The sequence below is a fragment of the Crocodylus siamensis genome, chromosome 10, assembly GCF_052110815.1.
Source record: "Crocodylus siamensis isolate JL-2025a chromosome 10, ASM5211081v1, whole genome shotgun sequence".
NCBI classification, from domain to species: Eukaryota; Metazoa; Chordata; order Crocodylia; family Crocodylidae; genus Crocodylus; species Crocodylus siamensis.
The window spans coordinates 33,684,314-33,963,504 of NC_143404.1; the positions used below are offsets into that span (position 1 = coordinate 33,684,314).

Sequence of the window (279,191 nt, forward strand, 5' to 3'; positions counted from 1 at the left end):
CTGACTCCCCAGGTAAGTACTCTTATTCCAGCATAAGAACGGCTTCTTCAGTTTTGTTTAAACCGTATCCAAGATGATGCAGGCTAAGTGAAAAAAGGCCTAGTACTGGAATAAGAGTGTCTACCCAGGCACTTATACCAATATAACCAATGCTTTAAATTCTTACTTTGTTTAACACCAGTATAAGGCTTAGTCTACAATTACAAATTTTGCCAGAATAGCTACTGGTATGTTGGACAGGAGTGTTAAAAATCATGCCTCCAAGCAATAAAGTTATGCTGGCAAAAGATTCTGCGTTCATTCAGTTCTATTTGAAAAGCCCTCTGGACAGATTTATTTAATTTGAGGAACTGGTATGAGCAATCCCAGCAGAAGAATTATCTCCCCACTGGGCAGTTTAGCTATACTAGTACAACAATATTGGCAAACAAGTGTAGACAAGCCCAAAATGATGCACTGCTCCCTTTCAGGCCCAGTTTAGGGGAATAAGTACCTCTAGCCAAAGAAAGGACAGGTGGGGACAGGACTCCAGCATGCCCAGTTCTCTTCAGTGAAATGTTTACTTTCAAGTCTAGTCAAGAGTCATTAAATGCCAATGCTCATAAACCACAAACCTCTAAGCTAGCATGGCTGGAGGCAAGACACTTTCTCAAAGCACTATCCTTGTTTTATCCTCAGTGTATGCTCACAGGATTTCACCTTTGGCCCATGGCTGCACTCTCATCCTCTGCCACACCTCCTGGGGCTGCCATCTCATGAAATCATTATCAATCACAGTAATAAAATTAAACAGATTTAGAATTTGGCTAGTGCCCTACAACTTCAGAGCACTGTACACATGAACTAATTAACTACAACTACCACAACAGCAGGGCCAGAATAGAAGAAACTCAACCTGTTAGGAAGTGGAGGCTGGAGGCTGGAGGCTGGAGGCTGGAGGCTGGGGTAGCTCAGGCCTCCTGCCCTCAGAACGAAGCACTGCAATATTGCAGACATTGGGCTGGAATAGACAATTAATGAAAACAAAGGTCCTGGTTATTTATTGGTCATTACCCCATCAAGACAAGGCCATTACATCCCTCCAATTATTTCAATTCCCCATTAGTTCGAGCTGTAATGAGAAGTTCACCTCTAAGGAAAAAACGTTTTATGTTTTGTAGATGCTGCCCTGTTCCACTTCAGAAACGGCTACACGATGACAGGGTAATGCCAACAATCATTAACAAGAACAATCCTCTGGACGCTTCAACAGATTTGGGGCAATGCTTGTGTCAGAGAGAAAGGCTTTTTCCTCTTTAGGATTCTGGTTCCTTGTTGCTGCAGTAGACTAGAAGCAAACGTGTGATGTGTTAAAGGAAAAACAGGGGCAGGAACAGCCAAGAGTTCAGAGCTTGTTACAGGTTTTTCCATTAAACATGTTTCCATTAAAGTCCGCGTGACTTCTTTTGTTTTGGTTATGTTTTGTTTTCTACCAATTTTGCTTTTCACACCCATACCCTGGGTCTTGGTGTTGATACTTAAGTCAGTTTGCTTATGTCTAGGTTTCCTGCCCTCTGTGGGCCTTTGTAACAGGGCACAAAGATGACTCGGTTTCCCGGAAAGGTTTCCTCAGCCTTGCTGCAGTCTGTGTCAAGGCTGCCCCTGTGAAAAGCACCTGCCAATGCAAACTGCAGCAGTGTAGTATGTCCTGATTAAATTATTGACCCTCCACTTTTGATAGGTAGCAAACAGATGGCGCTTGTCAAACTCTTACCCAAAAAGGGCTGTATGTTCTCATGACAGGAAGAGAGAGGAGTTTATTGCCCTGAAATCAGGACAGGAAGCTTAAGCACAATGAGAGCTGTTTGGTCTCCAGCTGTTCAGCTGGCATGTAGGCTGTGACTTTTCACTCTTCTGACATGTTTTCCTTTGAGAGCAGGAGAGCCCTGAATATACTGACACCCCTGATGGCTTCCCTGAGCTGTCTCTGAATTTCTTCAGGTGCCCACACCAGAGTCCTACTGGAGTCTTTCCCAAAAGATCACCCATCTCTGAACAATGCCAGGCACACTGCTCAAAGTGCTGCCTCACATGATCTGAGCTGGTGGCCTCAGTTTTGTTCCTCTTTCACATCACAAAGCTATTAGCCCAGCAGGGCATCCATGGCATGCACAGGTGGGAGTTCAATGGTACGTGGGCCTGAGGATTGAACCACCATGTGACATGAGGCATCAGAGTGAGAACAGCATTGGGCAGTTTATAATGTGACCCCACATGTTCCCTGGATACAGAAAGGAAACCAGTCATCTGGGATGTCACCTTCTACCTGCCCTAAATTCACTTAACATTAAAAGAACAAGGTTTTTGAAGCTGCTGCCTAGCAACACATGGGAATTATCTCCAGGTGCTACACATCCTGGAACACAACTTATCCAAATCAAATTTTCAGAGACCAAAAGCAGCTCACTTATGTCTACCAAGATGTGATAGCAGAGTTAATGACTTGTTCCCAGCTGGCAGTTATGATGCAAAACTCCCTGAGTGTGTTTACCTACTTAGAGTTCAAATCTGGGCAAAGGAAAGAAAGAACCCAGCTCAGACTGCCTTAAAGAGATATGGGACTAGGACAATTTACATCTTCATATGAAGGGTTACTTATACTGAATTTGTCCAGGTTTGTTGTACTTTAGACAACCTGCAGCCAGCAAAATAGTGGTTTATAGATGGCCACCAGATCCCTTCTCAGCCTTCTCTTGTGGAGGCTGAACAGGTTCAGGTCTCGGAGCCTCTCCTTGTAGGACCTGGACTGCTGCTCCCTGATCATGCGAGTGGCCCTCCTCTGGACCCTCTCCATGTTGTCCACATCCCTCTTGAAGTGCGGCGCCCAGAACTGGACACAGTACTCTAGCTGCAGCCTGACCAGTGCCGCATAGAGGGGGAGGATCACCTCCTTGGACCTGCTCATGATGCATCTGTGGATGCATGACAAGGTATGGCTGGCCTTCCTGACCGTGTCCGCACACTGCCAGCCCATGTTCATCCTGGAATCGATAGTGACTCCAAGATATTTTTCTGCCTCTGTGCTGATGAGAAGGGAGTTCCCCAGCCTGTAGGTATGGTGCCGGTTGTTCCTCCCCAGGTGCATCACCTTGCACTTGTCAGTATTGAATCCCAGCTTATTCTCATCTGCCCACCCCTGTAACCTGTCCAGATCCAATTGTAGCCTGTCCCTCCCTTCTAGCATGCCCACATCCCCCCACATCTTAGTGTCATCAGCAAATTTGAACAAGACCCCCTCGTCTAAGTCACTGATGAAGATGTTGAACAGTGCAGGCCCAAGGACCGAGCCCTGGGGCACCCCACTGCCCATGTCCCTCCAGGTCGTAAAAGACCCATCCACCACCACTCTCTGGGTGTGGCCCTCCAGCCAATTGGTGACCCATCTGACTGTGTAGGCATCAACACCACAATCTCCCATTTTTTTAATGAGAATGGAGTGAGAGACAGTGTTGAAGGCCTTCCTGAAGTCCAGAAAGACTACGTCCACCATGACACCTGCGTCCAAGGATTTTGTGACCTGGTCACAGAAGGCCACCAGGTTGGTCTGACAGGATCTGCCTCTAATGAACCCATGTTGTTTGCCCCTAAGCATACACTCCCCTGCTTGCCCCTCACAGATGTGCACCTGGATACTTTTCTCAAAGAGCTTCCCCAGGACCAAGGTAAGTCTAACAGGCCTATAATTTCCTGGGTCCTCCTTCCTCTCTTTTTGAATATGGGGGCCACAGTGGCCCTTTTCCAGTCCTCTGGCACCTCGCCAGAGCACCACAAGTGCTTGTAAAGCTGTGCCGGGGTCCTACAATGACCTCTACCAATTCCCTCAGCACTCTGGGGTGGAGATCATCAGGACCTGCTGATTTGAACACGTCTAGTCCATCCAGAAGTTCCCTGACTAGGTCCTCTCTGACCCTGGTCCTGGTTGTGCCTCCCCTGGGACTTTCGGGGATCCCAGTGTGGGGGATGACCTGGTCCCTGCTCAGAAAAATGGAGGCAAAGAAATTGTTAAATAGGTTAGCTTTGTCATCTGGTGAGACCACCAGATTTCCAAGCGTGTCCTGCAGGGGCCCCACATTACCCGGAGCCTTCTTTTTACCCCCTATGTATTTAAAAAAGGACTTCTTGTTATCCTTGATCCAGGTAGCTAGTCCCAGTTCCATCTCCACTTTGGCCTTCCTAACAGCCTCCCTACAATCCTGAGCAACCGAGGTATAGTCCTCCCTGGTGATGACCACCCCCCTTCCATTGGGTGTATGCCTCCTTTTTAGCTTTGAGACATTCCTGGATGCTTTTGGTGAGCCATGGGGGCTTTTGAGCACTCTTGCCCCCTTCAATCTGTATTGGGATTGCTACCCTTTGGGCTTGGACTTTGATCCATGTTGGGATTGCCACCCTTTGGGCTTGTGGAACCTGTCATCACCATTGCAACCTGATATCAGCATGTGGAGGAGCCATGTCACAACCTTGTCACTAAGTAATGAGATTGTCATTGTTTCCATCATTATGTTGTAATTGTAGCAAACTGTTATTGTACCAGGCTGATTTATCTCACAAAGGAACATTCAAATGTTGGTGGGACATTACAGTTTTGACTATTGTAAATGGACAGTGCCCCATTCCTCTTAGAGGCCTATTGATTTGCTTCGTAGGCTCATGCTGCCTTGGGAATTAGTACAGCAGCCTAGAACCAAAGCAGATAGGAATTTACTAGCACTTAACAGTCTTCTGTTGGACCTATAAAGAAGTAGATATGAATAAGACAACACGGACTATCTCCTGAAAGTTATAGCTGAGCTTTGATTCATCTGTTTGAAGTCTGATTGTTGGGGGACAGGACAGAAATTTCCTATGTCCAAGGCATTTGTGTCTGCTTTAATTAAAAAGCCTGAGTATGCTGTAAAGCCATTCAAGCTACATCAGGGAGTTCTGTCTCCCCTATAGGCTCCTCAGCTAGAAGCAAACTTGGAAGATGAAACCCAGCCAAGAGAAAAACTAGAACCTCTGCTGACCCTATCTTTACACAGTGCAAGTTGGCCAATAATGTTGCTCCTTTACTTTTGAGGCCCAGCAACAGTGGGGGAGAAATAATGATCATTTACATGTGTTCCTGAACCCTTGGGACATCTAAGTGCAATCTGTCTACTGTGAAAGGAATGTTTCATTATCTGAGGGCCTCCTGAATAACAAGGCCTGTGCCTGCAAAAAAGGATGGATCAGGAAACTGACGCCCAGGAAAAAAACAACCTATTACATGGGTACTTTGCATATTTCATCAGCCCCGTGGGATGCCCATGCCCACTACAGGACAGAGGGGTCCGGGTGAGGGAAATCCCCTGCCCTTCATCAATGCTGACCTCGTGAAGGAACACCTTGAGAGGCTGGATACCTTCAAGTCAGCCGGCCCTGATAGTCTACACCCCAGGGTACTCAAGGAGCTGGCGAGCGTCATAGCCCAGCCTCTGGCACGGATCTTTGAAAACATCTGGCGCTCTGGTGTAGTGCCCGAAGACTGGAAGAAGGCCAATGTGGTACCTATCTTCAATAAAGGGAGGAAAGTGGATCCAGCTAACTATAGGCCCATCAGCCTGAATCTATCCCGGGGAAGATCTTCAAAAAGTTTATTAAAGAGGCCACCTTTAATGGACTGGCCGACACCAACATCCTGAGGGATAGCCAGCATGGGTTTGTTGCGGGTAGGTCTTCTTTGACCAATCTCATTTCCTTTTATGACCAGGTGACCTATCACCTGGACAAGGGAGAAGAGATTGATGTCATATATCTTGACTTCAAAAAAGCCTTCGATCTGGTATTCTATGATCACCTCTTGGTGAAACTGGCCAATTGTGGCCTTGGGTCCACCGTGATCTGCTGGCTGGGAAATTGGCTCCGTGGTCGGACCCAGAGGGTGGTAATTGATGGAAGTCAATTATCATGGTGTCCTGTGACCAGTGGGGTCCCCCAAGGCTCTGTCCTTGGACCCATATTGTTCAACATCTTCATTAATGATGTGGACATTGGAGTCAGAAGCAGACTAGCCAAGTTCGTTGATGACACCAAACTTTGGGGCAAAGCATCTACACCAGAAGACAGGCAGGTGATCCAGGCTAACCTGGATAGGCTCAGCAAATGGGTGGATGAGAATCTGATGGTGTTTAACACTGAAAAATGCAAGGTTCTCCACTTTGGGAAGAAAAACCTGCAGCATCCTTATAGGCTTGGCAGTGCTACACTGGCTAGCACTACAGAAGAAAGAGACTTGGGGGTCATCATTGACCACAAGATGAACATGAGCCTCCAATGTGATGCTGCGGCTAGTAAAGTGACCAAAGCGCTGGCTTGCATCCATGGATGCTTCTCAAGCAAATCCCAAGACGTCATTCTCCCCTTGTACTCGGCCTTGGTGAGGCCGCAGCTGGAGTACTGCGTCCAGTTTTGGGCTCCACAATTCAAAAAGGATGTGGAGAAGCTTGGGAGAGTCCAGAGGAGAGCCATGCGCATGATCAGAGGTCAGGAAAACAGACCTTACGATGACAGGCTGAGAGCCATGGGGCTCTTTAGCCTGGAAAAGCACAGGCTCAGGGATGATCTGATGGCCACCTATAAGTTTATCAGGGGTCATCACCAGTATCTGGGGGAATGTTTGTTCACCAGAGCGCCCCAAGGGATGACGAGGTTGAATGGTCATAAACTACTACAAGATCATTTCAGGCTGGACATAAGGAAGAATTTCTTTAGTGTCTGAGCCCGCAAGGTCTGGAACAGTCTGCCATACCTTCAAGAGTATATTGGATGCTTATCTTGCTGGGATCCTAAATGCTCTCTTTTATGTGGCAGTACATAAAAGAGACCATTTATGGAATGTCTTTTATGTGACATTCCTCTACAGTAATGGGAAGGGCCATCAGCCCTGGGCAGATCTAAAAGCTGGCCTGTCCTCTTACTTGTTGTCAGAGCAAAATTTTGATTAGATGCTGCCAACACAGAAGAGTGAGACTGACATGCATATTGGACTGTGTGAGTGGAAAGTTCCAAGGCTCACCCAGCCCTTGCCCCCTGGGTGACCTGCGGAGCTGTCAATCATGGTTGACCTACTTTCCCCACAGAGGCAGGCTCAGATCGTGTCAGCTTCTGACTGAGAGCATGCTCAGTCAGAACCTGACATGAGGTAATCTGACTAGAAATTTCTCTGCGGAGAGCGTTCTGATTGGCCACTAAATTCAGATAAAAGTTCAGTGAGCCCCACCCTCGAGGGGAGATCGCGTTAGCTGGAGACAGAGGCTGGTGCTCGAGGGACTGTCTCTCAGTCAGGCCTTTAGGCCTATTGTTCTCCTCCCTCTATTTGGCACTCTGTGTCCTTAACGGATAGTGATTGTGGCTTTGACTATTCGGCTTTCGATTGACTTCTCGCCATCCTTGACTACAATTTGGATTCTCCTCATACTGACGATTCTCCAGTTACTGGACTGTTTTTGCTTTGACCTTGACTTCACCTCTGGATCACCCTCGGTACCTCGACGTGACTCTACTTACCTGGCTTTCGACCTCGGCTTTCATCATCGACCATCCGTTTGTCCATTGGACTGGCGTCACAACCCCGGTTATTGACCTACATGTTACAGTTTTGTTTGTCTGTTTACCCCTGTTTATGAGCTGTTGACCAGCCCTGGGACTTATCCGACAGGCTTGCCCTGTCGGGGAACCTCGTGGGCCAACAGACCCCTTCATTGTTCTCTGTTGTTAATACTGCAACTGAAGACATCGCTGCCTACGCTTAAAGCATAAGTTAAATAAATTCATCTTTGTTCAAATCCGCTACGTGTCCCTTCCTCTGAACTCCACGCCAGTAATCCCACCTATTCGTATCCGATTGCCACCCCGATCACCGTGACCTTGGGGACCTGTTACCCCGACACTTGTAGTCTACAACAGTTGTCATATCACATGAGCCACCTGGTCCAGTCTCCTATTTCACAAGCCCCGTGCCTTCTGTGGTCCTGCAAGTCCTACCACCTTGCAGCTTTTTTCCTACCTCAGTTTCCCTGATATTGGACTATAGCTAACAATGCTTCAGCTTAACCAGTTGAGATGCTGTTGTTCTAGCAGTGTCTTACCAAAGGCAGAAAACCCAGATAAGTGTGAAAAAAATCACTAGGAGTGACATGGGAAATAGTGTTTTTTAGCTCCTTTTAAGTATGTAGCACCTGAGCGATTCCCCACTGTTCTGCTATAGTTATGCTCTTTGACAGTTGCCTTTGAATTTACCCTATGCATACACCAAGATGTTTTCTCTCTGGCTTATAAATAATGATCTTGTGATGTCTTGTGTCTGGTGGTAAAGATCTAGGGCTCACGTTCTGCAGGAGGTAAGACTATGTGATCATAATGGCCTCTTCGCCTTCCAAACTCTGCATCTACTACTGTCCATTAATCATTCTAGAGGTAAAGCACAAAGCTGAAATATCAGGTTTGCTGTTCTGTCCATGGTTTGCTCATAATATAGGGTTAAAAAAGAGAAAGAAAAAAAATCTGAATCCATGTTTTTGTATAAATACTTGAGCAGAGGGCTCTTCTGAGCAGCATGAAGACTTTTGATTTATACCTATGACCCTTTGAGCCATGTCTGGCTGTTTTTGGTCTGACGAAAAACAGGAGAGCTTCCTAGGAAAGAAACATATTTTATTCTTCCTTTAGTCCCCAACTTGTCTATCAGCTTTACAGAGGCAATGAGAAAACACTGCAGTAGCCGCAGATTTTTGTATCTTATTTTTCTGAGATATTACCTTGTTTTACTGTCAAAATTAGCACAACTTCTTTAGCAGGAGAGACAAACAGGACTTTCTAACATGCACCTGAAGGCTAAACAGTGCATACTCCACCTATGTCCCCTGGAAATTCAGAGAACACATCTATGTAACCCTGGCGCACAGCACTACCCATGTGCCACATCTGAGTGTTGGAATCCTGGGGTGTCCAGTAGCATAAACCTCACTTGGCTCTCCTAGCAGCCAAAAGGAGGCTTTCCAGCAGGAAGGGCCCCTTTTACATTTACAACCACAGATACAATTATTTACTAATATTTAATTATATACTATTTAATTAGATACAAAACAAAATATAACTAAGGTGGATACAAATTACAAACTGCTACCAAAATAACTCTATGCACAGTACACAAAAGAAGCACTGGTGGTACAGAGATAGTCACTTGGGTACCTACAGGGTTCACAAACTGATAACCTCTCAGGTGTGATATAGATTAAAGGAAAAGCATAAACAGTAATTGTACATTGAAGCACTAATAAATAAATTGCTTAATATTTACAACATGAGTTCTTATATACTTATTTACAAACACTACTAATAACCTTTATACACAATGAATTTACACACACTCTCCAGCTCCTCCCATCACACTGTGGTGGATCCTTCGTGGCTGGGGTCCTCCCACGTGAACCCAGGTGTCACCGCACTCCTAGGAGCTGCTCCCATGTCTGGGTCCCTGCAACACACAATGTACACTCTCCTGGCCTGCAGCCCATGTACAGTGGGCAGCACAGCTCAGGTTGCAAGCTAAAGCAGATATACGTCTCCCATGGGTGAACACATGAGCGCTCTGGGTTGGGCTCTGCTGGGATATCACCATATATGGATGCAGACCTTTGCATTCCACTGACATTCACTTGCCGTTCTTAGGCTGGATAGACACCAGTCAGTCAATTAGGTCAGTTCTTGCCTGCCATGACTTGATTAATTGATTGAATTGGGGAGGGGTGGTGACTCCCCGACCTGGATCTGACTGTCACCCCGTCAGAATGTAAGGACGGGCAAAAGGAAAACAAAACCTCCTTGCGAAGAAAAAAAAAAGATACAATGTGCCATTTATCCGCTTTTCTCAATGGTGCCAGGGTTCATAGTGGCTGCTATCCCTCCTCTTCTCATTCAGTCCACAAATTCATGATCACTGAAGCTGTGATTGGACGGTGGGGTTTTCTTCAATAATTAGCGTCTCGCCGGCTCAATTAACTGCCTGCTGCAGCCAATTAACATGGAAATGCTTTTTCTGAGCTCCTCCAAGCACTATAGACTCTGTGGGTCTACTGTCCCATTCCCAGGGAGTTCAGTCCAGACCGGCAGATGGACAATTGCCCTCTCTGCTGGTCCCTTGTTCTTCTCTTTACTTTCCCCCTTCCTGCTGGTGTATAGGACCAGAAATAGCTCCCAGAGCCTTGATTGAACCAATCCGGCTCACTAGGCGAGCTGTTAAGGCTGAGCCTGGGTGGATCAGAAGCTCCCTCCAGAACATGGCCACACTGCTACTGCTGGACGTGCCCCTCTGGCTGGTGAGTTTCTCTGAGCAGGTATCCTTGATCTTCTCACAGGCTCCCACAGCCAGCACCCTCCCTTTAGGTAACACACGCAACCAATGAACTGGGGCTAGTTCCCTGAGTCTTGCCTCCCTGTATCTGAGCAACGGGGATGCGCTGGGCTGGGCTTCCACAGCCGTGCACACAAAGGCAGCAGAAGGTGGGGCTCAGCCTTGCAAATGGAGGGCAGCAGCAATCACAGCTTTAGGCCATGCATGGGCTGCTGCAGTGTGGGGGAGGTGTGGGCACACTCCGCTACCTTTCACTCACAGTCAGCACCACAGCTGGCCCAGCTGTATGCAGGCAGGTAAGTTTCTTTTAATCTTCTTTATCACCCTGGACTTGTGCGGGGGCGGAGGGAGCAGACTGAGACCTCCACAGTGCAGAAGAGAGTGGGGTAGGGGAAGGGTGAATCATCATCCCTGCCCCTGCCCCTGCCCTGCTACACTATGGGGATTGTCCCATGACCAGTTCAACCAGGGCCCGATTCACCATGACTGGACCCCCAGCTGGGCCAGGTTGTAGAACACTCAGAGCCTGGCGGCTCCTCCAGGGGTGGAGGCTAGTGGCTCCCACTGCTGTGTGCAGCATAGGAAGCCAATGAGGGGGAAGGGGGAGTTCCACCCCACTCCCAGCTCCCCTGCACTGTAATCCGGGACAAGCCGCTGGGCTACAATTGTCCCATGACCCAGCCCAGCCAGGGCTCCAGTCATGGGGAATCAGGTCCCAGCCAGGCTGGGTCGTGGGACAATCAGAGCCTGGAAGCCCCTCTAGAGGCATGGCGCAGGGGAGCCAAGGGTGGGGGCACATGGCCCCCCCAATTCTTGCACGGAGCAAAGGCAGGCCACAACTATGAGCTGTGCTCTGCTCCTTGCCTCACTGCCACTCCTCTGAAAGCAACACAGTGCTATGTTACTTGCTGCCCAACCTGCCCAGCAGCTGGATGCACATGATGGCGCCCACCACTTTCAAAACAACAAAAGCAGCCAGGCATGGAGGCAAGAAGCCCTCTGACACGGTGGTACAGCCGAGGCTGGCCTTGCTCTGGGCCATGGTTCTGGGTCCCTCTAGGCAGTGTGTGGATGGGGTCAAGGCAGGGAGATAGCCGGGGCTAATGCAGCCAGGGCCAGGAGCCAGCTAGAGCTGGGAGGGGGCTGGGGCTGGGGCTGTGTGGCAGGGCACTGTTTGTGCCTGCCACTTTAAGGGCCTGGAGCTGGCAGCTGCCAGGTGTCTGATGAGGGCAGCCATTTTGGATCTGGGGCTGCCCATATAAACAAGGCAGTTCTACTGCTGGGGGCCAGGCAACAACACTGCCTGGCTAGAGGGCTGCTGATATCATCTGGAGGTAAGGGAGGTGCTGTAGGGGATAGTAAGGAGGCTCCTGGTACTGGGTACAACCTAAAACTGCATGCTGCTGGGAGTGGGTGGGGATCCCAATGGCTCCCAGGAAATGCCAAGCCAGGTACCACCCTGGTGAAAGGTGGGTTGGGGTGCCTTAACCCCTAGCCCCCACAACCGGGTGGGGTACCCCTTTGTGTGGAGGGCCTGGAGGGTGGATCCCCAGAGAAAGAGAAAAGGGCCATAGACTCAGGCCTGTCTGAACTTCCCCTGACTGGCCCATGCTGGGGCCAGGACCGGAAGGGTCAAAGGGCCAGGGGCCCACCGTGAGGGACACCCAAGAGCTGAGGGCCTGGAGTCTCGACTGGCCTGGAGGTGTGCCAGGGCTAGTGAGCAGAAGGTCACAGTGGGGGGATCACACCCGAAGGGGAACCAGTTCAGGGAGCTATGTTTTCTGGTATGAAGGCGGAAGAGACTGCCTGAGGGGAAGAATCCAGGTGGGGTTCAATAGTAGGATTCTGGGGCCCACTGTGGGGGCCAGTGATTATGAGAACTATAGATGCCAATCTGAGAGGCTTGGGCTGTGGTGTAGGGGAGGAATAGAGCCACAAATAGTGCCCCTGGCTTAGGGGCCAGAAATGGACAGCCTCCCACTTATTAACATATATTAAATAATTAACAACAAGGCATGGCGGCTGAGAACATGAGCAGTTAGCCCAGGAATAGGTGGGCGGGCCACAACGAGATCGGCCCCGAGCAGGCCCCCTGTTACAGGCTGGGACTGGTGCAGCTGGGGCTAGGAGGCAGCTGGGGCCAGTGCAGCATGCCACCGGGCAATGCCACTCCACCGTGTGGCCCTTTCCCCTCTGCCCACAGACTTTTCCATGGGGAGGGAGCATGTGTGCACACATGTTCAGGCCCCCCAATTCTTCTTTTCCTCTGCCTATGCGTACACCCCTCCTTTAAATTACACACATACGCACACTAACCAGGGGGCTTGCTTCCCCACAAGCAAACTCACGTGGTCCTCAGGCAGCTGCCTAAGGGCATCATTCCCTTCCCTCCAAAGCCCTGGCTTGAGTCCTGGGGCTGTAAGTGCACCTCTAACCCTAGCTCAACACAGTTCCGGTGGGCTCCGGGAGGGGGGATCTCTGCAGCCCACATAGCCCTCTTCATAGATTTCATAGACATTTGGGCTAGAAGGTACCCCGGATCCCAGCAAGATAAGCATCCAAATGTTTCTTGAAGGCACTCAAAGTGGGTGCTTGAACCGCCTCCAGTGGCAGTCTATTCCAAACCTTGGGGGCTCAGACAGTAAAAAAGTTCTTTCTTATGTCCAGCCTGAATCAGTCATGACAGAGTTTGTGATGGTTCAATCTTGTCATCCCTTGGGGCACTCTGGTGAACAAACGTTCCCCCAGATCCTGATGAACACCCCTGATAAACTTACAGGTGGCCACCAGATCACCCCTGAATCTGTGCTTTTCCAGGATGAAGAGCCCCATGGCTCTCAATCTGTTGTTGTAAAGTCTGTTTTCCTGACCTCTGATCATGCATGTGGCTCTCCTCTGCACCCTCTCAAGCTTCTCCACATCCTTTTTGAATAGTGGAGCCCAAAATTGGACGCAGTACTCCAGCTGTGGTCTCACCAAGGCCAAGTACAAAGGGAGAATGACGTCCTGTGATTTCCTTGAGAAGCATCTGTGGATGCAAGCCAGCGGTTTGCTTGCTTTCCTAGCCTCAGCATCACACTGAAGGCTCATGTTCATCTTGTGGTCAGCCATGACCCCCAAGTCCCTTTCATCTGTAGTGCTAACCAGCGTAGCACTGCTAAGCCTATAAACATGCTGCAGGTTTTTCTTCCCAAGGTGGAGAACCTTGCATTTTTTGGTGTTGAACACCATCAGGTTCTCATCTGCCCATTTCCTGAGCCTGTCAAGATCTCCCTGGATCACCTGCCTGTCCTCAGGTGTGGATGCTTTACCCCAGAGTTTGGTGTCATTGGCAAACTTGGCCAATCTGCTTCTGACACCAATGTCCACATCATTGATGAAGACGTTAAATAGTATAGGCTCTAGGACAGAGCCTTGAGGGACCCCACTGGCGACCGCACAATAAGACGACTAGCTTCCGTCAACCACCACCCTCTGGGTCCTACCGTGTAGCCAGTTCCCCAGCCAGCGGATTGTGGTGAGGTCGAAGCTGCAGTAAGCCGGTTTAGCCAAGAGGTGATCATGGTATACCAGATTGAAGGCTTTTTTGAAGTCAAGATATATGACATCAATCTCTTCCCCCTTGTCCAGGTGATAGGTCACCTGGTCATAAAAAGAAATGAGATTGATCAAGCAAGACCTACCCACAACAAACCCATGCTGGGTATCCCTCAGAATATTGCCTTCAGCTAGTCTGTTAAGGATGACCTCGTTAATAATCTTTTCCGAGACCTTCCCCAGGATGGAGGTCAGGCTGATGGGCCTGTAGTTTGCCGGATCCACTTTCCTCCCTTTCTTGAAGATAGGCACCACATTGGCCTTCTTCCAGTCTTCAGGCACTTCACCAGAGCGCCAGGAGTTTTCAAAGATCCATGCCAGGGGCTGGGCTATGATGCTGGCCAGCTCCTTGAGTACCCTGGGGCGTAGATTGTCAGGGCCGGCTGACTTGAAGGTATCCAGCCTGTCAAGGTGTTTGTTTCTGAGGTCAGCTTCGATGGGGGGCAAGGAATCTCCCTCACCCGGGCCTCCCTGACCCACAGTGGGCAGGGCCGTCCCATGGGACTGGTGAAAAAGTGATGCAAAGTACCCATTTAGCAAGTTCACTTTTTCCTGGGCATCGGTTGTCTGTTGCCCATCAGGTTTAGCAGGGGTCCAGTGTTGCCCTTGCTTTTCTTCCGGCTCCCCACATATCTAAAAAAGGACTTTTTATTGTCCTTGATATTTGTAGCTAGCTGGAGTTCCATTGCAGCCTTAGCTTTCCTGGCTTGCTCCCTGCAGGTCTGGACCAGAGCAGAGTATTCGTCCTTTGTGGTGGTTCTAATCCTCCATCCTTTGTAGGTCTTTCTTTTAAGATGCAGGAGGTCATTCCACAGCATGCACCCTTCTCTCCCCCTCTCCCTGGGAAGGGAAATACTCCCCCTTTTTGAAGAAACACCAATCCTCAGGCTGGGATTTTCATGGGCTTTCCCTAACTGTCCCTCTGTTTACAAACCCCTGGCCTGGGTTTTTCCATTCTTCATCTCTATCAAAATGTCCCTGTCTGGGACAGCTTCATTTTGCCTTAAGTATAGACAGGGTCCCCATTGGGACAAATATCCTTTGTCCAAATATAGTGCTCTGAAGAGACAAGCCTTGTGGTGGTGCATCCTCTGGTCAAGGAAGCAACTTTTTTGGGGGGGCGGGGGGGAGAATATATCCCCCCATAAGTTGCTTACCTATATATATACAGCATCTAGGATAAACTTTTTATCACACACCTCAAAGCACATTAAGAAACTGCGCACCCTGTACAATAAATGCACCAACTCCCCTACACTCCTGCACACCCACCTGCTGCCCTTTCCCTTACCCTATCACAATCTCTTAGCCCGAGCCCCAATTTGGGGTTTACTTACTCAGTTCATTCACTGTCCCTGTTGCTGTCGTGGTCACCATCGCTTCTGCTGATGATGATCCTGCTGCTATCTTCCTTGCTGTTTCCCAGTCCAGTTGCATTGCTGTCCTCTTTGTTCTCCCTGTCCACTCCCCTCCCAGGGATTTCTTCGAACAGTCTGTGCCAAGTGTCTCTTTTCCAAGTGGAGTTGGCTGCATCTTCTCCATCCTCTTCCACTGATTTCTGATAGTAGGACTGGAGTTTGCTCAGAAACATTTTGACACAGTCTGTTTCCTCAAGCTTCATGTGTCTGTACAACAGTAGGTTCCTGCATTGCCATAGGGAGCTCTTGATGCAGTACACCAACTGGTTGAAGCAGCTTGTTGGGGACCCCTGATGTTTAGTCAGGTGACTGTACAGTGCTGCCTCCCTTGTCATCAGCCTGACTCCTGTCACCTCTTCAAGGAGATAGCTTACTTTTTTTTTCCCACCCTCCCTTGGCATAGGGGCAGAGCCATAGGAGGTGCTCAATGGTCTCTCTTTCCTCTTGGCAGGTTTCTCTGGGGCAGCTGGGTCAAGTCCCTTGTCCTTCTCCATGTCATCACTGGGAGTGTGCAGTTAGCTATTCGCTGTTTCAAGCCTCTGTGGTCAAGTCTTCATAGGTCTTTGTGGAAGATCTGGTCCCAGATGGCCTGGCAGTCGTCTTCAGGGAGCAGTTCCACAGTCAATAGCCAGTCCCTGTCTCTGACTGCCTTCTGTATCTTCCTTTGGTTGGTCATAGTCACTGGGCTTTCCTTCTGTAGCCCATACTTGCTCCGGAAGCAACCCTTCAGCATCTGTTACATGCAAAAGTGCTAACCTGCTCCATCCACTAAAGCTACTTTGCTCTGGGCTTAGATTGATGATTACTTCACATTTGCAGTGTGCTGTCTATTTCTTTATGCAGCAAAACATGCAGTTTTATGAGGTTTATGCCACATAGCAACAGAACTCCCTGCTGGCAGCCATGCTCATGAATTTCCTGACTTCTAAACCTTCCTATCAAAAAGAAAGTAGACAATTAGTTGCCCATCAATGGCATGCAGTTAAACCTGTTGGTGCTTGTTATGATTCAAGGAGACAGGTGATTACTGTGAAAATTAACATCCTGCTTGCCTATGCTTTGGCTAAGGGTGCTTCTTGTCAGCTACACTTCCCAAGAAGCCCCATTACCTTGGTGTTTAGAACATAGAACTCAATTATATGATGCCTTTAGAGGAAGCATGACTGTTAACCCAGGTTGTTGAGTGTGCGTCTTAAACAGCTTAAGTGGCAGGCAGCTGAAGCCAAGTTGTACCTGTTGCTAGGAGGCAATAACAAAGGGACAGCAGTAAGGACATGAATTTCTGTAACCTGGCCTTTCCTCAGACATCTAATTCTCCACCGAATAAACTCCTTCTCCACTTCAGAGCTCCATGTATCTGTTGTCCTGGTTCCTTCTGCAGATCAGAACATCAGTTGTTCTCTCATCCAGGCCATTCTGTTCTAGTTCTTAAAGCACTGGATGGGATTGTTGTTCTTTCCTAAACTGAAGCTGGATTAGGTGTTTATGTAAAAAGTAAGAATAACCTCTGCTACCAGACAATTTCTTTAATGTGACTATAACTCAGAACTATGTTTCTAACCTTGTAGCTAAGTGATAGCAATGCTCTGGTGTCCATAATGATGAGGAGGAGGAATTTATTTTCTGATGTCAGTACTTTTTTTTTCTTATGCACATTGCTTGGTCTCTGGACTCTGCTGTGTTTTGTTGAATTACCCTAGATTCACAAAAAGCAATGCTTGTGAAGCGGATGTCAGGTGAAGAACATGGGCCCAGATTCAAGCTAGGAAAAGCTTTAACTGTTTAATTAGAAGTACAATTTCTTCTAATGAAAGATATTTTTTAAAAATAACTTCTTGAGGTTTTTAAATCATGAGCCACCAGAGTAACTCATATTATTTCCCCAGTACTTTGGTGGTAAATGGTCCAGAATCTCTTAAAAATGCTAAGAATATTAAAGTAATTGCCATGAAAAGGGCTATCATGGAAAAGTACATTGATTAGGCCATTAAACAGATTTTAAAAGGATTAGTTTGCTGATTTGTGGGTTTTATGACCATTGGCTCAACTAGAAGGTTGAGATCAGTTTTCTCAGCAAAGACTTCCATATCATGACTTCTGTGTTTCTGAATACGATCAAGCCTGGTTCATTTTGCAAAATCAAGGGTTGTTTTGTTACTGAACAAGGACTATCCTGTACACTACCCAACTAAATGGCCCTGGAAGTCATGAGGGGGTCCTTGAGACACAATCTCTATAAAAGCAAAGACCAGACAGAAGAACAGCATTTATTTAACTCTTGTTTGTGCCATCAGTAACACCTGAAACTACACTTCCTTCTGTCTTTTGGACAGACCATCCAAGAGATGGAAAAGTGAAAGATTTGAATAATCAACAAGGTCATCCCAACCTATCTGCAGCCTGACAACCACATGTGCTACAAGATTTGACCAAGCATCCACCCCCCCTCGGAATCCAAAAAATAGAAACCGTATCAGTTACAGAACCCAAGAAATAAAGAAAAAGATATAGGGAATAGTGCCTTCAACAGCCTCCTAAGAAGCAAATGCCAACCTTTTGTTGAATGAGTTAAGAGATTCTTATAGCAGCAAAAGCTGCCACTATATATGGTCTAGCTCTTCCCTCTGGGTTAAGCCTACAGTAAGTTTCTTTGTTGCTGTGAAAAAGGGAGTGGAATCAAAAGTTGCTCCCAGAGTCAGGAATGTACCATGAGATTTAAGGAAGAAGTGATAGATTCTGCATTTCCTTAAAACAAGCAAAGCAATTTCATACTCTGCCTTGGGTGACTTCTTTTGGCAAGGGGCTAAGTATATGATATATCGTCCTTCCTTGGAACCTATATGGAAAATCCTCTAACAGTTGCAACCCATACTAGAAGACCCAATTCTTAAAGAGATCTTCACAGAACCACCAATCCTAGCCTTTAAACGAGCATCAAATCTCGTCAACCTAATCACCAGAAGCAAACTTTCTATGGCCCAAAGCACACCAAATAGATCCAGACCATGCCAGGCCAAAAAATGTAAAATCTGCTAACACATCTCCACCACTCCAACAATAATTACATCCCGCAATGAAACCATCACCATCACCATTCCTGGATCTTACACCTGCACCTCCAGAAATACAATACAGCTTATCCAGTGTACTAAATGCCCTGATAGAAAATATGTAGGAGAAACCAAACAACAACTGCATACCAGAATGAACACACACCAAAAAATCTATCAAGGACAAAAATACCCAATTACCTTTGGGTACACACTTCTCACAAGACAACCACTCTTTCTCCAGTCTCTCAGTTCTAATCCTCAAAGGGAATTTACAAAACACCTTTCACAGATGAACTTATGAACTTCACTTCATAAAACTACTGGATACAAAAAAAATGATGGACTAAATATAGACATTGAATTTATTTGATAACCCCAGGTAACCTGTCTGCATTTTACCAACTACTTTCCTCCCCCTCACCCCCACCCCTGCCCCGCCCCCCTCTGCCTCACACCCATTGTCTTCCATTACCTCTGATCTTCACTGCTACACATTTGCATATTCACAGACTTGCATTTTGCGTATTGGCTTCTGCTCTACCCAGGAGAGCACACAAAACACCAGCAGACTCTCCTTATGGCCAAAGAAGGGTATTTGTGCCTGAAAGCTTGCAAAAAATATTTTTCCAACTATTTAGTTGGTCTAATAGAAGTTATCACATCTACCCAAAGAACCTTGCCTGCCTATGTCCTTAGGGTTGTTGGTTGTAGCCGTGTTGATCTAAGTATGCAACAGACTTTTATGTCTCATAACAATCTATCTCCTTTGCTGACTAGGCTAGCACATTGCATTGTTTAAAGTACCAGAGCACTGCTCAGGCCTTTAATTGAAAAGTAGCTGACTTCTCCTTGAACTCACTCAGTACAAGATTAATGCAGAGTTATTCCTCCTGGCATCAACCTTATAATTTGACTTGATTATGTGCTGTATTAATGTAATGATTGCATAATTTGCACCTATTGATTTATTAATTTCATATTAATTGTGACCCTAATGTGATTATTGCATTGCTCCATCATTAATTAGTTTAGTACAATTGGACTAAATTAACTCAGTAACATGTGGTTAAGTGTATCTTTGATTGCTTACACTTTTGAAAAAAATCTATGAAAAGTCGTAAGACTAGCTCAGAGCATGGGCACAGAGACAAGATACTGTGAGGAAAAGGAAAGAGGGCTTGATGAAGAAGGGCTAATCTACTGCATGTTCATTTTCATTTACTGCAGAGTAAGAATATGCACGTTAGCAGTAACCACAAAGTAGCAGAAAGTAAAGTCCCACCCTCCTATATAGTACAATACAGCAAATTGTTGGTGTACTCATGTCTCTTTTCCATCAAATTACAGTGCAAACTCTGGGTCATGAAATTTGAAAGCACAAGTAACCTCAGGAAACATCAAAAAGCAAATCTGCAAGCTGTTTGGCTCTGATGCCAAATCAGTTAATACCCAGACTGCCACAATTTCCATTTCACAGCCAATCAGCAATGGACAGGAGAGAAGGGTTTGTGGATAAGGGCTTGTCTACCCAAGAAACTAATTGCAAAGCAAGCTAGGGTATGAATTTACACAGCGCTAACTATTCTCCCCTCCTGCCCTGTATGGACACTCTTAGCACTTGCTTCACTTATGAGATAGATTAAGTTTTACCTCCCTCTTAACCTGCTTGATTATCCACAGGGCATGGTAGTGGGAAGCAGCTAGCAGTAGTAAATCCACACCCTAGCTTGCTTTATGCTCATTTCCATGTGCAGACAAACCACAAGTCAGTGGACTGGCACTCATGCATCCTGGCTTTATTCTGTTTGCTCTCTGTGACCTCGGACAAGTCTCCAAGAAGGCTGAGCGCCTGTGTTTGACACTAGCTTCACGTTGACTTGTGGGTACTTGGCATCTTGAATAATCAGCCTCCTACCCTGTTACTGCCATAGCTTCCTATTTATGAAAGGAGGATAGCCATTCTTTCTTGTGTATTTAGACCAGGGGTGGGCAAACAGCCCACAGACTGGATTGGACCCATGGCTGACTCCATTTCCCATCAGCCCCTGCAGTGGCAGCTTCTTCTGGCTGTTGCCACTACTGGACCTGATCCTACTGCCCAGGTACTCTGGCACATCTGCAGTGTACCCACTGCCAGGGTGGGACACGTGCAGGCAGGGCATGCAGCTGGGTGGCTGGGATGGGGCCACAGCCAGGAGCCAAATGGGCAGGTGGGGCCAGGGAGACCCTGGGATCTTGTGGGGGGGAGGGGGGAGGCCTGGGGCAGAGCCACAATCCTCAGCCCATACGCCCCTGCAACAAGCACAGGTTCTATGGGTAGGGGATACAGGATCATGGCTCTGCTGCAGCCTTATGCTATCACTGCTCCAAGATCCCAGTCCCAGACCAGCCCCCTACCTAGCTGTGCACCTTGCCCGTGGCCAGTCTCCATGGAAAGTCATGTAAGTGGGGTGGGATTGGGGGGAGGGGGAAGCTGTTGGGAAATGGAGTCCAGCCGCTAGCCAGATCCATCATTTTGCCCACCCCTGATTTAGACTGTGGTCTTCTGGAACTGGTTTGTACTCTGTGTCTGCACAGCCTGTAGCTGTGATCTCAAATGGAGCTTCTGGACATTACTGTTACACAAGGGTGTCAAAGATACAGCCTATACTATAATGGATTCAGCCCACAGACATGTCATCTGGTTTGGTGGGGGCTCCCTGTGGGGGTAGAAATTTGGTGGTGGGATGAACAGTGGCAGTGCTAATGATGGAGACTCCTAGAGTTCTGGCAATTAACTCTGCTACTGCTTGTCCCACCACCAAGTTTCTGGCCCTGTGGGAAACCCGATGGAGGAGATCCAGAGCACAGAGCTATGTCATCTGGCATATGGGGCTGCCTCCAAGGCTAGAAATGTAGTGGTAGGAGGAGCAGTGGCTGCTGGGATCCCCAGCAATTAATGCTGCTGCTGCTGCAAAATTTTCAGCCCTGTGGGCAGTCCCACAAACTAGATGATATCTCCCCATGATTTGGATGCAGCCCACAGACCACCCCTGAGCAACTCAGCCAGACTGTAGACCCAGAGGGGTTTGATGCCCCTGCTGTAACATGGACACTGCTGACTGGGCTGTGCTTCTGTTGAAGACCAGTGCTTCTCCCCAACTTCAAACTTTGGAATGGCTTTCCTATGTAACTGGCTGGTCTTGTAGGCATAGCTCCATTTCTTAATTGACTTGTCATGCTCATTTTTTTTTACTTATGTCCAATTAAACTGTAGACAATTAAATTGCCCTTGGGAACAAGGCCTCTTTCTTACTGTGACAAAAGTCAACCCTGACCTCCAAGCACTTCTATACTATTCTAATACTAGGCTTAGTCTGTGTTTGTGTCTGTGTGTGTGTCTGCCTGTCTGTAGCACTTTTGGGCAACTGTGCATGTGCCACCAAGCGGGCAGGCAGCGATTGGCTGCATGGCCTGGGCTGTGCATGCCTAAGTTGCCAGGGAAGTTTGTAGCAGCAGCAAACCTGCCCCATCCACCCAAGCAGCAAGGCTTCCCCAGCCTCCCTGCCTGAGAGCAAAGGCGGGAGGGGGAAAAACGGTGGTGATGTTCCCCCACCGTCTGGCCCTGCCGCTCACCCTGAACAGCCCGAGGGGAGGGGAAAGCGGTGGGCAGGGAAGTGGGGAGGTGGACATGGGCCCAGTGGACATGGAGTGAGGCGGTGGAGTGGGGCAGTGGAGTAGCAGGAATGGGGGGTAGAGCAGGGCCAGACCCAGAGCAGCAGAGGGGGAGGGGTAGAGTGGGGCTGGACCCAAAGCAGCAGGGAGGGGGGTAGAGTGGGGCCAGACCTGGAGCGGCAGGGGGGTGGAGTGGGGCTGGATCTGGAGTGACGGGGGGAGTAGTTGAGTGGGTCCAGACCGGGTGCAGCAGGGGCTGGTGTGTGCAAGGCCAGATGTGGGGCTCTGTCCCCACCCACCCCCTCTCCCCTGTCATCCTTGACAGGCAATTTGCTTAGCTATATTAAAAGATACCTGTGGTTATTGTTTTAGCAGCTATCTGCCTTATGTAGGTCAGTTATATGTTGTAAATCTCCATTATCCTACAGGTCTCTGTCCCTGCTTACTGCCTCCCTCTCGTTCAGTGGTTGGCTAGCCCTCCTACTGCTCCCTAAGGGATTTTTATACAGTGTGACACACAGAACTACTTCATTTTGTGCTCATTCAACCCCTTTGAACGTGTCATCAAGAATCAACCCTTTGTATACAATACAAGGGACTACTTCTTCTAGACACAATCAAAAGATCTGGAAGAACACAAAGCCAGAAGCAGTTACTGTAGGAATTGCACAATACATCAATAGCCCTGGGACTGCAAGAGCAGATACTTGTAAAACTATCTCTATCACAACTATTAGCTAATATAGATTTGCAAGTAGATTGATGATTTTGAGTTGCTGCTCTAAATGATTCACTTGCAGAGTACATTAGAAAAAGTTGTGCCACTATCTTTGAAAGAAATGGAAGCTGCTAAAGTGCAGGTGCTAATCAACCTTGAAAGTGCATTTCAGATCTCTCAAAACAAAAAGGATATCTGTAATTGGAGGGCCAGGAAACAGAGTGTATCTCATTATGAATTTTAAAGTGAACATGTAAGGACCCACCTGTGATCCTTCTCAGATTACTCCATTTTACACTGAAAATGGCAAATGGGACAAGGATTCCAGACAGATGCAGGACAACAGCCCTTCCCTTCCCTTCCGCTGGTGGCTTCAGTCTTGGAAAGATGGTTCTAACCCAAAAAGTAACTTTGAGGATGTGACTCTGACTTGTACTTGAAAATCTTGTAGTGCCTGCTGAGCTCTTTGGGACCTGACCTGGCATGGGATTTTGAATTATTCTGTCTCCATCATTCTTGACCAATTTTGCTTGCTTTACAAGTCAAGAATTTTATTTTTTTTCCAGAACTGATTGAACCCTGCATACTTACCCAGGAGCGTGAAAATCGAAGAGGGCTACCTCTGCTTCAGACAGCCTTGCCTGAGGAAAGACAAGAGTCCAGCTTGCTGTTCCACAGCTGTGTCAGCTTTGTGACATCCATTAACAAAGCACACAGATGCATAGGAAGCAGAGAGGATTACCATCCTTACCAGCACTTTTCTGGCCAAATTCATACTTTAATAGTATGGCTCAGGGCAATACATTGCAAACCAGCCAAAAAGTGACACTGGAATTCAAAACCACTCTAGATGATCCAGCTCCAGGCTAAGTTCCCATGGACAATGGAAAACTTCTTTCCAAGCTGAAGTAGGGCACCTCATTGGAGCGCATGGGAGATGGCAGCATGCAGTGCAGGCCTGCAGTGGAAAGAGATGAATTCCAAACAGAAACTGAGATAAGAGAATGGGGCCAAGAAGCACTCCAGGAGGTGTCTTTTCAGAATTGCTTCAGAAGGTGGAAAGGATTGAACTTCAATGTGTCCCTACGGGTTTCAGAGCTGGAAACCCCATTAGAGCAACCAGCCAACTGTGGCCTCACTGCCCTTCAACTTGTACCTCAGCACTCTCCCAGAGGCAGCCCTTTAAAGGCCTCAGCCTTCAGGAATGAGAAATAGGCCTACCATTTCCCACTACATAGAGCAGTGATTCTCAACCAGGTGTCACAAGACCCTTTAAGGGTTGCTGCAGCATGGGTGTGTGTGGCCACCACACCAGCCAGATGAGACTGCAGCGTGAGCACGTGCTACCTGCATTAAGGTTCTCTGGCAAGCCTAAAGCAGGCAAGAATCCTTGGTCCTGATGCAGACCTTCCTAGTCTGATCCCCATGCTCCTCCCAGAAACAGAGGTGTGTGAGACAAGTGGAACCATTCTCGGCACCTCTGTTTCCATGGGGAACTCAGGGAGCCTGACTGGGAAGCCTGCTTTTGGCTTATCTGGCCATGCAGAAGGTGTGTGGGGCAGTTCCAACTGGCTGTGGTGGCCACAGCATCAGTACTGCCATTGAGAGACACTGAGGTAAGCTGAGGCAGCAGAGCAGTGGTTCTCAACCAGGGTGATACTAAATTTAAAAAAGTTATGGCGGGGTGTGCTGATTCTAAAGAGGTCGAGAACTACTGACTCAGAACCTCCCAGCTCAACTTCACCACTGCCAGTCCCAGGGCAACTTTTTCTGAGATCTCCAACAGCCCGCCGTTACCAGCGGCTGTGCCAGGGCCCAGACTATCCATCCTGGAGTATAATGCTGGTGCCATACCATTAACCCACTCATTAATATTGCTGTTAATTCATTCACTCATTGTGGCCAATTCATCTAACTAAGCACCTTCACTTGTTTTCCATTTTCTCCCGTTCTGTCTCTTTCACCAGTGATTGCTATGCCAAATGAACAAAGAGGAAGAGACTTTGCAGCAATCATTAATGACTTCAACTGAGAACCTGCAAAGAATTCCTAAGAATTAGAAAAAAATCCCCTACTTCAGATTCCTCCAAATAGCTCCAGCAGCCATACAATGCTATTTACTTTAGCTTCATCCTCCCTTCCTTCATCTCTGCCCCTTTCCCCTCTCCTGATTGCTCATCATCAGGGCCCCTGGTTTTCTCTGATTTAAAAAAATCCCCAGTTTTTGGTTTAAAAAAGTAACCCCAAATCTATATTTTTTCCATGATTAAAATGAAATACCACTATATCTATATCTATACAGGTATAGATAGATATAGATGTAGATCAATCTAGATCTATATAGCTATATATATTAGTGGTATTTCATTTAAATCATGGGAAACTGTGGATTTAGGGTTACTTTTCTAACCAAAAATTGGTGATTTTTTAAAAAATTTTTAAATCAGAGAAAACCAGGATCTGTGCTCATCATTTCATATGTAACCCAAGACTGTAGCCTCTTCAGGACAGGGGCGGGTCTTTTATTTGTTCTCTAAAGGGAACTATGTCTTCATAAAACTGCATCAATAATCATCCATAATTGCAGCTGCTGATGAGGAGCTATTTGAACTTGGAGCTGCTCCTGATCCTTGGCCATGGAGACATCCCACAATGCCCAGCACCCCACACGGTAGTTTCATTAGAAAACACTGGCTCCCTGGTAAATTACAACTGTTTCAAAACATTTAGAGCTTATTTAAAATGGCAAGTTCAAGCCCATTGTCTGTCTTTGGAGAAACTCCTACAGATTCACTCCTATGAGTTGTTAAGTCTCTGAAAGAACCCCCAACCCCATAGTCTCACACTTACCTATACAAATAAAACTGTAATTAAGGAATTGTTTACCATCTGTAACTGACAGGAGTTTGTCACTCAAAGTGACAATAGCAATTGTTGGCACTACTCAAGATTACATTAGATTATGCTGAGTAACATACCTGTATGTCAGATACTTGCCTGCATGCAGCCCCTATTCCATGAGGTGGTGCTTGCTTTGTGTATGAGGGCCAAGGTCCTAGAGTTGGGTCCATGCTGACCATGCTCCTGCACTCATCTGCCCTCTGGCAACAGAATCTAATTTGGTTAGTTATGGTGCCTCCAGCTTTCATGAAGAGGTGTCCACAGTAGGTAGTCTCCCACCTTCTTGGAGACTTTGCATATATAGCCTGTCTTATGAGTCAATCAGGATGCATGCACAAGAGCCTAGGGACAGAGTACCAAGAGGAAGGGAATGAGGGTGACAAAAGGGAATAATCAGTAAAAATAAATAAATAAATAACAGTAGCTCAACCAGATTATTTAGCAAACAATTAAGAGTTTCCACACTTCTCCCACCCTTCCCAGTCCCTATAAACCAGGGGGTTGCAAAATACAGCCCATGAGCCAGTTTCCGTCCACCAAGGGATTTTATCAGGCCCCTGGTGGGTCCTTCAGTGAACCCCACCTGCCCACTCTGCCTGGTACCCCTGGTGGTAGGTGTGAGGTAGATGGACCTGGGCTGAATAGGATCTATCCCCCCCACCACACTGTACGGGGTTAGCACCCCCCCCCCCACACACACACACAGCACTGAGCCAGGTCAGCCCCCCCTGTTCCTCCTGCTGTGTCAGCAACCCCACAGCCTGCAACAGCTACCAAAACTCCCTAAATGGCCCTCCGGCCCAAATAATTACCCACCCCTGCAATAGACTCTGAAAGTGATAGTGAACTTTCTAGCAAGTTCAGACCCAGCTAACCTCATATAGAGCAATCTGGTTGGGTGCTGTCAGATAAGCATGGGTGGGATGGTGGGACTGCCAAACAGGAAGCAGTAGGGGTTTGTACGTGAGGGGATGGCAAGACAAGTCCTTCTCCTAGGCAAACAGTTCACATGCACAACGTCAGAGCAAGGGCTGTGCATGAGCTCAGGGCCATAACAAACAGTTGTAGACCTGAGGCTTTTGTTTCCTAATGGGCTGTTTGAACTTAACTAGCTACATGCAAATGTCACTGTGTGGCCATCCCTGGGGTTCTCACAAACACAGCGCAGTCAGGCGGAGACACGAGATCATCACAGAGCAGGAACATGCATGCCAGTAGGCAGCAAGCAGCTGTATGATCTGCCAGCACCTTGGGTGTCTCTACAGATCTCCATGAGACTCGAGCTGGAAGTGCTTCTCCCCCAGATTCTAAGGGTTAAAACAACATGAAGGTGAGCAGTGAAGCCTTCTACAGGAACCAACAGCCTGGGTAACCAGGACCTGCTGGCACTGTTCATCAGCATTGTCTCTAATGGATGAGGTCTAGGACCACAGCCTGCCCCAATGCAGCAGAAAGTGAAGGGGCAGGCAACCTTCTGACAATGAGAGGATACTGTGCATAATTGCAGTCACTTTGCCTCCCGCTCACTTAAGGGGTCTTCTGTCCTCGCACATTCAAGGTACAGGCTCTCCAGAGGGCACAGAGAGGGGTGGGAGACAGCAGAGACATTGAATGCAGAGGCACCATATATTTACAATGGAGTAAACTGATTTCCTCTATAGTAAAAGTAATGTGAACACACATCCCTTATACCAGGGTAAGTCTGTCAGCTCTAAGTCAGTGCTCTTCAGACTGTGTCCCGCAGGACCCTAGGGTTGCACAGTAGGTTATAAGGGGTTCTGCAAAGAGGTTGCCATTCTCCATCACAAATGGCAATGGAGAGAGGCAAATTCTGCAGCAAGGTTAAGCACAGGTGCAAGAGAGTGGGGAGGAGAGGGGGCAGGTATTGCGGTAGGGATGGGAGGCATGGTGCAGCTAAGTGCCTCCAATCCCCTGTGCTGTGCTATGCCAGATCAGCCCTCATGGGCCAGATCTAACATCACCACATGGGCAAAGTGGCCCAGGTCTCCACGTGTGTCCTAAAAGCTGTTTTTCAACTCCTGCCATGTGAAGCCTCAGCTTCTGTGTAGCTCACGGTTAAAGTTGCCCCTTGAAACTTTGTTTTTCTCATCTAGCGTTCCTGCAAAGAGCATAGTGGTAAATTTGCTGTCTTTCTCTTGTGGGAATTTGAGTAGAAGACATGAAAGATCCCATACTTAGATTGGTGCTCACACTGGAAGCTTAGAAAAACAACCCAAGACTTTGCTGTGCTGGCTGGCAGTCAGGAAGCTGCATTAAGATTGTGTTATTTGATCACTTATATTATTTTACCTGGCTAAAACTGTAAATAAGTGCTTGGTATCTCACGACAGGGTGTTTGATATTACACTGTTCCCTTCTCTTGGGAACAGAGTGGGGGGACTAGTAATTTTCCAACCCTGTTAACCTTTCTCTTCCTCAAGAGCTCTCTCACAGTCTCGCTCATTTTTTTCATTACCTTATTTTGATTTAGTTATTTTCACATACATTATGCAAACTTCTAACTCCACAGAGACCTGAAGTGTGGGGTAGAGACCCTGAGAGAAAAGCACAAGACAAAAAGCAGCAGAGCAAGCTTCATACAATGCTACATTTCCTTAATATCAATATACTGTCTGTATTTTGTTTCCACATTTCATTTCTAAAAATTTGCAGCTATAAAACTCCATTCATGCCACAAGACTCTGGAGAAAGGATTTTTGATCTGATTAAAAAAAAAGGCTGTGAGATCTAAATTGTGGTGTTCCCACCAGGCTAAGGTCTATATGCAGTCATCTAAAAGAGGTGCATCTCTGGTGCTATTGCAAATGAAGGGAAATTCTTGGATGCTAATGAACTTGTTACAATAACTGTGATTTCTTACTCATAAGAGCATGTTATACCCACATCTCTGCCAGAACATGTTGTCTCTTAGTAATGATACCTGAGCAGTTCCACCCAGGACAGAGCCCCACTCTGCAGGTGTCCCTGCTCTGCACAGCAAGGTGGGGGTCAAAGGATCCTAAAGACAAAGTGGTGCAGTTAAACATCTACCAAGGCAAAAATTTTATAATGCCCAGGCTGTAGGGATAGGGTTCCTCCTCTGTCCAGTAGGTTGAAAGTTCCTCAGTGGATGGTCACTGCAGTTGAGCTGCAGCTTTGTAAGAAAGATTCCTTTTTTTAATCCCTGAGGCTGCTGAGGGAGTTGGCTAATGGGATTGCAGAGCTGCTGGCCATTATCTTTGAACATTCATGGAAATCAAGAGAGGTCTTAGACAAATGGAATAGGACAAACCAGTCAGCCTCACCCAAGTCCCTGGAAAAGTCATGGAGCAGGTCCTCAGGGAATCCAATTCTAAGCACCTGAAGGAGAAGAAGGTGATTAGGACAAGTCAGCAGGGAGTCACCAAGAGCAAGTCATGCCTGACCAACCTGATTGTCTTCTATGACAAGATGACTGGCTGTGTGGATGTGGGGAGAGCAGTGAACGTGTTATACCTTGACTTTAGCAAGGCTTTTGATATGGTCTCCCACAACATCCTTGCAAGGAAGCTAAGGAAGTCCAGGTTGGATGAATGGACTGTAAGGTGGATAGAAAACTGGCTGGCTTGTTGGGCTCAAAGGGTGCATCCGAACAAGTGCACATATGCAGGAGTGCACAGTTTCTATGGGACAAATACCAGCAGCTCTGACATGCAGGTACGTTTTGTGCTGCACATATTTGTGCTGTTATTTGTCCCCAGGCATGCCCCTGCATGCATGCTCTGGCACTCAGCAAAGTGACCTGGGTGGAGTAAGGAAGGCTGGGGGGCCTCTTGGAGCACAGCAGCACAGAGCCAGCTGCTCAGAGCCTGGTTGACAACCAGAGTGTGGCTCTGACTGAGCAAGCTTCCTTTCTGGTAGTACAGGCTCCTGCTGCATGCACTGCACTGTTTTTTTCAGTGGTGGGTTTTTTTTGACACCAGGATCTCCCTGCACAAGAACCTGCATGTGCGCACATGTTGGGACCTGTCCAAAGTATAGTAATCAATGGCTGTATGTCTAACTGGCATCTGGTATCAAGTGGAGTGCTCCAGGGGTTGGTCCCGGAGCCAGCTTTGTTCAGTATCTTCATCCATGACCTGGAAGATGAGATGGGATGGAGTGTACTCTCAGCAAGTTTGTGGATGACACCAAGCTGGACGGAGTAGTAGATATGCTGGAGGGTAGGGCTAGGATTGAGACAGACCTAGACAAATTGGAGGAGTGGACCAAAACAAATCTCATAAAATTCAATAAGGACAAGTATAAAGTCCTGCACCTAGAACAGAACAATCCCATGCACCGGGTATGGGTTGAGCAGAAACTCTGGCTAAGCAGAAGTTCTGTGAAAAAAGACCTGGGAGTTACAGTGGACAATAAGCTGAATATGAGCCAACAATGTGCCCGTGTTGCCAAGAAGATGAATGGCATACTGGGCTGCATTAGCAGGAGTGGAGCACTGCCAGCAGATTGCAGGAAGTGATTATTCCCTTCTTTTCAGCCCTGGTGAGGCCTCATCTGGAGTGCTGTGTCCAGTTTTGGGGCCCCCACTGAAGAAAGGATTTGAACAAATTGGAAAGAGTCCAGAAGAGGGCAACAAAAAATGGTTAGGGTGCTGAGGCTTAGGAGGACATAGGAGAGTCTGAGGGAACTAGGCTTATTGAATCTGGAGAAAAAAAGACTGAGGGGGATTTAATAGTGGCCTTCTACTCTTCTTCAGCAATCCCTTACAGTCAATAATGAGTGTCTTCCTTGACTATCTTATCTGTGTGTCCAAAGATGGCTGATGAGACCTATCCGGGATAAACAGACGCTATTGCAGTTTGGACATGTGTTTCCATGTAGAGTGGGTAGCACTGGATTCTTGATTTGGTACACAACATGCCGTTTGAGCTACTCCCTGTGGCAGGGCACCACTGGTGCCTGCCAATTTAAGGACTAAATCAAACACTCAGTAGTTGTTTGATTACGGCAGCCATTTTAGATCTCTGGCTGCATATATAAACAAGAGCAGTTTACTGCTGGGAGCCAGGCAAGAAACATTGCCTGGCTGAGTTGCTGCATGGGAACACCTTGCAGGTAGGAGCAGGAGGCTCTGGCCCTGGGAAGGACCTAAAACTGCACCCTGCCAGGAGTGGGTGGTCTGGTGGGGCTCCCAGTGGTTCAGGAGCCCCCAGGAAATGCCAGGCCAGTTACCATGCCAGTGAAAGGTGGGTAAGGGCTCCTTAACCCCAGCCCCCACCTTTGGGTGGGTTATATGTTCCATCTAATCCAGGGAAGGCAAGGTAACCTTCTTGAAGCACCTGAGCCTGCTGGGGTGAGTGACCCCGTGGGGCCAGGCATGCTTTGTGAAACACCTGAGCTGGGAATGGGGGACCCCAATCCCTGAGTGCAGGCAGGAGGCTAAGACCTAACCTGAGGAACCGGACTGGTCAATGCTGGTGTCAGGACCCAGATAGGGGTCAAAAGGCCAGGGGCTTACTGCAAGGGAAGCCCATATAGAGCAGAGAAGCTCGGGGTCCCAACTGCCCTGAGACAGGGCCAGGGCTTAAAGGAAAGCTGAAGGTCCCAGGGAAGGGGCCACAGCTAATGGGCAAAGGGGATGATTGAGTTGGCTGCCTGAAATGCCATCTTCAAGGTTTGGGCCATGGTGTAGGGGTGGAATGCAGCTATGGATAGCCCCCCAATATTTGGGCAGGAAGGGATGGAGCACCATTACCCACCACCCCACGCCACCACCGCTGACTCCCAGGAGCAGGGGGAGGGGAAGCTTGGCCCGCTGTCCCCTCTGTCCCCACTGTCATGGCAACACTCTGCTGTCACATTCCATCACTGCCATTCCCTCTGTCCCCCCTCCACCAGTACTTTGTGCCACCACTGCCTCCAAGCACCAGGGCCCTGGAGCACTCTGTGCAGAGCACTCTGAATTGTGGTTTCAGTAAGCATTGTGATTTGGCTGCCAAGACAACCAATCAGAGTGCTACAAGAGCATTACAGACAGCAGCCACACAGGCAGACTGATTACCCTTATATACACACACATATATACAATACTCAGTGTGCTCCAGAGTCTTGCCATGGATCTGGATTACAGGAGCTGAGGACTGTTCATTAGGAACTTGTTGGTGGAGGACCTTAGTCTTCTGAATGTTAAGTATCAGTTCCATGTTCTTGTATGCCTTAGTATAGATGTCAACAATTGCTTGAAGGTCTGCTTCTGAGTGAGCACATACTACAGCATACTGGAGGTCAGTGACTAAGGTTGGGGTGGTCTTGGTTTCGGGCTGGAGTCAGCTGAGGTTAAACAGCTTACCATCCATATGATAGTTTAGCTCCACTCTGGCTCGAAGCTTGTCGGTGGTCAGATGTAGCATTGCAACAAGGAATATTGTGAAGAGTATTGGAGTGATGATGCAACTTTGTTTGATTTCCTTTTAATCTCAAAGGAATCTGTGATAGATCCATTACTGATAACTACTGCTCATATACTGTCATGGAGCAGGCAGAGAATGATGGAAAATGTCAGTGGGCATAAGCTGTTTTCATGGAAGACACCTGTGCATGACTTATTTTCTAGTGGAGAAGCTGTTGCACATCAGCTTCCACACAGCTCTTGATAGAACGGGACTGTGATCATGCCCCTCTCTGTGTTTTGACCCATGCTATGTATCGTGCCAGAGGGTCTTCCACCGCCTTGGAACACTCATCTGCCATGACTTGATGGGAATTTTTGGTAAAGTTCTGTCCCATAGAAAGCAGAAGGCTCCGTTGTCAGGGTCACTCCCTCTTAGGCCAATAGTCCACTATGTCCTTTGGCAAGGCCCCACAGGGACTACAACAGGGGCTCCTCGTCTCCTACATCCCCACCACAGGCCTCCATAACAGTTATTGCCAGCTGGTGCTGTTACTATACCTAGTTCTTGGCTGTGGAGTTATCTCCCTGGGTAGCTACTGGGAATTTTTAGTAGTCTGTTTGGTACCAAAATAAAGAAATGTGGGCAAGCAAACTGCCCCTTACCCATTGTGGACATCTTTTTTTTTTTTTTTTATTATTACTATTATTATTATTACTCTAGCATGTGGTCTCCCTTCTTACCACTTCTAGCATGCTTTTAGGGTCTTTTCTGGATACTCCCATCCTACCAGTGCTGACTTCTGTTCTCCAGCTGTGGCTTGTCTCTCCTGCATCGAGAAGAACCACCTGGGGTAAGGTGGGATCAGGTGCCTCCTATCCCAGGGGCCCTGCACCATTCCCCAGCCCCAGTGATCCTGGGTAGGGCCTCTTGCCCTAGCCCTGTTTCCCTGGGGGACCATTTAGGATACCAGACCAGGGCTGAGCCAAGTGTCACATGGCCAGAAGTACCTCTGCCACCCTCCCCAGTGCTACCAGGTTTGTTTACTAGAGGAAACTGGTAAGGGGAAGCTCCTTACCCCTTGTGCTTCCAGCCATACAGCAGGGCATTTTTTAAGTGTGGACTAGGGACCGGCTTGTTTGCCATTCAGCTCCAGCCACTGCTGTCATTCTTTCTGGCACTGGAAAGACGGCTTGCCTCTCAGGGGTGGAAGAAAAGAAGGCAAGTGTGGAATTCCTCCTCTTGGCTCTCCTCATCCTTCTACAGGGACCCTGATCCAATGGCAAGGAGATCAAGACAACTGGGGAACTCATTCTACCTTTACAACACACTAAGATTCTAACATCATCTTCTGCCTGCTCTGCCATTGAGGACTTCTAGATCCATGGCTGAGTCTAAAGATTTCAGCTACCTAAAGAGTGGTTCCAAAGAGGATGGAGCTAGACTGTTCTTAGTGGTGGCAGATGACAGAACAAGGAGCAATGGTCTCAAGTTCCAGCAAGGGAAGCATGGGTTAGATAATGGGAAAAACTTTCTCAATAGAAGGGTAGTAAAGCACTGAAACAGGGTACTCAGAGATGCTGTGAAATCTCTATCCATGGAGGTTTTTAATACCTGGCTAGATGAAGCCTTGGCTGGGATGATATAGTTGGGGATGGTCCTGCTTTGAGCAGGGGGTTAGACTAGCTCAGCAGTGGGCAAAATGGCAGATCTGGCTGGTGGCCGGACTCCAATTCCCAGCAGCCCCTGCCTGCATTGCTGCAACTGGTTTCTTTGGAGACCCCAGCAGCAGCAATACTGTGACAGTGTAGGGCCAGGGTTTCCATGGGGACTGGCCCCAACAGCACTGGCAGAGTGTACAGCTGGGCAGGGAGCCGCTCCATGGCTGGGGCTGGGATCTTTCAGTGGTGCCAGCGTGGTCCGGAGCTGCAGCAGAGCTGTTATCTGATGCCTGGGGTGTGTGGGCAGTGGATTGCACCTCTGCCCTGACTTTAGACCACACTGTCACCACTGAAAGATCCCAGCCCCTGAGTAGCTCCCTGTCCAGCTGTGCACCCTGCCAGCACTGCTGGGGCTGGTCTGCATGTAAACTCTGGCCCTGTGCGGTCACACTGCTGCCACTCCTGGGATCTCCAAGGAAACCAGTCACAGCAACGCAGGCAGGGGCTGCTGGGAAATGGAGTCCACCATGGGCCTGATCTAGCCATGGGCTGGACTTTGCCTGCCCCAGACTAGATGACCTCCTGAGGTCCCTTCCAACCCTAATTTTCTATGATATTCAGGATTTTGCCCTTAGGGCATCAAGGCATTAGCCCATTGAAAGTAGCAATAAGCATGAATTGTTGAGAGTCATGAAGACTGGAACTACCCCAGTGTTTAGAGCATTTGGTTTTGGGCTAGTGACTGAAAATTTGGCTTTTCCAGTTGTCACCCTGTGAAAATACAAATAGTGGGAGGTTTATAGTCATTCTCATTTTCAGTCATTACAGGGATGTTAAGATTGCTCCAATGGAGCTTCCACTGAAGTGATGACAGTAAACTGTGTGGCAAAATTACAACTCCCTGAATGAGTATGGAATTTTCTTTCTACTCAAAAGAGCCTTTGAAAAAGATTATTATTTTTCTGGAGTGGATTACCTGGGAGTGTCAATTTCTCTATCACCTCTGGATAGTTGCATGTGTGGACACCCCTGATATTATATCAGTATAAACCAAAGTGTACCCCCAGGGACAAAATGTGTAGTCCTAAATTACAGCCTGCAGTAGTGCTTTCTAGGGGACTGCTGCTGAAAGATAAAGCCTATCAACTGCAGAATGTTATTGTTGGCAAGCAAGAACTGCTAATCCTCTATTAAAGAAGGTCCAGAAATGAGAGAACATGAAGGATGTTTGCAATTATTTTTTTGACTATAATGCAAATATACATGAAAATTAGGAGAGCTCTTTAGGCTGCTGGGATGTTGCCACTACACTGCCTTCTCATCTCTGGGATTGGGCACCTTTAAAAAATTGCCCAAACCCCCCAAATACTGACAGGTTTGGAAATGAAAAGCTACAGTCAGCCAAGTCACCTGAAGTCGGCCCCATGTAATCTTTCCTTAGAAAAAGCAAAAGCAAAATGCACTCTCATCTCTGAACAATACACACTTGCTTGACATCAGGAGCTCTTTGGACTTCAGCTCTCGCTGATGAGCTGGTTAGACCCTAGCACTTACATAAGAGTACATCTGTCTGCTTTGCTACAGCAAACTGCTTCTGCCTCTGAACCAAAGCAGCTGTATTCAGGTAAGTCCTCTCTAAATATGCAAAGTTATTGTGTGTTGATCTGGAAATCTCATGGAGTCCTGAATGAACTTTTTAAGTACTGAGTTATGAGCAGGCATCCCGGTTTTCTCAGAACTCCCCCCCTACCCTTTTCAGATTTAAAAAAGTAACCCAAAATCCACATTTTTCCATGATTTAAAATGAAACACCACAGACAGACAGACAGGCAGACAGACAGATATTAAAAGGTGTTTCATTTTAATCACGGAAAAATGTGAATTTTGGGGTTACTTTTTTAATCCGAAAATTGGGGATTTTTTTTTAGCAGAGAAAACCAGGATCCCTGGTTATGAGCTCACTGGAGAGGGAATATTTTAGGCTGTGGTTAGATAGTGCTAAAGAATTGAAAATCTAGTCCCTGCTCTGAATATGTGCAGGTTGTTGGATGTTTGGCCACCAACTGGCTGTCTCCCCAGGCTAACAGTCACTGTTTAGCAAGCAACCTAGCATCCTTCTGCTGTGGGCCTCAGACACTCAGCAGCAAGCAGGGGCTGTGTAATTGTTCAGCTCTGCTCCAAACAGGATTAAATGATGCACTGAAGGTGTTGGTCTCCCCCCAGAAGCTTTATCTAGTCTGCTCTCCCAGATGGTATTGTATAAGTGTAAGTGATGGTGGGAAATTTTTACCGTTCTAGAAATTCTCCTTGTTACTTGTAGCACTAGCAAGTACAACATTTTTCATACCAAGTGTGAGTTTTAAATGACAGTGTCCCTTTTGGAAAGTTTTCAGCTCCAGACATGGTAGCTCATAGACAATCAACAGAAGTGCAACAGGAGTTTTCTTTTCAATTCTGTGTCGAAGAAATCTTCCACTACCCAGCCACAAATCATATTTAAAGAGAAAGAGTTCTAAAAACAAATTACTAGCAAGATAGCTAAACCTGACAGGCATTTGAAGCAACTTAGGTCTGCCTGGTAAGAACTGTATTCCTTTTATTTTCATGTCAATAGCTGCTACCTTATAGGATTGATTTCTTGTTGATAATTCTCTTGTCTGCGAGCAAGAGCTCTAAAGTATACTTATGTTCGTAATTCTCTCTTTGATCACACTCTGGCAGCAATTCTTTTCACTTTGACAACAGGGTTCCTCCCTTTAGATGAAGTTTTGATGCTTAAATGATCCCAGGCTTGAAGCCTTAGTGAAAAAGGAAGCAGGCAATTTTTATTCATGATCCCACAGATCTTCTTTGTAAGATGGCTTGATCTGGATTTTGCTCAGCATTGGTATCCAAGCTTGGTCTAGACTGAGCTCTAGCTAATTTTCTCTGCACTTTTGCCTCACTTGTGCTATTAAGAATAATCAGCCTGCTTTGAGAAGGGAGTTGGACTAGATGACCTTTTGTGGTCCCTTCAAAGTCCTTTTTGTCTGTTTTCTGCAATTCTGTACTTCATCTAGTTCAGAACTGGCTGCCTTTATGCTCATTCACAGTACTTAGTCTTTGTCAAGTGTTTTAGAAATGTTGAGTTGCTAAGTATTAAGGCTGAGAGTTTTTTCTATTTTGTAGTGGCAGATATATGACATGTTAAGTCTTCACGGTGTGTACAGATGGGAAGCTTGTAATGATGGGGAACTTTACACAGCTTATATAAGCTAGTAGGTGCAAACAACACAGTGATATTTAGCTAAGTTGCATATACAGACTATACAACATTTTAAATATATGGGGACAGATATGCTACACTATGCTTACATGGCTTCTATTACTGTGGAGGGTGACCTCATAGGAAAACAAACACAGTTTAGCTGTTCATGAAGAAGCATTTGTTGTATGTCAGTGGCAGGTACACACCACTCACTGTTTATAAGGAAGTTGGGGATAAGCTGAGTTGGAGGACCTGCTGCCATGCATATCTTCTCACCTTGTCCCCATGGAGGGGACACATTAGGGCTTTGTATCTTGTCTTCAACAATCACTGCATTTCCCCATCATCTAGCTTGGAGATTTCAAATTTGATGCGTCCCATGGACCAGAATCAGATCACAATGCTGCCCATGGTTATGAGCAGAAGTGGTAGCATTTAATCACCATGGCTGTCAGAGCCAAAGTTTTGATGTGGCTCCAGAGCCAAGGCAGTGAACGTCTCTGCCACTCACTTCCCTTTTCCCCTGTCCTCCTAAATCCTAGTTACCAGGGACAACTAAAAACTCTGATTTTGATGACAGGTAAGGGAGGGGAGCAGTTTGAACCCCCTGGGGTCTGGAGCTGTCCCAAAAACAGCAGGGACTAATGTGGCCACCACAGGGGCTCTGGTAACCACAGTGACAAGCCCTGTGGGCTGACTCTTTCTGAGGGAGGATGGAAGTTCTTCTGGTTCGCAGCAGGCTGAATGACCAACCTCCATGAGCCATATGTTTGACACCTCTAGCCTAACCAAATGGGGCACCAAAATAACCATTCAACTCATGTTGAATATGACGCAGGTATATATTCATATCTGAGGCAGGTTGTTAATTTTCTTTAATAGATGATACAATAGTAAGGTAGAAAAGGGGAGGTTAGAAAGGAATTCAATAATGCTAAGAAGCAGAGAGCAGTAAGAGCTATAAAGAGAGAGTGCTAGTCTGTAATTTGCCTGAAATTTCTCCTAGGGAAGCAATGAAAGTTTACGACTAGCTGTGGCAATACCCATGTATCTCTCTTATAAAGCAGCAGGTAAAAATAGGTTGGATTTGGAAAGAAAACAAGAGAATCTTGACACTCCTCTGAAGCTTCCTTGCATTGCAGTTTCAAGCCCTTCCAGAGAAAGACTTAATGAGAAAAGGGTAGTTTGCAGCTGAAGCTCACTTTATTTCCCCTCAGTATAGCACCAGTTGGACCTAATTCATGTGCACACCTGCCACCTTACCATTTCAGAAGGGCAGAGGGATTTGACTCGTTTAGGGATTAAGCCTTTTAATAGAGAAGTGATCTATGAAACAGGACTCATTCCAATTTAGTAGTAGTTGTAATTCTCCTTTAGGATCACTGGACAAATCACTCCTATGTAATACCTTGGGAAAGCATGACAATTTCCACGCATTTTTCCTCTGCTGCTTCACTGAATGTGAGACCAGATTCTACCCTTGCTTCCTTCCAGTACAACTCCATTGACAGGGTTGCCAAAGAGTATAAATAAATGATGATTTGGCACTTTACAAGTGGGGATATCAGCAGAGATCTGGGTTTTCCATTTGCCACAAAAAAACACAGATTTTTCTCTTTTAAAGGAGAAAAGCATGGGAAAAGGCAGGTTTTCCCTTGTAGGCTGGCAGAGTTCCAGCTGCAAAGGGCTGCTTAGGGCTGGGGGGAGCAGAATGCAGGGGCACCACATGCACGTGACCAGCAATACAGCCAGGCAGTAGGGCTGTGCAACGCTTCACTCCCTGATTTGGCTCAGCGGAGATTTGGCCCGATTTGGTGGCTGAATCTCCGAATCCGAATCAAATCAGAGGACTCTTTAATCTCTTCAAATTGAATTGGAACCCTCCAAATCAATTTGGAGATTCAGACATAGAGACAGCTCTAAATGGTTTTTTCTACACACCTCTAGGTAGCAGGGGCTTGTGAATGCTGCAATGCTAGGATTCATAGAGTGTCTCACAGAAGCGCGGGGGGCTCCCCAGCACACTCGGCAGCAGACCTGGAAGTGGACCAGAAGCACTTCCAGTCCACATATGGGTCTGCTGGAGAGTGCTTTGGGGGCCTCCTCCATGCCCCCCTGGCTCGGGGACTGATACCTCCTGGGTTTTGGGGGCACCCAGGGTCCTCCCACAGCCAATCACCAAGCTGGGAAGGTGCAGGTGGGGGCCCCCAACATGCTCCCTGGCAGACCCGGAAGTGGACTGGAAGTACTTTTGGGTTTGCCACCGAGCACATGGAGGGCCCCGCGCACTGTTGTGGGATAATCTATGTGCCCCAGCATCACAGTGCTCAAGAGCCACACCTACTACCTCAAGGTATTTTGACAAAACTTCTAAAGCTGTGTACATGTCCGAATCGCTGATTCTCTGAATCAGCTTCAAATCTTCAGATTCAGATTAAGGTGAGTTGAATCGGGCAGAAAATCAAAGAACAGAATCACTGCCCCTGATTCAGGCTGAATCCGAATTGAATAGGGCCCACTTCACACACCCCTACCAGGCAGCAATGGAGAACAGCTCCCCCAGCTGCCTGTATGTAAGTCTATGGGGGAGTGGAGAAGAGAGTATAGGCAACGTGGGAGGAACCAGTGGGAAGGGCAGGTTGAAGACCTTACAAAGAGGGAGGGGGTGGGGCAGGGTTGGCGGCTTAGGCTGTGGCTGGGAGTGCTGTCTAGCCAGGGTGGTGCCGGGGGCCCAGGGCCAGGATGGGGAATACACAGCTTCAGGGCCTGGCTGGGGGTGGCTCAGCTGGAGGGGCTGGCAGTGGAGCTAGCTCCCTGCCACCATGCACACTTCTGGGAACAGGTTGTGTGCCAGAGGCGACCCATAATGAGGGCATGGGGGGACATGTGCCCTTTCAGATTTGTGAGTGGGGCAGGGGCTGATGTGGGCCCTGTTGCAGGGCTTGGGGCTCCCCAGCCTGCTGCCCCGCCCCCCAAGGGTCTCGACAGCCCAGCAGGCAAGACCCAGCACAGAAGGACAGAGCAGGGCAGGGAGGTTTGGTGCCACCAACATCAGGAGCCCTGCACTGACCACGCCTCTGCTGTTACCAGGCAGAAGCAGCATCAAGCCTCCCAACCTCACTCCACCCTCTTGTGCCGGATCCTGCCCTCTGGACTGTGGAGGCGCCTGGGTGGAGGGCATCAGGGCAGGAAGCCCCAATCCCCACAGTGGGCAGCTTGCATCTTCCCCTTCCCACTATGGGCTCCACTTGACTCTGCTCCAGCTGTGCTGCCCGGGGGAGATGAGGGGCTGGGGTTCATGCTCTGTTCCAGCCACAGCAGCTGCCACCTCCCTCACGCAGCAGCTGGGGCTTGGGCGCTACTGACCAGTTGTGGCTGGTGCTTGCTGAGCAGGGCATGAGCAGGATGGTTCCATAGCCCTGGCAGCTGAAGGCCCCCTCTGGCAGGCCTTGGGGGAGGGGGCAGGGGGCTGCAGGTCAGAAGTGAGGTGGATATGGGAAGGACTGCAGGTCGGGAGTGAGGGACATCAGCAGGGCTGGTGGGCTGTGGGTTGAGAGTGAGGAGCACCAGCAGGGCCTGAGGATTGTGGGTCATGAGTAAGTGGCACCAGTAGAGGCATGGGCAGGGGCAGGGCCACAAAGCAGCAGGGGAGGGGAAAGGGGGGACTGCAGCTGGACCTGTGTCCTGGTGAGTGAAGGGGTCAGGGGGAGCTCTGATTTTTCCATGATTAAAAAAACAAAATCAAATGCTAAAATATATGGGTATTTAGAATTTATTTTATTATAATGATTGAGGCATAATAATGTGTTCAACTGATAACTATATATATAGTGGCATTTCATTTTAATCGCAGAAAAAAGTTAATTTGGAGTTTTTTAACTGGATAATTTTGGATTTTTTTAAATCAGAGAATTTGGGATTTTTAAATAGAGAAAACCAGGAACCCTGGATATCAGTTATACTGATTCAAGGTGGATGCTATGTTTTTCTCTTTTGCCTCTTAGTATTAGATATGGGTCATCTTGTAGGAAGAGGCAGGCTTTGGTAAGGTCCTGGGTTAATTGTATGGCATTTGGGTTCCCAACACTCTCTGGTATCTCAGGGTAAAATAAATCACCTCCATATGACAGAGAAAATAATTTCTGCCATGAAGCTCATTCATCCAGATAAGAATTTATAAAACAAAGCTATGCTATCCATTCTATATGGACATCAAAAACCCCAAGATGCAATGTACTTGGGATAAAAGCTATTGGTTACTTTGTGTCCTTGGCCAAAATCTCTTCTATAGTCATTGGTCTAATCCCACCACTTTGGAGGCTGCACGTCAATGGTGCCTTCTGTCCTTAGCCTGTGGAGCACTCTGGAATCTTTTCAAATGGAAGGTGCTATAGAAATGTAAAACCCTATTAATTAAAAGCCCCAAACACATGCAGTATGTAGAGGTCAGTGACTCATGCAGTAGGATTCTTAGGCTTCTGGCATGCATTGCCTCAGATCACTTTTTTAAAAGTTCCCTTCTCTGGGGCGATGATGATTTATGATACAAAAGCTCTGGAACCTGAAGTGGATGTTAACTGCTCCAGCTACACTCTTGGGTTGCTGGCAAAGTGGTGCTGTGACTGAGCCCTTTGGGAAGGCATGATAATCCCTCCTCTTTAGTTTTTTGCCTCATTTCTTCAGAACAAATGCACCATAGTTGAGGAGTGCCGTTCAGCTTATAAACTTTTTGAAAAAATAGCATTCAACATCACTTCTGGCCCTTTCCCCCTGGGGCTTCTCAATGCTTAGCAGCTGAGGAGGATACAGTCTGTTTGACTGGTGTGGTTTTCTTGAATTTGTACTAAGTCTTATATCATGCCAGGCCATAGACAGCCAGGTCTGGGGGTTACCTTGGGATCAGAAGAAGCTGCCAAGGTCTGAAGCAAGCATGCTCAGTCGGAGTGTAGGGAAGCCAGCATAGGCAAGGTGGAGGGGGGGCACATGCCCCCCCTGAGATTGGCTACTGTTGAAGCTGCCGCTGGCTTCTGCAGGTGGTTGCCGCTTGCTACTCGCCCTACCCCTCACCACCGATGTTGGTATCTGCAGGCAGTCCCAGTCGCTGCATGCCCCCCCCTCAACACTGCCCTCAGCATCTGTGGGTGGTCCCCGCTCACCATTTGCTGCTGATGCTGCTAGCTACAAATGGCCAACCCCCACCCCCCAGTCTCAGCAGGCACCAGCCATTCATGGAAGCCAGGAAGCCAGAAGATTTGTCCAGAGAACTGAGTCAAAGACCCAGAGGGTCAGGTGGAGTTGGGAGTCTAGCTGGGTCAGGTATCCAGAAAATCAAACCAAAATTGGGTCAGGTAAGGGTCAGGCCAAGCTCAGGGACTATGGGCAAGCTGGCTCAGAAATCCAGAGAGTCTGTCAGGAAGCCAGTAGCAGCACAAGCCAAGGGTGTAGCAATCTAGGTACAGGGTTGTACCTTCTTGGCCAGACACTTCCTTTTCCTAGTCAGGGGTTTACATTGGAAGGGGTGGAGGGTCAGCTGAGCTAGGCTGGCCACTTGGGTGGCAGGGAGTGAGCGTGTGACTAGGCCCAGCTGGAGGGGTCTGGGCACCTGTATCTGCCTCAGTGTTCTGTTAGGGAGGTGGCTGAAAGGATAGGCAGGCAGGCTAGGGACCTGGGTTCAAGGCTGTAACCTGGCAGTTGATTTCTAGGCAGCTACCATGTGAATATGGTAGCTTAAGTATAGGATTCTGTCATAGCAATTTTAAATACATTTCATGGTAGAGGACAGGAGAAAAAGTGATACTTATGAAAAGGTTATCAAGCTGAAACTGGGGTGTCAAACTTATCCTGGGTCCTGGGCCACATCTGGGTGGCAGGGGCTCCTGGGCCAGATTTGCAAGGCCAGCAGCAACTATGCTGGGTCTAGGCAGCAGTGGTGGTCCAGAGGCTTGCCAGCAATTACTATGTCCATAAGGGTGCAGAGACCCCAAATTCTGTTGCAAGCCATGCCCTCCAACTTCTGGTAACCTGCCAGGCTGGTGGGCTGGATGGAATGGTTCTATGGATCAAATCTGGCCCATAGGCCACATGTCTGATACCCCTGAGCTGAACAATTATCTTATGGAGTGTGTTTCCTAGCTGCTTTGTGCTTTAGAGGACTAAGCTCCCGTTCTCTGCAACAGACCAACATTACTCAACTACACTTCCCATGATCCAATGCATTCCTTTTCTGAGTGGTGAGGAGAGAAGGGTCATCACAAAGTGTCCACAAATAAATGGCTTCCAAGACCTCAGTAATTTCTGTGATGAAATCCTAGGCCTAGTGGTGACTAACAAGGTGTTTCTATTTTATGGATCAGTGAATCTCATTGAGAGGAATTTTCTTGTGGTTACAACTTTGTATAGAGACTTAGACCATGGTCTGCATTGCAGGTTTCTGTGGGCACAGCTACGGTGGTCAGGGATATGCAGACAAATGATCCATGGCTGATATGCCTATGCTGCAGGGCGCCCCAAGTGGAGATGCAGTTATAATGGTGAAACCATGCTTTTAGTGCTGTACCTTGTTTCGGTTTGTGGATAGGGAATAACTCTACTGGTAGAAAACACAGCCTAGCTGTTATAGCTGCATCTATCCTAGGCACGTTATACTAGTAAGGTATACCTCATGTAGATCTTCCCTCTGGAGAACAGGTTCTCCCTGTGTGACCTTTGTCAACTAACTTACGTCTGTATATATCTCAATTCCACCTTTGCAGAATGGGACTGTTACTACTTCTCTAGTTCACAGAGGTGCTGGGAAAATAAGTTCATTGACAGGTGGCAGAACATTGACACAGGTGCTACAGACACTTCAGACATGAACCTGAATATCAGGTGCAGCCATTGTACCATGTCACTAGCACTACCACACCCTAAAGCATGGCCAGGCAATTATTTGGGCCTGTAGGCCACATAGGTAGTTCTGGGGAGCTGCCCCCCCCGGCAACATCCCAGAGCCCATGCAACCTGTGGCTCTTCCCCACCACTGCCAACAGCACATGGTTCCAGCCCTGCCCCCAGCCCGTCCCTTGCCGGGTCCAGAATCACCCCGGCCAGAGCAAACCAGCTGGATGTGCGCGCACAGTCCCAACCTTGGCCCGCCCCGTGCCTGCTCTGGACCGCCTGCCCACACTGAGCAGTGGCAGTGGGCAGCCAGAAGCTGCTGTCTGACATGGGGGGAAAGTGGCTCCCCCTCATGGCTGCCGGTTCCTTCTTATTGTAGCTGCCCAGAGTCTGTGCCCGGGCTTCCCTGAAGTTGTTCTCCACTGCCATCACCGCCACCTCTGGGCCGCTCAGCAGGGCAGAGCTGGCAGAGCAGAGGAGCCGCAGGGTAGCTTGGGTGTGGGCTCCGGGCAGCTGCAGTAAGAAGAGCCGGGCAGCAGCAAAGTGGAAGGTTGGTTTTTTTTCTCACGCCAAACCACAGGTTTTGCCCAGCTGCCGCCACTGCTACCGCTGCTCAGCATGAGTAGGTGAGTCCAGAGCAGGCACAGGATGGGCTGGGGACAGGGCTGCGTGCATGGGCTCTGACTGATTCGGAGCTGGTTCGCTCTGCCAAGCTAAGTCCAAAGCGGGCGCGGGTCAGGCCGGGGTCAGAACTGTGCGTGTAGGTCCTCACGAGTACCATGAGGCTGGGGCCAGCAGCAGCAGCAGCAGCAGCTGGAAGGAGCCACCACCACCTGAGCTGCCTAGAAAGGGAGTCCAGCTGCAGAGTTGCTCCAGCCCCACTGCATGCCCAGGGGGTGGCATGATGTGGCACAGGCTGGACAGCGCATGGACCAGGCAGGACTGAGGGATTCATCATGGGCTGCACAAAGTCCCTCAGTGAGCCGGAACTGGTCTGCAGGCCATATTTTGCCCACCCTTGCCCTAAAGGCATCTGAACTGGCTCATAGAGGATGGTCCCAATCTACTATCAACTCCTCAGTGCTGAACAGCAAACACAGAGGTTCTTATGTTGCTTATCACCCTTGCTTCAGGTGTAGCAGGGAAAATGGAACTTGGACATAGAAAGGGAGGGAGAGTAATGGCGCTGCCATTTAATATAATTTGGCTGCATTTATTGGTTCTGGGCAGTCACTGAAATCCAGGAAATCCTCAGGCTGCTGTAGGAGGGGGACCAGCCTGCAAAGGGCTTCAGTGTGACTAACAGAAACAGTAAGTTATTTTTTCACAGTGAAACTTGGGGCCTGGATTTTGTTTTCTCATTTTGCCTAGATCTCCCTCTTGCACCATCACCCCTACTGCTACAGTTCCCCTGCCCAGGCCCGTTATCACCCTTAGTTAGTATACTCTCTCCCTCTTCTCCTACTCCCAGCCTTTCAAATTCTTTCCTTTCTCATTCCCCTCACAAGACAACCGTTCTTTCCTACTGTTCCTCTCCCCCATCACAGCATGGAATAAACCCCACCAAATAACAAAACTATTCATGAATGGCATGTGCGCCCGGTGGCTAATGGGACATGGTGGCGGTGGGAGTGGTGGGAACACGGCGGCAGTAAGCGGGGGAGCTCCTGCAGACACCGCTGACACTATTGGCAGCAGGGGCGGGGGTGTCTGGCAAGCACCGACCAAGGGTTGGCGACCACCCGCAGCTGCCATCAGCAACATCAGTGGCGGCCAGTGGGGATAGCGGACCGCCCACCACTGCTGACACTGTGTACCCACTACACGTCGCCCCTGAAACTATGTATGCCTTAAATAAATAGAAAGGCCAAACATATATAAACTATGGAGCTAACACAATGATGCCCAGAGGACCTGTCTGTCAAGTGCTTGGAGCATTTTGGACTCTACTATATAGATACAATCCAATTTCATTTTTAAAAAATATTTTAAAGCCATTTCTATGCAAGGAGCACTTTACTGGTGCTCCTTTACTCCTTTCATATACTGGCAAAACACATCTTCTATGGATCAAGTTAGGCAGGCAGAACTGCGCTTGGCAGCAGTTACAGCAAAACTATCCCTGTATCCATGCTGGTAAAAGCAGAGTTTTGCCACTATAACATCTATGTTATGTGGCTTCTGCCCCAGATAGGTTGATCAGGGATCCCACTTTTAACTGTTTTTAAAAGAGCTGTATGATTGCTCAGAGCTCCAATATGAAACTGGAGACAGGCCTGTTGAAAGTCTCTGGGTTAGGATGAGAGGGGAGAGCAACAAGGATGATGTTGTGGTGAGTGTCTGCTATAGACCACCAGACCAGGAGGGTGAGGTAGATGAGGCTTTATTCAGACAACTGGTCGAAGTTTCCAGATCACAGACCCTGGTTCTCAAGGGGAACTTCAATCACCCTGACATCTGCTGGAAGGGCAATACAGCCGTGCATAGGCAATCCAGTACAAAGTTTTTAGAGTGGTGACAACATCCTGGTACAAGTGTTGAAGAGGCCAGCCAGGGGCCATGCTCTTCCTGACCTGCTACTCCTAAACAAGGAAGAATTGGTGGGGGATGCAGGAGTGCATGGCAACTTGGGCAGCAGTGACCATGAGATGATAAGAGTTCAGGATCCTGAGGAAAGGAAGGAAGGACCCTGGACTTCAGAAAAGCAGACTTTGACTCCCTCAGGGAACTGATGGGCAGAAGCCCTTGGGAAAGGAGTGGGAAAGGAGTCCAGGAAAGCTGGTTGTATTTAAAAGCAACCTTACTGAGGGTTTAGGAACAAACTTTCCTGACATGGAGGAAGACTAGCAAGTATGGCAGAAGACCAGCTTGGCCTAGCAGGGAGCTCTTCAGTGAGCTAAAACACAAAAAGGAAGGTTACAAGTAATGGAAACTCGGACAAATGACTAGGGTGGAGTATAAGAGCATTGTTCAAGCATGCAGGGATGAAATCAGGAAAGCCAATATACCATTGGAGTTACAGCTAGAAAGGGAGATGAAGGGTAACAAGAAGGGTTTCTACAAGTATGTCACCAGCAAGAGGAGAGTGTGGGTCCCTTTTGGGAGAGGTAATCTAATAATAGATGATGTGGATAAGGTTGAAGTGCTCAATGCCTGTTTCACCTCAGTCTTCACAGACAAGGTCAGCTACCAGACTACTGCACCTGGCAGCACAATTTGAGGGAGCAAGTGAGCAGCCCTCAGTAGTGAAAGAACAAGTTGGAAAAGCTGGATGTGTACAAGTCAATGAGGCCAGATGCAGTCCAGCCAAATGTGCCGAGAGAGTTGACTAACGTGATTGCAGAGATGCTAGCCATTATCTTTGAAAGGTCATGGAAATCAGGAGACAGCTCAGACAAGGCTGCAACCGAACTCCAACTAGCTTCGAGCATTCGAGGACAAAAAAAAATCCTTTTTCAGATATGTGGGGAGCCAGAGGAAAAGCAAGGGCAACGCTGGACCCCTGCTAAACCTGATGGGCAACTGACAACCGATGCCCAGGAAAAAGTGAACTTGCTAACTCTGCATCAGTACTTTGCATGTTTTTCACCAGTCCCATGGGACGGCCCTGCCCACTGTGGGTCAGGGAGGCCCGGGTGAGGGAGATTCCTTGCCCCACATCGAAGCTGACCTCAGAAACAAACACCTTGACAGGCTGGATACCTTCAAGTCAGCCGGTCCTGACAATCTACACCCCAGGGTACTCAAGGAGCTGGCCAGCATCATAGCCCACCCCCTGGCATGGATCTTTGAAAACTCCTGGCGCTCTGGTGAAGTGCCTGAAGACTGGAAGAAGACCAATGTGGTACCTATCTTCAAGAAAGGGAGGAAAGTGGATCCAGCTAACTATAGGCCACTCAGCTGTCCTGGGGAAGATCTTAGAAAAGTTTATTAAAGAGGCCATCCTTAATGGACTGGCTGATGCCAACATCCTAAGGGATAGCCAGCACGGGTTTGTTGCGGGTAGGTCTTGCTTGACCAATCTCATTTCCTTCTATGACCAGGTGACCTATCACCTGGACAAGGGAGAAGAGATTGATGTCATATATCTTGACTTCAAAAAAGCCTTTGATCTAGTATCCTATGATCACCTCTTGGCAAAACTTGCCAATTGTGGCCTTGGGTCCACCATGATCCGCTGGCTGGGAAACTGGCTCTGTGGTCGGACCCAGAGGGTGGTAATTGATGAAAGTTAATTGTCATGGTGTCCTGTGACCAGCGGGGTCTCCCAAGGCTCTGTCCTTGGACCCATATTGTTCAACATCTTCATTAAAGATGTAGACATTGGAGTCAGGAGCAGACTGGCCAAGTTCGCCGATGACACCAAACTTTGGGGCAAAGCATCCACACCAGAAGACAGGCAGGTGATCCAGGCTGACCTGGACATGCTCAGCAAATGGGCAGATGAGAACCTGATGGTGTTTAACACCGAAAAATGCAAGGTTCTCCACCTTGGGAAGAAAAACCTGCAGCATGCTTATAGGCTTGGCAGTGCTACGCTGGCTAGCACTATGGAAGAAAGAGACTTGGGGGTCATCATTGACCACAAGATGAACATGAGCCTGCAATGTGATGCTGCGGCTAGCAAAGTGACCAAAATGCTGGCTTGCATTCATAGACGCTTCTCAAGCAAATCCTGGGACGTCATTCTCCCCTTGTCTTCGGTCTTGGTGAGGCCGCAGCTGGAGTACTGCATCCAGTTTCGGGCTCCACAATTCAAAAAGGATGTGGAGAAGCTTGAGAGAGTCCAGAGGAGAGCCACGCACATGATCAGAGGTCAGGAAAACAGACCTCACAATGACAGGCTGAGAGCCATGGGGCTCTTTAGCCTGGAAAAGCACAGGCTCAGGGGTGATCTGATGGCCAGCTATAAGTTTATCAGGGATGACCACCAGTATCTGGGGGAACATTTGTTCACCAGAGCACCCGAAGGGATGACGAGGTCGAATGGTCATAAACTATTACAAGACTGTTTCAGGCTGGACATAAGGAAGAATTTCTTTACTGTCCAAGCCCCCAAAGTCTGGAACAACCTGCCATTGGAGGTGGTTCAAGCACCTACATTGAACACCTTCAAGAGCAAATTGGATGTTTATCTTGCTGGGATCCTATGACCCCAGCTGACTTCCTGCCCTTTGGGCAGGGGGCTGGACTCGATCTTCTGAGGTCCCTTCCAGCCCTAATGTCTATGAAACCTATGAAATCAATGAAAATGGAAAAGGGCATACAGAGTGTCCATCTTTAAGAAAGGAAAAAAGGAGGATCCAGGGAACTACAGACCAGTCAGCCCCACCTCAATCCCTGGAAAAATCATGGAGCAGGGCGTCAAGAAATCCAGTTCTAAGCACTTGGAGGAGAAGAAGGTGATTCAGAACAGTCAGCATGGATTCACTAAGGAGAAGTCATGCCTGATCAACCTGATTACCTTCTGTGCCAAAATGATTGGCTCTCTGGATGCGGGAAGACCAGTGGTTGTGGTATGCCTTGACTTTAGCGAGGCTTTTGATACGGTTTCCCACAACATTCTTGCAAGCAAGCCAGGAAAGTACAGGTTGGATGAATGGATCTTAAGATGGATTAAAAAACTGGCTGGATTGTTGGGCTCAAAGGGTAGTTATCAATGACTTGATGTCTAGTTGGCAGCCAGTCTCAAATGGAGTGCCCCAGGGGTCAGTCCTGGGGCTGGTTTTATTTAATGTCTTCATCAGGGACCTGAAAGATGGGATTGAGTGCACCCTCAGGAAGTTTGCAAATGACACCAAGGTGAGGGGTGTCCACCACCACCCTCTGAGTACGACTCTTCAGCCAATCTGCAATCCAGCTGACCGTGTAGGCATCAATGCCACAGTCGCCCAATTTTTTAATGAGGATGGGGTGGGAGATGGTGTCAAAGGCCTTGCTGAAGTCCAGAAAGACTACATCCATGGTGACACCTGCATCCAATGCTTTTGTGACCTGATCATAAAAGGCAATCAGGTTGGTCTGACATGACCTGCCCCTAATGAAACTGTGCTGGTTGCCCTTAAGCATCATCTCTGAGGTCGGCCCATCGGAGATGTGCTCCTTGATGATCTTCTCAAAGAGTTTCCCTAGGATTGAGGTAAGACTGACGGGCCTGTAAGTTCCCAGTGGGGACCAGGGTGACTGCCCAGGACTGCAACTGATGCAGCAGCATCAGATATGGACCTGGGCGGATGCCCCAATTCCCCACCCAGAACCTGCTGGCCACGTCCACAGCTGATGCTGGCACATAGGGCAGGAGTTTGTGTAATCTGAGGAAGGGGCTGACACATGCTCGGCAGGACCCAGCAGATGGAGCTGGTGGCCCCGTGGGCTGGATTTCATGACTTTGCAGCTGCCTGTGTGTGGGCCAGATACAATCAGTTGGCGGGCTGGACCCAGTCCACAGGCCATATTTTGCCCACCCCTGATCTAGACTGTTCTTAGTGGTGGCAGATGACAGAACAAGGTGCAATGGTCTGAAGTTGCAGCAAGAAGAAATTTAGGTTAGACAGCAGGAAAAACTCTCTCACTAGGAGAGTAGTGGCAGTGGAACAGGTTACCCAGAGAGGCTGTGAAATCTCCATCCTTGGAAGTTTTTAAGACCTGACTAGATAAAGCCCTGGATGGATTGATACAGTTGGGGATGATCCTGCTTTGAACAAGGGGTTGGACCAGATGACCTCCTGAGGTGCTTTCCAACCCTGATTTTCTGATTCTATGACTGATACAGCTATGCCCATAAAGATTTGTAGCATATACCTGACCTTACTGCTGTTTATAACACCCATGATTACTGAACCAAGAGAAATTGGCAAACAAAAGCATTTTGGTTTCAGTCCTGTATTTGGCAGCGCTTCACATGTAGTTAGTTTCACTGCATTATGTAATCATTGCTTCTACTTGTTTCCGTGTGTTTTTCATATAGCAAAGAGGAAAGGAAAACATTTTTAAAATGAGGAAAATGTGATTGAAAAACCACAGATATTCTCAGGGGAGACTCAGGGTCAAGTGCAGCATCCCACATGACTTTCAATTCATTTTTTTAAACTGACTTGATGTTGTCTTTACTGTTACATTCTATCTAATGATGTTTTCTGGCCTGGGAGTTTCTGCTGTTGTTGTGTGCTTTTAGTTTGATCAATGCCCTGTGTGTTTTTCAAATTGATAGAGACCCTTGGTTACTGTAATTGAGAGAGAAATGTTAGTTAGGAGACAAACTTCAACTTGTTCCCTATCCACTTTTTATCTTTCATTTTGATTGCTGTATCTTTAAACTACTATGATGTATGAGCCAAATGAACTGCCAATAAATCTATTCTTTGCTCTGCTTTTCTGCAGTCTGACACTGAGGGTGTGATTCTCAAGTGCTCCAGTCCTTATTGCTTTGAATTAGTCTGTTAAAAGGGATTGTCACTCACAATGTTACGCTGATTTTTATCCAGTATTTTATCCTGAAAAGCTATGAAACATGTACCAACTTTTGATTGTAGAAGGTGCTGCAGGAGGCCAAGACATGCTATTAAATGAATTAATGAAAGAAAGCTATTGAAGTATAAACTGAATTTACTAAGAATGTTACAAATCAAAAACATGAGTGGTTGGGTTCCCTGGCGCAGCTGACACCAACATCTTAATGGTTTGGCACAAGGGAAATCCTCAAAGGCCTTAGAAATCTAGGTCATTGTCGCACTTCTGGAGTGAACATGCTTAAGAGAATAGATGGGCAATGAGCAGTTTTTGCCATCTTAGTAATGTGTCTTAACCAAGGGCATAAGTATAATGGATTTATGACTTCATTTTGTTCCTGTCAGATTTAGTGGGAACAGAACTGGTCCTTTAATGCATGGTGCCTTTTTTTCTTGGAGGATTATGGATCCCTTCCCTTGGTTAAATCTGTAAGAAAGGAAGCAGGAATCTAAAATCTCTGCTTAGCGCATGATTTTTTGCCAGCCAGAAGAGTTTGTAGTAATATGGAGGGTGTAAGGAGTACAGTCTTGTTAATATTGTGAAGGCCAAGATGAAAAGGAAAATAGTCCTTGCAAAGAATAGGTAGGTGTTCATTTAGTATGATGTCTGACGCTAAAGCGTGAGATGAGGATTTTGCTTAGTGTATCCCAGCTAAATCACATAGCACACATCTATATCCTTTTTGGCAAGTTCCCCCAGTTTCTCTCTGTTTTCATTAACATCAACAGAAGTGGCGACTAGCTTCAGATGACTCATCCACCAACATTTTTGAGATCTGAAACACATTAATTTTATTCAGTCCCCATTCCAAATGCAATGTAATTATCACTTCTATAGAGCCATTGCAGCACAGTACAAAAAATTCCAAAATAATTGAATGTTGAATGGAAAAGGTCAGTTTCCCACACAAAGGCCCTGCTGATGTTTTATGAAAAACTCTGAAATAAATTCTATTTAAAAACAACTTTTCTCATATGCAAACCTAGCTCAATTTTAAGTTCTTAAAATTTCTTCCTCTTCTGATGAAGTCTTCTGCACTGTGTGATTCAGTAAGACATACAAAATAGTATGCATTGTTTTCTGAAATCTCTCTCATTTGCATTATCACAGCTTGACAGCTCTTTTATGTCAAAGATTTCTAGTATTATCCTCTGTATTTTTATTTTGAAATACATTTGCATGAAAATAAGACTTAAAAAAATTTTTTTTAAATGTTAAGACACAACAGGCTAGTTAAGAAAATAATTGATAAAAAAGTCTCATGTGTCTTTTTTAAAGATTTAAAAAAAATATTTAAAAACCTCTCGCTTTTTATCTAGTCCCTGTTCCTTCTGCCATGCATTAGAGCAGTGGTTCTCAACTTTGTACCAGGACCCACTTGTAAATATCAATGGCCAGTCCCGACCCACTGCCCCTCACTCATGACCCACTGCTCCCTGCCCCCAGGCCCTAGCACCCCAATATGTGGGGCAGAGGGTGGGCATGTGGGGTGCTTTGCGGGCTCCAAACAGCCCCTTACAGGCTGGAACTCTGATACAGCCACAGCCACAGTTTCCTATGTTTTTCTCTTCTAAAGGAGAATCCATTTTAAAAGTTTGTTTGTGACCCTTTCATATATTCTTGCACATGAACAACGTGTGCCCCTGGAGGTGGCAGCGGCAGTGTGGCTGGAGAGCAGGGAGCTCCCACAGGTGGCTGTGGTGGTGTCAGCAGTGGAGGGGGAGGGGTGGCGAGTGCCGACTAGCAGTCAGTGACCACCCACAGACGCTGCTGGCAGTGATTGGCAACTGCCCACAGACACTGCTGGGGGTGTTGTGGTGGGGGTGTGGAGCAGTGACTGCCTCTAGCACTGCCAGCACCCCTTACGCGTTGCCACTGTTTCATAGTTTCATAGTTTCTTGCAACCCACTTTTGGGTCACGTCCCATAGGTTGAGAAACGCTGCATAGCAAGGGTCTCAAACTCAGTTGCTCCTCCTTGCCCAGTCCCGGGCCAGATCTGGGCCACAGGACTCCTCACAGGCAGGATCCATACCCACCTCTGGTGACAGAGTGAGCAGTAGCATTGTGCAAGGAGTGGCGGGGCTGTGTTGACTCAGGAGCTGCAAGGATTAATGCAGCCATCACTTGCCCTGCTGCTGCCGATATGCACGCCCAACAAAGCTCCATGCACCAGAATTCAATAGCAGGTCTAACCTGTGAATTCCTGGCCCATTCAGGAGCTCCACAGGCCAGATGATATAACTCTATGGGCTGTACTTTGAGACAAGAAGACTGAAGCGGGATTTGATAACTAGGGTTACCATATTTCCAGTTCCAAAAAAGGGAATACCTGTCAATTGGGGGAGGGGATATATGATTGTGGGGGGCAGTGCCTCTGCCCCTGCCCATTCCATTGCCCCTCACTCCCAAGCCACAGCCCCCCCGCAGTCCTGCTATTGCCCCTCATTGACAACCCACAGTACCCCAACCCCCTGGACCATACTGGTGCCCCTCCCTCCCAACCCACAGCCCCCTGGTGATGCTAGTGCCCTGCACTCCCAAGCCAGAGTCCTCTACACCTTCTGGTGCCCTTCATTTTCAAGCCACAGCCCTCCCCCCACCAGCCCTGCCAGTGCCCCTCACTCCCAACCCACAGCCCCCTGCTCCCCCCCAGCCCTGCAGCATCTATTGGTCGCCCCACCCCTGAGAGCAAGGTCACCAGCCCTGGTGCCACCAGCCTGGCCATGCAGCTCCCTGCTGCCCTGAAGGGCTCCCCTGCTCCCTTCTCCCACTGGAGGGCAGGTGCTTTCTCCTTGCCCCCTGTGCCCTGCTGCAGCCCCAGCACCCAGACCCCTTCCCCTAGTGCTGGCAGGCACCCCCCTCCCCACATTCATCCCGTCCACACACCACTGACACGCACCCCTGGACAGTCCCCAAGCCCTAGCTCTCCAACCCCTGCCCCCCATAGACCTACCTGCATCCAGCTACCAGGGCTGCTCCCAGCACCCTGCCTGGCTGCATGCCAGCCACGTGTGTGTGCATGCACACATGCACACGGTGCCCCTCTGCCTCCAGTGGCTCTTCCCCTGCTCCACCCAGCCCCAACTAGCTCCAGGCTAGGGGAAGCTGGGAAGTGCTGAGAGAAATATTGATGCTGAGTAGATCAAAATCCTGGATGTTTGATCATATTTTTAAAAACTGCCTGGACAGAGATCAGAGGATCCAAAAAGAGGACAGGTCCAGGAAAACCTAGACACATGGTAACCCTATGATTACAAACTTCAAATACCTGAAGGGTAATTGCAGAGAAGACGGAGACAGGGCTTTCTCTTTGGCTGTTGGGGACAGGACTAGGAGCAGTGGCCTCAATCTGTAGCAGAGGAAATTTGGGTTGGGGATTAGAAGTATAACAAGGAGTCAGAGGCTTCTATTACTTGAAAGGGAAAGCATGGCAGGTTAAGCTTGCTGTGGGGAGTTAGCTGCACTGTAATCCAAACCAGATAGAGCAGAAGTAAAGACTGCAAGCAGCTGGGCTAAGCTACAAAAGAGAAGGGCAGAAAGCCATCAAGCCAAAGCAGAAATCTGTGTGTGTGCGGCTGGAGAGCCACCTGACAGGAAAGGGTGGGGTTTTGGGGCACATAAGATCAATGACTGAGCTCAAGCTGAAAGTCTAGCTCTGTAGGCTGCAGGGAAAGGAGCTTTGGGCAGACAAGTTAGCAAGCACCCAAGACACCTAGTAAAGCTAGAAGGAGAAAACTAATGGAGAAAGCATGGTTTGTAGTGTGGCGCTTGCTCAGAGCAAGGTGGAACTTTAATTTGGAAGCGATTTGCTTGTATTTGTGTTACATTTTAAGTTTGATAGTGGAAGACCAGATCATAGCTTTTGGGGTGGTATGGAGGCCACAGGGGCACCTGAGAGGCACCCTGTATAGAACCCTACAAGGGTCATGGACCCCAGGGGGCTGAGGAACCTAGGAAGGGTGAGACTGCAGCCAGACATCTGCAGCCTGAGAAGAGCGAGACTGGAGTCAGGAGCTGAGCTGAAGTCTGAGGCAGTGGACCGAGACTGAGGGAGCACAGCCAGAAGAAAAGGGGCTGAAGCTGGTAAGATTGAAGCCCCAACAGAGGTTTGAGGCCTGATGGGGCCAAGTGCTGCACTGGGACCAGGGGGCCTCTCCAAAGTGATACTAAATACTACCTGTGAAGCATAGATGTGGATGGAGGCACTGATAGGGCCAAGAGGGCCACAACTGAGTGCCCAAAGGTAAAGCTAAAGTGAACTGAGGGCTTGCTCTGGGACCCTGGGGCAGCCTCCCTAAATGCTGTAAGAATTCCATCAAGGCATGGCTAGCAAGGAAAAAAGGGTGGGGGCACCCCAAGGTGCTGGAGTGGGAAAGAAGCAGCCAGACTTGCTACAAGGAGGAACTTTCTTATTGTAAGGGTGGTCAAGCATTGGAAGGGTCTACTTCAAGAAGTTATGGAATCCCCATCCTTGAAAATGTCATTCTTGGAAATGCTCAAAAGCAGTTTTGACAGACACTTGGCTGGGAAGGTTTATTAAGGGATGATCCTGTCTCTAGCAGGGAGCTGGACTAGATCATAGAAAATTAGGGTTGGAAGGGACCTCAGGAGGTCATTTAATCCAACCCCTGCTCAAAGCAGGACCAACCCCCATTGTCATCCCAGCCAAGGCCTTGTCTACCCAAGTCTTCCAAACCTCCAAGGATGGAGGTTTCACAACCTCTCTGGGTAACCTGGCCAACCCTCCTACTGAGAGGTTTTTCCTCATATCTAACCTAAACTTCCCTTGCTGCAACTTGAGACTGTTGTTTCTTGTTCTGTTATCTGCCACCACTGAAAACAGTCCAGCTTTATCCTCTTTGGAACCCCCCTTCAGGTAGCTGAAGGCTGCTATTAAATTCCACCCCCTCAATCTTCTCTTATTCAGACTAAATAAGCCCAGTTCCCTCAGCCTTTCCCCATAAATCATGTCCCTCAGCCCCTGAATCATTCCTGTTGCCTTCTGGAGACTCTCTAATTTGTCCATATGCTTTGTGGAGGGGTGGAGGCAAAACTGGACGCAGTACTCCAGTTGGTGCTGAATAGAGGGGAATAATTACTTCCCCTGACCTACTGGCATGAATGACTGGTGTCTCCCATGACTGGGGCTCCGTGGTGGCAAGCGGTGAGCAGGGACCACCTGTAGCTGCTGCTGGCAGTGTCGGCGGTGGCAAGCAGAGACCACCCACAGCTGCTGGTGGCAGTGGCAAGCAGGGACCTGCTGCTGCATTGGCAGTGAAGGGCAGCCACCACCTGCAGAAGCCTGTGGCAGCTTCAGCAGTGGCTAATCTCGGGGGGGAATGTGCCTCCCTGTGGCTCCTGCCCCACCCCCATGCATCCCCTGTGCCTACGGGCAATACACCTACCAATGCAGCCCAGGATACCATTAATCTTCTTGGCAACAAGGACACACTGTTGGCTTATCTTCAGCTTATTGTCCACTGTAACCCCCTGGTCCCTCTCTGCAGAGCTGCTGCCCAGCCAGTGAGCCCTCAGCCTGTACTGGTGCATAGGTTTGCTCTGTCCTAAGTGCAGGACTTTGCACTTGTCCTTCTTGAACGTCATGAGATTCCTTTTGGTCCAGGATGACCTTGTGAGGTCCTTTCTAGCTCTACTTTTCTGTGATCCCTGCACTAGAACTGAAAGATGCAACTTTTGTTACACAGTGCAAACCACACAGACCAGCCTCATATCAGACTTCATAACCCTTTCAAGTGTCAGTTCAGGGTTGTCAAAAGATTAACTAAGACCCCTAGCAAACATTCAGTTAAAGGTGTCATGGGGTCTGATGTACAATCCCAATAACTGTGCTTCTGGCCATGCTGTATGTATGTGGCAGGGGCCATGATTATGGGATCAGATCCCCATTGTGCCATATTGCTGGTTCAGGAGCGGCATGGGATTGTGATCCTGGCAAGTAAGAGGCCAGGCAGCTCATCCCTGCTTCCAGCCCCTGGAGCGCGCTGGGAGTCCAGGGCTCCTGTGCACCCTGTGGCTGGGAGTGGCAGCTGATCTGCCCTGGTTTCTTGCCTCAGGGACACATTGCCATTGGCTGTGATGTGCCTGAGTCTGGGCGTGGCAGACAGCCAAGCAGCACTCCTGGCTTCCTGAGTGCACAGGAGTTGAAGGCTCCCAAGGCTTTTTTTTTTAAAAGAAATTTTTTGTGTTCCAGCCAAATCAAGTCCAAATCTATGAGTTGGTCCAGAACTGCAAGTGGCTCTATGACTGGCAAACATCCTCCACTCCCATCTGGGGCTTCAGATATTACCAGAGTGTTTTGGCAGGCATCTTATGTGCAGGCCCAAGCCTGGAGGCATGGGGTTCAGATGTCCCTGGGTTTTGCCTGCCCTCAGCCACACATCTGCAGGAGCAAGCTAGGGAGGAGCCTCCTATTTCCATAAACTGGTCTTTAAGCCCCAGCGCTTTGGCAGATACTAAGCTGCAACAGAACAAGAGTTATCCCCGGGAGTGCTTTGGGAAACTGCCTTCAAGGACCCAGATCCAGGTGTTTCTCCTGCCAGGTAAGCACGCCTGTGGAGGACGGCCGATGAGCTGGGCCACACGGACAGTTTAGGGCCCAACGGGAACCAGCCACAAGGTGAACAGGACAACTGAGCTGGGGCGGTAACGCGGCGGCTCGCTCTATGTCACGGGCCCCGGTGACTACAGTACTGGAGTCCCGGGAACCGAATCACTGTTGACCGTGCCGGCTGCCAAGAGCCTCCGCTTCACAGGAGCAGAGGAGCCCCGGGCCGGGCCGGGCCGGGCCTGTCCCTCCTGCCGAGAAGCGTCGGGGCGCGAGTGGAAGCCCAGGCCCAACCGCCTCTGCCCGCCGCCGCCAGGAGCTGCGGGACGGAATCCGCCCCGCCCCGCCCCGCCCTCACCTGTGCGGGGGGCGGTGCGGGGAAGAGCCGGGGGCCGGCGGGGCGGTGCTGGGAAGAGCTGGCCGGGCCGCGGGGGGAGGTGCCCGGAAGAGCCCGCTTCTTCCCCTCTGGCTCGGGACGGGCGCGGCGGGAGGACAAAGCGACGCCGGGACAGACGAACGGACGGACAGCGCGGCTCCCGCACCGCAGGTAACTCCCGGCCCGGCCCGTTCCGGCCCGGTTCCGCCTCTTAGAAACTTTTCCTGCTGCCGCCCCCGCCCAGTGTACCCCCGCCTCGGCAGGGCGGGGCCGGGCCGCCCGAGCCGGGGGCGCTCGGGACCCGCTCCCGAAGTTTGCGAAGTACAGAGCGGGCGCGGCGGGAGGCCCGGAGGGCCTGGCTGTCCCGGGCAGGGGGGACCGGCGCCGCCGGACGCGGAGAACAATGGCCGCGCCCGCTCCTGCCCTGCGGCTGCTGAGGCCCCAGGCCGGGCCAAGGGGATGCGGGAGTTGCCTGGGGCGGCCGTGGGGAGGGGCCGCGCGGGGCCCCGCGTATCCCCCCCCGGCAAGCGGCGGGAGGCGCGGGGCCGGGCCGGGCTGGGCTGGGCGGCGCTGACGTCACTGCCGTTCCCCACGGCAGTGCCCCCGCCCGGGCGGCCCCTTCCCCGCCCCCCGCGCGGGCTGTGACGCGTGCACCGGCTCCCTGCGCGACTGCACGGACTTCGGAGCCGCCCTTCCCCTTCCCCAGCGCCTCCCCCGAGAGGTGTTTCCCCCATAATCAGCGGGGAAGAAAGCCTTGCGTGCAAGGAAACCTCCCCACCTACACTGTCGGCAGCTTTTTGGGCAGTGCTGAGCCTTGGACGTGTAAGGTGTGACAGGGGCCCGATCCTTGTTGTGGCAGCGCAGCCGCAGCTCCTTCCCTACCCTCCACCCTGAGGCACGGTGCCAGGGAAAATGTCTATATGTGCTGTGCTCTGGCACCCGTGCTGGGGGTTGCCAGCCCTGAACTATCATGTGCTCAGCACTTTGCTCCCACAGCTGAGCTGTGCCTTTCTTTACTGTTTCCAATGACTCCTGTTTCTTCACTAGCCTCAAATGTCTGGCAAATGCCACCAAACTGGGAAGGAGCAAGCAGGTCACACAGGATCCCTCTGTTACGCCCCTTCTCTCCCCAGTGCCATTTAAGCGCTAGAACATTGATCCCCTGATTGAGCTGTTTGCAGCTCTGTCCCGCTCCCTGCCCCAGCTCCAGGGTCCCATTCACTGCCCTGGTTGGGCAGCGCCCCAGCCCCTGCCCCACTTCCTCCCTCCCTCCCTGTGGGGGCCTTGATCTGCCCCTTCCCCCCCACAAACTTACCTGCAAAGAGCTGCTCTCCAAGCTGCCCAGCTGTTCTGTAAATTGATTATCGGATCAGTATTGGCAGATGCGCCTGGTGAATAATCAGCTCTGGGTATCAGCCAAGAAAATCTTTATTGGTGCACCCCTTCCTTCCGTAAGAAAGGAATTTGAGAAAATAAGCAGGAGTAGTTACACTGGGTAGAATTTCAATTCAGGTTAAAATTCTACCTAAGTAGATTTCCAGTTTTAGACTCTGGCAGTGTTGGGTTTTTTTGTTTGTTTGTTTTTATAAAACCAATTTCTCCATAAGCTGCAAGGGAAGCATTTCAGTAGCTGAATCAGGCAAATTTTTTTTTTCTAAATTATCATTTCCTTCACTTAAACATTTCAACGGTCTGATAAAATTATGAATTCATTGCCATTACAGATATCAAACAGTACCTCAAAGTTCATAGAAGGGAAACTAAATAGTTCATAATGAGCCTGTTTATTCTGTGTACTTCAAAAGTTTAACACTGACCATAAAAACTGCAAGACATTTTCTTCAATGTTGTAGTTAGGGAGCTGAGTGTAGAAATTCTAAGCCACCCTGAGTGTATTTCTCCCTACCACTTTAAACCTTTCAGCTCTGCTACAGATATTTTTAAAAATAACTGAAAAGGTAGAACTACCATATGTACTAGAATTTAGGATAACTGGGGATAGACAAAACCCACCCCAATAATTAGTTCTACTTGGGGAAAGGGGATGAGCAGAGGGATAGAAGAATTTGCATCTGGGTTATTTTAGATTAGGCAAACACAGAGAAGTGTGAGGAAATTTAAGAAGCTTCTGATAAGTGCATGGACAGTACGATGCCAAATGCAGTTCCTTATGGATAATTCTTTTTAAAGCATGTTGGAAAGAGATTTTATCCATTTGTACACCATAGAGCTTGACTTGTTTAGGCTCATTGCCGCCTTAAACTTTAAACTTTAGTGGCACCCCAATTAAAAAAAATATAAATGGATTACAAATATTGTAATTAGTAAAGTAAGTGCTCACCTCTTCCAACTCTACCCCAAGCAGATGCCCCTTGGCCTGCCCCCTCCCAGGCTTCATGTCCTGTGGCCCACCCCCCTTGCTCTTCTGATCCCTTCATGGCTTCCCCACCCTGGACTTCCTACATGTAGTTTCAGGTCATTGCTGGGATCTAGAACTGGCATGCCAGTTTCTGCCCTGAGTTATACCTTTGAACTCCAGACCTGGAGCTGTAATGGACAGAGCCTGGGGACACTGGAGGGCAGGACCTAGCCTGCAGGTCCACCTGCCTGGTGTGGGAGAGGTGCTGAGTTGTGCTATATGTTCAGCTGCATGTGCACTTGGGGGTGGGGCAGCCATGAGGGGATCAGAAGAGCAAGGGAACATGAAACCTGGGAGCTGGCAGGCCAAGGGACATCTGCTTGGGGTAGAGTTGGAAGAGGTGGCAGATTATACTGGAGGGGCTGTAGGGAGTAGAGGCTGAGCTTGCAGGAGTCAGGTGTTGAACCTGGAGTTTGGTTGTCCCTACTTTACCCGGAGCCAGCCACTGTGGTAATCCAGCTGGAGCTGATGCAGAGCCAGTTGGCTGCATCCTTCAGGATCTACAGTGGGCAGGACTGGTCAGTGGCACTGATGGAGCTCTAGGTAGCGGTGATGGCCTTGACATGGAGCTGAGTGGTGGAGGAGCCTATGCTGCCTTTCTGCTCTATAGAGCCAGACATGCAGACATCTGTGCTCAGGCCAGTGGGCAGGCATGCACAGAAAAGTGGCATCCACAGTTCTCTTAAGAGTCTAGATATGGCATCTCAGTTGAGAATTGCTGCCCTAGAGGCTCCTAAACTTAAGTGTGTTGGTTCAGGAAAGGGCCCTAGACATTGGTGTTAGATGGCTTTTGTTCAGGGGGCAGTTGAGGTCAGAAAAGCAAACATGATATTAGGATGCATGTGGAATAGCATGAAAAATGTTAATAAGTCATCAGATGCATAGACACTAGGGCTGGAAGGGACCTCAGAAAATCATTGAGTCCCGAGGGGCAGGAAGTCAGCAGGGGTTATAGGATCCCAGCAAGATAAGCATCCAAATGTCTCTTGATGGCATTCAAGGTAGGTGCTTGAACCACCTCCAGTGGCAGTCTATTCCAAACCTTGGGGGCTTGGACAGTAAAGAAGTTCTTCCTTATGTCCAGCCTGAAATGGTCATGGAGGGGTTTGTGACCATTCAGCCTTGCCATCCTTTGGGGCGCTCTGGTGAACAAAAGTTCCCCCAGATCTTGGTGAACATCCCTGATAAACGTATAGGTGGCCACCAGATCACCTCTGAGCCTGCACTTTTCCAGGCTGAAGAGTCCCATGGCTCTCAGCCTCTCATCATAAGGTCTGTTTTCCTGACCTCTGATAAATCAGTCATGAAAAAGGGGTCATGAAAACTGCTTATTCCAAGAGGATATTGCAGAGTTGAAGTGTTAAGAGACAGGTGCCAGGTGTTTAGGAGAATTGGAAAGAATTCCTAAAAAGTTATTGAAAGCGTTAGAAAGCAGATAAAAATGTGAAAATGGTAAATAATATAGATTAGGATCCTCTCATATAAGAAAATCAAGGAAGTATTTAATAAAAGTGAAAAACAGCAAATTTAAAAAAGCTTTTATCAGCTATGAAGCTTAAAGTCCAACTAGAGCCTCATCCATCTCCTTCCGCTGGTTTGGTGGCCTGTCGGAGATGCCCACCATAAAATCTTCATGCCTTCACCCTTCTTGCTTATCCCCTCTGACCTTACTTTCAACAGGCCTACCTTTCACTTATTACCGCACCTTAGAACATGTGTACCTTGCCTTAAATGTAACATAACACTTCCTCATTTCTTCTTTGCTCTGTTGGATCTTCCTGACTAAGTTGAAAACCCCTGGTATAACCTTTTTTTTGGTTGGGGTACCCCTGGCGGCTGGTCGATGAGCAGGGGTCGGGGGGTTGGTCCCCAAACCAGAAGTGCCGCTGGTTTCTCTGCACCACTGCTGTGTACCCCATGGGACCTTCCAAAGAACCCCCCAGGGGTATTAGCTGAAAACCCCTGAGCTATACAAATGAAGCTATGTCCATGACCCATAATAGTAAGATTCAAAGAAAAAAAATATGAAATGCAATTACACTTGAACACTTATGTATAATACCCAAACAGCTTTGTAATGTGGAAGGGAAGTCATCTTGTTTCAATTTATTACCAAATGACAGAAGTTAAACTAAAAAAGAGCTGCATAGAATACAAAGCTGTACATGAGGTTTATACCTGTATAATTATCTGTCTTCTACATTTACCTTTTGATTATACTACTTTTTCCCATGTAGAGAAGGCTTTGCTGCAGGCCTGTAAAATGGTGATAATGACTTAGGTATTGTAAAGCTTAATTTTTGTAAAGTGATTTCTAATTCCCTCAGAAGCAGTTTTATAAAAATAAATCATTTAAACATTTACATGGCTGTTTCTAATTTAGAAACATGGAAAACTGGAAGAAGGTACTTTTTATCTGTTCTGGGTAGTACTTGGGTACTTTAGGTAAGTCTTTAACTCTGTATATATTGTGCAGAAGATGATGATTGATATAGTCTGTGTCAGATAAATAGTTGCATGTGTCCTAGTCCCTTAGACTCCTAACAGCATTGATTTAAACACTATTTGTTCTATAGCCACTTTCTTGTGTGCAAGTTATTAAAACATGTAATCTTAAATAACTAATATCCTTTGATAAGATTTACAACTTTTCAGTGGTTTTCAAAATTTGAAGGGGCTATACACACTTAAAAGAGTATTATTCTGCCTGATTCCATGTTAAATATAATTTACTTTATATCACTGTGAGCACATTGTATCTTCTCCAGTAACTAGAGCAGGGGTAGGCAAAATACGGCATGTGGGCTGCATCTGGCCCACTGCAGGACTTTGTTCGGCCCACAGTGGGTCCATCAGTCCCACCTGGTCCAGGCACCGTCTGGCCTGTGGTGCATCCTACCGCCTCCTGGCCATGCAGTGGGGCTGGGGTGGCTCTGCAGCTGGACTGCCTTTCTAGACAGCCCAGGCAGTGGCTCCTTCCAGCTGCTGCCACTGTTGGTCCCAGCCTCGTGGTACTGGCGGGGACCCATGTGCATGGCCTCAACCCCAGCCCACCTGCATCCACTGTAGACTCAGCCCGGCGGAGCAGACCAACTCTGGACAGCTGGAACCTGCACACACAGCCCTGACCTGGCCCCACACCTGCTCCAGGCTCACCTGCCCATGCTAAGCAGAAGCTGCTGCTAGGTGTGGAGGGAAAAGCAGCTCCTCCCCTTCACCACTTCTGGACCCTTCTTGCTGCAGCTGCCTGGAGCCAGTGCCCTGCCCATTTTCCTTTTCCCATTACTTTCTCTTAAATTCTCTCTGGGAGTTTACCATATACCTTAGTTTGAGAAAATGCTGTAGAGAATCTCATTGTGCCCGCCCCCCAGCTTGGCAAATAGTGAGCTATGCCTTGCTGCTGCTTGCCCAGTTGGGGCAGGGGGGGAGGAAGGAGGGAGGCATGGGATGTGGGCGCAGTGGAAGGCACTGGGGGCTATGCCCTGCTGCTGTTCCCTGCAGTGCCCACATCCTGTGCCCCCTCCCCCACTCCACCCCCAGCAGAGTAAGTGGAGGCAGGTCAAAGCCCCTGTTCCCAGCGCTGCTATACCCGCATCCTGTCCCCCTTTGCCCCAGCTGGTCAAGTGGCAGCAGGGCATAGCCCCTACTTCCAGTGTTGCCGCACCCACATCCTGCATGCCCCCACCCCAGCTAGACAGCTTGTCCTATGCCCCTTTCCTCCCCACTCCCCTCACCACTATGGATTTACCAGCTGGAGGCAGCTGTGTCCAGCGTGGTGAGGACTGCTGTCTGTTTAGTCTATGGCTGAATCTCCGAAGTAGCACTGCATCTTTTCCAAATCAACTCGGAGGCTTCTGATTCAATTTGGACATTTTAATTGGTCTCCTGATTCGATTCGGTCACTGAATGGGGCCAAATTTCCTTCAAATCGAATCGAATCGGCTACTGAAGCTTCACACAGCCCTAGAGAGCATGTGTATGTGTGTTGTTTCTTGTTATCAAGTTCTTCAGGTTCTTTAGAAATAATGGAATTCATTCTTAATTTTTGTTAGTCATAGATTAAAAAGCAGTCTGTTCAGTTACATAATTAGTTGTTCAATCAGTTTTAAATGCAAAACAAACTTTGAAAGGTTTTTTTCCTTAATATTTGGATTCTCTTTGCAACAAGTCTTCAAATTGTCCTGAATACCCAGACATCAGAAATTATAGGATTGCACCTGAGAAGCATGTTCTCTTTTTATATTATTTCTTTTCCTGAGAAAATTTTGAAGATCTCCTTGTCATACTTCCTCGCTCCCTCACCCCTGCGTTTTTTAAAAGTAATCCTAGCACCTGCACTGAAGTATTTCGCAGTTTGTATTTTTAGACTAGGAAATGATAATTTAGTAAGAACATGCTCTTATTCCTCCCACCTCTCCCCACCCCACCAAATACTCCTACCCATTAACAAGTCAGGCCTCAAGTTCCTCTGACTACCTTTTATTGCATTAGTATTTACTTTTCTAGTTATACTTATTTTTTTCTTTCACTTGCAACAGCTATTGTTGTGGACCTGTAGATTTAAAGCTGCCTGGAGGGATATAATGACAGTGACATGCTTCAGTTACTAAACTATATTCTGATGAAGGTAATGGTAGAAGATGCTTTGAATGTATCAATTAGAAATCTCTGTGTGCATGTCTCGTGTGTGGATTTTTAATGGTTTAGTCCTTGATCAAACTCACCTTTTTGGTAAAGGTAACAAATTGTTCCTGAGTGCATCTGCTGATAAAGAGCTGCTGAAATGCTTGAAACAGGAATACCTAACTGAAAAAGCAACTGGTGATTTTATTTGATAATAACACAAAAACATCTTGCATGTAGAATAGTCAAACTCATTCTCATCTTTTGCTTCAGTAGATATGTATATTCTATACATAGCATACATAGACTGCTGTATACTTTGTACTTGTAACATGACCAAGAATCCTTTCTGTCTTTTTCTGGCAACCATGGAAAAATTACATTGGTATTTTCAGCCACTTCATTTCTACTATGCTAGGCATGTAATTCAGATAGCATTGGCAATTACTAAACATCAATTATTTGCCCACTTGCTACATAAGGTGCTCTTGTGACAGTGAAGAGAATCCGTTACAGAATGAATTCGATACTTATTTCAAGAAAGGGTCTTCCTTGTACATACAGGATCATATTACTTTTGCTTGAATCTTTGGACTAGTCTTTACTTTACAATAATGTGGTTTAACGAATGGTATAATCGTAACTAAAGATTATTGTCATCGACTCAGACAGTTTCAGTCTGTATGATACTTCCTTGGCATTTAAAACTTTTGTGAAGGTCTGGATTAAAGGACTTCGTTCAGTTAAAATCATTAAAAGATGCAGCATAATGCACTTGCCTATTAATTTAGGAACAGAAATGTAATTTGAGGATATGAATTGGATCAGATCTTAGTTCAGATTAAATGACAAAGAAGATCAAAACAAAAATAGCCAGGATTTTCTTGTTTTTTTTATTGCCAGCAATAGGAACTTTTGAAAGCTAAGCAAGAATTCATTTTGCGGCACTGCCAAATTCTTGTGCCAGCTGGTAAAGTTATAATGACAAATTAGCTGGTTTTATGTGCATTTGTTGGTAAAACTTTTTAAAAGGCTGCTCCTTTCACTTAGGCTGTGAGTTAACTTTTCATTGGAATGTAGTAGCTTAGCATTTGTCCTTTTTGGGTTTATTTTTGCTGTTAAGCTTGTCCAGAGTCCTAGTATTGCAACTTGAGGCGCAAGATGCTTTGGTAGACAGAGGGGTAAAAGTAATAGACACTTGTTGCCAATTCATAGCAGATTTTGACAGCTTTGGCAAGATGCAGGAATGTTGTTTAGTATGCCAGAAACCGTCTTGGAGACCCAGGTGACTGTAATGTGAACTTTGAATGTTGAAAAGCATAGTTTAGCAGAAGGTTTGAGTTAACATGCCAAATGAAACGATAAGCTCTGCAATTTAGGTTAAGCAAGAAAGGCATAACAGGAAACAGCTTGCAAGGAGGCCTTAGTTTGTTAACTACTACTAATAGTCTATTTGTACACAAGGTAAGTTGGCTGCTAGGTATGCGCATGCATGCTCTTGCCTTACTTGCATTGATGATTAGTGAATTATATAACCCTGTGTAACTTGTGTTGCTATATTATAATTGCCTTCTTATATCATGTTTTCTTAACCAGATTCCTAGAACTTTTAAGATAGCAACAGAGCTACCATTGTATTTGTGCCCATGAAGTAGGGAAATAAAAAAAGGAAAATGCTGAGACATTCCAGGCTAGTGAGGAATGAGATAATATCCTCTTCTCTTAAACTTCAGTTTCACAAAGGCAACTGTTTTGCTGCTTGACACCTTTTAGAGTCGCTGAAAAACTGGTTTAATATGGGTTCTAGGAGGTGTGGAACAGAAAAGAAATTGAAATTGGTTGCCTAGAAAATGCTGCTAGAATAAATTGTGTTCATGTGTAGTAATAATAAAAGAATAGTATGGAGAGCACAGGGAGCTTCGTCAAGGTTTTGCTGCTGGTACGTGTTATTCTTCCTTCTCCTGGATTTCTCCAGTAACTGTAGATATTAACAAGCAAAACAAATACTTCTTTGCATTGCCCCATGGACAGCCAGATGGGTGCTGAGCTCAGTGTCTATTTTGTTCCGAGTGGAATCGATAAAAGTGGACCATTGACCTGGCTCTTGTCTGTCAGTGTCTTACCCACCAATGTAACTTTAATCCAAGTCAAACTCTGTTTTATTATCTCTAGTGTACCTTTTTACCTATTAATTGCCCACTTTGTATACTTATCTGACATGCATTTTTTTTCTCCCTATTTCCCCAAAACCCTTTCAAACTCAAGTTACTGCCTTGTTCCCAAATAAGTGATGATGGCTAAGCTCCTACGTCCTCTTTAATTTGAGGTAGAATGCTACTTGAATATCTGTGTATTCTCGTAGAGTGGCAACTGATAGTTACTCTGCTTAAATTGGAGGACCATTTGGACAGCTAAATGGTTGCGAGTCTTGTTCTTGCCCTCATTCTTGGTGTTTCATCCATGATCTTCAGCCCTATTGTGGCATAAAGGACAAACTGCAAGTATCATCTTTTATTTGCAGTAATTTTTGCTTTCTGTGTAGGCTACATACTTGAAATTGCACTCAAAGCAGGCTGAATTTTTGGCAAACTAAAATTGATATAAATGTTTAATAATTAAAGGGAACATAGTTGATGCTGTACAAATGAACTACTTATGTGTTGTGGTTCATGCTGCCTCTAAGTCTTTACTGACATGTTTTATTTTAAATGAAAGGACAACTTTGTTACATTTATGCTAGGACAGAAGACTTTTACAGATTAGTAGAGGGAGCTTGCCTGAAGGTAGGGCACCTTAGAGACTTGACTGGTTCGGAGAGGCGTGAGCTTTCCTAGGCAACAACTTGCTTTGTTAGCTTTGTCATAGCATTTGACGAAGTAGTTTGTTGTTGCTTGTGAAAGCTCATGCTCCTCTGAACCAGATGCCTGAGGTGCCACCCTACCCTACCTTCTGTCTGACTTTCGATTAACATGGCTAGCTACCTGTTTAGAAGGAGTTTTGGCTTGAGGGGAGTGGGGGTTGTGGGAGAGATCATGGCTATTTGTGTGTAACTAGGTAAAGCATACAGACCTATTTCATGATTTAAACTTGTTCTGAAGTTTGCTAATGGCAACCATATCATTCCACCCAAACTAGAGTAATTTTGTTATCTTGGAACTTCTAGAAATATTCTGCTGTACAGTACTTTTCATTGAATTGACGTGAAATTTGGCATCAACCCATTCTTTAGATTTGAATGCAGCAGTCAGCATCTCAAAGCCATCCTTGGGCGCTTTGATGCTATATGGGCTTTCTGTATAGTCTAGTATTCTGGATTCAGTGGATGTGTCTACACATGCAGTTGATGTGACTGAATATACTCCAGCTCAATCTGAGTAAGGTAATCCTGATGTCACCATCTATGTGCTCATTGAAGCACGGTAATTTATGGTGGTTTTAGGATGGTACCTGTGTCTGACAGGACTATGCCACGCCGAAGTAAATTAATCTACTAGGTACTAATTTGATGCCTCTGACGGTGATGCTTTACTATGCATTAAATTAGTCTAATGCACACTAAAGTGCACATGTAGACATGTCCACTAATTTGCAATGTTTTTCAACTCTTACAGTTCAATTTTTGTGATATTAATCTTGATGTGTATTCTATGGCCTAACTCCTGGGCTTACAGCCCTGTTGCATGATAAAATGTAATCTTGGCTACCTCATAGATAGCATCTTGGTGTGGACATGGCAGTCAGTTTTCACGCAAGGGTTTGCCTCAACCAGCCAGCAAGCATGAAGAAAGCAAACTGCCTTGTCCAGGGTTGAATGTTACCATATGATGGTCTCCATCTGGTTAAAGCTACCATAATTACTTGGATCAAAGACCAGGCTTTTTCCCCCAGTCAGCATTGGGGCAGGGGGGATATGACAAGTAAAGTAATTAATTCACTAACTGGTTAGCTTACCGGTTATCATTTAGTACAGGACAGGGCTTCCCTTTTCCCCCCTCCCCTGCCAGACTGTGCCATGTGGTGTACCAACAGGAACTGTAAGGTGGCAGGGCAGGCAGGAGAGATGTGAGAGAGACTAAGACCCTTAGCCTCTAAGGTTAAAGAGGGAATCAGTAGGTGGCCTAATGACTCCTCATTTAAGCAGCTAGCTGCTCCTTCACAGGTGCTCCGTCCCAGTTTAGAGCTTCTGTGGGCTGTGTTTGTCTGTCTGTGCTTGCCACTGCCTCCTCCCCCCCTGTCAAATGGCCCTGGAAGCAGCTCTCAACAGCAGTTGTGTCTGAGCTGCTGTGTTATCATTCAGTTAATTGTTTAACCAGTATAATTAGAGGAGGTTAAATGGATAATTTTTAAATGATATTTACATCCCTAGTGGGGGTGGGGAGGACCATTTTATATTCAAGTGCTGGCCTGGGACGTATGGTGGCTTAGCTCCAGGCTTCAGTTGCAGGTTAGGGGCTGAAACCTGAGCTGAGCTGCTACCTGTCCTGGGCCAGCATGACTCAGTTGGTGGGGGAGGAGGCTTCCGATCAGGGGAGTTGGGGTGGGAATGGAAGAGACCTGAGTAAGTGTTTTGGGAAGAGAGTGGAAGACATAGTACAGCCTGCTTACTCCTCCCTCCTGTGCCTTCTGCTCTAGCACCAATCTCTCTAGCCCCAAACTGGCCTGGACAGGAGCTGTTGCTACTTCTCTCTGGTCAAGCAGAGCTGGGTCAGGCCTAGCTAGGGCCACAGCAGAGCCTCAGTAGATGGTAAGTGACCAGGGGCTGGGGGATTAGGCACAGGCATGGGGCCAAAGAGTAGGGAGTAGGCTGCACAGGAGAGTAGGGAGTGAAGGGACAGGTGCAGGCATGCGGTACAAGAATAGGGGGACAGGGGGTAGAGGTGCAAGCACAGGCATGGGGGCAAGGGGCATAGTAAACAGGCATCAGAGGCAAGTGGCAGGGCAGGCATAGGCATGGGGTGGGGGCACAGGCAGGAAAGGCAAGGTGAAGGGCCAGACCCCTACACCCTCTGCCACCGCTTTCCCCACTACAGCAGTGGGGGGGTGGGGGGGAAGATGAATTTTTAAGATGATCTTCCATTGGTTAAAATCTTTACATGGAAAATTACAACACATGGTTATACCTTTCCATGTATAGAACCTAATTACTGGAGAGTTGTCTTAAATTCAGTTTTTTCTTGATTTGGGTAAATACGTTTAATGTTTGGTTTCTGTGGTAGGGAGCTTTCTGATATCTAGATGCTTGGTATATATTGGGTGCTTTGAATTAAAATGTTGGTGTTAACAGCGGGAGCAATATATCAGGGCTGTCCAACTGGTAGCTCATGGGGTACACACAGCTTACAAGGTGCTAATGTGGTCCACAGGCTCCTGCCTAGCTGCTACTACCCTCATTGCTTTTGATGGAGCAGCAACTGGTGTCTCTGAACTACCACCTCCCCTCTCCCATCCCCTTTCCCAGCTTCTGCTTCCTGTTCCCATTCCTGGGGGTTGGATGGTGCAGCTGGAGAGGACTGGGTTTCTTGACTGGCACATGTAGCAGAGGGGAGCTGGGCTGCCCGAGTTGTGGGCAGCAGCAGGGTGGGAGTTGCCTGTGCAGTATGTGCAGCAGAAGTGGGGTGCCTGTGCTGTGCAGCAAGTGGCTCCCTTGGTCTGTGGCCTGCATAGCTTGTGGCCTTTAGCTGCTGAGAAATTGGACAGTCTTGAGCTACATCAGAGGTTCCCAACCACCAAGCCGTGGCCCAGTACTGGGCCGCAGTGGGTTTGCTGTCTGGTCGTGGCACGAGCCCAGTCTGTGTCCACCTGGGTGAGTTACTTCTGGGTTTAAAGCTGAGCTTCCGTTGGTTAAAACAGCACAGCGGGGCAGCCCAGGGAGGGAGGGAGGCAGCTCCGTGTGCCCTGTACTGCCGCAGCCAGGCCATGGTATAAAAAAGGTTGGGAACCACTGAGCTAAATGATGCTTGCAGAATGGTTCCTTTGAAATGTCTATTTTCAGACATGCCTGATATTCCTTCCTCTAGAACTGGGAACTTTTTTAAAACTGATGGAATAAATTATGAAACCAGAAGCTTTGCATGTAAATATACATAAGCCCTGTACTTCTCTTTTTCTTTGTTTCTTTTCAAATTTCCTTATTTTTCTTTCTAAATTTAAATGCAACTTTGCTGTAGCATGCAGTTGAGCATAGTAGTAAGTGAAATTTGGGGTTGGGTGAACATTCATCCTTAACAGTCCTTTCAATAAATGACTTGCAGTAGAGGTATGCAACTCTCGACATGGGTGTGAGAACGTGGCATGTGAAAATATTTTACTTGGCATGTGTGCCTTGGGGCAGATGGCAGGGAAGGTGCCAGGGCTGCAGTGCCACAAGGATCAGGTTCCTTATGGCTCCCCAGCCATCTGCCCTGGCATGCTGACATCCTACAAGTTGAGGTTGTGGATGTTTTTGGTTCACTGCCCAAAAATGTTGCCAACCTCTGTCTTGGAACCCTGGGATCCTGGTTTTGTTCATTAAAAATTCCAAGTTATCTGATATAAAACCCCAAATCTGCATCTGCATTTTTTTCCTGCAATTTAAAATGAAACACCACATATAGATAGATAGATCTCTCTCATATAACACACGCACACACACCCCTTTCTGTGCTACCACCCCTCTGCTGAGGCAGGCAGGGGGTACCTCACCATGGTGGCACAGGGCTCGCAGCAGCAGCACTGAGCCTCTCTGCCCTGCCAGATCCTGCCTGCTGGGGCACAGAGGCCCCCAGGGGGAGGGCAGCAGGGCGGGGAGCCCGGAGTGGGCAGCCTGTATCTGCTCTCGCCTAGTGTACAAATATGGGGGGCACGTGGCCCTCCACATCCCCCACCCCCCAGGAGTGTATGTAGTGGTGGGGAGCCAGTCCCCCTGCCACTCCCAGGTGAGCCACCTGGGCCTCTGTCCTGTTTCCCACCCAGGCCCTGCAGCCATGTATTCCCACCCCAAGCCCCATGCACTGCCCCACCTGGGCAGCACCCCCAGCCCTACCCAACTCCCTCCTTCCCTCACTGTGAGGGCCCCAATTCTCCCCCCCCCCATTTTACCTGGAGGGAGCTGCTCTCTACACTGCCTGACTATCATGTGCATGCGTGGGTGCACACATAACTGTGTCACCCTCTGCCTGATCACCCTCCTCCTGTTCCCCCCAGTACCAACCAGCCCCCTGCAGCTGGAACTCTGCCAGCCTGCAATGGGAAACCCACCATTTCTCATGTTTTTTTTTTCCCTAAAAAGCAGATTTTCTCCTTTTATCCATGGCAAACAGAAAACCCAGATCCCTGCTTGTAAGGTATACAGTTATACCTGGTAGGATGTTTTCAGCAGTGGTAGGCATGTTGATATTTAAAATATCTATTATGTTGTCTTATTAATTCCTTTGGAATATTATTTAAAGGACCAGTGTAGAAGGTGATTTAATTGAAGTAGTTGTGATAGTGGAACTGTAGGTTTGTGATATGCCAGGAAGCATAATGAAGTTAATTTGGCTTGGTCTTTAAGTATTTAAACATCTTAAAGGTGAGCAAGGAATGGGGTGGAGCTGTAGAGGGGAGCAAGGAATGGGGTTTGCATTGGTTGTATGTGTGGAGAGTATGACCATCTATTTGTATATAGTATGTTAAGAACTAGCTCCTATTTTAACATCTGTTTCCTAAAATGTAGCCAGATCACCTTTCACCTTAAACTGTTTTTTATAACTGGACTGATGGAACTATAAGCTCAAGTACAAATTTTACATATCTTAGATAAATCAGTTTGTATTTCAGTATATTAGCCAAATATTGCTCTGTCCAGAGGAGGTTTTTAAACGTCTTTTACCCTATATAAAAGTAACCTGAACAATGGCTGGGACAACACAAGGTAGGAAGGTGGTGTTTTTTCACCATACCTGTCCCTTCCTTAAACACACACAACAACTAGGGGTGCAACAATAAAGATTTTTTTGGGCCGATATTGACTGATCTGATAGTGGATATGCAGCCTGGCAGGTTGGAGAGCAGCATTGGGTCAGTAAGTCTGTGGCGGTGGGGAGCAGATCAAGGCCCCCACACTGGGGGAGGGAGTGGGGCAAGGTATGGTACAGAGCCATGGGCAGCTCATCTGGAGGCAGTGGTGTGGGGGAGGAGGTGGCTCCCTGCTGCTGCATGTACACCCGGAGGAGGCACAGGGGACATGACCTTTGGATTTGTGTGTGGGGCAAGGGTGGGCTGCCAGCTGCTGGCTCCAGGCTGGGGACTGTGCTGGCCTCTTCCTGGCAGGGGGGCTGGACTGCAACTGTGCTTAGGGCAAGCAGCAGTGATGGCACTGGAAGGCAGGGGGGTTACAAGGGAATTTTGGGGTGGCTGTAGCCCACCCCATAGCCCCAGCTTCCAGTGCCGCCACTGCCTGTCCTGCCCTTGCCTGCCCCAAGTGCAGCCGCAGCCCAGCCCCCCTGCCGGGAAGAGGCCGGTGCTGTCCCCAGCCCTGATCCCCAGCAGGCAGCCTGCCCTCGCTTCATGCACAAACATGGGTGGCACATGCCACCCCCAGGAGTGCATGCAGTGGCAGGGAATCACTCCCCCTCCCCACCCCCTGAATGAGTTGCCCATAGCTCCGCCCCCCAACCCTGCCCTACTTGGCAGTGCCTGCCCCTGCCCCCAGCCCCACTCACTTCCTCACTGGGGGAGGGGGCCTTTATTTATCCCTTACCCCCACACTGCTTTCTTCCCCCACACCCTTTTCCCTCCAACAGACTTACCAGCTGAACACTGCTTTCCAAGCTGCTGGGCTGCATTCCTGGCCACTTGCATGCTGTGGCTGAGCGCATGCTCGTGGCATTTCTCAGTGATGATATTGGCTACACCAGCCAAAAAAAGCTGATTTCTGATGGTGTCAATTTTCCTTTTATCAGCGCCTATCCAACATGGATCGATTTTATTTATTTATTTATTTTTTTTAATGCTGGTGTGGTTCTAACAGCAACAAAACAAAACTGACTTGTCTATCCCAGATTTTTGCCAGAACATTTGACCTAAGTACAGACATTTGGGAAGTTTAAATCAGGTTAAGACTGGGTGCCTGATTTAAACTTGGCTTGTCCCAGTGCTGACCTTACACTTTTAGACCCAGTCTCAGTTTCTGGCAGTCAGTCTAAACCTGTAACAGAACAGAAGTTCCATGCATACAAACCAGTTTAAATGTTGCAGAACCTGGTTTAAGATAAACCTGGATCTGTATAGCATCAGACTCCTTAGACTTAGGTCAGACTGGTGGATGGAACTTATGCCCACTTCCCCTGCGCAGCCCTGGGGCTGGGAAAACCTGGCCACTGACTCCAGCCCTTGAGGCTGCTTTTTTCACTCACCCCTTCCCTCACGCTGTTCTGTGTTTTGTACCATCCCCACCCCATAAGCTGCTCCAAGTGCAACTGCTTTTATAGCATTTACTGCTGCTGGTGCTGAGCAAGTTCTGGTGGGGAGAGGGATGGGGGTGTAGGTCCACTTTGGGGTTGGACCCCCCACCCCACCCATAGGTTGTGCTTGCCCTCCCACCCTTCAGCAGACCCTTGATGCCCTCCAGCCTGCTGGACCCTTGGCCCTCGAGCTAGTCCTCTCATCCTGACTTAACTGATATTGGGCAGCCATTTTGAATAGACAACCACCTGCTAAGGCTCACAAACGTCTGTACTTAGCCTGGGAATGCTAACACTGCGTCAACAAGGCTTGATTTACAAGGGGAAGCCCCTCTTTTCCCCCCCCCCACCTCCCTCCACACACACGCACACACCTTGTGAGACATTTTGAACAAATACTTTAATTTTATTGGACCAGCTGTATAGTTGGGTAAGCATTTGACTTTAAGTACTGTCCTTCTGGGCAGGGTGGTACTAAAAGCTTGTCCAGCCGCTCTCACTTTCCGTGCTAGTTGAACAGTTTCTTGGGATCAAAGTTGTTGTGAATCTTTTAACCTGCTAAGAGCTGAGTGATCTCTCAGTACCTATTTCTGAGGTTTCAAAAAGAAATTGCCCTTTGAAGGGGCAGCTGTCTGTGCGGCATTATGCTGCATAAAAGTGGTACAAATGAAACTTCTGTAGTTTATCCTTAAGAATCCTTAACTACTGGTTCTTAGCCAGACTGCAGGACCTCCATCTAACCCAGGAGGTGCACAGCCCCACCAGGGGAGACGCCTTGTTGGACCTAGTGCTGGCCACGGGTGATGACCTGGTGAGGGGGCTGCGGGTGATGGGCCACCTGGGAGACAGTGATCATCGCTTGCTGGAATTCACCATCCAGCGTAAGGTGGCAAAGGGCTGCAGCAAGGCAACAGCCCTAGACTTTAGGAGGGCTGACTTCAACAAGCTAAGGAGGATAGTTGGGGAAGCGCTGAGGACCCAGAGGGGAAGGGAATCAGATGTCGAAGGTGAGTGGTTGCTCCTTAAGGAGACGATCCTCCATGCCCAAAGGGAGGTAATCCCAACAAGGGTCAAAGGGAGCAGGAGGGCACATAAACCCCCATGGCTCACTAAGAGCATCCGGGAATGTCTCCTTGCTAAAAGGGAGGCATATACCCAATGGAGAGATGGGGTCATCGCCAAGAAGGACTATGTTATAGTCGCCCGAGGATGTAGGGGGGCAGTCAGGAGGGCCAAGGCAGAGTTGGAGATAGGACTAGCTTCCCGGATTAAGGACAATAAGAAGTCCTTCTTCAAATACATAGGGGGTAAAAAGAGGGTCCCGGGTAATGTGGGGCCCCTGCAGGACACGATGGGCAACTTAGTCATCACGCCAGATGACAAAGCTAACATATTTAACGATTTCTTTGCCTCTGTCTTCCTAAGTAGGGACCAGTTCAGCCACCTCCCTGCTGGGCCCCCCTCGGGCCCCGAGAGAGACACGCCTGGGCCAAGGGTTAGCGAGGAGTTAGTTAGGGTACTTCTGGAGAAGCTGGACGTGTTCAAGTCCGCTGGTCCGGACGATCTTCACCCTAGGGTTCTACAGGAACTGGCTGAGGTCATTGCGGGACCCCTGGCACGGCTCTATGAGCACTCGTGGTGCTCTGGCGAGGTGCCGGAGGACTGGAAGAGGGCCAATGTGGTCCCTATCTTCAAAAAGGGAAAAAAAGAGGACCCGGGAAATTACAGGCCAGTTAGTCTGACCTCAATCCCGGGTAAGCTCTTTGAAAAAATTATCCTGGCACACATCCAGGAGGGCCTTGCGGGGGAATGCATGCTCAGGGGCAACCAACATGGGTTTATCAGTGGCAGGTCTTGTCAGACCAACCTGGTGGCCTTTTACGATCAGGTCACCAAATCATTAGACGCAGGGGTTGCTGTGGATGTAGTCTTTTTGGACTTCCGGAAGGCTTTCGACACTGTCTCTCACCCTGTCCTCATCAAAAAGCTGAGAGACTGTGGTGTCGATGCCCACACGGTCAAATGGGTCGCCAACTGGTTGGAGGGCCGCACCCAGAGGGTGGTAGTGGATGGGTTCTTCTCGACCTGGAAGGATGTGGGCAGTGGGGTTCCGCAGGGCTCGGTCCTCGGGCCTGCACTGTTCAACATCTTCATCAGTGACTTGGATGAGGGGGTAGAAAGCACCCTGTTCAAGTTTGCTGATGACACTAAGATGTGGGGGGATGTGGGTGCACTAGAAGGGTGCAATAGGCTACAAGCTGACCTTGACAGGTTGCAACGGTGGGCGGATGAGAATAGGATGGGGTTTAACACTGATAAGTGCAAGGTGTTGCACATGGGGAGGAAGAACCGGCACCACACTTACAGGTTGGGGAACTCTCCTCTTGCCAGCACGGAGACGGAAAAGGATCTTGGAGTCGTCATTGACTCCACGATGAACATGGGCCGGCAGTGTGGGGAGGCAGTCAAGAAGGCCAATCGTACCCTATCATGCATCCACAGATGCATCTCGAGCAGGTCCAGGGAGGTGATCCTCCCCCTCTATGCGGCACTGGTCAGGCCGCAGCTGGAGTACTGCGTCCAGTTCTGGGCGCCACACTTCAAGAGGGACGTGGACAATATGGAAAGAGTTCAGAGGAGGGCCACTCGTATGATCAGGGGTCAGCAGGGCAGGCCTTATGAGGATAGGCTACGGGACCTGAACCTGTTTAGCCTCCACAAGAGAAGGCTAAGGGGGGACCTTGTGGCCTGCTACAAACTGGTCAGGGGGGATCAGCAGGTATTGGGGGAGTCCCTGTTCCCCCGTGCTCTGCCAGGAGTGACCAGGAATAACGGTCACAAACTGGCGGAGGGTAAGTTTAGATTAGATATTAGGAGGCGCTACTTCACAGTCAGGGTGGCTAGGGCCTGGAACCAGCTTCCAGGGGAAGTGGTGCAGGCTCCGAGCCTGGGGATTTTTAAAAGGAAGTTAGATGAGCACCTTGCCGGGGTCATCTGACCCCGGTGCTCTTTCCTGCTAAGGCAGGGGGTCGGACTAGATGATCTACCTAGGTCCCTTCCGACTCTAGCTACTATGAAACTATGAAACTATGAAACTACAGTACATGGCCGGAAGTAGGGTGTAACCAAGCTTCAGATAACGCTTACAGCAGGGAGAGCAGGAAATATGACTATTTAAAATAGCAAGGTACTGGTTTTGTACTTACAAATTTGTACTGGGTTCTTGAAAAATCTTATTTCTGTTTATCTGGTTATATCTGTTGTAACAGTTGTCCCTTTGAGGGAAAGGTCAGCCCTATTGAGAGAGTTGAGCTCTGTGGGGCATTTAAATGGACAGGATGTGTCCCACTAGGAGTTTTTAAAAGTTCCTAGAAAAGTGCAAGAGAGGAGGAAGCAAGCTGCGAGCAGAACATGTTGCCGAGAGGAGGGGCCAGGCTGCTGTGCTGGGGCCAGAGCCAGAGGACTCCCCTCCTAGAGCCTGGGAGATGACAAAGGGTTTGATTTTGTGTTCAAGGACTGTGTGTTATTCAGGACTGGCTAAGGAGCTCCTTAAGGAGCAAAACTTGCCTGAAGAAGCCAGCAAAGTAGGCAGCCTGCTCACACCCATGTTGTATAGCATTCTGTTGAGTACGTGGGTTATGATGAGGAAATAACCAATTTTTAGCTTCAATTCATCCAGTATCTTCACCACGTTGTAACATGAAAACAAAACTACAAGCTCATCAACAGCCTAGAAAAATATTAGAATATTGACTTGCATCTTTCGACTATTCTTACTCTCATCCCCACTGAACTCTTGTGTGGCAGAGGAAGAGGTTTCACTATAATTTCTAACAGTTATTTATAAAACTGTAAGGCGGCCTTGTAGGGCAGGTTTTTAAGGGGATATTGATTCTAGACTTTAAATCATTGATAAGTCTGAATGATTTCATGGCATTTGAACATACAAAAATGTAGGGTTTTGGCTGCATACAGTAGCATTACTGCAGATTAAATGTAAGCTTGTGCTTGAATGATAAGGCTTCCAACCTGAATTGGGGCTAACTGGGATTTAAAGAGAAACTTGTCTCTTGACAGTCAAAACAGTGGAAGACAGATGGGGGTTAAGCACCTAATTGGTCTACCGGGGAGTTCCCTGAGAATACTGTATTTTTTTTTTTCTGTTTAGACAAATGTATTAGTTCTTGTCATAACTGAAGAAAAAATTGTACTGAAATAACTAATTAATTGAAAACTATTGTTTCCAAAGGCAGTGCAAACTTGACTTGAACTGAAACTAACACAGCCCTTCTGTGCAATCCTTTGGTTTGCTTCATTTCACTTCAAAATAATGTCCATCAATAATTAACCAAAATTAGTAGGGATGATGCTAATATTCTTTTTCCCCCCCCGCTTTTTCTTAGAAATGACTACTGTTAATGCAGCCAACGTTAACTTCAAATGGGACCCAAAAAGTTTAGAGATAAGAACCCTGGCAGTTGAAAGGCTGCTGGAGCCTCTTGTTACTCAGGTAAGAACTCGATATTTGGTGCTTTTTGTTTTTAGATCTGAAACTTAACCACACTATAATCCTTACATCTGAAAGGCTGAATTCTATATTAATTTTGCAGTGTTTTCATGAAGAAGAAAGTGTATACTTAAACTTTGCTAAGTTTTTGTTCTGGAATCAGGCACAGCAGCTTTAATTTTAGAAGGATTTTGCTCTTGTTGCAAATCAATGGCGTTGTCCTTCACTTAATCTAAAGTGAAGGATGGAAAAAAAAGACACACTGAGAACTAATGCTTTGCTGCTCCTATCCATTTTCATTGCTTCCCGTTATTTTCCCTTCTGTAGCACGTGTTCCTTTTTCTTTTTTAAACATGATACTGTTGTTAAATTTGTCTGGTCCAAAGTAGCTTTACTTCCTAACTTGCCATTAGGAACCAAGGTACTAGTATACCACAGAGACAACTTTGGTGTTGTATTAGACCAGAGGATGGCAATTATTTCAGCTGAAGGGCAGCTTAATGAGTTTTGGTGAGCTGTCAAGGGCTGCAATGCTAAATGTGCCCCTTGGCAGGTAAGTGCCCTGGTCGCCATCTTGGGACTGGAAGTCCCACCCCCAGCCCCTGACCTTTGCCACCACAAGTCTCCTGGAACTGAGCCCTGATTCCCAGAGGAGCAGCTGCACGTGTTGGCAGGGACTAGGGCCAGGCCGCTGGGTCCATCACATGGGGCTCCCCCCCAGGAGTCCTGGGAGTGGTACGTGAGCCCTGCATGACAGAGGCTTGGCTCTGCTCCTTGCTGCCACATGTGAATCCCAGAACTGGCTGGACCCGTGCACCGCTAGGCAGCTGTGCCTGTGCAGGCCACAAGCACCCTGAGGGTCCACTGCTTACTTTGGCCAGGGGGAGGGAGGTTGGACATATGGGAGGGGGATCCCCATACTCCTCCCTCTCCCTCACACTCCACAAACCCTGCACACCCACAGCCCCAGTCTGCCCACTTGAGCTCCCCATTCCTATTGCTCTGCTGGGTGCGGGCCCCATGGTCCGTGCTTCTGCCCAGGTGCAGCTTCCCTATCTGCTGCCCAGAGCAAGTGCTGCAGCAGGGACACAAGAAGAAGCCGCTGGAGGCTGGGAAAGCTGAGCAGGTACCCCAGCAGCAGTGGCAGCAGCAGCCCCACCCTGAAGCTGTGTCAGAGCTGGGGCCCTCCTGCATGCTAGGGTGGGAACGAAGTGCGTGGGCTTGGCAGGGTACAATTTATCGGTGGGCACCTGTGAGCCAAATGAAATCATGTGGTGGGCCAGATGCAGTCTGTGAGCTGTATTTTGCCCACCCCGTATTAGACTCTTCTGATCAAAAGCTGTTATAGTTGGCACATGTGCAACTATTACATTTTAGGTTCCATAACTTTTTTTAAATTAATTTTTCTGTTGGATTTGCTTCTAAACAGTCTCAAGACTTTTTTCTCTAACGTGAACTCATAGTGAGAGAGAGGTACCAGACAGTGAAAGTTTGGACACGCATAGCTGTTGCCTTGAGTTCAAGGCAGCTAAACAACATTTTCCTTTTTGAAATGCTTACATCCTCTCTTGAGCATTCTACATCCAAAATAGTTGACTGTGCTAAGAAAATTGACATACAGAATGGAAGTACCTCTCATCTAGAAAATGTGCTATAGTAGTTTGTTTTGCTATGAAATGTTACTCTTTGAAACTTGAAAGCATTGCATGTCTTGCATGCAAAGTCTTGGCTGCATGCTATTACACCTTTAGCAAATAAAGACTTTGTACATATGACTAAAACACAATAAAGGATGCAGGGAATTCTAAGGTTGGTCCATAGCTACACAGAAACTTCTGGACATTTGGAATATTCTCAGATGAGGCGTAGGGTTTTTGTAGAGATCTCCCTTTCAGGGAAACTTAACTTGCACTGTTTAACAGAACAAATTTCTTCCAAGCCATTTTGATCTTAAGATCAGAATATGTCATTTCAGTGGCAGCCTGTACCTGTCATTCTAGACTTCATAATTACAGTGGCAAGGAAGATAACAAAAAGGAGCTGAGTCTCTCCTCAGAGACCCAAATTGGTTTGAGAGAAGGGTGACTTGAGACCCTGTGGGTCAAGATATGGGGGTGATGAGGAGAAGGGGACTTGATGGCAGGCATCTACTACAGACTGCCACATCAGGAGGAGGAGCTGGATCTGGAATTTTCCAGAAAACTGATGGAGGCTGCACATTCAAGGGACATGGTTGTCATGGGTGACCTCAATTACCCTAACACAGGGGTGGGCAATTATTTTGGACAGGGCTGCTTACTGAGTTTTGGCAAGCCATCGAGGGCTGCATGACAGGCAGCCCAGGGCAGATTAATATTAAATTTTCTAAATTTCTTAGGGGTCCCGCGGGCCGGATAGAATGGCCTGGTAGGCCGCATCCAGCCCCTGGGCCACATTTTACCCACCCCTGCCCTAATATCTGCTGGGGGGAGCGCTCAGCCCAATCTGACCAGTCGCATAGGTTTTTGACCTTCATGGAAGATCTATGTTTAGTACAGGAGGTGAACAGGCCAACTAGGGTGAAGGCTTTGGATTTGGTTCTAGGCAAAGGGGATGACCTGGTGGGAGATCTGAAGATTGAGAGTAAGCTGGAAGATAGTGATCATGAGGTGATGGAATTCACTATCCATTGTAGGGCAAGGAAGCCAGCCAGTAGGACAGAGGTGCTTGACTTCACGAAGGCTGACTTCAATAAGCTTAGGAAAACAGTGGGAGAAACCCTGTGGGAAGAGGGACTGGAGGTGAAAGGAGTTCAGGAGGGGTAGTCATTCCTCAAAGGAGTGATCCTCAGAGCACAGAAAAGGTCCATTTCTGTATGCAGAACAGATGGTAAAGAAGCCAGAAATTTCTCTTGGCTTACCAGAGGGATCAAAGAGTGCTTAAAAAAGAAAAAGAAGGCTTACAGACAGTGGAGACAAGGGGTAGTCACCAAGGAGGAATACACAAGTATAGCCTACATTTGTAGGGAGAGGATAAGGAAGGCAGGGGTGGAGACTGAGATCAGGTTGGTGACCGAAATCAAGGCCAATAAGAAGTCCTTCTTTAGAGAGCAGGAGGAAAACCAAAGGAAATGTGGGGCCCTTGCAGAGTGGGACAGGACAGCTGATAACATACAGTTAGGAGAAAGCTGAACTCTTTAATTAATACTTTGTGTTGGTGTTCCTACATACAAATGGTGGTCACTTGCCTGGCTGGATACTGGATGGATGCCGGGGGAGGCAGGGGGTTGCCAAACAATGGTCAGTGTTGAACTGGTGAAGGAACACTTAGAGTGGCTGAATGTCTTTAAGTTGGCAGGACCAGATGGACTACACCTAAAAGTGCTGAGGGTATTGGCTGGAGTCCTTGCAGGACCATTGGCTAAAGTATTTGAAGATTTGTGGTGCTCGGGAGAGGTCATGGAAGACTGGAAAAGGACCAGTGTGGCACCAGTCTTTAAGAAGGGGAGAAGGGAGGATCCAAGAAACTATAGATCAGTTAGTTTGACCTTGATAACAGGTAAAATTTGGGGGGGGAAAAATCAAGAAGTCCATTTGTGAAGGACTGGCAGAAGGCATGATGCTGAAGGATAGCCAACGTGGTTTCATTGTGGACAGGTTGTGTCTGACCAACCTTGTCTCCTTCTATAATGAAATAACGAACTGCTTAGTTGTGGGAAACACAGTTGATGTCATATACTTGGATTTCAAAAAGGGCTTCAATAAGGTCTTCCATGATGCTTTTATAAAAACAAAAACAACAACAAACCCCTCCCCCCCGCCCCCAAACCTTGGGATTAAAAAAACACCACCCATGGTCTAAGGCAGGGGTGGGCAGTTATTTCAGGCAGAGGGCTGCTTACCCAGTTTTGGCAAGCTGTCAAGGGCCACATGGGTAGCTCCCTGCTGCAGCCACTCGCAACCTGCGCAGGGTTGTCCTGAGCAGGCACAGGCAGCCCCACACAGGCTGCAAGTGGCTGCAGCGCGGGGCGCCGGCCATGGTGTGGGCGAGGGGCCACTTTTCCCCCGCACTCACCACCAACTTGTAACTCAGCCCCGCTGCCAGCCTGGGCCCTGCGCTGGCTCCAGGCTCGCCCATTGGGGTTGGGCTGTTGCAGCCCCTCTGGGTGCCATTCTGGGCAGTGTTTGCTGCTGCTGCCTGCCCAGAGCTTGTGCACTGGGCAGCACAGAGGTGGCAGTGGCAGCCTCACTGCAGCCAACTGTGGTGTGAGCTCTGGGCTGGGGGGCGGGGAAGGGGAGACGGGGAGGCCCTGCTGTTGCAAGAGCCCACTGAGGATTCCCCTGGGTCCTACTGCCCCTGGTCCCTCTTATTTTTGATAGGAACCAAGGACAGATGCATTTTAATTTTTTCAAAATTTTTTTAGGGGCCCTGCAGGCCGGATAGAATGGCTTGCAGGCCTGCTTCAGCCCACGGACCATATGTTGCCAACTGCTGGTCTAAGGGATCAAGCCCAGAGCATGTTAGTGGACAGATCTGTATCATCCTGGTGAGAGGTGGCCAGTGGTGGCTCACAGGGCTTGGTTCTTGGCTCCATGCTGTTCAACATCTTTATCAGTGATTTAGGTGAGGATGTGGAAAGCACTCTGGCCAAGTTTGAGGATGATACTACGTTATGGGGAAAAGTGGACCTGGACAAGCTGAAAAGGTGGGCAGAGCAGAACTGGGTGCAGTTCAATAAAGACAAATGCAGAGTGCTTCATCTGGGGAGAAGTAATCAGAAACATCAGTATAGAATAGGAGGAGATGTCCTAGCCAACACGATGGCTGAAAAGGATCTCAGGGTTATGGCTGATTACAGGATGCACGAGGCACCAGAGCAATGCTGTAGTCAGTGAAGTTAATAACATACTAGGATGCATTAGCCGATCTATTTCCAGCAGGACTAAGGAAGTGATACTTCCTCTCTATTCGGTGCTTGTGAAACCCAGCTGGAGTACTGTGTCTAGTTCTGGGTGCTACTCTTTAAAAAAGACATGGGGAGTCAGTCTTGAAAGGGTCCAGAGAAGGACCACAAGAATGTTTAAGGAACTGGAAGACAAATCTTATGAGGAAAGACTGAGAGATCTGGGACTGTTCAGTCTGGGGAAGAGAGGACTGAGGGGAGACTTGGGACCATCTATAAGTATGTAAGGGGTGAATATCGGGAGCTGGGAGGAAAAACTTCACTAGGGCACCCTAGGGGAGAACAAGGAGCAATGGCCATAAAATGTTAAAGGATGGTTTCAGATTGGGTGTAATGAGGTGGTGCAGTCCCCAACCTTGGAAGTCTTCAAGAGGAGACTGTCCATACACCTTGCTGGGGTCAGTTGATCTTAGCAGTATTCCTGCCCAGAGCAGGGGGGTTGGACTTTGATCTTTCGAGGTCCCTTCTAGCCCTGAATTTTTATGATTCTATAATAAACTATATTAAGTGTCTTGTGAATTTGTGCATAGACTGAAACATCCTGTTGCAGGATGTGAATATTCCCTATAGAGTGTTTTCCCATTCCTCTGTATCCAACTGTTAGGCAACTTAGTTTACCTTGCTAGACCTCCAAAGTCATTTCGGCACCCATTGAAATTTCCAGAACAGCTATAAGGTTCATAATGGCAGACCTTTTATGGAAGAAATCTATTTCAGAGGTCTTGCCATCAAAGACAAGTGTGCTTTACTGATTTGGGGTTTTTTTTAATGAGAGATAAGATGTTGGTCCTGGAGCTGTGCCACACTAATGTAGCTGCTGATGGGAGTGTCCTAATTAGACTTTTTTTGCACCATGTAGAATATCTTAGTTGTACCTAGGAAAAATCCCTTCAGTTTTAGGTTATCAACTAGTGGGTTGGTTGTTTTGTATCGGCTCTTTATTGCCTACCTAACAGTGCTTGCAGTGGTAGTGGTGGTGGTGGCTGCTGTGTGCATCCCCCCCCTCACCACCAGCTGGGCAGTGTGTATGAGGCCCACAGATGGGCACTGTTGCCCTTGCCCTGCCAGCCATGCTCCTGGGAGTGGGCACAGTGAGCCGAGGGAGTGGGCGGGGGGCACTGCAGTGTGTTGTGTGGGGCTGGCAGTGCCCCTTGCCCCTCTGCTGCCATGCCTCAGGTTGCGCTCTTTTTTTTTTTCCCCAGTCCCTGCAGTTCTGGGTGAAGCATGCTTGGTGTAGGCAGAATGTTTGGAGACTTTAGCTACCAGACTGAAAGATATATCACTTCAGCCATGCAGTTTAGAGAGATTTAAGAGGCTTGCAAAAATTGGGATGAATTTGCCCAGTACACTCATTAGGAACTGATGGTATAGGTATATTCCTCATGCATGCATGCACGCACCCCTCTCAGCTCCTAAACATGGAGGCCTGAGGAATTGGCAGTGGAAGGATTCCAAAGACTTTAAAATCATGGGCAAAATAATACATTTTCTCTACTCATTCTCTGAAATGGCCAAACCTATTTTGCTGGAACATTCTAAAACAATTCAGCTGAAAGTTTTCACCCCTGGAAACCTCAAAATCAACTAAAACAAGGTCTTGTAATGGGAAATGTTAACCAACATTAAGTTATGTGGGGCACTATTAAAACTCCTGAAATTAAATATACAAAACTGTAGTGATTTAAGAGAGAATGTAATAGCCTGAAGCAGCCATTATCTTCTTGGCTCCGTCCTTCATAACCCTGTCTTGTTGGGGGGGTTTTGTTGTTGGGTTTTTTGGGGGGAGGGGGTGTTAGTAAATGTGCTATTTCAGTGCTGTTCACTTACTTTTTTCCCCCCAACCATTTTAAAGAGTGCTCTGACGTCTTAATGAAAATTGCATCTTTTTTTTTTCTTTTTTGTTTTTGATTTTTAATCAGATTTGCAGAACTGTATCTAAAAAAAATCTGTAAGTAGTTTAGCTGAACATGTAATTGCTTAGATTAAACATTACTATACTGCTTTTTTCATGTTTTCTAAAAAAAAAAAAAATCTTAAAATTATGTACTGGCAGTTAAATAGTTCCTACGAGAAATTAGCATAGGTATTGCAAACATACTCCTGCTACCTGGAAAAATGTGGCTTTCCTTGTTAAGTTGATAATCCTGTAGTTGTATTCATGCTGCATATTGTACATCTTTTCAACATATCTTTTTAGGTTACAACACTGGTTAATACCAGTAATAAAGGACCTTCCAACAAAAAAAGGGGACGTTCAAAAAAGGCTCATGTGTTGGCTGCATCAGTTGAACAAGCAACAGAAAATTTCTTGGAGAAAGGGGACAAAATTGCAAAAGAGAGCCAGTTTCTTAAAGAGGAGCTAGTGGCAGCTGTGGAGGATGTTCGCAAGCAGGGTAAGTAGTGAATTTGTGTGATAGCATTGATCATGTAAATACTAACTTAAATGTGTTGTCTTCTTACCTTTAGTGTACTACGCTTATGTGTATTAGATGCATAATTTGCTGAACCACATAACACAGTGCCAATCCCAGTTTGAAAGTGCCTGCATACCAAATAATATTGAATAGTGCAGGTAGTAGGTAGAGAAATCTCATATGCCAGGATCAAAAACATAAAAATGAATATGTTTGGACTGTGGTGATTTCTAAGTTGCAAATGAAACTTTCTTTGTTCACTGGAAACAGTCAACTTCACTTCTGGTTCCTGAGTCACCAACTGCAGAGGCATAGACCATTAGTCAGTGGGCTCAGTCAAGATCGGAGTCTTAGGTGACAGAATGTGTTAGTTTTCTTTTAGCTAAAAGAAATTGTATCCAACTAACTCGTGATTAGCATGTGGATAAACCAGTGAAAGCAGATGTCTGGAGTGCTTGTAACTTCTTCTGGAAGAAAAAATTTGTATCTATCTTACGCTTTTTCCGATCTAGTATCGTGATTCTCCAATTTAGCGACTTGGCTCTGAACTTAAACAAACAAAAAAAACCCCTAAAATTTCTCCTTGGAAGGGGAAGGAGTAGGTTTCATGACCTATGGATAGAGGAGATCCAAGGGAATAATGTAACTTATTCTTGTAGTTTGGGTGCAAGGGAGTTGAATCTACCTTTATAAATGGTTCTGTAAATTGTTATTGTTTGGAAAAGAGATACCATGGTAAATAATCATATTTCAGTTCCTTCAGTTAATCTAAAATTCTGTCTCTTGGAAATAGTTAAGTGTTTTATGAGAGGTTGTTAGCCGTGTTAGTCTAGAGTTGGGCAGAAGGCAAGGCAGGGTGGTGCCTTAGAGCAGACTTATTCAGTTAGTCTCCAAGATGCTGCTCTGCCTTGCCTTCTAAGTCAGGGTAGTCTAACTGGGGCTGCATGTGGCCTGTGAGGGGTTAATGTGTGGTTCCCAGACTCCTATTCATCTGCAGCCCCCCTCATCTCTGTGGCAGCTGCTGGTGCTGCTGCAGGTTGATTCTCTAGGTTCCACACCTGCCTCCATCAGCTTTTGTTTCCTGCTCTTGTCTTGATGGGTGGGGTAGCACAGACCATGGCACTGGGGGAGAGTGCAGCAGTGCATGTGGCGGTTGGGGAGAGGTTGGTTGATTCAGTGCATGATTCAAGTGGAGTGTGGTCCTGGGGCTTGCACTAGTGTGGCCCCCAGGTCAAGTAGTGCCTGGCCACTTGCAAGTGGGACTGCCTTCTTCTCGGGTCCTTGACGCATGTTATTTTAAAGTATGATGATATCTAATCCAGGATCCCAGCAATCATACCTTCTGCCATGTCACATGTGCATGTCAGGGCATTGCGTAGTTGGTTGGTTGTTTTTTTGGGAGGGAGTGAGAGGAGGGGTTCGGGGATTAGATCCCAATTGTGTCTTACTTGGCATTGCAGCAAGAGACCAGGATCATGATCCAGGGCTCCTCCTACACCAGCAAGTTGAAACTCTGTTGTTGACAATTAGCTGATTGTCATTTTGGGCTGAGAAACAAACCAGGGTCTGAAACTGGCCCCATCTAATCCCTGGTGTGAGCCAATGGTGGACTAATTGTCAGAACTCCCACTGTTGGGCACACCTGGTTTTTACAGGTCCTGGGAGGCAGAAACCCTGGATTAGCCTGCCACAGCCCAAACCTGGGGTCTCCATGCTTGGGGATGAGTAAAAACCGCATGTCTTTCAGCTGCAGAGTACATGTAGTTTAAGAGGTATGGGGGCACAGGAACCTCAAGATTGGTCCCTGGCAGCCTGATCCCAAGGTCTCTGTGTATGGGGAGCTATAAAAACCCATGCTGCCCTGGCATGGGGTGCTTATGATTGGGCTCCCACAGCCCTTTCCCAGGATCCCTGTGCCCAGGGACCTGTGAAAACCTGGTGTGCTGTCCAAGAAGGAAATGGATCCTTCCTGCCTCACGCATGGGTCTATCCCAGCTACCCTTGCTGGGGTCTTGTGGGGAGCTGGGCCAGGCCTATCATGCAAAGGAGCTCTGCTCCCCTGCCCCAGCTCTGGGTGCAGCAGAACCTACTGCTGTCAAGATGTTTGCTTGGGGGGGGGGGAAGGGAGCCCCCCCCACCACCATGTGGACTCAGTCCAGCTCCCACCAAGACCCCAACAGGGGTAGTTTTGGGAGGACTCCATCCCTGCTCCCAGCCGCTGTTGACAGGTGCCAGCTGGCAGAAGAGAGGGTGGGGAGGAGGGACTGGAGAGAGAGGCTGTCAGGCAGTCCCTTGGGGGGGTGCTGAAGTGCTCCTGCCTTCTGGCTGGGGCCGGTACAGGCAGACTCTGACTCTGTCCCCTTTTCCTTCCTCCCCCCTACCCCTGTGCCACCCCACAGGCAAACACCTATTGGGTTCAGTGGCACTTGTGTAAAGTGCCATGAGTTAGAGCACCTCCCTGATGGGCTGCCTGCACTGGTGTACCTGCCCTATAGCTTGAAGTAGTGTGTGTGTGCTTCAGATAGGTGTACTGAAAGTGCAGTGGCCCATTAGTTTACTGTCATGTGCCACACAGGCTGCCCATGCCACTTGTGGCACACATGCTACTGGTTGGCCACCCTTGCAATAGAATATGGGATAAGACACCCATCATATATTTAGCAATGTGTGAAGTATTGTCAGTTCTGTTCTTCCTATGTAATGCCACTGAGGAGGGTTAATCATACTATCTGAGAATGTTTTTTGTGCTTTTAGAGAGCATGATTAGATTGAAACTAGAAAATGATCATTTTGTTTTGATGGACTGAAATCATAGTATATTTAAAATGTACTTAGTCCTATTAGGTCTAATTGAATTTTTAGCATCTCTTATTGATGAGATCATGACATACAATCCTCGCTAGTTTGCCACCTTTGTACTGTTTTATGACTTTTCTCTCTAACGTTTAGCATAAACCCAGGATTATAATGCAAAATAGACTACTTGCATAAGAATATGTAACAAGCCCAGAGCTACAATGTGATAGTTTCTAATAATTGTATCTTTTGTAAAAGAACTGAGTTTTCAAAAATAGCATCTTAAGCTACCTCCATTTCAAATAACTTAAATGCTAAGTTTTGGATTTGAACTGTTTTTTTAATTTCTGACACTAAAATACTTTCTTGGAAGGCAATAAGTGCCTGCTTAGAGAATGTCAGTGTTCCTTCTTTTCCTTCATGCCCTTAAATCTATGAAGTAAATTTGTCTGTGCTTTTTCCCTTTCTTTGGAAAATAGGAGTTTGAAAGCCAGCTTTCTTCAGCTTCTAGAATAACAGATGTGCGGTAACTTAAATTTAAACTTTCCCCTCATTTATGAGAATTCATTTATCTTTTTAAATAGTTCTGTGACTAGCTGTTTGAACTCTGGTGACACAGCATTTTGAAAGTTGTCTTTTGTCTTTTATTAGAAATGAGAGGAATAACCTCTTGCTTCACAATTGACTTGTCACCTTTCAATTTCAAAGCAAAGTCCCCTTCTCCCTATCCTTTCAACCTTTCTAGCTACCTACTAAAGCATCATGTGTTGTTGTCTGAACTTAAAAATTGTCAGAGTGCAGAAATGAGTGCAAGGGAGCTTTCTCCTCATTGTCTTGTACTTAAGTAGTCTGGAGTCTATCCCTCAAAAGTAGTAAGAGAGGGATTAGTGATAATCCTGTTGTGATAATTGGTTTTAGGCAATGTGTGTTTAAAATCCATTCGCGATATTAATGTTTTGGGTAGTATTTATTAATGTAAAGGAGCATTTTGGAGGCAATATGTTGCTGCTCTGGAGTGTGGACGCGGATAAATTTGGAAGAGAGAATTCTGCTGGTTACAAATGCATGTGCGTAGAAGTTTAGTTTCACTGACAGTTAATAACAAATTATGCTAAGAAATGTCCCATTTTGATTTATGATGTTGTCATTAACTTGAAATATTTGCATCAGAGATGCATGATTGTGCAAATCTTCCTTTTCACTTATGAAGCAGTCCCCAAAATTTAAGCTAATGTCAGCAGGAATTTGGGGTGCACAGAAAGATTTTGGGGACCGATAACTGATTTTTAAGGAGGCATATCGGCCAATACTGATCCAATTTCTGTTGCAGCTATTTGCAGCTGGTAAGTCTGCTGTGGTAGGGAGGGAAAGAGCTGGGGTGGGTGTGCAGATCAGGCCCCTGTGGTGAGGGAGGGACTGGGGTTGGGTCAAGCACTGCTCAGCCAGGGCAAGGTGGGGTGCAGGATGGAGCCGCGGTTCATCTGAGGGGCAGCTCCCACTGCTGTGCGCACCCTCGGAAGGCATGGGGTGGGAGGGGGCGTGTTCCCCCAGGTCTGCACAGAGGGGGCTGCAACTACGGGCTAGGGCCGGGGCCATGCTATATGCATGGGGGGGGGAAGGAGGGTTGGGCCAGGGCTGTGTTCGGCGGTGCTGGGAGGAGCGTTACCGGGGGGCGTGGCTGCAGCCACCCCAAATTTCTCCATAGTCCCCCTCTACCATAGCCTCCCTCACAACACCACCACAGCCCCCACACTGGGAAGAGCCTGGAGCAGCCCTGGCCCCAGCCCACAGCTGTAGCCCTCCACCACGCAGATATGGGGGCACAAGCCCACATCACCCCCTGTGCCCTCCCAGTGTGTGCACAGTAGTGGGAGGGCCCATGGCCCCTGAATGAGCCGTGGCTCTGTCCCATGCTCCACCCCACCGGCTGGGTAGTGCCTGCCCCAACGCTTGCCCCACTCCCTCCCCCACCACAAGGAGTATTGATCTGCCCTTCCCTCCCCCCTCCCCTTACACCACAACAGACTTACCAGCTGCACACAGCTCTCCAAGCTGCCGGGCTGTGCTCCTCACTGCCTACATGCTGCACTGTGGCTGTCCACATGCACGGGCATTTATCAGCCAAGTTATTGGCCACATCAGGCTGATTTCTGATGCAGTCGGTTTTCTTTATGTCAGTGCTGATCTGATATTGGACTGATGTATTGGTGCACCTCTAGCATGAATTTATGCATTAGTTTTCCTGTTCCCTTTTTAATCCTCTGTCCCCCATGTTTCTTTTGCTCATTTAAGGTATTCTCACTTCACGTAATCAGTTTTATTAAGACTTAAAGAAAGCACGGCCCTGCTAGTAGTCATAGCTGATTGTCTGCCTTGGACTTCTACATTTTTATGATGTAAATGCTTTCGTACACACCATTTCTTTCCTCCCCTACTCTTCCCCTTTCCCCTACCACCCCCAGCATTCAAATACAGTAAGATTTGTGTCTCTCAAATGATGCTAAATCTGCAACCCTTATACCATCTTTGAAAGTCTTGGAATAATGTCTCCTATATATGTTAAAGTAGGGTTGGCAGGCTGATCAATTGACTATATTTTTTGTCTGGTTAAAGATTATAACAGTTTTACAAAAACCTACAATTTTGTAGCTTTCTTGACAGAAATGTGATTTATTTTATTTTATTTTTGACACAATGTGCTTTTTCTGCATATCATTTGGATCTATTGGCAATTTTTGACTGATACTTGACTAGTCAGTTGCCTGAATTTTATTGACTGGTCAGATACCCAACCTTATGGCAAAGTCAACTCAGAATATTGCACATCTTAACTGTTTTTGTGGTTTAAAAATGTGAAAAGACTAGATAAAGCAATTTTTGACATGGAAGGAGAACTAAGAATGGGCTTGCTTTGCTAAGCTAATTCAAAAAATCCTGCGTAGGCAGATATGCACTTTTATCTAGAATAGTAGAGACATCAGATTCTACACCAAAGGACTAGTGGTCTGAGGCTGGAGCTATTTCTGTACCTCAAGGACCAAAACCAAGTAACCAGTACATAGGAATTCAGTAACTGGACAGTTACCACTTCAAAATCTTTAGGGGGGGTGAAACAGCACAGAAATGCAGAATTTTATGTGGTAAGCTACTGAAACAACATTTAGATAGGGTGAAATATCTTTCCCCATGAGGGAATTGGTGAATGTCATAATTTAAGAACTATTTTTTAATGTGGATATGGAGAGATGGGTACATTGATACAGCATTGGGTACATTGATACAGCATTAGCCTGAGCTGCAAGAATCGGGGCATATCTAACTGTAAATATTGAATGCCAAAGAAATGCTGACCATTGGGAGACTGCCACTGTATAACACCATGGAACTTCTGAGTATAGGACTAGACCAGGGGTTCTCAATCCCCAGCTCTCAGACTAGATCCAGCTGCTGGTACCATATCATTCAGCCTCTGGGTGACTCCACAGGCCTAAAGATTTGGCAGTGGGTGAGTGGTGGTACTGCTCCCCTGCTGTCAAATTTCCAGGCTAATGGAGAGCTTCTCAGCTCAAATAGCGTGGCTCCGCATGCTGGATTGATTGCAGGGCAGTGCGGGGTGAGGGGCCAGAAGGTTGAGCGCCACTGGATTAGACAAAGCTCTGAAGTCTTGAGGTTTTTTCCATATATCTAAATTCTATACTTCCTTATTTATGGGAATTTTGTCTTTGTAGCTAGGGAAAGCCAGTCAAATTTCAGGCAGGAGCTCATTTGGTTTAGGCCACCATTGCTATGTTTCTTCTGAGAAGCACTCAAATAAGCTACTAGCTTTTGTACCCCATACTCAAGTGATGAAGTGCCTGCCCCATTGTTCTGCATAAACTTTATACTGCAGAAAAAATAAATCCAGATTTATACTTCAGAGATGACTTTCAAGCTCTAAATTTCTCTCTCTCCTTCTGAACACTCTGCAACCCAGAGATGGGCAAAATGCGGCCTATGGGCCACATCCAGCCCTCCAATTGATTGTATCCAGCCCATGGGTCAGCAGCCGCAAAGTCATAGGATCTGGCCCGTAGGGAGCCAGTGGTTCTAGCTGCAGCATCGTGCTGGGCAGGCACATCCTGACCCTATCCACAGCTTACACCAGCTCCTGCCATATGTACCAGAAGCAGCTCTGGGTGCATGCTGGCATCAGCTATGGATGCTGGCTGCAGGATCCCGCTGGGGAGCAGAGTGACTGGCTGGGACCACAGCTGATGCACTGATGTAGCAGCATAACCTGTACACCCAGGAGGATGCCCTGATCCCCAGTGGGAATCAACTGCCTGCATCAACAACTGATGCTGGTGTCTGCCTGGCACTGCTTCCAGTGTGCAGGTTGGCAGCTGGTGTAAGCTGTGGGGCCATGCTGTAGGTGTGGGATGGTTGGGGGTGGGAGCGGGGAGGAAGTGGGGAGACGATGACAGAGAGGTGGCCCTGCCCACAGCGAGCAGCAGCATCTGTTGCTTGGGTGCCAGCCAAAAGCTAGACTCAGCAAGGGGTGCGCTTGCTGCTTCCGGGGCCCTTCTGTCTGCGGCTGCCCATAAGTCATGCTGGGGCTGTCTCATGGCTCCTCCCCACTGCTGCCCACCTCCCGTGCCAGGCCTGTGCGGTGGCAACGGTGTGAAAGAGCTATAGGGCAGCCCTGCTGCAGGTCACAAACAGAAGGACCCCAGAAGTGGCAAGTGCGCCTGCTGCTGGGCCCAGCTTTTTTCCCTTGCTGTGTTTAAACTTATGCATATAAATATACAGTTCTGACTAAAAAATCACCTGCTATTAGGGTAAAAATATGGCTTTTCTGCTAGTTTCTTCACTTTGTTTTTGAATATGTACCAATTTTGAGCATAATGTGTTACAACTTTTGAGGGAATGAAACTTCTGTCCACGCTATTTAAATTATTATAAATATATACCCAGCAACTCGTGTAGAAAATTCATCAGGATGGATAAAAATCAGTGGTTTTTTAATCAGTTTTTTATTTTAATTGCATTTTTAATTTTTTTGTTGAGATGCTTATTTTTAAAAATAAACCTATATAAAGACGGGTTTAATTTATGTTAAAGCTCAAAGATTTCACCATGGAATAGGGAGTATAACGTCTCATTTTATACTATTTCGGACAATATATTCATGTAACCTTTTTAGAAAGGTTTTCTATAAATAGGTCACAACAGGCCATGGACTATATTAGAGGTTCCTCTACAGATGAGTAAAGATTAAAGAAAACCATTCTACCAAATGGGACTCAGTCTAGAAGATCCCATTAAACATCTCTGTGATGCTTAGTTTCTTTTCTCAAACTGCGGATTTAGGTCTCCAGAGATAACATCCTTGTTAACAGCAGTATGTGGAGACAAGAGATAACGGACCTGATTACCTACCCATCAGCCCTATTGTCTCTCTGCAAGTTTGTGTAAGCAAGCCCTTACCTCTCTCAAAGTGTAAAGGTTCAAGAAGTTAAATGAATAGATTATTGCTGTGGCTGGAGCAGATCTGGGCAAGAAGGAGGAGTCTGGAGATAAATGCAAGAAGGGAGGGGCAGAAGAAACAAAACAAACATTTTGAGCAGACTGTTTCAGAAATCTTTAAGGATAAGTTTCTGAATATAGCCTCTTCGTTGATTTTGAGATCTAGTGAGGCAATGGTATGGTAGAAGGAAAAACCTGTCATGGCAGCAAGCTTGCCAGGCCAAAATCAAAGGTGAGAAGAAACCTAGAAGTGAAAAAATTCCCAAGCTAATAACATGTGGCTTCAGTGCTCATTTGTCCTCCTAATACAGCATGGCAAAAGTATCCCCCAAATATCTTTGCTTAATCTAGTGAATTGGAGATAGTTCACTTCCCAATGACTTCACAAGTATGTGCCTCAGTTAGCTTTGGTAAATAAAATAACCAAGTGATAATTCAGTTTTCTGATGGAGCTGCAAAATTACTCTAAAAAAAAAATCAAAATAAATCGCTGCTTTAAAATGTATAGTCTTTACCTTCTTAAAATGAAACCTATGTCTACCTCTGAGTTGTGAATAATATGCATTAAGGTTATATCAAACAAGAACACACTTTTTTGTAGAAAACAATTATTAAGTCGAGGCTTCCTGACCAATGATTTAAAATGTGACTTAAAACAAATTTGATTTAAATCCAATCCACCCTGAATTCATATCCTGTTGCCAGCATATACAATATTGTTTTTGACTTTGTGTACTGAACCTTCTGTAACACATTTTATGGATTTCTTGAATACACTTGCCAAACCATGTTTTTTTTGTGGAACTTTACATTCATGTAGTATCGCTTCTCGGCCTCTTGAAGGCTCAGACCGAGCGAAAACATTTATTTTTAGCATCTTTTCTCTTTTTCTGTGCTTTTGGCTGTTCAGTGTAGAAAGCATGGATGTTCTGTAGTCATCACTGGATGCTGTAAACCCTGAGCGGCTTGTCAGTGAAGGTTCGTAAAGAAGAATTTACATGAACTGGTTCAAGGTGTACCTCTTGAACTGGAATGTATGACAGTGGTAAAATAATTTGTTTCTCAATCTTCCTAACACTTGTCCAGGTGACTTGATGAAGAGTGCATCAGGAGAGTTTGCAGATGACCCCTGTTCTTCTGTGAAACGAGGGAATATGGTACGCGCAGCCCGTGCCCTCCTGTCTGCTGTTACCCGGCTGCTTATTTTGGCTGATATGGCAGATGTCTACAAACTTCTTGTTCAGCTTAAAGTTGTAAGTGTTTTTAAATCTGTAGTTCAGTGTGCTATTTTCCTGATGTGAATTAGTAGGGACATACTGAATTCATGATTTTGTGGATTCCACAAAATCTGGCATTATCTGAGAAATCTGGATAATACCTGCAGATTCGGGGGGCGGGATTTACCACTCGGGCTGGGAAGGAGAGGAGCAGGGAGGCCTGCCTACTTGAAGGGCTGCAGCTGCTGCCCCATCCTTTGCTGATTTGGCTGTGAGGGCTGCCTGTCATGTGGCCCTGCCCCTGTCTGATTGGCAGTGAAGGGGTTGGGGCTGCATGATGGACAGCCCTTGCAGCCAATCAGTAGCGAGGGACAGGGTCACCTGGCCCCCCGGCCCCCCTTGACCAGAGGCGTAGGGCTGGGGAGCTATGCTCTGCCTGCAAAATGGCTGCCCAAGCCTGCATTCTGCCCATGAAATCATGGGGCAGACTGCAAGAATTTGGTAGGTCCCTATTCATTAGGCTTATTCTGCCAAATAGTCTGTTTTATGTACTAACCCTGTAACACTAGTATGGGCAAAATAGAGCCTGACGGCAGAATTTGGCCCAGGAGGTACTTTCATCTGGCTCACAGTGCTCGCCAACTATTTATACCCCAACCAGCCCTTCCACCCACACATGAGATTGGGAGTGAGGTCCCTACATATACATACTCCCCCATATACTCTTACACCTCACTCCCATCTTTGTGGGCAGAAGGGCCTGGGCCAACCAGCCAGCATGCAGCTTCCGGGCAGGGCTGCTGCTGCCACTGCTATAGTCACTGGGGGACCTGCTCAGCTTCCCTGGCATCCCACTTGCTCCAGGCAGAAGGTAGGGAAACAGTGGGGGTGGGAACGGAGCTGCAACTGTGTGGGGGGCATGGGGCTGATGGCAGTGACAGTGTGGAACTCGGGTGGGCAGTGTGTGGGTATGAGGGAGGGTGGGAGGGTGTGGGGACCCCCCCAGTCTTCTCCATGATGCACAGCCATGCTAGGCAGCAGCAGCAGGCAGGGGCTCTCAGAATACTTGTGCCTAGCAGAGGTGCTGGTGCCTGGTGGCATGCAGCTACAATCAGCACTGCACATTGTGGCAAGGAGTTCAGCTAAGTCAGGCCACCTCTATCACCAGCCCTCCCCACCATGCACATGCAGTCTCTGTACTCATGCAGCACTGGAGGGAAGCTCCTCACGCTGGAGCCAGCTGTCTTCCCCCACCTTGTGCTGCATAGGTCTTGTGACCATGCTGGAAGTAGAAAGGAGCCCCAGCCCCTGCTTTCCTACAGAGCCCTGGGACCTGCGCTGCAGAGGGCAGGAAACACAGCTGTCTCCAGTGCATGGGGCTTCCCTTTCATGGTGCGCAAATGCAGGGGCTGCACATGTGTGGTCAGGAGTGCCAGTGATAGAAGTGGCCTGGCTGGGCTGTGCCCTTTGCCATGAAGTGCAGCACTGGCCAGAAATGCATGCTGCCAGGCAGCAACAGCACCTGTACCAGGTACGAGTACCCTGATTGTCTCCTGCTGTTGCTGCTGCGCCATGGGAAGAGTGTGGAGTGTGCCCCCACACCCCACAAATGCCACACACCCACACCTCTCACAACCCCCCACATATATACACAACCCTCCAATATATCCTATGCCCCTCACACCCCAGCATACACATGCACACACCCCCCACACACAATATACAAGACTAAGAATGTATTTTTGAGTTATAGTTCGCAAACACAAATCATGACAAAAATATTTTTTGTAATAAAATTAAAATATGTTATAGTAGGTGTTTGACTTTTTGGGTATGATTTGTTGTTTTTGTTTTGTTTTTCTGGCTTTAAAATGTCAACCACACTTCCCAAAAGGAGTATTTCTGGGGTGAAAGGGAGGGACTTCTGATGGCACAGGTTGGGGTTGGGGGGAAGACTTTTGGTCCCAAGATGGCAACCAGGGGGCAGGGCAACTGTCAAGGTGTGGGGCTACCCATGCAGCCCTAGAAAGCTCACCAAACATCGTTAAGCAGTCCTCCCTCTGAAATAATTGCCCACCCTTGCTTTAATATCTAGTTTGTTCTGTTCTCTGGCTAATTTGCTTCCAAAATGGAGATTTTTCTGTACTGGTGTTCAAGGCTTCTGTTTGTCAGTTGTTTTCATAGTTTCATAGTTGGTAGGGTTGGAAGGGACTTGAGCAGATGATCACATCTGACCCGCTGCCATGGCAAGAAAGAGAACTGGGGTCAGACGACCCCGGCAAGGTGTTCATCCAGCCTCCTTTTAAAGACACCCAGGGTAGGAGACAGCACCACTTCTCTTGGAAGTTAGTTTCAGATCTAGCTGCCCTGACCATGAAGTAGTGCCTCCTGATATCTAGCCTGAATCTACCCTCTGCCAGCTTGTGACCGTTATTTCTTGTCACTCATGGTAGTGCTCGGGAGAACAGGGACTCCCTCAATGCCTGCTGGTCCCCCCTGACTAGTTTATAAACGGCCACTAGATCTCCCCTCAGCCTTCTCTTGTGGAAGCTGAACAGGTTCAGGTCACTTAGCCTCTCTTCGTAGGGCCTGCCCTGCTGACCCCGATCATGCGGGTGGCCCTCCTCTGGACCCTCTCCATGTTGTCTACATCCCTTCTGAAGTGTGGCATTTCAGAACACTCTGTGTTGCTATTGAACACTGAGAGTGCAGACTATAGTGCAGTTCTACTTGACATCTTGCTGCTTAAGCATATCTCAAAAAAAACAAACAAACAGTATTTGTCATTCCTTAACTGTAAACTAGGGGTGGGCAAAATATGGCTTGCGGGCCAGATCCAGCTCATGAGGCCATTCTATCCGGCCTGTGGGGGCTCTAAAAAAATTTGGAAAATTAATATTTATCTGCCCTTGGTTCCTGTTAAAAATGACAGGAAACAAGGGCAGTAGGACCCAGGAGAAGCCCGGTGGGCTCCCACAACAGCTGGGCCGTCCGGCCCCGCCCCCTCAGCCGGAAGCCCAATGCAGGGTTCTGGGTTGGGAGAATGTGGCTGCCCCATGCCAGAAACTCAGGTAAGGTGGAAGGGAAGGACCCCAGGCAGGGAAGGAGCCTGGGGAAAAGCTGAGTATGGAGGGTGGGGAAGAGTGGCCCCTTGCACCCTGCACTGCAGCCACTTGCAGCCTGCCTGGGGCTGCCTGTGCCTGCTCTGGACAGCCCTGCGTGGGCTGCGAGTGGCTGCAGCACGGGGTGGGCGATGGGCCACTTTTTTTCCCCCGCCTCACGCTCAGCACTGGCTTCTAACCCACCCCCACTGCTAGCCTGGACCCCATGCCAGCTCCAGGCTTGCCTGTCAGGGCTGCGCATGGTGGCAGCAGCTGTGGCCCCCTCCCACTTGCCATGCCAGGCAGTATTTGTGACTACTGACTGTGGGCTGCCCAGTGCATGCTCCAGGCAGGCACCAGCAGCCAACACTGCCTGGCACAGCAAGTAGGGGGGGCCGCAGCTGCTGCTGCCATGCACAGGGCCCAGGCTGGTTCTGTGCGCAGGGAGAAGCGGCTCCTTGCTTGCCACGTAGCCAGCACCCCATGCTGTAGCTGCTTGCAGCTCGCATGGGGGCTGCCTGTATCTGCTCCAGACAGCCCTGCGTGGGCTGTGAGCGGCTGCAGCAGGGAGTGCCAGGCATGGGGCGGGCGAGGGGCCGCTTTTCGCCACGCTCAGCACCAGCTTCTTCCCTGCTGGTGAGCAGGGGGTCGGGGCTGTGTGCTGCTCCTCACCTGTACCATGGGACTGGGGGGCACTGGGAGTGAGTGGGTGGGGAGCCAGTGGAACTATGGGGCCCGCACTGGTGTCCCAGGGCCAGTGCTGGTGGGGCCCGTAGCTGGGTGGCAGGAGCGCATTGTCCCAGTTGGCAGGGGCTCTGTGGAGCCAGGCCAAGTCCTCACTTCTCCCTGCTAGTGCAGCCTAGCCTGGCTCCACAGACCCCTGCCACCCTGTGCCCTGCTTTGGGTCCCACCGGTGCTGGCCCTGGGACATTGGTCCCAAGATGGTGACCAGGGGGTGAGGCACCTGTTAAGGGGCAGTGTTACCCATACAGCCCTTGACAGCTTGCCAAAACTGGGTAAGCTGCCCTCCACCCAAAATAATTGCCTGCCCCTGCTGTAATCGTTAGTTTTAATTATTTTTCTAACTATATACCGGAAGCCCGGAAATATATAAAAGAAATAAATAGTTATTTTTCTTTTGTAGGTGGAAGAAGGTATCCTGAAATTAAGAAATGCTGGTACTGAACAAGATTTAGGAATACAATACAAGACTCTCAAGCCAGAAGTGGATAAACTTAATATAATGGCAGCCAAAAGACAGCAGGTACTGTAATAGGACTTTCTATTTTGTCTTCAGTGGCCAACTGTTCTCCCTTTTTGTTCACCGGTAAAACACCTTTCAGAAACTTAGTGGAGGAGCCAGGAGCAGCTGCTTGGTTTGATTATCAGGCAGTATTAATCCGCATTATATATCGTGCTGTTCACTTTACGAATCACCCAATAGCATGCTTAAAAAAAATTTGAATCTGTTGCGTAATCAATCTTTGCTCAGCTGTTGACTGATATTAAATCCTTCGTAGACAAAGCCACTAGTTGTGTTTAATTTAAAAGTAATTAATGGGGGAGGGGGGGAGTTTCATAGATTCATAGATGTAGGGTCGGAAGGGACCTGAGCATATCGTTTAGTCTGACCTCCTGCCTTGGGCAGGAATGAAACCAGGGCTCATAGGACCCCTGCTAAGTTTAAGCTCATATGACCTCAGCTAGGCGGTTATCAAGCCTCCTTTTAAAGACCCCTAAAGTAAGAGACAGGACCACTTCTCTTGGAAGCTGGTTCCAGATCCTGGCCATTCTGACTATGAAGTAGTGCTTCCTGATTTCTATCCTGAACCTACTCTCAATAAACTCGTGGCTGTTATTCCTTGTTACTCTGGGAGGTGCTTGGGGGAACAGGGTCTCTCCCATTCCCCTCTGGTCCCCCCGGTAAGTTTATAGACAGCCACCAGGTCCCATCTCAGCCTTCTCTTGTGAAGGCTGAACAGGTTCAGGTCCCTTTAGTCTCTCCTCGTAGGGCCTGCCCTGCTGTCCCCTGATCATGCAAGTGGCCCTCCTCTGGACCCTCTTGATGCTGGCCTCATCCATCCTGAAATGCAGTGGCCAGAACAACACAGTACTCCAGCTGTGGCCTGACCAGTGTCTCATAGAGGGGGAGGATCACCTTCTTGGACCTGCTCGTGATGCATCTGTAGATACATGACAAGGTGCAGTTAGCTTTGCTGACCGCGTCCTCATACTGGTGGCCCACGTTTATTTTGGAATCAATAATGACTCCAAGATCTCTTTCTGCCACTGTGCTTTCAAGAAGGGAGTTCCCCAGCTTGTAGGTATGCTGCTGGTTCTTCCTGCCCAAGTGTAGTACCCTGCACTTGTCAGTATTGAATCCCATCCTATTCACATTTGCCCCTGTAATACATTTAAGTGCAAACTCATGGTTCCCATAGCCACCGTAACTTGGCAACATTGGACAAACAGTTTTAATAATGAGTGCTTTTTATAGAACTTCCCATCCCTAAATCTCAATTCCTTGCAAAAAAAGTCAGTATCAGTTTTCCTTTTTAGTAGATGGGGGATCTGATGCTGAGAGAAGAAATGACATGCCCAAGGTCATTGTGTAATCCATGGCAGAGTAGGGCTAGAATCTAGGAGTCCTTAATGCTGCCTTACATTAGCATTTTCAGACAGAAAAGCAAAGTAATTTCATATAAGCAAGGCAACAGAATTATAGGTGCCCTTGGAGTCATCTACATTTCTGTGAGGGCAGATGGCTGGTAGGCTTAGCAGCAGCATTGTATTAACAGAAATTTTGCATGTAATTAGGGCTTTTCTATTTTGGATGATTATCTCAAGCAAATGAATACTTCAGCAGTTTTTTTTCTAGTTATCATTTTTTGTGCAGGCTCTAAAAAGGCATTTTCTTCTGTTCAGATGTTGGACGTGTGACTAACCTAGTGAACTCTGGCTTAATCTTAAATTGTGTACAAGATGCATTTTGTTCAGTGTCTTTGAAATAACTCATTCTTATAGGCAAATAAATGTCAGCTACATTGAAAAGTAAGGATGGGTAAATTGTCTTGCTAGTTTGAAATAGTGTGGTTATTCTAGATGAATTGCATTAGAGTTCCTGTTTTATAAGAATTAAAGCCTCTAGTGTCAGCAATAATGCATGTTTTTATTCATATGAATGAAAAAACTAAAGTAAGAGACGATGTTTTATCTGAATTTTGTGCATATGTCTGTCTGTCTAAAATCTCTCTTCATTTTGCATTTTTTGCCATGGGTTTAAAGTCTCTGAGGGAGACTTTTTTACTGGATGCAGTATCTGAGTTCTTTGGTATAATTTTACATTAAGTATAATGTGTGAAATTATAAATGTTAACACAAGATGTTGTGGCTTCACTGAGCTGAATGTATTCAGCTATCTGAACAGGTTTTGTAGAATCTTTCCAAAGTAGTTCCCAAAGCTGGGGGAAGTACTATATACTATACAAGTAAACCTGCTTAGAGCTTTTCTCCTGCTTTATTAACAGGTCTTAATGACTTCAGCATTATTCATTTTCTCCAAAGGTTATTGACTTATGTTTTTTACCTTTTGTACTCTTAAGGCACATCCAGACGAGCATGCACGTGCCTCTTGCAGCATCTCAAAGCCCTTTGACTTGCTGCAAGAGGCATGTGTGAAAACAAAAAAAAAATTTGCCCTGCTGCAGATTTGCAACACAGGGGCTAAATTAGTCCTCTGGATATCCAGGGGTCAAAAAATACCCTGGGGGGAAAAAGTTGGGCAGGGCATGGTCCAGGACTGTGCTGTGAAGCAACCAGAGGCTTGGGTCCTCCACAGAGACACTCTGGTAGCCACCCATAGTGTCTCTATGGTTAGCACTTTCCCCCAGATGTATGCTGCTGTACAAGGCAGGCAGCATGCCAGCCGCAGGGAGCTGGACCTGGCCCCCCGCTCTGCACCCCACAGCCCCGTCTGCCTGGCACCCACACTGCCACTGCCCCATTGCTTGGGGGCGGCAGGGTGCTACGTAGCTCTGTACTCTGTCAGGCAGCTGGGGTCACTCAGGCTGAGTGATTCCAAGCCCCAGGTGATAGCCACAGTGGGCCCAGCTGCCTAACAGTGTGCGGAGCCATGCAGCACCCTGCCAACCTGGGCTGCACCTGCACAGTGGGGCAGTGGCAGTGCGGGTGGCAGGCAGCCGTGGCCTGTCCCCACTGCTCCCCACCCCCAGTGCTGTGCGGGGGGGCTCTGCCATGGGGGAGGCTGGAGCCAGGCAGGGGAGCCATCAGGGATCTGGGGCTGCAAGAGGGGGGAGGTGGGGCCAGGCAGGGCAGAGGAACCATCAGGGGTGCTGGTGGGGGATGGGGCTGCGTGGGGTAGCAATCCAGGGGATTGGTGGGGCCTGTGGGCTGTGGGGGGGGCAGTCCATGAGCGGGGGGGACAGGGGGCAAGTTCTTCCACAGTCCCCCCATGATCCACCCACCCCTATCCACACACCCCATGTCTCCCCCAGTACGTACCCTGCGTACCCAGCTTCCAGACAGGATGAGACCTGCTGGCAGGAGCTGTAGCTGCAGAGGCAGCTGTCCCCACATTCTGGTCAGCGAAGGGGTCAGGGGGAGGTCTAACTGCTCTATGGTAAAAAAACCAAAGGCAAACAATAAAACATACAGGTAAGTATTTAGAATTCATTTTATTATGATGATAGAGACACTGGTAGGCTTTCAAATTGCTTTAACACTGTAGATTTATCAATAAAACATTGCCCAGCTGGTCTCTGTCTGTCTCACTCTCTCTGTCTATATAGTGGTCTTGTGTTTTAATTGTGGATGAACATGGATTTTGGGGTATTTTACAGAGTGACTTTGGGATTTTTTTTGCAGGGATTTTTCAGTTTTCTAGGAGGGAACATGAATGCTTGCTAGGGAGGCAAGTGGCAGGACCCAGGCAGAGGAGCCTGCGCAGAGCTGGCACCTTGGACGCAGCTGGAGTTGGCTGAGCTCCTGGCCAGTTGGGGCCAGGAGGACATGCTTTGACTGTTCAAAGCAGGCCACCACACTGGGAACATCTTCCAGCCGATAGCTGCCCAAATGGCTGGGCGGGGCACACGTGGCCTTTTTGCAGCACTACTGCCAGCTCTGCAGCCACAGCCCACTGGCTGCTGGCTCAGAGGGGCAGATGCCTGTACTGGCTGTGCAGTCTCCATTTGGGTCTGGCATGTGCGCAGCAGGTCACAGCCAGGCAGCAGCCTTCACTGCCAGACTGCTGCAGTGGGTAGAGGGTGCAGGGAACTCTCAGGATTGCTTCAGCAGTCCAGCTGGCACAAGGGATAGTGTCCCCAAGTGCCAGTTGGCTGGGCCCCAGAAGCTCCTGAGAGCAAGTAGCCCTGAGCCACTTGCCAGGGCAGCTTTTTACACTGCTAGGGCCAGCACAGGTGCTGGCCTCAGGCTCTAGCTCCCCCTGGCTGTAGATCTGGGAGGGTCAGGCAGGGTTATTTTGCCCCAAGTGGCACAACTTGCACCACACCGAAGTGCATATCCAGGCACATGTGCTGATGCAAAAAGCCCCAGCTCACACTTTTATCACTTCTATTTGAGCTGCTACAAGCACACATGCCTGCATGTGTGGACAGATCCTTAAGGAGTATTTATTAAATTTTATTTCAAGTACTTCTTGTGTTCTGTTCCTACCCCTGTACTGATCTTAATCAAGCTTGTATCTTTTGATAAAGGCCTATAAAGCCAAGAAAAGTCATTTTGTGCTCATGTTTATTTAACTCAAAAGAAAGGTAAAGAGCGTAAATATTGGAAATATAAATAAAAATTTCAGTGATCAATTATAAAATATTAGTAATGCTAGAACTTAAATGTATTTTTAAAGATATATTCGAAAGAGATTAAGTACCACATGAATTTCAGTGAGTGGCCCATAAAAACAGCATTGTACTAACGCAGAACACTTGGTCTACATAAAGATTTTACTGACATAGCTATTGATTGAGTGGAAAAAAAATACGTCCTAAAATTACATTGCTATGCCATCAAAAGCCTGGGGTACATGCAGTTGTACAATAAAGTCCTTTTGCTGAGAACTCAAACCTGTTCCTCCAATGGAATAAGCTAAATTGGTAAATGAAGCGGCACCTCCATTGTAAATACAGAGGTATATTTATACCTAGGCACTTTTAAATGTAGGGAAGGCTCAAGTATCAAGATTATATGGTTAGCATTTACCCAGGTGGCAGCGGAGAGTATACTGAGAATATTTTTAAATGCTCAAAACAATTTCTTAAATTGAACTGAAGAAAATAAGGTGTCACTTAGAATGTTCATGATTTACTAGTTTTCTTATTTAGAGGGATACACTAGGGTTTATTCCAACAAGCAGCTAAAAATATTCTTCCTTTTTATCCAGTTCACACAATTTATTAGGTATCTCGTTCTTTTGTGAAAAATACCAAAAGGTATTTTTATGAGGCTGTATTAGCGTCTATCGGTTGCAAGTAGAATGTAATCCTAAGTCACTGTCCCCGATTTTTATGAAATCTAAAGATTCCTGACCCATGTTTAATAGTAATGATAGGATGACATTGACATCTTTTATGATAACACAGTGGGATCCTACTTAGTGTGGAAACTCAAGGGGAGAGAATGGGATGTTATTGTTTGAATTTTGGTGCTTTCATAGAATGAAAAGTGTTTTTAATGTTCTATTAATTTTTTCTTTTGTTTTGGGTAATATCTCTTACTTTGCTTTGAAAAAGGTTGTCCTGGTTACTGATACACTAATGACCTTGCACTTCAGTTGGATTTGATCCAGAGCATGTTTCTGTGTGTAGTTTCACTAGACTCCTTTTCTTGGATTTTATTCAGCAAAGGATCATTCAAATAAAATATTCCTTTTCACTCTTTGTTATTCAATGTTTGTAATGCTATTCAAACCTGAGGAGGAACAGGAGAAGGGAATTATATACATCATACTGTTGGGTATACTATAACGTGTTTTTAGACTGGAAAAATATACTGTTTGTAAGATACAAAAACTTACTCTTCCAGCTCCAAAAAAGAAAAGGGTGGGGGGAAGATCATTGCTATATGTGTGCTTGAGGCACCAAGAGGGTCCTTGAAAGCAGTAAATTTTACAAAAGAAAACCCCAGTGAGTGCTTCAAGTCCTTCAGCCTTTGAATAACATTTTCATGACTTATAATCCCACCATTTTAAATGTTAAGTTTTGCATATACTGAAAATTGCTGTCCTGTAGGGTGGAAGGTTGACCATGTAGAAAAGAGCTGTAACCTTAACATTTGATCAATTGGGATCTTCTTAAATAGAAACTTAACCATTCCATACATCTTGTAGAAACACTCCTTTTCTAAAAGTCCATTTGTTTCTTATATCCCAACCTTGACACCATCAGAAAGCTTTTGTAAAAGGAAAGGAATTTTACCTTCCCCACCCCTGCTAAAGGAGTAGGAAGGGAGCCGTGTTCAGAGATGAGCCTTAGAGGAATAGGCTCTGGATTCTTCCTGTGATCAGAGAAGTATAAGTTACTTACAGGAACCAAGTATCCCTACATCTAAGAGATTTTAGGAGGAAGTTTTGGAATGCAGAGTGGGGTTAAGACAGTGGTTTTCAATCTTTGTAGACTTGAGGCATCCATCAGAAAATGCCAGCTCCTAGCTTTCCTTTTTTTTTGGATGATGGAGAAATAATAGAGCAGCTTGTCTTGCTGCAGAGAACTTGGACCGAACAGGACTGAATGCTCTTGACATTGCAGATTCCTGTTTGAAATCTCTGGGTTTATCTCATAGATAGGTGTTTGTACACATAACAGTACTATTATCATTTAACAGCAACACATGGCACCCCAGGATGCTGCAGCACCCTGGTTGAAGAAAACAGTTGGGTTTTTTTTTCCAAAGTTTGGCTTGGTTTTGGGTGACCGTTTTAAAAACAACAACAACAAAAAACTAAGCACATATAATCATTGCACCCTGTTCTGTTACACATTCATTTACTTTCCTGAACATTAGGAAATAAAGCATCAATGTAGATGTCTAGGCCAGTTGTTAGCACTGAAAACGAATCATCTACTTTGTCATGTCAAATAATAAATATCTTCATTTGAATTTTTAAAAAGTTAAGTTTGGGGCTGCTATGCAGCGTCATTACTTAATGAGCTACTGTTGTGTTCCAAATGTAACCAAACTTTTATTAACTACAGACATGGAAAGAACTGTTGCTTAGTTGAGATTTAACCTACTCTTGGGTAAAGAATGTACTTTTAGCTTTATTAAAAGGGAAAAATATGTAGATCTTAAGCATAGTAAGTTTCTCTAAATGTTGATAACTTGTTTTGTTTTTGTTCTTTTACAGGAATTGAAGGACGTAGGCCATCGTGATCAGATGGCTGCAGCCAGAGGAATTCTACAGAAAAATATTCCAATACTTTATACTGCTTCTCAGGCCTGTCTGCAGCATCCTGATGTAGCTGCTTACAAAGCTAACCGGGACTTGATCTACAAACAATTACAACAGGCAGTCACAGGCATTTCAAATGCAGCCCAAGCTACAGCATCTGATGATGGCACCCAACCCCAGGGTGGAGGGGGAGAGCTAGCTTATGCGCTCAACAACTTTGATGTAAGTATTAAACCTGTTTGACACACAGTGTAACTTTACTTTGTATATTTCATTTCAAAGACTGCTGCTTATAAATTGGTTAAAGACAAGAAAAACATCAGGAAGGTGGTTGACACCATGGAAGTTGTAGTATGTGGAAGAGTAATCTGTTACAGAACTATACAAAGGCTGTGTTTCTTAAGTAGAGAGTGATATTTAGGATGGTATTTAAAGGCCCTCTGTTGTGTTCACAGTTGAAACCCTTTTATGTTCCTATTTCTAAAACAAGGATTTATATCGCCCACACAGTGGAACTACACCATTTCTTATGGCTGGAGACTTGTGGATTGAATGAAGGATAAATAAACTCGAGAGACTTTATCATTCTCTTCTGGTTGCTGTTTGGAAACTAGTAATTCTACATAGTATAGTAAATGTGTTCTGCCAGCTAATGGATTCTTGTAATATGCTAGAAATACTTTAACTAGCAGTAAATGTGTTCTTAGTAGCTTTTTATAGTGCTGTTAGCATCTTACTGAGAAGTGAAGTATGTTTATATGTTCTTGGATTAGTGGAAAATCATTGTTCCAAATGTCATTGCCCAACTGCAGTCTCCAGGACTCTGGCTCTGGATGTATTGTTTTATATCTTAAGGCTGAAGTCAGAATTTGTCTACTAAAAGAATTTGCAAGACTAGAATCCTTGACTAAACACCATTAGTTGATTTGAAATAGTTCTGCCTTGTTCCAGAGGCTCTTTAGAATTGGCTAGCCTGTTGCAAAGGTTGTTCTCACCTCTTGGGATTATGTGGCCCACTTGTCCAGCTCCTGGAAAATCAGTAAAAAAATTACTATAGGAAGACAGTGAAACAAAGTGGGATAGATTCTGATAGATTTTTCACAGGCAGATGAATTATTTGGGAATTGGCTTTATTATACCAGGAGGAGATTATGGAATGTGGAGTTCGAAGTTATTGATGTTGGTTCAGAATAGCTGTATTAATACATGGAGTCCATTTCAAGCAAGCCCAGTAAAAATACTTTAATGCTGAACAGTAGCCCATTTTATGCCACATTTAATAGAAGAATAATAGAAAACTGTTACTGAGCATACTTGTTCCTGAAGCTGGCTTTTTGTAACTGCAATGAAGAGATCTCTGACTAATAAAGAAGGTGGTACCAACATTTCTAGAAGTAAATAAAAAGTGGACTTTAGAAATGGCTGTAGTGAATGTTTTCTGTTGTGGAGTCCTTCACCCTGCCTCTTTCCTATACCTCTCGCTGTCTTTGCCTGCCAGTTACAAATTTTTGCCCTTTTTTGCCCTCTCCAAAAATATGTTTTTAGTACCCTAACCTCCACCTTCCCAAAAAGTTTTGCAATATAAATAAAATGTGTATACAGTGAAAGGCCATGACTACAATCTTTACCTTTTCCTTAAATAATATGTGTTTAAATATACGTGTGTGTGTGTGTGTGTGTGTGTGTGTAAAACCTATTACCTTACATAGAACTCTTACCTTATTTTTCAAGCTGTCTGCACAAAGGAATGTTTGCAAAAAAGCCCCACTATTGCTGGTTCATTAACCATATTACAACACTTAAAAACCATTTTGTAGATCAGTTTGGGGCTCTGGCAGGTGTTTTTGGCACTATGGTGTGATTTGATTAGATTAAACAAGACCTAGTTTAGTTGACAGTGCCTGGAAATGGCTTAGTTGGCCCAGCTTGAAATATCGAGATTATGAGTGTTGCTGACTAAGTATAAGATAGTGTTAACAATGGGTAGAAATGTCTAAAACTAAGTGGCATGATATCATTCTAAATAAGTATTTGAAGATCCCAGGAATTCTACCTATAGCTAAAGTAAAACATTGTTCAGTGGCAGTAACATGTGAATAAGTTGTATTTTGTTGGTAAAAGTTGTTGTAGCAATAAATGCATGAGTAACAATATACTGAGTTCCAGAGAACCTATGCATCTGACAGTTCAGTGGCAAACTTTATGATTGTGTTCTGGAGGAGGAAGTGTTCAGTGCACAGAAAGGATGCGACTTGCGTGTAGTTATAGACTGGTCAGTTTTAACTTAAAAAAAAATTTCAGGATTTGTTCTAAAGCATTAAACAACCTGCAACAGCTGTATGTTCTTTTTTCCATAATACAGAGATTCTTTTAATGAAATACTTTTAAGTGCTGTGGGGTGACATCTAGTATACAGTTTCAGCCTGCACAGAATTTTTATGGTAGCACTGGGATTTGGACTAGAATTGCTGATGCAGCCAAAACACTGTCAGTATAAGTTGTACTGTAGTAATACTCAATTACGATAAACCTGCTCTTTGCTCTGTCTTGAAAAAAATGATTCCTGTAACATTTTAAACCTTACTATACCTGTTTTCACTTAACTTTTGAGAACAATTTTATATTCCTCTGTGTAATTATGTAGAGGGGGAAGGAAGAAGGAGACTGGATAAATTAGAGCAATGTATTACAAAGAGCATAATTTAGAAAGTTTCCCTGTTCATTCATGATGGGGTGGTAACATTTAACAAGCCAAATAGTTAAGATTTGACTAGATTGACATGCAGTTACTGAGAATTCAGTAGCTGTGGTGTGATTTATGCTGGCAATACTGCATGATATGTAGATTCAAATATGCTTTCTTGTGGCCAAGTTTTGTTTAACTGCTGTCAACATTACTGAACAGCAAGAAATGTCCAGAAACTTTAATGCATAGGGGAGGTTTCTCATAATTTTGTTGGACTATCTACAGGGAAGTAAGTTTCTACTGTAAAAACAAACAAACAAACAAAAAACCCCGAAAAAACAAAATATGGTTTCTTTCATGGATACTGTAACAATTCTAAGATTGGATCATTCTGATGAATTAAAGTAACAAGGTGCTATCAGTTACTGATTACTTTTTATTATACATTTTTCTTTTACTAGAAACAAATTATTGTGGATCCTTTGAGCTTCAGTGAGGAACGTTTTCGCCCTTCCTTGGAAGAACGTCTGGAGAGCATAATTAGTGGAGCAGCCTTAATGGCCGATTCATCCTGTACGCGTGATGATAGACGAGAGCGTATTGTTGCTGAGTGCAATGCAGTGCGGCAAGCTCTGCAGGATCTACTTTCTGAATATATGGGGAATGTGAGTATCCACGGGTTATATTGTGGGGGGGGGGTTTCCAGTTGGTTAGTTGGTTTCTTTTCTCTCTTAACATTTTAGAAGAGAGACTTGAGTCTAGCAGGCTTTGAACTGTATCGTATTTTCATGAAGAGATGCACAATAGAAATGCAGGGCTGCAAGTGACTTCAAGAGGTCTAGCCCATTCTCTTCTGCTTGTTTGGGCAGAAGCAAGTGTGCCTAAACTGTTCCTTCCTTTTCTTCCCTTTCTTGCGTCCTTGTGACAAGGTATTTAGCCATAGGTAGAAGGAGAAAATTATTATTTGTGGGGCTGAGCATGCATGCACTTGTGTGCGCCTGCATCCCCCACCTCAAGCAGGTAAGTCTGTCATGGAGAAGGGGCAGGTTGAGGGCCCCACGGTGAGGGAGAGAGTGGGACAGGGACTGGGGTGAATGGGGCCCTGGAGTGGGTGTCTGGGAATATTGGAGCCCTGGGCAGCTCATCCAGGAGTGCAGGGAGGGTCCTGCCTCTGCATATACCCTGGGGCACATGCCCCCCAATCTGTGCACAGCGTGAGGGCAGGCTGCCACTGCAGGTTGGAGCTCTGTGCCCCGCTGCCCTGGGAGCAGCACACCACTGTGCCTGTTGCCACCAGGCTGCACTCCATCGTCTGCCTGCTTGGTGGCGGGCACGTGGTGTTCTGTGTCTCTCAGGGCAGTGGTGCAGGGTGCAGAGTCTCAGCCCACAACGGCAGCCTGCTCTCGCATCTCAGAACTTCCCCACACCCTTGCATTAGTCACCCAGGGCTCTGGTAGTCCCATTTGCCCCTGCCCCACTCCCTCCCTCACTGGGGGCCTTGATCTAGCCCCCCCCCCCATTCCCCTTCCCCTTCATAGAATTGCCTGGCTATCGTGCTAGGCAGTAATCCACATGCCAGGGCTGCAATCCTGGCTGTGAGTGTGCCTCTCCCCCTGTTCCCCAGCTGTAGCAGCCCAGAGCCTATAGCCTGGCTGTCCTACCTGCTGCCCTGCGTTTCGGGGGTGGGGGGACATGGTGCAGATAAGCCCCTTCCCCTGGGCCTTCCACCACCTATGTATGTAGCAGGATTCACAGATTTCATTGGAATCTGACAAGCCATGCTGTAAGTGCTTCTGCCATGGCGTTGAACTTGTGACCTCTGGGCTGTCAACTGTGCACTTAAGTGCCCATGCTACCCCAAGTGCTAAATTCATGGTTTCGTGGTTAGTAGGGTCGGAAGGGACTGTGGAGCAGATCATCAAGTCTGACTCCCTGCTGTGGCAGGAAAGAGTACTGGGGTCAAATGACCCCAGCAAGGTGATTGTCTAGCCTTGTCTTAAAGACCCCCAGGGTAGAAGCCAGCACCACTTCGCTTGGAAGTTGGTTCCAGATCCTAGACACCCTGACAGTGAAGTAGCACCTCCTGATGTCTAATCTGAATTTACCCTCTGCCAGCTTGTGACCATTTTTTCTAGTCACTCCTGGTAGTGCTTGGGGAACAGGGACTCCCCCAATGCCTGCTGGTCCCCTCTGACTAGTTTGTAACAGGCCATTAGATGCCCCCTCAGCCTTCTCTTGTGGAGGCTGAACAGGCTCAGGTCCCATAGCCTGTCCTCGTAGGGCCTGCCCTGCTGCCCCCTGATCATGTGAGTGACCCTCCTCTGGACCCTCTCCATGTTGTCCACATCCCTCCTGAAGTGCAGCGACGAGAACTGGATGCAGCACTCCAGCTGCAGCCTGACCAGTGCTGCATAGAGGGGGAGTATCGCCTCCTTGGACCTGCTTGAGATGCATCTATGGATGCATGACAAGGTGCGGTTGGCCTTCCTGACTGCATCCCCACCCTGCCGGCCCATGTTCATCTTGGCATCAGTGATAACTCCCAAGACCCTTTTCTGTCTCTGCACTGACGAGAAGGGAGTTCCCCAACCTGTAGGTATGCTGCTGGTTCTTCCTTCCCAGGTGTATCACCTTGCACTTGTCTGTGTTGAATCCCATCCTATTCTCGTCCACCCACCCCTGTAACCTGTCTAGGTCCAATTGTAGCCTATTTCTTCCTTCTAGCTTGCCCACATCCCCCCACATCTTAGTGTCATCAGCAAATTTGAACAGGGTGCTTTTTACCCTATCATCCAAGTCACTGATGAAGATGTTGAATAGTGTGGGCCCAAGGACCAAGCCCTGGGACACCCCACTACCCACATCCCTCCAGGTCAAAAATGACCCATTCACCGCCACTCTCTGGGTGCGGCCTTCCAGCCAGTTGGTGACCCATTTGACTGTGTAGGTGTCGACACCACAGTCCCCCAGTTTTTTAATGAGAACGGGGTGAGAGACGGTGTCAAAGGCCTTCCGAAAGTCCAGAAAGGCTATGTCCACTGCTACCCCTGCATCTAAGGATTTGGTGACCTGGTTGTAGAAGGCTACCAGGTTGGTCTGACAGGACCTGCTTCTAATGAACCTGTGTTGGTTGCCCCTAAGCATAATCTCCCCTGCTGGCCCCTTGCAGACATGTACCAGAATAATTGTCTCAAAAGGCTTATCCGGGATCAAGATAAGACTAACCATTCTATAGTTCCCCGGGTCCTCCTTCCTCCCCTTTTTGAAGATGGGAACCACATTGGCCCTCTTCCAGTCCTCTGGCAACACACCAGAGCACCGCAAGCGCTCGTAAAGCTGTGCCAGGGGTCCCGCAATGACCTCAGCCAATTCCCTCAGCACTCTGGGGTGGAGATTCTCCGGACCAGCTGATTTAAATATATCCAGTCCTTCCAGAAGCTCCCTGACTAGATCCTCACTGACCCTTGGCCTAGGTGAGCCTCTCCTGGGGCCTGAGGGGAGCCCAGTGGTGGGGCTGATCTAGTCCCTGCTCAGGAAAATGGAGGCAAAGAAGTCATTAAATAGGTTAGCTTTGTCATCTGGTGTGACAACCAAATTTCCTAGCATGTCTTGCAGGGGCCCCATGTTACCCGGTACCTTCTTTTTGCCCCCTGTGTATTTAAAAAAGGACTTCTTGTTGTCCCTGATCTGGGTAGCTAGTCCCAGTTCTATCTCCGCCTTGGCCTTCCTGACTGCCTCCCTGCATCCCCGAGCAACTGCAGTATAGTCCTCCCTGGTGATGGTCCCTCCCTGCCATTGGGTGTGCTCCTCCCTTTTAGCTAGAAGACATTCCTGGATGCTTTTGCTGAGTGGTGCGCCCTCCTGCTCCCTTTGATCCGTGTTGGGATTACCACCCTTTGGGCTTGGAGGATTGTCTCCTTAAGGAGTGACCACTCTTCTTGGACACCTGGTTCCCCTCCCCTCCAGGACCTCAGTGCTTCCCCGACTATTCTCCTTAGCTTATTGAAGTCTGCCCTCCTGAAATCTAGGGCTGATGCCTTGCTGCAGGCCTTTGCCACCTTGCACCGGACGGTGAATTCCAGCAGGCGTTGATCACTGTTGCCCAGGCAGTCGAGCACCCGCAGCCCCCTCACCAGGTCATCACCCGTGGCCAGCACCAGGTCCAACAAGGCATCTCCCCTGGTGGGGCTGTGCACCTCCTGGGTTAGATGGAGGTCCTGCATTTTGGCTAGGAACCTATGTGAGAGGTCAGACCTGGCTGACAGCTCTTCCCAGCAGATGTCTGGAAAGTTCAGGTCACCCATATGACCCTGGCTAGGTGTTCGAATGACCCTGGCCAGGTGTTCATCCAGCCTCCTTTTAAAGACCCCCAGGGTAGGAGCCAGCACCACTTCTCTTGGAAATTAGTTCCAGATCTAGCTACCCTGACAGTGAAGTAGCGCCTCCTGATATCTAGCCTGACTCTACCTGCTGCCAGCTTGTAACTGTTATTTCTTGTCACTCCTGGTAGTGCTCGGGGGAGGGGGGGGGGGAAAGGAATTTCCCCAGTGCCTGCTGGTTCCTCCTGACCTAGTTTGTAAACGGTCACTAGATCCCCCCTCAGGCTTCTCTTGTGGAGGCTGAACAGGTTCAGGTCCCATAGCCTCTCCTCGTAGGGTCTGCCCTGCTGCCCCCTGATCATGCAAGTGGCCCTCCTCTGGACCATCTCCATGCTGTCTGCATCTCTCCTGAAGTGCAGCACTCAGAACTGGACTCAGTACTCCAACTGCAGCCTAACCAGTGTCACAGAGGGGGAGGATCACCTCCTTGGACCTGCTTGAGATGCATTTGTGGATGCATGACAAGGTATGGTTGGCCTTCCTGACCACATCCCCACACTGTCGGCCCATGTTCATATTGGCCTCAATAATGACTCCAAGATCCTTCTCTGCCTCTGCACTGACAAGAAGGGAGTTCCCCAGCCTGCAGGTATGCTGCTGGTTCTTCCTCCCCAGGTGCAGTACCCTGCACTTGTCAGTGTTGAAACCCATCCTGTTCTCTTCCGCCCAATCCTATAGCCTGTCCAGATCCAATTGCAGCCTATTCCTTCCTTCTAGCATGCTCACTTCTCCCCACATCTTAGTGTCATCTGCAGGTTTTAACAAGATGCATTTTACCCCTTTGTCCAAGTCACTGATGAAGATGTTGAACAGTGCAGGCCCGAGGACTGAGCCCTGCGGAACCCCACTGCCCACATCCCTCCAGGCCGAAAAGGACCCATCCACTACCGCTCTCTGGGTGCGGCCCTCCAGCCAGTTGGCAACCCATTTGACTGTGTAGGTGTTGACACCACAGTCCCCCAGTTCTGTTAGGAGAATGGGGTGAGAGACAGTGTTGAAGGCCTTCCGAAAGTCCAGGAAGACTTATGTCCACTGCCACCCCTGCATCTAAGGATTTGGTGACCTGGTCATAGAAGGCCACCAGGTTGGTCTGACAGGACCTGCCTCTAATGAACCTGTGTTGGTTGCCCCTAAGCATGATCTCCCCTGCTGGCCCCTTGTGGATATGTGCTAAGATAATTTTCTCAAAAAGCTTCCCCAGGACCGAGGTTTATTTTTCACGATATATATAAATTATAATTTAATTTATTCTTCACAAATTAAATACTGAAAACTAAATTAAGTACAGTTTCCTGAAGAAATGGCTCCGTGCCATAACATGCTAAAGCTTTGAGGGGATTAACCATGTTTTGTTTAAATATAAAACATAATTAGAATCTTAAAATTTTGGATCCTAGTTCATGTATTGCAATATTTAGAATGATGAAAGTGCCTGACGCTTATGATTTCAATATGCAGCTTTTTTTTTAAAGTTCTTAAACTGTTTTGAGAGTGATTTTTCTCTACTTCATTTGATGAAAACATGGTTTTAGCTTTAACTTCGTAAGAAGTTCATCACAGTGAGAACTTCAGTTTCTTCTGACTAAACTTCTATTGTCATTTATACTAATGAAGAATTTAGTTTTTTGGAACAAAATATTTTTTTACCCTAAATATTGAGGTGTTTTGAATGATTGCAGAACCTACCGTGTATCCAAATTTTAAATGAATGGGTTGCATGGTAACCCTTTATATTTGATGTCAGTCCTGGCTATGTTTGTCCATGCATTCTTTGTTTTCCTCTTTCACTATAGTCTGGTATGTACTGTTATATGCAAAAGCTTGAAAAGATACATTCATGACACAAGCCCAAACAACTGCAGTATGCCTACTTGCTCTCTAATCATCTGTTAGTGTTGTTTCTTACTTTGGGCATTTTTTATCTCCACCTTTTTTTCCCTTTACTTGTGAGGCTGTATTCTCATTAGCCTGCTTAGTTCTACAGTGCTCATCAACCTTGTACTCAGCATTACAATCTGAATAATAATAATAACAATAGTAATAATAATAGCAGTACAACATTTGATTAATATGCTCTGAGTTTAATTTTTATAGAGATTTTTAAGACTGCCAGTTTTTAGTTATCTACACATGGTAGTAGCTTACTGGTTCTTTATATATACATCTTTACTATGCCTAGTTTTCAATACTAATGCTAAAAAGTCTACATTTTTTCTAGTCTAGTTCTTTACTTTTAACTTCAATCTTTCATTTTCCTTTTGCCCTCCAATTAACTTTTATTTTGTCTCTGTGGCGATCCACAGTCTGAATTTTTATCTTTTCCTGGTCTTCCTTGCTTGTTCTCTATATAATTTCCTCCCATGCTAGTGCTCTTAGTTCAGTGCAGTCTCCAAACCAAAGGTCCTTCATAGTCTGTCCACATAACATGATCCTTCCTATTTCAAGTCAATGAGAGAGGCATTACTGCTTCCAGTACTAACCTAAACCTTGAACTACTCAATTCATTCTGGTGCACTCTGCCTGCGCTGAAGATGTTTTCTATCAATGTGTAATACAAGAGTATTTCTTGAGGATACCATCCATTTTCAAAACTTGCTCTAAACTCTTCCCAGATATTATCAAAAGCTTATCTAAAGTCTACAAAGCTGTTGCAGCAGGCTTGGTTGTGTTCTTTATTCTTTTGATACCTGCCTTACCTTAAATAACTGAACTATTGTACCTTGCCCTTATGAAAATACACTCTGTTCTACTGTTACCTTTTATAGTTCTTGCACTACTATTTACAACTTGGTACTATTGTTGCTTTCCCCTAATCACTTGGCTCTTTGTTTTTAGTAAATTGTACCAAATATCTTGTGCATTCTGTCTACCATGTCGTCTTTACTTGCTTGCAGTAGCTCCCTATTTATATTATCACTTCCCAGTGGCCTTTCCTGCCCCCACAACTTTCTAATAAGACCTTTACTTGTTCTTAAAATTCGCGTCTATTTTTCCTCATTTGCGTTGAGGAGCTTCTTCAAAACAGTTTTGTCTTACAGTTTTCTGTACTTTCTACAGCACTTCAAAATAATTGGTTTATGCTTTTGCTCATCCTTGATTATATGCATGTGTTTGTCTTCATTTTCTGCATCCCACTTAGTTTGCTTTTATGTTTTGATAAAACCCTGCATCACAGTATTTTTGTGTAGTCTGCTTCCATTGGTTTTTTTGCTCATTCTGTCAGCTGTAGATTGTAGGTCAGCTTTCTTCTATAATAGGTTACTGCTTTTTCGGGCCAACAGAAATTCTCATTATTCTTTCAGACAGGTGCCTTGAAATGTTCCTAACTTTTTTTTTATGCATGCATGATCCTAGCACACCATTATGGCCCCTCTTGTAACTTTTCCTGTCCCTCATTTTCTACAGTATTCCATAATTCCTAAGATTTTTTTCTTTTGGAAGAGCCATGATGTTTTCCTTCATGGCTTTTGTCCTTCCTGATGTGTGATCTTTCATTGTGTCCATGAAACAGATCCCAAATCTGTAGTTGCATTTAGCTTTTAACCTCACTAATGCCAATACTAAACTGTGATCCAGTCCAGGTTGCAAATAATCCATGACAAAATACTAGTGTCAGTCTCATCTGCAAGTGGAATATCTGTCATTTATTTTGCCTTACAAGTGATATCTGAGTTTACTTCCTCTGTGTGCATCTTTGGAATAGTCGAGGAGTGTGGTCCAGTATTTTGTGAAGTAGGAGATGCCATATTTTCTTGCATCCTACATACCCCCAAGTAAGACATGGACCTTTGTTTTGTGAGGGCAAAATAAAGATTTTTTTTCCCAGAACCTTGCCTGCCTCAGGACTCTCCATGGCTAAATGCTGGCCACTTGGCAGCAGCTGGCAGGTTAAAATCTTTAGATGTGGAGATACGAAGAGAGGCTGGGTGATGCTGAGGACTGGACTCTGCTGCTCTTGCATGCAGCCAGGAAGGAAGCACAGCCCCTAGCAGTTATTCCAGCATCCCCATGCCTCTGTTCTGGCACAGAAATCAACTTCCTCACTTAAACCCTCCGTCAGGAACAACTGCTTCACTGTTAGATTAGTGAGTCAGTGGAATAAACTGCTTAGGGAAGCTGTGGCATTTCCATTGTTGGAGGTGTTGAGGAAGAGGTTGGATAAGCATTGCTCAGGGGTAATCTAGGAGTAGTTATGCCTTTCTTCAACTATGGGTATTTCCCATGTGCTTGCACTTTAATGGTTGCTACATGGAGCTGGGAAGGAATTTTCCCCACCTTGCTGCTACATGTGTTAGGGTTTTGAGGGGTAGGGGGGTTGTTTGTTTGTTTTTTATTATCATTATTGTTTATCTGTTGTTTTTTACCTTCTTGAAAAGCATTGGGTGTCAACCTTAGCTGTGGTTGGGGATTTTGACTGGGGTGTACAATGCTTCTCTCAGCTCAGAGTCAGATGGCTTGCCCCATTTGGCATCAGGCAGGAATTTTTAGGGGAAAGGGACATACAGTTTGTAACTAAATACAGCAATAGAAATTGAATGGGGATGGAAAGAGAACTAACCTTTTTACTGGGTCATTGACTGCCAAAAAAGTATTGGCACAAGATGTGATTTTAGTGACTTAACAAGAAAATAGAAATGGACTGGGATTTTGGGGCTGGAGTAGTAGGCAGCAAAATTGGATCCTGTGAAGGAGAGGGGAAAATTTGGTAGTCTTCTAAAGCAGCTGTGTAGTAGAAACAGCATTTTTCTAAATCAGTGGCACTGTTATCTTCCAGTGGCCTGAAATGAACTCAGTACTGAAGGTTAAAATGGATAAGGTCTACATACAGGTGATATTATGGTGAGGTGAAGTTCAAAACCTCCATATGTAGAGAAATATAGAGAATGAATTAGGACCAAGGAGCAATAGCGCAAGAAATCAAAGAAGTATTTTTTTTTTTATCTCTAATACAAGAATATAGACCAGAAACTAAACTCAACAGCCACGGTTTTGTAACCAAAAAGTGTGTACATCCTGCATAAAATTTTTAAATGTGGAACTCTTTGCTATTAGATATCATGAGCACTTTGCAAAAGTAAAAATTAAAAAAATGGTATGTCTCTGAGTAATTCTACTTTTGACTAGTATGGAAGTGTGCACCAATTAAAGATTTTCTTGGCTGATGCTGATAGCTGATGATTTAACAAAATATGCTGGCTAATGCTGATCCGATAGCTGATATTTAGTAATAGTGCAAGGCAGTTTAAATTACTTACATACGTAAAAACTCCTTTTTGTTTGTTTGTCTTGCATTTATCATTCATGCGCGCGCGTGCACACACACGCACACCCCCCCCCCCCCCGCCCCCTTGCCCGTGCCTCCTACTAGCAGGTCTGCTCCCTGCACAGCCTGTCCTGCTCTCCTGGGTGGGCAGGGGGGACCGTTGTGCAGACAGCAGTGCCAGGCACGTTTGGAGCCCCAGAGCACACTGCTGCCTCAATGCCGGTGAGCCCCATGCAGCCAAGCTCCCACAGCCGCTAGGGAGAAGCTGCTTTTGCAAAGGTGCCCAGGGGAGCAAAACATCCCTCAAGTGGCACCTTACCCTGCCCGTGCACAGGCCGACATCTCTGAGGCAGCCCCAGTGCACAGGCTCCTGCTACACGCATGGTGTTGCCATGGCTGCAGCAGCAGGAGCTGGTAATGGTCCTTTTGTTGCTTAGCACAGTGCCCTGTGACTGCTCCCAGGCACCCTCTCTGCCTCCCACTGTTTTCCAGGACCTGAAATCTGCTGCAGACTTGGGCCAGTGGGGTGCTGGGCCCGAACTATGCTCACCAAGGTGCTGTGGGGCACATGGCTATAATTATTGGCTACAATGACCAAAAAAAGCAGATAACCAATAAACGTCATTTCTCAGTTTATTGTTGTTGATCTGATAGCCAACTGATATATCAGTGCATACCTACTAGTAAGCATAGATAGGCTTGTTTAAAGGGTATAAAATGTTTAGTTGGATTATTAAAAATCCACCTGTAGGAAGAGATTTCATTAATGTCCTTTTATGTCAGTCACCTGTCAGAGAGACTATTCTGGACAGGACAGACCTCTCTTTGCAATTGGCATGACAATTCTGTTTGGAAACAACCTAGTACTACTACTTTTGTGTAGTGCAAGATAAATATTCTGATTTGAGGTTCAGTGAGAATAGATTAAGTTTATCTTGTTTTGACGGTGGTCAGATGCCAGTTATTAAGACTCAAAAGCTATGGGTTCCTTTTTCTTTAAGATGTCTACCTTATTCTGGTGGTGCTCAGTTTTGGCCATGGGCCAGATGGATGGTGTGGTACCTGTCTGTGGGCTGGATTAGCCCTATGCAGCCTGTGTGTACAGGGCCCAGCGGGCATGGGTTGTGGAGCCCAGCACACCTGATGTAGTGTGCAGGGCCATAGCCCACGGGTATTCAGGATCAGTGGGCAGCCTACTGTTTGGATTACATAGTGCTGGGGACTACATCTGTTCCACGGGCTAGAGTTTAAGCACCTCTGTCATTTCTTTTAACTGTGTGGTACTGTCCTGTATGATGGATAACAGAAATTCTGTTGGCCTTGTCACAGGGTAGGTACTCGAACAGGTCAGCGTAAGGTCTGAGTCCAGCTGTGTTGATTTGAATAGCTTGTTTTTTCGACTGTATTGTAAGTGTCGAAAGCCCTGTTCCAGATACCTACAGTGTATATCCTGATCGGTGGGATCTGAACAGATATGTCGGTAACATAGAGCTTGGCTGTAGGCAGTAGTGGAGTGCTCAGGATGAAAGCTGGTGATGTGCAGGTAGTTGTAGTGGTTGGTTAGTTTCTGATGCAATGTGGCCATTGCAAAGCTTGACAGTTATGCCCAAGAACTGAATTTACTGCATCCTATATAAGTGGGAGACCCCAAGACTTCAGAAAGCTGCATTCCCTTGTTTTTCTTGTGAAACGAGTAAAACATTTCGTCTCTATTTCTCCCCACCATGATCCTGAAGCCACTGCCATATAGTGACCGCAGGCAGTCGGTGGGGGGAGGGAAGATAGAAGCTTGGTAAAATCAAGTAGAAATAGTGTTTAATACACTGTATCAAAGCAAGAAAAATCTCAAGGAATTGGTCAAAGCCAGGAACTTTAACAGTGAACCAAGAGGTGATTATTCATAGATGCTAGGGTCAGAAGGGACCTCAACAGATCGAGTCCACCCCCCTGCCTAGGCAGGAAAGAGTGCTGGGGTCAAATGACACCAGCCAGATGCCTGTCAAGCCTTCTCTTAAAGACCCCTAAGGTAAGGGAGAGCATCGCCTCCCTTGGAAGCCTATTCCAAATTTTGGCCACCCTTACTGTAAAGAAGTTTTTCCTGATGTCTAGCTTAAATCTGCTCTCTGTCAGTTTGTGACCATTGTTCCTTGTTACCCCAAGAAGCACCCTGGTGAACAGAACGCCTCCAATCCCTTGCTGCATCCCCCTAATGAATTTGTAGGGGGCCACAAGATCACTTCTCAGCCTTTTCTTGCAGAGGCTGCAGAGGTCCATGTCCCTCAGTCTGTCCTTCATGGGGTTTGTCCTGTAAACCCCTCACCATACAAGTGGCCCTCCTGTGGATCCTCTCAAGTCTATCAACCTCCCTTCTTGAAGTACGGCGCCCAAAACTGGATGCAGTACTCCAACTGCAGTCTGACCAATGCTGCATAAAGGGGAAGTATCACCTCCTTGGTTCTATTGCATGATAAAGTGCGGTTGGTTAGCTTTGCTGATGATTTCGTCACACTGACGACTCATGTTCGTCTTGGAGTCCACTATAACTGAGATCTCTTTCCACTTCTGTGGTGCTGAGAGGTCACTTCCTAGCCAGTAGGTGTGCTGGATATTTTTGCGCCGTAGGTGCAGCACTCTGTATTTGTCTTGTTGTACCTCATCCTATTGTGTACTGCCCACTTTTTCTAGCCTGTCCAGGTCTGCCTACAGTTGTTCCTTACCCTCCGGTGTGTGCATTTCACCCCACAATTTAGTATCATCCAGAGACTTGGACAGAGTACACTTTACACCCACATCCAAGTCACTGATTAAGATATTGAAGAGTACAGGTCAAAGGACTGAGCCCTGTGGGACCTCACTACCCACATCCTTCCAGGTCAATACCAACCCATCTACTACCACTCTCTGGGTGCGACCACTAAGCCAATTTGCCACCCACCGGACAGTGTAAACATCTACGTCACAGCCTCTTAATTTGATTATGAGAATAGAATGAGATACCGTATCGAAGGCCTTGCTAAAGTCCAAGAAAATGACATTCGCCTCTACTCCCTGTCATAAAACAAAACCAAAATTGGTCAGTCATGATCTACCTGCTACAAATCCATGCTGGTTGCCCTGCTGCATTATTTATTATTATGTAATGCAAGGCCCTACTAATTATATATTGGTAATGGAGAAAAGTTTAGGATTAAGCACGGCTACATTGTCTAGCTGTCTCCAGCAGACGTGGCTGTGTGTTCTCCATAGTTTCCTTCTGAATAAGAAATGAAGATGGCATAACACTATAACCAGACATGAAGTCCATCCTTTAATTGTACAGTATTTATCGTGCATTCATTGTAAATTTGACTTGATAACTAGAAGCAGGGATATTTATTGGCCAAGGGTGATGGTTCAAATGGAAGACGGATGCAGAATTGCACTGGAAACATTTTTGGGGGATAGGGAGATCCTCAAACAGACTTTTTAGAGACTTGATATATGGGCATGGGACAACATTTTGCATTCAGTTTCATGTGATAGGTAGAGATGCAGAGTTTCAGTAGCCTAGGGGTATGTTCTGGGAACTTGGTACTGAGCCTTTTTGTATGATGATCAAGATGCCCCTAAAGGCTAAAACTGAGACTCCTTAGTCCAGGGGGAGACACATTGCCTTCCTGTGGCATGTTTTGGCAAACCGTGTCCCTCTACTTCATTACACTGGATGTTTTGTTTCCTTCAGCATCCATGATAACGGGTATTCTTTTATTGGCAGGGACTGCCACATTCTCTCAAGCCATCAACAGTTTTCCCCAAAAATGTGATGTCTAGTTGAGTGGGAGAGCAGGAGTAGAATAGAACTAAAAAATTTAGTATTGCAGTAGGGGCAACAGAAAGCTCAACTTCTAATTTGTTAACCAAACCCTAAAGCCTCTATCTATCACAAACTCAGATAAATTAAGTTGGTTGTGGGGCACCCTTCAAGGACTTCCACAAATATTTTATGAAATTAAAATAGGATTCTAAAACATGCTTCCATGTGTTCTCACTGCCAGCCACTCACAGTTAAAATAATCATAGAAATGGTAGGGCTGGAAGGGACCTCCAGAGGTCGTCTAATCCAACCCCTCCCTGAGGCAGGATCATCCTATACAAATCTATAATCTGAGTTCTGCATAAAACCACCATCAACTTTGACACAACACTGTGCTGTAGAATATGATTCTGGTCTCTTTTATATACTTACTTGAATTATGCTCAAGCTGAATTGCATTGTATAGAGCATGGTGCAGAATGCCATGAAATAACCAAAAATTGAGTTATGTAATATACCAAAAGAGGCCTTTTTTATTTCTCATTGACGACTCTTTTTTTTTTTTTTTTTTTTAACTTCTTTAACTTTGGTAATATTGCGTAAACAGGCTCTTCAGTTTTCTATGAGATAAAAGGCATGATGCAGCACCTGTATTTACAAAACTGCTGTGATGCTTGGGAAATGATGTTGCAATTTGTGGATTCATACTATCAGTTCAAAATGAATATTTTTGCCAGTTGTTCCACTGCAGGATGTGAATCTAAATCTCTGCTGCATACAACATGCTCTTGTACAATAAAATCCCTTGCTGCTACATTAGCATTCACTAAATCATTGCATAGAATGATGGTGATGTGTCCTGTTGATCAATGCAAACTTTGTGCTTCCCTGCTAACATTATAAGGATGTCCTTAACCATCTGGTCTAAATTAGAGGTGGTTGGCAGCAAATCAAGAAAAACCTTAGGGCTAATTTTAGAGCAGACGTTCTGGGTTCAACTTTGTTTTTTCACTGAAGTTCCAATCTGTTCTGAGTTTGACCCTAAATTAAAAATATATTTTAAAAAATAATTTGGATACAAAACTGTTCCATACAGCTTTAGTTGACAAGAAGAGAAACTTGAAGCTGAGTTAATGCATCTTGGATCAAGTTTCCTTGTTGCATTTGCTTTAGAGTGTGTGCTGTAGTAGTAGTAATAAGATTTATAGTTTGCATAATGAAGTAGTTATTTAGTGTATGACTGTGGCAACCTGCTTAATCAAACATCAGGAATTATAGAGGTTGTCAATCATTTGTCTAAACAGCTGGGGTAAGTCAGGAAAGTTTCACTGGCAGAATAAAGTGATTCTTGCTTCTGAGGTTCTAACATTGGCAGGATACTATGTTGGAGGATGTATTTTGTGTTTGGTACTGAATGTGTTAATGTTCCCCTTTCCTGATTCCCAATTTGTACAGTGAACTTTGTTTCTGAGTTCACTGTGTTTGTGGAGAAGCACTTCAAATGATGTGAATTCTGGAAATCCATACAGTATTTACTGTAAGCAGTTCCACCCACTGTATGCCATCCCGAACTCCCTTGCCTATTCCTCTGCAAGGGCCATGATCCTGAGACTGCACAATGGGATGTCAGCTTCTCCTTCAAAAGAAGTAATAGTATTCTTCAAGACTACCAGTGAAGTGAAGTTTATTATTGACACTTCTCTATTAGGAAAACATCTGCTGGTTGCTTTTTTCCCCATTCTAGGTGTGTCCATGCAGAATTGTGATATGTAGCCACTGATTCCCTTTTAAAGTCACAAAGTTTGTGGGCATACAACTACTTCTGCATGGGTATTAACCCAACTTGCAGTAATTAATGAATTTTTTAATGGCTCTTACAAAGTCCTCTTGATGAAAAATGTGGGAAAGCCAAGAACTGGAATGGCAGTTAATCTAAGAGGTAAAGGGATCCATATCTTCTATTTGTCCATGCTGATAAAAAGTACTAAAGAGGTAACCTGTCTTTCAGGCTTTAATCCAGACTAACATAACCTGAAATGAAACTTTAAATACATTGATGTGCTGATAGGTGTTTCATTACACAAAAGTTTTAGTATACATTCCGTCCCGTCCAACGTAACCTCTACAATAGAGAACAGAAGTGTAATCTGACTCCTGGCACTTGGTTCACACTTATGCAAGTCAAGTCAAATTGCGTGCTTTGTATCTGATGTTGAGTTCAGGAATTGCAGTGTAGCAGTTGTGCAGTTTAGATTCGAGTCATTCCTTTTAAAGATTTATTGCTGCTTGCTTATTCCTCCAGGAGTGATGATCTAGGCTAGTTTTTATATAATTGATGCAAAAAGTATTTAATATCAGTGTGATTTGTAGTCTAAACTACCACTATCAGTAGAGGATAATGCCCCATCCACAGTACTTTAAAGCTGTATGGTGTTTGTTTGTTTTAGTGTTTTTTTGTGGGTTCTGGTAAAAGCAACTGATGTTTTTGGGTTGCTGTTCTTAGTTGCTGTGTTTTAGAATAAGGCTGTAGTGATGGTCCAGGAATTATGCGAGGCAAGGATTTTTTTTTCTTCAGGTGATTTTTATGAGGAATACCTTACATTTGAAAGCAGATCTGACTTGGTCCACTAAAAGATATCACTCTCAAAAAATTCTTATCTCTCTCATATTTTCAATTGCCTACTTAAATGCTTGTGCGATGCATGCATGTGATCAAAACCTCTCTAATGCCATAGCCACATTAAGTACGAAGAGTGCTTTTGCATCAGGCAAAAGAGAACTGGTGATTATGAACAGCTGAGTCTCTCTAATTTTCCTTATTTGGCTGCCTGTGAGAAGTTTAAAGAAGTAAAAGTATTAGCTGCTTTATTTTTTTTTTAAATGCTAGTGTAATTGGCATGGCTTATCAGTGCAGGCTGAGCAAGATTTAAGTGTGTCGGGAGAAACACCTGGAATACATGGTGTGGTGCAGTCCCCTACAAATTTATGAAGTGCCATATGCCTTTCTCAGCATTCCAGAAATAGCACAAGTATACATTAGAATATTAATCTGGACATTTGTTTAAAAATGCTCTTTGTGAAACAATCTGCTTGCTTTGTAGTATTTTATTGGAAAAAATTCTCAATTGATCTCTATAATATATTGACCTGTTTAAGAGTAGCATGTAATGAAGCTCCAAATGGTGATGCTCGAGTAAGTTCACAAAGCCAGGGGGACTGAGCATGGATGAAATAGAGCAGGGGTGGCCAACCTGTGGCACAGGCAGCCGATATATTGGCATGCAGCAGGTGGGGAAGGTGAGAGGCAGCACAGCAGCAGACTTGGCAGGAAGCAGAAAGAGCAGAAGATCAAACAGAGGACCAAATCAAGTAGGGGAAGGGGATCACAGTGACACTTGGGTCTGGTGCAGAGCTAATTTGTGGTATCCTTGCCAAAAAGTTGGCGCCCACTGGAACAGAGCATGTAAGTTTGCACAGTGACAACTGATCTGTAGATAAATAGGATCTTAACCTCCAGCATTGTCATGCTCTCAGCCTGCAAAAGTATAACACACACAACTTGACTTTTTTTAGTTTTACTTTCAGGGAGAGGAAGATGGAAAAACAAGATTCTGCCAACCCATGAAATCTAAGTCCATAACCCTCCTTCCTTCAATCGAATCCCAATGTTTCTGCAAACAGGGTACTGTAAGATCATGGACCCGGGACTTGTTTGTGTGTGGTTGGCATTTCTTTATATTTTCTACATCAGAAGACCACCATGAATGCATTGAGTGTTAGTAGGCAAGTGTTTTTTGTGCCCCATTTTCTTGATTTCATAATATCTTTTGCCTTGCTTGCAGTCATATTAGGTGGAAGAACCTGAAAGATTAGTACCAGAAATGCTGATTTACAGGGCCAGGATTATATGCTCTTAAACATATTAAATTAAAGTTTCGTAAGTTACTTTCTATAAAACTGATTTGCTAGGAATACTCTTGGCTTCTCAATGTACTGGAACTCCAAGCCTACTCTGATTCTAGGTTGGGACAGCATGTGGGAAGATGAACCAGCTTGTCCTTCTAAACATAAAATTTCTCTATAAGAATCTAGATACATTCTTTGCCTGTTTCAGACTGAAGTATAAATGAAATTCTGAATGTCAAGACATATTGTTCCTGCCATTGACTTTTGTTCTTTGTTTCCATATGTGGCCAGAAATAAATTACCTTTCCTGTCCTGAACCTTTCTCTGTATAGTATATGCCTGAAGTTTTGTTATTTTGTGTTTTACTAAGAATAAGAAGTTGAGATTATACTATATCAGTTAAGCTTCATAAATGCTGTAGAAACATTTCAAAATGAGAACCTTGGTTTTAAAATCATTTTTTTCACTAAATAGGGGTACTTTAGGCTTGATTAAATGCTAATAATTTTTCTCAGTGCTGTGCTTTGAAAACACTGAGACCTGTGTTTTTCATCTACTTTGGAAACCTATCATTTTTCTTGAAGACATGGCCTTATTTTAATGCCAGGTGATCACTGATCATACGGGATGCAGTTTCTTTTATCCTCCTACAATATCACATAAATACCCCATTTCTAGGGCTAAGGCTTGGGTCTCTACTTTGTTCCAAGGGAATTCCCTTAACTGCTAACTAAACTAAGACTTGGGTCCATAGGTTTTGACACTTCTATAATACACCATGGCTCCTCCAGCAGGGCCTCATTGACTTGATCTGCCTGGAAAGCTTATTTTCAGTCAAAGTTCTGCTGTGAAAAAGCCTTTTCAAAACCAAATACCTGTCAACAGAACACAGAAAGATAAGAGTTAAAATTAAAATTGCAAAGCAGACTGGACATACGAATTTTGTTGAATCTTTAACTTGTCCTTGTTTAGGTAAGCTGCCTTCTTTGGTTGTAGGGCAGATAGTCTGTAGCTTGTGATTCTTGTTCCTACCTCCATCAAGATTTTTAACATTATGTGCTTGAGCCCACTTGTTACATTGGCTGCCTAGTCTCACAGCTAGAAGATTTGGGACAGAAGTTAACAACTTGAGTCCTTTTGGCCTGTAGTGCAGGTAGTTAATAAACTGAGTCACATGCATAAAAACGATGCAGAGACCTTGGAAGCTGTCTACGTAGGGATGGTGGAAGCTAAATATAGTATTTTTGTTTTGCAAAACATATTAACACTTGCTCCGCAGTGTTGATTTCTGGCTCCTACCTCCACATTATTCTCCACTAGGTTAAAATCAGAAGTATCAAGGAAAGAATAGCCTTATAGTGAAGAGGTTGTATTGAAGGTCCTGCACTAACTATACTTCATAACAATAAGCTGGAGTTGTATCCTCTTGAATTCTCTAGTTCTTGTTCAGTCACAGCCAGATTTGCTGTCCTTTTTGGGATGAGGTTTGGGGACTTAGGGTTCTAGAATTACTAGCAAATGCAATGCTTTGATTTACATAATTGGTCTGTGCAAACCTTCCACATCAGTGCTTTGTCTGAGCTGTTGAATGCTTCTATCACAAGCCATGGCTTCCCTTATGGAATTATTCTTGAAGAGCAGCATTATGCAATCCAGATATTCGGAGAGGCATGCAGAAAGATGTACTGTTACTTGCTCAAATAACTAGAGGACCCATATATTAACACTTTTATTCCTGTCTTTTTTGGTATTTGGTAGAAAGTCTAGATTATATCTACAGTAAATATGCTGCTTTAGTCAATAATGGTCTTCTCCGTACTGATGGAGAAAGTCAATAACCATAGGAAGTGAGTAGTAAAATGTTATTCGGGGGATATGAGACACTGGACAATGAATGGTAAACTAATTAGATTCTGTTTGTGGACCAATGTAATAAGCAAATCCGTTCAACAAAGGAGGTCAGAGAGAGAGACAGGTGCACTTAGTGTAGAAGAATTCTGGCTTTTCTGTTGGCAGTTTTTTCCTTTCTTTTTTTTAATTAGATTGAACCAGACATGAGACCTTCAGATGAGCAAGATTTGAATTGTTGGATTCTTAGGTTCCTTGGATAATCATAGTAATTTCATTTTTAGTTTAATGTAAACTGTTCTGAAGGCTGTCATAGGAAGAAATATTGGATTTTATTTTGCTTCCCCTTGGTAAACCAGTTTTCAATGTAAAGTGAATCCAGTTTGACGCCTTTTAGAGGCATTTAGAACTTGCTTTTTCCACATCATTAAATTAATTTCTGGAGTTCTGTGCCCCTTACTCACGAAAAGCAGCATGGAAATCTTGATGCAGGACACCATTCCTAAAAGGCCTACATTGCCATTTAAAAAGAGACAACTGTATTCTGAATGCAAAAAGGGGGGATAATTCTACTTTTTATTTAGTCAAGTAAATTTGAGGTTAACTAAATCTCTCTCGTCATCGTGTGCAAAACAATAGGCTAGCAATTAAGTTTGGCTGCTGAAGCAGTTGAGGGATGAGAAATTAAAATAATTTAAGAACCCATTGGACACAACTAGTGACGGAAATCGTAATTTCTTCAATTTTTATTCCAAAAGACAATGCAGAACAATATTCCAGCTTGCTGCTATTTCAGCCTCTAGTGAACAAGCTTGACTCCACTGGATGTGGTACCTGTGTGCAATGAGAGAGAACCTTATTTCTAAAAGGCAGAGTAAATGTGTAGTTGCCTTGATGCTTTATATTTGGCTTTCACAGCAGCAGTCTGATCATTATAGGAAGCACAGTAGACTTTCTGTGGAAAACAGCAAGTATATTAATAGCCAAAGCAGAAATGTACAAACATGTCAATTTAGCATGTTAATGTTTTACCATTGTGTAAGAGTTGTGATAGTTATGACCAGCTGTTAAGCTTTGCATATTTTATTTATATAGATATCTATATAAACTGAGGTATTAAGGTAATTGTATTTTATCCTCATTAAAATTTACCAATTTAATGGTATCCATGGTGACTTGCTCTCAAAAAAAACTAAACTTGAAATTTTCATCTTTTCTTTCTTACTTGCTCCTCATCCTTCTCTTCCTCATTCTCATCTTTACAAAAATAAATTGTGGTCTGAAATAAGCTGTATAAATTTTAAAGTAAAATCCTGATAACTTTCCTAGGTCTCTACTAGAACTGCTCTCGTAGTTTCTAACACTGACAAAAAGCAGGATGTTTTAGTGTTGGTTCTTTTTTTTTAATTAAGTATTAATTTTTATGAAGTTACTCACTGGATTATGTCACTTGACTCCTGAGGCAGCAAAAGATAAGTAATGGCAGACTTGCTGTGAAAGAAAAAATATGAACACAGCTTATACTTTTTAGATCCATGTTATTTGATCCAGTTTTCCTTATGTGCCAAGCTGAGATTCTTTTGTTTCTGGAAGCAGAGGTGGTTCTTGGCATCTCCCCAGAAGTCAAAGTCAAAGAATCCCAGCCTTAGAGGTCAATAAAAATAGCCAAGCCAGGGAAATGAGAAGTTTGTTAATACAGTAATCACCGCAATGGGTAAAGAACAAAGCTCAGACCTGTGCCCTTTCATGACCATGGACAAAGGCCTATTTAGGGGCAGCAGTCAGTAAAACCAAATCATTCTGTTTTTTGTTGGAATTCTGACTCGAAGAGGCGAATGGGTGAGAGAAGCTTGAGTTGAAGGAAAATGTTTCTTAAATATAAAGCCTTAAGGGTCATTAGGCTACATACCAATAGTCTTATTTTTTTTCTAAGAAAAGGTAATAAAATAAAACTACTGCCATAATTTACTTTTGTTGTCATTGAATTTAAAACATCTTATCCTCCCGTCCTGTTTCATGTCTCTGTAGTGCTGTAGCAGGCCTAAGTCTTACATCTTTGCATATGAGGTCCTAATAAGGTTTTCTTGAAAGAAAAAAGCAAATTTGTGGATAGACAACTGCCACAGAGCAAAGCTCACAAAGCGGTTTTAAAATAAATTGGGAATTTGAGATTCTGAAAATACAATTACGTAGAAATGTCAGCACTGGATTTATGACCATACATGTTTGTTATACAGAATCTTGAGGAGACATTCACAGCTTAGTCCAAAAGTGCCTCTCTGGCCATGAACAGGTGTTCATATTTGGTGAAAAGAAGTTCAACTTCTTACCAACAGAAAAATGGTGCAAGAGGTGGAGCTTAGAGTGGAGCGTGCAGATGGGGCTGTACTTGGGGTGATTTTTAAAACTGGAGGTTTGGGGGAAGTGGGTCTGCGGAGAAGTTTTCTGGCTCTTAAATAGCTGCCCCAACTGCTATTTCAGTGATTTTGAAAGTTAGCAGGGCCAGGAGCTGGGGTTAGGGAGGCTTTCCAGGCCCTGGTTCCCAAGCCTGTGGGCTTTGTGCTGTGTGTGCCATGTCATCCAGCCTGTGGGACCTGGAACTAGAGCTGGGAGAGTCTCCCAACCCCAGCACTTTTGGCTTGTAAATTTTCCGCAGGGAAAGTGTTTCTTCTGTGCCCCCAGTCAATCATCTGATTCCTGGTAGAGGGTGGGGGAGAAGCATTCTCCTGCAGTGGGAAACTTTCCAGGGAGAAAACTATTTCTCTTCTGCAAGAAATCCCTTGAATGACTGTATGCTCTTTTTGTGGGGAAAAGGTGGGGGGAAAAGTATTTCTCCTAACATAAATGTAATACCTGTTCAGGGCTTCTGATTGCAGGCTTTCAGTTGACCAAACTCATTTTATAGTTAATCCTCACAAGCATTCGCATAGCTGCAAGGAAGTCTTCAGTTCCAATTGAACTGAACAGTCATTACCAGCATCTTTAAAATCTGGGCTTTGCCAAATTGAATTTAGGAAATAGTTAACAGGGCAAAGAGCATCTAATGCATGTATGCATTGGGAGTTTCTTCCCTCCTTTCTATTTTTCTTGTACAGAAGTTAGGGTCTTTAAAAGGAGGCTAGATAGACACCTTGCCAGGATCATTTGACACCAGCGTTCTTTCCTGCCATGGCAGGGGGTCGGACTTGATGATCTGCTCAGGTCCCTTCCGACCCTACTAACTGTGAAACATGCACTTTGGGCCTTGGTCTAGCCTGAGAACATCAGGCCCATGCTCAGCATCTTTAGTATCTCTATCATCACTTTTTTTCTCTTGTGGCCTGCCATACTTGAGGCTATTATGATTTTCAGCAAGTTACCAATTAAATGGGATTTAATCACCTGCTATTTGTCTCTTCCACAAATCATGCGTATTTTCTTGAATGGCTGTGTCTGTACCCAGACACTTTGATGATTTTCTTTGAAAAGGAAAATGTTGCATGAATAAAGATACTAAGAAAATATATTGAACCCTCTCCATTGTAAATTGCCAGGCTTCCCTACTCTCCCACTTAAATTTATGGTACACATGGTATTGCTCTGCTACTTTGTCTCCAAAGTAACCATTCTTAAATTGTTTAACTCCTTTGTCATTTATTTAGTTTTACAGAGGCAAGACCACTTCAGATGTGTCAAGCTTATGTTAGAATTTTAATTTTTTTATTCAGTTCTCATTATCTGCAACAGTGGCTACTTAGTTGGCTCAGCAAATAATGGAATGATATACTCACTAAAGTACAGTGCTATACATGTCATATCTTGGTGCTGTTTTAATCCTATACGGTTCCTTAGGGAGTCACCAGCTGTGGAGTTAAAGCAGGGGTAGGCAATTATTTGGGCTAGAGGGCCACTTAATGAGTTTTTTTGAGCTGTTGAGTGCTGCGCATATAAACGTGTGCTCATGCACACACACACGCACACATAAGCCCCACAGCTGAGCTGGGCTAGAACAGCAGTGGGAACGGGACCATAAGCCATCTGCATCTGCATCTGGTGGGGCAGCAGATGGAGCTTGGCCACAGGGATCCACACTGTCCTGCCCCAACATCAGGGCTCCTGGCACAAGTGTGAACACCCATCTTCTCCCCACCTTCCCCCCTTCCCACCCGCCGTGTCCCCCAGGAGCCCTGATGGTGAGACAGGATGGGACAGTGTGGAGGCTGTGGCCAGGTTCCATCCCCCATGGAGAGAGGGTGGCCTCTGCTGGCACCGTGGGAGATGGTGGATGAAAGCAGGCCTGCCAGCCCACCTGAAACTGCATGGCAGCCAGAGCCACTGGGGCCTGAATGTAACTCATTTGGGGTCTGCCCGGCAGATGGTCAGGACTGCTTCCAACTGGCATTCCCCAGAGCACCTGAAAGATGCAGTTTGGCCCCGTAGGCCCTGGGTGCCACCTCCTAGCAGAGGCTGGGGCTCAAGCACGGGTCACCTAGTGTGTGCAGGGCCAGACCTCATCTTTCAGGTGGTTCAGGGGAAGCTGAGCAGGAGCAACCCTGCCCAGCAATGCAAGGCAGGCCCTGAACAAGCTATGCTTGGGCCCTAGCTCCGTTGATGCCATGCAATGCTGGGTAGGTGGGCAGAGCTGCTTCTGCCTAGCGGCTCCTACAGTGCCTGGGAGATAGTCCAGCACTGCAGTCCCTGGGTGAGCCAGACTCCATCTCTCAGGCTGGTGCCAGGTAAGCAGAGCTGCTTCCACCCAGCATCCCCCATGACACCAGTAGAGTCTGGAGCCACTGCCTGGCCACCAGCAGAGGCCAGGACCTGAGCATGGCTCGCACAGGGCCACCACCTGCCCACGAGCCAAATGAAAATCAGTTGGCAGGCAGAATTCAGCCCGTGTGCTATATTTTGCCCACTCCAGAGTTAAAGGTAAGTGGAGATGATAGGAGCACTATGCTTGGTTACTTCAAATGCAAACTAATATTGTCAGTCTCACTGTCATTGCAGTGTAATTCTTAAATTAGTAGTAATATGTTATAATTCCAACTCTCTGATTTGGGCACAGGTTAACAGGACTCCGTGTGTGGTAGAGTAGGTAATTGTTAACAAGCTCTTCAGGATTTTTAACCTTTGTCTCCTCTCTTTGATACTACAAACTCCCTAGATGATTTAGTCAGCTATTGGTGATACTGTTTCCAAATCATTGAATAGCTTGTGCTTCCTGTAGAAGAAACTGTCAATTCCAGTTGCTTTGCTGTGACTTTAGTTGAGGCTGTAGATTCATTATTAAGGGCATTTATGATTTTATTATTTTATATACCTGTTTGTAAGAATGAGTAAAAGCTACATTAATATACTCTAATTTTTAAAGTGCCTGCGATTCGTATTGCTGGGATTTGTTTCATTATCAATTTGCCTGAGCTGTCTTGCCAGGACTCGAGTGGCATTATTCCCAGATTCATAAGGCATTGCCTTCTTTTTATAAAGGGCATATGCTGCCTTGGACTGTGTGGATTTGGCTTTTTACTGTTGTTTTGGTTGGGGTTTTTTTGAGTTTTCATTGGAGGATAGTAATGATGCTGCAACTGTAATGCCTTTCTTGTTTCAAATAATGTTTGTGTTAACATAGCATCTATAATACCGTAGGGTTTTTCTTGTAATTGTTTTAGATATAAATAGTATTCTTGCATATGAGCCACTGAATCAAGTATTTTTTACCAAGACAAGATCGTGAACTGTTTTAAACCAAGCTACTAATTAACATTAAAGTTAAGACTCAAGTACATAAAGAAATACTAGTTAAAAATACAAAGGCATTTAAAAATACAGAAAAAATAGTAAAAGGGAAACTTAAATATACAAATCTTACTTCCCATAGAAAAATGTGCATCTAATTGTGGTCTGGCTTTTTTTTGCATGGGAGAAATAATAAAAGCCTATCAATTCCATATTTGGTAGATGGCAATATATTTCCCTTCCCCTATCACATGTGGCACCTTAACTAGAGGTCACATACCTACCGCAGGCTACAGTAAATACCTTGTCTCTATTACTAACCAAAGATGCTCTCCTCCCCAGTTCTAGCCTCCCACAGTGACCAAAAGACCCAGTCATATTGCATCTTACAAAATTTGAGACTAGGGCTGTTATGGGAGAAGATGTGGGATCTTCTGGGAATTTCAGTTAGTACAGTTCACCAGCACTTCCAAAACACCCACTTACCCACTTTTGGTCTCTAGACTCTGAGTATTCCTGGCTGGGGAAAGCGGAAGTACCAGGATATTAGTGATCTTACCTGCATCTTTCAGAAGGACAGTGCATACTGCTGTATTTGAAGAAGTTTTTAAGCTTTAGTTCAAGAAACACTTTCTTAATATTGATAGTCTTGTTAATTAATTCTCTCTCATTTTTCTTTCTGAGAGAGATCACTTTGAGGTGGGATGTAATAGCAGTTCTGGCAATTCTTTGTCTGCCGTGGAACTCATTCTGTTAACCTGATTGCAATGCACTGTGCTCAGATCTGAAGCCAGCACATTACTGTGAAATATCTTTCTGTTCAGGTGCCTGTACATTCTTTAAGCTCTCGCTGGCTTTCAATATAGTTTTGATTTGCATTCCTTGTTGGAACTACAAATAATGGTTTGGGGGAGAGGGTGTTTAGTGTTTAAATTTTTTAAGTTCTCAGAGCAGCACTAAACTGCTCTCTGCCCCAGTAGCTGTCATAAATTTAGCAGGGTTCTGTTTTGTTCCTGTTATTTAGAAGACAGGTGGGGGTCTGCAGAATATTAATTTGGGCTGCAGCTATGGGGAGTAAGCTTTGTCTGTATTGTGGGACTCCTGCTATAGTAGCTGTGCAATCATAGCTATGCTAGAGGAATCCCCTAGTGGAGATGTATCATAAGGGGCGCGTCTACACGTGCGGTTAGTGTGCCTGAATAAACTCCCGTGCAGTTAGTGCCACAGTTTATTGCTCTTGGGCGTGCTGTTTGCACATGCACCTGAGATCACAGCATGTTGAACCAGGGCTGGCAGGGATCCCCAGGGATCAGCCTGCCAGCCTGGGGCTTCTTGCTCCAACCCAGCTCAGCTTGCTGCAGAGGTGCAGCCCCCGCACTGAAGCACCTGTATGCCCCAGCCAGCCCCATCAGCATCTACACGTGTGTTGCGGTAAAGTAAATAGCTCTGCTGTAGGATAGTACTTGTTTGGCTGTAATATTGTATGGTGAAGTTAATTAGTTTACTTTGTCTTAATATCATTGCATGTGTAAATGCTAATGTTTTACTGCATAGCTAATTGGGCAACTCCACAGTAAATGTCTCATGTAGATGTACTCAAGGCAACCAAAAAGAGGATTATCTGCTGGTTTAGTTATGCCACCTCCCTGAATGACAGAAGCTGTAGAATCAGACGCACTCTTCCACTGGCATACCCCTGTCCAGTTGGGGGGTTTGTTTTGTTTTTCCCTGCCTAGCTGTACCAACAGAACTTTGCAGTGTATAACCTGGAATTTGATGTTGGCTAACTGGATATGTTCCAGTGAAACTGAGGCAGTTTTATAGACAGAGGGTGTGCCTACACAAAGCCCTGATTTAACCATTGCTTTCTATAAAAAGTACATTCTTGTTGTTTGATATAACCTTCATACATATCATTCACAACTCGGAGATAGATGTAGGTTTCATTTTTAGAAAGTACACGCTATACGTTTTAAAGCAGTGAATTCAATTTTTTTCAGATTAATTTTGCAGCTACATCAGAAAACCTAATTATGATTTGGTTATTTTATTTACCAAAGCTGATTGAAGCAGCTACTTGTGAAGTCCATTGGGAGGGGAACTATCTCCAATTCACTAGATTAATCACAGATATTTGGGGGATATTTTTAAAGTAGTTAAAATACAATTGACTATCTGTTGTTTCAAGTTCAGGTATTCTGCACTTTCTCTAAGGACTCCTGAATTTGCCATTGTGCCTCCTGATAGCTATTTAGTATAGTTTCAACATGTCTGAGAGTTCCATTACTGTGTCCGTGCTTGCTGTTGTCACTTTCTTTGCTGCAAAGGCTCTGATTCGTTTCCTTTTTGCCTTAACATTTGAACTACTCATTTGTTCTCTGGAGGATTTTGTATCTTAGCTAACTGCTGATAGTGATTTGCTTTTAGCAGTTTTTCTTCCATTTCCTTTGTTGTGAGCTCTCTAGTTTATAAGAAAAACTTGAATCATTCTTTACAACTGATACTTGTACTTTTGGGATTCTGTGGGGGCATCTAACGAAGTTATGAATATTTTCCAGGTATATATTCAGATATTTACCATTATTTTCCTGCCTGGGCCTGTGGTGTAACCAACCATGTACTTTGGTGTTAGCTTTGTGACTGTCCTAGTTGCATCGAACTACAGACTAGACCAAGAATTTCTGAAGACATTGGGTAGCAAATGCTTAAGAAGTGCCCATTTGGTGTTAGGGATGTTTCATACAGCAGCCCAAACAGCTGGCATAGTTTTGAAGAAGCTGGTAAACTGTACCACTAACAGACTTCCATATCTTAACTTTTAAGTTGTATATTCTAGGCTTTTTAAAGTATATTTATTGAAAATGAACAAGCAAAAACAAAAACCCCAACCCTCCTCAATAGAGTCTGAGCTACTTAATTATTTCTTACAGAGTCTGGATATGTCTTCTACAAGGTTGTCTGTGATTAATCAGTTTTAGTTGGAAATTGGCCTCAACCTAGTTAAAATTCAGTTTTGTACAATTTTTAAAAGGCGGGAGGGTATTATTTTAATATGATTTAGCGTTTCTTGCATGCAGGAGCAGTAATTTACACACAACTGGTACGTTGGTGCTAGGAATTGAAAGGGGTTTTTGGGTGGGTGGAACTAAAATGTTTTAAGTCTGTAGTGGGTAATCCTGGGTGCAGTTTAAGATGCTGGTCTTTATCCCATTTAGGGCTTTATAGGTTGGGCCCTACATTCCAAAATGACTGCTTTCTTCCATATGTTCAGACTGGAGCCACCTCCAGCAGGTACCGTCTTTGTGCCAACTTAATTTGGTAGAAAAATGCAAGACACCATTCTTTGTAGTTGTCTCAACTTTGGAACACCTTCCCCTTGCAGCTTGTTAGAGCCCAAGCCTGAGCATCTTCAGGAAATGTCATAAGACCTGATTTGGGGAGGCTTCTAGCTTTTTAGCAGGGTCATTTTTTTTGGAGAATTTATTGCATACTATTTTATTTTAATATTTTCTTTTATCTTTTTTTATTGTAAGCTGGCATGAGCCTTTTCTGGGGAGGGCAGCATATACATGTAATAAATATAGCATGACAAAGACAAATTAAAAATACTAAATTTGTGGCCACAACAAAGACAAAATTAGTTGGCAGCAATATTTATGGTGTGTAAAGCTATCAAAGTAAATATTGCATTTCTTTCCTTAAATTCTGAAGGCTGCTTTTGCTGAGTGTTTGATGCTGATGGTTCACAGTTATCTAGTTACTACTTAAAAGTCTAAGGCTTCCTGTTCCTGATGTATTTCCCCATCAGTTTTGCTTCATTATGCAATCTTCACTCCCCCATTACAGTGCAATTGCAAACATGGTAAAATGAATGAGTTCAGATTAAACCATTGCTAAGCCAAGCCAGAAATAGTGTCAACTTCATTTGCACCAGATTAAATTCAGATGCGTCTATGCTACAGAGTTGATCCAGGTGATTAGACAAAGAAGATATTTGGCTTCCTAGGGTGTTTTTACACATGCTTGATGGATGGCGGTGGTGTTTTAATTAAAGCAGCTTTGAGAGCCTCTCTGATTAAAGTGCCCGGAGCGTCTTGTGTATCAGTGTCCCCAGACTTTTTAAAATGGTGGCAGGGGTGCTTTATCTAAAGCTCATCAAATGAGCTTTAGTTAAAACACCCCTGCCACCATTTTGAAGCATGGGGATCCTGATATGTGAGATGAAGAGGCTGGCTGGAGTGCAGCAATTATCACAATCCAGCAGATTCGATTTAATCGAGTCTGCTCCAACACACTGTAATTACATCAGAACAGCCTCTTAGCTCATGTACAGGCACCCCTAGAAACTGCTGGTAGGGTTTGGAGGGAAGACTATTTCAACGGTGTTTTATAGAGACGGAGAACTTTTCTCTTGCTAATGAAAGTGTAGGAAGCATTAGTTTAGACTAAGAAATATGATATAAATAGGGATTAGAGATATGGGATAGGATATTAAATGCACTAAATACGAAACAGAGGCAAATTTTCTGTGCATCTTCCTAGCAAATACAAAATTTCAGATAAAACACTAACGTGTAAGAGGTTCCTTAGGTTATTCCCTCATTTCTGTTACAAAAAAATTCAGACTTTGTAATATTAGAAATTCAACACTTATATGTAACTTATAACACAGGAGCTCTATTGTTGGTTTCAACAGTGGAACTGTTAACAAAACTTTTAATTGTACAAGAGTAGAACAGCAAATTAATTCTTGTCATGTGAGAGAATAAAATTTACAGTGTAATCTTGTCCATCAGGCCTTTCCACCAGCATGAAGTATATTACAAAGCTTAAAATTTTAGTATAGGAAAAAATTCTGTTTTTTCAGTAGTCACAAAAGAAATATGAATTAATATAAAAAAATACATACTACAGAGAAAAAATAAAATTGCTGAAAAATGACACTGATCCACTCCATTTAGTGGTCTCAGCAGAAACTATGTACAGTACTTTGAATAATCCTGAATATTGGATTACTTTTTTCTTTTAGAAGTGGATGTTTTGAAAATTGATCAAACATTGAAGTAACATATGCAAACAAATACAGTAGAAACAGTCTTGTGAACTGTTAACAGGCAGTTCCTGAAAGTCCAGGCTAAATTATGTTCTCCTGTTGCTGATTTTTAGATTTTTTGCAGAGTTACTGAGAGTAGAAATAAATACATTTAGATAATATCAACTGTTTTGGGCAGCCCTATGTCACTATTTGGAAGCATTTTAATATTAATGCTTCACTCAGAGTTACTGATCTATGCTACTGGTTCATGACCTCTTTAAGAGTCAAGGCATCCCTTGGGAAATGCCAGCTTTTAGCTTTCGCTCTTTCTTGTTTTTCCGTAGTCAAAAAAAAATAAAATAGAGCAATGTTTCTATTTCACAGAACTTAGACCACAACAGTTCAGAAGGTAGTTAACACGATAGATTCTTATGAATCACGTTTGCACACCTAACAGTGGTAACAATGCACGGCAACCTACATCATCCCTGAAAGGATCTCAAGGCACCCCAGGGTGCACAACACCCTTATTGAGAATCGCTGATCTATGCAGTAAATGTGCCTTGAAAATGAGTATCCAACATCCCCACTTAGAGATCAGTAGGCATAGTGCAATATTACTTTGCCATATTTGAACATACAAGGCATTTTGTTCATGATGTAAGGGGTAGTATAGTAGTATTGGTTCATTTGTATCCGGTATATGCCAGTTTCAAATGTACCGGAGTCAGACCTCACTGACATGCTGTTTTTCCATAAACTTCACTTTTACAACTTTATAATATTATCCATACAAAACTAAGTGTAAACCTTGAATTTTTCTAACATATTTATGTTCTGACTTGTGTGCTATTATAGTCCTTAACATGTTAGAGGTAGTAGAACTAATGGAAAGCCTTCTGATAACATGTTTTAAAATTCATTGCATAAATATGGTTGATGCTGGGATTCTACTCATAAGCTTAGCAGAGTAGAAGGCTGGATCTGAATATCTTGCCCATATACCACCATGCCAACAATTCACACACTGCTTTGTAGTGGGCTTTAAGAACTGACACAGAATGGGATTCTGATACCAATTTTCTTCTGCTGGATGCTTGCAAAGAAGAGTATTCCTGATGAGAACATAGGAACAGCATCTGGTGCTACAGAGCCCTTTCTTTTAAGAGGTCTAAGGTTTGAGAGGTGGCAGCTTTTCCTTTTTTTTTCACTCTAGCTTTCAAATTTACTAGCCACATCTAAATTGGCCGAATGCAACAAGTTCTGGAGGGGATTGAAATAGTGGGGAAAAGACCTTGCACCTTCTGCAGCTAGAAGTTGCCCACGAAGGCATCTTTTTGGCATCAGCATTTGGGGTACAGATGTCTGCATCAGTTTTGTTGTTCTGTTGGGTAGTGGCCGGCACCTTTTCTTGGCTGTGGGCCAGAACAACTCCAGTCAGTCCACTGAGGACCAGGGGTTTTTGGCAGTGCTCCAGGGTGAGGGGGACTCTACCAACTCTGCATGTGCACTGGTGCCGGGTGTTGGGGAACTGTGCTGAGGCTGTGTGGCTGGAAGCTGCACCGTCTGGGGGTGGAGAGAAGTGATGGCATGGCATAAGCACAGCTTCTGGCTGATTGGCCGCAGTGCAGGCAAGGCCTCCTGCTACAGTAATGCCTTTGAAGGCCTCCAGCTCTGTGAGTTAGAGTCACTAGCTCTACTAACTGGATCCAACCTGTGGCTATAGGTTGCCAACCCCTGTGTTTGACAACTGGTTAGTATTCTGTGCTGTAACTATTTTAGCTGGGGAGCAACTGCTGCTTATTGTGGACTATGATATATTTCATCTTAGATCACAAACCTGTTTTCTACTTCTAAGCAGAGTAACTTACCTGGAAACAAAACCTATTCTGTAAGAGGTTTTTATGTTCCATCTAAGTTGCTTTCTGACTACAATGCGTGCAGCCAGCATTCCTGCAGCACTTTGGTTTAGAGATCCCTTGTGTTTCTTACTTGGACATTATGAAAGGAGGCCTCTACGTGGATATGGCAATGTGATTATGGGCACTAGAGGATACTTTATGATGTATATCCCAGTAATTTTTTCCCAAATTACTTTTTCCTTGTTTTCCATATTTTCAAACCATTGTCTGTTCAGAATTTGTCTTCATGCGTTACTGGATTTCTCCCACCATGCTGTAAACTGTTTTTTCCCCTATTCATAAGGCATCCCAAAGACTGATTCAAACTAATTCTGTGCTTTGGCAAATAAATGAATGCATTCTTGAAGTGCCCCAAATATAGGGATGCTGTAGAGTTCCTTCCATGAAAAGACTTGTCACCTTTATGTGTCTATCTTTGAAATGTCTAGAAGGGGGTTTTAGTTCTAGGTCATGGGCCCAGATCTATTTATGAGGCCTGTAGCTTCTCTCCAGTTCTTAGGCCAAATTTTAAATTTTCAAGAATTTACAAATTCTGAGGAGGCCTTCTATCACTAGCCATTTCCACTCTGTAAAGAAGTCAGGGAGGAACATGTGCCAATTGTATGTGGCAGTGACATGATTGATTATAAGCCACTATCTTTACCACTCTTACTGTTCCGTGTTTCTAGGACGAATTTGTTTTGGCTTTCACCCTTTCAGGACTAATTCAGGAAAGATATATAATCTATTAAGGAAAAGCAGTCTCTCTAGGGGGGGGGGGGTGTGTGTGTGTGTTCTCCAGATCAGTGTTTCCTTACTTAATGCCTTACCTAATCATGCTCTTGGTACCAAAAACGCAACAAAACACACAACACGCCCCCCCTCCCCCTCAACCCTCTTATATCATTCTTCCTGCAGTGTATGCCTCTCTTGTGGCTCTGTGCAGCTAGAGGTCAGAATAGCATCTACCGTACCTTTAAATTTAGATGAGCAAAGGTGTGCAAAAGCCTTAAATCATTGAATCGTAGAAAATTATGGTTGAAAGGGACCTCAGGTCATCTCGTCCAGTGGTTCTCAACCTTTCTTGTGCCAGGACCCGTTTGTAGACATTGGTCAGTCCTGACCCAGTCCCCATCACTCCTAACCTGCTGCCCTCTGCCCCCAGACACCATCCCCCCCCCAGTGTATGGGGAGGGGGGTGGGTTGTGCCCCTTGCAGACTGGAAATTTGCCAGCCTGCAAGGGAAAAGTCATGGGTTCCCATATTTTTCTCCTTTAAAAGAGAATCCATTTTTTTTTAAAGTTAGTTGATTCATTTATAAAGGTGGTTTGCAACCCTTTCATATATTCTTGTGACCCATTTTTGTGTTACAACCCATAGGTTGAGAAACTCTGATTTAGTCCAACGTCCTGCTCAAAGAAGCACCATTCCCAGCTAGATCATTCCAGTCAGGGCTTTGTTGAGCTGGGCCTTAAAAACTTCCAAGGATAGAGATTCTACCACTGCTCTAGGTAACCCAATCCAGTGCTTCACCACTCTCCTAGTGAGAGAGTTCTTCCTAATATGCAACCTAAACTTTCCTTGCTGTATTTGAGACCATTGCTCCTGCTTCTGTCATCTGCCACCACTGAGAACAGTCAAATTCTGCCCTCTTTGGAACCACCTTTCAACTAATTAAAGACTACTATTAAATCCCCCCTTGGTAGGGTTGCCAACTCTGGTTGAATCTCTTCTGGGAGGTTTTATCACATGATATAATGACATTAATGACTGATCTACTGTACTGTGTAGGCTGTCAGGAAGGCAAATGCACATTACTATTACACGTAAAAAACCCACTGACTACTGTATAAATCAGATTCAACGTTTAATATGTATTTTATTGAATGCCCTACCACTTATCTCCATGGTGACCCTCAGCAGTCTCCTGAAGATTTGTATCTAATTCCTGGAGACTCCAGGGCAATCCTGGAAGGTTGGCAAACCTGCCCCTAGTCGTCTTTTCTCCATACTAAATGAGTCTAGTTCCCTCAGTCTCTCCTAAGAAGTCATGTAACCATTTTCATTGCCCTCTGATTGACTCTCTCCAATTTTTCCACATTCTATCTGTAGTTGGGGGTCCAAAATTGGACATAGTACTCCAGATGTGGTGTCACCAGTGCCAAATGGAGGGGCAGAATCACTTCCCTCGATCTGCTGGCAGCACTTCTATTAATGCAACCCAGTATGCTGTTAGCCTTCTTGGGGACTATATACAAGCACAGAGGCTGCTTTGATGCGCTGGAAGCCGACTCGATTAATTGTGCTGGAAGCAGACTTGATTAATCTCGGCAATTGCCGCACTCCAGCAGCCTCCTGCGTCTTGTGTATCAGCATCCCCATGCTTAAAAATGGTGGTTTAACTGGCTTTAGTTCAAGCACCACTGCCGACATTTTTATGCACAGGGACACTGATACAGGAGACATGACAACGCTTTAATTAGAGCAGTTCTTGGAGATGCTCTGATTTAAACTGACCCCACCTCTGGAGCACATATAAAAGTGCCCCATGGCACAATGGTACACTGACTCATATTTAATTTATTGTCCATTGTAAACCCCGGGTAAGGGATGTCAAACTCACCCTGCATCCCAGCCAGATTTGGATGTAGAGGATTGACCCCTCTGTTGTCCTACTGGTTCTCTCCTCCCCCACCCCATTCCCCAGATTTCTGAGACAGACCCTGCCTCTGAATTCGTGACCCGTCTACTAGCTCTGCAAGCCACATGACGTGGCTCTGCAAACTAATTCTGACCTGCAGGCTGTAAGCTTGGTATCCCTGCCTTAAACAAATGCTACTTCTGTTTTTCTTGAGCACAGAGCTTCTTTGCATTTTTAAGATGGAAGTGTGTTGGGACACTGAAGAATCTTGACCCTCAAGGTCCAGGTTTCCAACTTTTGCTGCTGCTTTTTTAACCATTTACTAGAATTTTACTGCTTTTTGGTAGGGCCTGCTTTCTTTCTTAATCAGAAGAAGGAAAGACAAGCTAACACCAGCCTACCTCATCCACATGGTTGTGACCTAGTTTCATGAAAGTATTCATTACGGTGAATTGTGACTTCTGCATATCTGTCAGAAATTATCTGGACTCCTAATATCCCCAAGGTTCATGATATTCATGATAATCAACAACACGTAATAAAGGCATGCCATTATCAGTCTTTTTTTTTGCCTTTGCACTCTCACCAGGCAGGACTGTATGCCAGAATGTCCCAGAGTGCCTCACAATGGTGTTGATTCTGATGGCTGTTGCTTCTAGAAGAGAAAATCCCAGAATAAGAATACATCTATATGATGGGCTGTTTGATGCCTGAATTCAACCCAGCATGTAACAAGATATAAAAATTCTAGTGTCTGAATTTTTTTCAGTAGTGTCAACCACCAAAGACAGCACCTTTTACCCATGCTTTGATCTTCACGCTGTCTGGAGTCCATCAGACATTTTAAGGGTAAGGTTTTCCCTTCCTTGTGGAAATACTGTGCCCCCATGGAAATACTCTGTCATGCCAAGCCTCTGATAGTGTGCACCACGCATTGTCTTAAAAAATTTCTTTCAAATGATTTTTGTTGTATATGGAGAGAGAACAGCAGCCTACAGAAAGGGTATGTTCCTTTTATCTAGAATAAATTTACAGAACTGGTTTCATCGGGATGAATAAGCTTGCTTTAGGCCTTAGTGTACAGGACATGTTCATCTTGGAAACGGATTCTCAATTGCATGTCTCTGTAGAGGGTGTTGTTTTGGTTGTTTTGGTTTTTTTTTTTTAAATAAATGTTATTTTGTTTAGTTTGTTTTGTTCATTTGGTACTTGAACATTCTCTGATGAAATTGGACTGTTAATCAGCCACTGAACAATATACAAAAGATATCCAGGGAGGGTGGATCAATGCATGAAGCTGCTAACAAAACTGAAGATTTAAAATTGAGGCTCTCAATTCATGTTTAACAACTTAAGAAATTGAAAGGATAAAGAAAGGCCTTTGCAGATGTTTTGAGAAGACAATAAGAACACCTAGGTGAAGCGGATCATCTGTTGGACAGCAGTTGTGACACTCAGATGAAAGCTGTTGCATGAAAAATCTCATCTTTGTCAGCAAACACATGATTTAACTTACTAACTGCTTTGAGCCTGGTGTCCTTGGATGCTTTCAGAATCCCATGGAACAATTTATATAGTCATACACCACTGTTTTTCATGATCTGAAGGGTTCTGTCAAAAGTGAAAGATCTGAATGACTCCTTATTGTCCTTTCAGGCTATGGAATGTTGATCTTGCAGCTGAAAAAACTGAAAGCAGGAAGTTTCCCATCGTCATTTTAAGGAGAAATTGTCACTTAAAGAATTTTTTGCATGTAGATCTTAATAGGAGATAGAGGGTCTAAAGAGGTAGCTATGAATATCCCTGTAGGGGCTCAGTTTAAACTAGATGTGCTTTTCTCTTCTTGGCATAGTTCCTAAGCCCACAGCTACCAAGTCCTTTAACCTTTTGAACCCTAAATGTAGGTTTGCTAGTAACTAAGATAATTATTCATAAGCAAAGTGAACCAGCCACTCGTTCTATACACATCCTAGTATATTTATTTTAATCTACTGGCAGAGAAGTACCTCCAGAACTCTGCCTACCTTCCTCAATAGAAAATATGTTCCTCCATCTTAACTAGGAAATTTATCCACATAGTTGTTTCTATTTTTGGGACCCCTTGGTAAAATGCTGACGGTGCCTAAGTAGGTCATAGTCTCCAAGGTGTCAAAATAGAATTTAAAAGAAAGGTCTTAAGACGCTTAAGATCTTGCTATGATATTTATCCAACTTTCCAAGTTTGCCCTATCCAAAACAAATTAGTTAAATGTGCAGTTGCACATCTTATTTGAAGCAAGGGCTCTTATCTGAAGGAGCTTGCTGGGAAAATGTTTGCGGAATATCTACATTTTTGTGGAATACCTACACCTTCCAAAATAGTTAATTTGATTGGCTTGCTTTCTCACAAGCGTTCTTTATTAATATAGTCTCAGGGAGTTACTTTTCCTTTCAGTTGTATTTGACTTTGTGGCTGGCTTGCTTAAATAAGAGGTGTGTGTAGAAATCCACACACATGATTCTTCTCCCCCATTAATCTTTTTTCCTGTGTTCCCTGAAATACTGTCATTCATTCATCAGAGTGGGAATAGGAACTGTATTGTATTCAGTGGAGTTCAGTGTTTACTGTTATGTAGTTCCCTACATTTAAATGGAAGTACAGTTTTTATTAACTGTAACAAAGGCTCCCCCACCCTCAACCCTGTCCCCTTTTTAACAGACTTCCCTATCTCTGGAAGAGCCAAAGCTTCAGTCTTCTGACAGAATAAACCTAACTGAGGACATATACATTCATGACCCCTTTGGTTGAGCAGTTAGCTACTTAAGAAACCCTTTGTTGTTTGTTTGTTTAGAAAGGGGGTCCAAGTGCCGAAATAGCAAATACAATATTTTTTTTATTCCTAGAATTATACTTAATTACTTGGTCATAATATTCTGCGTTTCTATTTTTTTGCAGTGTAAAAATGTGACTTTACAATGGAATCAGAACTCGTGGTAGAGGTGATATCTTTTATTTCAGCAACTAGATTTTTGCAAAAAACATCCTTTAATGGCAAGCTTTAGGGCACAAGCACTCTTCTTCTGGTAAAGGAGAAAAGATTGGAAAAGTTCTCCTAGGTAGAAATGGAAGTTCATATTTCATAGGAGAGTTAAAGGGGTGGTAAAATCTCCTGGTTGGAACAGTTCATTTTATGCAAGTTAGGCTTGGAGAACAGTTGTAGTCATCTGTTTACGTTGAACTTGTTTGGTGGCAAGCAGGGTGTAGACTCATATTTCCTTGTGGCTATGATGTTTCGTATTTCAAGAGTAGAAGAGTAAAAGAATGGAATGCTCTTCTGGGCAGGAATTTCTTAACGTGCTGAGGAATCTCTGGGCTCTGTGATGATGCAAATTATGTCGAACAAAGGCAGGAGCAGGGGCTTGGATTTCAGATGGTAAAATTTGCTTCCTCCTTGTAAAATTATGAAAATTTCATTTTAAAAATTGGCTAAAATTCGATATGTTCCATGTACCACGAGTTATGATTCCTTTTGTCTCTAGATCGGTATAGCTACAACCTGGATAGCCGACTTTTTTCTGCATTTTGTACTGATATAGAAGGCACTTTAATACTGCATGTGTAGCCATACCCCAAGGCAGCATCTGAAAAGAATCCACCAAACTTGGATTTCCTTTGTCTAGTTTTGTCTTAATTTCATACTTGTTTAGCAGAGCCTTTGGTGCTTACCAAATATGTAAAATGGCTGTGCTTTTTAGCAGAAGTGTGTCTCCTCAAATTACCAGAAAGTCCTCGATATAGTTTTTGTTCTAAAATAATGTTAAAACTGCTACAGTAAGTTCAGATGCTGAGGTATTGAGCTAGGTTTCTTAGATTTATATTCTTGATTTATAACACAGAAAATTAATTGCTTTTGCTTATAAAGAATTATGACCTATTCGTGGTTTAAGAATTTTATTGATGGATGAACCTTTTTACTTGCTGACTTCTCTAAGGAGACTGGGTTGCACTTAAATTGGATTTTTCATGAGCATGTGACTGCTGGTCCTAGGGGCAGGGACTGGGAGAGAGAAATGGTTTTTTCTTGAATTATTGTTTATAAGAGAATCCAAAGTGTCCAGTTATTAAAACCATATTCTGAAGAAAACCAGCAAAGCAAACTTGAACTTGTTTTCAAAGGTCCTGCAAAACTTTAAAATGGGCATATACTTTTTTCCTTGATTCTCCATAAATGCCTAATAAGATTTTTTTTAAACTTCATTTTGTTCATGATTATTAACTGGCTTTGCAGAAGGAACCACAAGTCTCAAGCCGTATATTTGTCTTGCACCTTTTTAAAATATGGGGTCCCTTTTCCAAATAATAGCTGAAGGGCTGAAATGAAACGGTCTAAATAAAACTCTTCCTTAATTGTTCTGATTTTTATATTGTCTCTTGGGGTGGCATTCCAATTTATTTGTTAAGTCATCTTCACGTATATTTAAAACTTCAGTCCTGTTCTATCTGAAAGACTGAGGCAGTGCAAAACCTTAGACTTGTAGTCAAGAAGAAGCAAGTAGGGTGTGTGCACTTGTTCCCTCCCTGCTCAGGATACAGATTACTTCCAATTCTAGAAATGTGTACTAAACACTTAAAGTAGCTAGGCTTATTGAGACATGCTATACAAAAATAAACCTTCTTATTTTTGCTAGCTATTTTTCATGATTTCAGTTGTGCTTTCTACTGCTCTTAGTATATTCTAGGGTATATTTTGTGAATCAGATATTGAAGCATCATGTGTGGTACATGGTTTTAAATGCAGGGAAGCTTTCTGACTAGAAGGAAAATTAAGGACAGGGAAAAGTGGTCTTAAGAGGTTTGGGAATGGCTACTGGAGAGATGGGGGGGGAAAGGATTACGAACAGGGCGAGATCTATCAAGGATGGTTTAAGCACATTTTAATCTGCATCTGTGTGGGTGAGGGGAAACAAATGACCTCTTCAGGTCACTTCCAACCTCACATTTGTACTATTCCTGCCACTGGTAGCAGTGACATGCTTAACAAATTGGAATGTCAAACCATTTTTTGTTAGTCTTGGCATTTAAAAAAAACACCCTTTGTCCCCAACGGAAACAAATAGATCAGTCTAGATTGTATTAGTTACCAACTTTTAGAAATAGATTAAATTTGCTGTTGTTTGAAGTATTTAAGGAATTTGGGCAATACCCATTGCCACCCCTTTTTGTTTTTTAATCTGTATTTTTCATTGTTTCTAAGCTCCCCCTTCAGGAAGCTAAGGTAACTGTAGGTAAAACTTATTTCATGATTTACGTATGCATGTGCAGACATGCATGCTCACACACATTTATATTTTTATATATAAAAAAACTGCAAACAAATGAGTCACATGCGTTATCTGTGTCATTTTAGTTTCTATTCACTTGAATAAGTTATTAGCAAGTATTTAAGCTTTTTTTTCTCTCAAACAGCTAATCTTAAATTCTTTCTTTTCTTCCATAATTCAAAGACATTTTTTGGTTTAATGAAACAGTGTTTGAGAAGATCAGCATGCTTTATTACAAGTAGGACATAGAGAAGACTGGAATAGACTGCTCTGGATGTGATAATACTTATACAGTGGGGATTGGCAAAATATGGCCCACAAGCTGGATCTGGCCTATGAAGAAGCAGGGTGTTGCCTGTGCCCACACCTGTGCTGGGGTTCAGCAGTGGAGTTGAGTCCCTTCTTCTCTGCCCTCTGCCAAAGGCTGCAGTGTGAGCTGGAGGGGATGGGCTGGGCTGGGCCAAGGATGGGGAGAAGTAGGATCAGTCTGGAAGCATCTTCCAGCTCGCCAGCCTCAGAGCAGCTCCCTTCCATATGCAAGCTGTGCTCACACTGCAGCAGAAGAGCGGGATCAGGGGGTGTCTTGGAGAAGCAGAAGTGATGTGGGCTCAGCTCCCAGCTAGAGGGAAGCTGTGCTGGGTCTGGGAAGCTGAAAGCTGCTTCTGTGCTGTGACTTCTCTTCCCTGGTCCCCCTTACCAACCCAGCCCTGCAGCAGCTCCCTTTCAGCTGGACACCGTGCTCCTACCTGCTGAGGAGCAGGGAGGGGTGGGGGAAGCTGTGGTAGTGCAGATGCAGCTCCCCTGGGCAAAGCCTCTCTTCCTCTTTCTCCCCCTACCCTCCTGTACTGCAGAAGCCAACTAGCCCCGGTCAGACCAGAGACAGGTTGTGCTGGCCTGTGGCTGGAAAAGCGTTGCCGGGCCCTGTGGTAGAATATAAAACCTTTCTCTGTGCCACCAAAATTACGGACGGGTGAAAATTTTAAAGTTGAGGTCAAACCACCAGACAGGCTATCTTTAGATAGTTTGGGTCCCTTTTCCTCATTTGAATTCCTACGGGGCCCAGTCAAAAAATCCAGCAACGCCATTGGGAGTACTGAATTTTGATTGTGGTACTAAAGCAAATCCAGACAGGACAAGTTTACGGAAGGAACTATCCTATCAATCCTACGAGAGGACCCTCCAGTTTTGTGGTTGAGGCACACCTGAGTAACACGGGCAAACCATTTCTGCCTATATTTTAAGTCAGTAAACACAAGAGTTCAGGTGACAGACAGATTGGCTCCATAGACTTTTTCTTCAGTGAGAAAGCAACCTTCATATTCTCCATACAACAAACTTCCTGGAGTCCATAAAATATTTGTTTGAACAAAAAAAATTCACAGTTGTCTTTAGTCATTATAATATAACTGAAACCACAATTTTTGTCTGGTTTGTAGTAAATAAACCCACCCAATCTCGGTCTCGAGGCATCTAGGCAGTCGGCTTTGAAGTATTGATGTTCTCGTAGGAATGAATGTGAATACTAATTTTGTATATTGCTATGAAATGATTTTTGACATTTCTTGATATTTTATTTGAAAGTTTGAAAAAGGAATAAAGAGGCAATTTCAGTTTTACAGTATACACAATTTAATAACAAATTTTCTGTACACTGCACTTCATTTTACTCCATTATGTATTTCCCACCCAAAAATGGCTCTTAAATATGACTTAAATACAATGCAGTCAGGACTCTGCTTTTTTTTTAATCTCTGGTTTCAATGGTGATAGAAACATTCACTTCGTCATGTTTTAAAAATCTTTTTTGCTATGATGAAAAAAATTTAGTTGAAAGTATAACAAATGGAGCCTTTGAGGCTCCATTCCATAATAAGCTTGTATATGTATACATCACAGATATACAAGCTTATTATTTGTCATTTTGTCTTTACGTGGCATGAATTTGCCTTATGTAAGACAGGTAAGATCTGGTTATAGCCACAAAGCTTCTGTTACCTCCTTCTAGATTCTCTCTAGGTGTTTTAATAAAGGATATTAAATTTATTATTTTAACTGTTACTAGCAGTCGATGGATGATGTTTAGAGAGCAAAAGCTTGGTATCAATCAGCTTCACCTTATGGGCAAATCCCGGTTCTAGGAGCAGAAAGGAGAATTGGAATGACTGGCTTATTATTAATAAGCTTCAGTTGGATTTTCTTTTTAATCAATGGGAGATGTAATACTCCATTTCTCTGAAGTTTTTTATTGTGAAGAAATCCTGCATGAAAGATGAAATCTAGCTATCTGAATGGATTAGTTAAATATGAACAGATGGATTTTAATAGCTGCTCAAATCACAAAATTAAATCAACTTGCTTTTCATTAAACTAGTACAGGAATTAAAATAGGCATATTAAGAAAAAACAGGTGTTTTTAATACAGATTTCTGGTTTAAAAAGCAATCAAGCTTTTCTGCTTTCAAGTATTTTAGCAGGGTTTGTTTGTCTTTTGAGGAATCTTCAGATTGTTTTCAGTTGCTGCAAATTAGATGCCTGATAAGTGTCATTTCTGCCCTGCCCCCCAATTTAAATGGCATCAGGTAGTCTGGGAGTCAGAGGTCACCCATCCTACTCAACTGACAATTTTTTCAGAGTTAAATGCTTTTGGAAAATGCCAATATTGCAATACTGCAATAAAATACTGCAAATATTTAGACAGATGAGTGGCATGTCCTGTTTATTTTCAACCCCCTCTAAGACTATGATTATTTATGTATTTTGAAGACCCAGATTCTGTTGTGTTTGCTTTTAACTTAGCTTGAAATGGGGGGCCCGGGGAATCATTGGGGAAAAAAATGTATGAAAAATGAAGCTGACGGTAGGGGAGTAAGCTGGGGAAATAATCTTAAAAATGGCAAAAGAAATGTTCACAAAGAGGGGGTAGGAAATGGATACACACAATTCACATTTTTGCCTATCAAAGTATGAGGCCCCCAAAATGCCACTTAGTCTTTGGAAGCTGGGGTGGTTCAGTCTGGCTGATTAAGTCACTAGAATTTTGTACTACCTCCTACATAGTAGATAGAGGGATGCAGATCAAGAGCCTGTTGTCCTCTGTGCTAATACTGCCACACAGCTAAGGAAGGAAGTTCAACCAAACGGTGTTGGCTTATATCCCTTATGAAATCAAAACAATCTGTATTTGCCAAACAGAAGAATTCTTGCCAACTCTGCTCCATGAAGAAGCCACGAGCAATGAAGAATGGAAAGCCAAATATGTGTTTGAACAAGTCATGAAGAAGTGCTCCTTCTGGTGTGTCCTTGTATGAGAGGCTAGCATAGCTCACTGTTTACTTCTGATTACTGAGAAAATCTAGCTAGTTTTGCTTGCCATCTTCTGACATCTACATTCACAAGGCTTGCAATGTTGGAGGTAACCAGCATTGCTTTGTCTTATGTCTGAACCTCAAACAATCATTTGCTGAACAGTGGTTATTGGCTTTTTGAACCAAAGGATAAATGCTATTTGGATGGCAAATATGAACCAAATGAGCTGAGAGATCAGCTGAATGCAAGTGGGTGATGTACAAGCTGATAAATCTTACCTTCCCTACATATTTTTTAGGCTGTGTGGTGGTGCTTTGCATTTGTAGGCAAAGGCTGTACCCACAAGCACTGGTTCAAAAGAGGAAGGCATTGATGGAATGTGTTTTTCATAGGTGTGGTCTCTAGGAGAGTATAGAAATTCTAGTCCAGACTGAGTGAAGAAACACAATTGGGACTCGGGGGTGGGAAGTGAACGGAAGAGTTTTAGATCTAGCATGCTAATGGAAAGGTGAGAAGCTTGCCAGCCTGCCTTTATCATGACTCCAAACTGTGCTAAATATGGGATGACTGGTAAAGGTCCAACCGGCTCTTGTGTGCCGTGTGAATACAGCACAGCCGCATACTCGGGAATTAGTATGGCAGCCCTAGCTGCATATTCCCTTTACACAATGGAGGAAGACCAGCAGTTGGCTTCAAAACCATAGTGCACAGTGGATATTACTGAGTAAAAGGTGGACATTGTGGGTGTGTTTAGGGCAGGGAGTGGAGGAGGGGGGAAGCAGATCGCTTCAGTAGAATTTAGCTTTGTCCTTCTAGTCATTGTAACATCACAGCAAAATCATGTGACAGCTATTGCTGGAATAATTGGTGAATTTAGTTACTAAACAAATAATCTTAATTTAAAGGTTAAGATTATCTGCACTTAAAAGTTGGACTTGTCAAACGTTTTCCTGAAAATTAACACTTTTAACTTGCCCTCTAATATTCAGTAATGTATCCTACCATATAGAGTGAAATAAGCTATTGGGCTAACATAGACACGCTCAGATTCTTAAGATGATATGAAGTGATTTATGTTCATATATGAGAAAGTGAGACTGAAGCTTTGATATAAACAGGAGACCACAAACATTAATATTTGCATGGACTGAAATAAATCTTGCCACAAGGAGTTAATACATTCCTGTCAGTAAGCAGCTCCTTTTTCAACTGAGATGTAGTCTCTTGGTGCATGCAGAATTTAAATGCTATACAGCAGTTGTACACAATCTGTGGCCTGTGGGCCAGATATGGCATGCTGAATTGTGTACTGGACCCATGTGGTTCCCCACAAGTCCAGAAATTTGGTGGTGGTGGAGTGGTAGCAGCTTTAATTGCTTCTAAAACCAGATCCAGGGTGTCGGGGAACACCAGTGCGTTGGCACCTGCTGGATCAGGCCCATGGACTGGCCCTGAACCATTCCTCCAGCCCAGTAGACCAGATAGTTTGAGCATCACTGCTTTAGAGCTTCCCCACTATTTCCCCCCTACATACATCAAATGTCTTTAATATGGTAAAAGTAGTTCCTTTCTTGGGACAATTGTGATGCAAAAGAGTTAGTGTACGCTCTAATGCTGAATGGCTTGGGGCTTTAAATACAGGTATCTTTTTGGAAAATCCTACTCCTTTACTGAAGCGAAGGAGACCAAGCAAGAAAAAGAAACATTTTCTAATAAATAGATGCCTTCCAAAACAGTAGTTCACTGAGCTTTATGAAAGATCTTAACTAAAGCCTTCCTTATCTTGCTATAGTCATCACAGACCTGTTCTTCTCACAACAAAATATCAAAACATTGTATAATTGTACCTTAAATACCTTGCTAAGTGGTAATATGAAAATATAAAAGCAGAGTGGAAAAATAAAGATTTTATGCAGTGATTATCTGTTTGAAAAGTTTGCAGAATAGTTTACTGCAGCACATAATGAACATACTGTAATTACTGATTTGTTCAAGGTACGTCAAGACTGAGGAATTTCCTTTCTTTAGCTGTTTATGCTGGTAACTGTTTAACACACATGCACGTGCGCACACACACAGACACAGACACACACGTTGGTTAAAGTATTTGTTATTTGAGCAGTCATCTTAAAAATACCATACTTTTTTCCTTTTCTTTTTATACCTTACTGGGTATATAGATCTTCACATATTTTCATGTAATTTTGTGAGACAGTGCAAGTAATGCTTGCTGTTTCTGGATAAAAAAATTGATTTGCAAGGAGTAACTGTTCTTTTAAAAACTGTATACCATCTTAAATTTGTCTCATATTGATCAAGTAGAAAATGAAACGTCTTTTAGGAAGCTCCTTTGTAATTATACTCTAACACCTTGGCAATTCAAAAAATGAATGCCTTTTGCTAACTAACACAAAATTGGAAAATTTGGAGCTTTCAGAAGAATAGGACAAGAAAAACCTCGTATTGCAAGGGCTAATTCTGTCTCCAGAGAAACCAGTCGCATTAGTGCATGAAAATAGCTTCCAGGCAGGATGAAGCATCAGCTAGGGGAGGAGGAAAGGAGAGGCTTCTTCCCTCCCTGGCCCCTTTTTGCCCCACAATTGATATTTACTTTTAATTAAAACTTGCATTTAGGCTATTTACATGCAAGAAGTTGTTAAAACATCATTCATTCCTAGTCCTAAGTAATGTTCTTCATGAAAAGCTATGCCCATTATAAAGTCAAACCAGAGATCTAATGAGAGTGGAACACTTTTAATATTTTGTTGATTGCATTGTATTGAACCTTTCTAAATAAGCAGTGTTGGATACTGTGTAGGCATTTGAAGTGTGGTTCTGGTCAATTTGTAACCTGCTCCATTATGAATTTTGTCATGATCTTTAGCAAAGGTATATTTAGGCAAGCTGGACTGTCAATATGGAGGTAGGAAAGCAATATTTAAAACCAATTCACCAGCATCTGAAACATTTGAAATTCCCTTCCCACACCACCTGCTATTAACTGTTTGTATATTTAAGAGTCAAATTATTACACAAGGAAAATGTTCCTCCTAGTGTACCTTAGAGTAAACTGAGCCAGCTGGAATGTATGGGATCAAATAGCTACAATGGAACAAATGTAATGCATGTTCCCTTGCAGAGCTCTGAACATATTCCTTTCATTCAGACTGTTTTCATTAGAAAAAGTAGAATATGGAGACTTCAGTATAAATGTTTACACATAGTCATATAATTACATAACATGAAACATCTTACATATCTTGAGGTGAGCATCTTTTTAGACTTTCAAACATTAGGAGTGCAAATTTAATGTAATCATTGCTTCTTTAACACTGAAAATATTATGGGTTTATTTTTAAAAAAAACTTAAAAATACTGCACCACTCCATAAACAATGTTTCCATTAAGTAGTTTGGAAAATTAGGCTTTATGTCAGCATTTGTAAAAATTAGAATTTTATGTAGGTCCCCTACAATTTTAAAATAGGTTACTTATCTGGTTTAATTTTTGATGACTTGTAGATATTATACTTCACATTCTTTGTATGGCAGCTGCTGACATTTGCACTGTCCATAACCATTAATGATGATGAAGGGTCCCTCATGGGTGGGTTCATATTCATTATATGGTCCTTGGTCTGACATGTTTGACATATGTAGCCTTGTTTGGGATCGGAGTTGCCTGTGGTTTTGAATCATTGAACACTGCCTAATTCTTCTTAATGTGGGAGGGCAGCATTTCCTGGAGATGAACACTATAAAAATGATAAAAAAAAAAGAAAATAATAAAGCCATTGTTCCTGTAATTACCCGCTGAGTGAAGATGGCATTGTTTGGTTCAGGGAAATTTTCTTCAGTGGTAGTGATCATGCCTGCAGTAGTTGGAATTTCTTTGTCTCCCACATGGAAATTAGACGAGCTTATTCTTTTTGTATACTCTGTAGTTGGAACTCTGTAAGTCGTAGCCATGGATGTAACAATAGTTGATAAATTCCAGCAAAGCTGAAAGCCATAAACTGCATCTAGAATATCCTCTCCCTGGGTGTGGTCTGGGCTGTGGCAGAGTATGGAGTGCTCCCACCGACCTTGGAAACCACTCAACCATGTGGCTAATGCACATATCTTTGGGCTGCATTCCCATAGATTGCCGGATAGGCCCACTGTAGTTACAGATGTAAGTGAATTTAAGATCTTGGAATCCAGAGTGGTTAGCTTGTTGTTATCCATTAGGAGTATTTTAAGATTAGGCATTGTTTCAAAAACTGTCAAATCGATGGCTTTGATTTCATTTCCAGTCAAATCTAGCTTTTCTAAGGTGCCCCAGGTCCACTCCATCCCACATGTCAAGTTGCTAATTTTGTTCCACTGCAAGAAGAGCGTGTGCAGACTGCTTAGCCGTAGGAAATGAGCAAAATTAATCTTTGTCAGCTGGTTGTGCTCTAGGTGAAGCTCCCTCAATTTGATTAATCCTGCAAATCCATTGCGAGCCAAACTTCGCAAGCGATTTGTGCTCAAATCCAGAAACTCCAAACTACGACAGTCCCAGAAGAGGCGAACTGGGATAGTCCGCAGGGAGTTGGAACGTAAATGCAAGGTTTGCAGTTTACGAAGGCCATAGAACAGCTCGGGATGCAGAGAAGATAACTGATTAAAAGAGAGGTCCAAATTTTGCAGGTTAAGCAGTTGGTTAAAAGTTGTGTTTGGCAAGTGAAAGATTTTGTTGGAACTTAGGATTAATTCCTTAAGTTTATACAGTCCTTGAAAAGAATCTTCTCTGACTGTTGAAATTTGATTATGATCTAAGTGAAGCCAAGTAAGTTGACTGAAGCTTGCAAATTGATCCCTTTCAAGTTCAGAAATATAATTGTGCCTCAGTGACAAACCTAGAGAGCCCTTTTCAGTGGTGTTTGGCACTGAGTGAAACCCCTGAGAGTCACAGTAAAAGAGCAGCTTCTCACAGCGACATTTTGGTGGACATGCCATGCCCAAGGCAGGCAGCATTTTTAAAACCATACTCATTGCATATAGTGCTGCCAGCATAGGAGCCCCTAATGGCCACTTGAAATGTAAGCCTGCAGAATATAATTTAGGGAAACAACAAGATAGGATATTCTTGTCAGATAATGTACACTTAAAACATTACGGTGAAAGATTTCACTGCAGATAACATTTTCATGCATTTTTGAAAAGCTAATTCTAAATGTAAGAACTAACTTACAAAATACCAAGTACTTGGTTGTTATCCTTGAGAGAGATCTTTATCTACGTTACCGAAGATTACAAAGGTGACAATCTGAAAATACCTTTACCTTTAGAGGGTTCCATTCTGAAACTATATATAGTTTTAGTATCTAGGTGGTTTTTCTAAATCATAGCTGTTCATTCTTCATATGCAATATATATAAACGTATAAACTTACCCATTCTTTTGAGTACATTGGAGGTTGCATTCAGTCGTAGTTTTAGACTCAACGCAGTGAATCTGTAAAAGGCTCTAATGTAAGAGACAGCCTTTGAATAATTTACTGTTTTCTAGTGTCCTTCGATATTAGTGCAAAAATGAATCCACCGTGCTCTCTTTAAAATATTCCTTTTGAATTTGCTGGCTTGATTTCCTGTGACAGGTCTGTAATTCAATTCTTAATATAAGTTTTTCCTCCTGTGACTGCTCAGCTGTTTAATTGAAGCTCACGTTTTCTTTTTCCGCAGCTGTGGGTTCTTTTAGTCCTAACTTGTTGATGGCAGATGGGCGGCTTATTGCTGAGAGAAGCTCCGGTAGTAGCATGAGTGCATTTACTGAAAAGCTTTTCAGGGAAACGGTACAAGAATGGATTTGCTTATGTGCTGCGACCACACAGAACTGTATATAGGCTGACGTCACCTAGTGACGTTCCTTTTTGTTTGGGTTTTCCAGAAGCTTTGCTGTTTTAAAGCATTGTGATGCATGCTGTGATCGTGTTAAAGACTACTGATAGAGGAAAAATCAACTACGGGAACACTTCGCCCCTACCATTCAGGGAATAGGAATAGCTCGTAATCAATTTTTTCTGCATTAGATCTTTGCTAGATGTATTCAGACAACATCAAAAAATAGTGTTCAGCTATGAGAGTGAAGTGTCTTCAATGCTTGCTACCACCAGTTTTATATTGTATTTTTCTGTGCACAAAAAAACTTTAAGGCATGACTACATACAGTTTGAATGGTAATCTTAGACTGCTGATTAGTATTCAAGGAGATGAAAGAGGCTGGCCAGTTTAAAGCTGTATGCCACTATATTCCTTTCTTGTCTTAGAAATGTGATTTTCATTAAAGTGCAGAAATGTGATTTCTGTAGATGCTGCAGATATATTGTGGAAGCATAGTGAAGCTGTTCATATGACCACATAACAAAATTATGCTCTCTGGGGGGAAAAATAAATCTTATGTTTGTATAGGAATATAAGAGGACATTTCCTTAAATGTCCAGTTAGATCTCTCCCTAGTTTCAAAATTACACTTTTCTCATTTGAATGGAGGAGGGGACTCTGAGTCTTCTTTCCCCGATGTTTTGTTTTGCCATTGAAGTGGGTGGATGTGGTTCTCAAATCTGATTTGAGGTCAAATGAGGTATCTAAGGGTTACTTTTTGTCACCAACTTCTGTTCATAGTAAAAAGCGCACACTAGTTGGTTCGCTGGGAACTTGTTTTAAAGAAAACCTTGAACAGAATAATAGGAGTGTTACATGTTTTGAATGAAGATGATTGATGGATTGGTGCATGCAGAAAGTTTGCAGAGCTCTCTGTTTGCATTGTTCCTGACTTAGGTGTCTTTCAGGAGCATACCCACTCAACCATATTTAGCAAGGATGTGCTTGTGGAACTTTTTATCATTTTATTAGCCACCGAGAGGACAACAAAACGCGCTTTTCCATGATGACTCATAGTAAGGATAAATTGATAGACTTTGTCTGGTCTTTGTCAAATGGCTGCTGTGGCCATATTAATGGAAACAAAGTTGTCTAACTTCCCACTTCGGTTTGCTTGAATAAACTTTTTTCCCCCTCCCAACCCTGGAACTTGAAGCTATGGTGCAACAAGAGGAAATGCACCTCTTCCCACAATATATTTTACTGTATTTAAAAAAGAAGAACAATGGGATGAAATTAGTTTTGGTGCATAGATCCTGGGTCTGAAAACCTTAAAACTAATGTAACCCCATTTTATGAGATTTTGGGAGGTTGGGTGAGAAGGACCTATTTAATACCCTGGTTTAAGAGAAAAGATATTTTCTAGTCTGAAGTAGTTTTGCTTAAACAAAGATTTGCTGCTTTTCTACCTGCTGCTTCATTCTGTCTGATCCTTCAGTGACGTTGTAATACTGTCCCTGATCCATCATTTCTCTGGCAGCCTAATTTATACTAAATGGAGAGGTGAATTCACTGACATGTCAAGTAGAAGCTGGACTGTGAGGAAAAGCCATAAAACATAATCTTCAGAGATAAAGGAAACTAAATCATACTGCCTTGAAAGTATTACATTTTAAGCTATTGTTTGTTTTAGGCTGAAAGCATTAGTTACAAACAGATCATACAAGCCTGTTTAGAAATGGTGATCTCCATGTTCAGTATTTACTGAACATGAAGTATACCAGACAATACCCAGCTTAAGAGCTTAATTGCTCTTTATCTTAAGGGACCCCACTACACAATAATATGACTAGTCCGATTAAAAAAAGAAATATCTCTTTTGAAATGTGTAATTTGTAATTTAACTGAAATGCAAGTTAAGAAGTGTGGTATTCTGTGTTTTAATAGCAGTGAATAGTCAAGATGTTTTGATACTGTTGCTCTTCTGTCTGTTGATGGCAACTACCCAAACCCAAGAACCCTTTTAGAGCAATTGTGCTACTTTTCTAATCGGTATTGTGTGGCTAATGGTACCAGTTTATGGTGTTCATATGTGAAGTTACTCTAATGTTGGAAGAGTTACTGTCCAAATGCAGCAAAGTTGCTTCCTGTTTCTGTGCAGAGCACGTTGCTCCTGTGCCAGACGGTGACGCGTGTTTAACACCTTGCACGTTAGTGAATGGAGTATTAATGGATTTGTGGATTTTAATTAAACTGAAATTGTTTCCCCTTGCACCATTAGTGGATTGGAGATTATTCATATAGTATACATATAGGTCTTCCTGAAAAAATTGAAACCCATGCACTGATGTCAAGTTCCCAGAGAGCAGCTTTGTCTTAACTAGGAACTATAGGCAGAAAAGAAACTCCAGCTGTTTGCACAACTAACAATACAGCATTTATTTTGAGATTGAAATCTTGCTTGTATGTTAAGAAAAACATTGTAAGGTTATGTTTAACAGTACCATTTGGCAACTTCTGTACTTGAAGCTGAAACTAAAATGGTGTGCGAGGGAATAGCACTTCTGTCTATGTAAGTGGCAAAACTAGTAATACCAGAAACTTAATACCCCTGAACTTCTTGAACCAGTATCCTTGTTTCCAAGAACTAGATTTGGTGGTTAAAGGTACTTATCAGAAAAAGAAAGCACTGAGGTTAACATTGCCATCTAGTTATGCTGACATCTGGTGGAAGCGTTCCTAATATAATAAGAAGAGCTATAGATTTCACTTGAGGCATTTTCTCAGCTGGATGACTTTTTGTATGTTTAGCTTTTGGGGAGACTTACCTTGCTGCGTCAAGGAAAGGCACAATGATTGTACTCAAATATATGGCATGATGTTATTAGACAGAACAGAAGTATTCTGTCAGATGACTGCACTCATTTTTAATACACACTGACACTTCAGAGTAGTATAAACATATTAGCTACTGTTTTTTGCTAAAACTAAGCTAAGAATCTCTCTTGGTTGATTGCTGTCACTAAGGCAAAGAAAGCTAGCAGAATGTGGAGTAAAAGTATAGATGTTGGCTGTAGTAATTACTGTGCACATGCTACTACTTGAGTGTACTACAGTGAAACCGTAGTAGTGATAAGCCCCTTTAAAAGGAAAGGGAGAACACATATGTGCAACCCCCCCTGAGTAAGTTAATGCATGATTCAATGGCAGTGAACAAGTGTATCGAGTTCCAGACTCTTTGAGCTGCATACAGGGGTTATTCAAATGCAGCAGATGGGAGTGAGGAGGTGGTGGAGAGGCTTCATAAATTGGTTTGATTTGACTGGCTTCCATGACATGGGGTGGCGGAAAGAGAAACAAAGTTGGCTGTAGCACAAGGAATTATCAGTCACCTGCTCTTTTAACTTTCTGCTTTACCTGGCAAAAGCTGCAGATTTTTAATCTGTTCCACAAGGTACTAACTCTACCAGACTAAGTAGGATATGCCTCCCTTGGTACTGCACTTGGGGGCAGATAAAGCAATTAGGACTCAACTCATAAAATGGTGGGGGGGTAACATCTGGGACTGAATATGAGTACTATTGTGAGACTTCGGGAAAGCTGTACAAGAGGCAAGGAACAATTTTTTTTAAGCTAAATACTTGGTACTGTGTTTTGTTATGTAGATCAGCAGGAAGGCGGTTCCTTGCACTTAACTTGCAGTAAAATTTGGAGGCATATGCCCTTACAGAATCATTGGATCCCAGATTTGAAAATACTGTTGAAATTCTTATCATCACTTTTCCTGCTCCACCATGAATCCATCCAGTGGTGCTGCTTATTGTCAGATTTGCCATCAGTAAGCCTATAGGAGTGAGTGAGTGGAAGGTCATCCTTTTTAGTAAAGAAAGAGGTATGGAAAGTGCATCCCAAGCACAAGAGAACCTGACTACTTCGCTAATTGAGACCTTCCTTTCAGAATACCCCAGTTTGCTTACTTTGCAAACACTCTTCTAAAATAAAAAAGCCCTTTCACAAATATACTCCATTAAATACAGTTCTGGTTCAGTTAGCTAATATTTCAGTCTACAAGTCAAAATAGTTATAAATGCAATGTTATCTTGGTAACAGGAATTTTCATTACAGATCTGCTATTAAGGATCAGAAAGGAGGTGAAGGTTTCTGAGTTTGTACCTAAGTGAACTTCTACTGAGAAATTTCTGTTTTTCAAAGCTGTATCCATCCTTGTTTTATATGGGAATTCTCTGCTTAAAGAACTACTGCTATCATCAAGTAAAATGCAGTAGGTTTCTGGGTATTGGTGCATGTTGCTAATCCTTGGTTTTTTTTAAAGGACTTGACAGCTATTCATTATCAATTCTACTTTTTCTTCTACACTTCCAGCATATAGACCTCATAGTGTTTAAAAAATAGTGAAATAGTAAGCTTAAAAAAATGATTTGTTTTATTCAAAGAAAGAGGAAAAAATGTTTTGTAATTGACAAAAATAGATGACTCCTCCAACCTTAACTGTATTTTTTGAATTCCCCATACCTATTAAAAGGTCATCCTTTTTTACTTTAAAACCTCCAATCTAGAATGAAGTTGGCAGATGCACAGCTGTCAGTCAAGAGTGCTGATTTCTCAAAGTCAAACCATCTGCAAATAGCTGCCCCTAATGCACAATAGGCAGTAGGTCTGTGCTGACATTCCGTTTGCTCATAATTTTCTGGCTACTACGCTGTTTGGTTTTACTTGCCTTCCAATGAGTACTACCACAGTGAATTGAAGGGAATTCTGAGTCTAGGGTTTTTTTAACCGTGGTATTTTCAATCATTATTTGAATCTAAGATATAGCCTGTTTCTTCCTGACCCCTCTTCCTTCCACCCCCTGTCAGCATGGTGGAGGAACCTCATCTTGGATCTGAATACTGGCCTGGGGTAGGCAGCTGCTCAGTTCCTGCTTTGGCCCTGAGCTTGGGGCTGAAGCCAGAGCTGAGCTGCTGCCTGCTCCAGGCCAGGATGGCTTGTTTTAAGGGGGGTAAGGGGAGGAAGGAGTCAGCTAGGGGAGCATAGAGGAAACCACAGTGTGTGTGGGGGGGGGGGGGGGGGTGAATGGGGAAGATGAGCAGGTGCAGCGCAGGGGAAACTGAGCAGCCTGCCCCTGTCTTCCCCCTTAATTTCTGCTCCGGCTCTGAAGTCTCCACCCCCAGCCAGCACAGCTGGGAGCTGCCAACACTTGTTCCTGGCTGGATTGGGCTGGAGTCAAGCTGGGGCATTGGTGCTGCTGACCACCCCAGAGCTGCAGCAGAAGGTAAGTGGGAGTGGAGGTGGGCAGGGGTGAACAGGCGGCGGAGAATTGGTTAGACACAGGCACTGAGGGGGCAGGGGATAGGGTGACAGGCACAGGTGGGGAAGGCAAGAGGTTGGCAGAGGCTGCAGGGAGGGGAGTGGGTTGGGGGCAGATGAGCAGTCATGTGGGCCAGGGCCACACACAGACACATGAAGGAGATGGGTGGGGGTGGGGTGCATGAAAGCTCAGCCCATTGTGGGGGTCAGTCACTTGGGAGGGGGCCAGTGGCACAAGGGACAGGTGGTGGGTGCGGCAGACTACGAGCAAGGAGTATTGGGTGTTGTTGCTTCCCCTGTCAGAGTAGGGGGAGGAGGGGAACAAATTTAAGGTGACCTTCCACTAAATAGATTCTATACTTGGAAAATTATATGTGTTATAATTTTAACACGTATAATTTTCCATGTATACATATAACTATTGGGGGGCAGGGGTTGTCTTTGAATATATTTTTATATACGTACATATTTCTAAGTAAATATGGTAATAGCTGATGTTCTCTTATTTTACACAAGCCCCTATGCTGTAGGTCCAACAGCAAAACACTCCAGTGGCTTTGAAATCATTTTGCTCCTATGGAAATAGTAAACATTTTAATAGTTGCAAAGCAGGGTGGGGGCAGCCACAGTTGGACCCCACATCCTGGTAAGTGAAGGGGGCAGGACGAGCTCTGATTTTTCCATGATTAGCCCAGCCCAGCAACTTCCCCGGTGCTACTCTGGTCGTGCTTTCCTGCCTGCTATGCCGCTTTCTTCCCTGGCCGCATGTGTGCCCCTCTCCCCTCCTGCAGCACCCTGCGGCTGGGCTGCCCCAACGTTTGGGGGGAGAGGGAGAATGGCACATGGCCGGACGTGGGGGTGGGGGGGACACCCGATTCTGGCACAGGCACCTTCTGCCTCGGCCAGCGTGAGAGCCAAGAGTCCTGTGCCCCTGGGCAGTGGCTGCAGCCCTGAGGGCTCATGCAGAGTGGCTGGGAGCAGTGCCCGCCACAGAGCGTGGGGCCAGGCTCTTCCTCCTGCCCCTCTGACGGGGGGCTTGCAGCTTCTAACACCCAGGGCACGGCTGCAGCTGGAGCTGCCAGGGTGCAGCTAGGACCCTCCTGCTCCGAGGGTGATTCCTGCCCCCCCTTCCCACTGTGTCTGGCCAGAAACCTGTGCCTCAGGTAACCAGCACTTTTAGCTTACTGGAAGCCTTCCATTCCTCACTCATGGTGGTTAACAGGAATTTTACTGTATAGTGGTGTTTCATTGTAATCATGAAAAAACACAGATATTTTTGTGTGCACGCTTTAATCAGAGAATTTTGGATTTTTAAATGGAGAAAACCAGGATCCCTGCTAATGATGGACTAAGCCAACAGGACCATAATAAGTCTATTAGACACATCAGTAGCTTTTAATACTTGACCACAACACTGATATTTTCTTCTGAGAAGAAAGGGCTGGACTCGATGATGGGGGATGGACTTGATGATCTTCCAAGGTCCCTTCCAGCCCTAATGTCTAATGTTTATGAGATAGCATTGGTTAACTAATAATCCTGTTAGTGAACTCAGACATTCAGGATTCACTTTGATCAATCCTTTTAATCCAATGCACAAGTGAAACAATTGAATTAGATGTTTTTGTGCTGTAGTTTCATGGGTACACTTGACTTAGTGAAAGCTCAAAGGAGAAATAAGGAATGCTGTGTTTTTGTTTGGTTTTGTTTTTAAAGCAATGAGGGTCATCAGCTTCTCAAATGTATTAGTCAAGTGTAGTGAACTTCAACATATTGAGACTTAAAATAAACTAGAGTGTCTAAAATAAATCAATTATTAACAGCCACAGTTGTCGAGCTGATTTCAGATATCACTGGCTGGGATTATGCAGGAGCTCATTTTAGATGATCATCAGGGATCTAGGTTTTCCATTTGTCATGATAAAACGTGGATTTTCTCATTGTAAGGAAGAAAACACGGTTTTTCTCCTTCAAAAGAGAAAAACACAGGAAACGGTGCGTTTCCCCTTGCAGGCTGGCTGAGAGGAGCAGGAGAAGGGTGGTCAGGTAGGGGTTACCATGTGAATGTGCACATGTCCACATGCACATGGCCATCAGGCAGCCTGGAGAGCAGTTTCTGCAGGTAAGTCTTGCGTGGAGGTGCGGGGGGGAATTGGGGCCCCCATAATGAGGGAGTTGGGTGAGGCTGGGGCTATTGCCTAGTCCAGGCAATATATGGAGCCCGGGGCTGGAATGCGTAGTTGCAGGGCCCAGGTAGGGAGCAGGACAGGGCCCTGGGTGGGTTGTCTGGGGGGACAGGATGGCTCCTTTGGGTGGCTCCCCACTGCTGCACACACTCCTGGGGAGAGCATGGGGGGCATGTGCCACCTAGATTTGTGTACGGGGGGCGGGGGCAGGTTGCTTGCTGCAGGCTCGGGCTTCCTGCTCTGCTGCTCTCCTCCTGGGGTCTCCACAGCCCAGTGGGTGGGACCTGGCAGGGCAGTTCAGTGCCACTGCTGCTGGGAGCCCTGCACTGCCATGGCAAAACACCCCCTGCCTGCCTAGTGGCAGCAGGGATAACACCATGGGGCTCACAACAGCAGCGCACAGCCCTGCTTTGACCTGCTGCACGAGGTCCTGCCCACTGCGCCACAGAGGCCCCAGAGGGAGGGCAGCGGGGGAGGGAGCCCCAAGCCTGCACCCAGCCCCCACAAATCTGGGGGGCATGAGTCCCCCATGCCCCACCCCAGCAGTGCATGCAGTGGCAGAGAACCAGTTATTCCCTCTGCCCAAGCCTACAGTGGGCAGCCTGCACCTGCTGCCCCCACAGGCTCTACTTCACCTGTGCTATCCTTGGGGGAAGGGGAGCAGGGCTCCTCACACTGCTCTGTCTCCCATGGGTGGCAGTTAGGGCTCAGGAGCTGCTGTGGGGGCCAAGGGCTGCAAACCCAGGTCTCTAGTCTCATATTTCTCGTAGCTGGAGGTCCCCTCCAGCAGGGCTGAGGGGTGGCGGGGGGCGAAGGGCCCCTGCAGGGCTTGGGGGGGGGGGTACGGAGCGAGGGGCATCCGCAGGGCCAGGTGAGTTGCGGGTGGGGAATGCGTGACAATGGCATGGGTCAGGGCACCAGAATATCAGGGCTGTGCAGCACCTCAAAGCAGTGGTGGCTGGGGGAGCAGCCACAGTTGGACCCCACATCCTGGGGAGCGAAAGGGGCAGGAGGAGCTCTGATTTTTTCCATGATAAAAAAACCCCCAAATCAAACATCAACATTTTATAGGTATTTAGAATTTATTTTATAGTGATTCAAGGCACTGTTAGGCATCCAAATTACTTTAAAATTGTAAATATGTCAATAACACATTGCATTCAATTGATACCTGTATATATAGTGGTGTTTCATTTGAATCATGGAGAAATGTGGATTTGGGGGGTTTTAATCAGAATTTTCCATTTTGTTTTAAATCAGAAAATTTCCAATTTTAAAACATAGAAAACCAGGATCCGTGATGATTGTTGTGCTTTTGTCTGACCTTACTGTATGATTTTATGTAGCCAGAACTGCACTGGAATTGTGCAAGATGAGCCACGGGATGCATTGATCTTTTATACAAATGTGACTCATCAAGACTGCAGGTCCCAGTATGCAGTGTTTTTGTCTTAATTGGTTATCACTGGTTGGCTTATGATTTTGTGTTGGCAGCTGAGACCTGCTACAGCAAGTTCTGCTTGAAAGATGGGATGGCAGGTTGCAGGTACAGTTGTCTCAACATTGCTCTTCTGACATCTTCGTTGTTAGGAAATCCTGTGAAAGCTGCTTTATTCCTCATTTCCTAGAGCTTCTTTACTATAATGCCAGAATACCAGATAAAGTTAACAAGCTTGAAGGAAATATTTCAGTTTTGCTTTAATTTTGAAACAATTTTATAGACTATGTGAGAGGTAAAATTATATTTCTTTAAAAATAATCAAATGCTTGGCTTTTTATCTTTGTTAAGGTAAAATAGGATATAATACCATGCATTTCTTTTGAGCTGCATTGTTGAGGTTTCATAGTAGGGTCAGAAGGAACCTGAGCAGATCGAGTCCGACCCCCTGCCACGGCAAGAAAGAGTACTGGGGTCAAACAACCCCAGCAAAGTGTTCGTCTAGCCTTGTCTTAAAGACCCCCAGGGTGGGAGCCAGCACCACTTTGCTTGGAAGTTGGTTCCACGTCCTAGCTGCCCTGACCGTGAAGTAGCGCCTCCTGATGTCTAATCTGAATCTACCCTCTGCCAGCTTGTGACCGTTATTTCTAGTCACTCCTGGTAGTGCTCAGGGGAACAGGGACTCCCCCAGTGCCTGCTGGTCCCCTCTGACTAGTTTGTAACGGGCCAATAGATCCCCCCTCAGCCTTCTCTTGTGGAGGCTGAACAGGTTCAGGTCCCGTAGCCTGTCCTCGTAGGGCCTGCCCTGCTGCCCCCTGATCATGCGAGTGGCCCTCCTCTGGACCCTCTCCATGTTGTCCACATCCCTCTTGAAGTGTGGCACCCAGGACTGGATGCAGTACTCCAGCTGCGGCCTGACCAGTGCCTCCTAGAGGGGGAGTTATCACCTCCTTGGACCTGCTCGAGATGCATCTGTGGATGCATGACAAGGTACGGTTGGCCTTCCTGACTGCATCCCCACACTGCCGGCCCATGTTCATCTTGGCATCAATGATGACTCCAAGATCCTTTTCTGCCTCTGCACTGACAAGAAAGCAGTTCCTCAGGTGCATCACCTTGCACTTGCCAGTGTTGAATCCCATCCTATTCTCATCTGTTCACCCCTGTAACCTGTCTAGGTCCAAGTGTAGCCTATTCCTTCCTTCTTAGGAGGTGATCATGTCACGATTGGGAAAATCTTAGTAAATCATGAGATTTCAGTAAGTAACTGCTATTAGATTGCCTTTTTTTCCATTAATGAGCCATAAGCATTTATTCTGGTGGTTGTACACAGGTAAATTGACTTTTAGATTGGCATAAGTAAGCCAACACAAAGCTGACTAGCTCATATTCTACTTAGGATGATTATCTTTCTTGTTTGTTGTTAGCCACTTTTTTCTTTGGTTTAAATGAGTCTCAGATACCCAACTGGAACTTTCACTTGAAGTAAGTAAAATATATTCAGTAAAGCAGAACCATTTGTACCGCTTTTTTTTTTTTTTTTACGAAATCTTCGTGAATGGAAGGTTTTGACATGCATTCTATACCTGTATGCATAGAAATCAGCAGTAGTTTTCATTTTGTGAAATATTTTAATAGATCACTTTGAGGATGAAGAAAGATGGAATAGTTTGAATAACTTGCTGCTGTTCAGGTAATAGTTTAGATTCCAGCGTTCCTTTTACTGAAATCTGTGTGACAGAATCAAATTATCTGACCATGATAGTGACAGGTTTTGAATAATGTATGCTTGGTAGCTACCAGTGATCAAAATATAACTGAGCCTGGCTGTCCCCAGTTTAGTTTAAGCCCATCAATCACTTGACATCTTTCTACTTTATGCAAGACTCCAGATCCTTTTGTTAGGATTTCAAAGCTGCCCATCCAGATCTTTCAAATCATGCTATCATCTAGAGAATTGATAATTAGCATACATTCACTTTAATAGTGGTTAATGTGTTCTTTTCTCAGCAGTTTAATTGCATTGAGCACAGGAAAGAACTTTGTAAAATTGCTTTGTAGATGTTTAAAGCATATTTTAAACGTATATTAAATTTGGTGGGAAAAAATCATGTGCGCTAAAATAATTCTCAGAATATTGAGTGGCCAATATAATTATCTGTATTATGAAATGTTTACCTGCATTGTCTGCTTAACCAAAGCCAGATTGTACCCTTGGTTTCATATCAGTTTTCATAGTGTAATATCTTATTGTACCAAAGACTAATAATCCAGTACTCTTCAGTCCAATACTCTGTGCGTGGGTTCAGATAATAATATTGGTGATGTTCTTTACTTTTGGAATTTTAGCTTACCATTCTGGCTGCATGAAACAAGTCTGGTATAGTGGCTATGAAGTGCAAAACTCTCTAAGAAACGTTCATCTTTTATCCTGCAGATGACCATTTTGGAGTATTATCCCCTCTGCTTAAAATGCTTGAGTGCGGGTTAGACATGGCTCTGTTTCATGTATGCATCTCTTCATATCATGAGCCTGGTGAGAGTATGAACTGTAGCTTCTAGGGGTTTTTTTTGCTGGAGGAGGTGTTAGGGGCTTCCTTAGATCTGTAAGGAAAAAAATCAAAAGAATCCTGGGTTTGAAATATTGTTTTTGGATTTGTTCCTAGTGAGTCAAGCTCCTTTGACTTAAAGACTCTGAAAACTGTCAGTCCCCCTCTCCTCTATCCCTGAATAGCTTCTCTTGAGAAAAGTATAGAGGAAATGTGTTCAGACCACTGAAAAAGACCATGTTGTACTTTAATAGGGAGATTGCTTCTTTTTGCATGGGTACAAACAGCTTTCATTTTGTGTATGTGTATATGTATATAGTATTTTTAAATGAGTATAAACTTGTTCTTGAAGTAAATTGCAAATGTTTTCTTCATAACAAACAATAAATAACATACATTTACCTTGGTCTGTCTCTTGTTCTCCAGGCTGGTCGCAAAGAAAGAAGCGATGCTCTGAATTCTGCAATAGACAAAATGACTAAAAAGACGAGGGACTTGCGCAGACAGGTATAGAATAAGTAAAATTAATGTTTATACAAATGAATGCATTTCTAAATAAGTTCCCTCTTGGAAATATTTTATTTTATGGCTTCTTTATGTTGCTTGATGATAGTAATGTTGCTTATTTTTCTTGTAGAATACATTGAAAGCTAGCTGGTTGCGTTTGGTTCTCACAACAGTATAAGGGATTGAATTGTAATCCCTTAAAGTTTAACTAGTATAGGCAAGACATCATAGATCGGGGTGGGCAAAATACAATTCACAAGATGGCTTCAGCCTGTCATGCACTCCCCCCCCCCCCCCCCCCCCCCCCCCCCCCAATCCAGACTGTGGGCAGGTGCCCACCAGTTAACTGTGTCCTTCCTAGCCCGCAGCTGCCCCTGCTGCACTTGCATAAGACCTGAGCCCCACCTACTCCTGCCAGGGCAGCACACGGTACTCCCACCCTTGTGTGGAGAAGAGCCCTGGTCCAGCCAGCACACAGCTTCTGGGCAGACCTGCTGCTGCTAGGAAAACTGCTTGGCTCCTCATGTCCCTGCTGCAGCAACGAGGGCAGCAGGAAGGGAAGGCAGTGGGAGCTTGCATTCAGCAAGGCAGTGGGAGCATGGCACCTGGGTCAGCCTGGCTCCATTGTACTGGGCTCCCTGCAATTCACATGCAGCTCCTGGGACTCGTGCCACTGGGGCAGGCCCCACACAATGGAGCCAGTGACCTTTGCTGCTCCCTGCTGCCACATTCAGATCCTGGGACTCTGCCAGAAGTGGTGGGAAGCTCCGCGTGATGGAGCCGGGAATGGGACCAGACCACTCACTCCAATACGCAGGGCTTCACCCTTCCAGCATGGGCTGTGTCCCAGGAACTGCATGTAAGAGGTGGGGAGCCCTGCATGATGGAGGGAGGCAGGCTGGCCTGGCCCCCTCCCTGCTACCACACGCAGCTCCCTGAAGCAGCTGGAGCTATGCACCACCAGGAGGCTCTTCCTGTGCAGACCACGAGCACCCCAAGGGCCTGCCACTTGCTGCTGCTGCCGCTGCCGCTCCTGGCGGTGGGTGCTGTGTGCCAGCGGGATGGGGCATATGGGGGGGGGATGAGTGGGGGAGGACAGTCCCCCACAGCTACTCCTTACTAACACATCCACCCCCTCCACACCCCCCACACACATACTCGTACCCTCACACACACAGCCACACCCTTCCCCATACATTCCCCACAGTGTACAAGAATAAGACTGAGCTTTTATGCAGTCACCTCTGTACACTGCACAAATGCATGTAAATTGGGTCAAAACATATATGTTATAGTAAATGTTTCATTTTTAGTATAGGACTTTTTTCTGGTTCCAAGATGGCAACCTGCCCCCCCTCCCCCCCTTCCCCCCCAAGGAGTGCTTCTGGGAGCAAGGGGAAGGACTTTTGATGGCAAAGGTCAGGGGTTAGGGGTGGGACTTCTAGTCCCAAGATAGCAACTAGGGGGCAGGGCACCTATCAAGGGGTGGGGCGGCCTTTGCGGCCCTAGGCAGTTCACCAAAATTCATTAAGCAGCTCTCTAGCTGAAATAATTTCCCACCCCTGTATAGATGCTGAATTGTCATGCTAATGATAGTAAGTCAGTGATAAGAAGAAACAACTCTTGTGGAGTCAAATTACAAGTCAGAAAACTATTTTTAAAGAGCATTTTCTTGGTGTGAAATGTGTATGTGCATACTATGTTATAAACTAAAGACAAGTCACTTACAAAATGGAAATATTGCTTTGAATCTAACCCTGGATGTATCAAAATATAGTGGCTTTAGTGTTTTCAAAGTTGGTAAAGTGTTTAAAAAAATTAAAATGTTATTCTTATGTAGAATTAATACATCAAATCAACATATTAATCAGCAAAGAAAAAAGTGTCAAACTAGCATAAACACTTCTAAATTAATTTAAATGTGTCCATACAAACCTGATGACATTCAATACCAACAAATGCAAGGTACTTGGGTACCACAGTACTCCACCTTGTGGATGGAGGGGAAAACCTGCAGCATGCTTATAGACTCAGCAGTGCTACACTCGCTAGCACCACGGCTGAAAGATACTTGGGGATCATGATTGATTGACCACAAGATGAACATGAGCCACCAATGTGATGGCGCAGCTGGTAAAGCAAACCAAACTCTGGCTTGCATCCATAGATGCTTCTCAAGTAGATCTCAGGCTGTCATCCTCCTACTGTACTCAGCCTTGGTGAGGCCGCAGCAGAGTACTGCATTCAATTCTGGGCTCCACAATTCAAGAAGGATATGGAGAAGCTTGAGAGAGTCTAGAGGAGAGCCACATGCATGATCAGAGGGCAAGAGAATAATGCTTGTGAAGAGTGGCTGAGAGCCATGAGACTCTTCAGCCTGGAAAAGCACAGGCTCAAGGGTGACCTGGTGACAGCCTATAAATATATCAGGGGTGTGCATCAGGATCTGGGCGATTTACTTGTTCACCAGAGTGTCCCAATGGAACACACTCCCTCCAGAGGTGGTGCAAGCACCTACTCCGGACTCCTTCCAGAAGCATTTGGATGCTTATGTTGCTGGGATCCTTTGACCCTAGCTGACTTCCTGGCCCTTGGTGCAGGGGGCTGGACCCAATGATCTTGCGAGGTCCTTTCCAGCCCTAATGTCTGTGAGTCTATACTACAGGCTTGCCTTAATCTGTTTCACAGAGTTCAAAAGTTATCTTAGACATGATGCTAGCTAATATAGCACTGCCTACTCTGTAAGCCTGTAAGTGTGGTGTGGGTTCTTTCTCCCAAGGTGGAGCACCTTGCATTTCTCAGTGTCGAATGCCATCAGGTTTTGATCCTCCCACCTTGTAAGTCTGTCGAGGCTGGTGATCCAGGCTGACCTATCCTCTAGGGCAGGAGTTTTCAACCTTTTTTGGTCGGTACCCTTGGCAGCCGATCAAGAAGCAGGGAGTCCCCCAGTGGCTGGTCAATGAGTGGGAGGGGGGCGAGGATGGCAAAACCAGAAGTGCTGGCAGTGCACAGCGAAAACAAAAGCACTGGTGGCACATGGCACGCAGCGGCACAAATTGCTGGTGGCCCTGCCCCCTACTTCTCTGCGCCGTTGCCACGTATCCCCTAGGGCCTTCCCGAGTACCCCCAGAGGAACATGTACCCCCGGTTGACACCCCCTCCTCTAGGGTGACTGCACTTCCCCGTAGCTTGGTGTCATCAGCAAACTTAGCCAGTCTGTTTGTAACACCCAAGTCCAGATCATTTATAAACACTTTGAAGAGTACAGGTTTGAGAACGGAGCCCTGTGGGGTGCCACTAGTTACTGTGTGCCAAGTTGATTCAGTTCTGTCAACTATCACTCACTGGGTCTGTTCACAGAACCCATTCCCCAGCCATTGGACTGTGAAATTGTCTAGGCCTCAATTTCCCAATTTTTCCATGAGGACATCATGGGACACGAGGTCAAAGGCGTTCTTGTTTTTAAAAAGATTTAATGGAATTGCAACAAAAAACCTTCCACGTGAGCACAAGAGCAGAAGAGTCTTTGTCAGGTAGTGAAAGAGGGTTTGGTTGTAGAACAAATGCTCAGATTTTTGCAAGAAACAAATCTGTCTCTTCTATTATTTCATTGCAGTAAAATGGTGGTTAATTTCTGGTAAAAGAAAATTAACTAATTTTGATTTTAATTTTTAGCTCCGCAAAGCTGTTATGGATCATGTGTCAGACTCTTTTCTGGAAACAAATGTTCCACTTCTCGTATTGATTGAAGCTGCCAAGAATGGGAATGAAAAGGAAGTTAAAGAATATGCACAGGTTTTCCGTGAACATGCCAATAAGTTGATTGAGGTAAGGTGGTACAAACCTAGTTAAGGCAGCACTTGTACTAATTTTAACTTAACTTCTAAGTTTTCTTCAGCTGTATTCTAGCAGTTAACAAATTCAGTTAATGTGCAGTTGGTTTAATTTCAAATTCAGTTAATTAAATTCAGTTAGTTCAGTTAAATCTTCATTCAGGTACCTACCCCCCCCCACCCACCAAAAAAAAATCTTGTAAGCAGTGATATAACAAGATGTTGCTTCTGCTGTAGTTTTAGTGAAATGGAGATAATGCATCAGAGACTCAAACTATATTGGAAATGTATTTAAAAGTGGGAGTTAAGTACTGTGGATTCATTTGTTTATATTGCGCTAAAATTTTTCTAAGGTACTGAAATGAATAGTTCCTGAGTGTTAGTTGGGGTGTCTCATGCCCACAAAATGTGTGTTAATATACATTTCCAATTAAATTTGTACCTAAATGAGCTGAGTTCTAGAAGTCTAGAATGAAAGTTGCAGATTTCCATACAAAACGCTATGAATGTCAGTGCACAACTCTAAAATGGGATTGGTATAAAAATACTAATTGTAAATTTTGGCCACCAAATAGAATTCATTCTTAATTGCAAGATATTTCTAACAGTGTTTACTTTAAACAGATTAGTCTGCCATTTAATTGCAATATGTAAAACACGGGTCAGTCTGTCATTCAAGTGAATGTCTTGGCAACTGCTTTACAATTGAGAAACATGAAATTTGTTCCATGTCTTACTTGGTAATTGCATCTACACATGCAGTAAACTCTGGAGCAGTTTGATCTGGAATAAACTACTCCCAGGTGCAGCATCTACACATGTGCCTGGGACAGCAGCAATTAGAGCTGGGGCAGAGCAGTTTATGCCAAGGACACTCCTGCCCTGCTCTGCCCCAGGCTCCAGGTGGCAGCAATAGAGGGGCTGGTTGGTGTGCAAGGATCCTGAAAGTATGGAGCCATGCAGCTAGGTGGGAGGCAGGAGTCTGGCCCCTTGCTGCCTGGGCTGACCAGGTGCAATTTATGCCCACAGTCAGCGTCTACACTTGTATTTAATTGCAGTTAATTACTCCACTGTAAGATAATACTGTCCCTGATAATACTATCTTATGGCAGTGGTAATTAGTTTACTGTGGCCTGATGTCGTTGCACGTGTAGATGGTGATGCTTTACTCCTCAGCGTACTTCACAGTAAAGCACATGTGTAGACATGACCAGTATGTCTTAACATTGACTGACTGCCTTAGCATTCACATTTTGTTCTTTCACGGTAATGCAGACTAAACACCTAAGGAACACAGTCTGCAGTTATTATTCGCTCTTAATGCATAGCTGGTTTTGCTAGCTTTTTAAAAGTTTTGATGTATCCATTTATATGCTGCTGTGGGGCTAAGTGAATCATTACTGGTGCTAATAAGCTCAGTAGCATTTGTAAAAAGTCAAATGCTGATTAAAATGTATCACTGTTAATATTCTATTTTGCTGGTTGACCACAGTTGAGTCCATTTACCTTTCAGGCTTGAGTATTTTTACACCGTGAGAATCTTTATTTTTCTAAAGTAACAATGTAACTGTCAAATCAGTTTTACTGAAGGTAGTTCTCCTTGCAGTAATTTTACATTTTTCTTACTAGTTTAAGGTACTCTTGCCACCACTATATAGGTGCATTAAATAAGTATTGTGAGGCATTTTAGTACAGGTTAGCATAACCTTAGGTAACTTGAACACTGTTGGAAGTAGTAATGCACATTTTAACCATCATGGAGAAACTCACTGTGAATAAAGGAAGGACAGTGAATTTGTGTTCAGAGCAACCAGAATTCCCTGATCACTTATTCAATGCTATCAAAACCTCATTAGTGTTTTGGCTACAATACCTGAGTGAATGATACCCGTAAAGAATGCCTTGCATTTGAAAGCTTGTCTAACTTTAACTTTTTATTGGTAGTTCCTCCAATAAAAGATATCACCCACTAAAATCTTTACCTCTCACATACTTCATCTAAAGGTGTTCTGTGAAGAGGGACCCTTTGTGCCTCAAGGCTTGTCTAATATCTATGTATGGTTGTGTTAAGAAAAATATTACCCCAAAACCGCTTTCCTCTTGCATATTTTTTGGACCACCTGGAAAAATTAAAACTTAAAGCTGTACTAGTCTGTCTTCAGCTTTGTATAAACTGCCCATCATTGCACCCCTAAATATGTTTTTTATGAGTACTTTATGCCAGTCTCAGTATTTTGTATTAAGGCCTAAAGCAAACTTTATTCTAATCTGTATTTCAAATTTTTTTTCTTTCTTTTTTTTTTTTTTTAAGGCAAGATTCTTTCTTGACTTGTTGCAGGTGTATGATTGTAGTGGTCTGGCCAGCATAAACTGAATAAGAACAATACTTTAAGGCCTTGTATAGACATTCAGGGTACCTTTACATTTGCACGGGGGGGTACGCTTTAATCAGAGCAGCTCCGAGAGCCATTCTAATTAAAGCACCACAGCATCTCATGTATGAGGGTGCTTGAACTAAGGCGCATTTGACGAACTTTAGTTCAAGCACCCCATCACCATTTTGAAGTGTGGGGATGCTGATACATGAGACATGGGAGGCTTCTGGAGCACAGTGATTACGCTGCTCCAGCAGCCTCCGCACTTGTGTACAGGCACCCTCAGTTTCTCCTGGGAGAGTTGCTTCTCCCCCAGGAGAAACTGAGTGTACAGAAGTTCAAGCTTTTTTTTCCAGGTGTTGGAAATGGCTTGGCCTCTTCAGGAGAGACCTTGAAGTTGCTCCTGGGAGATCCAATGTCTGTTTATGCTGTGGCTTCTCTTAGGAAAAGAATATAGTCCTCCAGCATAACCCCCTCACTGTCCCGTGGGAGACTGTGTAGACTAAGGCATGCAGACTAAGGAAGCCTCTAGAGAGGTGGTTCTTAACCTTTTTGGACTCGAGGTCACCCTCACTCCTGACCTGCACCCCCTGGTCCTGCAGCTGACCCTTAATCCTGACCTGCTGCTCCCCTTCCCCCAGCACCCCCAGTGTGTGGAGCAGGGGTGAGTATTCAGATAGTCTAACACTCCACCTCGATTCCTGCGCCCACAGCAGGCATGGGGCTGCAGCCTGGCTGGACTGGGCAGGAGCTGTCTGCACTCCCCTCAGGTCACCTGCACTGCCCCTCACCCCATCTTCCAGGGTGGAGTTGCAGCCTAAGGGGAGTGGTGGAGGTGGCTGAGCCATGGCAGTGTGGTAGACCTGCGGCCCAGCATGTGAGCAGTTGGTGGCAGAAGGAGGTAAGGGCAGCGTGTCCCGTCCCCCCCTTTTCCCCCCCGACCTGTTACTCCTCAGCAGGGATCCGAGTTTTCCGTTTCCCTTGGAAAAATGAGGAAAATGTGGATTTCCTGTTTCTAGCAAAGAAAACATGGATTTTCTCTCTTAGCAGAGCAACCCAAGGATTTCCCTATTTTTGCAAAGAGCTCTGCAGACTGGCAGAGCTCCAGGCTGCAAGAGCTGTTTGCAAAACGGATAGAAAGGCCCCAGCTCTGCCCTGAGGGGAAGGGTGGGGCCTGACACTTGGTGGGGCCTGACACTTGCACTTACCAGAGGCTGCTTCAAGCTCACTCTTCTTACTGCAAGCAAGTGAGGCTTTGGGGTTGCAGGGCAGAGCTGCAGGGGAAGCTGGCTAGGGGCTGAGGGAGCGGGGAGGTTTGCAGCCAGTTGGGCACTCTGGCCAGGAGGGGGTTTGCAGCCACCCTGCTCCCAACTGGAGTGCCTGGACAGCTGTGAAACTCCCCACTTCCTCAGCCCCCAGCCAGCTTGGGCAGTCTTCGGCTGGGAGGGGAGGTTTGCACCTGGCTGGGAGTAGTGGGGGTTTGCAGCCGGCCAAGCGTTCTGGCTGGAAGCAAGCAGGCTGCAAACCCCCACCTCCAGCCGGAGTGCCCAGCTGGCTACAAACCTCCCTGCTCCCTCAGCCCCTAGCCAGCTTGGGCACTCCCTGGCCAGCCGCTGGGGTCGGGAGAGGATTTGCATCTTGCCTGCTCCTGGTCTGAGTGCTCAGTCAGCTGCAAACCGCCCCCTCCTGGCCAGAGTGTCCAGCCAGGGAGGGCCCAACTGGCTGGGGGCTGAAGGAGCGGGGAGGCTTGCAGCCAGCCAGGCACTTTGGCCAGGAGGAGGTGGAAGGTTTGCAGCCTCCCCAACTCCCTCAGGCCCCAGCCAGATTAGGCACTCCCTGGCCAAGCACTCCGGCTGGGCAGTCCAGTTTGCACCCGGCTGGGAGCAGTGAGGGTTTGCAGCCTGCTGAGCACTCTGGCCAGGAGCGGGCAGGCTGCAAACATTCCCCGCCTCTCCCCCCTGGCCGGAGTGCCCAGCCGGCTACAAACCTCCCTGCTCCCTCAGCCCCCAGCCAGCTGCAGGGGTGGGCATTGCAGCCGGCCAGGCACCCCATCTGGAAGTGGGGAGACTGCAAACTTCCACTTCCCTGGCCAGAGTGCCCAGCCAGCTGCAAACCCTGGGTCTCAAATGCTGTGCTTCCCACCCTGTTGCCCTACCCCAGGCCCTCTGAAACGCAGTGTGTGCGATTGGCGCGGCAAGGCACAGCATGCCAAACCAGAAAGCTGTCTGCTGCTGCAAGCTCTGTGCTGCCATTGCCACACTTTTTCTGTCTTCATGGGGGCAGTGCACACCCCCCCCGCCCCTCCCCCACCCCCAGATCTGGGGGATGTGGGTCCCCCCTGCCTCCTGGGAGTGCATGCTGCCACTAGGAACCAGTCCCACCTGAGCCTGCAGCAGGCAGACAGCAGGAGGGGAGCTGGCTTGTGCTCCTGCTGTAGCAACTGCTGCCTTCCACTGGGAACGGGGCTGTTGACCTGGGTCCCTGGCTCCATAGCCCTGGCAGCTGGGGGCCCCCTCAATCAGGACTGGGGGGCAGGGGCTATGGGTGGGGGGCAAGGGGTACAAGCAAGGCTGGGGGACTTTGCGGTGGGGGAGTGAGGGACACCAACAGGTCAGGGGGTGGCATTTAATTTTAACCACAGATTTTGGGATCTTATTGTAGAATTTGCCATTTTTTGTTTGTTTGTATCATGGAAAACCAGGATCCCTGCTTCTCATGCTACTGGTGGAATTGCTGGCATGAGGGTGCTGACAGCAACAAGTCTTGCCACCCCACTCTGCCTTCCCATGCCAGGTCCTGCTTGCTGGGTCACGGGTGATTTCTGCCATTGCTGGTCTAGGCCAGCTGCAGCCCTGTGTCTGCTGTGGGTACAGAAATTGGAGAGGGTATATGTTTCCCCTGCCCCCTCCCCACCAACTTACTTAAGGGAAATGCTCTCCATCACTGCTTGGCTGCCATGTGCATACATGCACACGCGCACACGTATTTGATGCCCCCTGCCGGCCTCCTCCCACTCCCCCCAACCTCAAGCATATTTAGTTTGTTCACAGTCCTTTGATATGTTCCTATGCAGTGGCCAGCATTTCAAGCTCTCTACTGTTCAGGGTCTCAGTATTTGAATGTCTGTATATGTGGCTCTGGGTAGGTTCCTATACCAGGAGAACCAACCTGGGAGAAATCTCCCAAGTTATTTGAATGTGTGGTATGCAACCTAAGTTGGCACCCCAAACAAATTAACTGTTGTTGTCTGTGCATCTTTAAAACTTCTCATTTCTTGCCTTCTGAGTCTCCCCCCCACCCCTCCCCCCCAGTTGCAGCTTTGATGTCCTCTTAATCTAGCTTTAACGGCATTTTCCCTTTTAAAAAAAATTAAACTTTGTGCCTTCGCTATTTGGTTAGACAGCCCCAGAATGACAAGCAAAACAACACTGACAACTGTTTGCAATCTGCTGACAAAATAGTCAGTGGCAAAATTTCCCACTAGTTCGCATGGAAGACTTTAAAGCAGAGATTGAATTCAGATTTGCAGAGGATATTTTTTGTGTAAATTTTATTCTAGAAAGCTGTTTAGAAAAGCAGTCAGACTTGCCTCTGTCACTGTGGATTGACTTTAGGTCATAGTGTAAATAGCAAGCGAGGAATTGCATTCAAAATTTGACCCATTTGTTCATGCTCTCTAGTCTTGTAAAACATTGAAGTGCATTTGTTCAAAAGTGCGTGAGGAAACAAGCTGCATATGCATACACTTGAGATTTTTTCAAAGCATCTTCTTATAGGGAAAACAAAACGAATTTTCACTGGGGCAGTAGGAAGCACTTCTTACACTTTTTCAACTTTTCACTTTCTAATGCTGTACAACCTTTTTGGCCTAAGAACTCTTTAGAAATTTTTGCATTTGATAAAAACCATGTAAAAAGTGTTTTTTTTCTTGTTTCATTCTTAAATTAAGATGCATTTCATCCCAGCTTTATTTAATATCTTATTTATCTAATTATGTATAAAATAAAATGTCTTGCAGAAGCCAGACAACAAAGTCGGCCTAGAGGGTGAAAAGTTCAACCAAGTTTTAAACAATTGCAGTGGAATGGCCTTGAAAGAGAAATGACTAGGCAGCTGTAATTAAAGCTGGAGCTAGAACTCCAGTGCTGAACAGTTGACTATTAACCACAGTTAACAGGAATCTTTACAATTCAGTTTTTATTTGAAAATTATCTGTCAGAACTGATAATTGGGGAACTTGCATTTTAAAATACCTGCTTTTACATAAATGCAAAGTGTATAAATTTATTTGCAGGTAGAGATTAGAAGTTTTTTTAAAATTGATATAATTCAGAAATCTGAATTTACCGTTGTAATTCCACTGAATTCATCTGCTGAAGTCTAATTTCTCTAAGCAGTTGGCTCTCTTAGGTCTGTAGGGAGAGAGAACTTCACTGGCATAGAAGATGGCAGTAGAATTAGTCTGTTGTAGGTATGTCAGTATAACTCTGACATGGTTTGAACATGCTATTCTGATGCATTCAGATAATTGTAACAGAATTATTATTCTGCTACAACTATACCAGTCAATTACCATGTAGACGAGACTTGCCTTTCTACTCGGCATATCCTGAAAAGCACCGACTAGTTGCCATTATCAGTGCATAAAGTGGTATTATGGACTTAGCTTTGTGTTTAGATGTAAAACACCAAATGAATTGTTCGGAGCTTGTGTATTATGTAAAGTCCTGTCCTTACAGGCAGAACACTTGTGCACGTAAACAATAAACACCTCTGACTGAAGGTAATACTGAAGTGATGTGCTTTGATGGTTTTTCAGAGGCTGTTTTTCACAGATTCACAGAAGTTTAGGGCTAGAAGGGTTCTCGTAAGATCATTGGATGAAAAAAAGTTGGAAGTCATTGTCCTTATAGCATGTTGGACTTTTTTTCTTAGGCTGTTGCAGAAAAAACATTACAACTGGAAGTTACTTAATTATATGAGCAGAAGATGCTCAATGAGAATAGATGGTGCTTTTTCTTTTTTCTTTTTCTTTTCCTTTTTTTATTGCAGCAGAAATGTACATGGTAATTTATCATAACTTTCAGTCTTGGGACCTCCTACTGGGTGACTCAAAACATCAAAATGTGACAAATGACTGAAATGTGGAACACTGAGCTTTGTTTGGAATCATGACATAATTGACTCTGTGAGGGGTTCTTACTGGGATGACGCTGGTGATTTCTGAACCAGGGTGCTACACAGTGCCAACAGTGTTAGCACTGTTAGGTTTGCAAGCATGATTCACAAGGTGAGCCCAGAGATTTTTGAATACAAATCCGTAGTTGTGGTCTTTCTGAGTTGTTTGGTTTTTTTGCAACAGGAAACTGTTGTATTGTTTTTCTGTGGTCAAAAAAACCCGAAAATGAAGACCTGGCATTTTCTGGGTGGTGCTGCGAGTCTAAAAAAGGTTGAAAACCACTGGTCTAGAAATTAAAGCAGTAGTTGTGACCTGTTCGGGTAAATGTACCCTTTTGCAGGTTTGTTTTTGAAAGGTACTGTAGATGAAATTTAAGTATTAGAGATTTGGGTCCTAATCTCAGCTCTACCCGGAGTACTTTTTTGTGCAGCCATTCTGTTATCTCCCTTTTATTTGAGGGTGAAGGGTGGGGGAGGGGTGAACATGCTGCTGTTTCCTAGAATAAGGAGTCATGCTTGGAAAGAGTTGTGGAGCACCTAACAGTATTAAGAACAACAGCAGTGGAGATGAGACTTGAAATCCTGGGCCTCCCCACTTGAGTTCTCCACTTCGTGCACTTTCTCCTTTGACTCCTCTTCTGTTTTGTGTGCTCTCTCCCCTTTCCTCTGCAGAGCACATTTGCCTGTTGTGGTCTGTCAGAACAAATGCATCTTAGGCAACCTGGTAACTTGATGGGTTTCTGGAACGCAGGCCTTTTATTGTCTTCTGTGAATTACTGCTTCAAGAGAGGGCAAAAACTGCTTTTAAAAGGTTTTCAGTTGACACGGGTGAGGTATGACGTGCCTCTGTTCCTCTTACAGTATTGAACAGTATGTTTCAAAAGTGGCTTTCAAAGCCATTGTACTAGGGTTAGTTAGTCTGTTAAATGAGCTATTTGCTTTACCTTATAAGGGGGTTCAGTACAAGTTCAGAAGTTGACTTGCAAGAATAACCAGGGCATTACTTTGACAGTTGGCACATTACTTTTTAGAAACTGAGTCTCGGATATTTTCTCTAGCCTTGCCAATCAAACCTACAGCAGAGCCAGCTATTTGCTCCCTTGGAGGGGTGACAGAACCGTAAGACGTAATGTTGAGCTTGTCAGTCCTTTCCTTTCAAACATCTTGAAATTCAGTTCCAGTCCAACCAAAATGGCCTTTCCCTGCCCAGCTTAGCTCTCATTCTCCCCTCTGCAGTTCTGTTCGTGTTTTACCTTTGCAGCTGGTTTTTGACCAATATACCAGTTTTTGCTGTTCTGATTTTGAAAATGAAATACCAAAAATGTCAACCAGTAACTTTGTATTCATAGCATTTAATATTTCAGAAAAAAAATGAAAACTTAGGTTTGTTGACTTCCAACTGTCTGGTACTGTGCAGTTTAATTGGAAAGCTTTTAGGTTTGAATAAGATTGTGCTGATACAGTTATCAGGGATTTCTTTCTAATGTACACTTTTAATCCTAACTAGTTTGCAGTCTAAAAATGTCAAAGATTTAAGGGTGCAAGGTCTAATGAAGGATATTTTGGAATAGTTCATAATGCTTTTAAACTCTGAATAAACCTTGCTTTTTAGGGACATGCTTCTTTTTCAATAGTTAATACATGAATACTTTTCTCAAGTGAGATTTCACTTAAAAGCCTTTATTCCAAACTCCTCCCCCCACCCGCCCACTAAAAAAGCAACCCAAAACAAAAACCTTGATTTAAGACCAGGAAGCAGATAGTGTATGCTGTGTCATAGTCTTTGTTTTTCTTAGCTGAAGGAGCTATGCTGATCATCTAGGGCAGCAGTTTTGAACCTGTGGTCTGCACATTGAGGAAAAGAAAATACTTGGTATCAAATATTGACATGAAACTATTTCTGAGTTCTTGGAGATTTTAATCTCTTAAGACTTAAACCACTGTCGTTGCTGTGGTACCTGAGAACCTACTTCCCCTGTGATGTGAGCTGTTTTATCAGAAATGTTTGCAAAGCTTCTATTTTATTTGTATATTTTGTTGCATTCAAAGATAAGCTTCCAGTACAGGGTAAATGTCTTCACCCTCTGGGATGGACAGTGGAGGTGAAGGCATCCAATTCAAGAATCTAATTTCCATGTTAAAATTTATAGTAACATGTTTATTCAACAATTCAAGAGAACAGGCACGTTGTTGTAACGATAATTTCTGTGGATAAGACAGACAGCAGTTTAAAACAAATATATACAGTAAATGACCCACATTTCCTTAATATGCCATCTAAAATTTGATGCATCTTCCAGACGAATAAACTCTCTCTGCAAGCTCATTTTATCCGTCAACTATTATCTTTATAAATTCATTTGCCGTTGTTAATATCTTCTTAAGCATTCATTCTTTGCATAAATACATAATTATAAGTAAAATAAGAAAGCATCACCAAATCATTCCTTTCTTCATTTCCTTACAAAACGAGAGAGACCCTGCATAGAATACTTAAACAAAAGCAAGCAGTCTTTTTGTACAGTTCTTGTGTTTGTCGCTTGTTTCACTTAGTATGTTTACACTGTATAGCAGAGGTGTCCAACTCATTTGGCCCCACAAATCTGGCCTGTAGGGCATCCTGTGAGCCAGACAGCCCATTTCCCAGCAGCAGCTTGTGAGTATGGCTACCGGAAGGTGAATTCATCAGGGGGTGAATGCCACTGCCACTTACCCCACCTGCCCCTTTTTTTTCCTCTGCAGTTGATTTTTTGATTTTTAGTTGCTAGTGGTGACCCAAGACCTGAATTTGGTGGACAAGGAAGGGTGGGTGAGGGAGAGGGGTTAGGTGGCAGTGGCATTCACTCTAGGTGTTCTGGAGCTGCACCAACCCAGTGGCTCTTGCAGCCATGCCAACCAGCCGCATGGGGTGCAGTTTAACTGCTCACGGTCTGCATATAGCTTGCAGGCCAACAGTTAGGCAGCCTTGCTATACAGCATTGTGTAACAGCAGATTCTGTGATTGCTGGTAAGTACAAAGGGTAGAAAAATGGAAATACTCTTTAATTTACAAGGGTGTAAGTGGGGAAGGGAGAAGGACAGAATGGGCATAACAGAGGAAAGGGTGCTCCTTTTTCTTTGCATGTGTCTTGAGACAACAGAGAGAAGAGTAATCTGTATGGCTGGAACAAGCTAATAGAAACATAAAATGATTGCAGATTTGAACTGAACTTTGATATGAATGGAGAGTTTTTAGTGGAACTGAATAGAGCATTCTTCTTGTTCAGTATTCATGGAGACCATATCGGGAAGCTGCAGTAATCAAGTTGAAATGAGATAGAGCTGTTGAATATTCTTCAGCAGAGACAAAGTCCTAGTAGTACTATCCATGGAGACTGAAGTAACATTTGTGAGATTTACACTTTTATCTCTGGGTGCCAAAGGAGATACAAAGGCTATGGGCAGTGAAGGTAGATGGGACGCAGAAGAGATGGAATTGACTAACTGGTGATTCTCCTCCATTACCCCTTCTTCCCCACCCCAGCAAAATTATCTTTTTCTCAGTGACGGGCATAAGTATTCAATAGAAAAATGCCTGTAAAGGATGTCTATGAAGGTACAGTTCATGTTCACAATAATAGTGGCCTGTAGCCTTTAAAAACAAAAACAACACACACCACACACATGTAGGTAAAAACTGTTAGAGGGCTTAACAACATTCTACTTCCAGGTATGTCAATGTTTTTGTCCCAAAAGCGCTTTTAAATAGCTTTAAGAGCTTCATGCATGGTTACCTCTGCTAGTGCTTTTAATACTTAATGTATAAGTAACCAAATACAGCCCAATGCCTGGTTTTTAATCTTATTATTCCCTAACTGTATTGGAATCTAGACAAGTAATGTCATCGAGGACTCGGAAGCTTTTTTGTAGAAGTAGTTCCTTCTAGTAAATATTTCTTCCTCTATACCTTTTTCCAGGTGGGCAGTGCATTTACAACCCCTCTATACTCAGTCAATTTCCGGTGCTAAGTTAACTGGAAATAAGTTTTGGTGCCTAATTAGTTGCTTAACCAAAGGAACTTTTATGGACTTTTGAAAACTTTACTTGGCATTCATAGCAGTAAGAAGTGGAAGGTAGGCCTTCTGAAAACCATGGGGTAGATGTCAGGGGAGAGCAGCAGGGGGAATATCATGATGAGCAACTGCTACAGGCTATCAAACCAGGAGAAGGAGGTGGACATGGTCATCTTTTAAGCAACTGAAGAAAGTTTTCACATCACAGGACTTGTTTCTCATGGGCCAAATTAATTACCAGGGCATCTGCTGGGTGGGGAGGTGGGGAACATAACAGCATACAAGCAGTCCAGTAAATTCTTTGATAACTCTGGGGACAACTTTTTGTTAAAAATGGGGTAGAGGTAAGTATTAGAAGTATGGCATCTCCAGGGCTGGCGGCTGCATGTCAGAACCTGATCTGGCATGTCAGCTCTGGGGCTGCATAGTGGAATCTGATCCAACATGCTGGTGCTAGGGCCTAATCCTGGCATGCTAGCACCGAGGTGGCATGTTGGGTCTGACCCTGCACACTGGCTACAGGGCCAGGCTCTCAGTCTAGGACCATGTGCTGACTAGAGCTATGTGCAGCCTGGGGCAGTGTGCTGGGTCCAGCTATGGACCAGCCCCAGGCACTGGCCTAATCTGGTACGTGGTTGGGGAAATAGGTCCCCAGGGGTCCAGAAATATGTGGTGGGGGGAGGGCAGGAAGCAGTGGCAGCATTAATTGCATTACCTCCCAGAGCCATGGTAATTAATGCTGCCACTCTTTGGCACCTCTCTTCCCCCTCCCCCAGCTCTTCATTACAATGTGTAGCAAATTTGCAGATAACGCCATGTTGGGTGGAGTTGCAGACACCCTGGAGGGCCAGGCTAGGATTCAAAATGACTTGGATAGCCTAGAAAAATGGTCTGCAGTCAATGAAATGATAATCAGCAAGAACAAATGCAAAGTCCTGTACTTTGCACAGAATAATTTTATGCACAAATGCAGACTGGGGAATGAGTGGCTAGGCTGCAGTACCTGTGGGATACATTGAGTCTGAATAAATTGAGTATGAGCCAATGGTGTGCTTTTGTGGCAAAAAAAAAAAGTCAGTAGCGTGTTGTATCAACAAGAGTGTCACTTTAAAATCAAGAAAAGTGATTTTTTTTTTCTTCCACTGTATTCAGCACTGGTGAGGCCTTACTTGGAAGACTGTGTCCAGTTTTGAGCCTCACTTTTCAAGAAAGATATGGACAGATTGGAGAGAGTCCAACAGAATAACAAAAATTATTTAGCGGCCTGGAAGGCAAGACTTCTGAGTTGAGGCTGAAAGAGCTAGGGTTATTCAGTCTGGAGAAGAGAAGACTCAGGGTGAATTTAATATGTCTTGTATATCTCCAGGGTGATTATAGAGTGGATGGAGTGGGAGACGGGACTAGAAATAAATTACCTCAAGCTGTAGCAGAGGAAATTTAGGTTGGAGAGTAGGAGGAACTTTGTGCCTATTCAGGGGAGGGAGTCAAACTTTGGAACAGGCTACCTAGAGAAATTGTGGAATCAAGAGCAAACCAGGCAGACACTTAACAGCATACCTGCCTAAACAATCCCAGCCATCTTGAGCAGGGGTGTAAACTAGGTGATCTCATGAGGTCTCTTTCAGCTCTAATTTCCTATGATCCTATAGCAAAGGAGAGAGTGCTGAGATCAGGTTCACATGTTTATTAACAATATGGATGCTGGTATAGAAAGCTTCTTCAACAAGTTTGCAGACAACATGAAACAAGGATTGTGAACACACTGGAGGATGTGAGCACAATTCAGAAGGATCTTGACAGATTGAAAGGTCGCACTAGGGTCAACGGTACAAAGTTCAGTGTGGGCAAATGCAAGGTGTTATACCTTGGGAGGAATCAAAAACCCAAATGCAAAATGGGAGACACCTGGCTGGATAGAAGCTCTACAGAAAAGGACTTGGGAGTCTTGGTAGACCACAGACGTGACATGAGTCTGTAGTGCAATCCAGCCACACACAAGGTGACTGGTTTTGGGTTGCATCAATAGAAGCATTAGATATAAGGCACGGGAAGTGATAGTGTCTTCATAGTAGGCACTGGTTAGGCCTCATCTGGAGTACAGTGTGCAGTTGTGGGCTTCATATTTTAAAAAGGAGGTGGAGAACTTAAAGAGGGTTCAGAGGTGGGCAACAAAAGGTGATCATGGGGTTGGAAGGCAAGTCATAGAAGGAGAGGCTGAAGGAACTAAGCAGAAGGCACTTGAGGGGATTTTAACTGGAGTGTGCTGACTCTCCTGCTAGAAGTAAAACCAGAGGTTCCTGGCTAAAGGGTCTTGCCCCTCCCCTTGGGATCAGACCAGTCACCGTATTTGGTGTCTGGAAGATATTCTACCCCATGCTCAGACTGGTACGGACTGCAGGGGTTTTTACTTCCCTCTGTAGTGGGGGGCATGTCCCTCTACACAAGACCTCTTGAACATATTCTGACAACATTTTATAGAAGCAGGATATTAGGTGCCATGGTTCTCCTGCTTTACCTGTGTCAGGTTAGGGTGTTTGGTCCACGTTGTGTCATGGTTGAGGGTAGTCTTTATGTAGAGTTTAGATTATGGTTGAATGAAATTTGTTTGCTTGGATAGGGATGATCCTGCCTTAGGCAGGGAGTTGGACTAGGTGACCTATGGAGGTCCCTTCCAGCCTTCCTTCTTTATGACTCTAACCAAGTAGCTTGAATAACTATGACTAAGAGCAGGCTTCTTGTTGGGGAAGGTGGCTTCTCACACTGTTCAAATATTGCTATTACAATCATTTTAAACACTTACAAGAATATTAGGTGCTCTTATGCCTTGAATATCTTTTAGTCCAAGACAAGGTATGCACAGTGCACCGGAGGAGGGGGAAGTGTTGCTGTTCTCATAGCACAGCTTTGCTGGCACAGCTTCATACTAAGAGAAGTTTGCTAATATAGTCTACCTGCATTCTGTTGCTTATAAATCCCTTTTTACACTGTGGGGAATTATGCGGCCGCGCAGTTTTCACATAAAAGTCATAACTGTGCATCATTGCATAATTTTGCATAATTTAACTACAGCAGGCTTTGTGCCTCCACCTCTGTGAGGTGCAGTCACAGAGACAAGCAACTGGACAGCTGGGTAAGCGCTCCTGCCTGCAGGAGGAAGGAAGGTGGGCATTGGGTTTGTAGGTGGGCATGGGGGTGTGGGTGGGGTTTGTGGGTGGGTATGGGCCATGTGCCATTTGGCCGGGTCAGCTGCTCGGCTCAGTACTTCCATGTGGGGCTTCCAGCACTCCAGCAGGAGGCTGCATGTGGAGGTGAGTGGGAGCCTGCCTGGCCCAGTGGTGTGTGACTCAGTGCCTCCATGTGCAGCTTCCTGCCTGAGTGCTGTAAACCCCACACGGAGGGCTGGCTTGGCCTGATGGTGCATGGACCCAGGAGCCATACACCATCAGGCCAGGCAGGAAGCCGCACATGGAGGGATGGAGTCCTGCACCATTGGGTCAAGCGAGCTCCATGCCTCCACATGCTGGAGTCCTGGGATCCCCACGTGGAGGCACAGAGCCCACCTGGCCCAATGGCACATAGCTCCTCGTCCACACACCATGAGGCTGGGCCAGCAGGCTTGGTGCCTCCATGTGGGGCTACCAGCACTGCAGTAGGAAGCCGCACATGGAGGCACAGAACCTGCCTGACCTAATGGCACACAGCTGCTGCCTGCAGTGCTGCCAGCCCAATGTCTAGACCTGGTCTGGTCTAAAGGCATGCGCCAGTGGGCTGGGCCAACTCTGCCAACACATGCAGGTCCTGGGACTCAGCCAGATGTGTACGCTGCTGGGGTTGTCTGCCTGCCACAGCCATGAATGCTCCGAGAGCCTGCTGCTGCTGAGCTGCTGATGGCAGGAGCTGTGTGCCACGGCGGGGAGGGAAGGATGTATGGTGGTGGGGCACATGTATGCACACACACACCTTTCACAACTCCCCCCACAAACCTTCACAAGCCCTACATGCTCCCATACCTCTTCACAATCTCCCACAAACCCCACACCCCTCACAGCCAGTAACAAACCCCAGACACAGGCCCATACCCCTTCACAAACCCCCCACAAACTCCACATACGCCCATACCCACCCCATCCATACAAAGTACTTGCATATATTTCTAAAGAAGGCTCAAATGGCACTATATTTAATTTGTAAAAAGTAAATAAATAAAAATAATTAATTTTGCATAAATTTTTAATTTTTATGTGCATAATTCCCTATGGTGTACCTTTTAGGCTATGTCTACAACAGGATTGTTTCACCAGTATATGAATATACATTTATTCCCATTACCTAAAAGATAACATCAGAGCTTGGCTTTGTGTGCCAGACTCCACTATATAGAAGCCAGTTCAGTTTGTCAGTTCTGGACACTCAGGGAATTTCTGCCTCCCCCCAGCCCTTCAAGCTGGAGGGAACTTGACAAGGTCGGGGGGTACCTACATTTTGTCAGAATATCTATAATGATTCAGCATATTGCCCCCTTCACTTGTAAAGTTGCCCGTCTCTGCATGAGAATGGCAGCACATGACCATTTCACTTAACTGGACAAAGAAATTGCCCCCAGCCCCAACCTGTAGGAGAGGCTTGTCATGTAAGGAATAAAGCTTTCACAGGAGTTGTAGATTTCGGAGTCAAATGTAAAGTTCACTTCATCTAAACTTTCCCTTAGTGAAGTACTATGCGTGAGCACAGCTGTATAAGTTATGTATCCTACAAGTTTGAAAGAAAGGAAAGGTATGTTTCTCATTTTGAAATATTAAGTATACAGGTATTTCAGTAATTACTGGGCACATAATTACTTGGGTATCTTAATTTCATTGTTCTCTCTTTCCTTTTTTGTCACCTGCCTTTTGAATTCTTCCTTAAAGAACATAAGTACCTTTTATAAAAACCTCTATTCATTTCTCCAGGTTTCTGAAGCCTAAAAACATTTTGCCTACTAATTTTGTTCCATGTAGTTGAGATTTTTTTCCATTATGCTTATAATGAAGCTTGAAATTAAATAGCTCTTGTCTTTTACACCAGCATAATCATAAATCTACAGAGCTCTAAGAATGGTACTCACTTAGTGGGCAGTACACTGGGAGCCTTTCTATCAGCATGGCACATTTTTCTTTTTAAATAAATAGTTACAGTTCTAAGTTTATAGCATGTTCTTAACTTTCTCTGGCCTTTTCTGCACTAGATACAAGATCTCAAAAGGGTCTGTGTGAACCTTCATTTCCTTTGCAAGAGTTGCAAGACTGTAGTGTTGTTTGAAGGTTGCTTAAAATGTTGTTCTTACCGTGAAAAACTGCACAAAATTCTTCAGAATTTTCTTTTGCAGGGAATTGCTAAATGCCATAAGAATTTTTCTGTTGGTCTTTTAGGCAATCGGGGAATTTCTGCCTCCCCAGCCCCCTTCAAGTAAGTTGGAGGGAACAGGTTCCACTATCACAACTGGAAAAAGGGAAGAGAGGAGTGCCAATGGATGAGAGCAAACAGTACTTCCTCATGCTCTTCCAGCTGGAGAGTATGTGCAAGTATTTGACTGAATTTTTCCACCTCTTTCAAGGGAGGCGAAATAGGGAAAGATGCAAGTGAGTCTCTTGAAGACTAAGAAGGAGACTAAAAAAAGGAGAGAGAGAAATCAAACATTGAAAGTTAAAACAAAACATTCAATTCAGGGTGAGGTTCGTCATTTCTAGTGAAGGTATTACGGTAAAATGGTATTTTCTTAGAGGGAATAAAATTGGTGTCAGAAACATTTACTGGTAGACAAGCTCTAGTTATTTTATCTAAATCTCTCTCTCCCCTAAGGTTGGAATGGAATAGTGGGTAGACTTGGTTCACTTTTTACTAAGTTGCTTTTTGTGATTTCTGTTAAGATTTAAGGTTTTCCACTGGGAAAGACCAACATAATATATATGTCTTCATACAAATGTTGACTAGGTGTCAATACTGCTGGGATGGTAGTTGCAGTGTAATTTTGAGTGACTTTCTTGTGCATGCTTGAAGGTTGCAGAAAATCAGCCAAAGGGTAATAGGTTTCCCCCTTATTCACCAGGAGTTGCATAGCACAGGGATTAGAGCACAGGGCTAACCAGCAAGGGGTTGTGAAATTGAATTACAGCCACTGGTCTAGTTGGATGCAGTATGGGCCTTATTATACCACATGGTGTTTTTAATTCTGATCTGGCATTGACTTGCTCTGGTATTTGACAGAACGTTTAATTTTTTTATATAAATTTTCTGATCTATATAGTAGAGATAATACTAGTATTTAACCGCTCTGATTTCCTTAAATATCAAATTTTATTGACTTGACTAAAAGAATGTTTTGCAAAGCAGACCACTCCATGTTAGAAGTAGGAACAGAACTTGGGAACTACTGGATCATAATCTTTCATTTATCAGCTAAAGTTGTTTTGACTTTTGCATTATGCTGTTTGCACTCCCAGTATCTTTCTCAAAAATCCCAAGAATAAACCTCTGTCTTCAAGCATTCACATAGGGAAGTGGTTTATACAAATGTTAGCATTGCCCAGATTTCACTAGAGGTACACTTATATATCAGTCACATATCAGATCAACATGGATAACAGAAAAATTAATGTTATTGGCTTTTTTTGGCCATTAATGTCACTGATAAATGTTGTGTGCATGTGCACAGCCATAGCACATTTGTGGTCAGGATTGCAGATGAGCAGCATGGAGAGTAGCATCCTAACAGTAAATCTATAGGGGGGAGGGAGCATGGGAGATGGAGCCTCAATCTGCTGCCCCCATTTCCCTTCCAACGGTGAGGCTAAGGCAGGGTGGTGAATGCGACCCCAAGGCTGGTGGCAGGATGGAGTCACAGGTGGCTTGTCCAGGGGGTGGGAGGAGGAGCTCCCCGCCACTATGTGCAACCCCTGGGGAGGTGTGGGGGGTATGTACTCCCCAGATTTGTGCCCAGGGCAAGGGCAGGCTGCCCATTGCAGGCTCAAGGCTAGGGCCTGTGCCAGCCTCTTCCCAGTCGGGGGCTGGGCCAGGACTGCGCTCTGAGCGGGCAGGGGCAGAGTGGGTGTGGAGCAGGCTCAGCTGCGTGGGGTGGATGGCAGTGGCACTGAGGAGTGGCTATAGGGAATTTTGGGGTGACACAATTCCCCCCAGTGCCACCCCTGCTCGGCACCAGGGATCTCAAGGAAAAGGCAGGAGAACAGAGTGCCCCAAGCAGGGGCAGCACTGGGGAGATGGGGCCTGGGGAGCTATAGTCACTGCAGAATTCCCCATCGCCACCCTGCCCTATGCAGCTGAACCGGCTCCAGCCCTGCCTGCTCTTAGCGCAGCCCTGGCCCAGCCCAGACCCCTTGCTGTGAAGAGGCTGGCACAGCCCAGAGCTGCCTGCTGCAGGCTCACCCTCACCCTGTACACAAATCTGGGCAAGGTACTTGCCCCCCCCATGCCTCCCCTGGGGGTGCGTGCAATGGTAGGGAGCCATCCCTACCCCCCCGTGCTCTGTGAACAAGCTGCCTGTGATTCCATTCCGCTTCCAGTCTCAGGGTCACGTTCACCACCTTGGCTGGGCAATGTCTGCCCCTGCCCCACTTCCTCCTTCACAGTGGGGACCTTGATCTGCCCCTCCAATACCCCCCCCCATAGTCTTACTGGCAAGGCACTGCTCTCCAAGCTGCTGGGCTGCATTCCTGTAAATCAGTTATTGGATTGGTATCGGCCAATATGGCTGTGGTTAATATGGTCAATATGGCTACCAGTATTGGCCAAGAAAATTTTTATTGGTGCACCCCTAGATTTTACTGGATATAAAGTAATATTACAGAATTTTTAATCCTAAGAGTAGTTAAGTAGCTATGATGTTTTGTCTGGCTTTGGCACCTTCCAGTACTAAGAGATAACACTCTTGTATTTTAGCATCTCTAGCACCTGGTCCAGATTTGTAAAGATTTAATCTATGTGCTGGGATATCTTGGCAAATTAAGCAATACCTTAAGGACATCTGGACTTCCAACTTGATATGGAAGAGGAGAAAATTTAAACAGACAGTATAGGTTTCAATGCAGTAAGGATCTGAGATGTTAGCTTACCTAAAGGAAAGATGATTTAACAGTTGTCAACCTACTTGTCAAAAAAAAAAAAAAGCGCAAGCTTTAAAGAAAAGGCCATAGGTACTCTTTTTTGATTATGGCTGATTGGGAACTTGAAGCTTTGTGAAATTCTGACATTTCAACTTCAGAATGAAAAGCTGAGATTTCCCATATTTTTTTAAAGTTGTCTTAGACTGTTGAATTGCTTGTTCCCATGGTGTTGGGAACAGTTCAGTATAACTTGCTGTGGTCAAAATTTTAATTAACTTTTACTAAGTGATATATTTTCAAGTCAAAATGAATTGAAAAGAGTTTATTAAACCAATGTTTAGAAAAAAAATTAGCAAACCAAATTGTGGAAAGAAATGTTTCTGCCAAATATGTTCGATTTTAAAAACACATTTTAAATATTGAAATATTTTTAAAATTTATTGTTGATGTAGTTGGTTTCCACGTCTAAAACTAAATGAAGCACCCTACTTGTACCAAAAGCTGTAATGCAGTAAGTAAGAACTAGTATTTTTTTTTTTTTTTTAAACCTGCAAAAGCAGTATGATGTAGCTCTGTTTCTGCAAGTTTTAGATTCTTCTTTTAATGGATAGTAGCAAAACATCAACTCAGAGGCCTTCCTGGAGTTAGTCTTTTTATGAGCCAGACCCTAAAGTGACCTGAAAAGACAGAGCTTTTCTTTGCTTTACGGTGAATGTCCAAGCTGGTTTCAGAAGTTCTAATGCATGTCTGAGACCTCAGTCATCCACTAAATGAACAGAAGGTAAAACTTTACATACTGTACATTTATAGGGTAAAAAATAAGCAGGACTCCATGTAATGGGGAAAAAACAGAAAAGGACAAATCTTTTCTTCCATTTATAACTCACATTAAAGAACTGATAGAAACACTTGATTCAATCTCTGCAAGTCAGTTTAACCTGGCTAGGCTGAATCAGTTTGTAACTGTACAGACGTCCCAGAAATGCAGGCACATGCCTGCAGTGGCTCAGGCTAGAAGCTGGGGGGGTGCTAGAGCAGCCCTCCTTTTCCCACAGTGCTAAGTTGAGGAGATCATGGCCAGGCCCCAGCAGGATGCTCTGATTAGGGAGGCACCCCCCCCACACACACACACACACACACACCCCCCTTCTGACCAGCCCAGCGGGGAATTTATAACGTAAGGAATTGATAACAATATTACCAGCTCTCTGTTGATTCTGCCTGTTTCCTCCTTCCCTCCTCTGCCTCCCATCACAGCATGTGGTCTGCTAGCTAATTGTGAGAGGTGTCTGTAAGGCAGAGGGGCCCCTTGTTGAGCAGGGAGGGGAGAAGAGACCAGGGAAAAGCCAGGCAGATGTCTGCAGTCTCTGCCAAGCTGCAACCAGGGAGCAGAGGGGATGGGGGACCAGCTGTGCTGTGATGCAGAGAGACCCATCCAGCCCAGAGACCAAGCCAGGATAGTGAAGCAGTCTGGTTTAACTTAAACCAGCAACATTTCTGACCCTACTAACTATGAAATGTTTGAGAAGGTAGAAACTTCTACCAGCTTTTCTTGACTGTAGTCTCGCCTAATGAGTATAATGACTACTCCAACTCATCTGGTTGATGGTCCTCTAGTTTTGAACCAATGGAAATGGACTGCTCTTATCACCTGGTAGCAACTTGTGCTTGAAATACTGTTTTTAACAGCAAGTCTAACTCTCTAAAATGATAGGCAGGAGTTGTGTTGTAGAGGCCTTCACTCAGTGTTGCACCGACAGTGGTTGCTGCTGATTTAGAAGAAGTTGTCTGAGAATATCAGTCTTACCCTGTCGAAACAAATAGATGCACAAGAATCAAATAATGAGAATTTGAGTTCCTTACATGAACTGTCACAGTAGCAGACACAAGAATTTCAGTGCAAAATAATCCCACAAGTGTCTTAATGTTGCAGCAGCTGTTTTTCACATGGATTTCCTACATCCACAAGTAATGCTTCTTATTTTATGTGAACCTTTTTGGGGTAAGAGATGCCTCATTTAAGACAGTGTTCTGTTTTCTCGTGCTAGTACCGTTGTTCGTACATTTTAAAGCTGAATTTTAAGTACAAAAATTCATATGGTCCAAACAATCTTCTAGAAAACTGCATCCAGTTTTCTTTTATTTGGCACCAGCACATTGGTTCAGTTTGTAGCAAAGAGGTATGTTGAAATGGCTGTATTTGTGCATTTCTCACTCTAATATCTTGGATGAAGTATCACTTAAGGGTAAATTAAAGCTCATTCATCCAAATGCTGGCAATAGTAGTAGCCAGCCTCAGGTCAGTCTTCCCTTTTAGGATATACAGGGCATTCTCTTGGAGGTGGCAGCTATATAGTCTATAGAATGTAAGTGCCTAGATATTGCATTAAAAAAAGAGATTTTTAATTTGATCTGTCTGTACTACAAGGGATATTTCTTTACTGAGATCCACTCCTGTTTCTCTGGTCGGAGTTGTCATTGTAGGGTGTTTTTGTCACTTTCTGAGGAAGAAAAAAGTCATGGTGGTTAATTGCATCTGTCTGTTTCCTATCATCACATCTGTGTGGGGGCTTGTGACAGTATAGGGTTGTAAGTATGAAAAAGGGAGCAAGAATTCAGTTGCTTTTTTGCCCTCAGAACAGAATTGTTCTTTCTAAATCAAATCTAGGCCTCTTGTGATATCAGTCAGTTTGTTGAGGAGGGTTTATTCAGTTAAGTTTTATTGCATGCAACTTTTGCTTACTAGACCTGCCTTTTTATATCTGTTTTAGAAGTGCATGACAACATGACGCTTTGCCAGTTTGTTTACTTTAAGCTAGGTAAGTAACACTATGTAGATGCTCATGGCCATAATATGATTAACTTACCCCTGCAAAATCTCTGTGAACTAGAAACATTTCATTCTTATTTTACAGAAAGGAAACTAAAGTATAGAAATGAAGTGACTTATCCAAGGTCCTATAGATTCAAGACGCCTCCACTCCACTGCAACAGAATTTAGAAGCAATATAGTTTTTATAGCTATTGGCAGTTCTGGCAGGAAAACTCTGAGGAGGATAACTAGCATCAAGGAGCTCAGAAGAAGAATGACTGATTTGCCCCCTTTTTTGGTGTAGTATATAGCCTTTTAACTATAGGCTTCATTACTGTTGTGTATTCAAGTTGGTTAATCTCTTGGAATTTACCAAATTCTGTTTGGGAAAGGGAAAGCCAAAGTCCTCAGTGATTTGGTTGGGTACTACTTTGCAGGCATTTCAGTATAACCTCAATTCAGTATCCACCAGTGTTGTTTGGACTCACTGGGACCCAAGCACTTCTGAAAATGAAGTCAATATAGAAGCTGAGGGCAGTAGAAAATCCGCCCATAGGTAGTTCTTGCAGCTCAAGTGTTCAAAAATGAGTTTGTCTTTTATATATATATATATATATATAAAAAAAAAAAAGTGTGTGTGTGTGGTGTGTGAATCCGTTTGGGCTCTTTGTTTGCCTTTTGTTTTTTGGGGTTTTAAGATGTAGTGCGGGGTTGGGTGGTCTTGCCAACCTGGAATATTTTTTAATGAGGGTTGACATTCTTGTAGCTGCAGATTCCTGTGAGCTGGAATTTTAAGTAAAATGATATATTTTTGTGTTTGAGAGAGCTGTATAATTTTTTTTATATTTACTAAAATATCAAATAGCTCTAGAATCCCAGAAAAAACGTGCACTGGCAACTTTGTAGTATTTACATGGCTACAACAGGTATTGATTTCAGCATGTATTCATGAGAGAATACATTAGCAGCTTTAGAAATGACCATGTAAGAATGACTTTTTTCAGCAGATGCACTCAATGTGTGCACCCAAAACCATAGCCACTTTAGTAGAAGGGGAAAAAAAAGGTTTATTTTAATTACCATTAGCTCTCTCTAGACCCAACACATTTAGTGTTGAGTTATATTCTACTGTATATCTTAGAAGAAAGTTTGTCCAGCTGTTGGCTTGTCTTCACTGGGTTTTACAGTTTAATAGGTATATGTAATGCCCTAATTTGACTGCTAGGTAACACTCAGTAGAAAAGGCTTGTTTAATTCCAGGGGTATAGGTTGTAGCCGTGTTAGTCTAACGATATGGGCAGACAAGGTTAGATTTCAGATACCAGATTTACTCAAAGAAAATAAATTTGTTTGATTCCATGCAGCTTATGCAGGCCACCACCATTTGTGGGGAAAGCTTGAGAATGAATTTTTAATTACCAAACTTAAATACATCTTAAAATAGAGTCCTTAATGAGGCTAAACCTGTAGCCATACAGTGTTACCCTTATAAAGTCTGTTTCAAATATACAACTGCAGTTTTGTTTTTTGGTTTGTTTGGTTTTTGGGGGGGGGGTGCATTGTTCTGTTTTCATATTCATGGCAGCACAAAGATTTTATTTTATTTTATTTTTTTAAGGCAGATTATAAAATTGCCTGAAAACTAAATTAAAAGGATTGCTGTAGGGGCAAAAAGCTAACAGTGACTCTAAAAGCTGACGCAGCTTTAACTGTAGCACTGTAAAAATCAGCCCTATAACTGCACAAGGAAAAAAAATAGTTATGCACTTGGAGGACAGTCATCCCAGGGTATGCCGCCGCTCTTGTTTACCCAGCCATTTAGCATTTGAAATGTACCTCTGATCTTGAGAGCTTCTTCAGCTTACATCATTCATCATTCAGTTTGGAAGCAAGAGAGGGAGAGAGATTTTCCACTGTAAATTTACTTGAGCTTTAGCATTACTAATGAAGTTGGTAAAAGGCTTCATTTAAGTATACATACAAAAAACTAGAACTGTTGGTTCCAAAATGATACCTTTTATTAGATCAACTGGGAAATTGCAAGAAAATTGCCCTTTTCTACAAGCTTTTGGGATCAAAGCCCCTTCTTCAGGCTGTGGGTAAAGTATAGATGGTACAAGATGGTAAAAAGTCTGTATAGGTAGGAAATAAAATTCATTTTTGCACAGAGGAAGCTGAAGATGGAAGGCTCTGTGCAGAAATGAAGTTTATTTCCTACCTATGGGGACTTTATACTTTTACCACAGCCTGATGAAGGGACTTTTGATCCCAAAAGCTTGCAGAAAAGGACAGTTTTCTTGTGATTTCCAAGTTGGTCTAATAAAAGGTATCATTTTGGAACCAAAAGTTCTAATTTTTTTGTATGTCTTTATGTCTCAGACCAACACAGCTGCCAAATACACCCCTCATTGAAGTATAATAACATGATTGATGTCTACCACTGCCCCAGGAATGTGTGTTCGCCAGCTATAAATGCAAAACTCTAGAACTCTTAGTTCAGAAATGATATCTTTTATTAGACCAACCAAGAAATCACCCAAAAAAAATCTTTTTCTATAAGCTTTCAGGTACACATGCCCTTCCTCAGACTCAGGGAAAATTTAAAGATGGTAAAAAGTCCCCATAGGTAGAAAATAAACATTTTATTATAAAGTTTTTTTGTAAAGGAAATTAATTTAAAAAGATAGTAGTAATTTTATATTAACTTTCCTAAAACTTTATGTAGAGCTGTTTCATTTAAAAAGCTCTCAACTTTCTCAGCTTTTTTCTAAAAGAATGTTAGCAACCTGGTTCATCTGTGATGTTACTTTCATTATATTTTGACAAGCCAAGTGACTGGAGGAGAGGGGGCCTCTAATTGTTTGTCAGCCAATCAGAGCACGAATAAAGTATGACAGACAGACGGACAGACGTAGGCTTTTTTAATATTAGAATTTTTGTGGGGTGTTATTTTTTAACTATTCTTTTGGGATCTTTTGCTGCTTTGAGCAGGTAGTTTTTTCCATTTCTAATAAGACAATGCTCAAAGTTCATCTTAGTTCATTTGTCTTTGTGCAGTTTTTATACCTCCTTATGTTCAAATGGAACTATATTGGAGTTCAAAATAGCAAGTTGTCATTCACTTGTCATATAAGGAATATAACTCACTTTAGTTTTATCCTTCTCTGAGAGATCTAATATGCAAAATATCTTCAATTACTAAACAAAATCTACCCTGTCTCCCTCCCATGTGTTCTAAAAGGTAGTTGTTAACAAGGTCTTAGTTTCAAGATGGCTGGTTAAAGAGAAGATGTCAAATAGAAGGTCAAACAAACTCTTGGCCCGAAATCCCAGCATCACAAGGATTCCAGGCCAGTTTCTGGGAATTCCAGCCAGTTGCTGGAATAATCTAGCGAATGTGGTGTTATGTATCGCAAAGTACCAAAATATTGTTAGAAACATTGTCATATAGTTTCATAAACTATATGAAGTAGTTTTTTTAATGCAGCTTTATCTATGTACAGTAGCAAAGGCACTTGCGTGCAAAGGTACATTTTTAAAGTTGTACGTAAACTGCATGATACTATGCCAGTTGATCACTGTAGGCTTGTAAAATTTTTTAATGCTTATCCTGTGAGTGTATGCTTATTCATGTCTACATGTTGTGATGAACATTCAGAAGAGAAAGGGGTTAGTAGATACGGTAATGCACTGTCAGTCTCATCCCTCCTTTGTCAGCCATTTCTTTCAGCCCTTTTAACAGATAAAATAGTGGGCTTCTAGCTTCTTTTTTTTTTACTCTTACATAGGAATGGGAATTTTAACAGTTACTTCAAGTGTCACTAAAGTGTTGCCCTTGTACATTCAAATAGAAACATCCTCTCCAATGAGTAAATGGGAACATTGAAGTTGTTCTTCTCATTTGAATGACTGTTGTTTTATGATCTGGTAGCCTGAGACAGAACAGATGTCACTGGTGATTGCAAATCTGTTAAATTGACTTAAAAGAATTTGGAGAGTGTGCATTTCTTGAAAGCTTACTGATCAGAGAAAAAATGAAAGGTTACAGGTTTTGCTTCTTACTGCAGAAATAATAACTTATTTTCTAAAAGTGTTCTTTTTTCTTTTTTTTAATCTCCCTTCAATATAGGTTGCCAATTTGGCTTGTTCCATCTCAAACAATGAAGAAGGTGTGAAACTAGTTCGCATGTCAGCAAGCCAGCTTGAAGCCCTCTGCCCGCAGGTAATGAGCAAGCTTGAGTATTTCATACATGAACATAAGGAAAAAGTATTCGAATTGGTGGGGCTGATCTGGATTTTGGGGAATGGAAACTTCAGTTAGAAACTTCTTCACTAATGATACCCAGCAGAAGAGCTAAACTGTAATCTAGGCTAAGTGATTTCTCATCCCATTACTACTACATAAGTTCCAATCTCAGTTGGATTACAATGAAAACTGCTAGATAAATCAGTGAAACCACAGAGTAGCATGTATGCATACTCATATTTTGGGAAAATGTGATATGAAGGCAAAACCGCTGTTTCTATCAAACACATCTCAGAATGGAGAGCTTTAATATATTCAAATGTTCTTGTCAAATAGTGGAGTGCATAAACATGCAGCTTTTCTTTGATATACTGGGTATGTTTAAACCATTTCAATTTGTGACTAGAATTACCTTTTGGATTCAGTCTGTTGCAAACAAGAAATCAAGTCAATAGAAGCACTAGACTGTACCAGGCTGTCACTTTTAATCACCTAAATCTTGATATGTAAAAACATCAACAATTAGGTAATATGAGTGAACTTGAGATCTTGGTGCATGTTGGTTCTCACAGTTCCTTAATGGAAGCTGAATGACAAATTCAGAGCTCTGAAACATAAATAAACCATTACAGATAGAATGGAACAGAAGTGTGTATTTGAAAATTACATTAAGTTTGTCCATTGGTTCCTGTGAGAGGGTGATCTGTCTCCTTAAGATTGTTTGTTTTGAATTTTAGGCTTTTCCTATATCGATGTATTTAGAAATTTGTGGTGTTCTGAATAGGTGTGTGAGAGAGAGAGAAATGTAAAAAAGTTTAAAGAAAAAAAAAAAAAGCAGCTGTAGCTTAGCTTCTTTCTAGTATTCTTGGAAAACCAGAAAAAATTAGTTAAATGGGCAAAACTACATGAATCTAAATGGCAAGCTTTAAAAAATGCTCTCCTGCTGGAAGGAATGTTGGATTTTGTTTGACGTTTTTTTTTTTTTTTAGCCAAGTGTGGAAAAAGAGGAAGAGAGCAGTATTTATTAAACACTAAAATTAGTTTGGCAGTTCTATATGGATTCGCTCGTGGACAGTGTCCATTATTACCCTGTGCAGAAAAAATAGAGTTTATAGGTTAAAAGTGGAATGATTTTGGCAGCTATAGAAAGGTTGTTCCAAACCTGTATGTGGTATGCATGAAGATGCTAAATTGATGAACACAGTAAAAATGTAGATACAAGAATCTGTCCTCTCCAGGAAGTCATCAAATAGACACATTTTTTGGAAGCTTCCTAAGTGCTGGGTGGTGTCCCTGTGCCAAGTCCCTGTATTTCAGAAGAAGGGGTAATTAAAATAATCAATTCTATTTCAGTATTTGTAAAAATAGACATATTGGATCATATTTCTGAAAAAGCCTACTTGCATCCATTACCAGGTGCAGGCACAGAATCAGAGGCTAAGTAGAGACCCTTTCTTTTAAGGTACTGGCAAAGCACAATTAACCAGATTTATCAGTCAAACACAGCATCCAAGTGTGATTTCTTTTTAACCTGTTACAGTAGGGGTGGGCAGTTATTTCGGCTAGAGCACCACTTAATGAGTTTTGGTGAGCTGTTGAGAGCCCCACACAAAATTAATGGCGAAGATATTTTAACAAATTATAGAAACAAAACAAATCATGTGCTAAAAATCAAACGTCTACTATAAAATATCTTAATTTTATTTAAAAAAATAATTTTTGTCCTGCTTTTTTTTAGTAGTATATAGAGAGGTGAGACACTCAGCCAAGGGAGGGTCCCATCCCCAGCAGAGCCCTGCCACCCCACAAATCATAAGGGAGTTTCTGCCTCACCCTGACATGTCCCTCAAGAGCCACCTGCACCCCAAACTGGCCTGCCCCTCATTTCTTTCCATCTACACTTGCTCCCATAAAGCCTGGGGAAGCCCAGCAGCCCCCTCTAGCCTGCCCCAGCTTCCAGCCAGGGTCATGCAGGTTGCCCCATCTGCAGCCTGGTGGCCCTGCTTCCTTCAGGAGGAGCCTTAACCCTAGCCCCAGGGCACTGGGGGCAGCCTCACCTGGGCAGATGGGATGGGAGCCACACTGGCTTCAGCCAGAAGGCAGCTGGTGGCTGGGCCAGCCCCTGCACTGTGCGGCAAAGCAGGAGATAGGTCCAGGGCTGGACTTTACCTGCTGGGAAGTGCTGAGGAAGCTCCACCACCCCCAGGCACGGGTGCAGAGCACCCGCTGCATAGTCCTAGCACCTGGGGTGACTTCCACCAGCTCTGAGCCACAGGCAGACAAGGAGCTGCCAGCACAGCCCAAGTGGGAGCAGCAAGGCCCCAGTGGGGCTTGCCTTAGGCATGCCATGAAAAGCCAGGTGGGCAGGGTTGCTTCTGCCCCGTGTCCCCTGCAGTGCCAGCAGAGGCCAGAGCTGGAGCTCTGCCAGGGCCTAAGCCTGAGTGCAGCTCACCCAGGGCCTACCCCACAATGACTGGCAGGTGGAGCTGCTTCCGCCCAACATCCCCTGCAGTGCCAGCTGAGGCCAGAGCCAGAGCCACCACCTGCCCACAGGCCAAACAGAATCAGCTGGTCGGCCAGATACAACACATAGGCCATGTTTTGCCCACCCCTGTTGCAGGGTGTATTTAGTCAGTGTCACGTTTATCAAGTTAGCTGCACCTCTTTTCCAATATGTCCATATGATTGCAACTCCTCAGATCTGACTAAAATCTGGTTTTCTTTGGGGAAAAAGCATGCTTCTGGATTCAATATAAGTCATATCACCTAGTATTTGCAAAAACAAAGAAATGAGATAACACCTATACCATAGCAAGGGATCATGTAGGAAAGTGAGAATGTATTTATTTAAAGGAAGTGTTGTGGCTGACAAGTTGAAATTGAAATGTAGTGTACAATAAACCAGTGAATGGACCATCAACATTTACTGTAGTGTGGCTATGTAGTCACTGCTTCGGGAGAATAAAATTCTTACTTAAATAATTGCTTACTGCAGAAACATGTGGCCCAGTAAGTTATTTAATCATAACAGCTACATCTTAATTTGCTGAAACTTTAATCTATGTTAGAGACTAGCCTTTGTTCTTAAAAAGGAACAAAAGTAAGGAAGTGAAAAGTATATGGTTACCATAGTATTTGGCTACTGGCAAACAAGGAAAGTTTGAATATAGGTTAAGAAAAATGTATCTTAATTCAATATGTGGGCTCTGAGGCTCTCAAACTTACAATTTGGTTTTACAGTAAAACAAAGAGGTTCATCTAAAAGCTCTACAGATGGGAATAGTTAAATTTGCTTAATATGACCATGTTCTTGAAAGTTAGCTCTTGCTAATGATTCTATTTGATTTTTCCCATGCATGAATCTCCAGTTAATCTGTTTGAAACTTAAACGTCAGGAAAGCATTTATAATATCAAGAATTTATTATTGGTTTAGGAAAAAAACCTTAGGAAAATCATACACGCCAGCCATCATTTTTTTTTCTTTGTCTTTTTTTACTATAACTTGTACATTAAAAGCAATATGCTAAGCATTAAGGTTCAGTGTGACAGGAAGCTGATATAGCACCTACGGACCCATCACAGGCAGTGGAAGACCTAAACAGCATGTGTTTTCTTTCTTAGAAGTTAATTTTTCATCTCACCTGAACTTATTCTCCTTGTGTCTACTAATAGGTAAACAAAATTCTCAGACCTCTCAGGATCAGCATCATATAACTTAATGACTGTATCGTATTACAGAGGTGGTGTGTAAATAATAAGGAAAAGCAAAGACATTTGTAGTATAGGTATAGATGAGGAAGGAACAATAGCCTTAACACGGCAAAATACTGTATTTATTTGAATAGATTATAGACAGATGGGCAAAATGCAGCCCAGGGGCTGGATGCGGCCCGCCAGGCCATTCTATCCAGTCCACGGGGCCCCTAAACAATTTAGAAAATTAATATTTATCTGCCCTGGGATGCCTGTCATGCAGCCCTCAGTGGCTTGCTAAAACTCATTAAGTGGCCCTCTGCCCAAAATAATTGCCCACCCGTGTTATAAGATGACCTCCGATAATTAGATTCTATATATGGAAAATGTATAAATGTATTATAGTTTTCCAGGTATAGAATATAATTATTGGAGGTTTGCCTTGAATTTGTGCTGGAGCAAGGAAAATAAATCTGGGGGATCACTGCTTATAGATATCTGGTAAAACAAATGGTAACATATGCTGATCACACCTACTGACAAAGCACACAAATGTTACCAACCATGAAGATTCCTGTATAGAAGCTGGCAAATGCTAAGAAAAAGTTGAAATGTAATGTAAATTATGTTTGCAGGATTTTTAAGATGAAAATTAGACATGCCCTGTGGGGTTTTTGGCTCTCCCTGTACCTGCAGTATCAGCCTCCAGTCCACTGATGGCCAGGAAGAGGCCATCTCTTTTCTTTGTGCCAAAGACCTTGTATACAAGTATATTTGACTCTCTTCTTTTTACTCTCCTCATTGACAGGCTATTTCATCTCTTCTGAATTTATAAACCAATGAATACCTCCACAAACTATTCCAGTATCAGTGAAGGTTCCTTGAGGTATTTTAATTGGCACTTCTGTAGAAATAGACGATCTCAAATGCTGAAGACAAATAAACACGTTAGTACAGAAAACATGGCTATCCAGCTTTCTTCAAAGAGGACATGCAGGGGGGCAAATAAGATGAAGTCAGAACCGCACAATAAACTTGAGCAGATATCTTCATTTCTTATATCTGTCAGGGTAAGGGAGATTGGGAATAAGCCCAAAAAAAAGGTTGCAAGTAGCAGTAGATGTTACCACTTAAAGGCTGAATATTTCATCACTGGCAGAACTTACTCGGTGGACTACAATATGAGAACAGCTTCTAGCTAAACTAAATCCCTGAAGCTTGCTAGTGTGTCTTACACTCAAATTTGGTGAAATGCATAAATAAACAGCACAAATAGAAGAATTTACCATACTTATTTTTCCACTAATTCTTAAATTTGATTTTTTAGGGAGGGTTGGATGCATGTCTATGTAATAAGTCCCCCACGTGAGAACCCTTTGAAAGTGATTAGATGCTAAGCTAGAAAGTTGCTTTTAATCCAGACTAGTGTGTCTGCACAGGTTGTTACACCAATATAACTATAGGGGCGGGTACCCATATAGAAAAGTCCAAAGTGTCACTTGCACTCCTGTAACATGTCAGAATGAACCATTTAATGTAGTTATGTTAAGTAAACTGGGACAAATAATTAAAAAATCAAAGCAGTGATTTTATTTTTTGCCCTTTTGGTTTGACAAGCATATCTCATTTACTGGCAATACTCCTAGAGAAGTTTAAAAAAAACAGTCTCTAGTTTCTTGTATTTTATTTTGAGGCACTTCAGTTTACTATTGTCTACAGAGTTTTTAGCCACATTGAAGTACACCACGGGGTCAGCACATCAGGCATGATTCCAGCATGTAAATAAAGATGACTTGACTGTTCTTAGCAGGAACATCTTTTGCATCTCCACAAAGATGGGATTCTGGGGGAGAGGGCTTGCAGGGGAGATTTTAAAGAAGGATCAGTCTGCATTTTGGATGTGCAAAATTTAATCCTGAACAGTTTTAGTAGCAATTAGTAAGCAGATTCCACTTCCTTTAAAGCAGCCTTTTTGTAACCAAAGTAACATTTTTACAGGTGTTAAAAGCATCTAAAAAGGAAAGCTTTTGTTCTTATTTTGTATGCTTTTCCTCATAAGCAGACCTGTTGACTATATTGTACCCTCTGCTACCCTCCCAAACTTTTTTTCTCTTAGTCCCTTTGGTTAGGGACAGACACTCAAAAAGCCTGAGCCTGAATTGATTCAGTCTTTGCATGTTTGTCTAACCTGGCTAGGCTAAATCAGTTTTGTAACTAGACAGAGAAATGCAGGCACATGCCTGCAGTGGCTCAGGCTAGAAGCTGGGAAGGCGCTAGAGAAGACCTTCCTTTCCTTCCAAAATGCTGAGCTGAGTGGAGCACGGCCAGGCCCCGGCAGGACACTGTGAATAGAGAGGGTTCCCTCTGCTCCTGACCAGCCCAGCTGGAAATGTTTATCACTCCTAACTCAGTGTTTATTCCCCATGAAGTAAACAGAGGGACATTACTGGTTATCTGTTAATTCTGCCTTTGTCCTGTGTGCTACGAGGTAGCCTGCATGTGATCTGCTAGCTAATGCTGAGAGGTGTCTGCAAAGGATGAGAGATGCCTGCTTAGCAGAGTGGGGCAGGGGGAGCAGAAGCCAAGCAGATGCCTGCCGAAACTGCCCAAGCTCCAGCCAGGGAGCAGAGGGGAGGGGCCAGCCCTCCTGTGGAGCAGAGAGCCCCACCCAACCCAGAGAGCATGCCATGCTGGGGGAGTCTGATTTAATTTAAACCAGCAAGGGGTCTGGACAGTCATTGCATAAATCAGTTTGCACCAGATCAGTTAAGTCTGATGCTACATTCAATCAGGTGCACTTAAACCAGTTTCAGCCATTTTCAAACTGGTTTATGTGCACTGAATATTTGTTTTGTTACAGGTTTAAACCAGCTTCCAATCACTTAAACCAGTTTATATGTAATGCCTGTCCCTTTCACTGCAGAACTGGATAACTACTGGTGCATTCCTTGCATTTCCTTTAAAGCAGCAATAAATTTTGCTTGAAGGATGAGGACGCAGTTGCCAACTTTATTACAGACTTCTGCATAAGGAGACATTTCTACTACCTCTTGCCCTTGATTTGGGTCCCTTGCCTGGTAGAACACAGGCAGCTCTCAGGGCCAGTCCAAGAAAGAGCCTTGCCTCTACAAGACTCAGAGTGCAACAGTACATGGTGCTGTCCTCTCCAGTTTTCGTTCCAGTCTGATTGATTGATTGGGTTTTTTGTTTGTTTTTTTTGTTGTTTTTTGCCCACATTTTTTAGCCTCCATTTATTGATGGCTTATTTTTTCCTACTTTTGTTTTAGTTGTCAGCAGCCAATTTGGCTTTGGGTATGGAGGGGATGTGTTCTCTGAGTCAAGTCCATCAGCTGGGAATCACCACAAGAAAGGCAGTGTATACAAAACAGAAAAGCTAATCAAAAGATGGTTCCAAATCTAAAAAGAGCAAGTCAAATCATTGTTTTTGTTGCTTACAACCCAGTGTGCTCTTTCCTAAAGCACCCCAGATGTCTTTCCTGAGCAGCAGACATTTACCCCAGAACTTTCATGGCAGGCTGCCTTCCAAGTGAAAATTATAGTTCCTCATCCTTGATGAAAATTGATTTGTGTGAACCCCCTTTTCTTATGGCTTTGAATTACCAGCTGAGAGGCAGAGCATTCACTTTTGAGCTGCTTGTAACTGTAACTAGTTCCTTAAAAATAGAAATGCATGGACTTGAAAAAGGCATGTTGATACAGCTCCCAAATTTTCATACTCCAGCTGCCACAAATCCAGGAAATCAAAACATAAAGAAAAAGCTAAGTAGCTGCATAAAGGCACTTTGCAACACCAAATCTTTTTAAATCCTGGAACAAAGAGAGCTTACCTGTTTTGGTTTCAGAGCATTTGAAACCAAAATATTTCCTTATCATGGTACTGTGGATGTTTTCATTCTGGAGCCAATGTTGGAAGAAACAGGCAATTAACTCAGCCCTAGCAAGAACAATAACCTTAAAGAACAGAGAACAAAAGATTTCTTTCAGTGGAGCAATAGAGACATAAAAATCCTTATAGTTGTGTGGGACCACATCAAACTTACATGATATTACAGATAAAGGAAAATTAGATGCTGGTAAGGTTAAAGAGTTTTCCTCGCCAAAGCAGAGCTTTCTTCTAATAATTGCGTGAGTTGGAAGATAATAGAAACAGCCCATTGCGAGAGCTATTAAGCATCACTAAGTTCTTTGCAGACTAGGGGGCTTAAAAGATGAGTTGATGTAAGTCATCCTACACAGTCTGTGGTAAATAAATTCATAGCAGACACTATGGTTCACTCAACTTAATTTTTTTATTTTGATCTACACTACACATAGGCTGTTTTAGGGTGTTCATAGGGCTCCACATTTGCAGATGAGCCATCTGCACCCACCGTTCCACCTGGAACAGGGGAGGGAACAATACTGAAGAAAACTGAAGAAATTTGTCAGTGGTCCAAAAAGAAGGTTGAATCAGACTACCTGTTTTGCTGCATATTGTCCTATTCAGCAGGTGAGTCCGGTTTGTGATTCACAGAAGGCATGGGAGTTAGCATGCCCAGCATTCCCAAATGTTTTACAGAAAGCGTAGTTTTTTAGTTCAAAACCCAGTCTTCTTACCACCACCTCAGCACTCAAAAAACCACACTACACACTGTACATGGTACATGGTACAGTCTGCACAGGCTCTATATTTATTTGTCTGTATGGTGCTGTAAGAGAGAGGACAGAAAGCTCATGCAGGCATGTTTCTGCTTTGATCATAAACTGTATGCATCTTATAGAGTGAAATGCCTGACTGCCTCAGATGGACCTGCATGCTACTGCAGATCAGTAGCCATAACCTGGATGAAGATGGACAGTGCCTTAGTAAAGCTAGCATATCTACTAAAACTGTTCACTAGACATTAACAGTGGGATACTCAGTTTTATGTTAAGGTATTTGTTAGGCGAAAAAAGTTGTTTCTGTAATGTCCCTTTAAAAACACCCCACCAGAAAAACCATCAGTGTTCTGATTGTTCTCTGACTCCTCCCTCTCATCTGAAGCTGGCAGTCTTTTAGGTACAAGGTTCAGTAACAGTACCTGCTGGTGGATGGAGAAAATCTTGCCTGTTAGTTCCTTTTCAGTAATGGAAGCATGCTTGCTGACTCGGACCTCTCTTGTTAGTAATATAGCAGACCCTAATTTTGCCATGAAATTAGCTGATTCCAGGAGAGATGTTTGTCCATTTTGGCCAAAGCCAAATGGAGAGCACACAGCAGTGTAAGTAATTAAAACTGAAGAAAAATATGGGATGGCCCTGTTACTTTGGCACATTCTGAAGACTCTTCTTACCTTCTTGCAAAGAGAGGTATCTAACCTGGGCATAAGCGATGGGGCTATGCTTTTTTGGACAAGAAATTGCTATGACAGTTGCTCTTTTGAAAGTATACTGCTTACATACCTATGCAATGTATACGTGTCACTGGTGTTAATGTTAACAGGTTGTATTACTCCTTGAAGTATGTTTTTATGCCTCATAATTGAAAAGGAGGCTAGAAGAAGCACGCATTCAATATTTCAAGCCTGCATACCACCAGTCTCTCTGTTTTAGTAGTCATGGTTACTTGCAAAATAGAAGCTGAGAGCAAACTTCTGGAGGCTTGCCTATTTTAGCCTTTGCTAGTAGAATTTTCATTACTTGAATTCATCCCTACAGAGTTGTGAGTGTCCAGATCCTGCTGTTTTTGACTGACAGGCTGATAATGCATTAAATAAACCAAGCTGGGGGCAACAGGTCCAGCAGTGTCTGTATCAGACTATGAGATATAGAGCCTTGGAGATAAATTTTCTGCTTCTGTCATCTCTGCCAGGATAGATGCTTAGCCTTGACTGATAAACCCAGACCTAAAATGTAACAAGTGCTTCTCTTAAAACCGTTCTTTTACACATGCAGAACAACAGTGGCTGTGATTAATCTGTAGCATAATAATCTTAAGGTGAGAGGGGATTCTCAAATCCAAATGTTCCTTTTACATAAAAGACATGAAAAACTTGTGGTTTTATTTTTTTAAGAATTGAACCCAAATTAACTTCATTTTCTTGACAGTAGGAAGCTTCCTTTAAAACTTTACAAGTTTCAGAGCCACAGTTATAGTAGAGTGTCTTCAGCATACTCAAAAGAGTAAATTTGTCTGATACCTTGGGGAGGGTTCAGGGGTCCATTTAAACCTTAACTTACAAAAGCTAAGGGCTGAGAGAATCGGAGGGAGTGCAGTCTTCTCTGCAGAGACCCTTTTGTAGCCTTTCACTTTTCTTGAACAGATTGCTGCTCTTGCCAGACTGTCATTCATGTTTGTCTACGTTACAAAACTCATCAAGCTTATTTTCATTTGTGACCTAAATCAGGATTTTAGCTGAAGTCTCTAGATACTAAAAAAGAGCATAGTAAGATGCTAGCCTCCCTAACCTGGTATAACTTCCGATTTTTTTGCATTCGTTGCTAATTTCCAAGATCCCTTGAGTAAATCAGTGTGCTTTTCCTGTCTGATTCATTCAGTGCCATCGTGACATGTTTGACATCACCATCACTTCCATATTTAGTGAGTTATATTTAAGAAAACGGGTTGTGACATTTTTTTAATGAATCAGGTGAAAAATGAATTTTATAAAACAAGGAACATCTGTTGCTTACATAGTTTAGATCAGCAGCTTTGGGAAATGGTACACAGAACTGAAAAGGTACAGTGAAAAAATGTGTATGTTAAATTTTGAGTTAATTGCCTGCAACTTTTTTTGCATGTAACAACAATCAGGATTGTCCTTTTGATTATTCTTGATTTCTGATGCTATAGCAATCTGGGCTGTTCCCAGTTAATTTTCTTAAAACATGTGATGGTGCTAACGTAGGGAACGATTCTAAGATCACAGTCTTATTATACTCATAGAGGGATTTTGAGTCTTTAAATCGAGCCAGTAACTTGTGTAATACTCTTTCACTTCAAAACCTCATTATGGCAGTGGTGCACAAGACCTCATTTGGCTTGCAGCATGCCTTCAACCAGGGCTTTGGCAAGGGTTTTAAGGAACACTGCCTGAAGCTATGTTCAGCCTCAGCCCTTCTAAAATAGAATACTTCGAGGTGAATACTCAAACAAGCCAGCTTCAACTTTCTGCAAGTGTTCAGGTGCATAAAATGTAACTGCTCATAATATATCTGGAAGTGAAAGCAAGTTGGACATGAGCATGACTGAAGGACTTAATTATTTCTTTTGATGGAATAGTTACAAAATTACATTGGCTAACTCTGGCTATGAAATTCATAAATTTAACCTACTGATTTTAATCGTATAACATAAAAACAAGCAAATATGTTTTACAGGTTATTAATGCTGCATTGGCTTTGGCTGCCAAACCACAAAGTAAACTAGCTCAAGAAAACATGGATCTCTTCAAAGAACAATGGGAAAAGCAAGTCCGTGTGTTGACTGATGCTGTTGATGACATCACTTCCATTGATGACTTCCTGGCTGTGTCGGGTAATAAGAGTTCTAATATTATACAAAGAGGCCACCAACTTTCTTTTGGATTTGATTTAAAAAATGATAGTTATTCCTATATTTCAGAAACTGTTTATTTTTTGCTGCATTTTGCAGATGTAAGGTCTTAGTGAAGTTGTGATTCATCTTGGTTCACAAGCATGAAAGTATAGTAGTGTGTATGAAAACAAAATGGGATCTTGATACAGTGAGAACAAGATATGGCTCAGTTGTAAAAATTGAATAAGGCAGTTTAGCTTTGGTGGCACTACAGGGTGTATAAAACGTATAGAAGAATATATTTACTGTCAATTTGCAAAAACAGCAGTGTAAATGTAATGAAAGATGTTTAATGTATAAATACATTTTAATTGACATGCACACTAGAGACACTAAAATAGCTTTACGAAGTACTCTGACACACAAATTATCATTTTAGCTCTTAAAGGCTCACCTGAGTATGAACAGATAGAAGTAGAAAATATTTTAGTGCAATTTAATTCTGAACTAGCAAAAATAAATGCGTTCAGTTCACCTTTCAAAAATTCTTCTAATTATGTAAACACAGACTGATAAACACAGTGAATTGCATTCATAGAGAAAGTGTGTTCTTAATGAAACTCTTTATCCTATAGCAATAAATTTCAATTCTGCCTCAGAATTCAGCAGATAATTCCCTTCTTTAATGAAGTACTTGCAAAGGTGTTGTCTATATAAACCAAAGTAGGACATATAATTCACAATCAGTGCAGTCCTACTAGCAGGTGTACTCTAGAAATAACTGGCATTTATTTTCATGTCATCTAATCCTCCTAGAGTTAAGATTTAAACTCTGAGTTAGATCTACACAAATTTCTACTGCTGTTACTAGTGCAGTACCAAAGATCTAATTTTCTTAATGCAAGAATAGCCTGAATGTCATAAAGGGTCTAAAAACTCCAGTATTTAAAAGGTTTCACGAAGTTGCCATGCTTGAGAAATGTCAGTTTAAAAGGTAGTTTTAAAAAAAGTGCAAGCAGCTTTTCCACCAGGAATGACCTACATCTGAACTAGATAGTAAACGTGGCGTTCCAGTGTCCCACATTGTGTACGTGTTTACGTGCTTGGTCGGTCTCTTTCTCTTTCTCTCTCATATTTAGAAATAAAATAAACAAAACTTTTGGATGAAACTTTGTTCCCTTGGATGAAACTTTGCTCCCGTGCTGAGCATACTACATGCCCAGAAGAGGCATTGCATCAGTTTACCCAGCTTGCCTAATGTCTGTATAGATTGCGCACTTCAGCAAGGCTTTTAAACACTTTACCTAATAGCTGACTGAATGCGGGGGGGAGGGATTTTTAGTGCTTTAATCTGAAGCACTGCATTTGATTAGTGTTTTTAATCTAATAGTTGATTCGATCTGCTATTAAATAAGTACCCAAAAGCCCCACTGAAGCACGCAATCTATGCAGATGTTGGGTGTGCTGGATCAAACTGTCACGCTTATAAAGTGCTGGGTTTTGGTGGGGGGGTTGTTTGGTTTTAGGGGGGCTTCACATCTGTCAGCAGCCAGAAAGACTTTGTATCTAACAACTTTGTGTGTGCAACATAGGCACCGAAATAAAGAAGCATAGTTCCAGATAAGAAGACTTATTTAAGAATTGCTGTCTCTGCAATTCCTGTCTTAATCAAGATATGCTAACAGGTCTTTATAATGTGCTTAAAACACTCAAACTGGATCTAGCCTGCCCCCTTCCTACATCCTTTCTCTTCCCCACAAAGAGAAACTAGTACTAATCCATTAGAGAGGAACAGGATATTGTCAGCATACTCTTTAATCACTCTGAAGAGTTCCAGGGTCTTGACACTGGCCTTGGTGAGACATTAGGAATTTGAAGTACCTCTCTCTGGAGCAGGGACTATGAACAAGAAGAAACATTTACCTCAAGTAAGCTCCTGACATACCAAGTGTTTTCTTGGAAATACTGGATCTTTGAAGATGCTTAAGAGCATTCAGTAAATGGACCATGTATTTATATTCATTGAATTCTTAAGATAAGTTTGAAATTTAGCAATGGTGCTACAGATTCTTTGAACTTCATTTGACAAAGACATTCTTATAATTTTTTTTTTCCCGTTTGTGTACTAAAACTGAAACCTTTTTGTATAACGTAGTGGTGGGTATAATTTTGAGGCAAACTCTAATTGGAGAGTTAAATACTTTCTTACACTAATAGTCTTGTCATAATGGGTATAAACTGAAAGGATCTGTGTATGTCCCTTATCTAGCTTGGTTCTTGACTGTTCTGCACAGGATCCTGTTTCAGGTGAAAGGCTGCCCAAATTCTGAGCAGCTGAGGTCTGCACAGGCCATAAGGCCACTTTACCCCCAAGGGTAGGGGTAGGAAACAGAAGTTGGAGAGGGGCAAGTGGGACTGGAGACCCCAGCAGCAGTGGTGGTGGGAGAAGTAGCAGTGGCAATCCTTTGTTTCGGAAGTGATCTCTTCCACAGCTCATTGATGGGTCTTGAGATGACTTAAGAGTCCAGTCCTTGAGCTACAGATCAGTCTGCAAAAGCTGTAGGTCTTTCTACAAGGCAAAGTAGGCCGCAGTCTGGACTTTCTTTCCTTTTTCTTCCTCTGTGCTCACTTCTCTGTTTCAAAGGCAAAGATGTTTTACCTTGAAGTGAAGTGCTACATGCTTGAGGTTGTGGTGCCATTGGAGTCAGTAGCCTGCTCCTCCCAGCTCTTGAGGTCAGCATCTGTTTTTTTGAGGTATGCGTCTTTGTGGCATTTCCTCTGGCTACTGTAAGATCTCGGGCCACAACTAAGCTGGGTGTAGATCATTTCTTTTGGGAGTTGAGTTGGGCATTCCAAAAAGTTATATCAGTCTAAAAATGATCAACCCAATCTAAGTTGGACTACCTTCAAGGTAGAGTTAATTTAGATCAGGTTAGCCACTTTTCAACTGATCTAACCTTCTTGGACCTTCTGTACAGTTCATACTTAGATGGACCTAGCTAGGGACCTAAGTGTGAGGTCTGCACATTGGGTGAGCTAAGTTTGAGTGGGACACGATTTTTATCATGCTCTAACCTCCCCCTAACTCCCCCAGATATCTTTGTTGGAAAATCTGTGATCTGGCTTGTATTCTTATAGTCAGCATTAAGCTGTCACAGTACAGTTCACCCTCTTGTGCCCATATTATTCACTTGGCTCACTGACATTCGTTTTATATGAGAAGGCTTTCAAGAGGTATCTGGCATCACTTGTACATTGAGGAAATATGAACAATACAATAAACCATATGTTTTGTTCTAAAAGATGTTGGATTTTTTTTTTTTTACTGATTTGAATTCCATGCTCTTTCTTCATCAAAAACTGGTCATACAGTGGGTCCTGGCATCTAGTTACCTCATCTCTGTTCAGTGGATTGTCAAAATACACACATACTTTCTGTTGTTATGGCCACATTTGATCCTCTGTTGAAATGTGAGATGGTGGTACTTTCAGAAGCTTTTGAAATAATGTCACCTGGAACTTGGTAGCCTTATGTAAGTTTAGCTCAATTTTTTTTCCTATAGAAATCCCTTCCAACCTTTTCAAATCTGACAGTCAACTCCATACACTACTGTATTCCTTTTCATTCCTAATACAGATAGTAAAATAGCCATTTTGCAATAGTCTAGACCAGGAAAGAAATGTGAGTTGGCACGATTAGGTCAATGGTAGGTAGCATTTGAAATTCTATGAAGTGACAGAATGAAAATGCCTCGCTAGCCTTGTTTTAACGTAATTATTTTTCAGTATGACACTACAACATTGAAATAGTACAGCTGGATTAGCATAGTGGTACTAGATGTGAAAAACTGATATCTAACTGTTTGAAAATGTGATTTTTAAGAGCTGAGATTTTAAATGGAGATATCCACATCCTGTAGGGAGCCCTGGAAATCTCTACTTGAGCTCTTTATAATTGTGTATTTCTTTATTTTGTTCTGCTTTTTTTCTGTGAATGTTTAAGTACGTTTTATCAGTTGAGGGAAATAGTCTTACATTTCAAATATTTTAAAAAGTAAAATGCAAACAGAACATTGGAGCGTTTTGTACTTGTTGAGTCTGGGCAAACAAACGCACCATTTTATCCACTTTAAAGAGAGGTGGGGACATCTCAGGAGCACACATTAACCAGGCCTGCATCATCCTGTTGCGATACAGGTTAGCTATATCACCTTAACTTTGACTGTGAAGGAAGCAGAGTTGGTGGTTTTGCTATACTTGTACTGCAACAGGATTATGGAGAACTTCAAATTGCATTGCAGCAGCTGCATGGGTAATATTTGCTATCAATACAATCGTACGGTCTAGTTATACCCTTTGAGAACTAGTGAGTAATACCAAGTACACTTTTATTTGTAAAAAAAGAGGAGCCTGAAAGAACTCTTCCTATTCAAATTATTGCATTTTTAATTAACTTAAATGATTATTTCCCATCTCTCCTTTAATGTTGCCATGTAGTAGGATCTGATTTTGTGCTTGTAGATTTATGCAAAAAGATTGTGCAGAAAGGGAGTAACATCCTATTAACAGGTGTTGATTCTGTTAGAGAATGCTGATGGCTTTAATGAGTTGTGGGGACAGATGGCAAATGACCCCATGTCACAAAACTGGGAGAGGTTGTCTGGAAAAATGTTGGGTATGGGCATGAGCAGTCCAGGGGGAAAACCTGGGAGCTGACAAGATGGGGGTGAGTTGAGCTGCCCTTAGTTTGTGTGGCGATTCAAGTGTGTGTATTGTTGGGTGGGAGGGGTGGGCTTAACATAATGTTTGAACTTGGTTTTTGAAAGGCAGGTGCTTAGTGACTGCAACAAACTGCTTTGGGGAAAAAAAATAAAAACAACCCTCCAAGAAGTGGTTGAAGATTTGATCCTTTTTCTTTTATAAAAGCTTTGGACTCCAAATATATTGCTGTACAGGGTAGGAAGGAAACTGTTCCCATCTAAAGTCATCTTCTTTTACCACCAGAGAATCATATTTTAGAAGATGTAAACAAATGTGTTATTGCTCTGCAAGAAAAAGATGTTGATGGTTTAGACCGAACAGCTGGCGCAATTCGTGGACGCGCAGCTAGAGTCATTCATGTTGTCACTTCTGAAATGGATAACTATGAACCTGGAGTCTACACAGAAAAGGTGTTAGAAGCAACCAAGTTGCTGTCCAATACAGGTAGGAATAAATTACTCTTTGTTGTTTTGGTTCAAAATTCATCCCCTCCAACACAGTGTCAGGGGACAGGGGGTCAGACCCATGCCCCTTGCCTCTCCTGCCTGCCCCTTTTCTCCCCTGCTGCCTGTATGCAGCCTGTGTGCACTGCTTGTGCCTGTCACCTGCCCCAGCTCCCAGTTCTGAGGCACTTAGCAGCAGTGGCAGCAGCTTCAGCTGAGCCAGGCCAGGGAAGAGCAGCAGTAGCAGATCCAGGCCTTGCTGGGTCAGGGACATAGCGCAGCCAGAGCTGAAGGAATGTGGCTGGATGGAGGGTCCAGCTGCACAGTCTTCCCTGCGCTCCATCCAAAACATACAGATCAATTTCTCTAGCCGCATGTCCCATCCCATGCTGTATGAACCACCCTGGCCGGCGGCAGGTGCTCGAAGCTCAGAAGAGGCTCCCGCTTCCTATGCTGACTAGGTGGGGAAGGGACAGGCTTCATTTTAGATGCAAATAAATACGGTGATAGGATACTCTTAACAATTTGGGCTCGGTATCAGCTATGCTCTATGCAGTATTTTCCTCAATGAGTGGTGTTTGCAGAATGGTTGCAAAATTAGGATTTTTTTTTGCTTTTTTTTTTTTTTAGCCTAAAGTTTTAGCAGTAATGAAGGATTTATTGTTCAGTGTTTTTATTATTAAACATGCATCTCTATTTCATTAACTGAAGTCAACAAGATGTTAGCATTTAGCAGTGCAAGTCTCAGTCAATGAGCAAATTTTAAAAGATGAGCTGATCACGTTGAATTATTTCACAAAGCTCAATTCTGCAGCCTCCTCAATGACTGATTGGATTAGATTGGTCAAGTGTTGCAGCTGCTGGTTACTGGTGTCATCTAAAGAATTTAGACGGGTCTTGTTCTGAGGAAGAAATATGAAGATGAGTGGACACAAATAATAAACTTCAATCTATTCCATTTTTCCCTTGAATTAATATATAATTATAAATTAAGGAAAATTAAATTACTTACATTTATTCATTTGTTTTGAAAAAGTGTTGTAAATAAATATGTCCTCATTTGCTAGCTAGAATTTGGGTTTAATGTGTGGACTTGCTGGCCTAGAATCTGTCTATGGTTCTCATATTGCACCTATGTAAACTTTAAAAAAGGAATCATGGGGGGAGAGGGAGAAGAACTATAATAAGTACAGTATTCTCCTCTTCTGTGTGAAATAAGCTCTCCATGAGGATGAATTGCCTCATTTATTTCAGTAAGATGCTAAATCTGAACCTAAAGATCAGCTGAGGTAGTGCCATTTAAACATTCTTTGCTGATGATCATACATAGCAAACACTTCTCTTGTCCCACAGTCCCTAACTGCCCTACACATCTCCCCAGGTGCATTCTCCTGCTTGCTCCCCTCCTCAGCCGTATAACCATCTTCCTTGAAATTGTGTGGTTAATACAAAAAAATTGTGGAATGTCGCTAAGTTGCGGGGGGGGGGGGGGGGGGAAGGAATTTCAAAGCAGTGATGCACTGATAACTTTTCATCTTTAATAGCCAAATGTTCTAAACTTAAACAAGAGTCTTGCAAGAGTTCCAGCCTCAGGGCTTTAGATATTATCCATCCTTCATCAGGATATGTGGCAGAGACTGGGAAGGTTGTGGGAGGCCACTGCCAAATGTCATTATTCCTTTTATGTCCTTAATTCAGTTATGCCACGTTTTACTGAGCAAGTGGAAGCTGCTGTGGAAGCACTGAGTTCTGACCCTGCTCAGCCAATGGATGAAAATGAATTTATTGATGCTTCACGACTGGTGTATGATGGAATTCGAGACATCAGGAAAGCTGTACTGATGATCAGAGTGAGTGGCTACAGGCTTTACTTATTTTAAACAGCATTCTGCTGTCACTGATTTTGCTCAACATTTAGTGAACTAAATGAATCACTCCCTATGCAGAGAAGGGAAAGGTTTTCACGTGTATCATATAAACATTCTAAATCTAGAAGCTGTTAATCAGCTTCTAAATAAAGTGTTCTTTATAGAATACTTCAGAATGTGTGTTTTGACTTGCACCTCAAACTTTGTTAAATGGATCTGAACATCAGTAGTCTGAGCTGAAGCACTAAACACCTTTGGGTTTTTTTTATAATGCAGTGGTAATGTATTTTTATTTGTATGCTGTAACTAGTGACTTGTGACTTAGGTAATTGTAGCTAGACCCTTGCTACATTCAATTTTATATTTTGATCATTTTAAGATTTTTGTGGTTAAATTAGATCTCTTTCCTTTAAGTACCTTTTTATAAGAATTTCATATTAGTTATTGAAAAATAAGATTGGGTTCCATGTAATAGCTACCCTTGTCTTTAGATGCCTTTATAAATTAGCAACGTAAATACATGTACACTAGCTTATTTTTAAAGGGCTTTTCTGTGCCTGCAGTTTGCAGACACAGTTTATACAACCAACCTCCTGAGCTTGTGAAAGTCAGCTTTCCTAAAGTTGAGGATTTCTGCATTGCTGACTGATTTGCCAGCTTTGCGATGGATAGAGAAAGTGATCAATTTGTGATCACTGTCACTGAGCTTCCCTTCGATCCTCAGGTTACTGACTGGATCATTCCCTTTGGCCAGTACCAGACCCAGCAGCACCTGGTCTGCAGACTTCTAGAGTCAAACAGAGTTCACCAATGCAAGCGAGGAAGCTTTGTGACTGATCAGATTTGGCTGAATGCTCTTCCCATGAGATGGTTCAAGTCACCCATGACAACCATGTACTGAGAGGCATGCAGCCTCTGCCAGTTCCCTAGAGAGTTCATGGTCAAGCTCTTCCTCCTGGTTAGGTCTGTAATAGACCCCTACAGTTATATCCCCTTCACTATGTTCTCCCCATATTCTAACCCCAAGGGTCTCAAGTCGTCCTCCTTGGGTGCCAGTCTCAGCTTGTAGGGAAATGTACTGCTCCTTCACATAGAAAGCTACAACCCTGACCTCCTTTGCAACATGACCACTCCCATACAAGGTATAGCCATCAATACCTGTGGTCTGGTGATAGGTAGGGTCCCACCAGGTCTCTGTTATCCCTGTGAGATCATATGCATTTTTACTTAGCAGAAGGGCCAGTTCCTCCTGTTTTGTTCCCCATGCTCCTGGCATCTGTGTACAGGCAGCTAAACTTCCCTGTCCTTTTAGAGTCCCGTCTTTGGGCTGGGGTAGGAGCGAGTTCCATTCTGTTACCTGACTTATTGATTCCATGGTTGCTACTTCCAGGGCGTCCATTAGTGATTGTCTACCCATCCCCTGGAGATCTTAGTCTAAAGCCCTGTCAAGCTATTGTTCACTAGTTGCAAATATGCCTTAGTAACGAGTTATTCTCTACCATGTAACCACAGAACACAAATACATGTAAGAACCATTGCAATATTTATCTTCTAGCTTCGATTCCTTAAACTTCGCATAACAGAGCAAAGGAAGGTGGAACTACTGTGGAAATCATAAAATGAATTCCCATTAGCATTGATATTTACCCCTTTGCAGCTTTGATGGAGCACCAATATTAGCTGGCACACCAATATCTCTTTGCCAGGCTACAAATGAATTTTATTCACTCCCTGCTATAAGTGAGGTTGCTCAGGACATGGAGGTACAGCTGCCAATTCTGTGTTTTCAGCAATTAGCAGAGCTGGCAGTGCCAGGAAACCTGGCTCATTCCCTTGTGCCCCTCATCTGTGCTGGGGAGAAACCACATCTATGATGTCAGGGTGCCATGGTTTTATTGGAACTGCCAATAGCTGAAGGCAGTTCAGTAGTGACACATCAGTGACCTAAAAAAAAGTCAAAATGTGAAAACACTTCAGTATTTGTTAGCTGAAGGGCTTTAGTTGTAGAACTAATTTAGAATAGAATAGAGCCATCAAAACAGAGATAACAGAGCACCGTTTTACAGGATTCTGTTTCAGATTGGAACACAGAAGCATCCCTGCCGTCAAAGGGAATGCTGCTGAGCAGATCGGAGTAAATAAGCTATTTAAAGTTGAAACGTAGATCGGTATGGCAGAACTCACTGACTGATGCTTCATAGTCTCTTGAAAAAGTCCCTCTTGCCTGATAACTTCTTTTGGTTTCTATTTTTTGGTTGTTTTTTTTTACCCAAAGCTAAAGTTAATATACTGAATCTATGGTGGGGGGAAGATCTTGTTTTATTGATAAGTATTTAGTTTCTTGCCTCCCTGTTTAAAAACAATGGTATCAGCCACATAATAATTCACCTCAGTTGGGTGGTGTTTTTGTTTCTTTTTGTATATGTGTGTGTGTGGTGGGGATGAGACTAGAGGATACGTTAAGGTCCAAAGCCTTCAGACCATGAATGCCTTTTTAATGTTAGTATCAGTTTTTAATCTTTTTTCAATATTTTTTGCTAATTAGGCATGTTACAAAACAAAAGATTTTCCCTCTGCTTTAAAGAACATCCTGTAAATTCCTTTTCCCTGGCTGTAGAGGTGTTCACTCGTGTGTTTCAGCATATTTATTCTGGGAATGAAAGGCTTCTCTTCTGTGATGGAGAGGCTCTAGAAAACTCTAGGTTTAATATCCAAATAATGTCTTTTTGGTGCCAGTCAGTTAATGTGATCATCAATAATCATCATTTGCATTGCAAGATAGCTGATCAGCATGGCTCCTAGTTTTCTGTGATAAAAAAAATTCCAAAATGTTCTGATTTAAAACAAAAACAAACCCCCAAATCCATATTTTTCCATGATTAAAATGAAACACCACTATGTACACACATATGCATGCACATATGTGTACACACACATATACACACCCACACAGATCTAGTGGCATTTTGTTTTAATCATGGAAAAATGTGGATTTGGGGCTTCTGGGGGGAATTTGTTTTAATCAGAAATTTTGGATTTTATTGGAGAAAACCAGGATCCTTGCTAATCAACACGTTTATAAAGTGCAAATTGTAGGCAAGAGATTGGCTGGAGTAGTGTGTTAAGATCTTTAAACCTTTTCATAACAAACTTGCATTTATCAAGTTTCTTATAATTTGAGCTATGAAAAATGATCATGGAAAAAGTACCAGCTTAGACAAAGATGTATTATTTTTACTGTTAACAGATGTTGTTTAAACTTGTTAAAAAATTTTCTGTAGTTTTAGCTATACCCTCCTAGCAGTAAAAATAACCTCTAAGTGAGCTGGAATTAGGTCAGCTGTGTTTAGCCTACAGCATGAAAGTTGGTCCTACTAACTACAAATCTGAAGCTTTTCCCGTAAGCAAAGAGCAAATTTTGGTTTACTGTAGCCATTGTTAAATCTACAGCTACTTTGGTTTTTAATACTTCTAAAAAGTGCATCCACTGCTGTTGTGAAACAGGCTTTAAAGTTTTATGGGACTTCATCTTTGGGATCTCTGAATAAAGCAGTTTAATACAAGATAGGGTACATTCTGCTGTCTGATTAATGCAGCTACCTTGTTCAGATATCCAAGACCTTGAGAACAACACTCCTAACATTATTCCATATTTAATGTAACACAGCCTTTTATAAGTGCACATTGCCAGTTTGAGCAGTCTGACATATGCAGCCATGTAAACAAAAACAAAAAATGTTAAAAGAAAAAAGAGAGAGAGAGAATCCTCACTTGTCTTCAGATGAAAACCTTAGATAATCCACTCTATTTATCCCATCTCTTCTCTCTGTCTAATATCAAACAGTTCACAAGACAGTATTTTTGTTGGTTTTGAGAGGCAATTTCAATTATGTTGATCTTAGCTTTGACATGTTGAATTATATCTTGTTTTTTCTTCCCTCAGACTCCTGAAGAATTAGATGATTCTGACTTTGAGACTGAAGACTTTGATGTCAGAAGCAGAACAAGTATTCAGACTGAAGATGATCAGCTTATTGCTGGGCAAAGTGCTAGAGTAAGGAAAACATTTAAGCACTACATCCCCTTCCTTAGAAGAAAAGCTTTAACTTGCTCTGGAAACCCAATTCAAATCTGTCACTTAAGAAGCTTGGTCTTGTGTCTTCCCCTTTTAGAAAATGTTAGGTAAAAAAACTGACATTAATCTCTTCTCTTCACCTGCCTGAAAAGAAGGTTAAGTGAAATGTTACACCTGAAAGGTATCAAAAGTCTGTCTTGTTTTGGGCATTGTGAAAGGCCAGAATTCTCTGGATGCTGATAAACTTTTTCATCACAGATCCAAAATAGCTGCCTCCATTTTTAATGAGGTGGGATTTTTTTTAGTGAGGAAATACCATATTTACTTGAATGTAAAATGACTCTGATTATGAGTTGATTTTCTACCCCTCACCCTGCCAGTAACTAGATTCTATATATGGAAAAATTATCAGTTTGATTATAATTGTCCAGGTATAGAATCTATTTATTGGAGGTTTGTCTTTAATTTGTCCCCCTCCCACTGCTACAAAGGGGGAAATAAATCTGGAGGTCAGGTAGCCCCTTAGCTGTCTACCTACCTACCCTCTCCCCCGCCCTCTCCCCCCCCCAAAAAAAAAACCTTCCCCCTTCTGCTCCTTCCCTTACTGCTTTACTGTAAGACCCTGCTCTGCTTGAGCACATGGAAGTGAAAAGCAAATTTGAAAAAATGACCTTGAAATAAACATAGCTATAGTAATTTGTATATAGTACCTATAGCCTCACATGGCTTGAAATGCTGTTGAAGCTGCTGAAGCCAAGCCCAGTGAATTACATGGCAAATCATTGTATTTTTTGCTACTTAAAGTTGTGTAGAATCCCTTTCTACACAACTTAAATTGGTTATTAGTGAAAATATTCTAAAAAGCCACCATACAAATGACTAAGGCTGTATGGAACAATCACTTTTTTTCAGGCTATCATGGCTCAGCTCCCTCAAGAACAAAAAGCTAAAATTGCTGAGCAAGTTGCAAGCTTCCAGGAAGAAAAGAGTAAATTAGATGCTGAAGTATCAAAATGGGATGACAGTGGAAATGATATTATTGTTCTAGCAAAACAGATGTGTATGATCATGATGGAAATGACAGACTTCACCAGGTGAGCTTTTTTCATCTATGTAATCTTGTAAACATATTAACTTGTTTAAGGGCATTTATTGGCTGAGTAGTTGGTAGTAGTACTGCATGCATTGCAGTATTGCAAATGCAGTTCTGACTGTCAGTGCAAACATTTTAAATCCCTGCCTTCCTTACAGCTTTAGTTTGCCTGTAACAGATTTGCCTGTGTAGCTGTCGTAGAACAAATTGACAAATTGTCACACAGTGCCCACACAGTAAAATTGATTTAGCTAATCTGCAGATGTGCTGTAACTACCACCTGTCATTGTTCCTTGAATTCTCCCTCCTATCCCCACTCTGTATCCATCTGTTCCCTTGTATTAGTCCCCACCCCAAAGAACAAATAATTTCTGTTCTGTTTGTACAGCACCTACCTCTGTGGGGTCTGAAGTGTTGCAAAAATGGTGTTAGTTTGGATTATTGTTATCAATCTTGAAACACCTTATTGCATTTTCAGTTAACTTTAAAGGTTTATTCACCAAGTGCTTTCTTAGCACTTGATAAAGCATTCAAAAGAAGGTAGCTGCAGCATGATTTTCTGACTTCTGAAATGTTACCTTCTATAATCTTCTGTATTCGTTTTTGAAACAGTAGGTAAAAGTAATTTAATGAAAGTAATCTTTTTTTTCATACAACAAGCCCTTTATAAAGTTGATGCCTAAAGCTTTGTAAACTCATCAATACTATATGACTTAAAAATGAGAGAATTATATAAGTATTTTTAATGATTCCCCATGAGCTGCTTGCTTTTATTGTAGAGGTACACCTTACCCAAGCAAGTACAATTTACTTAAGGAGTCTGTTCAGCAACAATACACAGAATGAAAAAGAAACAAACACAATGAGGTATGCAGTACCAGAAGGTAAACTCTTCTTTGCTCTGTGTTTTGTTTGTTTGTTTTTAACAGAGGTAAAGGTCCACTAAAAAATACTTCAGATGTAATTAGTGCAGCCAAGAAAATTGCAGAGGCTGGATCGAGGATGGACAAGCTGGGACGTACAATTGCTGACCATGTAAGTTCTAATTCATCTCAGTAAGCGTCCAATATAAATTAGGCGTAATAAGGCATCTTTCCTAGTTTGGATCCAAAAAAGCTTGGTTTTGATGTACATTATCTAATTTTTAGAATTATTTGCTGAAAAACTCTTTTGATCATGTTTTCAATTTCTCCATTGCTCATCAACACAATCTACAACCCACAACACATGCAGCAAAAATTGTTCAGTGATTTAAATTTAGGACTTCCAACTTGCACAGTAGCTACACACTTGCTTTGCTTCATGTTATGCAGTATCTAGGTCAGTTTCCTTAAATAAGCAGAATAGAATAGAATCTGGTTTTTATATAGCTTTTGTCATACTCAGGATATCCCTGAGTGCCTTGCTAAAGCAGTGATGGGACTGTGTAGGCAACACAGTCATTATGCTCCTAGCAATAGGTCAGACATGTTCTTGATTTTAATTTTTTTTTTTTTTGTGGGGCAGCGTTTGAGGGTGAAGTTACCACTTGGAATTGTATCATGAGATCTCCAACATCTCTTCTGCATGTCTGGATAGAACTAGTTTTCATGTTATCCAAAGGGAAATACCCCTCACTCCTGCTGTGTCAGCATAGTATGTGACAATGGGTTATCGGGCTGTAGCCTGATTAAGTTGCTTAAGGAACAATGTACTATTTGTGCCATCTCCATTTAAGGCACCCACATCACAATAACGAACATAATAAAAATGCTTTAAGCCTTTAAGGTTCTTATCAAAGAATCACAAAGACCTCTCAGGGCTGACTGTCTGATATATCTGTCTATCCTATTCAGCTCTGGTTTTAAAACACTTTTGCTCAACACAAACTTATCTCAAGTCCAAGTTCACACTCAAAGTGATACCTAGAGCAGGACTGTTGAATTTCTAAGTGGCCCAGGGGCCACGTGCTGTGCAGACACAGGCAGCCCCCTGATCACCCCTTCCCTCCCAGTGCCCTGGTGCACTGTAGGCTGTGCCATTCCACCCTACACCCTGGAATGGAGGCCAGGATTCAGAAGCTAGAGGTGGGAGGGAGAGACTGGAGACCCTGCTGCTGCTGCAATTGGAGTGATAGGCAGTAGTGGCTGAGGGGGAGTTTGGGGCCACTAATTAACCCCTCACAAGCCATCTGTTAGACATCCCAGCACTAGAGAAACTTCCACAGATGGTCATAACAGTCACTGCTCAGAAGGGGTCCCAAGATACAGGAAGGTCAGGTTTGAGGTTTACCATTAGCAAATGTGAATTTGTACAGCTCTGACTAATTTTTTTCAGTGGTCTTCTGAACATGAATACATAGCAGGAAGTTGAAAAGCAGGCATATTTCATTAAGATTTAAAATAAATGAAGAGTTCCTTAATGTTTCATCTGGTTTCCAGGGACAGCTGTGCTAAACTTAATTTATTAAACAACTCAGGGGTGTGATGGTAGAGAGGTTGTTTCCTGTGAGTATTTCTTATTCCAGTTTCTATCAGCAGTGGGTGGAATTATGACATCAAACGAGTCTTTGAAGCATCAGGAGATGCTGTCTCTTCAGGAAAGTAAGGCAGTATTCCAGAAACAGTTTGCTCTGAGATGTGTTGTGAGGCCTGGCTCAAGTCCTGTATTACTACGTAGTCTGACAACTGCATCCTAGATACAGGTCCTGAGTGTAATGGAATTTCATCTCTGTTCACACAAAAGCATACCACAAAACTTCAGATATATATTGGGTTACTTTTATTAGAGGAAAAATCCTTGGTTGCTGCTTTTCTTCAAGAGAATAGCCACAGAGGTTGGGGAGATGAGCCACTTCATCATTTTGGCAATATATATTTTTTCTAAATCCTGCATTCTTCTTCCAAAGCTTTCAGCTTTATATTTCATTGGGCATGCTTATGTCCTCCTAGAAACATGAAGTAGCCTGTTCAGTGTAGAATTATTTAAGTTACAGAAGACCTGGAAGGGGGTATTAATACCTTCCTTTACCAGATTCACCAACTGAACAAAAGGAAGCATTCCCATGTTCTGTTAACCACATGACACCAGGTGAATTGTGACCCCTCATGTAAGTGTGTCAGGAAATCCTAACTCCTTCTGTCAGGTAGTTTTATAACACATTTCCTTTGAAGCCATAAAAGCTATTATCTGAGATATTTCAAGTAGGTTGAAAAGTGTCTAGCCATCAGCTTTCAAATTTTCCCAAAGGTATTCCATCTTTCACTTACAATAGCAGGCTGCTTTTTTAAATGGGGGGAATTATTAGGAAGATATGAATACCACAAAACTAGAAGTGATTGCAGCAAGACGGGGACTCTCAATAAAATTTGTTCCTCTGTCTATGCTGGAACACTTAAAAGGCACTGACAGTATTTCCTTCGCTTCCTCTCTTTGATAGTTGTAAGTTGTACATCAATTGCAGCTCTTAAAAGGTTGTATGTGAAATCCAAATGAACTGGTTGAGAAGTTTACGCATTGCTCCAGTTTTCCAATAAAATGCTGCAGTAACTTCTAGCATCCACAGTGACCCTTCCTAATGCTCAGACAATATACAGGCTACTTAGGGGAAAATATACTGTAATATAGGTTTACCACTTTCTCATTTGACAGGTGCTGTCCAGGACCATATTGTTATCCTGCAGCAATAAATGCTTCCTACTAAATGTTCTTTACAGGTTCCATAAATAGAGTGAAAAAGCCAGCTGCTCTTCATGCAGTGACTTTGTCTCTGGGTCACTGGCACAGCATTATGGTTTAACCTACAAACTAATTACAATAATATTTAGAGTCTCAGTTGGGGGTATTATTCTAAAAAAGTAAGTTCCTTTTCCTGCCAGCTTGAGGCTATTGATTTTGTTCTGTTAATAAGCAAATTCCATTTGGAGCATTCACTTGGTGTTGTTTTTTCTTTTCATTAAAGAAAAAGGATGGCTCCTCTTTTTCTCTGCATGTGTATTTTCTCCAGTTGTCAGTCTGTATGATGAGTTATCCTGAATTTTAACAGCCAGTTTGGTTGAGCTTTTCTCAGTGCCACAGCAAGTTTTCCAGTTATGAACTATTAGGAACTAACTGATAAGTACAAGTGACATGATCATACTTGATCAATTTGGTGATGGGAACCTCCTTGATTGGAACTATGCTAAAGTAAATAAGTGTGCCAGCTAACCAGAGACTGTGTACTGGACAGTAGTTGATACTAAGGGTGTGCAAAGCTTCGCTCACCAATTGGACTCAGAGAAGATTCAGCCCAATTCAGAGGCCAAATCTGTGAATCAAATGGGAAGACCGAAAAAACCCTATGAATTGATTCAGAGTCTCCAAATTAATTCGGGAAATGATTTGGAGATGTGGAGATTCGGAAGGCAGGCTTTCAGGGGAACAAACTAAGAAGGAGGGGGAGCAGGGGAGGAAAGACTGACATGTGTAGCTGGCCAGTGACTGTGATCTTTCCCTGAGTCCCCTTCCAGTGCTCTGGGGGTGGGACGTAGAAACAACATATTAAGCCTCTGTCTGCTGCCTTTCTTTCCCTGTTTGTGAGCTGTTTCTGCCTGAGCAAAAGAAGGGCAGGTGGCTGGCCCAGAAGCAGGTGGGCGGGCAGAGATCTAACCAACACCAGGAAGGTCACTGCTGTTTTCATCCAAATCTGCCTTAACATACACAAGTGACATGAGTTTTGCTTTTGGCAGTTTGAGGTGCAGTTTCCCAGAAACCCCTGCACCTATATCCTTGAAACGTGGTAGACTTCACACCCTCAGAAGGGGCTACCATCCCTGCTGTTTTCATCCAAATCTGCCAAAAAATGACAGTTATAGGTATTTCAGTGATTCCCCATTATAGCCTATGGCCGAATCACCAAATCTCTCCAAATCAGCTCCAAATCTTTTGAAGCCGATTAAGCCTAATTGAATCAAATACTTCCCTATTCACACAGGCCTACTTAATACCATAGTGAAGATTCAACAGAATTACCCAGAGCATCTACTCACTGACATTCCTTATCTGGTACGTTGTCTTTTCCTCAACAAAGTCACTGATCTAAGCTTCCCATTTCTCGTTGAGTAACTGTGTTACTAAAATGCAACATGGTTTTGCCACTGATGTTCTATTGATATATGTGGTGGAATCAACCCATCGGTCCTATTCCTTACTCATCTTGGCATTTGTTGTCTTGACTGCTGCTGAATATGTAGCAGCCCTCATTCATTGAGTTGTCCACAGAGAGGCCAATGTCTATTTTCTGAGTGGTTTCAGTGCATGTACAATCAAGTAAAGTGTCAGAGCAGTTCATATCATTCCTTCCAATGTGCAATATTTTGCATTTGTCAACACTGAAATAAATCTGCTGTTGTGCAGTTCATTCACTTGTCCTTGTCAACTGAGCTGTTTGGAAGATGGAAGACATTTTGGCAGACATTCAAAAAAATGATTATTTCAGCTCTTCATCAGCTTTTCAGCCAACTTTCCAGCCATTCTGTGAATTTTTTACACTGCTCTCTAGTCTTTTAGCTTAAGTACTAAGTGACCACAAACCTTGTTCCCCACAAGATGTGAACAGCAAGGTAGCAGCACCCCTATGCTTTCCTTTCATTTAAAAATGTGTGACCACCTTCTGGGGTTAGAGGAGGATGGCCTCAGACATCCCTTCAGGTTTGGCTAAATCTGTCAAATGCCTCTCTCTCATATGACTGTGTCTTTTTGGTAGCATGCCAGAAATCCTTACTTTTGTCATTACAGTTGTGAGTGTTGCTCATAGGCTCTCACTTAAGCAGTCTGCTCACAGAGTAGGATCTCCAGATAAGACACAGTCTGGCCTGAGGAAAGATGTCCTAGCCTGGGAAGGAAGAGACAATGAATTTGAGTTCTCTATCCTAACTTATTCCTTGGAGTTCTGTCATAGCAAACCAAAGTTTGGGCTGCTTAGCCATGGTATCAATCAGATGATTTTTAGCAAGAAATCACATGCAACCTTTTCGGCTTGTGTTCACAAAGCTCATTTTGAATTTTGACTGATTGCCACGCAAGTTGGCTCTGCCAGTGCTTTCCACATTACACTAACAGTTCAAGGTTAATCCTGTTTAGAAGTTGTTTGGACAGGGGAGGGTTTTCTTTTTATTTCCTGCCTCCACCATATCTGAGCCCAACTGCAGTACAGTACAGTCTCCAGTAACTACAAAGTATCCATTTTACAGCTAACTTCTTTAAATCTATCAGATCTGGGTGTTCCCGGACACACCAGCACTTCATCTTGCTGCCACACTGACATAAGGCATGAGCCACAATCTCGGGCCAGTTTGAAATAGTATTCAAGAAGAGTTATAGAATTAGTTTATCACTATTCATTAATGCAAGGTACATTCGTGAAAATTACAAACTAGTCAGAAGGGACCAGCAGGCATTGGGGAAGTCCCTGTTCCACCGAGCACTACCAGGAGTGACCAGGAATAACGGTCACAAGCTGGCAGAGGGTAAATTCAGATTAGACATCAGGAGGTGCTGCTTCACGGTCAGGGCGGCTAGGATCTGGAACCAACTTCCAAGAGAAGTGGTGCTGGCTCCTTTAAGAGGAGACTAGATGTACACCTTGCTGGGGTCGTTTGACCCCAGTACTCTTTCCTGCCATGGCAGGGGGTCGGACCTGATGATCTGCTCAGGTCCCTTCCCACCCTGCAAACTATGGAACTATGAAGAGTAAATGAATCTGATGCACGGACATTTGATGAGTTGCTATAATTTGAGATCCTGGGATGCAAGGTGCTATGTGTCCCAAGACTTCACAAAGAAAGTTTCAGTGTCCTGCATGATATGCAAAGGTACCTGTTATAATTAGCAAAACTGATACACAGGTGAGAACTTCCCTAGAATTGCACAGCAGATGGAAACCCAAAAGCATCTTCTGCTGCTACCCCTTGAATGGCACAACGTACTGACCACTGTGTGCACTTCTCTGTATCTTATTCTACAGCATCAGCATTTTACAGATGCTAGGCTTCACAGGTTATTAGTACAAGCTTTGTTCCTTGTTTACAGGATTTAAATATGGGGCTTGAACTCAAATGCATGCCGTTTTTGAGAACTGTCATTTAGAAGTAATCCAGATGGGTAATGGCCATTCATCACTGCACCATCCTGTGTTGTTTTCATTACTTGTCCGTACAAGCAAATATATATTCTTTATGATGGACCATAGCTGAACAATTTAAGCTTTCTTTGAATTTCATAATATCCCAACAGTTGATCTTTAATGACTGCTATTCTGATTTTTTTCAGCATTCTGAAGTAATTTTTTTTCTATTGTCAGTGCCCAGATTCTGCTTGCAAACAGGATCTTCTAGCCTACCTACAGCGAATTGCATTATACTGCCATCAGCTGAATATCTGCAGCAAAGTTAAGGCAGAAGTTCAAAATCTCGGAGGAGAACTGGTTGTCTCTGGGGTACGTAAGTCAGCTGTCTTTCCCATTTCATGTTTGTTCTTTGCAACTTGAACAATTTTCTCTGTTTGGATTTGTTGTATTAAAACTTGTAGACTTTTATGTACAGGGGGAAAAAAAGCTTGTGGACCTGTGTCCAAACCTGTAATGCTGGCAGATTTTATAGCACTTGAAGGCAGAATTGGTGTCTTAACACTGTTTTTCTAAAAGGAACTCTGTTGAAATAAAAATCTTCAGGATTGGAGGGGGGGGGGGTTGTTTAGGTTTTTTTGCACTACTTTACTAAACAATAACGCTTAACAAAAAGTAACACTACCTTTTTATAGTGTTCTGTTTTTCATGGGGTATTTTGTTTTAACCTTAATGGGACTAAATTGTTTTAATCAACATAATATTATGTGAAGTTCTTAACCTACCTCTTGTCTTTATACAGACTGTACATTTTGGCCAGTTGGTCTGTAATTCTCCGGGGATGTCAATATTTCAAAATAACCATGCCCTGAAGAGTTCCAAGGTTTTATTTTAGTTGCTCTGTTACTTTGTGACAGCTGAAAGTTGCCTAGGGCCAGCCTCATTCGTTAGCCTAGCTATCAGTTCAGAAAGCATGCTCCTGTGTTCCTGGTACTTCACAGAATTCTTCTGGCTGAGAGGAATCTTCATGATGCAGATTATGTGGGAGGGAAATGAAGCAAACTTCCCGATTTTCTTTTCCCAAGCATGTATTTACTATAGCCAGGTATATTCTAATAGGTCATTTGTGCCTTCATTCGACTCCTGCTATGATGCAAGGTGGAGGGCAAGTTAATGTAGGGATTAGTAACTCGTAGTTCTGATCTTCTTTCTGAGTTGTTCCCTGTACTGTGCAGTTTTTCACTTTGCTGTCTTTTGCCTTGTCAAGTGGTTGCTGGATAGAACATTGGACTAAGGATTACATGATAGAGAGCTGAGCAAAATGACACTGCATAAGACCACAGCTAGGGTATAACATGCTTCTTTAAGAAACTTAACATCTTCATGACAGAGATGGGTTTCTCTGCTACACTTCCCACTCTTGGCAGCAGACCACACTCAAACTGCCAGCAGTGAGGAACTGAGCAATAAGGTGCTACAGAACATGTGGTGTCGTGCGTCTCTGTTGTATGCCTGGGTGTCCTATTGTCTGTAAGTCTAAAGGCATTGTGCTGTCACATTACAAGATGTATCATAACACAATAATGTGCCCTCAGGTTCTACAGTGATTACAAAATTCCTTTATAATTTACATAGCCTTCTGCCATAAATTAGTTCATATCAGTAAACTAGCATCTTCAGTACAAACAAACTCCTTATTGTCATCTATCTAATGTGGATAAGAAGTTGGCTAAACATTTCCAGCACTGTTGGGCCCTGTCATGAGATTACTTGATGAAGTTGCCTGCTGGATATTAGGGCTGTGTGAAAGGGGCCATATTAGTTTCAGATTTGACTGAAGTCGGAGACGGTGATTCGATTGGTTGATTCGGATCACTGCCCCCAAGTCGATTTGGCTGACTCCGAATCTAAAGATTCGATGCCGATTTGGAGAACGAGTGATTCAGCCATAGACACAGCTTTAAATATCTTTTCTACATACCTTGAGGTACCAGGCGCAGCTCATGAATGCTGCAATGCTGGGGCAGATGAAGCGTCCCACAGGAGCACAGGGCGGGGAGCCCCTGCACACTCAGTGGGGAACCCAGAAGTGGACTAGAAATACTTCCAGTCCACTTCTGGGACCACTGGAGAGCATGCATTTACCCAGCTGGCATGAGGGGCATGGGATGCAAACGCGGCAGTGCTGGGAGCAGGTCTGTGCCCTGCTGCCACTTGCCGCCTTCTGCCCAGAGCAAACTGCACCCACATGCTGCCCGCCCCCTCCCTTGCCCCCCTGCCTTGGCTGAGCAAGTGGCAACAGGGCATAGCCCCCACTCCCAGCACTGCTGTGACTGCATCCCACACCCCCCAACCACAACAGGCTTACCAGCTGGAGGCAGCTGTGTCAGCTGCCTGTTTAGTGTATGGCTTTAAATCGATTCCAGTCTTTCAACTGGTCTCCCAATTTGATTCAGATTCGGAGTTTCAGTCCCCGAATCGGGCAGAATCTCCTCCAAATCAAATCGACTACCAAAGCTTTGCACAGCCCTAGCATACAGTTTATCAGTGCAGCGGGCTACCAAGAAGCAATGTGCTACACAGGCTTCTACTTAGAACAGAAATGTTATAAGGTCTTTAGCAGTCCTTGATTTAATAGGGTCCTAGACATTGGGATTAAGTGGTGTGCAGCCTGTTCTAAGTCTCCCTATCAATCAGACTGTTAGTTTGCCTGTGGCTTCATGCATGTGAACTCTTGATAGAATATAGCAGTTGTTCTTGTCATACTATGCAAACACTCAGAACACTAAATTAGACCTAAAAGTGTTTTGTTTTAAAACATAAGTTAAAGCTGTAATAGCACAGAAGCGCAACCCACAGTGTTTGGTGCAAGGGAGACTCCCACTTGTATATGGAAACCAAGGAGGATTAAGTCAATATTTAAACAAGATTCTGTGTTCTTGGTGTGCATTGATGCACACGACTGGCGAATTTTTGCCCAGTTTTTCATGAGCAACAGAGAAGCTGAGCTGCTTTCCTTTCCTGAGCTTTTCTTTTTAAAACCTTTGCCAGAGGTAAGCTACAGATGGAGGGTGACCAAGTGCAGCCTATGAATGCTTGCCAGTGTGGGGGCAACTATCCAACAGAATTCATGGGCTGGAGCCCCTTCAGTCCATGCCTGTGCGGTCAGGAGTGCTGCATGCTGGGCTCTGGGCTCTGCATATCACACCTCTCTGAGAGGACAGATGACAATATGCTCCATTTTATGCAAATTGGGTGTGGCCTTCTGACTCCTGCCAAGTAACCTGTGTGGGGAGCTGCACCCTTAGAGGCAAGTTCAGATTGCCAAGTATGGTATGGTCCTTGTTTTGAGATGGATGTTTCCTCTAACATAGCTTTTTTGCTTTAATCTTGCTTGCATTCAGAGGATAACCTCAGAAAGGATTTCAGTATTGGCTGAAGCTATTTAATGGTATCTGTCTTCAATGCAATTTACTAGACTAGTGGGGTTACAGTATTTACTTATCAGTGATTAAGATATTACCATGGCTTTGATAATTTAATTAAAATGGAAGCTTCTATCATTGGGTAGTTACAACAGCTGTAGGAGGAAACAATTTAATACAGATCTTTTACATTGCCGTAATTATGGCAGAGACCACTTGGTGTATACACATGCTGCTCATTGTTCTAGTGGCATGAATCACTTTCTCACCAAGTGTCAGAAAATACAGCATCACATTTTGTGCCCTGGTAATGTCAGTTAGTGTTGCAAAAAGATAAATGTTTACATTGCCCTTTATTAAAGGACATATTCGGAGCCACAAAGCCTCTTGAAACCTCTCGTCCGTGTTCAGTTTTTATGGTGCACAGCACACCAATGCTGGATGTTGTTTGTTACAGGTGGACAGCGCTATGTCTTTGATCCAAGCAGCCAAGAACCTGATGAATGCTGTGGTGCAAACTGTGAAGGCTTCCTACGTGGCATCCACTAAATACCAGAAGTCCCAAGGAATGGCTTCTCTGAATCTGCCTGCAGTCTCTTGGAAAATGAAGGCTCCAGAGAAGAAACCTCTGGTTAAGAGAGAGAAACAGGATGAAACTCAAACCAAAATCAAAAGAGCATCTCAGAAGAAGCATGTGAATCCAGTGCAGGCTCTCAGTGAATTCAAAGCTATGGAGAGTATTTAAAGAGGAGGCTTTTCCTTTTGTTCCACTACTGCTATTCCAGAACTTTACTTTTAATATTCTAAGGATTTCAAAAGTTTACTATTCATTAAAATGTATTGACTTAATATAATTTTGATAACTGTTTAGATTACAAGGGGAAATTAGTCAAATTTATAAATGCTATCACTATTACTTCACCCTGCAGTTGTGTTAATTTTAGGTTGCTTTTAGATTTCAGGGGCATCTTTCTAGCTGACAATTATTTTGTATGGCCCTACTTAAATAAAATGTTCTATAACCAAAGAGAATCTTACAGTAACACTAATCAGTAGTTTTATTATTTGGATCATGTTACATTTTACAATGATGAGTTTTGCCTTGTGAACAAGAGGAAAAATAAACTGCATCACTCAGAAAAAGAATGAAATAAATTACAGTTCTATGTATTACACTACAGTCATTCTTGGGCTGGGTAGAAGTTAAGTTTCGTATGTTAGTGATTGAGGGGAGTAGGTGCTAGCTGTGCTGCTTGGAGAGTATAGAAAGACATCTGGAAAAGTTGCAGCGCACTTTCCTTACTTGGCTGAGTTAGTTTTTGTTTTCTTTTTCTTGTACTTGGAGTAGAGCTGCTCAATGCATTTGTTATGGATTGCTATTTTCTGAGACACTACTTTAGCTGTGGGTAGTTGAGCTCATCACAGAAAGTGATGAGTTAGACCCACACAAATTTTGTGTGTAGAGGATTTTACAGTTATTTAGCAATAGGCCTTTCATGAAGATTTTCATGTATGTCTCTGCAGGAGGACAACCCATCAGAAAACCAGTAAAATATAAGGCATCTTAAAGAAAACTGATTACTTTTTTCATGAGACAAGACAAGAATTTTAATGCTTGGTTACAAATTACTAATGTACTTTGCCGTAGGACACTAATAAAGTTGCTTTTACCAGCCGGTGTGTTGTCGTGCTGTAAATGTAGCGTTTTTATTTTTCCTCCCAGCGTTCAAATGCAAATTCATCATTGTACTCATTTCTAATAATTGCTGTGCATCCTGCCTTGGGCTTGCAAAGAAACCCAGAAAATAGTGTTTATTCATGCTACAATTTAGATTTTACATTATTTGTGATAACCATGGCTACAAGGTATAATTTTGCTGTCTTTCTTAAATTTTATGAATTTCAGAAGGTTTTTTTTACACTTACAAATAAAGCCTGGGATTTAAAAAAACCCCAAACCCTCCGATGGTATAGATCAAGGTTCTGTTGGCTGTTTTATAAAGTACAGTTTAGAAACAGAATGACACGTTCTATATTTAAACATTTTTTAACAGTTGCTTAATTGTAGAGCCAATCTCCACTGTATTAAAGCTGAGCTTGATTTTACCTTCACCAGCTTAGTAATAAATACAACACCTTTTTAAAAAAGTCTTGTTATATAAATACATTAAAAAATTATTGCTACCATAGCATGAAAAATGCTGATCAGGATTAAACATCTAAATCAATCTAAAGATAATTTGGTGAATTTATTACCTGTTTTCCAGCATCCTGGACTTTTGAATATAAGTCATATACTCTAATCTGTATTACATATAAAAACTTCTGTGCCATTCTATGCAATGTACTGTGTGTATAGATATACTACAAGTAAAACAGATTTGTTTAGAACAGTGATTTTTTTGACTTTTTTGGACTCAAGGAACCCCTCTATAACTTTTGTGAATTGAGTAGCACCCAATTTCAAAAACTAATTTCTATATTATAGTGCTTGCCTCCTTGCAGCGGGCCCAGGCAAGGCCAATTTGGAACCTGCGCTTATACTTATCTCCTCACATCTCCAAACTCTTCAAAGGCTCTGGTGGCACCCTGGTTGAGAATCACTGACTTAGAAGATGACTCAGCACGCTAGAGGCATTCGCTTTAAAGGTTTATTGAAATAGATTTGCTGCACATGTTTAAAAAAAAAAGCAGGCGGGGTTTAAAGCAGTGGTGGGCAATTATTTCAGCTGGAGGGCCACTTCACAGGTTTTGGTGAGCTGTTGAGCACTGCGCATATAAAAACATTCAGAAGGTATCAGTTTAACAAATCATAGATTAAAAAACAAATCGTACACTAAAAAAAAATCTACTGTAACAATTTTATTTTTAAAAATGTCCTGATTTTTATGGTTTCTTGAGTAGTGTATATAGGGGCAATTTGCATAATAGCTCAAAATGAGGTCTAACTCTTGTATATTGAGTGGGGAGTGCACATGTGTGAGGAGCTGCTTGCGTGCTAGGTCCCAGGAGCTGGCTGGGGGACACATGCAGCAGAGCTCACTGGGATGGTGCACTGCAAATGTAGTCCACTCCCCTCCCCGCAATCCCCAGTCCAGCCTGTGGTTGCCCCTGCAGCGCTCCACATGGGGCCAAGCCCTGCCCACTCCCGTCCAGAGAAGCCTGTCCCTGTTGCCACTGCCCCAGCCCCCTCCTAGCAGGGCTGCTCTTGCTGCTGCCCAGGTACTGCTCGACTCTCGCTGCCTCCAGTGGCTGTTCCTCATGCTGCCCCTGCTTCACTGCACCACATGCTGGGGCTCGAGTTGCCTGGCTGCTGCTCCATGTCTCCCCACCTTCCTTTGCCCCTCCTGCAGCAGCACAGCGAGGACAAGAGAAGGAGCAGTGGCTGGAGGCAGGGGGGAGCCGAGCAGTACCTGGGTGGCTGCAGCCTTGCTTGGGAAGTTGTGCACGCTGGCCTGGTCTGGGGCTGTCAGCAGGTACAGGCAGGAGCACAACATGGGTTACCATGGGCAGGACTTGGCCCCATGCAGAAATGCCATGGGGGCAGCCGCAGGCTGGATCCAGTCAGTTGGCAGGCCATATTTTGCCAGCCCTTGGTTTAAAGGTTTTCTGCCCTAAGCCAAAAAAAAAAAAAGAAAAGTTTAGTTACACAAGCTATACCTTAGAGACACAATGATAAAGTAAGAGTCTCTAAAAGCTGACTGGCTATTGTATATTGTGCACAGAATATATAAGGTATTCAGACAGCAGACATTAAAATAGCACTAGCTGATTAAAGTATAATTTGAAAACCCCAAATCAGATACCACAAAGCCAATTTAGGATGCTGTTGTGATTTTAGTCCATCGTACAGAAAGGCCTAGTGTGGATTCAAGAAATGCTTTGAGGGCAAAGACTCCCCCTCGCAGGGAAGAGGTAGATAACTTGAAAAGAAGAACAAGGGACAGATTCATTAAAGGGCTTGGGCAGGGCTTCTGTGCTGAACCCCAAGACTGCAATCCAGAAAAGCCCCACTTGGCTGCTACTTCACTCTAGAGGCACTGAACCTCCACAGGCATCTTACTGATCAGCACTGAAAAGCTCAGTGCTTTGAATTTTCTACATGTGTGGAACCGTCCCAGTCCAAACACGGCTGAACAGTTCAGGCCTGTCTCATTTAAATTACTGCGTGGGAGGAAGGACTGGAGCCCAGGATTCACCTCCCTGCCATGCAGAGTCCTCTTGTGCTTGCTGTGCCCTAGCGACTCATGTTGCTTGCACAGCTTCCCTTGGGGGAAGGTGCAACTGCCCCAGCTACAAGAGTGGCCTGGTGGTTGGAGCAGTCATGTGGGGCAAGGGCTGGATTTGAATCTTCTGAGGCTGAAAAAGAGTTGAGCTTGCTTCATTCTCCAGTCATGCAGTTCTTGAGGCACGCCATCACCACCCCTTCCTCTTTAGCTACACTGTTTTAAATGTGAGCCCTGCTCTGCTTTTAAAAGACAGGATGTGTAGGCACCTACCTTCAGGAGCGGGTGCAAAGCTGTGGGTCCTGAGGGGATGTTGGCACCTGCCTGCAGTCCTACATGAGGTGCTCACAGGGTGGGACTGTCCTGATCATTTCCCACTGACTGGGCACTGTTTCCTAGGCTGAGCTGGAGCACACCTTGCTCAGCTTGCTTCCTGTTTTGGATCCCATTCAAAGGTGCCTAACTTTCCTAATATCCTGTATAAGGTGCCCCCACTTCATAGGGGGCTTAATTCACAGATTGCAAGGCTGGAAGGGACCTCAGAAGATCATCGGGTCCAGCCCCCTGCACCAGGCAGGAAAGACAACTCGGGTCAAGTGACCCCAGCAAGGTGACCGTCCAGTCTCCTCTTAAAGATTTCTAGGGTAGGCGATTGCACCACCTCTGGAGGGAGCCTGTTCCACAGTCTGGACACCCTGGCTGTGGAGAAGTTTTTTAATTTTGAGCCTAAAGGTGTTTCCAGGAGTTTATGGCCATTACTCCTGGTTACCCCCAAGGGTGCCCTGGTGGACAGTTGTTCACCTACATCCTTGATGTATGCCGCTGATGTAACAGTAAGCTGCTATCAAGTCCCCTCTCAGTGTTCTCTTTTTCAGGCTGAAGAGTCCCAGGTCCCTCAGCTTTCCCTCATATGGCTTGCTGTGCAAGTCTCTGGTCATAGGTGTGGCCCTTCTCTGGACTCACAAGGTTTACCACATCCTTGTTAAAGTGGCACACAGAACTGGATGCAGTACTGAAGCTGCTGTCTCACCAATGCTGATCAGAGTGGAAGAATCACTTCTCTAGTTTCGCTGGAAATGCATTGATTGGAGCATGCCAGGGTATTATTTGCCCTGTTAGCTATAGCGTCGCACTGCAGGCTCATATTCATACTGTGGTCTATTACTACTCCCAGGTCCCTTTCATTTGTAGTGCTGGTCAGTTTGGTGTTACCAAGCCTGTAGGGGGGTTTCTGTCCCGATGGAGCACTTTACATTTCTCAACGTTGAACTTCATTTGATTCTGATCTGCCCAACTTGCTAGCCTGTCTAGATCTGCCTGTATCTGCATCCTATCTTCAAGCACGACCATGCTTCCCCATAACTTGGTGTCATCCACAAACTTGGCCAGTGAGCTCTTCACCCCCAGCATCCAAATCATTGATAAAGATGTTGAAAAGCACTGGACCAAGCACTGCCCCCCAAGGGACACCACTGTCCACTTCTCGTCAGGATGACACATGAGACCTCTCTGGGTCCTACCCCGCAACCAGCTCCCTACCCACCTAACTGTCTCACTGTTGAGTCCGCAGTCTTCCAGTCTTCTCACAAGAATATCATGGGATACCAGATCAAAGGCCTTTCGGAAGTCTAGGTACACAATGTAAACCTCCTCTCCCTTATCCAGGTGGCGAGTTACCTGATCATAAAAGGAGATGAGGTTGGTAAGCGGAGACCTACCCATGCCGAAGCCATGCTGGGTTGTTCAGAATCCTACCTTCTGCAAGCCCGTCGCGCACATACTCCTTGATACATTTTTCTAGGATCTTCCCCGGGATAGAAGCTAGGCTGATTGGCCTATATTACCTGGGTCCTCCCTCTTCCCTTTTTTGAAGAGAAATGGGGTTCTGGACTCAAGACTCGGTATCCAGTTCCTGTAATGGATCTGGCCCTTGGTGTGTGAGTAACAGGACAGAGAAGTGTGGAAATTTGGTGATGCATCTAATCGAATTGGGAGTAGGAACCCAGCAAATGCCATTGCGGGTAATTGCAGCTCTCAATAGTCCCGTTTCAATCAACTCTCCTGGGGTTTATCAAACCCACGCTCCTCACTGACAGCCAGGATAATGATGGTTCCTCTCTGAAAATTGCTTTGAGATTTATGGACAAAACGTACATACAGATAAATATTTAATAGACATAACTTATTTAATTGACCTGTTTAGTAAAGTGTCCTCTTCAGCTTGCAGAGCAGAAAACCAACCTTGTTTAGCTAGAGAGAGAATTTGATTTCATAATATACTAAGTCTGATTTTTCAGTTTTTATCCCTTGTAGATATTAGCAAAACATTTCTGTTATGAATCCCATGCTCTTCTCCAGACACTGTTCCCTTAATAATCCTTGTCAAATCACAAATCTGCTACCTTAAAGATCTGTTTTCAACCAGTGCAAACCTCCATCTGTGTGGTTGCATGTAAATTGGCTTAAACTGAATTAAGTTTCAGGTGAATTAGTTAAGCTCATATAATGGCCACTTGTAAACACGCTTAACCTGGTGCAGATCTGTGGACAGACCCACTTAACTGAGGTCTGTTTTTTGCCTCTCACTAGAGGCAAAAAATGGAGTCAAGAAGGGCTGGGAATCAGGACCAAGGAACTGTGGAACTGTAGCTAGCAAACTTCCTCTTCAAGGGGCCTCTGTGTCCTGGTGAGTGGCCAGCAATTTACTTCCAGGTGTACTTTACTGCAGGGAGAGGTGTGCTGACAGAAAGGAGCAGACTGGATGGTTCAGCACAACTCACAGGGCTTGGTTAGATTGTGCCAAGGGTCAAGTTAAGGGTTACCTACAAGTGGTTGGCAGCTACAGGCTTCATGGAAGCACTGATGTTGAACTTAAGACCACCATAGGAAAGCCCCTATACAATTAAATGAAAACATTAACCTAATTTTTGAAAGTCTCATGATGGCTGAATGCAGAGTGAATTCTCCTGCTGAGCAATGACCCAGGGAATGCATTCTGATCAAACCACACTTTACCTTACTACAGCAACCTTTAGTTACTGAGCTGGCCCAGCCACAGCTCGGCACTCCTAGCCATGTGCCTACTCCTTTCTCTCCCTTCCGTGACCCTTGCTCCTCCCTCCACCTTGCGTGCAGATTGTCGCAGTCAGACTCAGTAATTCTGCAGCAGTAGCTTGTTGAATGAGCCACAGAGCAATGTCCCTGGAGTAGGTGGAAGCATGCCCAAATGGGCCAGTTCCCTACAGCAAATCCAGTGTTGGAACTTGGTTAGAGGCAGAGAGCCATGCACCTGCAGTGACTGATAGCAAAGATCTTGCACAAGTACAATAGCTGTCATGGCTGCTATGCTAAAAGCCACACACATCCCTGAGAGGTCTATCACTCTTAAAGGTGCACAGCAAAGCCCTACACTCCTCACTATATGCATCAGAGAGAGGCTGATTCCTTCCTTCATTGTCACTGTTTGTTTCATCTGTTTCTTGTGTCTCTCAAATCCTAAAGCAGTGTGAATTTTTTCTATGAAGCAAATTTATCTCAAACTGGTGATGTGAAGATAGAGCTATTCCAGAGAGCCTAAAACAATTGTATCACAATGGGGGGTACTCTGTTTCACTCTACACCATATGGTAAGAAGTTTGGAAGCCCCAGACTCAGACTTTTTTTAGCATGAATTGGTTCTGCTCATTCATTTATCTCATTAGGGGAATATTCCTCACATGGAGCAGTAGTGGATTAGACAAAACTGCACAAATCCTCCTCTGACACTTAATTACATCAAGCAGTAATTACTGTAATTCTTTTCAATTGGCTCTCTAATAAAGTTATAGCTCTACTACTGTGTTAAATGTATGGGCTTGAATCCTGACAACCTACCAGGAGATAGCATATTTCTTCTGAACTGAAGTGGTGCTGGCCTCACGGTGATAGAGGTTCTGATAAAGGCTCAAATCATCTTGTCCTTCTGTTCCCTTTTTGTTCTCACCCAGGGGTGTCAAACTTGTTTGCCCCATGGGCTGGATAAGTGGTGCAGGACTGGTCCACAAGCCTGGCAAATGGCATGGGGCCAGCCCCACAAGCCAGAACAGACCCACAAACCTTCCCCTCCTTCCACATGCTGGATCCAGTGCAGGTGGCACCCACTCCAACCAGTCCAGGACCCAGTGGGAAGAGACCCAGCATCCCAGGTGCCTGACCACCACCAGGAACAAGCTGTGGTGCTGGACTTCTTCCCATAGTGCTGTTGGGGCTCCAGCACCACAGCTCACACCTGGGTGCTTGGCTGCTGTTGCAGGAACAAGCTGCAGTGCTTTTGCTACCATAGCATGAAAAATGCTGATCAGGATTGAGGCAAAAGTCTCTGGAACAGAAGACTTGGCTCTGCAAGCTGGACTTGGCCCGTGGGCAGTATGTTTGACACCCCTGTCCTAACCTGACTGCAAGCCAGCATGTTTTCTTCCAGTGCCAGGTGCTCCCCAACAAGCTGGACACCAGCTGCACAGTGTTTGAGCCTTTGCTTCTGGAATCACTATTGCAAACTGGCTTGTCCCTACATCACAATGTATTTTAATGTGAGGAAACCTATTGATACACAGATACAAGCTTTCAGGGAAGCCTAGTAAGCAGAACCCAAGCCCGCAAATCAGCCATAAATCCTATGTGAGCTCTCTCTCCCCTGGTACTTTGAGCCACCCCCTGTAAGCTCAAATTTTCAAAACTGACCCTTTATTTGGTGGCTCAGGTATATAGGACACAGTTTAGGCCCAGAAAGTTAGAGGTGCAGTGGGTGCTCAACAGTTTTGGAAGTCTGGGCTTCAGTATGTGCTCCTCCTCCCCCCAAAATTGGTAGCTACTTTTAAAAAAATCTTTGCCTTTGCCTTTGAGCTATGCTGCCTGTGCACGGGTACAGCCCTGCCACTGGCTTTCTACAGTGGTTAGAGACTGCCAGGTACTGAGCCCTAAGTGAAACACAGGGATTTATTATAAACTTAAAAGTTGTGCTGACCTGACTCTTGTTACCTTGTTCCAGATAGCATTTAAAATAACTAACTAAAAGGTTAGAGAAATCACCTTATCTGTCTCCTTTGGTTCTCAGGCAGTTGGCTGTGTGGGGCCACTGGGGAAAGGAGCCATTGGGAAGAGTATAAACTGCCGGGGTTGGTGGGGAACCCACAGCAGCGTCTTTTTGTAAAAACTAGATTTCAGCTTTGCCCCTTTATGCCCTTCCCTGCTCATTAGCATATGTCATTGGCAGCTAGTTAGCAGCTAGCTCCAAACAGCTCTGCCAAAGCAAACGAACACATCTCTGTTTGGAAAACAACCCGCCTTGGTTTAAACTGTTTTGGGAAGTGTGACCCAGCCTGCAAAACTGCACATGCCTTAACAGCCTTCTGCATGCAGCATTAAAATGCAACAAGATGTTTGCCAAACAGGAAGGGTTTTGTCTGGCCTTGTTCTGACCGCATGCTTCTACACCGGGCAAAGGATTGCTCCCGCATGCGCACAGGCACATGAGGGTCAGTCCCCTGAACTCGATGCTTTGCCCACACCGACATGCTGGTCCAGTACCTCTTCCAGGTCACACTCTATGCCAGGGGTAGGCAATGTTTTTTGGCCGGAGTGCCGAAAAAGCCACGTCTACCTTGCAAGGTGCCGGAGCGCCGACATGTCGGAGCCTGGAGCAGCTGTTTGCAGCCTCCTGGCTGTAGCCGGCTCACGGAGCCCAGCCTGCTTGCAGCACGGCTTGCAGCCTCCCAGTTGCCTGCTTGGGAGCCGCCTGGGCTCCGTGGCTGGCAGCAGCTGCTTAGAGCCCGGGCTGACAGTGGTGTGCTGAGCAAAATGGCCCTGCGTACCACGCTCCTCGGCATGCATGCCAGGGGTTGCTGACCCCTGCTCTATGCATTCAGCACTGCAGTTCCTAACTACAGGGGCCGAGCACAGGTAAAGCATGACCTTCCCAAAAAGTAAACTCTGAGGGGCTTCAGTCCTGCTGCTGCTGCTAAGCATGCTAAGAAGTCCTGTGGTTATTGCTGTGCAATGGCAACCTCCGACAAGGTCACAACAAAACCAAACAAATCCTCTAAATGCAAGTCTCTGGCAATAGAAAAGTGACAGACCTGCCCAGCATGACCCAAACTGCTGCCCTTAGGGCTCCACGATTCAGGAGTTGGGGGGCAGCCCCTTGGCTCCTGTTGTTGCACCAACATCAGCTTTGGGAAAGATCCCAAAACGCTGGCAAGGATAGCATTCTAGATGCCAAAGAGTTATAAGGCTCCTAGGAGAGAAACATGACTGGAGGAGGAGCCAGAGCTCAGAGCTTTTATAATGCAACAGCCTCACCAACTGCAAAGCCTGCAGCCTGGCCGCACTGGGAGCTGTGAGAGTGGAATCTGCTGGTGCAGCCGGGCAAGATGCAGTAACATCACCACCACTCGAGGCAGTTGGAAATGCTGAACATGCTGCACATCCATCCTACAGCTGCGAGGGGGCATCTCCGCAGCCTTTGGTCACTTGGAGGACTCAGTGTTACCTACCCTAAGCAGTCAGAAATCCTGAGATCTGAGCAAAAAAGTGTTGGATTCTTTTCTAGTCTTTTAAGCTCATGGAAGAATCATGTTCTCCAGCCTCTACACCACTATATATGACCTCTGTGTTTTTCTGCAAATAAAAGCCGAGATCCTGTAGCAATGCAGGTCTCTAGGAGACCCACCATAGAACCACAAGACAGAGAGATCAGTGACTCGCAACCCCAGCCCAGGGACTCTGGTTGTCCCCACTATATCAGTCATGACTCTGATCTCCCTTTTTAAGTAGTTGGGGCTTAGGAGAAAAAAGGTTTGCCTCTTCAAGGTCACTCAAGAGAGCGAACCAGAATGAATTCTTCAAGCAGATTTAGTAACTGCTCTGTTAAATTCCAGTGTGAACACACACAGTCAGAATTAAAAGAAGCAATGTACTTTGGAAACAAGCTAAATTGAATGAAAGCCACTTTAATTCTGAAATTGACTTTCCACACTGGTTGGTTGAACCACTCTGAATTCACACTGGTTAATTTAGATTAACTTTCTTGGGTGTCCCTATGTAGATAAAAGCAAAATTAATTTAAACATGGCAAGGCTGGCATCCTGGATGCCTGCTCTGTCTCTTTTAATGACTGGTTGCAAGTAACATTCCTCGTGGCTGGTACAATGTCTTCCCTGTGCTCCATTTCCCCAGCATGTTGTTTTATGTTCCTGGCAGCGAGCACTCTATTCAGTCAAGCTCACCCTTTGCCCTGGAGAGCTGCTTGGGCAGGACTTAGGCTACCAGCTTTCTAGTTAGTCGTGTTGTTGTAGTCAGGACAGACTGGCACCTTACAGACTCATTCACAGGCATAAGCGTTGGTAAGCAACATAGCATCTGTTGAAGTGAGTTGTTGCTTACCGAAGTATATTCCTCTCTGAATTACTCTATAAGGTGCCGCCCTTCCCTGCCTGATAGGTCATATTCTGTGCCTTGAAGGAAATGCTCCCATGTTCCTAACACACAAATCAACCACATTTAATTATCACACATATTCTCCAACAAATTAACTGAAGCCCTGCATTTGCTAAGGCCCAACCAATGTGTCTTTTCTAGACTAAGCTGTTACTAGTTGCAAAAAAATGAGAAATTTCCCTGAATTCATTTTTCTGTTGAACCTCTTATCTCATTCCTGCCTTGGCTGAGTTCCCAGGACCCCGTGCCCAGCAGGCGGTTGGCATGCAAAGCACCAGGTGCCTTGATCTGGATGTGATGGCATTGCAGAGGGGCTCGTGCCTAGATTGGAGAGCTCACTTCAGTCTGGACTGTCGGCTGCCTCGCGTGACGTGGGAATTACCTGCAACCCCAGAGCTGCTTCGGTAAGGAGAAGATCCATAGCAGTGCCAGGTGGGTTGGGTCTGATTGATCTGTTCCAGCCCCGACAAGGTCGAATGGTTATAAACTCCTGCAAGACGGTTTCAGGCTGGACTTAAGGAAGAATTTCTTTACTGTCTGAGCCCCCAAGGTCAGGAATAGCCTGCCATCGGAGGTGGTTCAAGCACCTACATTGAACGCCTTCAAGAGAAATTTGAATGCTTATCTTGCTGGGATCCTATGACCCCTGCTGACTTCCTGCCCCTGGGGCAGGGGGCTGGACTCAATGATCTTCCGAGGTCCCTTCCAGCCTTAGTGTCTATGAAATCTATGAACTAGCTCCAAGCCCCTGGCTGACACTGTATCCTAGACACACACAGGAAGCTCGTGCAGCTGAGGTGGTGGGCTAGGACCTTGTTAGGCACCTGCTGTGCAGTGACCTCCCTGCTCAGGCTGTGGGCCACTCAGCAAGCCTGGAAGCCAAGACTTCAGCAGGGCTCTTGCAGGGAGAGTGCTTGCTGCTAGGCATCCCCTCAACAGGTCACAGGTTGCGTTACAGCCTAGCTGCAGGTTGCTTTCCTTGTTCACCCACTGGGCCAAACACTGTAGTAGGGCATCACTGGTCAGAGCTGGGGTTATTCTGCTTCTGCCCCAGCAAGGATGAGCAGAGACCCCAGCAGCAGGCCCACACCCCTCTCCTGACTGTCTTTCAAATGGTGTAACTTGAGGTATCTACAACAGTTTCTGTGGCAGCTGCTGCCCTGGCAGCCCACTCTGTAAATGCTGCCTGGCTGAAGCCCCAGCTCTAGCAGTATTCCCAGTGGCCCAGGGATTCTTGCCCAAAGGAAGTTTGGTGGTTTTGGGAAATTTACAAAAATAGCTGGTATTTTCCAACTCCAAAGCAGCTCAGCCTTCTCGGTGCTCCCCAGCTAGCAGGGGGAACCGGCTTTGCTCCTGCTTAGCCCAAAAGGTACCTTACAAGCCGTGTACAGGAATCCCTTGAAATGCAACTACTTCTTAGGTGGAGCACAGCAGCTGAACATTGCAATGCAGCAAACTACCACATGCCCTCTTCCCCCATGCTTCTCTAGGGAGGCACAATGTGACCCGCATTGGAGTTTGGCCCAGATACCTGGGTTAACTTCTCTTCCCCAACTCATTCTCCTTCAGACCAGGAGTTGCAATGAGAAGGTGAGAAGCCAGAGAAGCCAGCCACCCTGCCTCTCTGCAAGTACTTGGGGGGAAGAGGATCCCAGTAAGGAAGAGACTGAGAAATACTGTAAGTACAGAGAGCAGGGACTGGCTGCAGTAGAGCCATTTGGGAGTATCCAGCAACACTCCCTCCCAGCCTGGAACATGGCGACGGGCAGCATCTACTGGGCTGCCGGGTCCCTCCAGCAGCGACACTGAAATCCCAAGGTCACCCCCTGCAGCACTCAGGTCTATGGGGCTTCCTCGGGCTGTCTCCACACAGTCATGCACTGCCTGAGAAGGGCTCAGCCACTCCATCTGGGTAGGGCCAGGTGGCTCACCAGGCTTCCTTTGAAACAAATCAGACCCAGGCAGCTTTGTGCTGTGGATCTGCCTGTTGCGTCCATGGCGAGCCCTCTTTCCGAGCTGGCTGGGGGTGGTGACGAGGGGGCCCGGCAGGCATGTGCTCCCGGGGAGGTACAAAACAATCTCCATTTTCTGAGGGTCAGACTCATCCCCAGCACCAGGCCAGGAGTGCCTGCCACACTTGAAGGATGCAAGGTGCCTGCTGACAATGGGGCAAACCCCATCAGGCCGCTCACTGGAATCCAACGGTCTCGTGTTTGCCAAGCGTTCGGCTGTGACTCCTGAACTCGTGTCCGTGGCACCTAGGGTCCCACCTGGATCTCCCTTCTACACTGTATCGGGGCCCAGGACTGCTTAACTTCCCGGATCAGATAAGATGAGGCAGGTGTCTTCAGTCCAGCATGGCTGCAGGAGCAACAACTGCTTGGGCAGCTCTAACCGCCCCAGCTCTAACGGTCCCTGCTTACCTAGAGGCTTCACACTGAGGTAGCAAGGCTGGGAAGGAAGACTGCCTCAAGGTTCGCGCCCAGGTATGGGACCTGAATCTCTGAGGTCAGGTCTGGCCTCTGCAGTCCCAGGCAAGTATGTGCCATGGCACACTTATTTGGACAAGGCTATTCCTGCCAAGTCCATGTTCCTTGCTCTCTGGACACCTGCTGCAGTGCCAAGGTGCTGAGAGTAGCTGCTCCCCAAGAGCTGCTGGCCTGGCTTGTTCATCCCTAACCACTGCACTGCCGAGGACACTGAGAACAAACCTCCTCGTCTCCCAAGACAAACTGAGACTGATGAGCTGGGAAGGAGGCCAAGGGCTGTACAGCCAGGATCACAGAGTGGCTCCCTGGCACTGTGGCAGCTCATGGCTTCCCCCTAGCAGTGGGTCTGCACCCGTGTGCTGAGCATCTTCAGTGTGCTGCACTGTAAGAACCTGGAAGAATCAGCCCTGGCTCCAGACCTGCACATGGGGCTCCCTGCTGTACTCATGGGGGCTATGCAGTGAACTGTAAACACCCCGGCTCCTGCTCTGGGTGGAACAGGGCAAAGTAAGCAATGGCATAGCCATGATTGCCTAAGGAAACACACACTCAGCTCCCAACCCCCCTGCAGGTCTTGAGGTCTCCTACCAAACTGCTACAGTGCTATCATCATCATGGGGAAGGTTTCATGAGCTAGGGGTGAGAGTTGGGATGACTGTGGTAAGTCTCACAGGAGTCCATGATGTTTGTGCATCCAAAGCAGTATGCCGTCTCATGGCAGACCACAGGGAGAAGGAAGGCGGCCCTGGCAAAGCAAGGCACCCTCTGAAAGTGCAGGAGCTGTGGGGGCTCCCTTCTTGCTCCCTGTTCATGTGAGTAGCCAAGGATAGTGGGAAGAGGGAGGCCCTGGTTGTCAGGAGCTTCTGCTCTATGACCCATCTCCCAAGAGAGGAGTCACATGGTTTGGCTTCCCTGCCTAACAGCATTCAGAGCTGGAGAATGAACAGGGCTGAGGCAGTGGCAAATGTTGCTCATGGTCCATGCCAGGCTTGGCAGGAAGTGACTGCAAGAGGCAAGAGGACAGCTGTGCAGGGAGCACACGCTGGCTGTGAAGGAAAGCACAGGAATGGGCAGGAGCAAGGGAGAGCTGGCCCAGGAAATGCAGGCAGACACAGGGGGTTAAGGTGTAAGGATGGTCAAACTTATTTACATATGTAAAAACCAGGACTTGCTTAGCCCATCCATGAAATGCAGCCACCTCTGGGCCAGGTGCTGTTAACAGTGCATAGGAACCCTCCCTTGCATGTCAGCCCTGCAAGGCAAGGACAGCTCCTGCATGTCACAGTGCTGCTGGACTACAGGGCAGCAGAAAGCAACCATCCAAGTTCAGGGACTGCTTGGCCCATCGGCAAGTTGCCCCCTGGCCGCTCTGCTGAAGAAAAAAAAGCATCGGTCCCCTTGCCATAACAATGACAGAAAAATAAAATTCCTAAATTGAAATGGTGGGTTTCAATTAAAAACCCAATTTTCAATTTTGGGGGCATTGAATGCAACCCTAAGGACTAAACCCCGTGACATGTACAAGTGCCCTCAGAGAACACACTACCCGCCCTGCCATGCCACCGGCAGCTCTGCAGGTCCTTGACTCTAGCCTGTCCCCTGACCCGCTGGGGCCTCTGTTCAGAGAAACGGGAGTGCTCTGAGTGGGGAGGAGAGCAGGACCCTGTGGTTGGCTGACCAGGGCTGTCCCTTGCACATTGTATCCTAGTGCTTACGGACCTAAACAGACCATCAGGTCTGACGCCCTGCCCTGGGCAGGAACGGGTGCCAGGGTCGTATCACCCCAGCCTCCTCGTGAAGCTCCCCCAAGGTAGGAGAGCGCACCACCTCCCTTGGGAGCCCGTTCCAGAGCCTGGCAGCCCTAACTATAAAGTCACGTCTCCTGATGTCCAGCCTGAACCTCCTCTCTAACAATTTGTGGCTAATTCCTAGTAGTCCCTGGTGGTGCTTGGGGAACAGAGCCTCCCCCAGTTCCCGCTGGTCCCCCTGGTGAGTTTGTAAACAGCCACCAGATCCCCTCTCAGCCTTCTCTCGTGGAGGCTGAATAGGTTCAGGCCCTTTAGCCTCTCTTCATAGAGCCTGCCCCACTGCCCCTTGTCTGATTGGATCAAATAATTCATGCTGCTGCCAGAGGGAGTGAGCTGGACAAGGTGGCAAGTGTTTGTCAGAGTCCTGCAAGCACCTGAGATCAGTTAGGAGTGATGAAAAAATTGTAGGGCTGGCAGGCACCGGAGGAGTTGCTCTATAATTATTATGCATTGCTGACCAACGAAGGTGTCCTGTTGTTTCTGAACCAATCCTGTAATTAACACAACACTGGCTGCAGCCCAGCCCAGCCCAGTGCCATCTATTACGTGTGTGGACAGCTGAAATGAATGCCGACCTGCTCCTTCTCCCTCCCTTATCAATTATCTCTCTAGGTAACACAAAACTGCACTCTGCCTCACAACAACACATTATTCCAGGCTCTGCACCGCAGCCTGCGGGCAGGCAGATCCTGTGGCAGCTTGTTCTCTTGCTGACTGCAGGGAAACAGCTGCCCCGATGGACTAGCTGGCTGCCAGGAGCCAGGCTCTCATACTTCCCTCAAGTGGCTTCTGGGTGCGTTGTGCGTAACGACCTGCCCACAAGTGGAAGTGGAGGGAGATTAGAGTCACCGGCCGTGGCCGGTGGGGCCGGGCCTCTGAGACCAGGAGTTAAGAACTTTCTTACTGATGTTCCTGGTGCCATGAGGGCTGTCCAGCTTGGCGCTGCACGTGTAGCCAGCCAGCCCCCAGCTCCGCACAAGCGCTACCCTTGTACCACGCGCAGGCAGCCACGTGTGGCCCGGAGCCTGGCCGTGAGCAGCCACTTGCCTTGGCCCCCAGCAGGAATCCCTTGGCTCCACAGTACGAAACCCAGACAGCCACACAGCATCTGCAAGACTGCTGCAGGCTCTCCCAGGTTACTGCTGTTCACAGACCCGACCCTCCCCTGCTCAGACCCAGGACCTTCCCTTCCTCACTCTTGTACTGTGTGCCTACAGCACTGCCTGCCCCACTCCCTGATACTCAGGAAAGGCTTCAGGACTGGTCCCTGCCTCCACACAGGAGCCCAGGACCCAGCTCTCCTACACTCCCACTGCCCAGGACCCTCCACCACTCCAGGCCCACTTCCCCCTGTCCCTCTCACAACCCCACCATCTCCCCCCAGGCCCCCCAGTCATCACCTTGGTCCACACCCAGAACCCACCTCGCCCACTTCTTCCGGAGCTTTCCCATCTCTTTTGAGCCTGTTCTCAGACATCTAGCACCAGCGTCCCTCCCTCCTTCCCAGCACTCTCACCCTTTCTCCTCACTCCAATCACCAGCCACTTCTCCCGTAGCAGGGCACAGCCACTGTAAAGTTCAGGGCCTGCTATTCCCTCCTTGCCCTGTTTCCTCCTGCAAGAGCCAAGAGCCATTTGCTACCCTGGCAATCCTGGGGCAAGCAGAAGGAACCAGGCCCAAAGTCTCCAGGGCCAAAGTGACCACAGCAGTCCCTTGGTGTCCTCACTCAAGGAGAGCAGTGCACCACTGGAATCAGCGCTCATCCTGGAGGACCTGGGATCACTGAACACTAAAGATCCATCAGTTCAGCCGGGCAGTTACCATACAGCAGCCTGGGCACAGCAGCAAGGCTTCAAAGAGCTACAGTGACAAACCATTGCTACTTGCCTGCCACTGACGTCTGGGTCTGATGGTGTTTGTTCGCCCAGCCAGAGAGCATCAAAACCAGTAGTTCTCAGTGTTTTTAGATTCAAGATCCCCTTCATTAGAATCAAGACCCCTCTTGAAGAACACACCAGCTCTTAATTATTCATTTTAATTTAACTTGCTTTTAATTTTCACTCATTTTTTACTACTGAAAAGTAAGAGTCATTCTTTTGTGGCAAAGAACTCAAAGAAAGACCACAACAAGTCAGAAAGTTTTTGACAATAGAGATTCCCATTTGAAATCTCTGGGTTTTTTTCCTGTGAATTGTGTAGGCATTTGCACACCTAACACCTAACAGTGCCAATATTGCCCAACACTCCTGAAAGGATCTGAGGGCATCTTGGCTGAGAATCACTGATGTAGACCCTGGAAATTAAGCAGGGTCTACATTGGCAGGCTGGATTAGCTGATCTCCCCAGTAAACCTGTTGTGAGGCAGTGAGGTGAATAATCCCCATTTAATAGCTAGATGACATGCTCAAGTCCTCACAACAGGCCAGTGGCAAAGCAGAGGGTACCACATGGCACCTTCTTGCTCCCAGGCACATGCTCAGCACTGTAGACTATACTGCTGCAGGCACTTAGGCCATACAGAACACCACAACACATACCATGTCCTGGCACTGGAGAAAAACAAGGCAGTGTGAGCTGATGGGAAAAAGCTGAGTGGCACTGGTTTTCCTTACCATTACTGTAAATATACAGTGGAGCTTGTCCAATGTGAACTCTAGCATGTAGTATGTTTTAGAAGCATCCTCCTAGATATAAGAAAACCAAGTTATAACAGCAACGCAGCATGACAGGCAGTACATTTCTGGAGGGATTATGACACATCTTCCACCTTGAGTCCTGCAGGACACCTGGGCTGGACAATGAATGCCCTCGTAATTTACTGCCTGTCAGCTCTTATAGCTTAACAAGTATAAGTATTTACTGAAACCTAGCCAATGTAGGGCAGTGAGGTATGCACTTGCAGCTTTGCCTGTAGACCCAGGGAGCCTGCGTGGAACGTAAGATCCTGGGAGGACGTGACTTCGAAAGGAAACTCAAAAAAAGGGTTTTGTGCAGTGCTGCTCTGATCTCATCTCCTGTTGGCTAACCACTAGGTGCAAAGTCAGCTAGCACACTTTGCCCTTTTCCTGATCCACAAGGCAATGCTGTATGCTAGATGCTGGTGTGCTGGGTGGCGGAGAATCACCTTATGTACAGCATAACCACTGCCAGGAGATCTGAACTGTAATGATGCTTTATATTATAACTCCGTATTTCCACAGGGCACAAAACAGTCCAGGCGCAGTGTTTGGCTTCCCAGAATACATCAATGCAGAACACCCCGATCATACACACTGGACATGTCTGCATATGTGCTAGACTGTACAGTAACTGGTGTTACTGAGCAGTCACAATGCCACACAGGTTTTTTCCCAGGCTGCTGTGCAGTAGCGTCAGTGTCAGCATCACGGTTCACCAAAGCAACGAGATATGGCGACGTAGCTTGTCGCTACAGTGACATAGCATCTCATGTAGATGCACCCACTGAGAACATTCAAGTCTCCTTAAAAAGTAGTTCTACTTATCACAGGGTAAAAAAGAAGATTTAATGTGTCACCCCGTAGGAAACTCATTGCCACAAGCAGCAATGGGGTTTCAGGTAGAGGTGTCTACCAGTATCAGAAATGAATTCACATGTTGATCAATATCTCAGCATCCACTAGGGTTAGAAAATGAATTCCAATGACAAAACCAACACTGTATGAACTGCGAAGATCAACTGGAACATTTCCATCATGGTAGCTATGTTGGATTTCAAGATGGCTACTGCAAATTTACAGTTTTGGTCATTATTAGATAGTTTGCAAAATGTTTCAGATTACCTTGACATGAAAACCTGTAATGGAGATTGTCAACAAGGGACTTGCCTTTATTGGCCTTAAGCAAATGTTATGATGGAGTCGATACAATCACCAAGTCCAGCAAGGCGCGGGAGGTATGGCTCAGAATCTACAAGATGCATCGTGTGTCTCAAAGTAGGTTCACAGTCAATGATTAGCCAAGGTACACCTGCTGGAATTGCACAAATAAACAAGGCACTCGTTCAATGTAGGACAGTTGCTGAATTTTGACAACTTGTTATGGCAACATTCATGACAGACTATCACGTTGTGTTGATCCTGCGTGGCAATGCTCCAAAAGTCTCAGCTGACACCGTTCTTGCTACAGTTCTTTTGACGCATTGAGAGATTGTTATGAAAGTCATGCACAGTAAAAAATGAAAGGGAAACCCTACCAACAACAACTGAAGAACACACTAGGACATCAAGCAGATCATCTACTCCCTCAGTTCACTGGAGGGTGTGCATATTCTACCAGAAACATTCTCATTAGAAGAAACTGAGTCAAGTGTTGCTGTCTGAATAAGCCAATACAATACACAAGCTGACAGAGAAGAATGAATTCATGCATTGCCAAATTGGTGTCAAAGACGTAATAGCTGCTGAGGCACATTACTAGGGCTGTGCGAAACTTCGGGTGCTGATTCGATTTGGAGGAGATTCAGGACCAATAAAAAGGTCCAAATCGATTCGAAGCTCTCCGAATCAATTCAGAAAAGATTCAGAGAGCTTCAATGATCCAGGCAGTCCCTGTCTGCTGCAGCAGGGAGCTAGAGCCGGACTTGGAGCTGGTTAAGTAGGGGATGGAGGAGGGGAGACTGGAGGAGGGGGCAGGGGACCATGGGGGGACTTCTGCCACGCCACATCCCCTGTCTGCTCCCCCAGCCCCCCCGACCCATGCTCACTCTCCCAGCTGCCCGGCCTGGCCCCAGCTCCCGGCCCTTTAAAAAAACCCGCATTCACCAGGTGCTGCCAGGCAGGGGGGCAATCCCCACTGCCCCACACTGCATGGAGGGCTCTGCATGAGCCCCCCAACCCCACCTCCACTGTCCCAGTCCGCCCCCATGACTGCCCCACCCGTCCGTCCCAGCTCCGGCCCCCCTTTAAGAAAAAAAAACAAATCCCCACCCCCACACACACACTTACTGGCTCCTGCAGCAGCCTCAAGGATTCAGGGGGACAGCACAGGGCAGTGGGGGGCAGCAGGGATTGCCTTCTCCCCACCAGACAGGAACTGGCGAGTTCAGGGAGTTTTGGGAGTTTTTTTCCTTAAAGGGCCAGAGCTGGGGTGGGTGGGGCAGCCATGGGGGTGGGGCTGGGGGAGTGGGCAGGGGTCAGGGCGGCTCGTGCAGAGCCCCCCACACAGTGTGGGGTAGTGGAGGGCAGCGGAGATCGCCGCCCACCAGGCAGCAGCTGGTGAGTCAGGGCTTTTTTTTAAAGTGCCGGGAGCTGGGGTAGGTGGGGCAGTCAAATCTCCAAATCAGATTCAGCTGAATCAATTCAGGACAGTGATTCGAATCACCAAATCAAATCACTGTCCCCCGAATCGGCCAAATCCAAAGCGAATACTAGCCGCTTCGCCCAGGCCTATTCACACATTACTCTTCTGAATGCCCTCAGGAAGAACAATGGAAGCAACAAGTCTTTCATTCCCATTTGTATGTGGAGATTGCAAAAGACTATTTGTGGAAGGAAAATTTGTGGTTAAGACAATTAATCTCCCATTTGTAAACATTTAAGCTGACCAGGCACATTAACAAGGTTTGCAACATTACTAGTGGCATTGTAAATCTAACACACAATGAATCAGCTAGACAATGATGAAAGCTGAACAACAGTGAAAGAGGTCACCTAACTGAGATGGTAAATCAAAGGTTTGGGATCAATACAACAACATCTTTCAGTCATAATGAAAGACAAAGGACATGACTGAAATGAGATTATAGCAATGTCAAGTTGCTACAAGAGCACTTTGAAAGGTTCCACTTGTTTAATGTTTCCAATGATGAGCTGTTATGTATTTCTATGGGAGATGTTGTGCCAGAAGATATTGCATTAGACATTCTAAATACATGTGACAAAGGAAGAGAAATCATAAACACCATTATCCAGAAATGTCTTACTGCAGATGCTACCTGTCTCCCTAATGTGACCGCGTGCACAAGGCAACAAGATGGTGGGAATCCTGCTCCCCGTGCTGCGGGATCAGGGAGGGGAAAGAAAAGCGCGCGCTTTTTAAAATCAATGATAGTGCGAGCTTACCGTTCATCAGCTCGTCGTCGTGGGCGTCATCAAAGCAATATAAGGGAGCCCCTAGCCACGCCGGAGCGAGGTCATTGTTATCTGCTCTGTTCTAAAAAAGGGGACGCTAGACTGATCATCTAGCTCCCGCCTCCCGTCCATGCCTAGCAGCCCCGGACACCGTTTATACTTACCCGGACATGTCTGCTCGTTGTATTCACCTCGTTTGCTTCTATCTTCTGTCACCCACGGCTGCAGCCATAAAAAATTCTCGATTTTCTCTCATCATCCCACCTGCTCCTTATTAATCGTTAATTACAACCACGTGTAAGCCAGACTTGCACAACCCCATCACCCACTAAAAGTCCCGAAGCTTTATCTGGTCCTCACGCGCAGCAATAGCAGCGTGACATGGCATCATGAACAGAATTGGGGCTTTTAGACCCAGTGGTCACCACGTGTCCGTGGGGCAGGGGATGCTGCCCCACTGAAGATGATGCTGAATTGTGGGCGCATATAAGTTACCATGCTGCTAGCTCGGCTCCCAAAACCTGCCAAGGCTATGTATCCCTGAAGAAGGGCCAGAAGGAATGGGCTTTCGAGGGGACGCCCTCAGCCGTAGGATGTCCGTTAATGGACTCTAAAACCTTATTCCATCCGCAAGACGAGGGGCAAACGGTGTCCCTAAAGAAAGTTAAGGGGTACAGGATAGGAGATCCCACCCCGGTACAAACCTGGGCACGGGGGCTGCGACACTTAAAGAGCCTAGGAGTCGATACGCCCACGGATAATTATCGCTGCCCGCCATTAAAAGAAGGCTCTCTGGGGCATGAAATGGCCGCAGATTTGGTCAGTGATTTAGAAACACATGGGAAAACCGCACATAAGTGGTCGGGGCCCACATGGGATAAAGCAAAGTGCCTAAGTGTTGTGTATCAGCATTTTGTTAACGCGGTGCGGTCGGATGTTAACTTGGAGTTTCAGCTCTATGCTACAGCGCAACGTGCAGCCAATGAAAGCCAAGAAGAAATGAAGCAGGCGGCAGAGACACCATCGCCCGCGCAGCCTGTAGCTCCGCCCACAGCATCGCCCCCTCCATACAACGGCCCGAAAGGCGGGCCAGCAGAGGAAGCTCCACCCGCCCTCTATCCAAAGCTGTCAGCTCTCCCTGACAAGTCAAAGTCCACACCTCCAGCGACACCTGCTCTGCTTACAGCTTATCCAATCAGCACAACAAAGATCACCATCGGGCCAGCAGGACAGCCAGTGACGAGCACCTCCTGGAGGAGAAGATCACAAATAGAGGTACGTGACCTGATTACCTCTACCTCCCGCCACCCAAGGGAGCCGCCACTAGTTTGGCTGGGCCGCATGGTCATAGATTTCAGTTATGATCGAGTGGACCAAGAAAGTTCCCAACGTTATGAAGAACCAGAGTTTAAAGAGCGGGTTTCTTCAGGAGACAAACAGAGAGAACAAAGAGAACAAAATAAGTCTAAAGTATAGAAGAAGACCACAAAGAAAAAGAAAAATGTTAAGAAAAAGCAGAAGAGGTCCAGAGGTGATTCTGAGGTGTCTGATGAAGACACTGTTCCATACCATAAGAAGAAAAAGGTCCTCATACTCGCATATTAACGCACCATAATTGGCTAAGCCGGAGTGACCCAAAATTACCGTAAATCTTAAGTTGTTATGTAGATCTTGTTAACTGATTATTAATGTGTTATCTTGTTACAGGTTCAGAGCAATGACTTGTGAGAAAATTCCTTTTTGATGGCATTAGCTATCGTGTCCCACAATTGTGTAAATGATATGCAAGAAAATGCCACCTTCGTTCCATGTACTGACCGAGTGCCCAGTGTTCAGCAGTTAGGCCTTTCATTTACCCCATTTACTTTTAATGATTCCTTTCAATTCACATCCTGGGCCAATTTTCCTAGTTGCCTGTCGGGACGTCCCGGCACGGTTGATGGCATTTCCCTAAATCCTATTAATTTAACAAACTCAGTAGCCCCCATAGTATGGCTAAAGAATGGTACTGCCTTAGACCGATTACTGTTATGTAACACCTCCATGCTGCAAGCAATTTTCATGTGGTGGCCATCCTTTAATAATAACAATTGCCACCACTCCGCATGTGTTTCCCAACTTATAAGCACCCCTTCTTTCGGAAAAGTTGTTTCCCACCCAGCAGGCCTTCAAACCTTAGTCTTGGCCTGTAAGGCAGCAGCAGCGCAGCGCAACTACCCGACTAGTACCGATGCAGTCACATACGTTCCATCAAACTTTAGCCCAGCGGCTTTCGGGTAAGTATGTGCGCACGCTCCAAAACCAATTCTCCATAATTGTTCCAATTTCCCAGCAACCACTCCTTGTGATAGCCGTTCCCTATAAAATGCCTTACCACCCGGATGTGTATGGCTTAATCTTAACACCTCTTGTGCCTTTTTAGACATCCAGCCAGATCCCGACTATAAGTGGACGTTAGTTACCAACGCCCTCAACATGAAACAGTTTATACTTTATCACGAGTCACCTATTTCCCAACGCCCACAGTCTGGCCGTGCAAAACACAGCACGTGGGATCAAATGTCCCACCTCAAGCGGCTAGGCACTATGTTCCCTTCAGTCGGTACACCCCTTGCGTTAACTAAACTTGTGTATCTTAACCAAGCCTTTGAGGCCTCTGGCAATTCCACAAAAACAGGTTTTGAGAAGATGGAACAAGCGATCAACGAACTTCAACAAGCCATGTACTTGAACCACCTCAGGTTAGACTATCTGTTAGCCACAGAAGGTGGCCTTTGCACCGCCCTAGACGACATCTACAACGGCTCTTCTCCATCCGACGTTGACAGTCAACTACAATGCTGTTTACGTTTCACCCCTGCTAGCTTCAATCTCACCAACGTCCTGCAAGGAATTGACATTGCCCTCAACCTTACACGCCAGGCCCGCGAGGTTGGCTCTGACTCTGACTGGCTGTTTAGCTGGCTCGACGTGTTCGGACTCAGTCACTTTAAGTGCTACAGCTTTAACTATTTGTTCTGTTGGCATTATAATATGTTGTTTGTTCTGTTTTTTATTGCAGTGGCTAAAGTCGCGATTAGTACATTTATCTGCATTTGTATACACCCGTTCACCCAGTGACGAAGCAACTATGAGTTCGGCTGTACAAGAGCCGTACCCTGAAGATGAGTACGGTACCATAATTTAGAACATCTTGCTGCCTCGTGCAAGGGGGCATGTCTCCCGAATGTGACCGTGTGCATGAGGCAACAAGATGGCAGGAGTCCCGCCCCCCGTGCCGTGGGAGCAGGGAGAGGAAAGAAAAGCACACGCTTTTTAAAATCAATGATGGGGCGAGCTTACCGTTCGTCAGCTCGTCATCACAGGTGTCATCAAAGCAATATAAGGGACCCCCTAGCTGCGCCAGAGCGAGGTTGTCATTACTCGCTCGGTTGTAAAAAAGGGGACGCTAGACTGATCATCTAGCTCTCGCCTCCCGTCCACGCCTAGCAGCCCCGGACACCGTTTATACTTACCCGGACATGTCTGCTCGTTGTATTCACCTCGTTTGCTTCTGTCTTCTGTCACCCGCAACTGCAGCCATAAGTAATTAAAAAATTCTCTGATTTTCTCTTATCCTCCCACCTGCTCCTTATTAATCATTAATTACAACCACGTGTAAGCCAGACTTGCACAACCCCATCGCCCGCTAAAAGTCCCGAAGCTTTATCCAGTCCTCATGCGCAGCAATAGCAGCGTGACACTACCAAGAGCTTCTATGCCAGGGATGGGCAAAATACAGCCCGCACACCAGATCCAGCCCATGGAGGGGTGTTTGGCCTGCAGCGGGTCCCTTGGTCCCACCTGGCCCAGGTGCCATCCAGCCTCTGGCACATCCCATCGCTCCCTGGGCACGCAGCAGGGCTAATGCATCTCTGCAGCTGGACTGCCTTTCTAGGCAGCCCAGGTGGAGGCAGTAGGTACTGGCAGGGACCCATGTGCACAGCCCCAACCTCAGCCTGCTCTGTGCCTTCTCTAGACTTGGCCCAGCAGAGCGGACCCGTTCTGGACCAGCTGGAACCCATGTGAACAGCCCTGGCCTGCCCCGTGCCTGCTCTGGACCCACCCGCCCATGCTTGGCATGAGGAAAAGGCAGCCCTTCCCCTTCACAGCTGCTGGGCCCTTCTTGCTACAGCTGCCCAGAGCCCATGCCCAGGCTGCCCTGCAGCTCCTTTGCTGAGCAGCCCAGAGGTGGCAGTGGCAGTGGCAGTCATGATGGTGGAGAGGAGCTGCAAAACAGCCTGGGCATAGTCACAGTTGGCTGCAGCAAGAAAGGTCCAGCAGCAGTGAAGAAGAGGGGCTGCTTTTATTCTGCCCAGCCGCTGCTCATTGTGGACAGGCACGGTTGGGGCTGGGCACATGGGTCCAGCTGATCCGCTGTGGCCAGGGTGAATCCAGAGTGGGCACAGGGTGGGCCAGGGCTGGGGCTCGGGCTGTGCACTGTTGATGGTGGTAGGGATGAGCCACAGGGTGCATGGGATTTGGGCTATTGCAGGTGGCCCTAGAGCTGCCTATGCTGCTTGTTGGCCCAAATAATTGCCCTCCCCTTTTCTTCTCTAGCATTCTCCCACAATGATGCAGGCCCACTGATCCTGCTTCTATGGCATAATCTTGCACCTAAGGTTTGGATGAAGAGAAGCAACCCAGTCAAGTTCCTTCCAGTTCATGATATTGTGTCAGGATTGCCTGAGTTGGTCTGTGCATTTTTAATTGGATTCCACAGTGTCACTTGTTGTGACACCACCAGCCAGTTCAGTGGTCATGCTAAGAAAACTGCTTGGAAACTGTTCATTCAACATCCACATCTATTGGCAGGTCTAGGAAGAAGGCCCAATGTTGATAAGGATTTGTAAAGCAACACAACAAACTATCTTTGATGACACTTTTGGATGCTAGGGTGAAAATACTCCATCAAAGAAAACCTCTGGATAAACTTCTGCAACATATAAACCCCTTCTGCAAAATGTATGTAGAGCCAATTATCAAAGTCTCAGTTGGTGAAGGGAACTCAAACCTAATGCGCCATTGCCATCACCTGACCAGTGTGGTTGGCAAACTGAAAATGATGATTCTGTTCCTACCATAACAACATTTGAACCATTACCAGCAAAAAACCTTTGAATAACAAGTTGCAAGTGGAGAACAGAATGGTGGGACCAGCATGCTTGTGCAAGCAAGTTAATGTACCATTCACTCCTGGTTGGGAGTGTTATGAGACAGCATGTTGCAATCCATATCATAATTACAGGGATTCAGAAGCAGATTCAAGTGACGAACAGATCTGAAAAACTGCAATTACCCGGTGGTTAATGTTATGTATACTGTTGTATTACCATTATATTACCATTGGCTTAGACTATTACATTTTCCTATTGCCTCAAGCTGAACATATGTCTGTGTGTGTCATTGCCACTGAGTTATGTTTTATTAATATATGACTTATCTGTATTCTGAAGTAAAAAAAATTGTATTGTCTTAGTCAATATAACTCTAACAGGTAAGCTAGCCTGAGTTATGATGTTTTCAGTACTGTAGACCTGCTATAAAATTTGTAGTGATAGAATTTGTAAGGTTTTAGTGTTATAGTATTGTTTACTAGGTGTTTAATTACAATTTGGTGATACGTACATGCTAATGTGCCAGCCATCTTGGCATCCAATATGGCTACCATGACAGAAATGTTATGATTGAGCTCCTTGGTTCATACAATGTTGGTTTCTTCACTGGAATTAATTTTCTAAACCTAGTGGGGGCTGAAATATTGAGCAAACCGTGACTTCACGGCAGCTATCTTGGATTCCAATATGGCAGTTACACGCACTGCTTGCCAGATTGGCAACATGACTTTTCTGACATGGGTCGACCACCTCTACCTGAAACATATTGTTGCCTACAACAATAACATCTAGAGACCTGGGGCCAGGAGAGAGCTGGGGCCGGGGTGGGGAGACAGCAGCTGTTTGCAGCTTCCCTGCAGCAGCCGGCCCAGGTTCGAGGTAGCTGCTGATAGCCACAGAGCCTGGGCTGCTTCCAGCAGCCGGCTGGAGGATGGAAGCCCTGCTGCAAGCAGCCTATCAGCAGCTACCCAGAGCCTGGGCCGGCTGCACCTGGGAGGCTGCAAACAGCTGCTGCCTCACAGGCCCAGCCCTAGCTGCCTTCCAGCCCCAGATCCAGCTCTGGGGAGGCAGCAGATACTGGCGATGCTCCCCACTGGGCTACCCTTGCCGCCGCTTCTGCAGAGCAGCATGTGAAACCCAGCAGGGCACAGCAGGGGGTGCAGAAAGCTGCCTGCTGCTCCGAGCTCCCCGCTGCCCTGGCCACATTTACCCTGCAGGCGGGGACAGCAGTGAGGGGCACAACCTTGCGTGCTGCCCACGCTGCTCCCATGCACACAGGAGAAGTGTGACCCGGGCAGCGCAGAGTTTGCAGCAGCAGGCAGCTTGAGGCCCCTGTGTGCACTGCCACCCTGGGTCGCACATGCTGCACTCGGGAAGGCTCAGGGGAGGGCAGCAGGGCCAGGAACACAGTGTGTGTCAGGGCAGCACAGTGGGGAGCATCGCCGGTATCTGCTGCCTCCGTGGAGCCCAGGGTCAGGTCTGGCCTGAATTTGTTCCCTTCCCTCCAGTGTGCTTATTGTACCCCATAGTTTGGTGTCGTATGTGAATTTGTACAGAGTGCTTTCAACACCCTCATCCAAATCACTGATGAAGATATTGAACTGCACTAGTCCAGGGACAGAGCCCTGGGGGACACCACTACCCACATTTCTCTCTCTGGTGCATCCCATAAGCCAGTTTTTCATCCACCTGACTGTAAAAAAATCCACATCTCAGCTAAACAGTGTGCTGGTGACAATTGCGTGCAATACTGTGTCGAAAGCCTTTTTAAAATCCAAGTAGATAACATCTATCTGCACCACTACATCTAAGCACTTTGTGACCTGGTCATAAAAAGAGACCAGGTTAGTCAGGCAGGATCTGCCTGCTATAAACCCATGCTGGTTTCCCCTTAACATTGTATTACCCGCTGGCCCCCCACAAATGTGATCCTTCATGATTTTTTCTGAGGTCTTCCCAAGAATAGGGGTGAGGCTAACTGGCCTATAATTACCCAGGTCCTCCTTCCTCCCCTTCTTGAAAATAGGGACCACTTTGGCCCTTTTCCAGTCTTCTGGGACCTGACTTGAGCGCCACGAGCACTCAAACAGTTGTGCCAGTGGTTTTGCCATGATACTGGCCAATTCCTTTAGTACCCTTGGGTGAAGATCATCAGGGCCTGCTGACTTAAATGTGTCCAACCCCTCCAAATGCCCCTTCACTAGGTCAGCGCTAACCATAGATGGATTGGTATTTCTCTCATGCCAGACTAAAGTCATATTGGGAAGCATGTTTGTATCTGTGTCCAGGAACATAGATGCAAAGAAGTCATTTAAAAGCTCCATTTTATCCATCCTGTCTGTTACAAGCTGCCCTAGTCCATTCTGTAGAGGCCCTATGTTACACCCTGTGCCTTCTTCTTGCTCCTTATGTACCTAAAGACGGACGTTTTGTTAATTTTGATCTTTGTTGCCAACTTGAATTCTGTATTTGCTTTGGCCTTCCTCACTGCTTCCCTTCAAACATGAGCCAAGCAAGTAAACTCTTCCTTGGTGGCTGCCCCCTGCTTCCACAGCCTGTAAGCCTCTCTTTTCCTCTGAAGGCTCTCCTGGATTTCCCTGTTCAGCCAAGAAGGTATTTCGGCTGTTTTGCCTCCCTTTGTGTGTACTTTGCCTGCAGGATCTGTCCCTTGAGAAACTCCCACCCTTCTTGGACTCCCAACTCACAGACATGATTACCCCTCAGGCGCACTCTGACTAATCTCCTGAGCTTGTTGAAGTTGGCCTTCTGGAAATCTAGCACTTCTGCCATACCAGTTGTCTTTCCCACCTTTTGCTGGTTCGTGTATCCTATCAACTGATGGTCACTATCCCCTAGGTGACCTTGTCCCTGTAGATCCCCCACCAAGTCCTTCCCTGCAGCCAGCACCAAGTCAAGTAAGGCATCTCCCCTAGTGGGACTGCATACCTCCTATACTAGGTGCAGGTCCTGTATGCAGGTTAGGAACCTACGTGAATGGGCAGACCTGGCCAACTGCTGCTCCCAGCAGATGTCTGGGTAATTTAGGTCACCCATGACAACTAGGTCCTTTGAGCGTACTGCTTTTGAGAGCTGTTTCAAGAACTCTGGGTCTAACTCGATCCCCTGGTGTGGGGGTCTGTAGTAGACCTCCACTGCCAAGTCCCTTTCACCCCTACCCCCTTGTAGTCTGACCCATAGGACTTTGACCTGTCCTTCTTCTGTCCCCATCTTTATTACAGAAGATGTATAATGTCCCCTGACATATAGAGCAATGCCCCTCCCCACCTTTTACCCAATCTATCCTGCCTGTATAGCCTGTAGCCCTCAACACCCACTGCCCGGTCATGGGAAGGGTCCCACCAGGCTTCTTTAGTCCAACCAGGTCAAGATCTTTGTCTGCAAGCAGGAGTGCAAGTTCCTCCTGCTTGTTTCCCATACTTCTAGAATTAGTATAGAGCTATCTAAGCCCTTAATACTCCCCTATCCTGGTTCTTAGTGGGCCCCTTCGTACTTACCTGGTCAATTCCAGCGTGCAGTTCGTGGCTTATCTTTCCTGGTCACGTCTGGATTTTGACATCCCCGTCTTCCAACAAAACTAGTTTAAAGCTCTACATAGGAGATCTGCCAACCTGTAAGAGAACAAACTCTTACCTTTGGGAGAGAGATGTAGACCATCATGTCCCAGCAAGGTCCTGTCCTGGAAGTATGGATCATGGTCTAGAAAGCTGAACCCTGTATGGTGGCACAAACTCTGAAGCCATGAGTTGACCTCAATGCAGTTGCTGTGGTGCTAACCACAACTGCTGACCGGGAGGGCTGATGAGAAGACTACTTGTGCCCCTGAACCCCTAAGTCTGTCTCCCAAAGCCATGTAGTCAGCCACGACCTATCCCAAACTACTCCAAGCCACATCATTAGTTCCCACATGGATGAGGACCTTGGGGTAGTAGGCAGCAATATAAAACCCAAAGACAGACTAGATTCTCCAGTTAAACCTCTAACTCCATTGTCTTCATCAGACCTTTCCTTGGGATAGCACTGGGGTGATAATGACTGAAACGAGAGCCCAACTGTTTATAGAATTCTACATGGAGAAAATCTGTTCTTCAGGCAGCGGTGTGGGGAAAACTGTCAAGGAGAATGACAGCAAGAAAAGGACCATAAAAACGTTATTCAAATGTTGCGTCTGTATACATTTTCAGTGAGTTAGCTGTGTGGGGAGTTGTAAAGTGTGATGTTCCATTATTAAAAGCATAAGGGACAACCCCCTCCCCCTCCCCATCTGAGTTTCATAGAAGACTTGTCTGCAAATTAATTTTAACTCTAAGATTTTATTTGCAAGTCCTCAGAAAACTAATTCTCTCCTTTAAGGAATGAGCTGTGTGTGCTCACACACAGGCTACCAGCACGATGCATTTGAGGAGCCCATTGGGACTGCATGTCCTGTTTTCCTTGCTCATACTTCCCAGAAGACCTGCTGAATTATTATTATTTTATCTACTTTGCTTAGTTTTCAAACGGAGTAAGGAGCCCACAAGGAACAACTTAGAGGAGTACACAATACTTGAATTTTTGGTTTGTAAACTACTGGCTTCTAGCTTGATTTCCACCTACCTCCTGTTATCAGCTTTAATTAAATTTTACTCTCCAAGAGGTTTGGTTTTTTTCCTGCTACTTTAATAATGTTGGGTTTTTTGCATAAATACAAATATTTCCTTTTCAAGTGCCTTGACAACCAATTGTATACAGAAAAATAAAAGTGTATTAAACAAACCAGTGTCTCCAAGGGAACCAAACAATACAGGCACCAGCAGCCTCTTTGCATTTTCAAAGTCTGCTACAGCATAAATGTAACACAATTCAAACAAGCCAGCCTGAACTAAGGTACAGAGCAAAAAAACCTTGCAGGTAGTGTCAGTGAATGACTGTGGGGTGTGTTGCCTTCAGTACCTAACTATTCTTCCTTGACCTTTGCAAGGATGCATTTCTGTGAGTAGTAATGAGCCCTATATATCAGAGAATTGCTAAACTTTGGCTCTACCTCAGGTTGAATTTTACTCTTAAAGCAGGGGCTACACCTCTGCGCTATATGAAAAATGAAGCATATCTACTCCAGATTAATAGCATTCAGTTTTCTGAGGATTCACAAGTAAACCTCCTAGAATTTAAATTAATTTACAGTCAGACATTCTTTTTTTTATCTCCAATGGCATTAATAATGGAAAACCATGCTCTTCCAACCCCCCACACAACTAAGTCACTGAAATCTTCTGCACAGGGAACATTTGAGGATCTTTTTAAGGATTAATGATCTTTTTTTGCTGTCATTCCCCAGTTTTCCCTCACCAGGAGCTGACAAATAGTTGTCTTCCCTCAGTAAATTCCATGAAAAACTATCCTTTTGTCTGGATCATTTGCCTCTATGGCACATAAATGAGTGGCCTATATTCGCCCTGTAACTTGATTGATCAGCCAGAATTCTAGATGCTCTGGGAGGCAGGAGGAGGCTTTACAAATATTGCCTTCCAGGGTGAAAGGGTCAGAAGGGACACGGATAAAAAGCAGAACTAAACCTGGAGAGTTAGTGAGGAGAACAGAAACCAAATTCTGAGAGCTTCACTGCCAAGTTCTGTTCCAAAGGACTTTTAATCGATGCATAACTAGAATACAGGGCATTGAGAGCAACCTCCTCCCTCCCTTCCCCAGACATCTTCCCTTGAAGAGGCCTATTGTTATACAAAAGGACTTAAAGCTATTGTAGGAAGAGCTGTGTTGCATTAAAATGGCCACTACAGCTACAATCCAGAATCAATCATTTGCAGCAAAAAGGACAAATGAACAATTTTATCTCAGCGTAGCTCATTCAATAAAAGCAGCATTTTTTAAATGACTTGCTTGTGAAAGACAAGGTTCTTTGGGTGAATCTGATATCTTTTATCAGACCAACTTAAATTGTTGGAAAACAATTTTTAAGCAAGCTTTTGGGTTCAAAAACCCTTCGTCAGGCTAAGGAAGTTTCAGCAGTTGGTGTGCGCTCTGGATGGAATGAATAGCAAAGAAGCCAGAGGCTGGGCTGTCTGCATGCAAGACAGGCAGTCAGTGAAGATGTAGAGTGAGGAGTCAATGGGTGAGAGACAGGCTGGGTGGGGAAGAGAAGGGGGATGAATAGTGGAGAGGTCAGATGTCAGACAGGTTATAATGTGTCATAAATCCAATGTCTATATTTAGTCCATGATTTTTAGTATCCAGGAGGTTGATGAAGTGGGGTTCTGGGAAGTTGCTTGCAAAATGTGTTAGTAAATTAAGCCAGGGGTTCTCAACCTTGTTAGATTTAAAGAATTCCTTGTTAGACTCTCATCCAGTGCACTAAATGCCTTGATGGAAAATACACTGGAGAAACCAAACAACAGCTGCGCACCAGAATGAACACACACTGAAAATCTATCAAAGACAAAAACACCCAGTTACCCGTGGGTGCACACTTTCATAGATTTCATAGACATTAGGGCTGGAAGGGACCTCGGAAGATCATCGAGTCCAGCCCCCCGCCCCAGAGGCAGGAAATCAGCTGGGGTCAAAGGATCCCAGCAAGATAAATGTCCAAATGTCTCTTAAAGGAGTCCAGAGTAGGTGCTTGCACCACCTCTGGGGGCAGTCTGTTCCAGACCTTGGGGGCTTGGACAGTGAGGAAGTTTTTCCTTATGTCCGGCCTGAAATGGTCTTGGAGAAGTTTGTGACTGTTTGACCTTGTTATCTCTTGGGGCGCTCTGGTGAACAGGCATTCCCCCAGATCCTGAAGGACACCCTTTCACAATAACCAAGAAATCAAATTCACAGGTAGGCCTGGACCAGGACCGGCCACCCTGCAACACAAGTGCCAGGAGCAGCTGCTATGAGCAGCACGCAGCAGATCAGGCAGGGAGTAGGAAGCGGATCATGAGATCGGGCAGGGGACACAGGGCAGGAAGCAGAGGAGAAGCCTGGGCAGAGGAAGGGGATCAGAGTGGTGCTTAGGTAGGCTGTGGGGTCTCTCTCAGTTCTAATCCTCAAAGGGAATTTACAAAACACCTTCTGTAGACGAGCCTACAAACTTCACTTCATAAATCTACTGGATACAAAAAATCACAGACTAAATATAGACATTGAATTTATGGCACATTAGAATCTGCACACCACCTGCAAACCCTAGGTAACCTCTTTACAATATACCAGCTACATCCATCACCAGGTCACAATTCTCCCTTTCCCCCCACAACCTGTCTCTCATCCATTGTCTCTCACCCCCTCTGACCCTCACTGCCATGCATTTGCATTTTCACTGACCCTCACTGCATTCCTGCAAACTGGCTTCTGTCCCTTCCAGGAGAGCACAATACAACCGTAGGCTCCTCCTCAGCCTGAAGAAGGGTATTTGTACCTGAAAGCTTGCAAAGGGCAATTTTTTCCAACTTTTTAATTGGTCTAATACAAGATGTCACATTTACCCAAAGAACCTTGTCTGCCTGTGTCCTTCAACCAACACAGTTACAACCAACAGCCTTAGTAGACTCAAGGCACACCTCAGAAAACCCCAGCTTACAACTTCCACTCGTGTCTTGACTAGAGAAAATAGAGCAATTTCCATTGCAAAGAACCCAGAAAGCCCCAAGCAGATCAGAATATTTCCGACTATGGATTCCTATTTGAAATCTCTCCAGGTATCTTGTGAAGGGATTAGCACTAGGCTTGTGCAAAGTGGCTAGTATTTGCTTTGGATTTGGATTCGGATTCGGCCGATTCAGGGGACAGTGATTCAATTCAGTAATTCATATCACTGTCCCGATTCATTTCAGCTGAATCTAATTTAGAGATTCAGCAGAGATCGAATCTCCAAATCAGCCAGGCCAGGCCCATCCCTCACCCCTCTCCCAGCCCGGCAATGGCTGCCCCAGCTCCTGGCATTGTAAAAAAAAAAAAAAAAGCCCTGGCTGATCAGGTGCTGCCAGGCAGGGGGTGATCCCTGCTGCCCCCCACTGCCCCGTGCTGTGTGGGGGACTTGGCGAAAGCCCCCCGATCCTCCCCCCTTGCTCCCCCAGCTCCCGTATAAGTGCCGCACACAGGCCAGCTCCAGCCCTTTAAGGGAAAAAAAAACTGCAAAACACCCCCAAACTCACTACTCCTGCTGATGGGGGCAATCCCCACTGCCCCCACTGCCCCATGCCATGTGGGGGGCTCCGCACAAGCCCCAAAGCCCTGAGGCTGCACCAGGAGTGGTAAGTCATAGGGCTTTGCTTACTTTTTTTTCCTTAAACAACCAGAGCTGGCCTGGGTGGGGCACCCATGGAGGGGTTGGGAAAGTGGGTGGGCTCATGGCAGAGCCCCCCATGCTGCGTGGAGCAGTGGGGGGCAGCAGGGATCGCTCCCCACCCCCCGCCTGGCAGCACCCGGTGAGCACCGCAGCTTTTCTTTAAAGTACCGAGCTGGGGGGAAGGGGGGGTGGGGCTGGCAGGGGTCCCCCCATGGTCCTTTCCCCCTCCTCCAGCCCCTAGTACTTACCAGCTCAAAGTCTGCGTGCAGCCCCCTGCTTCAGCCACCGGGGACTGCCCAAATCATCAAAGCTCGCCAAATCTTTTCCAAAGGTTCAGAGACCTTTGGATCAATTCAGTCCTTTAAATTGGTCCCCTGATTTGATTCAGTTTGGATTCAGAGATTCGGCCACCAAATCAGGCCGAATCTCCTCCAAATCGAATCACCACCCAAAGCTTTGCACAGCCCTAATTAGCACTACTACATGTGCAAACATTGTGCAGTATTCTTAAAAGGGTCTCTGGCTGAGAATTATTGAATTAGGCTTAAAAATTGCAAGGCTAGAACTATGAAAAACTCAGTGCTTATATGTTTACATTGTTTCCCAAACTTGGCAGCCATCTTTGAAGGTGCTTGGTTACATGTAGCACTGCAAACAAGCCAGTGGGCTGTACTATGGTGTCAGCCACTCTGTGACGGCTATGTGATGGTGTAGATTCCCAAATCCAATTAACAGCATGGTCCTGAGAACCTTCCTCTGGTCTGCAAGCTGCAGGGTCATCCTCAGCTTGGCAGGGCTGAGGTTCTCCACATGGCGAGAGGCTGGATCAGTCCGTGCAGGGGCTGGAGGGAGGAGCACCAAGCAGGTGACAGAAAGTCACGCACCTTGTGGGGAAGACGGGGCAAGGAGGGAATAAGTCGTCAGCACATAGGAGAGCCAAAGGAGATGCACACAAGGGACAATAAAATGCCAGTTGAGGACTGTGCTGCAGCGCTGTCATTCAAGGTTACTTTACATCACACAAAGCAGGTGGTAGAGGGACAGGTCACACCTTGACCTGGAACATACACCCCCAGCTGGCCTTGTCCTATGAACAAATAAGTGCTATGTATGTGGGCCAGGGCACATACACATCCCCAAACACATGGAGAATTTACAGTGTAGATGTACTTCTAGCCTCTCCAGGCTTCAGCCAGAAGAGATTCAGGATACTCTCCAACAATAGGCTCACAATTGGGTAGAAACCCTGGATAGTTATCTAAGCAGATGCAAGCTGAGCAGACCTTGGAGCCATTTTACACAACACAAATCTGACTATCATGAACCCTCACCCACTTAGCGAGGGCATTCAGCATGTGCAGCAGAAGCTGCACACAGCACCTGGGTGAACTCAGCCAGGACCCTGCTCGCGCTCTCATCTGTGCTTGTTAATGGCCTTGGCTGTAGCTAATCTGCCTGGGTAATTGTCCATATTTTATTTAATGTGCTTTACTGTTCAATATTTCCACGTAATTTGTTACATCAGATTCATGTTTGCCACTGCGAGTTTTATAGAGAAATTATGTTGGTTTGAGGGCGACCTAAGATGAGAGTGGAATAGCATACCTGCCTGCTGTGGTACAAGGACTGAGAGCACACATGCAGCTTGTAAGGTGATCAGTTTAGTGCCACCAGGGACTCAATCCCACACAGGAGTAGTAAAGGCTGAGTGAAGGTGTCTGCCTCTCCCCTCCTCGACAGGCATTGAGGAATAGGCTGCAGTTCCTGCCCTGGTATGACATGACTTCTGCAGAAGAAAAAAAGCACACTGGGATGTACATACCCGGGGAGGGGGCTAGATTCTGCTGTTACTAGTTTGAATTACAGCCACTCCACCAATTTAAGAGGTATCTATGCTGCAACTGGATTGCAGAACAGTGCACTTTAAACTTTTAGCTCAGATATGTCTACACGTGCTGCCAGCTCACCTCCCATATAAGTTCAAACATACCTAAGTGAAATTTGAATTTGTCCCCAACCTGCATCACTTTGTACCAGAGCACCTAAAGTGGGTTTGGACTTTTATCCTGGTGATTAGTTCTGTCTTTAACTCTCCTGTCCCTTGCTCCCAGCCTACACAGGAAAGATAGCACTTGTCCCCCACCCCAGCCTGAGATTCCTGTCCATCACTGCTGCCTGTCCATCCGGTGCAAGACTGCCTGTCCATCTGGTGCCTGCATGGAAGCACTCTGCAGCAGAGAAAGGCAGAGGCACTTCCTGAAGAGGCTGCCCTGGGGGCTGCTTTTTTCAGAACCAATGAGGTGGCAAAAATCTCAACAAAGCATATTGCAAGTTGTTCTCTTAGCCTTTCAGACCATCCAAAATTACCCAGGCTTGTGAGCACTGAGAGGTGTATGCAAGCAAAGCATGTTCCCAGCTCAGGTCCTCAGCACAGTGCAGCTGTGTAAATAGCTATGTAATTTCCCCATTAAATGGGACTGGCAGCATAAACATGCTCCAGAATCTCCACTTAATTAAGGAAACACATGAATCTCCAGGCCAGATGGTCACAAAGGAAGTCCCCCCGAAATATAACAGATGCACAGAGAGCTACCGTCTCCTGCAGATAGTCCCCATCAATGGCAAAGTGGGACCTGCCATGGTCTACCGTGCACTGCACTGAAACAGAAAATACTGAAAAAGGAGGTGTCTTCACTGAAAAAAGCTGTGTTCTTAATAATGACAGGCTAACCCCAGGTAGCTACCTCATGTTAAAGTTGTTGTCAAGGAAAGACAAGTTGGGTGAGCAGATCAAGTGAAAGCCAAGGGTTGAACTCAAATTGCTAGCCTCAGCAACAGCCCAAGTAGTCTTGTCTTCACAGCTGTTTTAATCCAAGTGATCTCATCCAGGCTAGATTTCATCCTTTTACTGCCATTTACACACTTGCAAAGCAAATGTTGCTAAGGCTAAATACTCCTTTACTAGCTTAGCAGAAAGAGTTGATGTGACTTTAGGGAAAAGGTCCAGATCAGACTAACAGAGTTTGCAGGAGAGGCTGGGGGCACCACACCATCAGGCAAGAGTGACCTCCATCAGATGGGGTCACAGTCAACTTATTCTAATTTGGAAGTGCTGGAAATGTTGAGCCTGTCACACACTAGCTGGGAGGAGGTGGAGGGGAATTCAATTCAACAATGAAAAAATCAAACCAAAAACCCAGTAGTATTTAAAAAAAAATCCACTCAGAGAAAAAAAATCCAAGATTTTAGTTTATGTCTTGCAAATAATTTGGGGCAAAAAATGGGAAACAACTTTTGTAAAGTCAAAATGTTCCAATATTTCATTAAGAAAAATGCAAAGTTAGTCTTTCCCTTCACTTTAAATTATGGAGTGTTTCCCTTAGAATTTGACCCAATTCAAAAATAAGTAAAAAAAAGGTTTAAATATCCCCAAACCAACATGTTTTGTTCAGTTCAACACAAACTAAGAGCTTTCTAGTTAGGCCCCAAGCCAAAGAAAACTCACTATTTGAACAGCGCTGGTGGACCATGGTGAATAGACGGGAGATGTGGGGCTGAACGTCAGCACCACAGAGGCCTGGACTTTAGCAAGATTCAAAGGAGAGACTAGACATTTCTATGGTTAATAGGACTGCCCGTGGCTATACCGTGTCGTGCTGGTTACAGGCTAGTGGAAGGGAGATAAAACCTCATGGTTCTGACCTGAACCTAATCTAGTAGTTCTAGCCTCATTAGACTCAAGACATCCATCAGAAACGACCAGGTCTTAGTTTTCACTTGGTTTGGACTACAGAAAAATAATAGAGCAATTCTTCCATGGCAGAGAGCTCAGACCAACCGCATCAGACTGTTTTTGACACTATGGGTTCCTCTTTGAAATCTCTGGGTTTACCTTGGGAATCATGTTTGCACATCTAATAGTGCTAACACTGTAAGACAGCCCACAACACCACTGAAAGGATCTCAAGGTGCCTGAGGGTGCACCCTGGCTAAAAATCACTGGCCTGATCATTGGCTATTGGGCCATACCAGCCCACAGCTGCCTATGGGACTTCCTCTGAAGCCTTTTTTGAAGGGTGTCTTCAGCCTAGGCTCCTACTCAGCACTTGCTCCAACCCCCATCTCACACAGCTTTTTCACCTACAGTCTCTCCCACACTAGCAGGCTGCTGTTGCATTACCAAGGGCAGCAACATTCCCACAGCTGGGCTTCAAGTGTAGATCCCGGTAAGACTGGCATTTAGGCCAGAACTACCCAGCACACAGTGATGGCAGAAGCCATCTTCTGCTTGTGCCAGTGCCACAACCACATCCGGGATCTGGCTGACAGCCTAGGTCAGCTACAGGGCAATATCACTTCACCAGCTGGCAGAACTTCATAATGTAGACAAGATGCAAGTTCGATGTTGCTTCCAACCCAGCCTCAGGGCCAGAGCCTGACGGCAACTTTCCCTCAAGCTGCTCACCCATCAACTCTGCAGCATGGACACAGACTAAATCCCTTACATGCCAATAGTCTCCTGGTGTTTTTCCACGTTTTCCCAGGCATGCCCAGAAAGGCAGACAGATCTTCTCACAACTCCTGGGAAGAATGACACCAACACAGCCTTGTACAGCACACCAAGCATGAGATGTGCCTCCAGACAGCCTAGCAATGTGCGTAGGTGAGTCCCTCAGCACCAACGACAAAGCTGGTGACATGGGGTGCTGACAGAAGTGACATTTTGTTGCACGACCAGTCACTGAAAACGCTCTATGGCTGTGCACTGACAGAAGAATGAAGAGGGTTCAGATGAGGGCGCTCCGAAGTGTGCGCTGGTAGTGTGCACTGAGAGCAGGCGCGCCTGTCTGCAATGCTGACTTCAGAACAGAGAGGAGGGACTTCTGTCTGGGGTTTGTCCAGCCTGCACTGGAGGGTGGGATGGGTGGACTGGAGCCCCCCAAGGTGTGGGGGGTGAGTTTGAATCCACCCCTCCACACACTCCAGCGCAGGGTGGGCAAACCCAAGAATACACCTCCCTCCCTTACCTTCTCCCCCTTCTGTCCTGAGACAGCACTGGACCTGGGGGTGAGGAAGGGAGGCTAGGGGAAGAGGCATGCAGCCTCTCTCACAGGATCAGCTCCAAAGTGGAGCTTGATCCTTCACCCTCCTGATCCAACAGTGAACGTCTGCTGGGTCAGGAGGGCTGGTCTAACTCATGGGACGTCTGTGACGTGCCATTAGTTAGACTGGGGAGCAGCACCTCTGTCAGTGCCCATGGGGTCTGCAGCAGCCTGGGTGCAAATCCTCCTCACTATCTCTGCAGCAGAGATGCAGCTTCAGAGTGCATTTAGCAGCTCAGCCTGAGAGTGCAATTTCTGCCAAGGAGGTGTTGGGTCTGGTAGACTGGGAGCACCTTACAGCTACCCTCCCCCTAAATGTGATGCAATGGGGAGAGAGAAGCAATTAAGGAAAATGCAGCAAAGATGCGTAAGTGAGCAAGGAGATCATCTCTGTCCCCAGCCCCATGAGCTAATCCTGGACTACATTAAGAAACTATTTAGCCTTCCAGGAACAGAAACTAGAACTGCTGACGAGCTGTAACACCCACTGCTGGAAGCAGCATCAAGGAAAGAAACACCCCCTGTCCCCTGCCCCCCAGTCACTTACCCAGGCAGCCCCCCGGCAGCCCGTGGCCCCTTCCAGCTCTGCTCCAGCCAGAACGCCTGCCCTGCAGGGGGAGCCTGCACACCCGCATTCGGTGAAGATTGGCAGCACCATGAACTGATTACATCATAAGGGCAGGGCAGCACTGGTCAAGTGGCCTTTTAAAATGCAGACTTTTGGGGGATTCTGATTGGACAGGAGACTTGCCACTCAGAGACGATCTGCACCTCATCCACCCTGTGTTCTCTCAGGATGCTCCTCCCTCCTCTGTAACTGGCTGGAAGCACCACCAGTCATGCTGTCCAGGAGCAGAGGTCTGCTGCAGGAGCCCAGCACCAGCAAGGCAGAGCTGCGGTGTTGGCACCTGCCAGAGGCAGGGAGGAGGAGGGGAAAGATATCAGGCCAGTGCAACTGAGTGTCCTTTAAGGCCACAGTCTCTGGCAGTGCCTACTGGGAAGTGGAGCTGCTTGTGTCTCCCCTTCAAGCAGGGAACTGTCTTTCAAGGAGCAGGCTTTGGGCTGTCGCTGGCCCCAGTCTCAATGGGGCTGACCCACTGGCAAGTGCTGGCATATCTGGCATAAGAGCCCTGCACACCTGTTTCCAGGACCATCAGGTCTGCTGTCACAACCACCCAGCTCTTCACTTCTCCTTCAGAAGAGAAATAGCCCAAGGGACATCTTAGGCTGGATATAAACTTCATCTTCTGCACCATTACCACAAGGCACAATGACAAGGGGAAGCAGTGGCTGTTTCCAGGTGCAAAGTCAAAGAATGTGCCACAAGTGTTTGTGTAGCTAAGCCAGAGTCCTCACTCCTGGTCTCTTGTCTGGTGAGAAGAGGAGCAGGACAGTTGCCATGAGGCATTTACATTTAAAGAACGCAGTGAGAGTTTATAAGGACACAAGCACGTGACTGAAAGGCACTGCGGCATTCACTGCACCAAGCTCCGGGCCTTTTGCTGGGTGCCTGGTGATATCTGGGGCTTTCCTTCCATTATCCAGAAAGGGAGTTGGGAGCAGCTTCTTCAAAATTTCCTTCTCTTTGTCTTGCTTATCTAAGTCTTTGGCAGTTACGTGACTGGTTGTACTGATGACAGACATTGTAATATATCTGCCCATGTGAGGGGGCAGAAGGCAGGGGCAACGTGTTGGGGGTGCATGCAGGTGTACGTGCACCCCCTGCAAAAAGGCGCCACTGACACGGTTGCTGCTTGCCACCCCAGCAGCATCTGCAAGTGGTCCCTGATGGCCCCTGGCCGCCGCCTGCAGCCTGCCGGTGGTCGCCGACCCCTGGTCGGCACATGCCACCCTCCCCCATCTCCTGCCATTGGCAGTGTCTGCAGGAGCTCCTCACTCACTGCCGCTGGGGTCCCACCACTGCCAATGCAGCCATGCCCCCTCAGCTGCCGGGGGCATGCGCCATTCATGGCAGAAGGTGTTCAGAATGATCATGTGTCACGTTTGTTTCCTCTCCACCAGGATTGAGCCTGTGGACACATGATGGCCCAGATTTGCTCTGACAACTCATGGAGAAGGCCCCACTGTAAAGCAAGCTAGAACAACAGCCTTGAAGATAAAAATGAACAGTGCACTCTCCTCAAACCATCACAACATCAAGGAAGGCCGATAGACTTGATTTCCAGAGGTTCTATGGAAAGAGAAACAGGGACAATGCAAACCACATCAGCTTATGTGTCAGCCACAGATGCCAACCAGCAATACTATCACCTCATCACCTCAGTTGCAGTCCTGATTTTGAAGAGTCCCCACTCTTTCCTCTTTTACCTCAAGTATCTGTGGGCACGTCTACATGTGACACTACATCGCCGTAGCAATGTACTACAGCAACATAGTGTCCACAGGGGTCTACACTTGGCCAGCAGCTACTTCAACCATAACAATGCACTCCCGCAATATAGCATGCTGCTAGGGTGAAGTAGTCACTAAAAATAACTGTTCCACCTGTACAGTGCACTACAAGGTGTTAAGGTGCCGTGATTTATTACTTCCAAAAGGTGCAGTAACAATGTCACCATAATAACACATTTAGATGCACCCTTTTATCTCTCATTTTGAAAGGGAGAGATACCCCCACCATTACCTTGTTTTGAAGG

At 45.0% G+C, this 279,191-nt stretch overlaps 2 protein-coding genes across 3 annotated transcripts; one reads left to right on the forward strand and one right to left on the reverse strand.

Moving 5' to 3' along the window:
- Positions 1-58,343: 58,343 nt before the first annotated feature.
- Positions 58,344-237,577, forward strand: CTNNA1 (catenin alpha 1). 2 transcript variants are annotated; one of them, XM_090064372.1, is made up of 19 exons: positions 58,344-58,532; positions 65,319-65,407; positions 79,229-79,335; positions 86,472-86,667; positions 96,076-96,242; positions 100,452-100,571; positions 107,685-107,951; positions 110,877-111,080; positions 171,276-171,356; positions 175,032-175,184; positions 201,832-201,924; positions 213,002-213,158; positions 218,163-218,363; positions 220,061-220,212; positions 224,174-224,284; positions 225,218-225,399; positions 226,328-226,433; positions 232,717-232,851; positions 236,362-237,577. In XM_090064372.1, the coding sequence occupies exons 3-19, from the start codon at positions 79,231-79,233 to the stop codon at positions 236,647-236,649; spliced, it is 2,718 nt and encodes a 905-aa protein (XP_089920498.1). In that variant the 5' UTR covers positions 58,344-58,532; positions 65,319-65,407; positions 79,229-79,230; the 3' UTR covers positions 236,650-237,577. The 2 variants fall into 2 exon arrangements, with proteins under 2 accessions (XP_089920498.1, XP_089920497.1); XM_090064371.1 differs by lacking the exon at positions 65,319-65,407 and having other exon boundaries at positions 58,345-58,532.
- Positions 151,506-159,405, reverse strand: LRRTM2 (leucine rich repeat transmembrane neuronal 2). Its single transcript, XM_090020601.1, has 2 exons — positions 158,922-159,405; positions 151,506-158,574 (listed from the first exon to the last, which is right to left on the reverse strand). Exons 1-2 carry the CDS (start codon positions 158,923-158,925, stop codon positions 157,028-157,030), a joined length of 1,551 nt encoding a protein of 516 aa, XP_089876727.1. The 5' UTR covers positions 158,926-159,405; the 3' UTR covers positions 151,506-157,027.
- Positions 237,578-279,191: the final 41,614 nt, after the last annotated feature.

Bases quoted from the DNA above. Each gene is read 5' to 3' on its own strand.
- CTNNA1 (XM_090064372.1), top strand. From the start codon at position 79,231: ATGACTACTGTTAATGCAGCCAACGTTAACTTCAAATGGGACCCAAAA. The intron at 96,243-100,451 runs GTAAGTGTTTTT...TTTCTTTTGTAG, and splicing joins TTCTTGTTCAGCTTAAAGTT to GTGGAAGAAGGTATCCTGAA. The intron at 175,185-201,831 runs GTAAGGTGGTAC...CCTTCAATATAG, and splicing joins ATGCCAATAAGTTGATTGAG to GTTGCCAATTTGGCTTGTTC.